Source organism: Eretmochelys imbricata, chromosome 20 (assembly GCF_965152235.1).
Source record: "Eretmochelys imbricata isolate rEreImb1 chromosome 20, rEreImb1.hap1, whole genome shotgun sequence".
Taxonomy (NCBI): Eukaryota; Metazoa; Chordata; order Testudines; family Cheloniidae; genus Eretmochelys; species Eretmochelys imbricata.
The window spans coordinates 1,157,130-1,430,805 of record NC_135591.1 but is presented as its reverse complement, the minus strand read 5'-3'; the positions used below and the strand labels follow the sequence as shown (position 1 = coordinate 1,430,805).

General features: G+C 61.3%; 9 protein-coding genes and 2 non-coding genes across 21 annotated transcripts; 7 read left to right on the top strand and 4 right to left on the bottom strand.

Annotated features, from left to right (window-relative positions):
* The first annotated feature begins 17,008 nt into the window (after positions 1-17,008).
* ADCY6 (adenylate cyclase 6) lies at positions 17,009-37,879 on the top strand. Its single transcript, XM_077838271.1, has 22 exons — positions 17,009-17,151; positions 17,584-18,439; positions 23,514-23,663; positions 24,498-24,619; positions 25,005-25,116; positions 25,500-25,627; positions 26,118-26,276; positions 26,927-27,068; positions 27,352-27,480; positions 28,826-28,851; positions 29,126-29,273; positions 29,567-29,664; positions 29,853-29,940; positions 31,049-31,165; positions 31,501-31,659; positions 32,361-32,536; positions 33,697-33,732; positions 34,179-34,308; positions 34,836-35,099; positions 35,414-35,618; positions 35,923-36,047; positions 37,047-37,879. The coding sequence occupies exons 2-22, from the start codon at positions 17,585-17,587 to the stop codon at positions 37,173-37,175; spliced, it is 3,498 nt and encodes a 1,165-aa protein (XP_077694397.1). The 5' UTR covers positions 17,009-17,151; position 17,584; the 3' UTR covers positions 37,176-37,879.
* A 4,200-nt stretch (positions 37,880-42,079) lies between these two features.
* On the bottom strand, positions 42,080-45,476 carry SPMIP11 (sperm microtubule inner protein 11). Its single transcript, XM_077838194.1, has 4 exons — positions 45,392-45,476; positions 44,555-44,689; positions 43,888-44,032; positions 42,080-42,128 (listed from the first exon to the last, which is right to left on the bottom strand). Exons 1-4 carry the CDS (start codon positions 45,474-45,476, stop codon positions 42,080-42,082), a joined length of 414 nt encoding a protein of 137 aa, XP_077694320.1.
* A 3,907-nt stretch (positions 45,477-49,383) lies between these two features.
* CCNT1 (cyclin T1) lies at positions 49,384-66,369 on the top strand. Of its 2 annotated transcripts, XM_077838171.1 has the most exons (9): positions 49,384-49,583; positions 49,993-50,074; positions 50,750-50,878; positions 51,803-51,863; positions 53,372-53,434; positions 53,922-53,967; positions 57,441-57,604; positions 57,958-58,028; positions 60,276-66,369. In XM_077838171.1, the coding sequence occupies exons 1-9, from the start codon at positions 49,396-49,398 to the stop codon at positions 61,665-61,667; spliced, it is 2,196 nt and encodes a 731-aa protein (XP_077694297.1). In that variant the 5' UTR covers positions 49,384-49,395; the 3' UTR covers positions 61,668-66,369. The 2 variants fall into 2 exon arrangements, with proteins under 2 accessions (XP_077694297.1, XP_077694298.1); XM_077838172.1 differs by lacking the exons at positions 49,384-49,583; positions 49,993-50,074; positions 51,803-51,863 and having other exon boundaries at positions 50,859-50,878.
* Positions 66,370-68,832: 2,463 nt separating this feature from the next.
* KANSL2 (KAT8 regulatory NSL complex subunit 2) lies at positions 68,833-85,387 on the top strand. Of its 4 annotated transcripts, none has more exons than XM_077838236.1 (10): positions 68,833-68,874; positions 69,924-70,181; positions 71,032-71,210; positions 72,608-72,722; positions 73,374-73,541; positions 75,480-75,642; positions 76,521-76,617; positions 79,290-79,543; positions 83,105-83,344; positions 84,500-85,387. In XM_077838236.1, the coding sequence occupies exons 2-10, from the start codon at positions 69,931-69,933 to the stop codon at positions 84,632-84,634; spliced, it is 1,602 nt and encodes a 533-aa protein (XP_077694362.1). In that variant the 5' UTR covers positions 68,833-68,874; positions 69,924-69,930; the 3' UTR covers positions 84,635-85,387. The 4 variants fall into 4 exon arrangements, with proteins under 4 accessions (XP_077694362.1, XP_077694363.1, XP_077694366.1 ...); XM_077838237.1 differs by having other exon boundaries at positions 68,849-68,874; positions 73,374-73,537; positions 75,476-75,642; XM_077838239.1 differs by lacking the exon at positions 68,833-68,874 and adding an exon at positions 68,895-68,964 and having other exon boundaries at positions 73,374-73,537; positions 75,476-75,642.
* On the top strand, positions 76,718-76,853 carry LOC144277962 (small nucleolar RNA SNORA2/SNORA34 family). Its single transcript, XR_013348501.1, has one exon. It is a non-coding gene; the product is annotated as a small nucleolar RNA SNORA2/SNORA34 family (small nucleolar RNA).
* On the top strand, positions 84,144-84,280 carry LOC144277963 (small nucleolar RNA SNORA2/SNORA34 family). Its single transcript, XR_013348502.1, has one exon. It is a non-coding gene; the product is annotated as a small nucleolar RNA SNORA2/SNORA34 family (small nucleolar RNA).
* Positions 85,388-105,721: 20,334 nt separating the features above from the next.
* Positions 105,722-117,355, top strand: NCKAP5L (NCK associated protein 5 like). Its single transcript, XM_077838525.1, has 11 exons — positions 105,722-105,825; positions 106,434-106,502; positions 106,630-106,668; positions 107,592-107,711; positions 108,644-108,757; positions 110,091-112,750; positions 113,237-113,396; positions 113,506-113,584; positions 114,263-114,574; positions 115,022-115,164; positions 115,590-117,355. The coding sequence occupies exons 1-11, from the start codon at positions 105,724-105,726 to the stop codon at positions 115,827-115,829; spliced, it is 4,038 nt and encodes a 1,345-aa protein (XP_077694651.1). The 5' UTR covers positions 105,722-105,723; the 3' UTR covers positions 115,830-117,355.
* A 4,123-nt stretch (positions 117,356-121,478) lies between these two features.
* Positions 121,479-131,820, bottom strand: TMBIM6 (transmembrane BAX inhibitor motif containing 6). Of its 2 annotated transcripts, XM_077838389.1 has the most exons (11): positions 131,731-131,820; positions 125,863-125,969; positions 125,405-125,513; positions 124,837-124,957; positions 124,395-124,443; positions 124,215-124,312; positions 124,062-124,141; positions 123,270-123,370; positions 123,095-123,167; positions 122,647-122,681; positions 121,479-121,606 (listed from the first exon to the last, which is right to left on the bottom strand). In XM_077838389.1, exons 2-10 carry the CDS (start codon positions 125,916-125,918, stop codon positions 122,658-122,660), a joined length of 711 nt encoding a protein of 236 aa, XP_077694515.1. In that variant the 5' UTR covers positions 125,919-125,969; positions 131,731-131,820; the 3' UTR covers positions 121,479-121,606; positions 122,647-122,657. The 2 variants fall into 2 exon arrangements, with proteins under 2 accessions (XP_077694515.1, XP_077694514.1); XM_077838388.1 differs by having other exon boundaries at positions 121,479-122,681.
* Positions 131,821-136,373: 4,553 nt separating this feature from the next.
* On the top strand, positions 136,374-193,249 carry FMNL3 (formin like 3). 2 transcript variants are annotated; one of them, XM_077838513.1, is made up of 26 exons: positions 136,374-136,572; positions 156,851-156,934; positions 157,284-157,364; positions 158,974-159,050; positions 165,697-165,780; positions 174,634-174,742; positions 175,301-175,377; positions 175,870-175,963; positions 176,329-176,403; positions 176,817-176,927; positions 177,471-177,620; positions 178,119-178,220; positions 178,633-178,885; positions 178,969-179,037; positions 180,335-180,459; positions 181,402-181,604; positions 181,879-182,113; positions 182,605-182,673; positions 184,006-184,086; positions 184,324-184,453; positions 184,898-185,058; positions 186,480-186,581; positions 187,783-187,872; positions 188,399-188,510; positions 188,831-188,949; positions 191,384-191,493. In XM_077838513.1, exons 1-25 carry the CDS (start codon positions 136,429-136,431, stop codon positions 188,920-188,922), a joined length of 2,910 nt encoding a protein of 969 aa, XP_077694639.1. In that variant the 5' UTR covers positions 136,374-136,428; the 3' UTR covers positions 188,923-188,949; positions 191,384-191,493. The 2 variants fall into 2 exon arrangements, with proteins under 2 accessions (XP_077694639.1, XP_077694638.1); XM_077838512.1 differs by lacking the exon at positions 188,831-188,949 and having other exon boundaries at positions 191,384-193,249.
* A 1,351-nt stretch (positions 193,250-194,600) lies between these two features.
* PRPF40B (pre-mRNA processing factor 40B) lies at positions 194,601-222,786 on the bottom strand. The gene is given in 30 exon segments (XM_077838570.1): positions 194,601-194,831; positions 195,573-195,677; positions 195,786-195,847; positions 195,981-196,047; positions 196,049-196,084; positions 196,397-196,444; positions 196,446-196,478; positions 196,747-196,842; positions 198,161-198,286; positions 198,288-198,299; positions 198,382-198,498; positions 199,024-199,115; positions 199,846-199,984; positions 202,380-202,513; positions 203,440-203,590; positions 211,722-211,830; positions 212,684-212,848; positions 213,123-213,199; positions 213,655-213,769; positions 214,331-214,495; positions 214,959-214,983; positions 215,834-215,954; positions 216,277-216,387; positions 217,000-217,077; positions 217,296-217,321; positions 217,620-217,647; positions 218,101-218,175; positions 218,822-218,965; positions 220,373-220,453; positions 222,742-222,786. Coding segments are annotated over 30 exon segments (2,634 nt in total). The 5' UTR covers positions 222,745-222,786; the 3' UTR covers positions 194,601-194,738.
* Positions 222,787-245,442: 22,656 nt separating this feature from the next.
* ATG101 (autophagy related 101) lies at positions 245,443-254,597 on the bottom strand. Of its 5 annotated transcripts, none has more exons than XM_077838621.1 (3): positions 254,551-254,597; positions 251,025-251,335; positions 245,443-247,378 (listed from the first exon to the last, which is right to left on the bottom strand). In XM_077838621.1, the coding sequence occupies exons 2-3, from the start codon at positions 251,274-251,276 to the stop codon at positions 246,974-246,976; spliced, it is 657 nt and encodes a 218-aa protein (XP_077694747.1). In that variant the 5' UTR covers positions 251,277-251,335; positions 254,551-254,597; the 3' UTR covers positions 245,443-246,973. The 5 variants fall into 5 exon arrangements, with proteins under 5 accessions (XP_077694747.1, XP_077694751.1, XP_077694750.1 ...); XM_077838625.1 differs by having other exon boundaries at positions 251,025-251,309; positions 254,551-254,575; XM_077838624.1 differs by lacking the exon at positions 254,551-254,597 and adding an exon at positions 253,397-253,523.
* Positions 254,598-273,676: the final 19,079 nt, after the last annotated feature.

Below are 273,676 nucleotides of genomic sequence, written 5' to 3'. Positions count from 1 at the left end.
CCTGGGCATGGGGTAGGCATCCGATACAGTGATGGCATTGAGCTTCCGATAGTCCACACAGAACCGGACCGACCCGTCCTTTTTGGGGACCAGCACCACCAGCAAGGCCTAAGGGCTGGCAGAGGGCTGGAGCACCCCCAAAACCAGCATGTCCCGGACCTCTCTTTCCAGGTCCTGAGCAGTTTTCCCTGTGACTCGGAAGGGGGAGCATCTTATCGGCGGGTGCGACCCTCTCTGCACCCGGTGGACAGTCAGTTTAGTGCGTCCAGGCCAGTTGGAAAACAGCTGTCGGTACGGATGCAGCACCCCCCTGGCCTCAGCTTGCTGGGCAGGGGTTAGCTGATCCGAGAGGGGAATTGTGTCCAGGGGGGAACCAGCTCCGGTCCCAGGGAATAGATCTACTAAAGGGTCATCTCTCTGCTCCTCCCACTGTCCACACACGGCCAACACCACATTCCCCCTGGCATAATATGGCTTCATCATATTCACATGGTACACCCGGCGCTGGTTTGCCCAGTTCGACAGCTCTACCACATAGTTTACCTCACTGAGCTGCTGGACAACCTCGAAAGGGCCCTCCCAGGCGGCCTGTAGTTTGTTCTTTCTCACGGGGATGAGAACCATCACCGGATCCCCGGTGGCGTAGGCCCGGGCCCGCGCCGTGCGGTCATACCAGACCTTCTGCTTCCTCTGGGCTCTGGCCAGATTCTCCCTGGCCAGGCCCATGAGTTCAGCCAGTCTCTCTCGGAAGATCAGGACATACTCCACCACTGACTCTCCATCGGGAGTGGCCTTCCCCTCCCACTCGTCTCTCATCAGGTCCAGGGGGCCCCTCACCCTCCTTCCATATAACAGTTCGAAAGGCGAAAATCCGTTCGACTCCTGGGGCACCTCCCTGTACGCGAACAGCAGGTGAGGTAAGTACTTGTCCCAATCCTGCGGGTGCTGGTTCATAAAGGTTTTCAGCATCATCTTTAGCATCCCATTGAACCTCTCCACCAGTCCATTGGACTGGGAGTGATAAGCTGAGGCCCAGTCGTGCTGGACCCCACATTTCAACGAAGTCAACGAATGGCTATGCAGGTTGTGTCGGAGACAAGACTTTGGATTCTTTGACCATTGGATGGTGTTCCAAGAAGGAGTGCTAGGCAGAGACGGGCTCCACCTAACAAAGAAAGGGAAGAGCATCTTCGCAAGCAGGCTGGCTAACCTAGTGAGGAGGGCTTTAAACTAGCTTCACCAGGGGAAGGAGACCAAAGCCCTGAGGTAAGTGGGGAAGTGGGATATCGGGAGGAGGCACGAGCAGGAGCGCATGAGAGGGGAGGGCTCCTGCCTCATACTGAGAAAGAGGAGCGATCAGCAGGTTACCTCAAGTGCCTATATACAAATGCACGAAGCCTGGGAAACAAGCAGGGAGAACTGGAAGTCCTGGCACAGTCAAGGAATTATGATGTGATTGGAATAACAGAGACTTGGTGGGATAACTCACATGACTGGAGTACTGTCATGGATGGATATAAGCTGTTCAGGAAGGACAAGCAGGGCAGAAAAGGGGGGGGAGTTGCACTGTATGTAAGGGAGCAGTATGAATGCTCAGAGCTCCAGTATGAAACTGCAGAAAAACCTGAGAGTCTCTGGATTAAGTTTAGAAGTGTGAGCAACAAGGGTGATGTTGTGGTGGGAGTCTGCTATAGACCACCGGACCAGGGGGATGAGGTGGACGAGGCTTTCTTCCGGCAGCTCGCAGAAGTTACTAGATCGCAGGCCCTGGTTCTCATGGGAGACTTTAGTCACCCTGATATCTGCTGGGAGAGCAATACAGCGGTGCACACACAATCCAGGAAGTTTTTGGAAAATGTAGGGGACAATTTCCTGGTGCAAGTGCTGGAGGAACCAACTAGGGGCAGAGCTCTTCTTGACCTGCTGCTCACGAACTGGGAAGAATTAGTAGGGGAAGCTAAAGTGGATGGGAACCTGGGAGGCAGTGACCATGAAATGGTCAAGTTCAGGATCCTAACACAAGGAAGAAAGGAGAGCAGCAGAATACAGACCCTAGACTTCAGAAAAGCAGACTTTGACTCCCTCAGGGAACTGATGGGCAAGATCCCCTGGGAGAATAACATGACGGGGAAAGGAGTCCAGGAGAGCTGGCTGTATTTTAAAGAATCCTTATTGAGGTTACAGGGACAAACCATCCCGATGTGTCGAAAGAATAGTAAATATGGCAGGCGACCAGCTTGGCTTAACAGTGAAATCCTTGCTACTCTTAAATTCAAAAAAGAAGCTTACAAGAAGTGGAAGATTGGACAAATGACCAGGGATGAGTATAAAAATATTGCTCGGGCATGCAGGAGTGAAATCAGGAAGGCCAAATCACACCTGGAGTTGCAGCTAGCAAGAGATGTTAAGAGCAACAAGAAGGGTTTCTTCAGGTATGTTAGCAACAAGAAGAAAGTCAAGGAGAGTGTGGGCCCCCTACTGATTGAGGAAGGCAACCGAGTGACAGAGGATGTGGAAAAAGCTAATGTACTCAATGCTTTTTTTGCCTCTGTCTTCACGAACAAGGTCAGCTCCCAGACTACTGCACTGGGCAGCACAGCATAGGGAGCAGGTGACCAGCCCTCTGTGGAGAAAGAAGTGGTTCGGGACTATTTAAAAAAGCTGTCCATGAGCACAAGTCCATGGAGCCGGATGCACTGCATCCCAGGGTGCTAAAGGAGTTGGCAGATGTGATTGCAGAGCCATTGGCCCTTATCTTTGAAAACTCATGGCGACTGGGGGAGGTCCCAGATGACTGGAAAAAGGCTAATGTAGTGCCCATCTTTAAAAAAGGGAAGAAGGAGGATCCTGGGAACTACAGGCCAGTCAGCCTCACCTCAGTCCCCGGAAAAACATGGAGCAGGTCCTCAAGGAATCAATTCTGAAGCACTTAGAGGAGAGGAAAGTGAGCAGGAACAGTCAGCATGGATTCACCAAGGGCAAGTCATGCCTGACTAATCTAATTGCCTTCTATGATGAGATAACTGGCTCTGTGGATGAGGGGAAAGCAGTGGACATGTTGTTCCTTGACTTTAGCAAAACTTTTGACACGGTCTCCCACAGTATTCTTGCCAGCAAGTTAAAGAATTCTGGGCTGGATGAATGGACTATAAGGTGGATAGAAAGCTGGCTAGATTGTCGGGCTCAATGGGTAGTGATCAATGGCTCCATGTCTAGTTGGCAGCCGGTATCAAGAGGAGTGCCCCAGGGGTCGGTCCTGGGGCCGGTTTTGTTCAATATCTTCATTAATGATCTGGAGGATGGCGTGGATTGCACCCTCAGCAAGTTTGCAGATGACACTAAACTGGGAGGAGAGGTAGATACGCTGGAAGGTAGGGATAGGATACAGAGGGACCTAGACAAATTGGAGGATTGGGCCAAAAGAAATCTGATGAGGTTCAACAAGGACAAGTGCAGAGTCCTGCACTTAGGACGGAAGAATCCCAGGCACCGCTACAGACTAGGGACCGAGTGGCTCGGCAGCAGTTCTGCGGAAAAGGACCTAGGGGTGACAGTGGACGAGAAGCTGGATATGAGTCAGCAGTGTGCCCTTGTTGCCAAGAAGGCCAATGGCATTTTGGGCTGTATAAGTAGGGGCATTGCCAGCAGATCGAGGGACGTGATCGTTCCCTTCTATTCGACATTGGTGAGGCCTCATCTGGAGTACTGTGTCCAGTTTTGGGCCCCACACTACAAGAAGGATGTGGAAAAATTGGAAAGAGTCCAGCGGAGGGCAACAAAAATGATTAGTGGACTGGATCACATGACTTATGAGGAGAGGCTGAGGGAACTGGGGATGTTTAGTTTTCAGAAGAGAAGAGTGAGGGGGGATTTGATAGCTGCTTTCAACTACCTGAAAGGGGGTTCGAAAGAGGATGGCTCTAGACTGTTCTCAGTGGTAGAAGATGACAGAACAAGGAGTAATGGTCTCAAGTTGCAGTGGGGGAGATTTAGGTTGGATATTAGGAAAAACTTTTTCACTATGAGGGTGGTGAAACACTGGAATGGGTTACCTAGGGAGGTGGTGGAATCTCCTTCCCTAGAAGTTTTTAAGATCAGGCTTGACAAAGCCCTGCCTGGGATGATTTAGTCGGGGATCAGTCCTGCTTTGAGCAGGGGTTTGGAATAGATGACCTCCTGAAGTCCCTTCCAACCCTGATATTCTATGATTCTCCCACAAGCACCGGAGCAGGGCCGACATGAAGTTGGACCCTTGGTCTGTCAAGACTTCCTTGGGGAACCCCACTCGTCTGAAAATGGTCAGGAGCGCATCGGCCACGGTGTCTGCTTCAATGGAAGCTAAGGGCACTGCCTCGGGGTAGCGGGTGGCAAAATCTACCACCCCCAGAATGTATTTCTTCCCTGACCGGGTCGTCTTGCTGAGAGGCCCCACGATGTCCATGGCCACCTTCTGGAAAGGCTCCTCTATGATGGGCAAAGGTCTCAAAGCCGCTTTCCCCTTGTCCCGGGCCTTCCCCACCCTCTGACAGGGGTCAGAGGATCGGCAATACTGCCGGACCGTGGTAAAGACCCCAGGCCAGTAAAAGTTCTGTAGCAACCTCTGCCGGGTGCACCGGATTCCCTGGTGCCCTGCGAGGGGGATGTCATAGGCCAGGTACAGTGGCTTGCGGCGATACTTCTGGGGGACCACCAGCTGCCTCCAGGACTCTACTTCCTTTGTGGGAGCCCATTCTCGGTACAGGAACCCCTTCTCCCACAGGAACCTCTCCTGGCAGCCTCTCCTCATGGTCCGTCCCACAATGAGGTCGGCCAGGTCCCTGAGCTTCCGCAAGGAGGGATCTTTCCTCAACTCGGCCTGGAACTCAGCGGCTGGGGAAGGGATGGGGCCCGGTTCCCCCTCAGTGGCCAGGTCTGAGGCCTCCGCCTCTCTGAGCCGTGCCCCTCGGCGCTCCCTCCCCACCAGGGTAGGGTCCTGCGCCTCTGGTGTGGTACCTTCCCCAAGGTCGGGGTGCAGTGCCCCTCGCCGGCTCTGGCTAAGGGTCAGAACCAGGGCGGTCTGGGGCTTGCTTGGCCAGTCCTCTAGGTCTCCCCCCATCAAAACTTCAGTGGGCAAATAGTGGTGTACCCCCACATCCTTGGGGCCCTCCTTGGCCCCCCATTTCAGGTGTACCCTTGCCGTAGGCACCTTGAATGGGGTCCCACCCACCCCCATCAGGGTCAGGTAGGTGTTGGGCACCACCCGATCTGGGGCCACCACCTCGGGCCGGGCCAGCGTCACCTCCGCGCCCGTATCCCAGTATCCATTGACCTTCCTCCCATCCACCTCCAGGGGAACAAGGCACTCTCTCCGGAGGGACAGCCCCGCGCCCACCCTGTAAACCGAGCACCCTGAGTCCAGAGCCTCCAGCCCTCTGGCGGAGCTGGCCTGGGGTACTCTTCCCTCCTGAGCAGGTGGTAAGCTGGCAGCCCCCCTTGCCTGGGCCGTCTGCCCCTCGTCCAGCTGGGTCCCTACCCAGTTAACCCTGGGTAGGTTGGGTCTGCTCAGTTTGTCCCTGAGCCCGGGGCACTGGGTCCGTACACGGCCTCTCTGGCCACAGTGATAGCAGCTCAGGTCACGTTGGTCCCCTCGAGCGGGTCGGAGGGGCCCGACGCCAGGCTTTCCCCTTCGGAGGGGGTTCTCCCTATTTCCCCGCTGGGAGGCCCCCTGGTGACTCTCTCTCTGCATCGGGGGGGAGGGGGCCTGTTCTTTTGGGACTCCTCCCGGCTACCCCCTGACCGACTGTTCACAAACTCGTCGGCCAGCTGCCCTGCGTGCTGGGGGTTCTCCAGCTTTTTGTCCACCAGCCACAGCCTCAGGTCGGAAGGGCACTGTTCATACAGTTGCTCCAGTACGATTAGGTCAAGCAGCTCCTCTTTAGCTTGGGCCCCAGCTGTCCACTTGCGGGCATATCCCTGCATCCGGTTGACCAGTTGTAGGTAGGTGACCTCAGGCGTTTTACGCTGACTCCGGAACCTTCTCCGGTACATCTCGGGGGTCAGCCCAAACTCACGGAGCAGGGCCTGTTTGAACAGTTCATAGTCCCCTGCCTCCGCCCCTGTCATTCGGCTGTACACCTCCACAGCTTTGGGGTCCAGTAAGGGGGTGAGAAACTGGAGCCTGTCTGCAGGGTCAACCCTGTGCATCTCGCAGGCATTCTCAAAGGCCGTGAGGAAGCTATCAATGTCCTCCCCCTCCTTCCGCTGGGCCAGGAAGCACTTATCAAAGCTCCTTGCAGTCTTGGGTCCCCCCCGCACTCACCACAGCCGGGGTCCCACTGCTCCTCAGCCTGGCCAGCTCCAGTTCATGCTGTCTTTGTTTCTCCTTCTCCTCCTGCTCATGCCTACGTTGCCTCTCCTTCTCCTGACATTCCCGCTCCTTCTCCTGACATTCCCTCTCCTTCTCCTGATGTTCCTTCTCCTTCTCCTCCTGGTCACGCTTATGTTGTTTTTCATGATCCTCCAGCTCCCTCATTGTCATCTCCCTCTCCCATTCTAGCCGCATCTGCTCCAGGGATGGGGAGCTCCACCGGGAGGATCCCCTGCTGGCTGCCGGGGCCAGGGTGCCCTCGGTATTCGCTGGGCTTCTCCCAACCCCTCCCCCAGGCCTAGATAGGAAGGGTCTCCAGATGTCCTCGGCAGCAGTCTGACCCCTCCCAGCCCGGTCAGGCCCCAGGGCCCACGCTGCGTCCCCCAGGCGGCTTCCCTCAGGGACAGGGATCGGGTCATCCAAGCGATCCCTCTCCTCCAACTGGGCAATCAGCTGTTCCTTGGTGGACCTCCCGATGCGCAGCCCCCTCTGCCTGCACAGCTCCACCAGGTCGCTCTTCAGGCGTTTAGCGTACATCTCCCTGCTGGCCACTCGCAGGCCGGGCAGCTTCCCACGGTTTCCAGGGAAAACCCCTCATGTGCCAGTCCTTCTTGAGGTCACCACCTCTTTGCCAGGGTTGAGCTGCAGACTCCTTCGCCCCTGGGACCGCTCGCTGCAATCCCCCGGGGGACCCTGTTACTGCAAAAGTCCTTCTCTCTGGTCACACACTCCCAGGGGTTAACCGCCCCCTGAAACCGTCTCTCTCTGAATCTTCAGCACGCCCGGTCCCCGTCAATCCCCCTTCGTTTTACTGCTCCCCAGTCACTTACTGCAGGAAGCGCCGTTCATGGGGTGCAGTAAATCCCACTGCTACCACCAGTTGTCACGGAGTGTGGGCGACTCCAGGCCCTGCACCCCTCTTCCTGGGATCCACTGAGACTCTCAGCCAGCCAGTAAAACAGAAGGTTTATTGGACAACAGGAACGTAGTCCAAAACAGAGCTTGTGGGTACACCCTTGACCCCTCAGTCAAGTCCTTCTGGGGGAACAGGGAGCTTAGACCCCAGCCCTGGGGTTCCCTGTGTTCCTCCACCCAGCCCCAAACTGAAACTAAACCCCCCCAGCAGGCTCCCTCCTGCAGCCTGTCTTCACATTCCTGGGCAGAGGTGTCACCCCCCCCCCTCCCCCTCCTGGTGACAGGCTCTCAGGTCTCCCATCCCCAAGGCACATTCCCAGGTCAACACTCCCCCCTCCCTGCTGAGTCCCATCGTCACAAGCACCCCCTGAACGGAGGGGTGCGAGGACCATGCCTGTAGGGCCCACAGCTCTCTGTGCCCCAAGCTGCCTGCCTGGAGGTTGCCTCCGCCCGGGCTTTAGGAGGCTGCTGGCTGCAGTGCCAGGCTGCCGTGGGGCAGGTCCATCCCTCTGGTGCAGCGAGGGCCCTAGGGCAAGAGGTGCAGGGTGCCAGCTGCCCCACCCAGCATGGCAGGGCCCCCCTGCCCACTCTATGTCCCTGGAGTGTGGGGATCACCCCGGAGGGCCTCCTGGGACCTGAGCTGCAATAACGCCCCGTCCCCAGGGCTCTGAGTGCTCCTTGCCCCCTTCCTCTCCACCTGCTCCCCCAGCCCACTTCCCCCATCAGTGCCCCGGCCTCCTGCCCCGGTCAGCACCCACAAGGTCTCCATTACAGAATTCCCTCCCCTCGTCCCAGTCTCCACCCCTGCCCTGGGCTCTCCCCAGGAACCCCCTGGCCGGATTCCCACCTGCCTCTTGAGGAAGCTGGCAGTGGGGTCCGAGGTGATGCTGCCAGCCAAGTGCTTGAAGTGGCTCTCGTGTTTCTGGGGGGTCTGTGGGGAGACGGGATGACAGACCTGGGGGGGCCGCAGAGGTCTGGAGCCCAGCGGTCTGGAGCCCAGCGGTCTCCCGGAGCAGGAGGCAGGCCCCGTGGGCTGGGACGGTGTCAGGCTGCTCCAGCTCTGGGGCCTTGGCCGGTTCCTGGGTTTTCCCTCCAGCAGGCAGGGCTGGAAACCCACTGGGAGCTCAAGGGGAGCTGAGATTCTCTGAGCATCTGGGGCTTGGGCCAGGCGGGAACAGGGCGCTGTGTGCTGGGGAACAGGCTGGCCCAGACTAGCATGGGGAAGGAATGGTACATGGCTTGGAGGGAGGGGGGGTACTCAGGGCCCTGGGGGGGGCAGGCCTGGGGGGTCACTCCCTGGTGGGGGAGGTGTCCCTGAGGCTGGGCTTGGCCATTGAGGGGCCCCCCAAACGGCAGGGCAAGGAGCAGCAGCACTGGCCACCCTGCTGCCCCCCCAGCCTTGGCCCTGCGGCCCCTCTGCTGAGTGGGCAGGGGGCAGCCAGTGCTTCCAGCAGCCCCTGCCCCCTCGGCTCTGCCCACGGGGCATGCTGAGCACCAGCTGCCGACCTGATAGGGGGAGCGCCCGTGCGAGGCAGCTGGGCAGGACATGTCCCGTTCCCGACCCCACCCCAAGACAGCCAGGGCCCCCCAGCAGGGGAAGGCCCCATGTCCCATTCCCACAGCCCCCAAAACACTGCCAGGCTCCATCCCCGGTTCCCCCACCTCGGCCCTCCCTCTCCTGGGGCGGTGGGCAGCCGGTGGGTGCAGGTGGGTGCTCGCTCACTGTCACATGTCAGGCTGGGCCCAGCTAAGGACCGAGCAGCTGGCTGGGGCATGCCCTGGGGGGGGAATGGAGACTCAGGGTGGGGAGTGGGACCCTCTGCGCGCCCCCCACCTTGGCCCAGAGCCTGCAGCCCGGGCTGCAGAGAGCTAAATGCCCAAGCGGGGGGCAGGGGGCTCTGCTCACCTGAAAGGCTGGCGGGGAGACGGCTGCTGCAAGCTTGCCTGGGCTTGACATCTCTGGCGGCACCGGGCAGCGGGGCGGCCAGGGGGCAGGGGAAGGGGAGGGCAGCGCTCCAGGGTCGCCGGCTCGGTCACTGGCTCTGCCTCCCTCTCAGCATCACATCCCGTCTGCCGCTGCCAGCTCCCCTTCTCCCCGCACCCAACACCGTGGTGTCAGAGCTTTGCCCTCCCCCCAGCCAGCCCAGGGACCCCTGAGTGTCGCCCTGGCAGGCCAAGTGGGGGGACTCCTGGATGGGGAGACCCTGAGCTGGGCCCTGGCTGGCAGATGGTAGCTCCTGGCCTCTGCTGGACTCCCAGAACCACATGGGCCCAGCCGGGCGAAGGTGCCTTTTTGCAGAGCATCTTCCAGCGGGGCCTGTTTCCAGTTAGGTGTGGGGCGAGAGCTGGGTGGGGAGTGGGCCAGGGGCCGGGGACCAGCCAAGGAGCTGGCCAGACTGAGCCTTTCGGGGGACACATCCATTTGTTCGTTCATTCTTCACCCCCTGCCTCCTGCCTGTGCAGAGAGCCCCCTGCGTCCCTGCCCAGGCTGCTCTCCCGGCTGTGGCCAGGGCTGGGGGATACTGAGCCATCTGGGAGGTGAAGCTCCTGAAGGCAGAGCATGTACAGCAGTGCCGGAACAGGAGCCAGCTCCCATGTGTGTGGGGCAGGCATGGGGCAGGGGGGGCTGGGGCAGGGGGATGGGGTGGGAGGGTCTCTTTGGATGAGCAATTGAGCAAAGCAAAGGGTCACATGATGCCAGGGCATTGGTGGAGAAAAGCTGCCCGGAGGGACTGAGGACAGGAAGGGTGTGTGTGTCCACTGGTGTGTGCAGGCATGTGTGTGCATGGCCATGTTGTGTGGTCGTGTGTCACACACACAGGAGTGTCCCTGTGTGAGTGTGCAAAGCAGGGCTTTGCTTTTGTGCAGACTTGGGCAGGCGTGTGTGCGTTGGGGAGCGTGTTCATGGGGGGGGGGTGTTTGCATGTGCACCGTGGTGCTTAGTCACCGGCACAGACCTGCAGAGCCCATGTGTTCTCTGTGACACCTGCCCCCGCTGGGCTCTGAGCAGCCCCTGCTCCCACGGGGAGCCCCTCAGGCCTGGCAGGGCCTTTCCCCACCTGCTGTTACCACCACCCTGAGACCGGATCCAGGGCTGGTCTCGGGGGGTCCGCTGCGCTGCAGCTGCCTGCAGGCCAAGGCTGGGCTGGGTCGCTCCTGGCGCCCGGCGTCCAGCTTCTCCCAGGACCCTCCCTTGTGGCGGTCGCTGTTCTAGGAACGCCGTCGGGACGCTCAGCGCCTGCTGCCGGCTGTCGCCTTCTCGGGGCTCCCCATCATCCTGGGTGTCCTCGTGCTTGTACCTCAAAGGGAAACCCCTACCCCAGCCGGTCCCGGCCTTGTGCCCCGGTGGGGCTGGTAGCAGCTGGGAGACACCACCAGAGGGCGCAGGAAGCTTTGAAATCAGCGGTCAGACCCTGCTGCCGTGGGGCCCATGCAATGCAGCCCCTCTGCCTGGCATGCACCCCCCCATGCCGCCATGCCGCCAGGGCCCCCGGCACAGCCAGGCCATGGAGTGGGTCTGCCCAGCACTGCAGCTCGGGGCCGCTCCTTAGAGCCAAATGGGAGCAGAGCCCTCTGCCGCTGGTCCCAGCTGCCCTCCCAGGGTGGGGCCCAGCTCTGGGGAAGTCTGGGGTCTGGCCACCACTCCAGGCTTGGAAACGCACAAGTCACGCATGCATGTGGTCACACACAGTCATGCCTGTGTGCAAACACACACACACGCACGCACACCCACGCCGTTCCCCCCTTGGAGGCGGAGAAGGACCCTGGGGCGGCAGTTCCAGCTGTTGGATTTGGGAGGGGCAGCTGCTGCCACAGGCTGCTGGTGTCCCAAAGCCCATGCACAGTGGAGTCAGGCACGTGAGCCCCATTTCGCAGCTGGGGAAACTGAGGCACATAGAGGGTGTTAAGTGACTTGTCTAAGGTTGAACAGCAAGGCAGGGAATAGAACCCAGGCATCCGGGCTCCCGGTTGTCTGCTTTGATCACTAGACCCCACTTCCCTCCCTGAAGGAGCCTTGGAGGAGATGCTGAAGACTCTGTCTCCCGTCCAGCACCCGCTGGGTTCCCCCAGGGCCCCCTCTGGTGCTGGCTGTAGCCCCTCCCCCCATCACATCCTGGAACATTGTCTTTTTTTGCCTGTGAACTTTCACCCCCCATTCCACGGGTTGCCATGGCAACTTTGTTTACAGCATAATTTGGATCAATCAAATCCGAGGCAGAGCCGCTGACAGGTCTGTTGCTAGGCGATGGGAAGCCCAATGGAAGTTGGGTGCTGATAACCTCAGTGTTATTCTTGGTGCCCAGGGGGCTGGGTGTGGCGGGGGGGGGCATATGGGGGTGGGCACCTGGGGAGGCTCAGACTGGGGCTGACCCACTGAGAAACACCCCGCTCTGAAGGGCCTGGATTCACAGCTGGCAGCAAGGCCCAGCTAGTCCATCCCTGGGCCCTCCCGCAGGGGGCGCTGCGGGGAGCAGGGCAGGAGTGCTGGTGTGGGGGAGGGGAGCTCCCGGCCTCTCTGTGCCTTAGTTTCCCTGTCTGTAACGGGAGGGCTTCCAGCTCGCGCTGTGTGATTCTGATCCAGATCTGGATCCGGCAGAGCGCAGGGCCGTTTGGGCGCCCTGAGCTGGGTGGATTTCAGAGCAACCCGGGCATAGTGCAGCTTTGCCTCTGAACCTTTCCCAACCGCGTCTAAAGTAAATAGGGCCAGATTCAGGAAATCTGGAGTCACCCAGTGACTGCAGCGGGCTCAGGGCGGGATTCTGAGCTCAGTTGCCCCGGAGTAAATCCGGAGTCACCTCCCTGACATGGATCCCAGTGCAGGGCCTGCCCTGGGGGTTGGGGCTGGATGCTGCAGGTGGCTGTAACTGGCTCATCAGGCTGAGGGATCTGATACGAGGGGAGGATTTGCCATTGGTCCTGGCTAGTGCTTTTCTGTTTTGTTTTGTTTTGTTTTGTTTTGTTGGTGACGCCTTCGCACCTTGCTCCTCTCCGGTGCTGGACCCAGCCGCTTCATATCACTCCTGTGTCCCTTCCTGGCTCCGGGCACCATGGCGTCTGGCAACCGAAACTGCAGGGACATAGTAACACCTGGATGGCAGGACTCCTGCATTCTTGCCTCAGCTCTGCTGCTGATTCACCGCATGACCTTGGGCAAGTCACAGCACCTTCCCCTGCCTCAGTTTACCCCTTGACAATGGGAATGGTTGTATCCACCTCCTTGTGCAGGGGGGAAGCTTAGTTAATAAGTGTTGGGTGCTTGGAGATGTGTTAGCTTATCACTACTCTGGAACCTGGCAATGAAAATATCATTGTAATAATTAATCCCAGAGAGCTTTACAAAGGTAAGGAGCTGAGCTGTGTGCAGGAATTGCCTCGCCTACTGCTGAAATGCAGCCTCTTCTAGGGTGGGCCACAGCAGCTGTTTAACCGCTCACAGCAACAGCTTCCGACAGGGAGTGGGAAAGAATTCCAGGTGCACCTGGAACAAAGGGCACTGTGTCTGCCCAGGACAGCGGGCCCAGTATGTCTCCTCTTGGAAAAGGTGCCACAGGATTGTTAATGGTGGCAATGCACACACAAAGATCCAGGTCTGGCAGGGTAGGGGGTCTAGTGGCTTAGAACATAGGCCATGGAGCCTGGACTCCTGGGTTCTATTCCCTGTTGTCTTGTGGGGAAGCCCGTTGGTTTTTCATTTTCCTGTTGGGGTCCTGAAAGGGTTAATATCACCCACGTGGTTCCCCTGCCCTGATCCCATGCACCAGAATCTGATGCAATGGAAATTTAGGAAGGAAGGAAGGAAGGAAGGGAAAGAAATACATAAATACATAAATACATAAATAAATAAATAACGGCGTCCAAAGGGCCCAGCTCCGGGAATCGCTCCCGTAGCAGCCTGGCAGCTCGAAGAAGTGCATGTAAGAAGATTTTCACAGCCTTATCTGTGGAAATGCCAATCTGCACGGAGCAGGGAGTGCAGGGCGGGGGATAGCGAGGCACCGGGATGGGCTGAGCCCTAGAAAGTGGTGCCAACCCCCAGAGCGACACGGCACGGCAAGGCGGAGACCTCCCGGCACCCAGGAGCTGCCGGAATTCGTCGGTAATTAATCGTTAAGCCTGTCTCCCGCGAGGATCTGGGCTGGATTCAGGCTCTAGGGCCAGGCTGCTGCATGCAGGCCTCATTAATGCCGGGGCAGATCCGGAGCAGTGCAGGGGAGCAGAACCAGGCCGGTTTCCCTCTGACCTGCACGACTAGGACCGAGTTAATAAATAACAGCTCCACGCTGGGGAGCCAGGACTGGGAGCAGGGCGCTGCCCCAGAACTAGGGCACCCTCCCCGAGGCGTTCCCCAAAGACTGGCTTCATGCCTGGGGAACAAGGTGGGCCCTTGCTCCATGGATATTACAGGGGTGCATTCACCTGGGGATGGGGGCTGTTATAGGGTTCCCCTGTTTGGGGCAGGGGGCCCATCAGTGGGTTAGATCCTGACACTGTATATTACAGGGGTCTTCTGGGTTGTGGGCATGGGGGTTATTGGGGTTCTCCCATTAATAGATATAACAGAGGTCTCTGGGTTGGGGGCATGGGGGTTATGTATCTAATGCAGCACCCTAAGGACCCCGCAGGGCAGTGGGTGCTTTGGGCACCAGCACACACCAGGTGCTGGCCCCTGTACAAACTGGGAGAGCTGATCTTTCCCTTGGCATCTCGGCTCCGCAGGGTGTTTGTGGGCTCTGTGTGTGTGTACACGTGTTGCTGGCTTGGTGCGTGTGTGTATATATATGTGTGTGTTGCTGGCTGTGTGTGTTGCTGTGTGTACACGTGTGTGTGTTGCTGGCTGGTTGTGTGTTGCTGTGTGTACCTGTGTTGTGTTGCTGGCTGTGTGTTGCTGTGTGTACACGTGTGTGTGTTGCTGGCTGTGTGTGTTGCTGGCTGGCTGTGTGTTGCGGTGTGTACACGTGTTGTGTTGCTGGCTGTGTGTTGCTGTGTGTACACGTGTGTGTGTTGCTGGCTGTGTGTGTGTAGACGTGAGTGTGTAGACGTGAGTGCTGTGGGCTGTGTGTTGCAGTGTGTACCCGTGTTGGGTTGCTGGCTGTGTGTTGCTGTGTGTACACGTGTGTGTGTTGCTGGCTGTGTGTGTGTACAAGTGTGTGTGTGTAGACGTGAGGGCTGTGGGCGTGTTGCTGGCTGGCTGTGTGTTGCGGTGTGTACCCGTGTTGGGTTGCTGGCTGTGTGTTGCTGTGTGTACACGTGTGTGTGTTGCTGGCTGTGTGTGTTGCTGTGTGTGTGTTGCTGGCTGGCTGTGTGTTGCGGTGTGTACCCGTGTTGGGTTGCTGGCTGTGTGTTGCGGTGTGTACACGTGTGTGTGTTGCTGGCTGGTTGTGTGTTGCTCTGTGCACACGCGTGTGTGTTGCAGCCTCCGTGTGTGTGCGCGCGCCTCCCCCCAGGGAAATATTCCGCGGCCCCCGCATCCCATCGCGGCGGGGGCGGGGGGAGGCAAAAGGGCCCCTGCGCCTTTAAGGCCGCCTGGCTGGCGAGCCCCGCGCGGAGCGCACCGAGCGCCGGGAGCGGGGCGAGCGGCTGGATCCGGGCTGCAGGGCGTTTACCCCGGACAGCGACGGGAGGGCCCGGCCGGCCCGGCCCAGCCCAGCCCAGCCCACAGCGCCATGGAGCGCGGCCCGGCCAGCGAGTAGCCGGGGCCGGGATCAGCCCGCGGGGCCGGGGCGCTGCCTGGCTCCCCGCGGCAGCGGGATCGGCCGGGCGCAGGACGCGCGGTGAGCGGCGGGGTTCGTGCCTTGCCCCGGGGCGCTGCAGCCTGGGGCGGGGGCTCCGGGCCGGGCTGGGCGAGGGGCTGCCCGGGGCGGGGGCCCGCCGGGCAGAGGCGCAGGCCGCGCTGTCTGGAGAGGGGGGCGCTGGCCGCAGGAGCCGGGCGAGCCCGGCGCGGGGAGGGGGCCCGGCGCGGGGAGGGGCGGTGCAGCCCGGCGGGGACACCTGCAGAGCGGGGTGGGCAGGAGCGGCTCTCCCGGGGCCGCGGGGGCCAGGGGTGTCCGCGCCCCCGGGGAAGCTCGCAGGAGCCCCGCCGCCGGGCCCCGGGGTTAATCTCGGGGGGCAGACGGGCCGCTCTCCCCAGGACTGGCCACGGGGCCTGCGGAGCGGAGCCCGGCTGGGCCAGCCCGTTTGCATGTCGAGGGGGGGTCATAGCTGCCTGTGTAAGACAAATAGCGGGTCTGTCCCCATAATCTCCGGGCACCCTAGTGCTCCCGCCCCCCAGCAGCGCTGGTTTAAGTTTTGCCCTTCATCTCTGGGCCACACTCTGGTGCCATCAGTGGTCCTGAGCCAAGCAGGTGCAGCTTGGGTCCCTACTTGGCCAGGTGACCCCAGGGGAGCCCGGTGGCCCTGCAGGCGCCTCAGTGGGAGGCGCAGACCCCCATGCTGCAAGGCCCTGCGCCAAGAAAGGTGGGGGCTGAGGCGTAGAACCGGGATCCTGACCTGCCTGGGAGGGGCCACCGGAGGACCCCATGCCTGGGAGTCGGGGTTCTAACCCCGGTGTCCTGGCCAGGTTCCGCTTTCCTAAAATCCCCCTGTGGGTTATCGCTCCCTTCCTGTCCTGAGGTGTTGTATGGCTGTTAATCAGCTGCCACCTCTCATCCCAGAGGTGGCTGCATCTTGGTGCTGGGTGAAGGACCTCTGCAAGATGCTCTGAGGTCTCTGGCCGGAAGGGGGTGTCGGGGGCCGGGAGCTGTTCCCTGGGGAGGGTTGTGCCTTGTCCCCGCAGGAACGGGGAGTGATGTCATGGCGCTGATGCTGGCTCCCGGGATGTAGATAAGGGCCTTGTAGGAGGAGACGGAATAACTCTCTGAAGAGGCTGGAGCTAAATGGGCGCGCGGGCTTGGCCGCCATTCAAGACAAATAGAGTTTGAAAGCAGAAGATTATTCGAGTTTTGCTGCATATTGAATTACCCAGGCTGGGCTGGGGGAGGGGCCCTGGGGCCGCAATAAAGGGCTCTGGTGGGTGGCCCTGTCACATGCAGGGCAAGTCCCTAACAGCCCTGGGGATCGTGAGCCCGAGAAGTCCAGGGCTGGGATAGCAGGGGGCTGCGGGTCGGGACTGAGGGGCACTGGTGGAGCTGGGAGTGGGGAGCCCGGGGCTGGGGTGCATGGTCAGTTTAAAACACTGGGGCAGCTCTGACATGATCAGACTCGGAGCAGGATCCTCTGCGGGGCTGGAGCCAGGCTCGTGGCCTCCCGTGGTCGCCAGGTCCCCTCACGCCACCTGTTCTCTCCCCCAGGGTGGAGTGCTGGAGTGGGAGGCAACTCTTGCTCCGTTTGAAGGATTCCAGGGAGTTACCCACAGGGACCCCTTGCCCCAAGCTGAGATGCAGCCGCCCCTGGGCTGGGGCACAGGGGCTGTTTAACAGCCACACGGGAGTTCAGAGTGGAGTGTGAACAGAGATCCTGCGTGTGACTGAGGCTGCTGCAGGGCTGTGTGTGTGTGTGTTGCATCCCCTTGACTGCCTTGGGACCCCCCGGTGCTGAGCTGTGGGGATCTCTGCGCTGTGTCCCAGCCCTGGGCTGGGTGTCTGGCCAGGAGCTGGACAGTGGGGGATAGGAGGCCTGGGCGATGGTGGGGCCGTGTCTGTCTGTCTCTGCTGGTGGCTCCAGGGGGTGAGGTTGGCACAGGGGGAGGGGCTGGGGTGTCCCCTTTGTCGGTGGCTGGGATACTGAGCTTACCTCTGCTTTCAGGTGCCTGTCCCAGCCTGCCCCGTGCCCAGCTGGACGTGAGGTGGAGCCAGGTCGCTGGGCTGGGGCACTGCCCTCCTGCCGACTTGTTGGGTTAAATGCCGGCTCGTCCCATGCCAGCTCGGTGCTCCTGGCACAGAGCAGCCACCCAGGTGAGTTTTCCTGGGAGATTAAATTTGGGGAATCCTGCCCCCAGACTGTGGGTTGGAATTTGGGAGTGGGGGGAAGCAGGGCATGTACAGACCCCCTCTGTGCCAGCCCAGGGTCTTCCTGGGGGTCTCACTGCACCCCCCACAGGCAGCTTGTCTTCCTTGTGGATCCTTGGGCTGGAGTCTCCTAGCAACACCCTCCCCCCCGAAGCCTCCTGCTTGTCCGTCCCCCCCCCCCAACCCCTGGGTGCCCACCTGCCATATGCTCAGTGCTGGCATCTCCTGTGCCCCCTCAGTACCGATGCCCCCCACCCCTGCCTCCTGACCCTTCATCATCCCTGGGCACCGGTACCCCCGGGTGTCCCTTTGGCACTGATGTCCCCCCCATGCCCGTCCCCCCAGGTGCTAATGCCCCCCTCTCCTTGGCGCCCACAGCATGTCGTGGTTTAGCGGCATTCTGGTGCCCAAGGTGGACGAGCGGAAGACGGCATGGGGGGAGCGCAACGGGAAGGGGCAGCGCCCGCGCTCTTCGCTCTGCAGCCCGCGCTACATGAGCTGCCTGCAGGACCCCGAGCTGGAGCGGGGCGCCCACCCGCGGGCTGGCCTGGGCCTGACCTGCTCCTGGCAGGAGGACCACTACAGCAAGAAGGGCCTGGCGGGGGGCGCCGGCGACCTGGGGCTGAAGTCGGTGGACCTGGGCTTTGAGGACGGCGAGGCCAAGGGGCCGAAGGCGGCGGAGGCGGGGGCCAGGCCGGGGGAGCGGCTGTCGGCGGGCGAGTGCTGGCAGCGCCTCCTGCAGGTTTTCCGCTCCAAGCGCTTCCAGTCGGCCAAGCTGGAGCGTCTCTACCAGCGGTACTTCTTCCAGATGAACCAGAGCAGCCTGACGGTGCTGATGGGGGTGCTGGTGCTGGTGTGCGGCGTGATGCTGCTCTTCCACTGCGCCCCCGGCGCCCCCCGGGTGCCCTACGCCGCCGCGCTGGCCGTGGCCACCGCCCTCTTCCTGGCCCTCATGGTGCTGTGCAGCCGTAGCGCCTTCCCCCAGGACTCCATGTGGGTGGTGAGCTACCTGGTGCTGGCCGCGCTGGGCGGGGTGCAGGCCCTGGGCACCCTCATGGCCGCGCCCCGCAGCGCCTCCGAGGGCGTCTGGTGGAGCGTCTTCTTCATCTACATCACCTACACCCTGCTGCCCGTCCGCATGCGGGCCGCCGTGGGGGCGGGCGCCCTGCTCTCCGCCCTGCACCTGCTCATCACCTGGCACCTCAACGCCAGCGACCCCTTCCTCTGGAAGCAGGTATGGGGGCGGGGCCTGGCTTTGGGGGCGGGGCCTGGCTTTGCGGGCTGCAGGGGTGTTGCTCTGCTGGGGAGATGGGGCTCAAGGAGGGAATATTTGGGCTTGGGGGGCAACTGCCCCCCACGTGTGGGCTGAGGGTGTGCCCAGCAGTGGTGGCTCCCTCCCGGCAGTGGGTTTGTGTGTGTGGTGGGGGGAGCGTCCCGACACCCGTGGGCCTGAGCCAGTCCTGCTACCGGGTCACCTGGATGCAGGACAATGGGGAGCTGGGTGTGGGGCTGGGTGTGGAGGGGGATGTTTGTCTCGGGGGGAATGATTAACCCAGAAGGACCCTGCTTCCCGCCTTCATCTCTGTGCCTGGGCTCTGGGGGGGGGGCCGGCGGGGCCCAGCGCTGGCTTCTCTCCCCAGTGGGGCTGGTGTGAGTCCAGCCCCACTCCCGTCTGACTGGGGGCCCAGTGCCCTTCCCCCCATCCCCCAACCCATCCCGGGCAGGCTTGCCAGAGATGCCAAGGAGTGAATGGGCCACAGGGGCTGCCCCCCCGTCTCCCCACAAGGCCCCTGTGGGGCTGGGCTGAGGCTTGTGGGGGTCGAGGGGAGCTCTCCTTGCTGCCATGCTGTGTGCATGGACCCCCCCGCCCCGGGTGGGGAGGGCAAGGGGAACCGTGGGAGTCAGGGCCTGGCGCTAGCAGCCAGCGGCAAATCCGAGGGGTGTGTGTGTGGGGGGGTGTGAGTTCTGCAGTGCCCCCACCCTTAGGGGTGGGCCCCTGCTGTCTTGGGGGGGATGCTGCTCCCACACTCCCATTAGGCAGGTGGTTTCCATGGCAATACACGTGGGGGGGGGGACAGCTTCTGATTAGAACCATATGTTTCTACAGAGTGATGCAGCCCCCCCCCACCAGGGGTGTGGGGGTGAGGGGAGGGACCGTGTGGGGGGGCAAGTAAATATGGGGCCTGGAGGGGGCCAGTGGCCAGAGCTGAGGACAAGCAGCCAGGAGCTCTCCTCCCCCAGCCCCTCTGGGCCCTTGGACCCCCAGGGCCCTGTTCCATTGCCCCATTAGCACCCCCTTGGGAAGGATGGGACCCTCAGTGTGACCTGCATGCCCCCCCCACCCCAGGGTTCCTGGAATGGGGTTGTCCCCCTCCCCCCATGCTCCACTTAGACCCCATCTCCCTACACGCTGTGTCACCTTCTCAGTGGGCGGCAGAGCTCAGGAGTGGGGGGCCCCTGTCTGTCCTCTGTGCGGGGGACCTGGGGTTCAGGGAGGGGTGGGCTGGGGGGCTGTATGTCTTCCCATGGCTGCCCTGTCCCCAACCATAGGAGAGTTTAATCAGTCTAATCACTGATGAACGTGCCCCTTCCCCTCGGTTGTTTTCCCCAGGGAAGTTTCTCCCCCCGGCAAACCTCCCCAGGGGTGCTGGGGACAGGGAATCTGTCTGGGGGTTCGCTGTGGTCACTGAGGCTGCCGTGCCCAGCTGAGTGGGTGGATTGTCCTCGCTCTGCTGCTCACATCATGTGGTGGGGAGTTTCACAGGCCGTAGCATTTGTGAAAATCTTTTACGTGTAAATTTTAATTCTATATTATAGTTTAATTTCATGCAGGCAAACACTGCCTCCTGCCCCATTTCACCCCCTCCCCAATTTAAGCGCTAACTCCTGTCCCCCTTTGCCACCCCTGAGCACCGCCTCCTGCTGCCCCCTTCCCCTGGGGCGGGATGTGCATAGGACCATCCCTTGTCTCCTCTCCAGGGGTGGGGGGAGGGACACAAAGCCTTCTATTGTGGGCCGGGGGTTTTCTCCGGAGGGCTGGGGGTGCACACTGGACAAAGCCCTCTATTGTGGGGTCTGGGAGGAGACTGTCTGTGGGAGGATGGGAGTGGGGCATGAGGCCCCGAGGGCAGAGGGGACAGGATGTTGGGGTGAGGGTGAGTTTCAATCCCGAGGGGGGGGTGTGACCCTGGCCCCACCCGGAGCCAAAGGCCTCCCCTGCCCCCCAGGAGGGACCACAGAGCCCAGAACACAACTAACGGGGGGACAATGCATGATAAACATGGGCGGGGGGGGAAGGAACAGCCCCAGGCAGTGCCCCCTGCTCCGCGAAGGAGGGTCAAGGGTGGTAGACACTGTCTGGGGGAACTCTGCTCGAGTGTCCCCCTCTGGCCTGGTGGTGGCTGGCCGGGGGCAGGCTGACGAGGGTCCTGTGGCTGTGGATGGGGTGTGGATAGACGAGGAGACGTGGGGAGCCTGGGGTCCGCTCTGGGGTGCCTGGCGGCAGGGTCTCCCTCTCACTGAGTGCCTGGCCTATGGGAGAGATGCCAGCCAGTGTCCCCAGGCTGGGGGCCCTGGGGTGGGACACCAGGGAGGGGTGGGTGGGGTGGGGTGGAGCATGCCTGTGTGCACCTCTGAAGGTGGCTGGGAGCCAGGCAACTCTTGGGGCAGGGTCCCCATCACAAGCTCTAGAGGGCTGGGCCAGAGGGGCACAGGACCCACCTATGGTACGTGAGAGAGGCTGGGGAGGGGGCTGTGGACCCCTTACCTGGACCCGCTGCGGGCATGGGACTTGAAGCCCCTTTTGTCTGGGCATTGGGGTGGAGGTTGCTTTCACCGGATGCCAGGGTCCTGTTGCACCATCCGCCCAGACAGTTCAACCTTTCTTCATTTTCGGACCCCTAAAGGATTTTGAATGGAGGTACGGACCCCTTGGGAAATCGTAGATACGGTCTGTGGCTCCTCAGTCTCCCCAGGAGGGGCAGGTGCCGCTGACCCCGCCGGAAGGGAAGTAGAGCTCGGAGCACAGGGGGGCCTGGGGACGGTCAGGGCGTTGTGGTGCCCTGGAGCTGCTCTCTTCCCCCCCCCCCCCCCCCCCCCGGCCAGGTCCTCTTGTTGGCTGTACTTAGAGGATCCCACGGCCTCCTGGACTCTGTGCGGTTGCAGAGGGGAGTGAGGGAGCCACTCTCACATCTCCTCTCTGGGGGCTTTCCCCGTCCCCCTTTCTACCAGTCTAGGTCTGAACCAGCCACTCCTACGATGCGGCCAGGGCTGGGGTGGGACGTGGGAGCTGCAGCTGGGGTGTGTGAGAGAGGAAGGAGGGCCCTAAATTGGCTGAGGGGCGGGGGTGGCTTTAACGTGCCCCCTTCGTGCAGGACACTGTGGTAAATAGGAACTCCCCTTGGAAGGAATGATGGGCAGTGGGTGGGTAAGGGGTCCTGGGGGCAGTGTGCCAGCAGGGTGAGCGTGCGAGGGACACAGAGCACTGGGGAGGGGTAAGTGTGCACGGCTCTCGGAGGGGGTCACACTGCAAGGGGTGCAGCGTTGGGGAGGTCTGGGGGGATGGTTTTCCTCACCTGTCCCCCGCCTGTGGGGGGTGGCACCGCGGAGCCCCCAGGGACAACCAGTCTCTGAAAACGCACCTGACAGGGCCGGTCCTGTAGTGTGTTGCGGGGAGTTGGGGCAGGGTGCCCAGGGGAGCCAACGTCCCAGGGCCACGGGTGTGGGGCGGGAGGTGCTTTCACTGGCTGGCTCTTGGGAGTCCCCCTGGGGGGGCAGTTATTTTCGTCTGCTCTGCAGGGAGCTGCGTTCCCAGGCCCTGTTGACCGGCTGCCCGGTAGCCCTGGGGGCTGGGCTCCCCCCTTGCTCTGGGAACCTGGCACACTTTCCACGCTGCAAAGTGAACCAGTGATTTGAGTGCCTGGTGGAGGGCAGGGCCGTGCCCTGTGCAGCCACCGCGGGGGGTAGTTTGAGTGCCCGGCAGTGGGTTCTGTGGATGTGTGTGTCGGGGGGGGGACCCCGCGGGATACAAATTCCAATGTAGCAGGCAATGCCTCAATCCTTTTACTCCAGTAAAAATCCCATTTGGGGCTGGGTCAGACCCTCTCCACAACCCTCCCCCCCCTCCCGCTCCAGGATTGGGGCCCAAACCCCAGAGTCTAGAACGGTTCATGGGGAGGGGGGTGAAAGTTACATTTCCCGGCCCCCCCCCCCATTGTCCTGCATGGAGCCAATCAACGGGTTCGAAAGCAAAGTGCAGCTGGTAGGGACTCGGCACTGGGGGCGGGTGTGGGGGGAGCTGGAGTCCTGCCTCTCTGAGCCGGGGCTGTCTGGGTGTGAGGTGGGGGGTGGTCTAGACCCATCAGGCCCTGGGCTGAGGGTGGCCCCTCCCCCCGGTCCGTGGCCGGGCTGGGGCTGGCTCACAAGTTGCTGTGTTCATCTGGACGGGATGCGATTGCGCTGACCCCGCACCGCCCGGCTATAAATAGACCTGGCTGGGGGCCCTGGGGGGGAGGGGTCTGGGAGAACCATGGCAAATGTGCAGCTCCTGCTAAATCCATCTCCGCTCCCCCCCATCCCCACCCCCCGCAGCTTCCTCCCGCTTCCGAAGCAGCCAGCAAGCCCTCGCTGAGAGCTCCCTGCCCCCAATGCCCCGTCCCTGCTGGGAAGAGTGGGGGGCTCGGGCTAGGCGACAGGACGGGGGTGTCTGCAGGGCAGAGAAGGGCGGGGGATGGGGGTCCTGTAAATCCCACCACTGTCCCCAGCCCCGTGGGTCCTGGGGATGCGGCCGGCCAGCACCCAGCAGCCCCGTGGGGATTGTGGGGTACAGTCAGCCAACCCCCAGCTCTGCCTCCCACAGTGAGTGGAGCTCTGCTGGATTGGGCTGTGCCCCACCTTGGAGCGGGAGCAGAGAGATGTGGCGAGTTGGAGGGGCAAGCGCCTGTCACGGGGGGTGGGAAAGGGCAGCAGAGACCGGGCTTCTAGTACAGGGCACTGCTGCGAGGAAGCTTGCAGCGAAGGGAAGGTGGGAGGCACTCGCCCTGGTGCTCAGAGTATGCGGTTGTAAGGGAGCCCCTGCCCCCCTCTCACCTCGTTAAGGGGGGCTGAGCCCCACTGCTCCAGCCCCAGATCTCTGGCGGTCACCCCTGAACCTGCCCCCTCTCCCTGCCAGCCTGCACCCCCCCCTGAGGTGATGGGTGGGTTGGGGGCGCTGTGTCCTGTTTGGGGGGAGAGGGCATGTGTTTGCAGGGAGGTGGGGAGGGGGGGCTTTCTGGGCTGGGGGGTCGGGACTGACCCCCTCTCGACCCCAGCTCAGCGCCAACATCCTGATCTTCCTCTGCACCAACATCATCGGGATCTGCACCCACTACCCGGCCGAGGTGTCTCAGCGCCAGGCCTTCCAGGAGACCCGCGGCTACATCCAGGCCCGGCTGCACCTGCAGCGGGAGAACCGGCAGCAGGTGGGTGGGGCGGGGGGTCAGGGCAGCAGCCCCGCACTGTGCTGGGGGGGTCGTTGACTGGCGCCGATGGGGGTTCGGCTGGGAGTCGAGGCTTATAAATGGGTCACGAGGTCTGGGGTGCTCTTGCGGGGGTGCCGTACGGCAGGCACGGGCGGGCGTTGTCCCGCTCGGCGTGGCGCTGGGCCCAGTCGCTGCGGGGGGTCAGCGCGAGGCAGGCCGGAGGACAGCAGCAGGAACGAGCCGAGGGTTCGAACCCCCGGCCTGGGAGGAACGGTTCACGCTGGGCCCTGGGAGTCTGGGGCGAGGGAGAGCCGGGGGGACCTGCGAACTCTGCAGATCCGTTGGGCTGACGGGCATCGATTGTTCTCTGCGGCCACTGAAGGGGTCTGTGGTTTGGGGGTGGGGTGACAGTGACGGGGGTGTGATTTAGGAGGTTTGGGGGTGCCAGTGACGGATGTGGCTTCGGGGGGCACAGAGGGTCTAGTTTGGGAGTGTTAGTGATTGGGGTGTGGTTTGGGGGGCACAGAGGGGTGTGGTTTGGGGGTGTCAGTGACGGGGCTGGTTTGAGGGTACAGCCCCTGGTTTGGAGGGCACAGAGGTTTGGTTTGGGGGTCTTGGTGATAGGGCTGGTTTAGGGGGCACGAAGGGATCAGGTTTGAGGGGCACAGAGGTCTGATTTGGAGGTGTGGTTTGGAGGGCACGGGGGGGCGTGTGGTTTGGGGGTGGTGGGCGTGGGGTTTGGGGGGCACGGGGGGGCGTGGGGTTTGGGGGTGTCAGTGGTGGGGGAGCGTGGGGTTTGGGGGTGTCGGTGACGGGGGTGTGCTTTGGGTGCAGGAGCGCCTCCTGCTGTCGGTGCTGCCCCAGCACGTTGCCATGGAGATGAAGGAGGACATCAACACCAAGAAGGAGGACATGATGTTCCACAAGATCTACATCCAGAAGCACGACAACGTCAGGTGTGGGGGGACCCCCCAGGCACGGGTGGGGGGGGCCATGTCTGGGGGGTCTCCTCGGCACCTACGAGAATTGCTCTGGGTAACGGGGGCCTGGCCTGGGCCCCTGCAAGGGGGACCCGTTGGCAGCAGGGTTGGGGGGACCTGTGGGGTGCTGGGGGTAGGAGCGTGGGGCAGGCAGAGCTCTGCCTTGGGGAGCAGCCCATGGGCATGGCAGGGTGAGGACCTGCCTTGAGGATGCTTGGCTGAGGCAGTGGGTATTGGGGGGCCCTGGGGGGCACAGGGAAGGGGGTCGGAGGTGCAGGTGCTTGGGACCCAGCCGGCTGAGGCCCGGGGGAGCGTCTGACCCGCTGGGGCCCTGTCTCTGCTCACTCTCCCTCCCCTGCAGCATCCTGTTTGCAGACATCGAGGGCTTCACCAGCCTGGCCTCCCAGTGCACGGCCCAGGAGCTGGTCATGACGCTCAACGAGCTGTTTGCGCGCTTTGACAAGCTGGCCTCGGTGAGCGCTGGCATGTCTGGCCCGGCCCGGCCGCGCCCAGGCGTCGTGGGGTGCTTCGTGTTCTGGGGGGCGGCAAGCCTGGTGGCCCAGGAGGGGGTGGGGCCCTGTCTGGGGGCGGGTGGGACCTGGCGGGTGGGGTCAGCAGAGAGCAGGGCAGAGGGCTGGCTGGGCGCAAGGTGGGGGGCCGACTGGGCGTGGCTGGCCGGGGACAGGCAGGAGCAGGGCAGGGGGCTGACTGGGTGTGATCGGCTGGGGGCAGGGTTGGGGGGCAGGCAGGGGTAGGGCTGGCAGGGTGGTGGGCGGGGTCTGCCCGTGGGCTGGCATCGCTGGGCAGACCCCATGAGGTCCCCTCCCTTCTGAGCCCCCCTCTGTCCCTCTCCCAGGAGAACCACTGTCTGCGGATCAAGATCCTCGGTGACTGCTACTACTGCGTGTCGGGGCTGCCGGAGGCCCGGGGGGACCACGCTCACTGCTGCGTGGAGATGGGGGTCGACATGATAGAAGCCATCTCGTGAGTTGGGGGGGAGCCTCGGGCCCATCCGGAACAGCCGAGCGGCGTGCCGCTCACATCGTCACGCCGATGTGCTTGTGCACCGCACGAGCCCCCAGCCTCCCACGTGGTACGCACAGGCACCTGCGGTGCACGCTGGCTGTTGGTGCCGGGCACGCTTGCCGTACGTGCAACACGCACCATGCCCCCGCTCCCTCCGTTGCCGCACACGCGCGACACCCAAGCCGTCTGCCCGGGTGCTCGCCCTCCGCTCACACGAGCGCTCCCCCTTGTGCAGCGGGCCCAGGGCCGGCCCCGCCCCCCCGGCCGCTCACCAGGGGCCTGATGACTCACGTCACCTGCCCCGGGCACGTCTCTCTCTCGCCGGCCTGGCACGGGCCTGCTGGCCGCCGTTCTCTCCGGCCGCGCCTGCTCCCTCGGGCTCCGGGGCCCCCCTCCGGCGCCGCGGGGGTTGGGCGGGGCAGGTCTGACGCTGCCTCTGCCCCCCCAGGCTGGTGCGCGAGGTGACGGGGGTGAACGTGAACATGCGGGTGGGCATTCACAGCGGGCGCGTGCACTGCGGGGTGCTGGGGCTACGCAAGTGGCAGTTCGACGTCTGGTCCAACGACGTGACTTTGGCCAACCACATGGAAGCCGGAGGCAAAGCCGGGTGAGTGGGGGATGGGGGCGGGTCAGGCTGGGGCAGCCCCTAGACGGGAGCCCCCCCCCGCTCTCGGGGAACAGCCTGCTCAGCGGGGGGCACTCTCCCCGCAGTCAGTGGTGGCCCCTCTGTGGCGCCAGGGGGTGCTGTGCTGCAGGGGGCAGGCGGGGGGCTCAGGGGGGCGCCTGGGGCTCAGTGGGATGCTGGGGGCAGGCGGGGGGCTCAGGGGGGCGCCTGGGGCTCAGTGGGATGCTGGGGGCAGGCGGGGGGCTCAGGGGGGCGCCTGGGGCTCAGTGGGATGCTGGGGGCAGGCGGGGGGCTCAGGGGGGCTCAGTGGGATGCTGGGGGCAGGCGGGGGGCTCTGGGGGGCGCCTGGGGCTCAGTGGGATGCTGGGGGCAGGCGGGGGGCTCTGGGGGGCGCCTGGGGCTCTGGGGGGGGCTGGCCCCAGTGCGGCACTAGGAGGCTGCACTGCAGGGGTCTCGGTGGGGGGCACTCTCCTCGCAGGGTTTAGCAGCTGCTCTGTCCTGCCTCCGCGGGTGGGGTCTCTGTCCCAGGGACTCTCACACCAGGGGTGCGGCAGGTTAGATGGGGAACCTGGGGGGGGCGGGACAACACACGACTCTTGGGCTCAGTGTCCTGCCCCCCCCCGCCGCCCCAGGCGCATCCACATTACATGGGCAACGCTGCAGTATCTGAATGGGGACTACGAGGTGGAGCCCGGCCACGGGGGCGAGCGTAATGCCTACCTCAAGGAACACAACATCGAGACCTTCCTCATCGTGGGCTGCAGCCAGAAGCGCGTGAGTCCAGGAGCTGGGCTCAGGGTGGGGGCGATGCATCCCCGGCTCCTGGGGCAACCAGCACAGGGGGCCGCCTCCCTGGGGTGTGAGCATTCGGGGCAAGCAGCTGGGGCTGGGGGGGTGGATACTTGGGGCGGGGCAGGGCAGGAGGGGTGGGGCTGACTCTCTAGTGGGTGCTGGGTGGGTGGGCACTCAGGGCGGGTGCTTGGGGCGGGGGAGGGTGCTGGGTGGGGGAGGTGCCCCGGCTGTGCCCCTCACCCTGCGCCCTCCTCTCCCCGAGCAGAAGGAGGAGAAGGCCATCCTGGCCAAGCTGCAGCGGGCGCGGGCCAACTCCACGGAGGGGCTGGTGCCGCGCTGGGTGCCCGACCGCAACTTCTCCCGCACCAAGGACTCCAAGGCCTTCCGGCAGATGGTGAGTGGGGCGGGGGGTGCTGGGGGTTCCTCCTCTGCTCAGGGGCGAAGGAAGGAAGGAAGGGAGTCTCTGTCAGCTGGAGTCTGGGCCTGGCCTGTTGTGCCCCCCCCCCCCCCCACACACACACACACATGCTGGCCGAGGGGGGTTCTTGTTGCTCTGCATGTCGGGGGTTCCCCTCACCAAGGCGGGGAGCATGTGGGAGTGGGACGGTGGCAGGGACAGGGTGTGGGGCCCCCTCCAGGGCTCACTCAGTCCTGTCTGGAGGGGGGAGCTCCCCCCACTCCTATCAGCCAGTGTGCCCCCCCTCACTCCTGCGGTTTGAATCGGGTTTCCCCAGCTCTCTTCCTGCCCCCCCCCCGGGGGGGCTGAGCGGGGCCGGGGGGGCAGTTCATCCTCATGGCGCATGTGTGGCTGGTTGCTATGGAATGGCTTGTTCGCATGGTTGCTATGCTGCAGTTTGTTGTCATGACGCCGGGCGCCCGGGCACAGCTGGGCTCTGGTGTGGCCCCGGGCGCCAGGGCCCAGTCTGCGGCGGTTCCCCAGCCGGTTGCTCTGGTTCGGTGCATCGGCGGGGCGCCGGTCGCTATGGCGCAGTCCATCATCGGTTGCCATGGCGTGGCTCACTGTCCGCCTGGAGCGGGTTGCCATGGCGCAGCTGGACGTGGTTGCACCGCTGGTTACCATGGCGCGGTTGCCTGGCTGGGCAGTGAGGCGGGGCAGGCCATCAGGCCACGTGAGCTCGTCCCCGGGCCAAGCCATGGGGCCAGTGTCCGGAGGTGGGTAAATGGGGCCTGGGAGCGGCCCGGGGACACTCCTGCTGGTCCAGCCAGGCTGTGGAGGGGGGAGGGGGAGAGCCCCTAGATTCTTCCTGCCTCACATACACACACCCCCCCCCCCCCCGCGGGGGCTGCCCAGCTCCCTATCCATGGCAGGCAGCCTGGCCTTGTGGCTGGAGACCCAGACTCCTGGGTCCTGTCCCTGGTGCTCTGCCCCTGCTCTGCTGCGTGACCTCAGGCAAGTCCTCAGTGCCTCGGTTTCCCCTCCCGCCCCCTGCCTGTACACAGCACAATGCCGAGGGGGCGGTGCACTCTGCTGAGTGGCAGCGAGAGCTGGGGAGCAAGGGTGGGGATCAGTAAGAAGGATTGGGGTGGGGCTAGTGCCTGGGGGGCTGTAGCTGGGGCCTAGGCGGGGAATTTCCCAGCCCTGCCTGTCTGGGAGCAGGAGCTCCTCACTCCCTGCCGGTGCCGTGGGGGGCAGGGACCTTGGGGGCTGCTGTGCTGCCCCCAGGAGGGGAGGAGTGATGCCCTGAATCTCCCCTAACACCCTCTTTCCCTGTCTGCAGGGCATTGAGGACACCGGCAAAGACAAGTAAGTGCACACGGCCCCTGGAGGGGTCCCCTCACTGCAGGGCCCAGGAACCGCCGGCCCGGAGTCTGGGTTGGGGCAAGTGTGCCTGGTGCAGACGGCCCCGGGCTGGGGCACGGTCCTGGCTCCATGCCAGGGGGGGAGGTCACAGCCCTGCAAAGTGCAGCAAAAGAAGGGGTGGGCTCCGGGGAGGAGGGGAGTGGGCAGCGGGGGGCTCCTAGCATGAAGGCGGGCAGGGAGGCCAAAATGATCACACACCCCTCCCGTGACCCTGCAGCCGCAGCGCGCAGGAGGCCCTGAACCCCGAGGACGAGGTGGACGAGTTCCTGGGCCGGGCCATCGACGCCCGCAGCATCGACCAGCTGCGCAAGGATCATGTCAAGAAATTCCTGCTGACCTTCCAGACGCCGGAGCTGGAGAAGAAGGTACCGGGGCCCGCTGTCCCTCCTCGCATCCTGCCCCAGAGTGGGGGCCCTCAGTTGCCCCCCCATCCTGCCCTTCGGCCCCCAGCCCCTGCCTTGCCCCTCCTGCTCCTCCCCCATCCTCTGCACTTGCTCCCCGTCTCTGCCCGCCTCCCCTTAGCCCCACCGAGGGCTCAGAGAGACACCCCCCTGCCCCCCCCCCGTGCCATAACAAACTGCCCTCCCACCACAGCATGGCTGGGTCCCCTCCCCCCCCCCCCCCCCCGCAGCAGTAACCCTGCCCCCTCTCCCCACAGTACTCCAAGAAGGTGGACGATCGCTTTGGGGGCTACGTGGCCTGCACGCTGCTCGTCTTCTGCTTCATCTGCTTCATCCAGATTGTGATGTTCCCACGGTAAGTCCAGCCCCCAGCCCGTGCCCTCCTGCAGCGCTGGCAGCCCCCCGCCCCGCCCAGTGTGGTCCCAGAGCAGGCCTGGCTGCAGCATCTCCCCCCTGCCCCTCTTGCACCTACTGGGCCCAGGCAGCCTGCACCGCGTCGGGCCAGAGGCTGGCGGGAGACTCACAGTGCCCCTCTCTCCGCAGCTCCCCACTGATGCTCGGTGTCTACATCAGCATCTTCGTCATCCTGGCCAACATCCTCTTCATCTGTGCTGTCTATTCCTGCATCAGCGTGAGTATCAGCTGGGGGTGTGGGCATGTGGTCTGCTCCCTCAGCGTGAGTATCGGCCGCGTGTGCGTACGCACACCCTCCGCTCCTGCCCCCTGCGTGTGCACCCCCTGCTCAGTCAGCGTGCAGGCCAGCTCCCTGAACCCAGGGGAGCGTAACGAGCTCCCTGGGGTGCTGAGCCCTCCGGAGGCTGCCTGGGGGTGGTGGTGCGGGGGGAGGGGAGGACTTGCTGTGGAGGGGGTGTCACGGCGTCCCCGGGCGATGCTCTGGAGCTGCTCCCCATGAAGCCAGGCAGGACTCTGGGGAAGTCTCCTCTCGGGGAGCAGCCTGTCTGCAGGACACACAGCTCCCCTGGCTTCCACCTTCCTGGGTCTGACCTCGGAGCATTCAGCCTCCTTTGCCCCTCCGTGCACTTCCCACAGCGAGTCCGCCCAGGTGGGGCTCCTGGGGAAGCCAGAGGGTCCTGCCCCCCAACTCCACAGTCAGACGGGACTCTCAGCCAGCCAGTAAAACAGAAGGCTTATTAGACGACAGGAACATGGTCTAACACAGAGCTTGTAGGTGCAGAGAACAGGACCCCTCAGCTGGGTCCATTTTGGGGGGCCGTGAGCCAGACAACCCCGTCTGCCCTTCACTCCATGTCCCCAGCCAGCCCCAAACTAAAACTCCCTCCAGCCCCTCCTCCTCTGGGCTTTGTCCCTTTCCCGGGCCAGGAGGTCACTGGATTCCTTTGTTCTCCAACCCTTTAGCTCTCACCTTGCAGGGCGGAAGGGCCCAGGCCACCAGTGGCCAGGAAACAGGGTGTCAGCCATTGTCTGTGTCCAGACCCCTGCACACACCTGCCCTCTAGGGCTCTGCAACGATCATACACCCTTACCCCACCCCATAGAGACTTAAAAACTGCCTAGGGGAAACTGAGGCACCCCCACACTATTCAGAGGAAACATTAAGAACAGTCCCACTTCATCACAAGGGGTGCATGCAGGCGGGCCGGAGCCCTGTCCTGTTGGGGGGCAGGGCATATGGGGAGGTGGCTCCTCTCAGGCCAGATTGATTGGGGCTGTTGTGCGAGGCCGGAACCCCTTTTCAGCTCTTTCTTCCCCCATCCCAGCTCTTCCCCACAGCCCTGCAGCGGGTTTCCCGGAAGATTGTCCACTCCCGCACCCACAGCACCTTCATTGCCGTCTTCACCATCCTCCTCGTCTTCATCTCGGCCTTCGTCAACATGGTACAGCCCTGTGGGGGACCTGCCGGGGGGGGGCGCAGGAGAGAGTGGGAGCTGTGGGGATGGGGGACCTCACTGGGGGGAGGTGTAAGGTGGTGGTGTGGGGGGGCGTAGTACAGAGTGGGAGCTGGGGGGACCCCGCAGGAGGGACGTGAACAGCTTCTAGTTGTTCGTGTCCTGGGGGGAGAAGATAAATGACCAAGCTGGGGCACCCTAGGCACCGTCCGAGATGACCGCCCCCAAGAGACCTGTCCCTTGGCTCTGGGGTGCTGCTTTCCAAGCCCCTGCCCCTGGAGGAGGGGTCAGGGGTCCCATCACCCCCTCTGGTCTCTCCGCAGTTTGCTTGCAGCCACGTGCCCCTGCGGGACTGCGCCGCCCGCACCCTCAATGTCACACCCGAGGCCGTGGGGCCCTGCCAGCTCCATGCCCTCAACTACTCGCTGGGTTCGGACGTGCCCCCTTGTGATGGGGACATCCCGGCCTGCAACTTCCCTGAGGTGAGAGCCCCCTGGGAGCAGGGAGGGACGGGGGGCCATGCAGGGGTATGGCTATGGGGGTGCTGCGAGGGCACAGTTGGGGCGGGAAGTGATGCGGGGGGAGCTGCTGGGGCGGGGGGGAGAGTGCCCCCTCCCCCTGACCTGGTGAGGATGGGTCCTTGGGGCGGGGTACAGAGAGGGCCCCCTCAGGCTGTGGGTGGGGGTGAGGATGGGAGTCTGGGGTGGGGGTGGTGGTGTTGGTGTTGGGCCCTAGAGGAGTCTCCCTGGATGTGTGGACACTACAATGTAAGCCCAGGGTTGAACTCGGACTCAAGCCTGACAACCCCCCTCCAGTTCCGTCTACACACACAAGTGGTGCTGACCCAGGGTGCCGCGCCGGGAGCTGTGGTTCCAGCCCTGTTGCTTTGCAGTGTAGACGTGGTCCCGCTGGCCTTGTGCTCTGGGCATCAGTCAAAAGGATCCAACTTTCGGTGTCCTCTGGACAGTCCCGTTTCCCCCTCGAGTTGGGGCGAGAGTGGCTAGCTTTTGGGAGGGCGCTGGGGCGGCTGGGCTGTGGGCGGCTGGCCCGGCCCCGTCTCGTGGGGTAGACCCAGCGTTCACCATTCCCACCCTGGGTTAACGCACCTGGAGGGCCCTGGCCCTGGGCTCCCGCTGCAGCGTGGCTGGACCCCGGGCGCCCTGACGCCTCCCTGCCTCCCCAGTACTTTAACTACAGCATCGTGCTGAGCCTGCTGGCCTGCTCCGTCTTCCTGCACATCAGCAGCATCGGGAAGCTGGGGCTCATGCTGGCCATCGAGGGCATCTACCTGGTGCTGGCCGAGGGGCCCGAGGCGCCGCTGTTCGACAACTACGACCTGCTGGTCGTGGCCAACGCCCTGTGAGTGCCTGTCGTCGTCCGTCCCCCCTTCCGTCGTCGTCCGTCCCCCCTTCTGTCGTCGTCCGTGCCCCGGGACCCCCTGTGATATTTCTCTGTGCACCCAGGACTGAGAGTCACCTGCATCCAGTGAGCGGGAGCCTTGCTTGTGCATGTCTGGTGCCAGCTCCCCGAACCCCCCACCCTGTCGCCGCCCAGACTCTCCTCTGGGCTCTCCTGTACCAGCCAATGCCCCCCCAGCCCCTTCTCCCCCAGACACGGGCAGAAGCCCATGCCAGTCTGAACGAATCAGCACAGGTCAGCCCCTCGCTCCACACCCCAGCGCTGGGATCTGAGTACGGGGGTCTTGTCAGAGTCTGGAGATGGCAGCATTCATGAGTGAGGAGAATGGAGACCAGAGGGCTGCAGATCAAAGCCAAGCCTGCTTCCTGGCCACCAACTCCACCCAGCCAGCCCTCTGTGGCCCCCCCGTCCCTCGCGGCCTTCCAGCCAAGGCTGGCTGAGGGCCCGTTTCCAGAAATGCAGTCACGCTGCCGATAGTGTCCTGGGCCAGAATCGAGGAGCATCTCCCTCGCCTGCTCCCTCTGTCCCCCAAATTCACTGTCCCCACAGTCAGGATCACCCGCCCCATCCTTGACTTAGGGTGTCAGTGACTCTCCGTGGTGGGAACTGACGTGATTAACTCGCTCGCAGACCGAGCCAGGTGAGCAAACGTCTTTCCTCTGGCAGAAACCCTGTTTGTCGGCTCTGCCCAGGCCAGCCTTTAATTTGCTCCGCTCCGCTGACGCCCGGCATGTCTGTCTCACGAGGGCAGCAGCGGCCGGCGTGACCCGGCCTTCGTTTCACACCTCACGTGATACTCTTTAGTGACTCGGAATGTAGGGCCCAGGGTTGGGATATTCCTGTAACCCTGGCCATTGGTGGGGTTTATGGGTCACAGCCCCCCAACCCCAAGAGGGCCTGGGCTCTGCTCCCTCAGATGCCCCCAAGGGCCCAGCCAGAATCCTGGGGGTACCTTGTCCCTGTCCCTCACTGGGCCCCACCCATCTGCCACTGGGGGTTCTGGACTGTGCCCCCCACCCCGGCAGGGCCGTGGTGGTCAGCTCTCTTTCTCCCTCCCCACCCCCCCACAATCTGTAACTGCTGTCTCTTCTCTCTGCTAGTCCGGCCTTCAACGAGACCCAGTGGGGCCCAGGATGGTGAGTAGGGAGGCGGGCCCAGAGGGGAGCTGGCATAAAGGGCCCTGGGGATTGGGGTGGGGCCTGGGTCAGGCGAGGGACCTGTGGGGCCATTATGTGGGGATTGGGACGGGGGATATTACGGGGATTTGGGGCCTGGGGTAGGTAAGGGGGTATTACTGGGGGGCCAGGGCAGGCAAAGGGTCTGAGTGGTATTATGGGGGGGTTGGGTCTGTGGCAGCTGAGGATTCTGGGGTCCCCCAGGCCTTTGCTGCAGTGCCCTGTGGGGTACGGTTGATGGTCAGCGGGTCCCTGGCTGGGGGCAGTGAGTGCTCTGGGGATTCCCCCCCCCTCCTCCCAGCCTCGTGTGCCCTGTGGTCTCTCTGCCCGCAGCTTGGGAGGGTGGTTGCTTTGGGGTCCCCGGTGCCTTGCTGCAGCCTGACACCCCCCCCGCCCCGTGCCCCCAGCCTGGCGGAGGGGAAGGTGGCGCTGAAGTACATGACCCCTGTGATCCTGGCCGTCTTCGCCCTGGCGCTCTATTTGCACGCTCAGCAGGTGGAGTCCACGGCCCGACTTGACTTCCTCTGGAAGCTGCAGGTAAGGAAGGGCTGGGGTCCTGGAGGGTGGGGGGAGAGGTGTCTGCTTTCCCCCATGGAAGAAGGAGCTGGGGACAGGGCGTCCCTGGGGTGGGGTCTGCCCCCCACCACAAAGAGGGGTGTCCCTGGGGCGAGAGGGGCAGCATGTCCTGAAGGCTGGCACATGCCCTCGTGTTGCACGCTCGCAGGATCCTGCTCTTCTCACCCCTCGCACAAGGCTGGCCAGCCCCTTGCGCGTCCTGCTCCGTGCTTGTCGGAGAACGAGAGCTGTGTGTGTGCTGGGACGGCTGGCCGCTCCCAAATCTCCCTCGGGGCAGAGCTGGGGGGCTCAGTTTGGTGCTCCACGCGCTGGAGCATTGCGGGGGAGGCCTCCGGATCGTTTTCGGTGCTGCCCCCCTCACGGGGCAGAGCTTGGGGGGTCCCAAGGCAGGTTGGGGCAGGAACCAGTGCCCCAGGGAGGGGGGCAGGGCGGTGCCCCACCGGCGGGGCCAGTCTGGCAGCAGGCCCTGACGCCGGCGCCCCCCACAGGCCACGGGCGAGAAGGAGGAGATGGAAGAGCTCCAGGCCTACAACCGGCGCCTTTTGCACAACATCCTGCCCAAGGACGTGGCCGCCCACTTCCTGGCCCGAGAGCGCTGCAACGACGAGCTCTACTACCAGTCCTGCGAGTGCGTGGCCGTCATGTTCGCCTCCATCAGCAACTTCTCCGAGTTCTACGTGGAGCTGGAGGCCAACAACGAGGGGGTGGAGTGCTTGCGGCTGCTCAACGAGATCATCGCCGACTTCGACGAGGTGCTGGCCGGGGGCAGCCCCCAGGGACCGGGGGGGGGCAGCCAGGGGGGCTTTGGGGGGTGGCGACAATGGGGCCCCTTGGGGGGCCATGGCTCAGGCCCAGCCCTCGGGGCGGGGCGGGTGGGGCCACAGCCCGGGAGCGGCTCGTGGGGCGAGGGTCATGGCGGCAGCAGCAGGGCCCCAGTTCTGAGGGGACACGACCCTCCCTGGCACCCCTGGGGCAAGGGAGCACAGTGCAGGGTCCCCGAGGAGGGTCGTGCATGGGGGGGGGGACGCCCAGCCCCCCCTGTAGCTGCTGCCCCCTCCCCTGTCAGATCATCAGCGAGACGCAGTACCGGCAGCTGGAGAAGATCAAGACGATCGGCAGCACCTACATGGCGGCCTCGGGGCTGAACGACAGCACGTACGACCGGGAGGGCCGGACGCACATCACCGCGCTGGCCGACTACGCCATGCGCCTCATGGAGCAGATGACGTACATCAACGAGCACTCCTTCAACAACTTCCAGATGAAGATCGGTGAGCGGGGGCAGGGCCTCTGCCAGGGTGGGGGCGCGCGTGAGCCACCCCTCTCCCCAGCTCGTCACTGGCCGCTCCTGGGTGCTTCCCCGTGGACGCGCAAGAGAGGAGGCATGTCCATGCGTGTGCGAGGACACGCTATCGTGTGTGCAAACGATCACGTGAACACACTCCTTGTACAGCCCTGAGCTCCCTGCCCTCCTGAGCCCACCGCCCGCGCAGGCTCCTGGGACGTGGGGGCTGAGCCAGATGGGCTGGGGGGAGCCCGGGCCCATGAGCTCTGACCCTCCCTCTCTCGCTGCAGGGCTGAACATCGGGCCGGTGGTAGCGGGTGTCATCGGGGCCCGGAAGCCCCAGTACGACATCTGGGGGAACACTGTGAACGTCTCCAGCCGCATGGACAGCACAGGGGTCCCTGACCGCATCCAGGTGAGAGCTGAGCCGGTCCTGGAGCCCGGCTGCCGTCCCGCCCTGGACCATAGCGTCCGGGTCGTTCCCGGCCAGCTGTGTGAGTGCAGCACGGCTGGTGGGGAGGCAGCGTCCAGGAACGTTTTCGGGGAAGGGGGGAATTTTCCAGCCTGCCGGGGTGGGGGTGGGGCATCTCTCGGTACCTGCAGAGGGAGAAGCCAGCCAGAGGGGGATGGTACTGACTCCCGAACCCCCCCACCCCGACCCCCTCCAAACACTAGTGGGGGAAGGGGCAGGACTGAGCCGCTGCAGATGTGCTGGTGCATTCTGGGTGTCCCTGATGCCATGGGAGGCCTGCGCTGTGGGATCCTTGTCCCCGTTTTCCAAGGGAGGCCGGGCCTGGCCCCAGGTTCTAGAGCCAGAACCCAGGTGTCCAGCATACAAGCGGGAGCCAGGACTCACCAGTCTGCTTGGCCTCAGTCGACAAGGGCGGGGGCAGTGAAGGAACCCTCCCCCCCCCGCCTGAGGCACTAGGGTGCTGAGCACAACCCACAGGGGTCCCCCATCTCCATGGAGTCCTCTCCCCCCCCACCCCCCCGATCGGCCCCAGGCCGTTACCGCCTGAGTGGAGTTGGAGTCCAGGGATCCCCCAGGTCCCACTTGGCCCCCACAGCCCAGCTCGTGGCCTTGGGCAGGGGAGAGCGGTGACCTTTCAGGAGCTGGAGACTGAGGTCAACTTGCCCGCTCGGAGCGTGGCCCCGCCTGGGGGAGCGGAGGCGGCTCGCTGCCCCACAGGGCTAGGAGCCAAAGGGCCCAGGGTCACTAGCAAAGGCAAACCCTTAGCATGGCAGGCGGGTCTGAGCCTCCCCCTGGGACCGCGGGGGAGCTGATATGCTGGTGTGTGGTGTCTCTCTGCCCAGGGTAGCCGAGGGCACCGTTCTGCCCAGGCCCCCTATGGGGTCCTGGTCTCACCGCCTGCTCTCTCTTCTTCTCCTCCTCCTCCTCCTCCTCCTCCCGCAGGTGACAACTGACCTGTACCAGGTGCTGGCGGCCAAGGGCTACCAACTGGAGTGCCGGGGGCTGGTCAAGGTCAAGGGCAAAGGGGAGATGACCACCTACTTTCTGAACGCCGGCCCGCCCCGCAGTTAGCGCCAGCCGCGGCCTTTGGCGAGAAGGACCCAGCGTGCCAGAGGGGCTGGACAGGGCTGACGCAGGTCAGGCCTGGGCCAGGCTGAGCCGAGCTATTGGGAACCAACCCAGCCTGGATGCCCCCCTGGCCTTGGGTCCATTTCATTTGTGGGGTCTTGTAAATGGCTCCAAATTTCAACACCAAACCGAAGAGGGAAAGGGCTGCCGCCCCGAGCCAGCTGGGGAGGTCTGCACCACCAGGCCTGTGTGGCAGGGCGGGGTGTTGGAGCCCCCCTCCCCCCCCGGGGCATTGAAGAAATATTTTTACAGCAGACTTTTTATTTATTTATTGAGCTCCAGAGCCAGCATGTTGGGGGGGCTGCCCAGGGCGCTCCATGCTGGGGCTGGCCCCGGGCCCCTCTCCCTTTCCAGTGACTGACAATGACCCTGGGGAAGACAAACCTGCCCCCTCCCACAGTCGACCAAAGAAGAGGGCTGTGGGGGGGGCGCCTGTTGGCTGGGCAGGGGACCCTGCTGTTGTCTGAGCACTTGCCTGCCTGTGCCGGGAGATGCCTTGGGGGCTGCTTGCCGTGTTTGGGGTGGAGGGGATCATCCCCTGCCGGTGGTGCTGGGGGCAGACTGGGTTGAGGGGGAGGGTTTTTAATAGATTTATATTTGAAGACTCTCTCCCCTTCACCCCCACCCGCTCGCTGTGACTTTCACCAGTTCCGAGACCCGTGCCAGGGGGAGAAGCCGGGGGGGGGTGGCACTGGACGGTTCTTATTTGCCAAAATTGTCTCCTGTTGCTGGGGGGGGAGGCAAATGTCTCCTGGGGAGAAGGGGCTAAATGTGTGTGTGGGGGGGGGGGGGGGGGGTTGAGTAGCTCTCAAGGGGTGGGGGCCTGTAGGTGCATGATGGGGATGGGGGTGGGCAGGGAGTGACTCCCAGAGGTTGGTGACACCAAAGAGGACATGTCTCTGGGTCCATGGGGCTGCGGCGGGGCTGGGGGCAGGAGCTGAGTCCCCTCCCTTGGGCATTCCCTCCCTGCTGTGCTGGGGAGGCTGGCGTGGGGGTATATGCCTGTGGGTTCCTCTGGCTGCCTGCTCCTACCTGTCTGGGGTCAGCGCTTTCATCTGGCTTGGGACCCGGGCCTCCTTCAGTGTCTCCTGCCAGGTCTCAAAGTTGGGAGGTCTCTTCTCCAGCTGGGACCCCTCCCCACCAAAGCATTGGTACCCCCTCAGCCTCCTCCGCGGGCCAAGCTGCCCATGTGCCAAATTCCCAAGTGCCACGCAGCCCGTCCTGGCTCCGGTTCTGTTCCCCTGCCGCTCCTCCCTGCCCCCCCATCGGGCTTGGCCCTGTGCTCCCTAACCTCCCTACATTGCTCCCCTCCCCCCATGGGCTCCTAGGCAGTAGGACCTGTTGTTATTTAAAGAGACTGCAGCTGGCTGGTGAGCCAGATCCCCCCACCCTGAGCATGGGGGGCAGCTGCAGCTGGGAAACTTCCCCCTTAGCCTTATCTGAACAAACACTTCCCCCAGATCCCTAGGGTCACTGGTTTCCGCCACACTTGGCCTATGCCCCCAGGGAGGGTCAGTTTACAGCCTGGTCCCCAGGGGACAGGAATTCCCCAGGTGAGGTGCTGCCCCCTACCCTGTGGCTCCAGATGCAGGTGGGAGAGGGGGGGTGTCTCCCCCCTAGATAAAACTTGAAAATAAAACGTGGAGGCTCAGAATTTGCCTGGCCATGGCACTCCTGGGTCCCTGACTCTACGGAGCTGAGCCGGTGGGTGCCTGCTGACCCGGCTGGGGGGCTTCCTGCATAATGACTTCAGTCCCCTTCCCCCCGCCCAAGAGCCTTACTGAGCAGCTCCAGAGCGGTGGGCTGAGTGCCTGGTGCCCGCAGGTATGGGGCAGGAGGGTGGGTCCAGGCCCCAGGCTGGGGCGGTTATTAAATAACTGGGCATTTTCAGCCCCCTTCCGCCCCCTCGTGCATCTTTCTCCATGGAAAGGCCGGGGCCTCTGGGAGTTTTAATCAGCTCGTTCCTGAGGCAGCAAAACCCCTGCTTGGGCCCAAGGCCGAACATGCAGCAGTGTGGGACTGGGCTCAGCTGCAGCCTGGGGGCAAGGGATTGATAACTACGGGGTGGGGGGTGAGGTCAGGGCAATGCTTCCCCTGCCACTGCTCTGCCCCTTCCCTCCCCAACAATGCTGCTCCCGTGGGGGCAGGAAAAGTCACCCAAGGACAGCTGATCAGTCCTGCCCACCACAAAGGAGGGGGCATAAGGCTTTCACAGACTCACAGGTCGTGCCCCCTCTTGCAGTCTGTGGGGGGGAACCCCCTTCATGCATTTCCATGCACCCCTGGGCCCCTTTCCGCTGGCTCTGGGCGGGTCTGTCCCGGAGGCTCTGACTCAAGGTTGTCATGCTGCCAGCATGCCCTTTGACCCGGGTGCAGCCAGGTCTCCCCCGAGTTGGAAGGCCCCTCTCCCCTGGCGTTGGGCCTGCCCAGGCCAAGCCAGGAGTAGTGGGATCTCTCCATGTCGGGGTGGGAACTGCCTGGCTCCCTCGGGGCTGGAGCTGTTTTAAATGCAAAAAAGAAGTGATTTCTGGGTTTGATTTTTTTTTTAGCAGTTTTGGGGTGTTTTTATTTCTGTGACTGTGTCTGGGGAGTTTTAATCTGACGTCGGAGCCAGGCGAGCTCGGTCCGGGCCCAAAGCCACGGGGTCTCTGCTCCTCCCTGGGCTGCCCCTGCCGGAGGGGTGGGGGGGGGCGTGGCAGCTTTGGACTGAAGCCCCCGCTGAGGGAGGCGCCGTTGCTGTGTCAGGGGAGGGGGGACGTGGCACTTATTTGGCAATGCAGATTAAAGGTACTTTTTTCTTGTGTGTACATATAAATTATATATAAAACTCACTTTCTATAACAACTGCTGTGTCCTGGCCGTGTCCCGTCCCCAGGGGCTGCTGTGTCTGTGGGCGGTGGGCAAGCACAGAGCCCGGGGAGGCGGTGGCCATGGAGCCTTTGAATTTGTGCACTTTGACAGGGTTACTTTGAGGGCCTGGTGGGCGCTTGGCTGGGGTGGCTCCGTGTGGTGGTGAAATGGGACAATTCCACAGACCCTGGCCTGGCTGGGCCAGAAGGGGCCCCCATGGCAGGGTTGGAGCATAGGGCATTGGGATGGGTTCTCACTACTGGGGGTGCACTGCTGGCTCTGAGCTGGGTTTCCAGGGGCGTTGAGCACATGGGGGGAGCTGGGAGTGCTTAGCACCCTCGGGAACGGCTGTGAGCACGGCTCTCTGTGTCTGAGAGCTCTTGCCACAGGGCTCAGGGACAGTAGTGGGGGGTGAGGGGACTCGGAGCTGGGTGGGGGGCTCTCAATCTGCTATGTTGCCCTGCCAGAACCTTGCTGGACGGGGTCTCCCCTTCTCCCCCCCCCCACTGGCACCCCTTGGCTCCTGCTGCTGCTGGGTGCAAAGGCGACAGGCAGCCGCACCCTGCCTCGCCCGAACAGCCAGCACGGTAGGATCAGACGCCAGGGCACTGCTAGGCTGGGGCTGCGGGGGGAGCCCGGCTGGCAGGGAAGTGGCTGTGCTCGGCCCCGGGGCCTGTAGCTTTACCAGCTCTTTGGGGAGAGGCGGGCTGGTTTATTCGGTGTGTTGAGGATGCTGGTGACAAGCAGAGATGAGCACTGAGGGGGTCAGGCCTCGTCCCCCCTTGGCCTCGTGCTGTCAGTGACCCCTGGGAAGAGCGGGCGCCCCAGGTTAGTAGCTGCAGGAGGGGCCGGGCTGAGCCAGGTGCGAAGGGAAGCACACGGCCGTGCTGGGGGGGAGATCAGCCCGCACTCACACAGCTCCGCCTGTCACTAGCCCGGCCCTTTGTCTCCTGGTTTCAGGGGGGAGGACGGGTGGGCAGAGGGCTGCTGAGGCCAGCATGACTGGTGCTGGCAGAGCACCGAAGGGGCACAGGGGCTGTGCTGCTCGCTGAAGGGGCTGGGCACAGCTCACCTGCTCTTGGACTTGGCTGCTGCCCATCCCTCCAGCACGCTCCCCCACCCTTACGGCCCACTCTTGTGCACACCCGTGTGCTGGGGGGGTTGCCCCTGTGCAAGGGAGCCTGGCGAGGCCTTGGGGATGGGGTGGAGAGGGCCCCCTGGAACACCTCTGCCTATCTAGCCCTGGTACATGGGCTCCTGCTACTTGGGCACCAGCGGCTGTGCCCACCACCTGTCCTGTGTGGACCGTTCTCCGCCGGGGACGCAGGGGATTGTGCCTGCAGGCGGGGCAGGGGCTGGTTTTGGAAGGGTTTTGTTTGTACGTCCATACTGCTCTGTGTTTATGGTAGAGAACGCGCCTGGCACAGAGGCTGGGGAGATTCCCAAGGCGTTCATCCCAGTCTAGTACCAGCCAAGAGCGTGCTCTGGCTCCCACGCAGCCATGGTAGGCCCTGTGCTGGGGAGCTCCCTCGTGCCCGAGAAGCGGAGCTCTCACCCACAGCTGGCGCACAGGGTGGGGGGACACAGTGCACCGACATTACCCAAGCTGGGGGTAGCACTAGGAATGGAACCCAGGAGTCCTGTCCCCACAGGCCTTGCATGTGCCAAACAGGGCAAACCGCAGGAGCGCTGGGAAGAACATGGTCTGGCCCTGGCACCTGGGGCTGGGTTCTGTAGCAGGCCTCAGTCTCCTTGCCCCCTCTGTGCCATAAGAATTAACCCACCAGCCCCACTCCCTCCCCCGCCGTAGTCCTTCTACCCCTTGCCCAGGCAGAAAGGGAGGCCCCAGCGCCTAGCTCCTCCCCATGAAATCACCGTCCTGGGCCCAATCAGCTCGATTGCTTTATTGCCCCGGTGCCCGCCGGGCCCAAGCACCCGGGGCTGCTCCATGTCCATGGAAGGCCAGATGTGCCCGGCAGTGGGGCCCACTGGGGCGCTCAGAACAGGCTGAAATGGGGGTTGCTCAGGCCCATGCTGTCCACGAACCTAGGGCAGGGAAAGGAGCCGTCAGATGCCCGCCCCGGCCCAGGTAGCTCCCGTGCATGAGGAGGCAGCGCTGGGCTGCTCGGGCTGCGACAGGAGGGGTGCACCCCGGGGCCGTGGGCACTGCAGGAGCCCCCAGGGCAGGGAGTGGGGTTCCCTCTCTGTGGGGCCTGCACAGTGTTGAGGACCCTGCGGTCAGGCGGGGCTGTGGCATCAGGCGGGGCTCTGCATTTGTGGCCAGGACCTGGGGAGAAACCCTCCCCCCATCGGAGCTCTGTCCTGGCGCCCAGAACCTGCGAAGGAGGGAGGGGAAGGGAGAGGGAGCAGTAGGGGCTCAGGGTGGGGGGCCGCCCTGTCTGGCTGGCAGCCGCTGATTCAGGGCCTCCTTTGTTGGGGGGCTGAGCTTGGGCCCCATTTCCAGAGCACCCTCTAGAGCCCCGTGTATCCAGCCCCCCGGGGAACTGCTGTTGGGAATGTGGCTGCAAGGGACTCGGGGGGACCCAGGGCCCGGCCTTGCCCCCCAGCCGCCAGTTGATTTGGGTCCCTTTGTACGGCGCGTGGGAGCAGCGAGGGAGCTCCTGGCTGCGGGGGGCCTGTGGGGGGCAGCACCTGGAGCCGCCCCATGCCAGCCTTGAACTTTGGCCGCTTCGGCGCAGGGTCCTTGTCTCTGGGACACCGGGCCGGGAGCGGAGCCGATGGTGCCCTGCTGCCCCCCAGTGGCTGCTGGCTGGGCCAGGCTCGTGCCTGGCAGGACAAAACGGGCAGGGACCCGTGCCAGGACCAGCCGCCATGGGCACGGCTCGCATGTGCTGGGTGCAGGTTACGACCCAGCGTGCCCTTGGAGCCAGGGCTCTGGTAAGTTGGGTGCTGCGCTCAAGGCTCCACCACCCTGCCCAGGCCTTGGCCCCAGCGCCAAGTGGTGCGAGATGCCCCGTGGTGACTCCCGCCCGCTTTGCACGGGGGCGATGGGCTGTGCAAGGAGCAGTGCCGGGGAGACTCGAACCTGCTTGCTGCTCCGCTGGGTCCAGGGTTGCTTTTCGGGCATCTGCAAAGCGTGGGGGGGTCTGAGGCGGCAGGTGATGTCTCCGAACCAGGGGTGACGGAGACCAAAGCGGCTTGTGGGTGCTGGGGGAGGGGCGGGATTTCAGGGGCCTCTTGCTGGCTGTGGAGTTTTCAGTTGCCTGCGTCTGGAGTTGTTCGGGGCTTTGTTTGTTTAGGTTGGGCTCTCGGAGGGTGCCCTGCTCCCCAGCCTGACCCCTGCGAAGCTGGGGCCTGAGGATCCAGAAGTGACCCAAACATGAGTCTTCAACTGAGTGACATGTGACAAATGCCCCATCGACCCCCTGCCTCGGCCTGGCGGAGCTGCGGGGACCCTCCTACGCTCGCCCCACAGGGTGATCGGGCCCCTGGCGGAGCTGGAGTCCGGCGCTGGCTGGGCCCCTGCTCTGGCCTGCGATGGCTGCTCTCCTACCTTCGTAACTGGCTGGCTCCCCTCACCCGCTGTGTCCGACTGGCCCGAGGCGAGGCTGCTCTCACTCATTGCCCTGCCACAGGTGAACTCTGCTCCTGCCAGGTGCTGAGCGCCCTCTGATCCTGGGGCTGTTACCATCTGGGAGAGGGGCCTCACTACGCGAACTGGGGGTGGGTGCTGTGCCACGAGCCTGGGTCAGACACTGGGATGGCAGGGCGAGGGGCTACCCCCTCCCCCTGCACCTCCCCTTCCCCATGTCCGTCCCCTCTGCCGCCGGCACTACGATCTCACCTGGTCATGGGGCTCCTTATCCGGGGGTGCCGTGGCACTGTCATCCAGGGGGTGACCTCCTCTGCGCGGACCGTGGGATCCCTGGGCAGCCACCAGCCGCTGTCCTCTGCACAGGTCACTGGGACCCTGAAGATTTGGTTGGGGGCTATAATCAGACAGACGGGAGGGTCCAGGCTGTTAGGGAGGGCAACCAGCTTCCTGGGGTCACTGTTGCTTGCTAGGGGAGGGGGCAGCTGGGGCTCCCTGCCCTGAGCACAGCAGAACACCACTCCTTCCCAGCAGTAGCTGGGGATGAAAACCCCCTTGCCTGGCATCTCTCACAGCTCCACCTGTCCCTGTTATTTCATTATTTGTCCCCGGATTTATTTGGTGTCCAGGTCCCGTGGATCCCCCTCTTAGGCTGGGGGGGATCCACGGGACCCGCCCACTTCCCAGACCCCAATAGGATCTCTCACAGCTCCAAGTGCTTTGCAAAGGCCAATGAACCGAACCGCGTCTCCTGCCGGCATGGGGGGTGGGGGTTAGTTTCGTTCTCCCCACATGTAACATGGGGAAGGGACTTGCCCAAGGTCACTCAGGGAGGCTGTGGCAGAGGCCAGCCTAGAACCCAGGCGTCCAGACTCCATGTTCCCTCTTTTGTCATGCTGAGACCCCACTGTTCACTTACATCTCTGGAGCTGATTCTTCTTCACGGCCTCTTGATAGCGCTTGTAGCTCCCCTGGTGCACTGTGCCGTCAAAATGCCTCGGGCCGATCGGCGGGAGCTTTGCGTGAAACAATCCCCCTTTGAGCGGCTTTGGCTCTGAGTGGAAGGACAAGAAGGAAACTTAAAACCAAGCCCAGAAGATGGCACCAGAGCCTAGTGGGGGGGGGCTTTGAGGTAGACACCTGTCCTCCAAGAACTGGACTCAGACCCGTTAACCTCGTTTCACACCCGGGCTGTTAGCTGGCCAACAGCAGTGGATGAGATTCAGTCACTGCTGCCCTGAGGGGGTTTGAACCCAGCCCTTCTGCAGGCTCAAAGAGCCAGCGAGGACAGTGATTCCTGCAGGGAGACCTGTCCAGCCCTCATCTGGCAAGATAGTGCTTGGAACATGAGGCCAGAGGCAACTTAAAGGGGCTGGAAGAGACTCTCCGGCCCGCACCCATGAGCCTGGGATGCAGAGGGACTGGGAGATGGAGGGACGGCTGGAATGCTGTCGAGTGATGTGGTTTAGGGGGGTTGTATTGTAGGTTAATCCAAATACGACCCCATGGCTGACTGGAGAAAGGTTTTTAGTAACTGACACATGCCAGAAGCAGAACATTGTACCCCTCCTGCTCCACTGGGACACCCCTCCTGGGGACCAGGGGTCAGAGGTTTTCAAACATCACCCAAGGAAAAGCCTCACGTTTGTTGCCCCCACAAAGAGCCACAGTCTACTCTCCAAGGCGCTTGGCCCAGCAACGAGCCGTGTCTGTTTCGAATGCACCCATCACTGTAACATCTGGGCTATCGTCTTACCTGTTGCGTCAGGCTTTTCTAACTCTAGCCTTCTCTCCCAAAAGGGCTCCTGGTACCCCAGGAATGTCAGCCCGAAGAAAGCCATGTCCGAAACCGCCCACTTCCTCCCTGTTCAGTCACCAAAGGCACTTTGCGGCTGCAGCCCTCCAGCCGCTGGCAGGCTCTGCCTTCAAGCAACAGTTGATTCTGTTGCCATAGAGATGCCCCGGCAGCTGGCTGGCAACTCTCCCCCCGCCCACGTGGAATGTGGGTTTGTGAGGCTGTAATGGGAGAGGGTCATGATGTGACGAAGCGGGACTGTTCTTAATGTTTCCTCTGAATACTGTAGGGGTGCCTCAGTTTCCCCCAGGCATTTCCTAAGTCTCTAGGTGGTGGGATAAGGCAGGGGTGTAATTGTTGCAGAGTCCATAAATGGCGACACTCTGTCTCCTGGCAACTGATGGCCTGGGCCCTTCCCCCCTGCAAGGTGAGAGCTAAAGGGTTGGAGAACAAAGGGATCTGGTGACCTCCTGGCCCGGGAAAGGGACAAAGCCCAGAGGAGGAGGGGCTGGAGAGAGTTTCAGTTTGGGGCTGGCTGGGGACGAGGAGTGAAGGGCAGACTTGGTTGTCTGGCTCACTGCCCCCCAAAATGGACCCGGCTGACAGGTCCCGTTCTCTGCACCTACAAGCTCTGTGTTAGACCATGTTCCTGTTGTCTAATAAACCTTCTGTGTTACTGGCTGGCTGAGAGTCCCGTCTGGCTGCGGAGTTGGGGGGCAGGACCCTCTGGCTTCCCCAGGACCCCACCTGGGCAGACTCGCTGGGAGAAGTGCACGGAGGGGCAGAGGATGCTGAATGCTCCGAGGAAGGTGGAAGCTGCATGAGCTGAGTGTCCTGCAGACAGGCTGCTCACAGAAAGGAGACTTCCCCATAGTCCTGCCTGGCTTTGTAGGGAGCAGTTCCAGAGCATCCCCCGGGGACTCCATGACACGTGACAACAGCCTGCTGGCTGGGTTGGTTTTGTATTGTTTTGGGGTATTAATTCTGGGGTAACTGAGACCAAACTCCAGGAAGGGGTTAAACGGGGGAGGGCTGGCCCCTCCAAAACCCTCTCCAGCTCAGGGAGTTTTGCTCACATGGTGTTTGTCTAATGGGGAAGTCCTGGCAACATGATTATACCTGCGCTCCAGCCGCTTAGCTCAGGGGCGGAAAATAGGATTCGGAGCCACCTCTAGCCCGTTGCTTTTAATCCAATGCGGATTGAGAAGGACTAGGAGTCATTCCAATCTGACGGCTGCCTGGTGGCTCCAAGGGAAATAACCTGGTGCCCATCCAGTTCTATGAAAAAGCTGTGTCATTAGGAGCCATGAAACAGTTCTCAGGGACCTTGCAGCGGCCTTAGTTTTATAGGCATAGGGTCACTTTGTCCTTCAGCCTGCTGAGGATAGATTATCTCTGGGATGGGCCAGTCAGCAACACTGATCTTTAGAAATAAGAGTCTGGAGTCCTTGGTCACAGATTAATTCCCTCTCTCTCTGGTGCTGCCCGCCCACTCCAGGGGTGTCTGTATTTTGGTTTCAGAGTAGCAGCCGTGTTAGTCTGTATTCGCAAAAAGAACAGGAGGACTTGTGGCACCTTAGAGGCTAACCAATTTATTTGAGCATAAGCTTTTGTGAGCTACAGCTCACTTCATTGGATGCATGCAGTGGAAAATACAGTGGGGAGATTTATATACACAGAGAACAGGAAACAATGGGTGTTACCATACACACTGTAAGAAGAGTGATCACTTAAGATGAGCTTACACCAGCAGGAGGAGTGGAGGAAACCTTTTGTAGTGATAATCAAGGTGGGCCATTTCCAGCAGTTGACAAGAGCGTCTGAGGAACAGTTGGGGGGGGGGGAAATAAACATGGGGAAATAGTTTTACTTTGTGTAATGACCCATCCACTCCCAGTCTCTATTCAAGCCTAAGTTAATGGTATCCAGTTTGCAAATTAATTCCAATTCAGCAGTCTCTCGTTGGAGTCTGTTTTTGAAGTCTTTTTGTTGTAATATTGCGACTTTTAGGTCTGTAATCGAATGACCAGAGAGATTGAAGTGTTCTCTGACTGGTTTATGAATGTTATAATTCTTGACATCTGATTTGTGTCCTTTTATTCTTTTACGTATTTTGGTGTTGCAGGGTGTGCGTGCGTGTGGGCCAAAGCGTCTGGTATCCTGCTATCTGTGGCATTTCTCAGGCACTTGGAGATGTTTGGTGTCTAGATTATAAGAACTTCAGGGTGCAGATTGTCTCTTTTATATGTTCATACAGTGCACAGCACAATGGGGGCCCTGTCCCCCACTAAGGTTTTGGGGCACAACCATCATACCAACATTTAATAGTAGAAGGGAATGCTAGAGGAATCTTATGATACAAGGAAGAATCCAACTTTCCCAGCAGTCTTCCTTGTCCCCTGTTATTTTGTGCTGGCCCTCTGTTGTAAACTAACATGGGTAACATAGGAATTGCATAGCTCAGCGTGTTGTGGTCCATCTAATCCAGCATCCTGTCTCCAACAGGGGCAGGTTTCAGGGGCAGAAGGGCAAGAAACCTTGAAGTGAGGAGTTGTAGAATAACCCTCCCCTAAGGAAAGTGCCGTCCTCCCCCTGTCACGGAGTGGAGGGTTCATCCCCATAAGCAGGGGCATTTCTGTCTCTTGTAAAATAGACAGAAACTCTCGTGGCTGTGCATATTCCCATTGGCCATATAAATGGCTGCTCCTTTTAAGTCACCCTGCTAAGCTTTTGTCCTCAGTTATATTCTGTGGCAGTGAGTACTACTACTTGTGCTTTGTAGAAAGCGATGTCTCATCAGATTTAAATGTCCTTGGTTGTCACCCTTCCCCTGTAATAGGAGATGGCACACCCGAGTTCCTTCTCCAATGTGTACTTTAAAACTTTCCGTCATGTCTCTTCTCTCTTCACTTAGTCCCAGACCTTTCAACCCCTTTCTGTATGAGTTTTCTCCAGGTCTGTAATCATCCGCATTGCCTCTCTCTGAATCCCCTACATTGCCTCCTGTCAGAAAAAGATATAGGAGAAACACCACATCCCAGGCAAGGGCCCCCCAGGTGGAGGGTGCTATGTTATTTTCTGCCCCATTCCTTAGGACCCCTTTTATCTTGTTTGCTTCTCTGAACACTGCTGTGCATTGAGGAGAGGGGCAGCTCACCCATGAGGGTTTACTGTGGACGGAGAGCCAGCCACTGGTATATCAGTAAGGGGTGGAAGCTGGGTTCTGGGCTGGTGGGAATCAGACAGGCTGGGGTAAAGCCAGCTGTGATTGTCCATGGGGTGGCCTGGGGTCACAGGGGCTGGGGTCACAGGTAGGGTCACGGGGGGCTGGGGTCACAGTTGGGTTATAGGGGTTCTGGGGGTGGGGTCACAAGTGGGGTTACAGGGTTGTGGGGGTGGGGGTCACAGGTAGGGTTATCGGGGTCATGGGGCTGGGGTCACAGGTGAGGTTATAGGGTCATTGGTGGGGTCACAGGTCATGAGGGTCACAGGTGGGGTTATCGGGGTCATGGGTCATGGGGGTGGGGGTCACAGGTGAGGTTATAGGGGTCATTGGTGGGGTCACAGGTCATGAGGGTCACGGGGCCGGGGGTCAGGCTGGCCGGAAGGGTCAGAGTCCACCCAGCCTCCTCTCCCCACCCAGCTACGTGCTTCCCTCAGCTCCAGGCTCCCGCGCATGCCCAGTTCGGCTCCCTCAGCGCCCCAAGATCGTACGCATGCGCAGTGCGGGCCGAAGCATGGGCCTAGCAGCCGCCTGCGCCCAAGCCGGCCTCGGCTCGTCCTGAAGGGGGGGCACGTGCCGGCCGCATGCGCAGTGCGGCCCCACTCGGGCCTCCAGCGCTGGCTCGGAGCGCCGCGGGGCCCCGGCCGCGCTCAGGGGCGCATGCGCCCGCGCGCCCGCGACGTCGGCGCGTGCGTGCGTGCGTGCGCGCCCGGCGCGGCGTGCGCGCGCCCCGCGGATCGCCATGGAGGCCTCGGCGAGCGCAGGGGCCGGCGGCGGCGGCGGCGGCGGCGCGGGGCGGCGCTGGTACTTCAGCCGGGAGCAGCTGGAGCGCAGCCCGTCCCGGCGCGCCGGGCTCGACCCGGACAAGGAGCTCTCCTACCGGCAGCAGGCGGCCAACCTGCTCCAGGACATGGGCCAGCGCCTCAACGTGTATCCGCGCCGGGCGGGCTAGGCCGCGAAGCCTGGGGCTCGCGTAGCGCGGCCGGCCGGCGGGCAGGCGGGCGCCGGGGCGGGCACTGCGGGGGGCGAGGCGCTTCCCGGCCCCACGCGGGGTTCCCTGCGGCGGTTCCCAGGGGTCCCTTGATGCCCGGTACATATGGGCCCCTCCCCGGTCGCTATAATCCAGCCCCCTCCCCCACTCCCGGTGCCCAGGCGGGGGCAGCTCGCACGGGTGAGGCCACGTGTGTGGAAACCTACCCCGCAGAGCCGCCGGGCACGGGGGGCGGCTGCGAGCCCTGCCCCGGGGCGGGCCGCGGGGCTGCCGGCTCAGGGCCTTCAGCAAGGCGAAGGGGGGCAGGCGCCCCTTCCAGGCGGCTTTTCCCTAACCTTGCGCCTTCAGCTCTCAGCTGACCATCAACACCGCCATCGTGTACATGCACCGGTTCTACATGGTTCAGTCCTTCACCCAGTTTCATCGCAACGTACGTATCGCTCGGACTCTCGCCTTCCCCGGCCCGGAAGCCCTGATGCGATGTTCGTTATCAGCATTTCCCCGCCGGCGTCTCGGGGGAGCTGTGGCCAGGGCACAAGAGTGGGAGTCGAGAGATCTGGGTTCTCTTTCTCCCTGCTGTGCGGCCTTGAGTGCATCACTTCTTTGTGCCTTCCTTTACTTAGCTGTAAAATAGAAGTAACCCTGATCCACCGGGGAGGGGAGGTTGTGAGCTTCAGCTGATCTCTTTGGGCAAAAGCTGTAATGTAATTGACAGTAGTTATACTTCTGTCACAGCGAATGTTCTTTGGACCTTTAAAAGATCTTTCTTGTTATGTGAATGTTCTCTCTAGTCAGCCTTAGAAATTGACTTTTTGTAGCTTTAATCCTGAACGTTTAGGGACTTTTTTAAAAAAAAAAAAGGGGGGGGGGCAGGAGGGCATAACATTTTCCTACTACAGACATCTTAATGGGATACCAGAAGAGCATTTCCTCAAATCTGCATCTCCACCTTATCTCTGTATCTGAGGCCTGGAGGAAATCAGTAAATACAATGGTTTCGGAGCTCTAAGATTGCGCAGACCCCATCTGGACGCTAACACTGTAGGCTTGTGACTATTTGAACCAGGAGACCATTTTTGTTTTTTGTTTTTCTCTCTCCATGAAGTCTGTGGCACCAGCAGCCCTGTTCTTGGCAGCCAAGGTGGAGGAACAGCCTCGTAAGCTGGAGCATGTAATCAAGGTAGCGCATGCATGCCTGCATCCTCAGGACACCCCTCCAGACACTAGAAGTGAGGTAAGTGGCCAGACGCCAGCAGAATGATTTCCATGCTCGAGAGGGAGGGATGAGAACATCCTCAAAGGGTACTGCATCCTGAAATGTAGAATTCTGGTAATATAAGTAACTTGTGGGGCTAAAGCATCTCATTAACTCCAGTATATAACCATCTGTTCTGTAAATGAGTGGTTACATTGCAGAATGTAGCTTTCAAATCAACCACTATTGTACAGCACAATTTTCAGGCTTCGTCAAAGCAGATGACTTGTCTCTTCTGCTCTGTGATCTCTCCTGTTTCCCTCCGCTATGCCGGTGTGAACGAAAGAATCGGATGTGCCATGTAATTGTGTCTGTATTAGAGGCTTCTGAGTAGGGAGTGGACATATCTGTCAGAGTTAAATAGCACTTGTAGCAAAGCAGAAAATGGTGTGTGCAGTTCAATCCTCTCTCCACCCACCTAATGGTGGGATTGTTAAAAATGTTTCCATTTTCCCCATCTCTCATGACAGCCCTTCATAACTGGAACTGAGTGGCCAACCCTGCTGAAAGGGGGAAGCTTTATCCAGGAGCCAAAGCTTGTAGGAAAAAATTTGATTAAAAGGTTAAATTTTAACCCACATTGTTCACGTTGACATGTCCCTTTGTGTTTAAAACTCTCTTATGGACAGAGAGAGAGACTATAGCATATAGCTCCAGCAGCAGCAGCAGCAGCAACCCATGTCAAATGAACACTAGCAGGGGAATGTATCCATCCAGCACTCTGCTTTCTCTCTTCTGGGAGGGAATCTGTGCCAGTTTCCTCTAGTACTGAGTGGGATAAAGATTCCCCCTTGATTTTTATTTTTTATTTTTTTTGGCCTCCCTGAGAGAGAGAGTTAGAAATGTGCAGGCTTTATACAGCGTGCCTCATCGTGAGTAACCTGCCTGTCCTCTCAACCCCAGGCTTACCTGCAGCAAGCTCAAGACCTGGTCATTCTAGAGAGCATTATACTGCAGACCCTGGGTAAGTTTTTCAAAGCGGACGGGCTTCCACTCGAATCCCAGACCCAGGAGGGTTCCGCAGAGCGGAGAGTCTAACCCCCCAGTCTTCTCCACAGCTGGAGGGCAGATGCACAGCTGGCCAATGGGAGAGCAAGAGTCCAGGCAACCACCTTTTTTCACACCACCACTTTCTTCTCATACACGTGTTTTCAGGGTTCACTTACTTTATTTTGAGTTGATAACAGCTTAAACATGCAGAGTTTGACTCGTTTCTATCCCCAGCAGGTTTTGTTCTGCTTGGATGCCAGTTGCTCTGGGTACAAGTGTTATAAATTGTAACAGTGTGGTACTCTGTCTCCTATCCCAGCCCCTGGATTAATCCGCTCTGGGGTAGCGAAGGGAGCCTAGAATGAATGTTCATGTTTTGATCAGGTTGCTTCTAGCATTAGTTTTTTTTGGAGGTTTTTTTTTAATGTAGCCCTTTACGTCTAGGATTTGGCATTTCCTATGGCTCTACTAGACACCTGAGTGGTAGAGGCTTCTGTTGATTAAGAAAAAGCCAAGCGAATCTTCTATTTTTTTGTTTTTTTTTTATTTTTAAAAAACAATCTTTCCTGATTCATTCAGGAAACGACTAAGTCAGGAGACGACTAAGGGGGCATACGATAGAGGTCTATAAAATCATGGCTGGTGTGGAGAAAGTAAATAGGGAAGTGTTATTTACTCCTTCTCATAACACAAGAACTAGGGGTCACCAAATGAAATTAACAGGCAGCAGATTTAAAACAAACAAAAGGAAGTATTTTTTCGCACAACGCACAGTCAGCCTGTGGAACTCCTTTACAGAGGATGTTGTGAAGGCCAAGACTTCACAGATGTTAAGTGGCTTGCCCAGTTACACAGCAGGGTAGCTCTGGAGTCAGCATTTGACATGTAGAATTCCTGGCTCCTTGTCCTGTGCTCAGTCCTCCCAGTTGCCTCTTCTAGAATCCCAGTTCTGCCATGACTATGCTGGTGAGAGAAGTAAATGGACAGAAGCAGATGCTCAGCACGTGGGCTGTCATTTTTAAAAACAACTTACAAAACTAAATGGAAAACTGAAGCAAGGATTTCACTTCATCTGACATTCATGCTACAGGCTCCCTCAAATAGAAGACACCTGCTTCCTTATGGTGCTTTGGGTGGCACAAATTCCTTTGAGCAGATGCTAGTTTTCTTTCTTCCTTCCTTCCAGCTGCTGCAAGAGGCTTTGTCCTACTTAAAATCCATAATAGGTGTTTTGCTTCCAGTGAAGTCTCTTCAGCAGTAAGCAATTTAGCTGCTTGGAAACCAGTGACCTTCAGGATTTGTGACTGGACAGCTTGATCCTTCTGTTTTATTCCTGCTTGCCTCTGAGCAGAAAGTGTGAGCTTTTAGTGCAGAGGGGAAGCTGAGTTGCCTCCCCAGGAGCAGGAGGCATGTGCGATATTTAAAACCGTGAGGATGCTGTGTTTGTTACCTAATGGTCACATGTCTCTGCCATTCTTTCAGGGTTCGAGATCACTATTGATCACCCCCATACACACGTGGTGAAGTGCACGCAGCTAGTGCGAGGTAAGAGACCTAAAGTGTGCTGTTGAACGCTTGCCACCTTCCATCACAGAGGTGGCTGTATTACCAAGCTAGGTGACATGGTTCCTCTAGAGAGCTCAGAGTTGAAATCACGTGGGATGTTTTGGTTGAAAGGGCTGTATAAGCAGGAGGTGGTAGCATTCATTAACAATGAATTACCCAGACACTACACAGAGTGTGTGTCATTCAATCTAACATTGAAGTAAAGATGCTGCAGTGGCAAATGGGTGCGGGAACGGGTATAATTTTGAGTTGCTGTAAAGCACAACACAGTGGTTTTGTTAAATACAGGTTTTGTGTTGCTATGGGGCAGAACTGAAACCAATCAGACCAGCAGGATCTTTCATATCCAGTTCTGTGCTTGCTGCGGCCACTCCCTGTAGAAGCCTGTACTTCTAACAGACTAGTACCATGGAAGTCTCTGCCAAAGTGTTCAAGCTAACTCTTGTTTTTTCCTTTCCCTTTCCAGCCAGCAAGGATTTGGCACAAACTTCCTACTTCATGGCGACCAACAGGTTGTTACTTTTGAATTGATTCCTATGTTTTTAGCAGAGGGTTTTATCTGGAGGTGGGGGGTGGGGGGGAAATGCCATTTGGACATTCTGGAGTATTATCTAGTGAGTTTGGGGCGTGTGGGGGGGTATTGCTTAGTGCTGTACAACAGAAGAAAGGGTCCCTGTCCCATGGAGCAATCTACAGCGGATGAGGGGACAGCTCCTGGACAGTGCACACTTCTGTTTGGGTAGTTAGAAGAAGAAATGGATTTTAAAGAGTATTTGAAGGAAGTGCTCATTCGCATTACTGAAGTGCCTGGGAGCCCTGTCATGGACTAGGAATTCATGGCGCTAGGCACTGTCCAAACAGAACCAAATGATGCCTCCTGCCCCAGAGAGCCTTGCAATTGACAAGACAGCAGGTGGATGCAGATAGATGGGGGAATGCGAGGAAGCAGTGAGAGATTTGGCAGAGTGCTATGCAGTGGTCTAATGCTAGACATTTATTCCTGAAGAGAGGGACTTAGAAAAGAACTAAGGCAGTTTGGCTTCTTTCTCTTAAAAGATCTTGAGGTGACTTCAGATTTTCAAATAAGGATTGAAAAATTAACTCCAAATACCAATAAGAGGCCCAAACTGGAAGCTCGTAAAAAATGGAAATTCTTGCAGCCATTACTTCATACAAACGCATGGAATCAGGTTCAGTGAAAGGTTGTTTAACTTCAACCATGTGTATTGGAGACACCTAGGTTTCATTCTGGAGGGGATGTTGAGATGTTGGAGAAAAGCAGGGCAATATCGTGGAAAACATAAAAGGCAGAGACATGCCCTTGGGTATGCAGGTGTCTGCATCAGAAAGGACTGGTTCAGCAGGTGAACTTGGGCTTAGGCTTGGTATACTTAAGTCTTGCCCGCATAGCTCTGTTGGTTAGGAGCGTGGGGGGTGGGAACCATACCTCTAAGTGACATAGTTTTGCTGGCATAGCTTATTTGGGGAACTGTCTCCATTAGGGTGACTTGTGGTCTGGCTATGCCAATAGTCCGTTTCTAGTGGAGATAAGGCCGCAGTTGGAAAAGCTGCTTCCATTCCCTGCTGTGCCACTGATTGATTGTGTGACGCACACACACCTTGGGCAAGTCCCCCTCTGTCCTGCCATTCTATTAAATGGAAGTAATTCTCTTCCACCTCTGCTCCAAGGATCTCTGCTGAACTGGTTTTTAATCCTGATCTGGGAACTTTTTTAAATGACACATTTCAGACATGAACTTACTGAACAAGAAACACAAAGGAGATGCTACAGTATGGTAGTTCTAGTGATTTGAGGATATGTACTATCAACCATAAATCATTCTGTAAAATGGTAACTCTTAAGGGCAGGTTCACTGGCACACCAGAACAGTGCAAAGCAGCTAGAACCCACTGGCTAATTAAACTGATTACAGTGGCTTTGCATCACCAGAGCAGCACGTAGCAACCCTAATATACTGGCAGATCTGGCTCTTAATTGGCAATTGACTTAATTCAGGTTTCAGAGGGTAGTCGTGTTAGTCTGTATCAGCAAAAACAATGAGGATTCCTTGTGGCACCTTAGAGACTAACAAATTTATTTGGGCGTAAGCTTTCGTGGGCTAAAATCCACTTCATCGGATGCATGGAGTGAAAATACAGGAGCAGGTATAAATACATGAAAGGATGGGGGGTTGCTTTACCAAGTGTGAGGTCAGTCTAACAAGGTAAATCAATTAACAGCAGGATACCAAGGGAGGAAAATTCTCTTTTGAAGTGGTAAGAGAGTGGCCTATTACAGACAGTTGACAAGAAGGTGTGAGTAACAGTAGGGAGAAATTAGTATTGGGGAAATTAAGTTTAGGTTTTGTAATGACCCAACCACTCCCAGTCTCTGTTCAGGCCTAATCTGATGGTATCCAGTTTGCAAATTAATTCCAGTTCTGCAGCTTCACGTTGGAGTTTGGTTTTGAAGTTTTTTTTTGTTGAAGAATTGCCACTTCTAGGTCTGTTTGTTGAGTGACCAGAGGTTTAGAGGCTTGTGTTTAGTGAGCCCAGTTTCTGTGAAAGGAGTGGGGCTTGGGTCCCCTGTCCATGAGGCCCAGTGTCGGTGCTTTCCAAGTTTCCTAGACACTGTTTTCTTGATGTCCAAAGCAACAGTGACAGCTGGGCCAAGTAATAGACCAGGGGAAACTCTTGACAGGAGACCAGGCTCCCTTGTAGATCTTTGAGGCATCAACCAGTGGATTTAGGCCATGGCACTTGGCTGTGGAAGTAGAGGCGTGACTGGTGGAGTTATCTGTCACAATGACCTCATTTAAGTTACCTGGACCTGCTTGGGGCTGATACAACAGTCATAACCGTGAATTGCAGTGACGGTTAACGACATCGCTTACTTTACAACTGAAATTTATACAAAAGTAGGCCATGCTCTAGATTTATTTTTAAGTAAAACAAAGGTTTGGAGAGTCCATTCTGAGAATATCATTCAGAACGAAGACGACCACCATATACTAAATCTCCTACAGGACTCGGCTTTTAATATATTTTAACAACCATTAGATTAATCTAGGGAATTCTCAGGAAACTAATCTTGTATTTTGAGTGGGTGCTGTAAAGTTGGGGCAAATACAATGTATTTTTCATACAAAGCACAGGTTGAACCCCTGTGAAATGGAGATCAACCTTAACTGTGAAGATGTAACTGGCACCTCCAAATTGTTCTATGAAGTGGATTTGAGGCTTTGTTTGCCATGTCGGGGGGGATGTGTGCAGGGGGGTTGAGGCCCAATCCTGTGCTGCAGTGTCTCTCTGAGTTGGCAGTTGTTAATCCCCCAGCTCCATTGACATTCAGAAGCTGTGTGGTTTGAGGAAGCCAAGGTTTGAGAGAGGGAGGCAGGAGTGGAAGTCTGTGGGCTTTATTGTTTGAACTGTTGGTTGTTGGGTCTCTCATGATGGTGCATGTGTCATTACCGATCACGTTAACTTCACAGGAGTTTTGCTTGGGTTGGGAATCGGCATTTTCCAGCCATGTGAATTTGCTTCAGCAGAAGAAATGGAGATGTCCGAATCTCTCCTCAGGTTGAGCAGAGCCCACTTCCAAGCCAAGAACCCAGCTGCCCACTGCTTCTCTCGGGTTCTGATGTTGGGCCTCAGGGGACTTGGGCTGAAGTCCAGCATAACTTAACTTTTTTTCACCTGCAATAGGCAATGGGCCCCAGAGCCCAGAGTTGGGAGGAGCTTGTGGAGAAGCCTGGAAATGAATTGGTTTGAGCAGCACAGGGAAGTAACAAGTGACTTGGCAGTGCATAGAGACGCCTTGACAACAAGGGATGTCTTGGGGGAGGAATTGCCCTTTTCCCTTCAGGAACGTTCCCACCATGCCCACCTCTTCCGCAGTGTCTGTTCAGCGGGGGATTGTGTGTGCTGAGGTTCAGGCCTGGGAGTTCATGGCTTTCTGTTTCTCTCTCCCTGCTGGTGACGTCAGCCTGCACCTGACCACCTTCAGCCTGCAGTACACCCCTCCCGTTGTGGCCTGCGTCTGTATCCACCTGGCTTGTAAGTGGTCCAACTGGGAGATCCCAGTCTCCACGGACGGGAAGCACTGGTGGGAATACGTTGATGGCACTGTAACTCTGGAGCTCTTAGACGGTAAGTTTTGGAGCAAGGTCCCCCCCAAAAAGGCACTCTTATTATCTTGGCATCTATTCCTGGGTCTGCCGTTCAGACACAGCCACTGACCAATTCATGGACTTCAAGGGCTTCTGATCTTGCCAGGGTTTTCAGTGTGGCAGCTTCTTTGGTGCAATAGAGACAGTAAAAGTCATGGAGTGGGATGAGCTTAACTAGTCAGTGCTACTACTTCACTGTATTTCCCTTCCTGAAATAGCTCCATCTCATCATGAATAGCTCCACCCATCAGTGAGCAGCGGGCTGCTGGCTTGTGGCTGCTCTGCGTCCTCCCTCTGACCCTCTTGTCTGTGTTTTGTGTGTCCCCTTTGCAGAGCTGACTCATGAATTCCTGCAGATTCTTGAGAAAACTCCCAACCGGCTCAAACGCATCCGCAACTGGCGGGTAAGAATTTCCTCTCTTGGGCTGCTGTCCACTGCTCTGGCTCTGAATCTCCTGTCTGGCCTCTGGGCTGGGCTGTCTGTAGTACTGACAGTGCTCAGGGGAAGGAGGGGCACTTCAATATTAAGGTTTAACAGACCGTACATTTCTGTTTTCATTCGTCTTGAATAAACTCATTGATGAGCTCGCTGTTTTCCTAGCCAGGGCTTGACAAACCCACTCCTTCAGGAGGTGTGTAACACCTCCCCGTCCATGGGCGAGAGGGGAGGGCTGGGTGCCACTTTCTGTGGCCTCTAAGCTTGCTTTAAACCTGTATGTTTGAAGCCATGAGGGCAACACGAACATAAGAACGGCCATTCTGGGTCAGACCAAAGGTCCGTTTAGCCCAGTATCCTGTCTTCCGATGCCAAGGGGCCCCAGAGGGAATGAACAGAACGGAATCATCAAGTGACCCATCCCCGTCACCCTTCCCAGCCTCTGGCAAACAGAGGCTAGAGACACCATCCCTGCCCAACCTATCCTGCATGAATTTATCTAGTTCTTTTTTGAACCCTGTTATGGTCTTGGCCTTCACAACATCCTCTGGCAAGGAGTTCCACAGGTTGAATGTGCATTGTGTGAAGAAATACTTCCTTTTATTTGTTTTAAATCTGCTGCCTATTAATTTCATTTGGTGACCCCCCTAGTTCTTCTGTTATAAGTAGTAGTAAATAACACTTCCTTATTTACTTTCTCCACACCCGTCATGATTTTATAAACCTCTATCATATCCCCCCTTAGTCATCTTTTCCCAGCTGAAAAGCCGCAGTCTTATTAATCTCTCCTCATATGACAGCCCTATTCATACCTGTAATCATTTTTGTTGCCCTCTTCTGAACCTTTTCCAATTCCAGTATATCTTTTTTGAGATGGGTCGACCACATCTGCACGCAGTATTCAAGATGTGGGTGTTCCGTGGATTTATATAGGGACAATATTATAATTTCTGTCTTATTTTCTATCCCTTTCTTAATGATTCCCAAGATTCTATTAGATGTTTTTTGACTGCTGCTGCACATTGAGTGGATGTTTTCAGAGAACTATCCACAATGACTCAAAGATCTTTCTTGAGTGGTAACAGTTAATTTAGATCCCATCATTTTATATGTATAGTTGAGATTATGTTTTCCAATGTGCATTACTTTGAATTTATCAACTGATCGATTTTTCTGATTGAATTTCATCTGCCATTTTGTTGCCCAGTCACCCAGCTTTGTGAGATCCTTTTGTAGCTCTTCGCAATCTGCCTGGGACTTAACTATTTTGAGTAGTTTTGTCATCTGCAAATTTTGTCATCTCACTGTCTACTCCTTTTTCCGGATTGTTTACGAATATGTTTAAATAGGACTGGGCCCAGTACAGATCCTTGGGGGACACCACTATTTACCTCTCTCCATTCTGAAAACTGACCATTTATTCCTACCCTTTGTATCCTGTCTTTTAACCGGTTACTGATCCCTGAGAGAACCTTCCTTCCTTATCCCATGACTGCTTACTTTACTTAATAATCTTTGGTGAGGGACTTTGTCAAAGGCTTTCTGAAAATCTAAGTACACTGTATCCACTGGATCCCCTTTGTCAACATGCTTGTTGACCCCCTCAAAGAATTCTAGGAGATTGGTGAGGCATGATTTCCCTTGACAAAAACCATGTTGACTCTTCAATAAATTATGTTAATTTATATGTCTGACAATTTTGTTCTTTTCTATAGTTTCAACCAGTTTGCCCGGCGCTGAGGTCAGGCTCACCGTTTTTTGTCATTGCCGGGGTCCCCTCTGGAGCCCTTTTTAAGAATTGGCATCAACCACCTTAAATTTGCCCTGCCTTTAAACAATAGAGGTGTGAACTGTCCAAAGCCCTAACCCGCAGCCAAGTGCTAGTTGCCTAGGGCCTCTCACCCAGGGCATGCTGCTCTCTGCTGCTGTCTGTATTTGTAAACATGTGGTCTCTTCTGGGGCAAAAATGTGTTTTGCAAAAAGAATTCTCCCCCAGGCTGGTGCTGAAGCAGGTGAGAGATGTACAATTTGTTGCAGGACCATTTAGTGTGATAGCCCCAATACGAGGGAAGCTGCGTGATCATGAGCACCTTAGTTTTGCTACTTACTCTGCACAGTGGCAGTTCTCCCTTTTTCTCCCTGAGTGGGTAACAGGGCCTGTGTCAGTGACAAAGCCACTGAGGTACAAATGCCCTTTCTTGCTGCTTTATTTCAGGCCTCCCAAGCAGCCAAGAAATCCAAAGCAGACGACCAAGGAGAAGATGAGTGCCTCTCAGAGCAAACTATTCTCAGCATGATCTCCAGGAACAATTCTGACATGAACATTGCAGGCTTAATGAGTATGTCAACTTCCTCGACTGCAGGAGCCGGGCCTCCCCTCCCAGATGGAGAGGACTCTCCCACTGATCTGAGCAGTATGGATATGTTTCAGTCAGAGCACTGGATGTCCCACCATCCTCCACACAAGCTAGAGGCTGGCCAGGTTCACAGGACTAACGAAAGCTCAGCAGCCACTGAGCAGGATGGCGCTGCTTACCAGAAGCAGAGCAGCAAGAGCGCGCCCTCAGCAAAGGTGTCGCTGAAAGAGTACCGCGCCAAGCATGCTGAAGAGCTGGCCGCACAGAAGCGGCAGCTGGAGAACATGGAGGCCAATGTGCGGTCTCAGTATGCCTATGCTGCACAGAATCTCCTGGTCCAGCAGCAGAGGGAGAGGGAAGTCCAGCAGGAGAACCCCTCCCCAGTCCTGAAGATTCCCACCGGCAGCTCCGAAAGCGCAGAGCGCCCTCCTCTGGAGAAGAGCGACAAGGCCTCCGCCCTGAAGCTGAGGATCCCTGTGGCAGGGGGAGGAGGGGACAGACAACTCTCCTCGAAACCAGAGGAGATCAAAATGCGCATCAAGGTGCCGACTGCCTCGGATCGGCACAGCTCCTCAGACGAGAGCAGCGGGAAGAGCCGGGAGCACAAGGAGAAACACAAGGCCCACTTGTCCAACCACCACCATCACAATCATCACTCGCACAAACACTTGCACGCGCAGCCTGCAGCTGGGGCCAGCGGCGCCGGGGGCAAGCGACCAGGAGACTCTAAACACAGCAGCCAGCAGGGCAGCCTGGCCCATAAAAGTTTCAGCTTGTCTGGGTCCTCTCGGAAAAGGCCTCTCCTGGAAGAGGCATCTGCTGCTGCACATGAGCACCAGCCAAAAATCAGTAAGAGCTCCAAAGCTGCTGGCATGCAGTTTTCTTTTGCCCACCTCCCCGGGGCTACCCAGCTTCCTGGGCACAGCTTGGATACAGCTGGCGTCCCCTTCCCCCAGGCCGGCAAAGCCAGGGGGACCCATGGGAAATCGGACAAAGGCCCCACCGGTGCTAATGGGCACAACACAAACCAGGCCATTGACTACCAGGATACAGTCAACATGCTGCACTCACTGCTGAGCGCCCAGGGTATGCAGCCCACCCAGCCCCCAGCTTTCGACTTTGCCCACTCGTATGGCGAGTACTTGAATCCAAGGGCCGCTGGGAGCTCCAGAGCTGCCAACACGGACAAGCCCCGACCACCCCCACTGCCCTCAGAACCCCCTCCCCCCCTCCCTCCTCTGCCCAAGTAAAGTCCTTTTTACTACTGAGTTTGTATAGACATGCCTGGAATCTGGGCCACCCCCTTCAGGGGAGGGGCAGGGTGGTCTGACCCCACTGCCTCACAAAACTATTTTATTATTATTATTATTATTTTATTATTTTTATTGGTCTTAGAGTGCGGAGTCCTCCAAGCTGTGAAAGGATAAGAAATGTCCTTCCTTCTCCTCACTCTCCCCATCAGAATCCCACTGGGCTGCAGGGGCCTGCCCCCTCTGGGAACAGAGGCCCCTCTGGGCGTTGCAGTGGGGGCGGGGATGTGGGGGTACCTAAAACGTGTCGCAGAATCTCTTAAAGACATTTTTAAAATAATTTAAACAGTAAGTTATATCTGTTCATAGTATTTTGTTCACTTTAATTTTGTGAAGCTGGCAGGTGGTGGAAAGTGCCCTAGCGCTGCTGCAGGGGCTGGGGGAGGGAGCTTGTGTGAAGGGCTTGCATGGCTTGTCCTCGGCTCGTTTGAGCACTGAGTGGTGTAGAGAAGGTGGTCAGGAGCTGACCTGTAAGAAGAGGGCCATGAATGGAAGCAGCATGGTCTGGTGGTGATGGAGACAGGCAATTCCAGCTTGGGGCATTACCTGGGCTGAGTCACTTCAGTTTCCTCCTTTGTGAAATAAGGTTGGTGCTGACCACCTCCTCCCCCTTGCAAAGGGCTTTACCCACCAGTTGGTACTGGCTCTGTCCCTCCTTCCTCTGGAGGGGAGGATCCCTGTGCACCTCAGTATCACTGGGAGGCAAGGGCAGTTCCCTACCAGATCGTGCTGGTTCCATTGAAAAGTCCCCACTGCTGTGACTGACTCAGTCTGCCATGTGCCAGTAGTGAGGGGGGTTACAGGGTCAGAGTGATGGGAGTCTGGCTGGCTGTTGCACAAAAGGGCCGCTGAAATGCGGATGGGTCTGCCGCCTAGAGCAGCAGCAAGGTGCCATCAGGGATCTCGCTCCAGTCTCCTGTGGGGAGGGAAGCATGATAGCGGAGGTGAGATTGGGGATGGGGGAAGGTGCTGTGCCCAGGAGGTGGTGAAACAGAATTGTGATTGGGGGTGCTTCAAAGTGTATTTCAGTCACATTATGGAATGAGATTCTTCATATTTGTTACAAAGAAAAAAATACTGCAAAAAAGTGAACTGTTTTGAAATAGTCCTTTGTAGGGGGCTGAGGTTGAATGTGAAAGGACCAGTCAGGCCAGTGTGTGACTTGAGTTTTCACTGAAAAAGGGGCTGGGACCCCCACTTGGGCTGACATTCCTGTGGGGGTTGGGAATCTCTGTATTTCCCCACGCCAGCTGGGGCCAGAGTTGCTGCCTGTGTATTTCTGCCCGCTCAGTTGCCCATAAAGACAAGCGGTCACGTGCTTGGAGCTGGCTTGAGTTCTGGGGGCTGTAATTGGGAGCCCCCCGCAGGTGGCAGTGGCTGGAAAGAGATCTAGTCATTTCTGCCTAATGCAGAATCCTCCTTGCATTTGCCCAAGTCTCTTGGAATCCGACCATTTAACCCCTCACCCGCTGGCTAACACTAGTTCTGTTGCAGAGTATGTGCGCCAAAGATGCAGCGCAGACATCTCCTAGGATCTGAGGCAGCTGCTGGGGACAGGTCACAGTCCGGGTTTTTAATGGCATCCTCTCAAAATCCACAAGTCCTCTGTAAAGCTTGGGCTGGACTCTGCACTTACTCTGGTGTCAATCTGGGGGAAATTGCTGAAGTCAATCCAGACTGACACAAGTTTTACCCAGAGGAGAGTCTGACCCAGTGCATCTGGCTGATGTAACGCAAAAGCACCAAGATACAGATGAGCTGAGGGGGGGACTCTAGGATCAACCTACCTGTGTCTCCAGTTAGCATTGTTAGAGCAGTTGACTTTCTGCTGTCTAGAAAAGTCCATCCTGCATCTGTGTGGCCTGGACCGGAGGGCACCACTAGGGGTAGCTCGCTGAGGGACCCCTGTGGCTGCTTTGCTGCTGCTCTCTCCCAGAATGTGGACCCAGAGCTTCTAGGGAAGCAGGGGAGCCCTAGCTAGTTTTGGGCAAGCATTTTTGTTTCATTTACTCATCTCCCCAAGAAGCTGGAGGTTTTCTCTTGTGGCACAGGTTATAATTTTCCAGATTTCCAGTAAACTGTCTTCACATGCTTTTGGGAAACTCAATGTCCCCTGCATTGAACTCTGCCTGTCTTTTTAACTTTCTGTTTAACCTGGAACTGCACTGTCCCAGGCCAGGAAGACTCTCTCAGTGCAGGGCTGTCATCTGGTTTTGCGTGCAAAACTTTTATTCCCTTTTTACATATGTAACGCTGAGACTCCCAGCAGGGATTTGGTCTTTGCTTAACCTGCAGCTTTTGTGGCACACTAGCTGTCTCTTTAACCAAGCCATTAATGAGGCTTTCTTTTAATCACGGACATAGGCACTTTCTAGCTCTGTCCTTTCGCTTTTAGGGATTTTTAGCTTACTGATTCAGATGCAGCCTCCTCTGCAGGGGTTGGATGGAGCAGACCCTTCATAGGGTTCAACAGACTGGGGTTTCTCTGGGGGGTGTCTTGTCAGTTTCTGGAAAATGTTTGGGTTTTTTTTTAAATGGCTACATTTCTTAGAACTTCCAGCTGCAAAGCTAACCCTGGGGTTGATGCACTGCCCTTAGCCCGCTGCCATAAACAAGTACAGCTGATGACCAGGCTTCTGGAATTCCGTTCCCATTTGGACCCCTCAATGGAAAGGCCAGTCTTTCAAGAGTGCTCAGTGCCCACCGGCGCCCACAGAGATCACCCAGGAAGCTAGAATCCTGGTTCGGTGGATTGTGTAAAACTTCAAGCTGTCTTAAAAAAATGGAGGGGGGAAAACCCAACTGTTTAAATTATCTCCTTCACAACAGGTGTGAGTTGCGAATCTTGCATAGTTTGTGGTATGTATGGGGCACAGGCCTTGTGGGTATTTTTCCCGTGTGGTGGATCCTATTTTAAAGGATGGGGCTTGGGTTAAGTTTGTGGGGGACAAATTGTGGGGGAAGAAAAATCCTTGTTCTCTAGGTTTCTTTCCCTGTGTGATTTTAAAAAAAAAAATTTTTTTTCATAAGAGAAAGTATAAAAAGATAAATGATTTATCAGGGGTTTCCTTTTTAAGATATAGTAAGAGTTTGGCTTGAATCATGGGGGAACTTTCTTCTGGTATCCCTGTCCAAAATGCATCTCACGTCCCATGTGGAAAAAGAGCACCATGCGCTGAGTAGAGAAATCATCGTGTTGCAGGCACTCTTAAATGCATGAATTCAGAGTCTGCTTTACCATCCAAAATTGCCTCTAGGTTTTATCCAGAATTCTTGGTGTGCTCATGTAATAGAGCAGAGAATCTGACTTCCCATATGCTATGGGCCCAGCTTGGGTGTGATGGGAAGAGTGGGCATTAGTGGATCAGGAAATGGAAGTAGGTGACCCTGACTGAAACTCATTTGGCATTCTGTGCTTTGGTATGAGCTGACTTTCCTCCTGGCAGTGGAAAGAATGGCATGGGTGTAAGTCACTGGATGTTGGAGGTGGGGTGGAGGTTGCTCCACCTTAAGTACTTGATGGTTGCTTTTCCTGCATTGCCTCTCCTCTGGGTAAGTAATCTGGCTTCCGCCATATCTGTGCAAAGGAGGCTACTCTGCCACTGTCACCGGATGTGCAATGTACAGTGCTGCTGAAATAAGCAGACACTTTCCATGGATGTTCCAATCTTTTCTTCCACATTCAATTTGTCCCCATATTTCTTGAGAAGGTGGGGAGTAAAATATAGGGTCTGCAGTGAGGGAAGGAAGCTCTGCCCGAACTTTCCACAGCACAGATAACCTCCTGCAGTCATGACTCTGCTCTCTTTCACATAGACACTAAGCAAACATGGATTGTGAAGATAGCAGCCCTGCACCCTGGTCGCAGTCCAACATGCTTTTCCCCTCTGAGGAGGTGTATGGTCTAAAATTCTTCATTCCTTTGTTTGGGGAAGTGATGGGAGGGAAGGATGACTGCAGGGGGGAGAGAGAAAGGGCAATTTAATCCTATTCTGAAGTGTTACAAATATTTAAACTTTGGACATTATTTTTTAAAAAGAGAGACAAGTTTGCTACAATTCCATTGTAAACTCATTTCCCTTCCAGACATGGCTATGCTGGCTATCTGGGAGGGGCACAACTGGCTTGAGCCTTCACTGCCACCCCGCTATTGGGATGCGAAAGGAACGCTTGACAGCATTCAAAGTACTGGTGCTTCACAACACCTTTGACTACTGGCGGTCTGTACAGAGTGAGGGCTGGGGGGTGATAAACTGCACCATTCCTAAGCTTTCTCCTTTCTGTGATTATATGAAACTCTGATTGGATTCAATTTTTTTTTTAAACCCACATTAAGCCAAAGAGCCCAATCAATGCGTTTTCTGATCTCTCAATCTCACTCAGGGTCTGCCTTGTGGTTGCAAACTGACCAATTTGGGTTTTTCCCTTCCCTTCCACTGCTGCTGTTGCCTGTCTCCTGATACCTACTGCATTGTTTCTCCCCCCCCGCCCCCCATACAAAATGTGAAGAGCTTCCTGTGCACAAACCAGCAGGAAGCTGGATAACTAATGGGGCTACAGGTGTTGGTGATCTTGCTGTCAAGTATGTTTCTCTCTGTATTTATCCACATCAATAAAAGTTAAAGGCAAAGGAGTCAATGAATTCAGCTGCTGCTTGGTTTTTTTAACTGATAATTACAAAGGGAAAATAGGCTCAGCCTGAGGTTAAGGTGCAGACTTTAGAAGGGGGAGACCTAGGTTTTATTCCTGAGTCTGCCCCAGACTTTGTTGCTATTCCTCCGTTTCCCATACTGAAAGTGGGGAGTGGAGTGTCAGCCTCCCACCTTGAAGGCTGAGGTAGTGAGGGGTTGGCCATGCTGGCTGGCTGGGGAAGTGTCATGTGTTAAGACTCCTGGAGAAAAAGATGGTGAGTAAACTACTATAAGAGGCAAAACCCTACCCGATCTCATCTGTTCTGTGTATAGAAAAAGAGGAAGTCCCCAACTGCCGCTAATGGCACTAGTGTGCTCCTCGCCTCTTGCTGTGCATAATTCACTGTTCAGAGCTTTCATTGCCATGAAGGCTGGATATCTAGCCAAGAAAAGGAACTCCAGTGTGCCAAGCTTGACAGTGAATTTATAGTCTAGGAGGAATGGCTCAACCCTAGCTTGTGCGGTGGACAGCTGGAATTTGCTTCCCTCCCAGTGACTCTGAATCATAGACTATCAGGGTTGGAAGGGACCTCAGGAGGTCATCTAGTCCAACCCCCTGCTCAAAGCTGGACCAATCCCCAACTAAATCATCCCAGCCAGGGCTTTGTAAAGCCTGACCTGAAAAACCTCAAATGAAGGAAATTCCACCACCTCCCTAGGTGACCCATTCCAGTGCTTCACCACCCTCCTTGTGACAAAGTTTTTCCTAATATCCAACCTAAACCTCCCCATTGCAACTTGAGATCATTACTCCTTGTCCTGTCCTCTGATAATGGTCCAAGACAGTGTATTTTGTCTAGCTAGGCATGCTATTCATAGCCGCATGATATGAAGTAAAGATGGTTGCTCTGAAACCTGCCTAGCTTGGCTGTGAAGTCGCTGCTTTCCTGATAGCATCTTAGTACCTCTGTGAAAGGATGTGCTGGTCTTAATCCACAAAGCTAACCTGTCCTGGTTCTGAAATTTTCCCCCCTGCCCGCCTTTTGCGAGGGCTAGCTGGGTCCATGGTACTGGTTCTTTGGCTTGGGTGTCCAGGTTCTTCAGTGCCAAGTGGAGGCTAGTAACCTCCTTTTTAACGGGGGATGGAAGAGACCCTGGAGCCCAGGAGGAGCCAGCTGGAGATTCGCCACTTGTTTCTGCACTCGATCCTGCTGTCTGAGGCTATGCTGTACAGACGCGCACCCTGGCCTCAGGGCAGGGCCTGGTGCATTCTGGCTGCAGGCACGGGCAGCCTCTGCCTAGTGAGAAGGGGTGGCTGTGACTCAACCCTAGCACCCTGAAAAAGGGAAGGGGCTTGGCAGACAGACTTACCCTTTGTGCCTGGAAGGGTCCCTACAGGGAAGGAGTCAAAAGCCCTGTCACTGCACCAGCTGATTGTCCTCCCACCTCTGGAGGCTGGGGCGAAGGGGAACTGAGGCCCAGAGACGCTGACCTGCCCCCAGCTAAGAATTGAACCTGGCTCGGCCAAGTCCTGACCACGGGGCTGTGAGCCTCCTCTTCTCTTCCTCTCCCTGGCATGCCCTCCTGGGGGGCTCTGGTACAGTCCCGGCCTTGGGGCTGGGCTGCTTCACCACCAGCCCACCTCTTCTGGGCGTTTTTAGGGACTGGCAGTGACATAGGATTGTTCTGCTTAAAAATGCACCCTCCTCTCCCCTGCCAGCCCAGCTCCCTGTCCTCCCTCCCCATAGCCATACCCCCCGACCAGCCCCACCCCATACATACCCTCCTCCCCCCCACCAGCCCAGCCCCCTGTCCTCCCATAGCCATACCCTCCCCCTGTCCTCCCTCCCACTCCCGCCAGCCCAGGCCCCTGTCCTCCCTCCCCCCACCCCATAGCCATACCCCCCAACCAGCCCCACCCCATACATACCCTCCTCCCCCCGCCAGCCCAGCCCCCTGTCCTCCCTCTCCCATAGCCACCAGCCCAGCCCCCTGTCCTCCTCTCCCTTCCACCTCCGCCAGCCCAGCCCCCTGTCCTCCCTCCCCCCACCCCATAGCCATACCCCCCCGACCAGCCCCACCCCATACATACCCTCCTCCCCCCCCCACCAGCCCAGCCCCATAGCCATACCCCCCCGAACCAGCCCCACCCCATACATACCCTCCTCCCCCCCGCCAGCCCAGCCCCCTGTCCTCCCTCCCCACCCCACAGCCATACCCCCCGACCAGCCCCACCCCATACATACCCTCCTCCCCTACCCCGCCAGCCCAGCCCCCTGTCCTCCCTCCCACTCCCGCCAGCCCAGCCCCCTGTCCTCCCTCCCGCCATAGCCATACCCTCCCCCTGCCCCCTCCGCCTGTTGCCCTCCCTCCAAGGGGCTGGCCCTGGCTCCCTGACTGATGGGACTCTCCTCCAATGGCCGTGGGGGGCCTCCTGCTTCCCGTTTCGGGATTGGCGGCGGCTGGGCCAATGGCGCGGCGGGAGCGGGCGCTGGGCCGTTCTGGGCGCGGGCGAGGTAAGATGGCGGCGGCGCTTCCTTGTTGGGGGGACGGCGCGGGCACCCCCCGCAGGCAAAATGGCGGCGCCGTGGGGGTGGGGTTATCCGGTGAGGGGGCGGGGGGAACAGCCTGGGGGTCAGCCCGTGGGGGGGGGCGAGGAGAGCCTGGGGGTCAGCCCGTGTGGTCGGGGCTCAGCTCGGGGGGGTCAGCCCGCGGGGAGGGGCGAGGAGAGCCTGGGGGTCAGCCCGTGGGGGGCGGGGGTCAGCCCGTGGGGGGGGAAGGGAGCGCCTAGGGGTCAGCCCGCGGGGAGGGGCGAGGAGAGCCTGGGGGTCAGCCCGTGGGAGAGGGGATCAGCCCGCTGGGGGTGGGGGAGGGCGTCACCCGGCGGGGGTCAGCCTGGGGGGTCAGCCCGTGGGGGGCGGGGGGAGCCTCAGGCTGGGGTCTCCCTCCCCCAGTGGGTGTTTTGCAGTCCTCTCCCCATAGCCCTCCCCTCGTGGGGTGGGAAGCTCTCGGGGGCAGGGGCCCAGCGCCAAGCCCCTGGCTCTGAGTGGGGCCCTGAGCCCACAGCAGAGTATGGGGAGGGGGGCTGGTTCTCTGGGGCAGGGGTTGGGAGAGCCCCCTAGAGGGGGGGTGGCTGGAGAACCGACCTTCTTCCACGTGTTTCCCCCACCCGTAAGAGGAGGCCCTTAGTCCTGCACAAAACGCCCCTGCACCCAAATGGCAAAGGGTTTGCGTTGGGTCCCGCCGGCTTCCCCGTCCTCAACGGGCATGCAGGGGAAGTGAGCTGCAAAGTGACCCGGGATGCCATGAAGCTCAAACCTCCCAATAAAGAGCAAATTAAACCAAGGCTGTGGGAAGAATTCCCTCATGCCGTTCTCTCTTGTGCTGCTGGGCTGTCTCGTTTTGTGCCATGACACCCTCTGCAGAGTACAGGGGCTTCTACTGAAACACTGACAAATAATTTGGTCCTATTTCCCTTTGGTGATGGTAGCAGGGGCTGGTCAGTTATATTAGCGTCTGGAGGTTGCTCCAGCTCTAACAATTAGCTGTGTGTATCTGTTGCAAGTTTTGGTATGAACAGAATTCGGATCCATGTCTTGCCGTCAAGTCGGGGGCGTCTTACCCCTGTGCCAAGGCCCCAGGAACCCTTATCATGTGCCTTCGCTCACCGTCAGTGTTCCCAGCCTCGGCTGGAAGGGCAAGAGTTCTGCATTAAGCACATCCTTGAAGACAGGAATGCTCCCTTCAAACAATGCAGCTACGTCTCCACTAAGAATGGGAAGAGGTGTCCAAATGCTGCTCCCAAAGCTGAGAAGAAGGATGGGTAGGTACCCGCCACATCATGTTACCTTTATCTCAAGCTAGTAGAATTAAAGTGACCTGGAGGGAGTATCTTGTCATGTGAAGGATCTGTCCAGTGGCTAAGGCACAGTGCTAGGAGCTCTGAGTTTTATTCCTAGTTAGACTGCTTTCTCACTGTGTGACCTTGAGGAAGTCACTTTGCTTTTCTGAGTCTCCCTTTAGCTGTCTGCAAAGTGAGAACAGTAATCTGTCTGGCAGAGGGATTAAGAGTTAATTGATGCTTATCAAGTGATTTGAGATCCTTGGGTGAAAGGTGCTGGAGAACTTGTAGTGTTTATTGATGTGTTTGTTTCCTGGTGCTGGCGTCACTGCAACAAAACTTTCTCTTCAGTGGGCATAGCACCAGCGCTGAACTATCTACACCCTCACAGAGATTTGTGTTCCCGGATCTTGGAGTGGGTCCTTGGGAGATAAAGATGATCAGTCCTATGCATGTGGGCCTCTCTGCATGGACATTAAAAATCCTGTGTCAGTTTTTTGAAAGAGTGAGGGCTTGCCCCCATATCCTTCTCCCAAAAATCCCTTCCCTCACGTCACTGCTGGGCCACGTGGCTGCCACCTCTATGCCAGAGGTAACTGCATTTCAGTGGTTGTGCATGTGATTTGTAAATCACATGGGGTCCTTTGGTAGTATAGGAACTATACAAATGACGGTCAGAGTTGCTTGAATTTATCATTGGTGTAAGAGGAGTGGAGTGAAGACTCCTCCTTTTCCAAGCCAACTGTCATTGAACACGTCTCACTCTATTTGCCTTGCTGGTTGGAAGCTATGAATTCCCTGAGCCATACAGCATTTTGTTTTGTCCCCTCAGTGTGTCGTTCTGTGCTGAACATGCCCGCAGGAACGCGCTGGCACATCAAGCCCAGATGAAGAAATCCAACCCCGGACCCATGGGTGAGACTCTTCTTTGCCAGCTGAGCTCTTATGCAAAGATGGAGCTGGGCTCCCAGACTGCAGAGAGCAGCCGCAGTGAAGCTAGTCGAATTCTAGGTGAGAGCTTTGAATGAAATGCACAAGAAAAAATAATTTTGGGGAAGCCTCCTTCTCTGGAGCTAAAATACGAGAGGAACCAGCAATAAAGTCATGCAATTTAATCCTGGAAAGGGAACAATCCCAAGGAATCTGTGGTAAAAACATGATATCCTACAAGTGAGAGACTTTGCTTAGTGATCTGATCACTGGACCTGGATCCATGATCTCCTGTGTGACCAAAGTTGAGTCGCTTCACCTTTCTGAACTTAGGTTTTCCCCTCCTGTAAAACATGGGGCAATACATCAGAGTGAAGTAGTGAAATGTAATTAATAAACATCTGTTGAAGTGCTCCTCCTATTATCCTATGAGATGAATCCCCTTACTTCTCCAGCTTGCAGGTTCTGTGCCCTAGTACAGTGGTTCTCAACCTTTCCAGAGTACTGTATCCCTTGCAGGAGTCTGATTTGTCTTGCGTACCCCCGGGTTTCACCTCACTTAAAAATGACTTGCTTACAAACTCAGACAAAAGCCCTGGCTGGGATGATTTAGTTGGGGATTGGTCCTGCTTTGAGCAGGGGGTTGGACTAGATGACCTCCTGAGGTCCCTTCCAACCCGGATATTCTATGACATTAAAATACAAAAAGTGTCACACTGTTACTGAACAATTGCTTATATTCTAATTTTTACCATACAAAATAAAATGTTTATAAAATAAATCAATTGGAATATAAATATTGTGCTTACATTTCAGTGTATGGTATACAGAGCAGTATAAACAAGTCATTGGCTGTATGAAATTGTAGTTTGTACTGACTTCCTTAGTGCTTTTTATGTAGCCTGTTGTAAAACTAGGCAAATATCTAGATGAGTTGATGTACCCCCTGGAAGACCTCTGCATACCCCTGGTTGAGAACCACTTCCCTAGTAAATGGACACAACCTAGCTACAGGCGGTGCAGCTTCTGTCCTGCGGGATCAGCTCAGCAAGGAGCAAGCCGGCAATTTTCAGGTTTCTTGGTAGGGGAGATAAGAATTCCATACATCCGATGAAGTGAGCTGTAGCTCACGAAAGCTTATGCTCAAATAAATTGGTTAGTCTCTAAGGTGCCGCAAGTCCTCCTTTTCTTTTTGCGAATACAGACTAACACGGCTGTTACTCTGAAACCATGAGAACTGTGTATTTTGACAGCCCAGATCTAATTGGTGACTTTCCTGTTCAAACCCTGGAGCTTACCTATGCTTTTTGGGGGTTGGGACATCTGTGATGTGACCTGTTTGTCTCTTGAAGAGCTTGGTTGTCTCCCCTCCTGCTGCCGGACTCCTGGCAGGTTCTTGGCTGTGCTGTGCTTGAGTGACAGCAGCCTGGAAGTGGGGCTGAGTGGCCTGCCTCTGTAATGGGCTTCTTTCCTTTCAGACGAGGACAGCTGGAGCGATGGAGAACAAGAACCCGTGACAGTGGATCAGACGTGGCGAGGGGACCCTGATAGTGAAGCTGAAAGCATCGACAGTGATCAGGAGGACCCTCTGAAGTAAGATATGTTGTGAATGCCTGTCAGTTGTGTAGAATGGGGAGCTTGCTGCCGCAGGATAGTAAGAATAATTTAGATCCTTGTTAAAAGACAATTCTAGGAAAAGAAACAGCATCTTCAGTAATGCTACAGCTAAAAATGGCAAATGTTGTTTCTCGTGAGTTACACCACATGCTGATCTCCAGATAGGGTCAGGAAGAAACTCTTCCTCTGAGGTATGGATGAAAAGAAGCTGTTGCCTTTTTTTTGTGTGAAGTATCTGCTGTTAGCCCTCATCGAAGAGTGAGTACTGGGTTAGATGGGCCATTATTGGTCTGTTCTAGTCTGGCCTCTTTTGAAATATGTGAAGCCAGTGTGATGTTCAGTATTGTGTAGGATGCAGAAGAAAATCCTGCATTGCTCCAGTGTGACCAGGTCAGTCTTGTATATCTCTAGAATGTAACCACCTCCACTCGCTGCCTTTAGATTTGTATGCACTGGCTGGCTTGCAGGTCTCACTTATTGGTTAGATAGCTTCTCCTTGCCAGGTGTGCTGCTCTAGGCTACCTCTTATCTGGTGGTATCTCAAGGCGATTGGCGAACGTCCATAAAGCTCATGGCTTACTGTCCCTCACTTACTTGTGACCTATTGAATTTGGGTTCTGTTAACAGACATGCTGGCGTGTACACAGCTGAGGAGGTGGCGCTGATCATGCGTGAGAAGCTGATCCGTTTGCAATCATTGTACATAGACCAGTTCAAACGACTCCAGCACCTCCTGAAAGAGAAGAAGCGTCGATACTTGCACAGCCGTAAGGGGGAGCATGAAGCCTTAGGCAAGTACTGGTCTAGGAAGCCACAGCTTTGTATTCCTGTGGCCACAGGGCACAGTGCATGTATAAGCCACACACAGACCTTTATGTTTCTTAGGGGTGATTTCAGTTCTTCAATGTGCCTGTGGGTGATGGTATTTGTGTGTGGTTGGCCAAGTGTTTGAAGATTGGTCTCATGGTGAGTATGAAGGTTGCCCGATTTATTGCTCTTTAACATTTGCAGTGTTGTGAGGAAACAAGCCTGCAAAACCTGAATTCTGAGAGAAAAATTATTTTCTGTATGGGATTTCTTGTTTTCTTTTTTAATAAACAAAATGTTAGGGTGTGTAAGTCCTTGTCTACACTAGAAAAGATTTGCTGGCATTGCTGTACCGGCAAACCCTCCTCGTGTACATGCAGCTTATATTATACCCATTTAGTAGGCAAAATAAGCTACGCCAGCCAAAGCTCTTGATGCTGATATAACTGTGTCTGCGCTGAGGTTTTTCCTGGTATAGAAATGCCGTAAAAAATCATGCCCCAAACTGACATTGCTGTACCGCAAAAGTTCCTCATGTAGACCTAGCCTCAGCGTGGGGGCTGAGGACTGGCAGAGGGGCCATGATCGGCACAGAGGGCTTTGACCAGTGCTGCAGCTTCCTCAGTCTGGCTTAGAAAACCTTTCCCTATGAATCGGCAGGAGCCTAGACGCTCAGATGCTCTGAGCACAGGGATGAAGAGGACGAAGCGACAGTTGAAGCTCTCTCCATTGGGCAGATAATGTGCTAAATGTATGAGATGCAGTTATTTCCCTGACCAGCTCCACTCTCTAGGCCCTCTGTCTGTCTCCATCCCTGCTTTTTACACTCCAGGCAGATGGCATGCTCTGTGGTGCACCCACCCCTAAGTCCATCCCATGGCCTTCACTTTCCCTAATGGATTTCGTCTTCCAGACTTTGTTTAACTTCACATGCGTACACGGTTATACTTGTAAAAACCATACATACAAAATGTAAACTGATAAAACTTATGTGCTTATCGTTTTCAAAAAGAAAATGGAGTGGGGAGAAGCAGGGGTGGCAGTGGGTCATCCCAAGGATGGCAGGAGAGGCACTTGCCTCTTGCCGATTTCCTGCGGTCTAGAAGATGATCTTTGGAGGCAGTTATTTTTATAGTTCAGCTAGTGAAAGGTTGCGTCCTGTAGCTGGCTGTGCTGCAGAGCCACACAAAGAATGCCTTCACTGTCCTCATCTCTGTGGGTAACGTATCCTGCAAAAATACAGTATGCGGCCCCTTCTCTGACAAAAATAATAGGCTATTCTGTGCAGCAGTGTTTTATAAAATATTTTATAAATCGGTAACTTGGTGAAAAAGTCCATGATGAACAGTCAGGTAAATGCAAAGTTATGAACATTCACATCACAACATTTGCACATTAATAAACTTTTAAAATAGACCATGTAGTCAGCTTTGGAATAATCTGTAAGCCAAGTCAAATTGCAATTCTAATTGCAGGAATTTATATATTATAGTCCAAATACAGGTTTGACCCATCAAGAGTTTCAAAAAGGGAGGAGTCCTTTAAGAATGCTTACAGACTAACCAGTTTACTTAAAGATTCCTTCTTTGCCCCTTGGGGTAAGTGGGATGAGCTTGCTGGAGGCTGCACTGTGCTGTTCAGACCTTACCAAAAGGCTTAGTTCCTGCTCTAACTGCAGAGCTCAACACCACCAGAATGTGGAGCTGTTCAATACCTCTCTCAGCAAGGAGTCAGCAGTTGGAGGCCTTCCACAGCCAGCTAAATGGGCTGGCTCCCTGCATAGGAAATCCATCCCCAGTCTTGCTTAATAGCGGACAGTGGAGTCCTCTGCAAACAGAGGAGTTTCGTTTAATCGGACTAGGGCGCTGCAGCAGTCTGGGCAGTGTTGTGTGATGCTGATTCCCTGTGGTCTGTGTCTCCAGGGAGCAGCCTTCTGACGGGCCCAGAGGGGCTTCTGGCCAAGGAGCGTGAGAACCTGAAGCAACTGAAGTGTCTCCGACGCTATCGGCAGCGCTACGGCGTGGAGGCCCTGCTGCACCGCCAGCTGAAGGAGCGTCGGATGCTGGCGACAGAGGGTGTGGCCCAGCAGGTACCTCATGCTGTAGACACAGGGAGGTCTGATCTCAGGTCTGTTGGAGTTCCAGGCTCGCTTGGCTCCCAGGTCTCTTCTCCCTCCCCTCCTCATGGGGATCACTCCAGCAAGTTCCATGTAGGTCCAGCCCTGCCAGAGTTTCCATTGTAAAGCCCTGTCTTTGGGGATATGTACATCAGCCATAAATACTCACCCCTGGCAGATGCATGGCATATGAAACCTCAGCCAGTGAATATGGAGTTCCGTTGGGCCTGCTTTTATTAAAGGGACAGGAGCAGTTATAGTGTAGGCCCAAAATATAGATCTGGAGAATGTTTCCCTTTAAAGAAAGGGGGGTGGGCGAGAGGCTGATATGAGTAGGAATAGGTTTTCATCACTTGTTGTTAAATGGAAGTTCTTTTTTTGTTGGAGCAGAGAGAGCTAAATATTCCTTGGGAGCCCAAATGTAGCCACCTTGTGTTGTGCAGGAGAAGCCAAATTGAAATTGACTGATGCAGTTGTTTCTGTATGGGCGGGGGGAAGCTACCTAAATGTCTGAATGAAATTAGAGGATGGGACTGATTTTAAACTCCCCTAGGCAGGGGGTTCAGCCCTTCCATGATGACACCTCCCTCCCCCCGCTAAAAATAGCAAACTGGGAATGGCTGAGAATCCGTGTGCTAAGGCAAGAAAGTTCAGTATCTGCCCTGAAAATGTGGGCTGCCTCAGAAGCTGAACACTCTCTGACAATAAAGTCACAAAAAGCTGACATCCCCATGGCGGACCGTCGCTCTAATAGCTGAATGTGAGAGTCCTGCCAAGTGGCAAGTCTCTCTCCAGTCAGCAGGTGGGCAGTCCTGTGTGGCTCTGATCCCTTCTCTTGGGCTCCTCTACAGGCACACACCACTCGTTCCAGCCAGCGGTGCTTGGCCTTTGTTGATGACGTTCGATGCTCCAGTCAGTCTCTCCCCATGACCAGACACTGCCTCACTCGTATCCTTCTGTCCTCCCGTCTGTAGTGAGCTGCACATGTGACTCCGCTCCTGCAGCGTGAGGTGTACTGGGGTGACAGCTGTTTTGATCCTCGTTTCTGTTGGCCCTGAATCAAGGCCATCGGTTTGCTGTAGCTGTTGGTTTCAAGCAGGAGCCCAGAGGAATGCCTTCCCGTGGTCTGTTGGCTGTTCCAGAGTCTCGGAAGGGAACAGCCAATTCAGTTGGAAGCAACAAGCGAACCATGGAAGCTTACAGGACAGCCACAGGCTAATTTCCAGCTGTGTTAAACTAAGATAGAAGTAAATTGTTCTTTAACTCATAATGTAATCCTTGAAGAATCCTGGCTGTGGATGCTGATAAACATCTAGAACGAGGAAGTATTGGGTGGAGCCTTTTGTGAGTTAAGAATAAATCTTAGCTCCCCTGGGAATTGTCATGGGTCCCTAGATCTGCCTTGTCTTACTTGGATTCCCCGCGGGGGGGTGCTATTTATTTAGTGCACATCCACACTGAACAGTGAGTCTCATACTGTCTCTGTGGCATGTTTGTCAGTGACTTCAGAGCGAGTCTGCTTGGCTTACAGATAAAACAGTGGGCCAGCCCTGCAGGTTCCCACTGGGTTCTTTCCAGCTTCTAGATCCCCGCAGTAACAAGCCACATTCTGCCCCTGGTTACACCTGTGCAGCCCCCATTGGCTGTAGGAGCTTACACTGAGGTAACTAGAGGTGGAATTCGGTGCTGCATTCAGAGCTTAGTTTTAGCAGTTGTTGCTGATGTGAGTCAGAGTAAACTCCAGCTCCCTCTCCCAGAGTCATGTTGGCTGAGTGGGGCTGGCAGCAGAGGAAATTATGAACTTTGTTTTGTTACTAAAGTCAGCAGATCTGAGTCTGGTTACACAAAGGGAACAGGTGTGTGTGGCAGGAAATGGCCATTGTTTCTCCAGGATAAATGCTCTTAAAATGGCTTAACCCAGGAGACATTTGCAGCTGGCTAGCTTAGAGCGGTGCAGGCAATGAAAGGACTGTATAAAAAATGTCTTCTCTTATGTCTGATTCGTGTCTGCTATTTACTGACACAAACAAGATTTTACTTTGGTCAGCCCTGCTGAGCTGATAGAGTTATAGGAGAACCATGTGTAATCTGTTCTGCTTTGTGCATTGTTGATAGACTCCTTGGCTCTGTTTGGTTTTCAGGGAACTAGGTTGTTGGTAATGATGCGTGAAACAGACAGAACCCATCTGGATTCTCCTGTTCCAAGTGGGGTTGGTGAGTTTGATAAATCATGTTTTGATCTGTAAACTAAGCACTTGATCTGGAGTCACTAAGAGAGATTAAAATCCGGAGCCCCACCCTGCTGTTTATACAGAGCCTCTTTTCAGATGGCATCTGCCCTTGAGCATCTGATAAACCTAGGCTCCTCTGGTGTAGGCTTAGTACTGGTTCCTTTAGTTTGAATTACTAGCTTCTTTAAGTCTGACTGGGAATCCTGTCTGCGTATTAAGAGATTCCTCGGTGTGCGTGTGTGGAGGATTTAAGAGGAAATGGTCATCTTGAAATCTGATCAACTTAAAAAAATGAGCTAAAAGCTCTTTCAGGTCCTTCATCTGTGTTGGAGTTCCCTGCCAGTTTGTGGTTTTACAATCACTGTGTTTTCAGTGTTTTTCTCTCCTTTGATGCCTTGCATAAAAAGGGAAACTGTGAAAGTAACTATGCACAAAGACTTAGTAACGAGTTATTTTTGCGTGCCTTGACTTTGTGGGTGAGTCTGACTTGAGACACCTTAAACAAGCCTGATTTGTCCAAGAGTGCTGAGTGCCCAGTCTCTGAAAATCCATTTAAAGTGCTTCAAGTTAAGTACCCAAGTCACTAGTCATTTGGGTTGGAGTGCTGTCATTCACAAAGTGAACAAACTGGGGGAGAAATTGCTCTAATTTTTCATTTACACAGAACTTCCGAGATTACTGTAACAGTAAAAGGCCACAGGTTACCGATGGGGTGTGATTTTACATTTGGCAGGGTTCCTTTAAGTGGTCTTCAAACAGGAAGTCAGTTTGTCATATTCAGCAGGGGATTGTTCTTATTCTAGTTTTGATAGTGAGCGAGTGGCAGTCCCCAGCTACTGTCTGCTGCTGGACAGCCTTAGAAGTAGGATGCCATTGGAGCTATGGTCTGTTTGTGATTAAAGGCAGGAAATCCCATTTATGCTATTGGCAGGAATAGTTTTTCCTCTAGGCACTTTTAGGTACGGAAGGGATGAAAATCCGGAACTAAATTCCTAGGTTTGGAAAAAGCTGTGTGCACACTGATATAAACACGGAGCTCCCTGCTGCATGGTAGATGTGAAGGTTTGTGCAGATACTTATGATTTATTTGCAGTGGCCCATTACATTGTATTCGTAATGCTGCCCATCTGAGGGTCTGGGTGGGAGTGCTTTACAAGCATTCAGCTAAGCCTCGTAACCCCCTCTTCCTCCTACCAAGGTGTCAGTATTATCCCCATTTTACAACTGGGGCACACGCAATTGACCAAGGTCACTGAGCAACTGGGGACTAGATCCCTGGTCTCTTGAGTCTATGCTTCGGCCTCTGCTTTGTGTCCCAGGACAAGACACCTTTCGGTAGCTGGTTTCTCTGCCAGGCTCTCTACATTCCCCTTGACTGCATCTTCCCAGATATTTGTCAGGACACCAATCAGACATTGTTTAAGCTGTGCCAAGGGTCGGAGGAAGTGTCCTGCGACAAGCCGGTTCCTGTAAGCCTCTCTGAGTGTCCCTGCTGCCCGCTTCATCTCCAGCTACCACCCCAGATGTACGTACCTGAGCAGGTGCTGTCCGTTCCCGAGGAGCTGGACGCTGCCCCCATGGATCTGTACTTGAGCACTGCTGAGCTCCAGCCCACCGAGAGCTTACCCCTGGAGTTCAGCGACGTAAGTTGGAGCAGCCACTTGATGCGCAGTAGTGCGGTGTGCAGGCATGGTGTCCTCCAGTGAACGGAGGAAGAGCATTGCTGTCATCATTACGCAGGCTAAAGCCATGTTAAAATATTATGTGGGGGAGGGGTGGGGATATAAAGCAACAGATCCCAATGCCTTTACAAACCACACAACCAGGTATCACTGAGAAGCAGCCATCCCTAGGGTAGAGAGCCCGCAGTGCTCTGCGTGACATTGGGGTGTACGGGTAGCTAAGGCAGACCCCCTACCCTTAGGAAAAGAACTCTGGGATCTTTAACCTCCACACACAACAAGCAGGAGCTCTGGTTTTGAGGGACTCAGAATACAGTGCCTAGGTGTCATGGTACCTGTGGTGGTACAGGTTTGCCTGCTCATCTGAGCTGTTTTCAGAGTAACAGCCATGTTAGTCTGTATTCGCAAAAAGAAAAGGTGGACTTGTGGCACCGTAGAGACTAACCAATTTATTTGAGCATGAGCTTTCGTGAGCTACAGCTCACTTCATCAGATGCATACTGTGGAAACTGCAGAAGACATTATATACACAGAGACCTGTTATACTGAAACTGGATAAGGTTCAGAAAAGGGCAACAAAAGTGATGAGAGGTATGGAACGGCTTCCGTATGAGGAAAGACTGGGACTTTTCAGCTTGGAAAAGAGACGACTAGGGGGATGTGATAGAGGTCTATAAAACCATGACACGTGTGGAGAAAGTAAATAAGGAAGTGTTATTTACTCCTCCTCATAACACAAGAACTAGAGGTCACCAAACGAAATTAACAGGCAGCAGGTTTAAAACAAACCAGAGGAAGTATTTTTTCACACAACACACAGTCAGCCTGTGGAACTCTTTGCCAGAGGATGTTGTGAAGGCAAAACTGTAACAGGGTTCAGAAAAGAACGAGATAAGTTCATGGAGGCTAGGTCCATCAATGGCTATTAACCAGGCTGGGCAGGGATGGTGTCCCTAGCCTCCGTTTGCCAGAAGCTGGGAATGGGCGACGGGATGGATCACTTGATTCCCTGTTCTGTTCTGTTCATTCCTTTGGGGACCGTCGGCAGACAGGATACTGGACTAGATGGATCTTGGGTCTGACCCAGAATGGCCGTTCTTACGTTATAAGCAGGCACAGTGGGGTGAGCTGAGTCTAGAGTTTAAGCATCTCCTGCCACTTGCCTAGGGTGACCAGGTAGCAAGGATGAAAAATTGGGACTGGAGGGGTGCCCTTGGTGCCTGTATAAGACAAAGCCCCCAGTATCAGGACGGTCACGATACTGTTGGGACATCTGGTCACCCTGCACTTGCCCTTCGCCAGTACCTCAATCAATTCCGTGTTTTTGTTTCTAGTCATTGAAGAAAGAACCATCTCGTATGAGGTGTGAGAATTCAGAGGGTTTGGGAAATGTTTGTTTTGGTGGGGTTTTAACCTGATTGCTCCTTTGCAACTGCTAGTCTATTTAAATCCATATTTAGGGGCTTTTTTTAAAAGCGGCTTTTTGCATCTATCCCATAAAGGATGCACAAGGGTTTTAATCCCTGGATTACTGGGATGTCCTGCATGCGGGTTAAGCCTCCATGTTGAAAAATCCTAATGAAATGTATTTAAACAAAGCCATTGCAGGTGCTCTGAAATATCTTCTGAAGGAGACATTTCTTGCTTTATAAATTAGATATTACCAAACTCTCCACACACTTCATCCCAAAACAGACCTTTGGTACCAATTTAAAAATAGCCGGACAGGAATGCTGAGAGAGCCTCCTTTAGCCGTAGGGGCCCTAGAAGCCATGGTATTAATATAGGAGACCATGTGGCCCCAGTCCAGTGACTCGAAAGCCCTTGAGCGCTGAAGCTGCTTGTTAGGAACCTAGATCAGCTGTGGCTGCCATAAAGGCATGAGCTGACGCCCATTAAAGTCAATGAAGCCTTTCCATTGACTGCCGTGGGCATTGGGTCAGGGCCTCCGTTTTCTTTGCCCTGGGGTTTGAATGTTCACATGGCAGAAATGGCATGCTGCTGCGTGCAAGAACAGTCTTTGGGGGAAGAATTTTGTCAGGCCAGAAACGTGTTGGAGCTGGAGCTGTTCTCTTGGCCTGTGCAGGACGTTAATGGCTGTTCAGACAGGAATTCAGGAGCCTTATCTCTCCTTCTGGCCGTACTCTAAGCTGGGCCTGGCTGTTGGCTGGAAAAAAGTGGCCTGCTTTGGAACAGCCCTAGTAGCATGTGTGATTCTCCATGCTATTGAGATAACCATGGGTCTGCCTTGCTAGAAGCACACAAGTGGTCAGAGTCCTAGGGCCTCTCGTCCTGGGATTCGTTCGGTTAGAGGGATCCCGGAGGGAACCTTTCCACGGTCCTTCTTGAGAGGACTCAGAGTTTTGTCAGCATCCAGATATCCAGAGCCTCTGCATTTTATCTAGTGTAACGTTATCCTGTTAACGCGCTCCTCTGCAGTCACCAACATTCCACCCTCCAAAGCCAAAACAAATACCCTCCCCTAACAATAGCCTCCGACCAGTCCTGGCCTCCCGTGTCAACATTATCATCAGGAGGCACAGCGGCAATGTATTTGTGAGCATGGCAGAGTGGAGGAATAAAACAGAGGAGTGGGTAGATAGTTTGTCCGGGTCCCCAGAGAGGGCTGTGCTGGAGTGTGATCATTTGTGTGGAGCCTGTGAGGCTCCTGAGAGATTGAAATTAGATCCTCACCCAGACCTATTGCCCCCATCCCTTAGTTGGGTAGTTGTCCCTTCTTGGTCATCCCGTTTGTGGGACAATGGTAGGTCATGCAGGGCTACAGATCTCTGCGTCCTCAGACTTGTCTTCAGTGGAAGTCCATCCCACATTGTAATGCTGCTAGGGAGAGGCAGATTTCTTTAGTGGCTCAGAGTGCTGTACCCAGAATTCCAAATCCTTGGTTATCAAAGAAGGGAAGCCCCAGACAGGCCGGTTTTTCTTCGCGCTGGCATGGTTTGGAGGAAGAGAGAAACTAATCTGACAGCAAGTCTAGAATTCCTGGTGTCCCAATGCCTGCTGCTGACTTCCTCCCTCGTGCTTAGAACAGGGCTGAACCGTGTTGGCATTGGGGCATTGTGGGGGAAGCTTGCCCTGCCACTGTCTTTGCCTGCCCTGGGGTCAGAGGGTTTGGTCTTCAAGGCCAACAGTCACCACCTTCCACCCTTAAAGGCCTCTAATAACATGGCCAAGTAGGGAGGAAGATCCTGAGGAGCTGGAATAGGATTGTCCCTGCTTCCCCTGCCCTCCATGTGAAGCTGTGTTTTCTAGCAGCCTGGTGGACTTAGGACCTACTCCAGATGGTAGCAGGGACTGCCTGGGCTCTGCCCCCTTTGGATTCTCCCAGGACTTTCAGACTTGGTGAGCCCCTGCAGCAGAGCTCTGGGTGCCCAGCACTTCTAAACTCAGGCCCATGGTCTTTGCCCTTTGATGTAAGTGGGTAATGTGGAGAAGGGGCCCAAATCTCACCTCTGTAGTCCACTCAGCCCCTTGAAGCCTGCTGGCGGGTGTTTTCTCTTGCAGGACTTAGATGTGGTGGGAGATAGCATGCAGTGTCCCCCTTCCCCTCTGCTCTTTGACTCCTCCGGGGCCCTGGAAGATCAGGCGATCAAAGATATTGCTGAGGCTGCTGTAGACATACTGGCCCGTGAAGAACCTCCTCAGCCAGGCATCCCGACCCAGGCCACCCAGCTGGACAGAGGGAGCTCTTCTGGCCAAGCCACCTTGCCAACTATGGAGTCTCATGCAGAGCCACCTGCCCAGGTAGAGCCGGGGATGTGCCTGGGGCTTCCAGCCATGAAGCAGTAGCAGGAAAGCTCCCAATCTGGGCAGTATTTCCCCTCCAGAACTCTGTAAGGAGTTGGACGAAGGGGGAGTTGCTCCCTTTTTATGAGCTACCAGGTCAGCTCTGTATTGGCGAAAGCTCCATGCGGCTGCTCTCCCGTGGAAAGCCAGCCGTGGCCCCACTCTGCCCAGCCATATCACGCCCTGGTGTGGATGATCGCATGTTTCCGGGCATTAGCTGATTGCCTGCAAGGGTCAGGAAGGAACCATTCCCCTATATGCCTCACTACACAGCTGAGCTGGTGCACTATTTGTGTGTGTGTGGAGTGGGGGCAGACAGGTTACATCTCTGTCTGAGGTATTGAGGTGTGGTCTGCACTGAAGGCCGGGTACCCGGCCAGTGGCCTGAGCTGTTGCAGAAAGTCCTGTCTCTCCGGTGTGATTCCAAAGGAACGTTTACTCCATCGCTGTCTCTCTCGTTACTACCTTGCTCCTCCCAGGCATCGAACACCCTCTCCCTCGCTGGTGCGGCTCAGCCAGGAGATTGCTATGAGGTTGGCCTTTTCTCTGGAGGTGGCCGCTGGGAGCCCTTTTCCCTTCCCTCCGATTGCTGGGGAGGGCTGGATGCTGCTGCTTCCACAGCTGAAAGGGGTCTCTGGAAAGCAGCGACCTTCCCCTTCTTCCAGGAGCTGAGCAAGCTGCTCCTAGCTCTTACCAGCCTGGGGCACTAGGGCCTAAGCTTGGGATTCAAGCTGGCAGGTCTGAAATGCCCCAGCAGCAGGCCCTGAATCAAGGCCATCGGTTTGCTGTAGCCGTTGGTTTCAAGCAGGCGCCCAGAGGAATGCCTTCCCATGGTCTGCTGGCTGTTCCAGAGCCTCTTGCGGGGATCGGCCAATTCAGTTGGAAGTAACAGTCTGCAAATGGAGGTCTCCACCAGGAAGGGGGAGGGCTGGACTGGAATCGCTCTGGAGCTCCCACCCTACTCTGGCCAGCAGCTGTCCTGGCTGCAGCGCCTTGTGGCTTCTGTGCTGAATGCTACTCGTGTGCGTGAAATCCTTCCGCTTGGAACTGCGAGCCAGGACCTAACTCGGTCAGGTGCTGGGCTTGTGACTGTGGATTTTCTGTCTTTAACAGAGTCGCCTGCAGACTGGGGTGGGCGGGCCTGGACCAGAGGAAGACAGGAAGCTGGCAGAAGCTGCAGCCTCCACCCGGTCACATGGAACACTGGCAGCAGCCAATGGGAATCCGGAACCAGCCTCCATCAGCTGATAAGATCTCGGATTGGAATCCTTTTTCTTGATGAAAGTCTTGTCCGCCCTGAAAGGGACCTGAGCATGAAATACATGTGGTTGGCGGAGTATGGTAACCCAACACTTCACCTTTCCACCCGAGAATTGCGGCCAAATGAGTGAAACCAGGGAATGGTGAAATGTCTGGCCAGAAGCTCATGTGACAGGTTCCAGTTGGTTGCTTTCCTGCCAGTCCCTCCCGCTCTTTCAGTTCTGGTTCCTTTTGGTGAAGCCTGCCAAAAGCACAGCTGGCTAGTGAGACTGTGTGTCATTCCCAGTCAGGGTAGAAGAGACGTAGAAAGGGTAGGCGGCTCGTGGGACGCACGCTCAGTTAGTGAAGTTGTGATGTATCCATGGAGAGGGGTAAATGAGCCAAACTGAAAGAGTTTTCCCAGGTGGGGACTGAACATTCTGTAGTCAGCCTGTCAGGGATGCATGCGCTAGGCAGAGGCTTGGCTTGTTCAGACTGTAGCACCGTGTACTAAAGCAAGATTCTGTCCTAACTGTACCCAGTTCATTCTAGTGTGCAACGGCTGTCATTCCTCTGGCATTGTACGCCTGAAATTTGACTCCTCACTCTAGCTTTAACTGATGGATGAGTCCGTAGGGTGCTAATCGTGTGTAAAATAACAGTATATAAATGTGCTGTACAAAGTTTCCAATTTGTAATCAGAACAGGGAAATTTCCATCCCCCCCCAACAAAAAACAGACAATAAAGAAATCAGAAGAAAATGACTGTCCATGTTCTGGGGGGTTGTCGTCTGCTGCCACAAAGTGCAGCGAGATTCTCCTGTGAAAGGAGAAAGGTAAAATGGCTTGTAACGCTGTCTGGAATTCGGGGCTTCATTTAAATTCGGGTGGCGAGTGTTGAAGAAAAAGGGAAACTCCCCCATTCTCTGGGGCTGCATACGTAAAGCAGAGCATGAGCGCTAAGAGCAGATGTTCCTGCGGACCTGGGATACTGTCGCTAGTCTGGGAGCAGTTTCATTGTTCGTAAATACTCTGCATGCACAAAAGATCTTCAGGGGGGAGGAAAGGAGGGGGGATCATAACTGAAGGAACCGCCCTCTGCCTGGAGGAAATACAACTTTACGTCATCTTGGCCCCTGTGTAACTTGAGAGCAGCCAAAGGAGAGAGACTGCAAGGGCACAGCATCCTCTGTGTCGGAACCGTGGGACGTAGGCCTCTGGGGAGTTTGTGGAATGAAAACCATGTGGCTGCAAACCTCCTGAGTCTTTCCATGTCCAGTAAAAATACACACGGTCATGTTTCACTCAGTCTTACAATGTGAAACCCCAAAAGATCTGCTGTTGCTCTGTGGTTTGGTGGGAGCGGCGCCCGCGTAGCCCTGCTATGGGGCAGGGGCTGCCAGACTTTCCCATTACAAATCCCCTATTTTTAGGGCTTCCTAGCTCTGCGCACGAGGCCTTGGCCTGGGAGCCAGGGCTGGAGTTGTTTGTGTAATTTAACCACAGAAGCAACTCCTCAGTTAGAGGAATGGTGAGGTTCAACCCAGGCTTTGATTTGATTTGTGTTTATTGAATTGTTGCTTCTAGCAGTCCCAAAGCCCCCTGCAAGTCCTGTGTACGTCCTGCTGGGCTAGAGCCTGGCTCCCTGCCATGCATGGCTGGGTTTTGCACATTAGCAACTAAGGCTGCCCCTTCCTGCAAACGGCATAGCCATAGTGCCGACTCCCAGTTCGCTCAGTGGAGCCCGTGTGCAGGACGGAGCCCTGGTCCTGCCAGTGAGGGCAGCCAAATCCCCTGGTGAGTGAGCCCTGCACAGAACAGCAAGGATGCTGCCTGGCAACCCCGAGTCTCAGGCCTGGATCTTGCGAACGGTCCCGGGGGTAGGGCCTGCTTGGCAGCACATGTGCTGTCTGTCCTTTCGGTGAGCGCGGCAGCCTGCTGTCTGTCCTTTCGGTGAGCGCGGCAGCCTGCTGTCTTGTTTCGAAAGGCTGGGTGCTTGCTTGCCCTTGGGCGAGATGTGCAAAGGGAGCTTGGGTTTCCATGGGCTCAGGCATTTAAACGCAGCAACACTTGTGCATCCCCTTGAACGTTTTCCTTTCCCTCTTCTCCCCCTCCCTCTGCTGTGCTCACTGACCAGAGGTACCTCGCCCTGAGGAGCGGTACAGAGCAGATTCAGTAGCATCCATCTGTTGTAATCATTCTGTGGATGCTGTTCTCTGATTTCCACTGTGCTCAGGAGAATTCATTTGCTCACAGCTGACATTACTGCTCCTGGCCTTGCCAATGGACCGGGCTTAGGGTATTTATTAGGTCCCAGCAGCCCCCGTCAGAGCCCAGGCCCCTGTTGGGCTAGGCACTCTACACCCAGAACACAACGTGGTCCCTGCCCTAAGGAGCTGTCGGTCTCCGTGGGGTGGGGATGCTGTGCAGTGCCTATTCGGGCCCCCAGGGAGTGTTCCCACCCCCCATGCTGGCAAAGGGCCAGCGAGGCAGGGCAGCCCATAGCCGTAACAACGTTCCATGTTGCTCGTCGACTCCACCAACCTCCTGCAGCATTTCCAGGGACTCCCCAGAAGCAGCGTGTGCTGGGAGGGCAGGCGCCTGTGGGTAGGATGGGTGTGGAGGGAGCAGGGGGCTGCTGGCCAGACATGTTGCCCTTTCTTGGTGCCCATCTGCCCTATTTAGGGGCTGCTGCCCTGAAGCCCATCTGCTTTGTGAAGGATTTTGGCGGAACCCAGGGGTCCTGACTCTCCCCCTCTGCCAAGCCGCTAGAGGCCACTCCTGGAGCAAGGGATGGACCCCAGACAACCTGCCCGTTGCACAGCTGGAGGGAGCGTGGATTCTAGGAGGAGCTGGGCATGGTTGGGGAGCAGGCTGTGGAAGGGAGGGTGCCTGAGCTGCCGGAGGAAGGAGCCGGGTCAGGAGCGTCCATGGGGAGGCACTTGCAGGGTGAGTGGAGTGAACTGGCCATGCCCTTGATGTATGGTTGCCCAGAGGCTTCTCTCCTGGCCCATTATTAGCAGTCTGGAGAGCTGGGGGTGGGGTGGAGCGGAGCCCCCCTCCAGAGAAGAGCAGCCTGAGCTGCCGGCTTGCTGAAGGGCACCTCGGCCTTCTCGCTCCTGGTGGAGGCTCCAGCCAACCTGTCACATGAGCTTCACAAGTCATGGCTAGTTCTGCCTCCCAGCACCGTGTGAGCTAGAGAAGGCTGTTCCCAGACTGTTTCCACAGCCCTCACCACCACCTTGATTTCAGCAGAGCTCCATGCAGGTAAAGACCTGACTGCACAGATCCAGGGTCTCACCTGTCTGCCAAGCACTAAAATGCAGCCACCTCTGGGATGGAACATGGTAGCTGTTCAACAGCACATGGCAACATTAGAGAAGCATAGAAGGGGAAGGGAAGTAGCACCTCGTGGGGTAAGGGTGAGGCAGAATGTAGCTGCCCAAGTGAGAATTTGGCCAGATTCTGGACCTAGCACCTCTTGAACAGCCCAGTTTGGTTGTGACTAGTTCTGTCTCATGAATGATGGCAGGCTTGCCGCACCTTCTCCCAGGCTGGAGCAATGGGCTCAGCGCTGGTTCTGAGGGGCCCATCCCGAGCGAGCTCCAGCACCAAGCATTGCTCAGAGCTGTCCCGCTCCTGAGCTGACTCTCCTTAGCTTGTGAAACACAGGTGCCCCTAGTTCCTTTAGCAGGCCGTGCACTAGCCCCTAACCCCAGGGCCTTCTGCCCACAGGGCCTCTGCACCTGGGACCATCTCCCCTCTGGCCTACTGAACCCTCAAAACAGGGGCTTTCGTCTGGGCCACGTAGCATGGGGGTGATGGGTGCATCTTGCAGATGACCCACAGAAGTCTCGATGTGTGTTTGCCCCACCTGGTGGCCTGCTGCCTGGTCACCTGCCTGGTTGCCAGCTCCTCTGCACCAGAGGCTTGGTGAGCTGGAGGGGGAAAGGCCAGCGGTATGAAATCTGCCAACACACGGGCACGTTGGGCTCTTTGAGACAGGAGGTGGCAGAGAAGGGAAACTTACCAGCTGGTTACAGGAGGGGACGTGCGTTGTACCTGCCAGCATCCTGGCCACATCTTCCTGCTGCGCCTGGCAAAGGTGAGACGTCTCCTGGCGCTGCCAGCAGGCCCCTGAGACGGAGTCTTTGTCTAGGGGCCTTGCAGCTACTTGGCAGCACCAGAGCCAGTTTCCTTTGCTGGGCTCGTCAGTGAACAGTGCTGGCATTGTGATGGGGCAGGGAGGTGACTGGCTCCGCTTATGGGCCTCAGAGGGGTAAATCTGACACAGATGTCAGAGATCAGAGCGGCATGAAGCAGCCTGGTTTGGTCTGCGCATGCTGGAGCCAGAGCTGGGAGCCATTAAGACACCTCCAGTGGGCACGGAACAGACAGAAAAGTTCACTACAGGGCTGTGGGTGGGAGGGGGGTTAACAGGGGACAGGGAGAGGAGCCCCGGGGGTCAGCGTGCTGGTGCCACGGGCTGGAATGAAGCCGGGTGGCGGAGGGGATGCATGGGGCTGGGATGCTGTGGGTGGATGGGGCACTGGGGCGACGGGGCCCTGCCTGGCTGCGGGAGGTGCCTGGGAGCTAGCGGCTGAATGGGGGGTGCCGGCAGGCCCCCGGGTGGTGTAGCAGAGGGGATGTGGCCCACCTTGGCACAGGCGAGGGGCTAGTCTCCGAATAGCCCCCCTCGGAGCAGAGTGGAAGCAACCTGCCCCCAAAGGGTCCCCTCTGCCCCTCGGCTGGGCGCTGGCTGCACCCTATGCTGTGTGACCCCCCTCCCAGGCAGGCTAGATGGGGCCAGCGGTCTGGGCTCCGCTGCCCCCGGGGATCAGCGGCTGAGGCCCTGGAGCGCTTAGCAAAGGCCCCTGGCCCCAGGGCGCAGCCGCTGCCTTGGAACCCCCATGGCCGTCTGTCCCCCTTTGGGGCCGGGCCCCCCCAGCCTCCTGCCCCGGGTTTCGAACCAGCGCAGCCCGGGCTGCCGCGGGCTCCCAAATGGGAAACATCTGGCGGGGAGCGCGGCTGGACCCGGCGCCGATTGGCTGCGGCGGGTCAGGCGGGGGGGGGCCCCCCCAGCAGTGACATCACGTCGCCTTCCACCCGGAGTGGCCTCCGCAGGCAGGAGTCCGGGCTGAGCCCGTCTTCGGAGCGCGGCCTCGGGCCCGGCCGTGCGCCCCCGGCCGTGCCGCTGGGTGAGTCCTGCAGCGAGCTCCGGGCTCGCGTACCCGGGGCAGCCGTGCGCGGGGGGGCGGCTGCGGACCGGATCCCCCCCCGCCCCGCACCTCCCGGTGCAAATCCGGAGCCGCTCCGTGCAGCGGGCGCGCTGCGCCCTGAAGTCTCCAGCGAAGTTGTCCGGCCGCGTGCGCTGGGGGCCTGGGGGGGGGGTTAAAAATACAACTTTAAGCTGCGTCTGCGTGTTCCGGGCTGGGGCGGAAGCTCTGTGCCTCCCCCCCCCCCCGGCCTCGGACAGACCCTCGGGGACCGGGGCCCCCTTTGCGCAGCGCGGCCATTGCCCGCAGCAGTGGCCCTGGGGACTCGGGGGGGCCTGGCGCGTGTCCCCCGGGGCTGCGGCTCCCTAGTCCTGCAGAGAGGAGGAATTCCTCGGGGGTCGTAGCTCGGAGCCCCCTTCCCAGCTCCTCCTGCTCCTCCGTCTCAAGCTGCCTGCCAGGCCCCTGGGTCGGGATTGGGGCCCTTTGGAGGCTGGGTTTGGGGGGGTGAGGATGCCAGGTTGGCCTGCAGTGCGGGGGCTCAGCCTTACCCCGCCCGGACTCTGGAGCATGTGGTCTGACCGCTGTCCGGAGCCCTGCTGGCAGCCAGCAGCCTGGGCCAGTCAGGCCACCCTGTTTGTGCCAGGGACAAAGGCCACCCCTGCGCTGCAGGGTTACCGTAACCCCCCGTAGAGCAACCCTCTCCGCTGCCAGAGACCCCGCCGCGATAGATAGGAGGACAGGTAGGGTGGAGGGTATGGCCCGGGAGCCGGAGTCAGGACTCCTGGGTTCTGTTCCTGGCTCTGTCACTGGGTGAGCTTGGTAGGTCCCTGCCTTGCTCTCTGCCTCAGTTTCCCTATCTGTAAAACTGGGATGATACTGACCTGCCTGACGGGGTTCTGAGTCTGCCTGTGCCTCAGGGTGAGAGCTGAGCAGAGGGTTATTGTTAAACTGCTGTCCCAGCTTGGATTGAGCCCTGTGGCTGCTCACACCAGCTCTGAATTCGGCCATCGCCAGGTGGTGTCCCCTGCCCAGACTCAAGCTGGGGCAGGGCGTTAACCCTCTCTCTGACCCCGCCTGTCTTTTGTGAACTCCATCGAACCTTCTCTCCAGAGATTTTGGCCAATGTTTTCAAGACCGGCCCGCTCACTTTGGTGCCTGAACTTTCGACCAGAGATGCCCCAAGCCCGACTCCGAGGAGCACGGAGCAGCTGAAGCTCCTGCTGCCTTTAGTGGGTGTTGTGGGTCACTCTGTGCTTCCAGCCCCTGGGTGACCCACGTGCACCCACCCAGGCCTCCGCCTGTCAGATCCAGCTATGCTTCACTTCTCTCTCTGTGCAGCCCAGAGACGGCTCTGCTGCGAGTCCCGGAAACTTGCCAGGCCATTGGATCGTTTTTTAAAACCAAGCGAGCTAGTCTTAGTGGCCGCTGCACCCTGCCAGGGTCTAGGGAGCTGTGTGCGGAGCAACCTTGGCAGACCCCACCTTCTGCCTTTGCCTAATGGGCGTGTCATGGCCCAGGTGACAGAGAGTTAAAGTAACGGACCTGTTTCCTTGTGTCATCCTCTGACTTGTCACTGAGAGGTCAGCTCAGGATCTCGGCTCCAGAGCAAGCTCTGGCCATTGTTTGTTTTACACTTCCTCCCGGGAGCCTGTTCTCCTTTGGAAAGAGAGCAGTCGCCGGTGTTTAAAATCTCCTCGCCCGGGGACCTGACCGGTTTGGCCTCGCCGCATGGCTGGGGCCAGCCAGCGTTGTCATCGTGTTGCTGAATCAGGCTCGCACGGCACCTGGCTACACGCCAACGTGAGCTTCCTGCACGGGGCGAGATGGGGCAGGCTGCCTGCATGAGAGGGCGAAGCTGGCCCTGTGCGCTAACACCGGGGACCTGTGTCCTTAGCCAAGGCTTCAGCGCAGAGCAGGGACCCAGTTAAACCTGACTGGAACAAGCCCAGGTCACTGTGGGAGAACAACTCCCAGCGGCTATGGGGGGTGGGCAGGGAAAGCCAGTGACGAAGGAATTCGACGTTCACTGGATCAGAGCTGCTCCCTCGATCGTTTCAGTCCGTGCTAAAATCATCGGGTGCCAAGCTCATTTCCTTGGCTACTCTGAATCCAGGGCTGGGGAGGGCTGGCAGGAGCGGGGGGCTCTCTCTGATTGTGGGGGGCTCCTCGGACTAGCCCAGTTAACTAGCTGTGGGAACGGGGAGGGTGTGGCGAGCAGCAGAGTCTGCAGTGCCTGCCTGACGGGGCGTTCGGTCAGTAACGGGGCTCTGGGGAGAAGGGCCGGAAGCCGGCTCAGCAAAGAGCGAGTTTTTGGCCGGTTTAGTTCAGGGGCCGTGTCGCCTGTCGGTTCTCAGAGCCGTGTGGCTATTGGGCGGGTTGGGTTTGAGCCTCGGGCCATGGGCACGGTACGGTGCTGAGATTGCCCCTGCAGCGCCGGGAGTTGTTCTGTGGATCGCAGTGAATCCGCCTCTGAGAGAGCCATGAGCCTGGGGCTGTCGACCTAGCCCTCGGTTTTCACGGCCCTGAGCAGCCTAGCCAGGGCGATCAGCTTAGTACAGGCCCCAGGGCTGTCTTGCGGTTGTGCCCGTGTTGGGTGGTTTGGGTCTTCCGTGTGTCACTGAGGCCAAGTGCTCTGCGGCTCTGGGGGTGTCTCTGGGCTGCAGGGTGTCAGTGTCGTGTCTTGCGGCATGTGGTGGTGGTTTCTGTGTACCCTCCCTGCCCCCCTCCCTGCCGCCTTAGCTCTCAGAGCGCGGCTGTGTGGAATTCGCTGGAGGGAGCTGGCTCCCTGCCCCGCTGCGGCTGCAGGTTGGCACTTGCCGCCCCTTCCCTTCATCCTGCCCTGACGAGGCCTCACCGCCCACTTTGGGCGGAGGGAATAGGGTGTTTTGGGGGCTCAGCTGTTGCTCCTGCTGTGGGCCTCGCACCAGGGGCCAAGCCAGCCCGTCAGTGGGGCTCTATAGTGCCCTGGCATCCTGGGGCTGGACAATTAGCAGGGCTTGCCCCCAGGCTGTTCCCTGCCAGCTCTTCAGACAAGCCCCAGCAGCCAGGCGACTGGGGCTCATTGCACCCGGAGCAGAGTGCAGGCCGTGGTGTGCGCTGTGGAGCATGAGCCTCTGGGTCCTCCCCCAGGATGTGGGGAGCAGGGAGCCAGTCCCCCTACTCCCACCTTGCTACGACCCCGAGCCCCAGCCCTGTGGTGAAGGAGTTTGGAGCTGCTGGCTCCACAGAGGCAAATCTCTGCTCTGTCTCCTGCAGGTGAACCCTGGCCCTTTTGCTCAGCCCACGTCGGGCACTCCCAGGGTACCGAGATGGGTGGATCCGTGGGGCAGCAGCCCTGGGTCGTAGCAGCAACAGGCCTGCAGCCAGGCCTGCTAACATGAAGATGGGACTGCAACGTGTCAGCTGGGGCAAAGCCTAATCTCCCAGCCCAGGGCCCCGTGCCAGCAGGCTCCCAAAGAGGGGGACCAAGGTGTGTCCACACAGCAGCCTGTGACTGGCCCCGGGACAGTGCTGCCCGGGGCCCAGCACTCTGAGCCACCATCACAACCAGGCCTGCCCCAGGCCGTGTCCTCTCCAGCGACTGGCGGGGCCCCAGGGAGCCCTCGTGAAATGCTCACTTGTCAAATGCGGGTCCAGCCCCTGGTGCCCCCAGAGCCGGGCTCGTCTCACCTGCTGAACCTGCATTCACGGGGGGCGAGGGCCACTGCAGTGTGTCAACGGGAGAAGTGAGGTGGGGACTGGCGGGTGCAGCGCGGGGCCTGGGAGCCAGGTTCTGTCTCTGGGAGCGGAGTGGACACCGGGGCTCGTGTTGTCAGGTTTCGTCCCCATCCCCCTTCTACCAAGTCCCGGGCGTCAGTGCGAAAAGCCCTGACCTCGCCCGGGCTCTGAGATCTGTCAGAAGCTGAGCTGGCTCTGCCCAGCCCCTGGCTGGGCGACTGTGGAGGAGCCGTGGGGCTGGAAGCCACCCTGTGGCATTGCCAGCCGCTCATCCTTCCCCGGGAGAGGCGCGTTCTCCTTTGGGAAATGGGTGCGGCTCCCCGCAGCCCCCCAGCTCTCACCCTGCAGGAGCAAAGGCAGCCAGGCTGGGGTCGCCTCTGGGGTGGGGCTGGGCAGCGCCCCCTGTAGGAATATTGCTGGAAGAGTGAGCCCACTGCTACGGCTCACCGTTCTAGACGGGTGTGGAGACACCGGTGAGGGTTCAGAGAAGAGCTTCGGGAACAATGGAAGGATTAGGAATGTGGCTGGCCGCACTAGATCAATGTATCGTGCTTCACAGGGGGGACCGGGGAGCAAAGATTTGATCAGGGGCTCCTCAGTCGAGCAGAGGAAGGTCGAACCCGAACCAGTGGCTGGAAGTCGAAGCGAGACACACTGGAAATAAGGTGTGAATGTCTGACATTGAGGGCAATTAACCACTGGGACGATTCACCAGGGGTCGCGGTGGATTCTCCCTCACGGGTGACTTTTAAATCCATGTTGGATGTTTTTCTTCAGGATCTGCTCTAGGACAGGTCTGGCCTGTGCCCTGCACGGGGCCGGGGGGGCTGGTCAATCACAGTGCTCCCTTCTGGCCTTGGGATCTAGGAAGCCTGGGGGCCTGCAGCATCCTGGCGAGCGAGGCCAGCGAAAGGGGGTGCTTTGGAAACAGCTGCACGGCTCCCTAGGGCGCAGCTCAGGTGCTGAGCCCCTTACACAGACGGGGAAGCTGAGGCTCAACAGGGCAACTATATGAGCTCAAGGTCGTGTGCCGAGTCAGCGACGGAGCCGGAAATAGAACCCAGGAGTCCTGGCTCCCAGCCCCTGCTCTAACCCCTGGACCCCCTCCCCACATTGACTGCACTAGGGGGTTGCCACAGTGCAGTTGCATAGCCCTAGAGAAGCCCTGACCCGGCGTGCCCAGGTCTCTGCCTCTGGCCCCACGGCCCCTCCCTGCCTGCCCCCCACAAAGCTGGGGGCAGCCTGGGCTCTGCTGATCCCTTTGAGCGGCCGGAAAGGCTCCCGGAGATTCCTCGGCCCTGCTGTTGCTCGCCCGCCCTGGCGTCCGCAGTCCGACCGGCCTCGCGCCTGGAAGGCGGCTGGGGCTGGAAGCGGTTCCCACCTCGCAGCCCCCGAGCGCTCGTGGGGAGTGAGGGGCTCTGGGGTGGGCCTGCGTCGCCCATCTGGCAGGATCACTCAGACCCTCCCCTGCCCTCCATTCTCCGGTCGGGGCCCCTGGGGCTGGCATTGTTCTGTGCGCGGGGGGCAGGCAAGGGCTTGGCTGGGCCTTCCCCTCCAGACAGCACCTCACTTCCCCTCCAGGACCAGCTTTCCGCCCCTGTTTCCTGGGGCTGGGGGAGGGGGCTGGAGGGATCAGGGAGCTCAAGCCAGGCACCGTCCCCTCTTGCTCCGGGACCCCCACCCCCGGGTGGCCGGGGCGCTGGGCTCCAGCAGGGATGTCACTGAGCTCTGTGGAGCTCCACCCACGTAACCCGGAGCGGAGCAGGGCCTGGGAGCGCAGTCAGGCTCTCTGAGGGGCCCCAGGGCCATGCCTGGCAGGTCCCAGATACGGGGGTCTGTCCTGACCCGCTCACACGCAACACACGTGGGATTGGTCACTCAGTGCACTGCATGCTGGGAAGGGTAGTCTCTGCAGGCTGCATCTCTCTATTTAAGATGCGGGCAGCTGCATCGTCCATCCCCAGGGGCCCTGCCCCTGCCATACACCTCCCAGTGGGCCCTGCCAGCCTGGGTCCCTCTGGGCTGCTCTCCTCCCCAGCAGCGTGTAGGAGTGACTTGTGCTGGGGGGCGGGGTGTCGCACCAGTTATATAGACAGGGAAACCGAGGCACAGTGTGGGAGCGTGACATGGCCACGGTCACACAGGGAATCAGTGACAGGGTCCGGAATAGAACCCAGGAGTCCTGGCTCCCAGTGCCCAGCGTGATTTCAGCACTGGACGTCCAAGGAAACAGGGCAACTAAAAGCACCAGGGTAGAGAGTGGGGAGAGCTGGGTAAGGGTCTGTAATGGCAAACCGCCCCTTCCCCTGGGCATTTCTGGGCAGCAAGGAGGGGGCTGCGGGGCAGGGGGAGTGTGGCCCAGTTCTGCCCTTGTGGCAGAAAAAACCCCTCTGGGAGGGGTCCCTGGATCCCTCTCCTCAGATCTGCTCTGTGGAGACCTGAACCAGGTCCAGCCCCAGCCAAGCCTGAGGCTCTCTCTGGAGCACCCACCTGCCATGTTGGCCACTGGGTCGCTCCCCAACCCCCTGCCCTCCTGGGGTGAAGGAAGGCCCAGGCCCCCCCTTTCCAGATGTGCTCCCCCTGCCCTCCGGGACGGTGTGTCCTGGTGAGGGGCACAGCATTGGGAGAGGCTCTCCCCATGTTGGGATCGAGCCCCTGGGGGGTGGAGGGGTATTTCGTGGAGCAGCCAGCTCCCGCCTGCACTGTCCCCAGCTTGTCCGCGTGTCCACGCTGCAGCGAGCCAGCTATAAATAACCCTCAACTTCCCCGGCCCCGACTCCTGGACTATTTTTGCTGCTCTTCTTGTGTCTGGTCCTGGCTCCGCTCGGGGAAGGGGGCGGCAGGGTTTGCTTTTGGTTCATCTCCCATCCTGGTGCAGCCTCCAGCAGTTTGATCTCTGCACTCCTTGTCCCCTTCCAGACGCGGTGAGGTGTAGAGCAGAGAAACCTCCCCCAGAACTGTCCTGCCCTCGGCACATCCGGGGCGGGCAGGGCAACATCCACTCCTGCCCAGGGCACTTCTGCGTGGAGCCTCGTTGGACACCAGCGTTCTGCAGCTTCCGCGCTCCAGGGAGGCGTCCGGTCGAGGTCCTGGGTGCTCAGCGCTGGTGACGGTCCTGTGGCACTCTTGGACTGGTAAGAGGAGTCACTGTTTCTTGCTCAGATTCCCTCTTGGGAAGTTCAGTTTGCTTCACAATCAGCTGCATGATTCTTCTTCATTTCCTGTCCTGGTAAATGGCTGCTGTGTTCTGGCCCAGAGGTGGCTGCATTTCACTGGTGGGTGACACAATCCCTGCATCGTTTCTGTACCCAAGCCTGATCCCTGGGGGGTGCTGAGCCTCTGCAGTCCCCCTTTCTCCAAGGCAAGTTGCGGGTGGCCAGCGTGAGGAGGAGCGCACGTGTCCTGGGTCACAACTCTGCCTGAGGGTGAGTGTGATGGGGGTGAAAATCCCAGTGAGTGTGCATGAGAAGCCGTCGTGTGAATGTGCGAGAAATGTAACATCACTGTGTGAGCCGTGCGTGGCCTGTAGACAGACCAAATTCCAGTTTGTAAAACCTCTGTCCCTGTGAAAACGTCTTGTATAATGGGACGTGTCGGAGCAGACTCGGGCTCCCCTCCACTCACACCCCGGGTGTGGCCGCACTTTGGGATTCTGGCTATTGCCATAGGATGAAGGCGGGGGGCTTCAGGGACAGGACAGGGCGCCTGGGTTCTGCTGACTTAATAAGGGACAAGTCACTTCACCGCTCTGAGCCCTGGGATGATGGCCCCCAGTCTAGACAGAAATGAAGTGGCATGGCGATTGGTGAGAGGTCAGATGCACTGGCGGGGGGCAATCTCCTTTGAGCTGTGATGGGAATCTCGGCTCTTGGGCTGCAGTTCCGCCTTGTCTCTGTGCAGCCTCCTCTTCCTCAGGCCTGCTGCTGATAGATCAACCTGTTATCGGCCCCTGGGGATTTGCCAGGCCTCCCTGCTCGTGGCTGGAGCACATCCATGGCTGGTGTCTGTCACGGCGTCCCTGGGCGATGCTCTGGAGCTGCTCCCTACAAAGCCAGGCAGGACTCTGGGAAAGTCACCTCTCTGGGAGCAGCCTGTCTGCAGGACACACAGCTCACCCGGCTCCACCTTCCTGGGTCTGACCTCATAGCATTCAGCCTCCTCTGCCCCTCCGTGCGCTCCCCCCAGCGAGTCCGCCCAGGCGGGGTCCTGGGGCAGCCAGAGGGTCCTGCCCCCCAACTCCGCAGTCAGACGGGACTCTCAGCCAGCCAGTAACACAGAAGGTATATTAGCTGACAGGAACATGGTCTAACACAGAGCTTGCAGGTGCAGAGAACAGGACCCCTCAGCTGGGTCCATTTTGGGGGGGCAGTGAGCCAGACAACCCCATCTGCCCTTCACTCCATGTCCCAGCCAGCCCCAAACTGAAACTCCCTCCAGCCCCCCGACCCCGCTTTGTCCCTTTCCCGGGCCAGGAGGTCACCTGATTCCTTTGTTCTCCAACCCTTTAGCTCTCACCTTGCAGGGGGCAAGGGCCAGGCCATCAGTTGCCAGGAAACAGGGTGTCACCATTTATGTATCCTGGCCCTTTGCTCTGCAACAATTACACCACCTGCCTTATCCCACCACCTAGAGACTTAGGAAATGCCTAGGGGAAACTGAGGCACCCCTACAGTGTTCAGAGGAAACATCAAGAACAGTGCCGCTTCGTCACAGTGTCCACCACATCCTGTGGGCCACCTGATGGGTGGAGGAGGCAGCTTCGGGTCACAGGCCAAGCAGGCGTTGGCGGCCGGCAGGAATCCCCAGAGCGCGGCAGGGGCGCAAGGCCTTCCCAGTGGTTAGCCCCAAGGGAGGGGCCATCCTACCCCTTCCAGGATCCAGGGGCTCGGAGCCAAAGGCTGGCAAGGGAGCTGTGGGCAGAGGGAGCTGGGGCAGGAGGTGCCAGCAGGGAACTCTCACCCCTTCTAGCCTGGCAGCTGTTGTTGGATGTGTCTGTGTGCTGGTGCCGGGACAGGGACGGAGGGGAGGCAGCCAGGGGCTGCGGGGGTTGGTGCGACACCCTCCTGCCCCCGGTACAGGTCACGCCCCACTGCAACAGCCCCAGTGCTGTACATCACCGTGCTGCTCAGTGCCTCGGTTTCCCCACTTCTCTGGGGGGCTCGGGGAGGTTTGTGACGTCTGTGAGATCATGGGGTGAGCGCGCTGCAGAGGAGAAAAGGCTATAATTGTACACAAAACCGTGAGCTCGCCTGGGTCCAATGAGCCACCAACTCCTTCTGCGGCTCACTCTCCTCGTCCCATGTGAGTGGCTGAGGCTGGCCAAGAGGCACACCCCAGCCGCTCGCTGGAGCCACTTTCTGGGTATGGGAGAGCTGGGGGTGCTGCGGGGGCCCCGAATCAGGCCCTCGCTCACCAGGAGCCTGGCTCTTTCTCTTCCCCGTGCGGGAATCTGGCCTACCGTGGGGAGTAGGAATATCCTCATCTTAAAGCGGTGACGCAGACCTTACAATAAACCCCGGCTAGAGCGTTCTCGTGGCTCTGCACTGACTGCAGATACCTAAGCGGGGGGCCGCGGCCCAGGAGGGGCCTGGGTCTCCTGCACCCTGCCCAGCCATTTACATCAGTGCCAGGAGTGACTGAATCGCACTGCAAACTGGACCGGGGCTGTTTGCATGGGACCCCTGGAGACTGCTCTGTTAAAGGGACACCTCTGCTGAGAACAAACCACGTTGTTTCCCTTTGTTTCTAACGACACTGAGCCTAGAGCACAACCAGGGAAGGGGGAAATCCAGATTTCTTGTCCCCATCTGTGCGCTCTGTTCATGCTCTGCATTTCGCCCAGCCTGGAGCATGGAGCCCGTTTCGCTCGGCCTTGGAGTCCATTTCACTCCTGCGCTTTGGGGGGAAGTTACCAGCTGTAGAAATGATCCCTTCTCGGCTTTCCTTGAACCTCCTTGCGAAAAAACGTTAAATCCAGGGTTCAGTGTGCCGCTCCCGCCCGTCCCCCGGTGAGCTGTCCTGTTAGCTCGGCATGGGCACACGCAGACATGTCAGCCCAGGTGCGCGGGTTTCGTGTTCCAAGAGACAAGGGACTAGGCTGTTAAGTCGAAGCCGGTGTCTTTCGTTCCTGCCTGGTTCCAAGCCGCGCAGGCCGGGGCTGGGTGGACACGGGAGAAGACGCTGAAGGGTTTCTGGTGTCCACATCTAACACTGCGAGTCATCCTGAAATCTGGGGTCTGAGTCAGATTCTGTCCTCGCTTCCGTCTCCAGGGAGGCTGCTCCCGGGCCTGGCGCTGGGATGCTTCTCTCCTTGCCCTTCAGCGGCGTGACCGAGCCTTTCCCATCCGTCCTCCTGCCTTGGTTCCTTCTGACCAGCACCGCGATGCCCTCCCACCTGGGCAAAGCTCCCAGGCAAAGGCTGTAAAGCTGCTGCCTTGGTCTCCGTCAGTCTCAGGCCTGGAAGCTGCCATCTGCTGCTGGCTGGCCAGGGAGTGAGTCGCGCGGTGATGGCTGACATGGGACATCTCCAGCAACATGCGTCAGTCTGTGTGTGTAAGCTCAGGAGCCCGTGTCCATGAGCAGGGCTGTAACAGACCCGCATCTCCTGTGGACTGGGGGCACGTGAGGCATGCTGCTCCGTGGGTTACCGGTACCACTACCCATTGGCCAAGGGCTGTGCACGCCCCTAGTTCACCGGACTGCAGCTGCCCCACTGCCAATGTCCTTAATGCAGACAGGCCTGAGAGTGCAAACTCCTGGGTGCGGGGCCTCTCACTCACCCTGTGGCTATGGCATGCCCAGCACAACGGACCCACCTGGCTCTAGGCACTGTGGCAGGGACGGCCAAACCGTGGCTGGCGAGCTGCACGTGGCTCTTACAGGTAAAGTGCGGCTCGCAGAGCCCCCCTCATTCTCCACCCACCAGATGGGCGGGGGAGCTCCAGGTTTCTGCCCTGCGGCAGGGTGGTGGGGCTAGGGGCTTCTGCCCTGTGTGGAGGGGGGTCTCAGGGTTTCAGCCCCGTGGGAGGTGCTTCAGTAGGAGTGGGGCTGAAGCCCCGAGTCCCGGCAGGTGTGCCCAGCTCTCGAACTTCTGAAGACGGTGTCATGCGGCTGGCTCGGAGGGTCAGTAAGTTGGGCACTGCGAGATGCTACCAGTCCTGCTGCACGGGCACGGGGCTGACTAGTGGCAGGGCAGTGGCCTGACGCGTCAGGACCCACATCCAAGTTCTGCCCTGAGGCAGAAGTGGGGAGTGGGGCACCTGGACCATCTCCTGTGACGTGCAGTCATGCAAACCTGTCCTACCGCAAAACCAGCCGGATTAACCGAATCCAAATCCCCTGCCCAGGACATGGTGTCCTGCGCTCCGCTCCGGGGCAGGCCGGAGCTGCGGGAGTCCCAGACCCACACGCAGCTGGCACCTGTCAGGGCCCAGGGCGCGATGCCAGGGCGGAGATTCTGCTGCAGTCTTGTCTCTGGAGCCGCACAAGACATTTGGCCAGGCCAAGCTGAGGGCGTCCCAGCCACGGGCTGGCGCCCTGAGGGGGCAGCTGTGCTGCCCTGTGGCCGCTATCCCACACCCACACAGGGGCTGCTCTTCCTCTCCGTGCCCCGGACACCAGCTCAGTGCTGAAAAGGCCTGGGCACGTGGGACTGTCCCGTAAAAGCCGGGCTGGGCATCAGGCCTAGCCGCGGGGCTCTTTGTCCCCACGCTGGGCCCGGCCAGGGCGCTTCAGCCAGCGAGGCAGGGCACACCACCCACTGAGGAAGCTGTGGGGGGACCGTGTTGGTCTGGGGCAGAGATCTGCTCCAGGGCTTCATTCTTTCCTCCAGCCGGGGCCCTGCCCTAGCGCTGCCCCGGACTCCCTCCTCCCGCAGCCCCGTGGTGGCACCGCACAGAGCTGCTCTCCGGCTCCTCGTGGCACGCCGGGGCCTGGCAGGTTTCCATTGTCCCATCAGCTTCCGCTCGTGCTGGGCCTGGGGCTCTGCTGGCCCGGCCCAGCCCCCGTGCAGGGGCCTGGGGGGCCTCAGCCCTGGCAGGACATCAGGCCCCTCTGAGGGGTCACGAGCTGGGCACCTGCAATCACTCGACCTGGTGGGAAGTATCGGCCTCCTTTGGGCCCGCACAGCCCCTGGGGAGGTGGGGGGAAGGCTCTGGAGTGTGCCCCGGCCGGGGGGCAGCTCCTGTCCTCTGCCTCCCCATCTGAGAGCACTTGGCCCTAGGGGGCAGTTTGTGAGGGTCCCCCTTTCTCTGATGATCCAAGAGGGGGCCCTTGGGGAGGTCCCTCCCTGCCATGATCTGTGGGGGTTGGGTGGGGGGGGCAGTTTGTGAGGGTCCCCTCCCCCATGTGCTGGAGGCAGGTCCTGGTTTGTGGGGGTCCCCCTTCCTCCCTGATGTGAGGAGTTGGTTGGGGGCAGGTGTGTGTCCAGCTTCCTGATGGTCCAAGGATGCTGGGCTGGGGGAGCTTGTTTGGGAGGCTCTTCCCCCCCTCCCCTGGTCCTAGTTGGAGGGGTCCCCTTTCCCCAGGCTCGTGGGGGGCGTTCCAGTTTGGGGGTTCCCCTTCCCCCCATGCTCGAGGGCCCCAGTTCTCCTTCCCGCCCAGGCTTGGGGGTCCCCTCCCCAGGCTCGGGGCGGGCGGGGGCCGGGCTCCTCCCCGGTAGCGGCGGGGAAGGCGGAGCCGCAGGCCCGGGGGAGCAGCCGAGGCTGGAGCCGCCTCTTCCCCAACAATAGCGGGGCCGGCCCGGGAGCCGCCGCAGCGGGAGCAGCCGGGGTCGCGGCCGGGGGAGGATGCTGGGGAGCCGGCCCCGCCGCGCTGCGGGGCCCCGCACGGAGCAGCGGCCGCCGGGGGCCGACCCACAGCCCGTCCCGGCCTGGGTGCGTGGGGGGCGGCGGGGCCGGGGGACCGAGGGTGGGGGGGGCCGGGGTGTGTGTGTGTGTCGGGGGAGGGGGGGTGCCGGGGTGTGTGTGTCGGGGGAGGTTTGGGGAAGATGGGGGGCCTGCCGGGGTGTGGTTTGGGGGAAATGGGGTGTCTGGGGGGACTGTCGGGGTCTCTGGGTTGGGGTGAGGTTTGGGGAAGATGGGGGGGCTGCTGGTGGTGTGTGTTGGGGTGAGGTTTGGGGAAGATGGGGGGCTGCTGGGGGTGTGTGTGGTCGGGGTAAGTTTCAGGTGTTGGGGGAGGTTTTGGGGAGATGGGGAGGCTGCCGGGGTGTGTGTGTCGGGGGAGGTTTGGGGGAGTTGGGGTGTCTGGGGGGCTGCCGGGGTACGTGTATCAGGGTGAGGTTTGGGGAAGATGGGGGGCTGCTGGTGGTGTGTGTCGGGGTGAGGTTTGGGGGAGTTGGGGTGTCTGGGGGGCTGCCGGGGTACGTGTATCAGGGTGAGGTTTGGGGAAGATGGGGGGGCTGCTGGTGGTGTGTGTTGGGGTGAGGTTTGGGGGAGTTGGGGTGTCTGGGGGGCTGCCGGGGTGTGTGTATCAGGGTGAGGTTTGGGGAAGATGGGGGGCTGCTGGTGGTGTGTGTTGGGGTGATGTTTGGGGGAGTTGGGGTGTCTGGGGAGCTGCCGGGGTGTGTGTATCAGGGTGAGGTTTGGGGAAGATGGGGGGCTGCTGGTGGTGTGTGTTGGGGTGATGTTTGGGGGAGTTGGGGTGTCTGGGGAGCTGCCTGGGTGTGTGTATCAGGGTGAGGTTTGGGGAAGATGGGGGGCTGCTGGTGGTGTGTGTTGGGGTGAGGTTTGGGGGAGTTGGGGTGTCTGGGGGGCTGCCGGGGTACGTGTATCAGGGTGAGGTTTGGGGAAGGTGGGGGGCTGCTGGTGGTGTGTGTCGGGGTGAGGTTTGGGGGAGTTGGGGTGTCTGGGGGGCTGCCGGGGTGTGTGTATCAGGGTGAGGTTTGGGGAAGATGGGGGGCTGCTGGTGGTGTGTGTTGGGGTGAGGTTTGGGGATGTCTGGTTTGTGGCGCCCACTGTTGTAAGCTCCGTGGGTGGGGGAACCTCGTGTTTACATGTTGTGCCCTGCCGAGGCCGGCTGTGGGGGTGACGGGGTTGGGGGCAGCTGGCTTTGGGGGGTTTGCTAGGGTCCCTGGGAGGAGGGGCGCCGTGCCGTGGGGGGTCTGGGGGTCTGGGTGGAAGGGACATTACGGCTGTGTCTAGATGCGGGGGGGATGTCACCCCCCAGGGGAACATCTTTGCTGACGCTTGAAGCCAATGATTCTGCCTTGCACGGGGGCCCCTTGCATGGGGGCCCCTCGCCCTGGTTCTGTGGCCGGGCCCCTCCACTGGGGGGCTGGATTCGTAGCAAGATTGAATTCCCGTTCCAAGCCCCTGCTGCTTTGCTCTCACCCCGAGCCATCGGTGCCACCTGGCCACTTCCCTGCCCGCTCCGGGATGGGGGAGGCAGCCCCAGGCAGCCCTTGTCCCGGGGAGGCTCTAACTGGGCTGGGCCCAGAGCCCGCTGGGCAAACTGGCACCGAAGCCGAGATGCGACCATGCCGCTCTTGGCACAGGCCTGTCCGCAGAGCCTGGAGAGCGGTGACGGGCCGTGTGTGTGCGAGATGGGTCAGCCAATGAAACTGGGGCAACTCCAGGGGCCTTTAGGAGAGGGTGGGGCAGGGGAACAGAGAGGGGCTCTGCAAGACAAGCAGGACCTGTCCCTCCAAGAGCTAGCCCTGCTCTGGAGCCTTTCCTTTGAGATCCTCCAGTCCCTGAACCAGGCCTCACAACCTCCTGGGAACGAGGCTGCAGTGGGAGGCAGGCAGCTGTTATTAGACACACTGTACACATGGGGAAACTGAGGCACAGTGACGTGACTTACACAGGAGCATCTGGCAGTGTTGGGAATGGAACCCAGGTATCCTGGCTCCTGTTCCCCCCATGGCTAGATCACCCTGCCTCTGTGACTAGCACGGAAGGCTCTCTGAGGAGGGTTCGCTCCCAGCTCTGTGTGGGCAAGGACCCTTAAAGTGGCTCGGGGAGGCGCTGCCCCTGGCAGGGTGCAGAGGACGGGGTTGGGCGGCAGGGGGAAGGGTAAATGCTACTCAGGTGCCTTCTGCTGCCTGCTCTTGGAGGGGCATTTGGGGGCCTGGCTCTGTGCGGTGTCAGGTCCTGGGGCTGGAGGAGGATGCGGACGGTGGGTCTGGTCCCTTGGCCAGGGGGCTGTTTTCAGGCCGGCCAGGGGGAAAGGCCGTTTGACTGGGGTAAAGGTGCGAGCGCCTCCCCCCAGTGGTGGGGTCTCCCCCAGCACCTCACTTTTCCCTGAGTGATCGTTTCCTGGGGTTCTGTCCAGCTCAGGAACTGGGGGGGGGGGCCTGGCCTTGTTTCCAGGCAGCCCAGATACATTTCCCGTGGGGAGGGGATAGGTGGACCCTAGCTGCAGGAGGCTACGGGAGCCTCTTGGTCAAGGGTGCTGAGCAGCAGCCCACTCTGGGGTGGAGAGGGCATCGGCTAATGGGTCCTGGCTCCAGAGGCCCTTCAAGGTCCAGTTGGATCTGCAAGGACGTTACTTTGTCAGAGTTTCTTCCCTTGCAGCCTGCCCAGGGCTGGTGTTCTCTCCCACCTTGGGATTTGGGGAGCCTGGGGGGGTTTCCCCACAGCTGCCCCTCCCTGAGTTCCAGGCTCTTTGGTCCGGCCCCGTCGCCCGTCTTGGTGTGGGGTTCTGGAGAGGCAGAGTTGAGGGACCAGTCTGATTGCTGGGTTTTATCCCCTTGCAGGCGAGCAGGCAGAGGTGACAAGGGAAGGCTGGAAGGTGCTGCTGGGTCTGGGGTCGGGCCCCTGGAAGGAGGTAAGAAGAGAGAGAACTCCCCCCTCCTTTGCACACGTGTGTACACACCCTCCTTTGCACATGCACACCTGTGCACTCCCTCCTTTGCACGCCTGTGCATTCGTTTATCATCCTTTGCAGGAGGCCCCGTGTTCTGGAGAGAATCCTCCAGGCTCCCGCAGCCCAGACTCCCTTCTGGCCTGGGCCAGATGCTGTTCAGGGGAGTCGGCTGGGGTTGGTCCCAGAGGCGAGCCTGGTGCAGGTGCCTGCAGGAGGCTGCACTGAGCAGGCCCATCCTGGGTGCTGAGAGGAGGAGCCGGCAGTGAGGGGGCTGCCCTGCAGTTCCCCCGAAGGGGCCACACCCCTGGGGGGTGCCTGGCCCGACACTCACTGGCCTCTCGCTTTGTGGTGCAGGGCTCCATGTCGGAAGCTGTGGCCGGCCGGGGAGACATGAAGCCAGAAGAGGGCGGCAGTGAGCCGGGAACGAGCCAGGAGCTGCTGCAGAGACTGCGGGAGCTGGAGGTGCGGAGCCCCACTGGGCTGTGTCTCTGGGGCCAGGCATGATCCCTGGGTAGATGCCTGGGGCCGGATGGAGGGTCGCTGCCCCCCCAGGAGCCCTGCATGGCGTCTGGGGATGCCCACCCCAGCAGCGCCCTGCTCCCCAGCACTGGGGAGGGGTGCCCCGGCTGTGAAGGCTGGGTCAGTGCGAGCCGTGTGGCCACCAGGGGGGCAGCAAACGGGAACAGTCAGGGGCTCCCTCCTGCAGGCTCTGAATCCGTGTTGCTCAGGGGTTTGTTCCAAGGACAGCGCCCCCCTTCCACTCACAGCCGTGGTCCAAGGCAGCTTCCCAGGCGCTCCCAGAGCCCCACAGCAGAGTGAGCTGGGGCAGAGAGGGGCCAGGGACTTGCCCAACATCATACAGTGAATCTGTGGCAGAGGAAAAGACCCAGGAGTCCTGGCTCCCAGCCCCCCCTGCTCTAACCCACCAGACCGCACTCCCCGCCCAGAGCAGGGCACAGAACCCAGGAGTCCTGGCGCCCAGCTCTGGGATGGAGTTTCCCCCTCATGGAGTTTCGGGTGGGCGGAGGAGCTGGGCCCCTGACCTGCTGCTCTTTCCTTCTCTGCGCCAGGCGGAGAACTCGGCCCTGGCTCAGGCCAACGAGAACCAGAGGGAGACCTACGAGCGCTGCCTGGACGAGGTAACTTGCCTGCCCTGGAGCCCCCTGCACTGGGCTGCTCGGGGACCCGGGGCAGTGTCTGGGGGTGGGAGAATCATTTGCTGCTCCTGCCCCCCACCTCCTGTCATGTGACTGCTTTGCTTTCCAGGTTGCCAACCACGTGGTCCAGGCTCTGCTCAACCAGAAGGTGAGTGAGTACTGGGGCCCCCCTGCCTGGGGATCAGAGCCCCCCCGGGGCAGCACAGCCAACCTTCTCCCCCCCAGGGTGGGACCTGAGCAGCGGTGGGCGATGGGTGTGGTGCCCTTGTCCAGGGGCCCAGCGCTCTGCCCGCTGCATGGCCTTGTGTGTTGTACAGGCTGACGCTTCCCTAGCACGATGAACAGCAGCGAGGACAGAACCCAGGAGTCCTGACCCTCCCCCCCCCCCCAACCCAACCACTGCACAGCACAGCACAGCACTCCCCTCCAGAGCTGGGACTGGAAGCCCAGAGTCCTGACCCCCTCCCCTCCCCTCCAGAGCTGGGACTGGAAGCCCAGAGTCCTGACCCCCTCCCCTCCCCTCCAGAGCTGGGACTGGAAGCCCGGAGTCCTGACCCCCTCCCCTCCCCTCCAGAGCTGGGACTGGAAGCCCGGAGTCCTGACCCCCTCCCCTCCCCTCCAGAGCTGGGACTGGAAGCCCGGAGTCCACGCTTCAAGCGCGGGGATGCAGCCTAGTTGGCGCTGGAGGCCTCCCCGCCCGTTGCCCACTCTGTGGCGTGTGGGTGACACGGGGCTGCGGGTGGGGACTGGTGACTTGGGAGCCGCTGGCATGCCCTGGGATCCTTGAGCCAGCCCCGCCTGGCATGTGGCCGAGCCCTGGGGTGGGTTGTGAGCCCAGGCCCTTTGCCGTGGCGGGGCTGGGACCCAGGGCCAGCATCGCAGGGTCACGTGGGCAGAGGGAGAGGGCTAGAGGGCAGCTCTGGGGGACCCTGGCAGCCCCCTGCCTGGCTGTGTGGGGGGGGGCTGCACCGAGTGGGGAGGGGAGCCCAGTGCCTGGCTCTGAGTGCAGGCCCGAGCCCCACCCCCTGGGGGCGCTGGCTCAGATGCTCTGCTTTGCCCCGGGGCCGGCAGGACCTGCGCCAGGAGTGCCTCAAGCTGAAGAAGAGGGTCTTTGACCTGGAGCGGCAGAACCAGACCCTGAGCGACCTCTTCCAGCAAAAGCTGCAGCTGACGACCGGCTCGCTGCCCCAGGTCCAGCCTCAGCCCCCCCCCCCCCCCCCGCCACCCGGTCCAGCCTCGTCCACCCCCATCCCTCCCCACCAACTGGTCCAGTCTCGCCCCCCTCCTTCCCTGCCACCCGGTCCAGCCTTGTCCACCCCCATCCCTCCCCACCAACTGGTCCAGTCTCGCCCCCCTCCTTCCCTGCCACCCGGTCCAGCCTTGTCCACCCCCATCCCTCCCCACCAACTGGTCCAGTCTCGCCCCCATCCTTCCCTGCCATCCAGTCCAGTCTCGCCCCACCTCCCCCCCAACCCGGTCCAGCCTCATCCGACCCCCTCCCTCCCTGCCACCTGGTCCAGCCTCATACGACCCCTTCCCTCCCTGGCAACTGGTTCAGTCTCGCCCCACCTCCCCCCGCCACCCGGTCCAGCCTCAGCCCCCTCGCCTCCCCCCCGCCACGCGGTCCAGCCTCATCCGACCCCCTCCCTCCCTGCCACCTGGTCCAGCCTCATACGACCCCCTCCCTCCCTGGCAACTGGTCCAGTCTCACCCCACCTCCCCCCGCCACCCGGTCCAGCCTCAGCCCCCTCGCCTCCCCCCCGCCACCCGGTCCAGCCTCATCCGACCCCCTCCCTCCCTGCCAACTGGTCCAGTCTCGCCCCACCTCCCCCCGCCACCCGGTCCAGCCTCGTCCACCCCCATCCCCACACCACCACCCGGTCCAGCCTCAGCCCCCTCGCCTCCCCCCCGCCACCCGGTCCAGCCTCGTCCGCCCCCCTCCCTCCCCGCCACCAGTCCAGCCTCAGCCCCCCACCCGCCACCTGGTCCAGCCTCAGTCCCCCCCCCCCCCCCCGCCAGGTCCAGCCTCGTACCCCACCCCTTAGGTCTGGGGTCCCCGACTCCCTGCCCTTCTCCTTCCCCTGCGGCGTCTCCGCCCCTCACTGCCTTGCTTTCGTTTCCAGCTGGCCCTGCACCCGGTGCCTGTGCTGTGCAGCCCCCCGGCCAGTCTCCAGTTGGGCTCGGTGGAGAAGCTGGCCCCCTCGCTGCCCCTGGGACGCTGCGCCCTGCCGAGGGAGGTATGTCCCGCGCCCCCTTGGCTCCCCGTCCAGCCAAGCTCCCGGCTGCTCTTAGCCCATAGACCAGGGAGAGGGGCACTGGGGGGCAGCTGCTGTCCTCGCCGGGCCCGAGCCCCCCGGGCAGGGACGTGGGTTCCGTTGCAGGACACTGAGATCAGTGGGGAGCTGCAGGGAGGGCTGCCAGGGGAACGGGCTCCAGCCACGAGCTTGGGTTAGTGGCAGGGCGAGTGGGGCCCCAGGCCTAGAGCCCCCTGCAGGAGCAGCCGAGCCCCCCCCTTTTGTTTCCCAGGAGCTGGGCCCAAGCCCAGCAGGGCCCTCGGAGCCAGGACTCCTGTGCCAGACTTTGCCACAGATAACGCTGGGGGATCTCAGGCGGGTCACGCCCCCCTCAGGGCCTCGATTTCCTCACCTGTGCACTGAGGGAGGAGGTGATCCTGGCTGGGCTGCTGAGCTGGGGCCGGGCTGTGGGGGGCCCGTCGGATTGGGGGCTGCTCAAGCCCAGCTTCTGACAGCTCAGTCAGGCCCCTTGTGCCCTGGCGTTAGCAGAAATGGCGGGGGGTCTCCTGCCCGCCCATGGCCCCGGGAAGATGCAGAGACGGCGGCTTCCCAGGGCAGCGCTTTGGGATGCTCGGTGGCAGCTCCTCCGGATCAGGGACAGGGGTCTGTCTTTGGGTCCCCAATGCCCAGCCCCTCGCCACTGGTGCAGGCTCTCCCCTGCTGCCCCCCACGCCCTGAGAGCAGAACCGGGGCTGGGCGCCCCCACTGCATCGGGCCTGACAGAGCAGCTCTGACTCCCTCGGGGAAGGGTCTCGGAGCGGGGGCTGCTGAGGATGTGGGGAGGGGTGGTCCCATTAACAGGGGAGGGAGCTGGGCATATCGCCCCCTCCCCCGGCAGCAATGCCACGGTACCTGCCATGCTCCTAACCCAGCAGTGCCCAGGCTGCCCCCTGCCAAGTGGGGAAGGGGGGCTGGCCTATGTGGGTCACCCCTGTGAGGATCAAGCTCCCTCCCTGGCTGGCCGTCCCCCTTCCCTGACAGCCCAGCCTGCAGGAGGGCGAGCTGGCCCCCTGATCAAAGGGGCTCCCCACCCCCAACAACCTGGGCTCCCACTAGCCACCCTGTCCCCACCATCTGGCTGAGCCTTGGGACCGAGGGGGGCCCCAGAACCCCATGTTCTAGGCCTGGGCCTGCCCGTTTGCCCCGGGAAGCAGCGAACGGCCACGGTGCCACGTGCTCTGGCCGCGCCGCTGTCTGGGCTGGGGGTCTGGATTATCGGGCATAGCTGGGAGCCAGACTCTGGGCGTCTCACGGCCTCTCCGGCCCCTCTCCCCAGGTGGGGTACGGAGGGCTGCGGACCGGCAGCCCCGGCTTCCAGTCCATGGAGGCGCTGTCTCCGTTCTTCAAGAAGAAAGCCCAGATCCTGGAGGTGCTGCGGAAGCTGGAGGAGACGGACCCCCTGCTGTGCCCCCCCCCCTGCCAGCTGGCTCCCTGGAGGGACCCCAGCCACTCCCCTCCCGAGCCCGGCTCCCCCAAATTCCAGCCGGTCCCAGCAGACAGCCGGAGCCAGCCGGAGTCACCGGTGAATGGGGAAGGCCCCCCGGCCGAGCCCCTGGCCACCGCCCACGAGCTGTGGCCGTCCTGCCTGCTGCGAGCACAGCATGGCCTGGAGGAGGTGCTGAAGTGGAAGAGTGAGGAGGGGGGGGGCCTGGAGGCCGAGGGGGGGCGCCCCCAGCTGCTCCCCCCGCTGTGCTGCCGGCAGAAGAGCGAGGGCAGCTCCTCCTCCTCCTCCGACGAGCTGGGGGAACTGGGGGAGCTGGGCCCCGTGGAGAAGGGCCCCCCGGGTGAGGCCCCGCTGAGCACCCTGGCCGAAACGAAGCTGGACCTAGGCCTGCTGCTGGAGGAGACGGAGAGCTACCTTCAGCACTTCCTGACCGGGGGCTGCCCGCTCAACGGGGAGCCAGCCGCTGCCTACCAGCTGGAGGGGTCCCCAGGGGCGCTGGGCCCCAAGCCGGGGGCGCTGGGCCCCAAGCCGGGGGCGCTGGGCAAGGCCCTGAGCCGGGACATGCTCACCAGCCTCTCGGTCTTGGGCAAGTACGAGCCCATGAAGCCGGCGTCGGGCCTGGCCCAGGGCAGCGCAGACAAGCCAGCTGTCGGCACAGCCGCCGGTGGCCAGGACCTGGGGCCCTTCCCGGAGCCGGCCCTGGGGCACCAGGCCTACATCAGCATCTGCCTCTCCGGAGACGAGCCCCCCGAGAAGAGTGCCAAGGGCTTTGCCCAGATCTCGGCTCAGGGCAAGCCCAAGCTGCAGCCGGGCCCCCCGTCGCCGGGTGGTGGGGCACTTCCCCTGCCCTCCCCCTCCAAGATGCTGAGGTTCCTGAAGATGCCCACGCCCGGGGAGAAGCCCCAGGGCCCCAACCCTCTGCGCCTGAGCCCCCAGCTCACCCGCAGCTCCAAGATCCCCTGCCGCAGCAACAACTACGAGGCGTGCCCCTCGCCCGTGCTCAGCCGCAGGGCCTCCCCCGAGGGGCCCGCGGCGCCTGCCTGCCCCCTGCCCCCTGGGGCCAGCGGTCAGGCCTCCCCCAAGGCTGGCAGGCGCCTGGCCCCCGGGACGGCTGAGGCCGCCGTGCACTCCCCGGAGCCCTTCGGCCATGGCTCCCCGAAGGCCCATGACTACGAGAATGTCTCGGAGCTGTCGGTGGGCGGCCTGGCCTCCCTGCTGGAGCGGCCCAAGGGCTCCCGCTCCACACCGTTGCGAGGCGCCAGGCCAGACGTCCCCCACTGCCCGCCTGAGCTGTGCCCCTACGCCCCTGCCAAGGAGGGCCGGGAGCAGGGCTCTGAGTCCCCGCCGCCTGCCCGCAGGAATGCCGGGGGCGCCGCCGGGCCCAAGAGGCCTGGGAACAGCACTGGGAAGAAGCAGCCGGAGCTGGGACACCTGCCCTTTAAGGAGCGTCTGTCGGCGCTGGGGAAGCTGAAGGGTGCCAAGGCCGGGGAGCGGAAGGAGGGGCCGGGCCCAGAGAAGAACGGCTGCCCCGGGAAGGCCAGGGCACCAGGCCGGCCCTGCGAGGAGGTGCTGGAGATGAGGGCACAGCCCCAGCCGGGCACGGGCGGCAGCCTCAAACTCCAGGAGCAGTGCCATGGCGGGGAGCCCGCCGGGCGGTGCTACTCCTCTGGCTCGGTGGGCTCCCGGCTGGAGGCTGAGACCTGTTCCTCGAAGCACTACGCTGCCAAAGCCCGCCAGCCGGGGGTGCTGTGCCCAGCGGGGACCCCCCTGGGCCCCAGGAACTCCCCCAAAGCCCCTCCGGTGCCCCCCGCCAAGGGCACCAAGAGCCCCCATGGGAGCCCCACCAAGCTGCCCTCCAAATCGCCCACCAAGGCATCGGCCAAGGCTGGGGCTCCCCGCCCGCCTGCCGAAGAGCCAAAGCCCGGTGGCCCCAAGCCGCCCCCCACACCGCCACCTGGCGCGGGCCGCAAGCCCCCCGACTGTGCCAAGGCTCCGCCCCTGCCTGGCCGAGCTCTGCCCGCGGTCAGCCCTGGGCTGCACTCGGCCATCGAGGAGAAGGTGATGAAGGGCATCGAGGAGAATGTGCTGCGCCGGCGGGGCCAGGACAAGGGGCTGGCGGGCGAGGGGAAGCCGAAGAACTCCAGCGGCATCGCCAGCTGGTTTGGGCTGCGCCGGAGCAAGCTGCCCGCCCTGAGCCGGCGGCCCGAGGGGCTCCCAGCCAAGGGGGAGCGGAAGCAGTGGGGCGGGGGCGGTGAGAGGAAGGTGGCGGCCGGCAAGCTGGAGGCAGAGAGCCTCAACATCTCCAAGCTGATGGAGAAGGCGGAGGACCTGCGCAAGGCGCTGGAGGCGGAGAAGGCCTACATCAACGGGCTGGCGCTGGAGAAGGGCCGGCCCCACGCCTGCGGCATCCTCATGGAGCAGACGCAGAACGAGCTCCAGGTCATGTACCAGGAGGTGACGGCCGAAAACTTCATGCAGCAGCTGCTGAACAGGTACGGTGGGGGCTCTGCGAGGTAGGGGCAGGGGGAGAGGGAGATGCCAGCAGGCGTGGAAACAGAAGTTTGTGTGCCCAGGCAGTGGGCTGGGGGCCAGGACTCCTGGGTTCTGTCCCTGGCTCTGGGAGGGGAGTGGGGGTGCAGTGGTTAGAGCAGGGGAGAGTGGGGGTCGTTCCTGGGTCCTGTTCCCATCTCTGGGAGGGGAGTGGGGTCTATTGGGTTAGGGCCGGGGGAGAGGGGATTCCCAGCCTTGGCAGAGACTCCCTGAGGCCTTTCTGTGCCTCTGTGAATGGGGATCACGCCGCAAGCTCAGACGTGCTGAGAGTGAGGGAGGGGAGGGGTTTTCATCCGGGGCAGTCGTCCTGAGCCCAGACCAGGGAGAGCTGTGTCCAGCCCGTAGAGAGGGGCTCTGCCCCACTGGCTCTGGGGGTCCATCTGTCTGTCCTGTCAGCTCCCCGGCAGCTCACACCCTCATCTCTGCAGGGTGGACGGGAAGGAAGCCTACGAGAACCGGCTGGAGCAGAAGAGGGAGCTCCGGGATTTCCAGAGGGTCTCGCACGACATCAAAGACCCCAGGCTCTTCCGGCCCCCACGGAACGGCATCGTCGGCGATCTGCGGAGCTGCGAGGAGACCCCCAAGAAGGTGGGGAGCTCCCCCAGACCTGGCTGTGGCCGGGCTCTGTGCCAGGCAGAGGGGAAGGTAACCCCGGGCGCTGTGTTTATCCGTCTCTCTCATCTCCTTTCCTTTGAAGAGCCCAGACTCGAAGCTCCGGGAGGAAATCCCATCGGACGACAGCCTGGCCGAGTCCGTGAACTCCCAGCACTTCACAGGTGGCCCCACAGGAGGCTCAGTGGCACAAACCCTGGGTTGGGCCTGGCTCGTTATCGGTGCAGACTGTGGCCGAGTGGGTGGTTCGGGAGGCAGGGGGTCTGGTGATTGGGAGTTTGGGGGTCTGGACTCCTGGGTGACGTTCCCAGCCCTGGGTGGGGGTTTGGCGTGCCAGTGGTGGGCGGGGCTTGGAGTCAGGTGGGGGCATGGCAGTGGGGGGTGGGAGGGGCTAGGGTCAGGACTCAGTCTGAGACCCTCCTGACCTTGGGTAATTTGCCATGTGTTAGGTGGGGGTGTGGCCTGCCAGTGGTGGGCGGAGCTTGGAACCAGGAGGGGGCGTGGCATGGGGGCAGTGGAGGTTTGGGGGGCAGGAGGGTGTGTGGTAGTGGAGGGTTAGGGCTAGGGGCAGAACTCAGCCAGGGACACCCAGCACCACCTTGGGTAATTTGCCGTGTTTTCTGTGGGGGTGTGGCCTGCTGGTGGTGGGTGGGGCTTGGAGTGGAGGGTGGGTGGGGCTAGAGACGGGACTCAGCCTGGGACATGGGGGGGTGACCTTGGGTAATTTGCCACGTGTTCCGTGGGGGGTGAAGTGCTCTGAGATGGGCTGCGGGGAGGGGCTCCAGGAGGCCCATCTGGGCTAGGCCGGCCCGCTGACTCCACCCTGGCCTTGTTGCTCGCAGCGTGTGGCTCCCTGACACGGACCCTGGACAGTGGCATCGGCACCTTCCCTCCCCCCGACTACTGCAGTGGGGCTCCCAGTAAAAACCTCCCCAAGCTGAAACCCAGCCTGGACCCGCTGCCCAGCCTGGCCCCGGGGCGGCCCCCTGGCGGCACCAGAGTCCCCCGCAAGGCCCGCACGCTGGAGAGGGAGGTGCCCAGCGTGGAGGACGTTCTGGAGCCTGGCAAGCACCAAAGCATGCCCGCCTTCCACGGTGTGCTGGCCAGCGCCGAGCCGCCCCCGAGCCTCCGCGGCCACAGAGTCTGCCCCCAAGGTCTGTACCCAGGCGAGCCGCCGGGGCGGGGAGGGGGCTTACGCTGGGCCCAGCGAGAAGGTGGGGAGCACCCCCCATCTTGGCCATGGCGGAGTCCTTGGGGGGCTGGGCTTTGTGCCAGGCGGCAGGGCAGGTAACCTCCCTGTCCGTGTGTCTCCCATGCCACCTGGGCCGGACACTGTCCATTTTCCCCCTCTACCAGAGGGCTTAATCCCCCACCCCGCCCTGTGCTGAGCTGCCCGCCAGGGGCCGGGGCACTGGAAGGTGGGTGCTAGGACAGGACTGCAGCGACCCCAACCCTCACCCCAGTCCCTGCTGCCCACGTTTGCAGCCACTGAGCCCTTCGCCTGGGGCTGGGTTGCATCCCAGCTTGACCCCGTGGGGAATGGGGGGTTGCCCTCCAGGGAGCTGTCTGCTAATTCCCCACCGCCTTCCTCCTGGTGCCAGACCCCTGCATGGAAACCGGCCGAGCGCGGCGAGTCCAGCCGAGCAAGAACTGGACCTTCCCCAACTCCAAGGCTTGCAGCGGCTCCGCGGACCCCTTCCTGTGCACGGCCCGGGACTTGGAGGGGCTGCATGGGCTGGCCGGGGTAAGGAGCCCCCCCGGGGACGGGGCTGGGGTGGGGCCCTGGGAGCGAGCTGCCAATAGCCCAAGGGTTGGTCTGCGTGGGCAGCGCGGTCCTGCCCGTTGGATCCACGGCCTAGCCCCAGGGACACTCTGGTCCCTGCTGCCCGAAACATCGCCACACTGGGGGCTGGTGGTGCTGAGACCCGGCTGCTCTTGGGATGCAGGCGGGCCATGCCGACACGCAGGGACCCCCCAGCCGGCCGGGTGTTCTGCTCCCCATCCCTGAGCGGCGTCTGCCTGGGGGTGGGCACTGATCAGGAAGGTGACAGTTCAGGGATCCCCCCCGCCGATTTCAGCTCGCTCCCCCGCCCCCCACACGCACAGGGCTCAGACCCCTGCCGCACGGATCCCCCCGCCCCGCTCTCACGCCCGTGTCTGTCCCTGCAGAGCTCCGCACACAGCACCGCCGAGAGGAAAAGAGCCTCCTCGGACGTGCCCCGCCTGCCGCCCCCCTCCTCACAGGGGTTCAGCGCCAGCCGGACGCCCAGTGCCTCTGACGTGGGCGAGGAAGGCAGCACGGAGCTGAGGTCCAGGGACACGGGGCAGGGCCAGGCGGGCCTGGAGAACTCGGAGTCGCTCAGTGACTCTCTGTACGACAGCCTCTCCTCCTGTGGGAGCCAAGGTTAAAGGGGGGCTGATCTCAGGGTGCCCCTGGAGCCCCCCTTCGTGGGGGCGGGATCATCTGGTGCTGGAGCAGGAAGGTGCTGCCTGGGGGCCCCCCCTGTGCTTCCCCCGACCCCTCAGGAGCCCGGGGCGTTTGGCATTGGGGCCCTTCAGAGCCCATTGCTGGCACCGGGAGCCGCAGAATCCTGCCACTGTCTCAAACCAAGTCCTCCTCCCCCTCAACAAGGGCCACCACCACATCTTCCACCCCGGACCCCTTTCCAAGCAGGCTGGAGCAGCCACCTCGCCCTGGACGCAGCCCCCAGCCATTGGGGTGCTGGGAGGAGCCGGGCAACAAACAAATCCGCTGGGCCTGGCGCTGCCTGCCCCAGGCTTATCCCCAGAGGCTGGTGCGGGCGCCTGGCGTCGCAGGGCCGGTCTGCGCTGTCATCTCGGCTCCAGGGACGTCTGCATGGAGCCAGGCTCCCGTGCCGCTGTCCCCACCTCCAAACCCCCTCCCCACGCGGGTCAGGAGTGGGGTCCCTGGGGCGCATGGGGATCGCCTGCCTGGATTGGACCGGGGCCCCTCTAGTACAGTCTTCACCAGGCCCCGGAACCAGCCGCTGCCGAGGAAGGTGTAAGATGCCCTGCGGTGGGCGACTCTGGAGTACGTTGCCAGTGGGGCGGGGAGGGGTCTCTCCTGTTGGCTAGGGCCTGACCAGTCTGTACAGCAGGGGGCGCTTTGCCCCTCTCAGGTAGCTGGGTGGTCTCTTGTTCTTAGCTGCATTGAATGTCCAGTCCCCTTTTCACGCCTACTTTGCGCCACACCGCAATCTCTTGTGGCAGAGAGTTCCTCAGGCTCGCTATGGGGGAGGGGGAGGTTTGCTTTCCTCTGATGCACCAGCTATGGGCCTGTGCTGGAGGGAAGGTGGGCGCAGCTGAGCGGAGTGAGTTGATGCTGTAGAAACCAGGAGTCCTAACCCCGTGCCCCCCGCCCCCCGGCTGTAAAGCGGGCTGTGAGTGGCTGGATCGCAGGGGTTTTTAGCTGTCCTGAGTTGCTGGAGTCACGAAGTGGAACCGTGTCCCCCTCTCTCAGCAGCTCCCCTGGTTGTGCCCCCCGACCCCTCTGTCGCCTCAGCACCAGGCTGGGGTGCAGGGGGCTCCTTGCAATGGTTCCCCCCCACCTACTAGCCAGCGCTCTTAGCCCAGCCCTGCCTACTCCCCGGCGGGGCCACTCCTCTCTCCACTGGTGCTGGGGGGCAGACCCACGAGCTGACCCCAGCTGGGTCCTGGAGCTGCCGTGGGGCCAGGCCGGGTGCTCCCGCCCCTTGTCTTTTGTGTGTAGGTCGGGGTTGCCCTTGGCTCCTGGTCCCGCTGCCTCCCCTGGCCGCGTGCCCCTCGCCTGGCTCTCTCCATGGTGCTATTGCCATGTACAGACCCCCCCAGCCCCACTTCCCGTTCTCGCCTTCCAGTCGGGTTTTTTATTCAATGACGCCACCCTCCCACTTTGTTTTATTTATATAAGTTATTGTGAATCCAGCTGTTTATTGTCTGCCTTGGTCTCCCTTCAAACAGCCAATAAAAGGTTAAGAGCTGGCCTGGATTAATGCGTGGTTTCCCATCCCCACCCTACCCACCCGCCAGCGGCTGCGGGGTCAGGAACGGAGCCGCTGGGCAGGAGTCGGTGCCCAGGGCACGGTGCCCACATGCGGTCTCCACAGCCACGTGCCCTCCCGGGTTTCACAAGCCCCGGAGTGGCCCAGGGACACGGGGGGGTCAGTCCCTCCAGACCCCCAGGCCTGCACTCAACCCGGCACCTCGAAGGGTGCAGCCAGCCCAGGCCCGAATGGCAGAGGAGCCTGCACGTGGGGCGTGATGGACTCGGTGTGACTCTAACGGGTCCCCTCTGCCCGCTCCAGACCTAGCACCCATGGGGCTGTTGGGAGTCAGGCTGGGTCCTTCCTCTTCAGAGCCGTGGGTGGGTGCCACGGACGCTGACTGGCCACCGGGGGCTGCCCCACACGCGCAGGGCAGGCTGGAAAGGGGGCTTTGGGCCCCCCTCCTGGGAATCCCAGTCCCTGCCACGCAGACGTCGAAGGGATGCTGCCGCGTCAGCGATTCCAGCCATGGTACCAGAGCACAGGAAAGAGACGCCTTGAAGAGAGAGGATCCGTTGCCAGCCCAGAGCAAACTGATCGACAGCTGTACGGGGGCACTGCGCACCCAGCACTGAAAGGCAGCCACCTCTGAGCAGGGTGCAGCGGCTGTTTGGCAGTGGAGCCAGGTCAGATGCCAGCCAGGCTGCAATGACGGTTGAGTGTGAAAGGGGAGAGCAGGCGTGAGCGGACACCGCTGAGTTGGGTGAAGGATGGAGCCGGTGTGGGCAGGGCAGGCATGCAGAGGGCAGGGGCACAGGACAGGGCTGGCATGCAGAGGGGCATGCAGCAGAGCTGGCAGGCAGGGGTGCAGGGCAGGGCTGGCATGCGGGGGGCAGGGCAGGAGTGCAGGGCAGGGCTGGCATGTGGGGGGCAAGGGTGTGGGGCAGGGGTGCAGGGCAGGGCTGGCATGTGGGGGGCAAGGGTGTGGGGCAGGGGTGCAGGGCAGGAGTGCAGGACAGGGCTGGCATGCAGAGGGCAGGGGCACAGGGTAGGGCTGGCATGCAGAGGGGCATGGGGCAGGGCAGGCGGGCAGGAGTGCAGGCCAGGGCTGGCATGCGGGGGGCAGGGGCAGGACATGGGCTGGTAGCAGTGGGAGGGCAGAACACTGGTGACTTTTCCCGAATCAATGGGCCTCTGAGGGGCGCGATTATATAGGGTGTCCTGCAATCTCTAGTTGTCATGGTGACCCTCCAGGTTGCCCTGCCTCATGCTGGCCAGGCCCCTTGCTGCTTGGCTCCCTGGCAGCCTCGAGTGGGGCCGACCCGGCCGCAGGCAGCTCTCGGGGTGTCGGGAGGGAGATGGGGCCCCTCCGCTGCCTCGCAAGATCTGGTCCCCGTCGTGATGTCCCAGCCTGGCGGGACAGCACCCGGCCTCTGCTGGGAGAGGGGGGGGTGCAGGCTGGGTGTGGGGTTTGCAGCAGCAGCAGGTACTCGTGGGGTTTGGGGGCCAGGCAGGGGTGGGGGGGCAGTGCGGGATCTGGGGGGGCAGCCCGCCGTGCAGACGAGGGGGACGGGGCTGGCCGTCACTGCAGCTCACTAGCGTGTGCGTGGGCCGGTGCCCAGAGCCATGAGCCCAGTCCGTGCTTGTGGGGCTCGGCTCCCCCGCTGAGGCAGAGCGGGGGGGGGGGGGGTGGATCGGGAGGGGGGCTCGTGCCTGCACCCCGGCCAGGCTCTGTATTCGCGTGGCACCAGGCATAGACCGGGCCCCCCTGCGCTAGGCCCTGAGCAGCCTTTGCCCTACACCCTGCGTCTGCCCTCTGCCCCACAGCGGCGCACCCTCCCCGGCAGTCAGTGGCGTCCCGGGTGAAGACTGGGACGGGGGGGGCCGGTCATGTTATATCCCAGGGAGCTGCTGGCTCAGGGGGGCCGTGGGGCTGGACGGACGGACAGACAGCGCCCCCCCAGCTCAGCCACCCCCGCACTAGGGCTGTGGCGATGGGGTGCTGGGCAAGGGGTTGGGGGGGGTGAGGGGCCCAGTGGCCCCCCCCCAGCATCACTGTGGCTCCAGGCACCAACCTGCAGTGCCCCCTTGTGGCCAGCCGCGGGCCAGCGGCGCTGGTTGCAGGGCAGTTGCATCACTCCCCTCCCAGGGCCCCTCCCACCCTGGGGAGGGGGGGGAATTTCTGATGCCCCCCCCGCCCCCAAATCCTGATGCGCCCTTGTGGCCTCTCCCCCCAGTCAACTGGAGATGCTCCATTTCCCCTCTGGAGTCTGTCTCTCAGGGGCAGCTCTGAAGAGCCCCCCTCCCCCCATGTGGTGTGGGGGGTCTCCCCAGAGGTGGTGGAGCAGGATGGGGGCCCCCACTCGGGGCTGGCTCCCCTCCGGCAGCCAGGCCGGCCTGTGGGCCGCGATGGGGAGGACATGCTTCCCCGGGCGAGGGGCTGCCCCATGCCCGCCCCCAGCAGCCCCTCGGGCAGTTCCCAGCCTGTGTTGAGGGGACAGGGTGCTCGCTAGGCAGGGTTAGCAGCGAGGGAGGCATTTTCTGGCCCCCATTCTTCCTGGAGTGGGGGGGGGGGCCTGTGTACTAAGTCCCCCCCCCCATCACCATTGCCCCAGCAGGGTTCCCTCCCAGAGGCGATGCCACCAGGTCCCAACCCCGGTTCGTCGTTCGCTGCACAGCCAGTTTCCAACCTGCCTGCAAGACCTGTGAGGAGCGCGGGCACCGTAAGGTACGTGCGGGGAGCCCGCCTGGCCCATGACTGCAGGGGATCTGTGCCCATGGCCAGCCCCCCCCCCCCGGGGCGCAGCAGTGGGGTCTTGCACCAAATGCAGACCCCTGCCATGATGAGGGAGAAGGGAAGCCTGGAGCTCTGGGCTTGGGCCTGGCTGAGCCAGACCCCAATGCCATTTCCCCTCCCCACCCCGAGTCCTGACTGTACTGCACCCTGGCCCTGGCTGCAAGCCACCTAGAGGGTTAATAAATTGTCTAAAGCGCTTTGTTGGGCAAAGGGCTTTTGGGGGCGGGAGGTGTAAAAAGCAAGCGCCAGGCTCCAGTTTAACTGTCCCTACCTGTAAATGCAGCATATATGGAGTTAGGTCTTCTCAGCCCTGCTGAAATGCTTCTGGGCGGTTGGAGTCACAGCAGCATGCCATGGGCATGGAGACTATCAGGACAGGTAATTTTAGGGGAGCCCAGGGCCACAGCCCCATCCTGGGTGAGCAGGGCCATGGGCTGTAGGTGGTAGCTAGGCCAGGGTGGCTGCTGAATTCTGTCTCCCCTGCCCTTCTCGCCCACACGTGCTCCGCAGGGTACCAGTCCTGTTCACCTGGCACCAGCCGCTGCACGACAGCCTGCGCCAGCCCGAGTGCCGTACTCCGGACCACACCCGCCGGCCAGCTCCTGCTGCTGCCCCTCACTTCACCTGACCCTGCTGGTGCTGGGGGGCCAGCCCGGCCCAGTCCTGTGGTGCAGAGCACGTTTGCTTTCCCAGCGGGAAGGGGAAGAGAGACTGACAGGCCTCCAGCCACCTGTCTGCCTTGGGATCATCCCCACGCCTGACCCACAGCTGGCTGTAGAGACCAGGCCCAGAGAACATAGAGATGTGGGGGAGGGGGTGTTGGAGCTGGCCCTGGGCCCCCCACTGTGGAAGGGCGACTGGGTTCCCCGTCCCTCGTTGCAGCGGGGCACACAGCACGTGCAGCCCCCTCTGCAGAACAAGCCCCCTGCACTCCCTCATCACCCAATGGCCACGTCCCAGCCGTTATTCCTGAGACTGAACTGCCCCCGTGCAGCCTCCCCCAGGCTGTGCTGAGACCCCGCAGTGGGGGCAGGAGTTCTCCACAGCACGGGGGCCTTTCTGGGGCTGTCACTTCTGCATCTTTCCCTGCCCTAAATATTCCCCTGGCTACTCTGAGGCAGGCTGGCCTTGTGCTCTGGAACATGATGGGTCCAGTTCCCAGCGCTGCGCAGCCTCCCCCACCTGTAACGTGTGGCTGATCAGCTCGCTCTGTCCTGTTGAGACCCGTAGATCTTTGGGTGACTTGACCCCCTCACAAAGGAGCAGACAGCTTGGCTGTAAAGGTTAAAGTTTGAGGATTTTTATTTTTTTTTTGTACAAAGTAAGACTATGGAGATTTCATATTTCTGAATCAAAACACCTTTGTCTTCACAGTATGAGTTATATAACGCAGCCAGGGCTGTCAACTGATGAAACAGAAGAGAAAGATAATTACGCTCGTTATGGTATTAAAACCTGTTAGATGTCTCTTTAAAAGTAGATTATTTCTTACACTGTGATTCTTGGCACTGGTTCTAGAGGGAGCGAGAGCGCGCGACTCCTTTATCCCGAGCAAGCAGAGGTGGAGTTTGGCCTCAGGGGAGGGGAAAAGGGCCCATCAGCCAGGGAGAAACCTGGAGCTTCAGAAAAACGTCTGGGGTACCTGCTAGGGGAGAGGGTGCCTGGCTGGGGGACGCCGCCGCAGCCTCGGGACGGGATGCGGGGAGACTGCCCATTGCAGAGAGGGGCGCGGAGCAGGTCCTGTTACTGACGGAGCCTAGCTGGGGAGCCCCTCGGCCTGCTGCATGGCTGGTCCCACGTGGGGGAGGTGACTAATCTCTCTGCTGGGCCAGGGCCAGTGAAAAGCCCCCCCATCCCCAGGAGCTGGAACCAAAGCAGTTCTAGGAGCCGAGTCCACAGTGGCTCTGGACAATGCCGGGCATGCAGCTCCTGGGAAGAGGGGTGCACTGCGAACCCGGCCAGACACTCTGGCCCTGGCTGCAGCTGAATGAAAGGCCAGGGTGGGCAGGGCTGCTGTAAGATGGAGGTGTCTGGGCTCTTAGGATCTGGGGGTAGGAGACTAAGAACTCCCCGCCATGGCGGCTCTAGGCAGAGCCCTGTACGGCCAGGCTCCTGGCCCCACTCTCGCTACGAGGGGAGAGAAGCCTTTGAAGGACCCAACCCCTGGAAAGATTCAGCCAGTGGAGCTGCGGGGCGGGGGGGGGGGGATGCCTGCATGTGGTTGGCCCAGGTCTCCCCAGGAGCAAGCTGTGGGCAGGAAGAGGAAACCAAACTCCAGGAGGAGGAGCTGCTAATCAGCTGGTTTCTAATCAAAATAAGCTCAAACAAGAGAAAACAACCCACAAAATAGGAAAGCGACTGGCTGCCTGTGGCTGGCAGAGCACAGCCCCTTTAATGTGTTGGGGGGCAGGAGATGGGGGGGATGGGGGCTCCACCCAACCGGCACCTGGCGTCGCTTCACTTCTCCTTCTTCTTCTTGTTCTGCAAGAGGAGAGGACGTGTCAGTGGCCCAGCCCGGCGCCCAGCTGGCCTGTGGGTGGCTCGAACATTCGACAGCCCCTTCCACGGGGGCTAAGCAGCCTGGGCTCCCGGGGAACGCGCCCACCTGGGGCCCATCACACGGGCCCCGGACTCCTCTGCCCTTGCCAAGCCCTGCACGACTCCGCCCGAACTCGTCTCCATGGGCTCCTGCAGGGAGGGGGCCAGGAGCTTGGCCCTGCACAGCAGGCCTGGTGGGTGCTGGCTACTGCCCCCTGCCGAGTCCCGGGCCCAGTCAGTTCCTGGCCCATGTGCTGGACTGAACTTGGCCAGCGTCCAGGGGGCCTTGCCGCAGGGCCCGCCCCGAGTGTTCAGGCTTGTCAGCAGCCAGGGCCTGAAGCTGGGCAGGGACTCACCTCGTTCATCCCCAGCAGGATCATGAGCTCCCGAAAAACGTTGATGAAATCCAGGAAGAGATCCACACAGTGCCTGCAGGAGAGAGGCAGAGATAGTCAAGGGGGCTCAGCCTGGCGCTGGGCTCTCCACCACGCTGCCCCCCACTCACCAGCTGTAATCCCTGTCCCCACTCACCAGATGTAATCCTTGTCCCCACTCTCTGCCTTCTCAATGATGAGCTGTGTGTCGAAGAGGACGAACCCGCACATGACCATCAGCCCGAGGTACAGGTTAGCCTGGTGTGGAGGAGGGAGAGTCAGGGACAGGCCCATGAGACCCTTGGGATGCTCCCCTGCCACCCCGTGTCTGCTCAGTGCAGTTCCCCGTGAGCAGCAGGGGCTGCCGTTCCTGCCCCAGTTACTCTCCCTCTGACACTGCCCCCCAGTTAAGAGGGGATTCGGGCTCTGGGTGAACCCGAGCCATGACCCCAGCCAGCACCCAGCAGCCCTGCGTCTGGCTGGGAGGACCCAGGTCTCGCTTGCTTCGGGGATAAGGCAGGGGCAGGAGGCGACGCTGCTGCGTGTATTTCTATTAGGCAGCCCCACAGCTGGCACGAGTTGCCCGAACCAGCTCCAGCCTCGTGATGAGTGCCAGGCAAAGCAGGCTGAAAACACGGCCCAGCAGTGGGAGTGACAAGAGCCCGATCCTGTAAGGGGCCCACCCACCTTTGAGCCCCCACTGAACCTGCTTTCCCAGGATCGGGCCCTGTCTGCCCAGTCAGCAACAGCTGCGCCCAGGCATGGCTCTGGACAGGTTCCGTCGCCACGCGGCCCAGGCAGGATCAGACCTGCCTCCGGGACCTGCTCTGGCTGCAGCTCCCACAGCCAGGCCCCGAGGCACCCGCCTGGCCCCAGTGTTGATGGCTGCCGTTGCTGATCGTGGTGGGGGGGACCCGGCAGGACCCTAACACGTGGGGACGGGCCTCACCGTGAACAGCCAAGTGGACCCCACGAAGACGTTGATCAAAGAGAAGAGCAGCATCAGGAAGAGGCCAGAGAGCAGGAACCCTGCGAGAGAGACAGAGGCGTGAGCCCCCCTGGCCGGGTGGGGGAAGCTGGGGTGCGGGGGGCTGGTTCTTACCCCCCAGGTACAGGAAGCTGCGACGCCTGGCGTAGAGGGCGCTCAGGGAGAAGCAGCTGAAGATCACAGCGGTGCCCAGGAAGGCCGTGGGGATGATGCTGCAGGAAAGGAGAACAGGTGAGAAGAGCCGTGACGGACATGGGCACCCCGCCCAGCCACGCCACGCCGCACAGTGCCCACCTGGGGTTGATGGCGATGCACATTTCCAGGAGAGGACCCAGGTTGGCTCCTGCAAGGACAAAGTGACACGTCAGTGTCAGCAGCCCCACCCCTGTCCTCCCCCCATCATCGGCAGCCAGAGGCCACCTTGGGCTCAGAGCTTCTTCCCTGAGGCAGGTGAGAAGGGCGCAGGGCTTAGTGCAGGGAACCCCATGCCCAGATACCTGGGTCTGCCACCAACTGTCTACGTGACTTCCCCTCCTCCATGGGCCCAGCGCTGGAGGAAGAGGCCCTGTGCCCTAGAACAAGGGGCAGTTCAGTGACCAACAGGGCCCAAGGGCCAGGACGGTAAGTGCTATGGGTCCAGGCTCCCCAGGGGAGGGGCCGGAAAGGGGAGAAGGGAGCCTTGCAGACCAGGCCCCTTTGCCCAGGAGGTTTAGGGGCAGGCATCCTGCACACATACCAGCCAGGAAGGCAAAGCCAGCCAGTATCCCCAGCCTCTTCTGCTCCGTCTCCCTGCTGTGGGGCGTGGCCATCAGCCAGATCAGCAGTCCCAGGGAGCCCAGGCCCGAGAGTAGGTTGAACTGTTGGACAGACGGACCACGAGAAGTTGGGCCTGGTGTGGAGGCTGAGGGCAGATGCAGCACCAGCCAGGCCCATCACAGGGAGTGCATGGAAAGAGAGGGGGCTGCAGATGCTCCCAGAAGATCAGGCCACGACACGGGACACCCCCATTCTTATACCAGCCCGGGGCTGCTCTACCCACCGACACGGCCGCCCGGGGGTTGGAGAAGATGCAGGGGGTGGCGGGGCATTGCCCTCACGTGCTGGGCATTAGACCGGGGTCTGCAGTACTCCCTGGTCAATGGCTGCTCCTGGCACTGGATGCTGCAGCGAAGGCGTTAGGACCTTGCACGGGTACCCACAGTGCCCGTTTGCCAGCACTCAGTCCGGGGGAAGGAGATGCCCCCCCGTAAGCCCATCCAGTCCCAGCTCGGGGGACTGACATAGCCCCCGAGCACAGCCCTTACCCGGAGCAGATGGGTCACCACATTGATGTAGGCTCCGGTTGCTGCCACAAACATGCAGAGAGCAAAGCTGGCATAGACCCTCTTCAGGTGCTGCTGGGTGGAGGCAGAGCTGTGCGGTAGAAAGGAGCGAGTCAGCGACCACCAGGTCTCAGAGCTGCCCCCCGGGGCCGGCCCACGCCTCCCCGCCTGGGCGCACTCAACTGACGGCCGAGCCAGAGAAGGAACCGCCACTGGTGCCGGCTGGAGCAGAAACGCTGTCCTAGTACCACAGCTGAGGATCCCAAAGCACGGCGTCCACGCCCCAGGATGGGGAATCTGAGGCAAAGCGGTTCCGTGGCAGAGCCAGGACCAGAACCCAGGAACCCTGGCTCCCAGACCCCAACCACCAGACCCCACTCCGGCCCATGTATTCTTTGCCCAGGCGGACCAGGGCCCGGTGGAGGGAGCCCCACACTCACATGTGGGAAAACTTGAAGAGCGCGTTGAAGTCAATGTTCCGGTTGAACACGTCCATGGCGCTGGCAGGTGGGTGGGATGCACCCTTCGCTTCGGGGAACTGCACCGGCTGGAAGAGACAGGGCAGGGGACGCACGTCAGCGTGGGCCACGGCAGCTCTCTGCACTCAGCCCAGGCCGGCTGCCCAGCTCCCTGAGGTCATTCCAGAGAGACCCGCCTGGAGAATCCCCCCAGCTTGGGGGTCTGAGCATCCCACTCTGCCCCAGCTGGCAGGGGACACCCACCCCATCGACCCACCGGCAGGAAGTGACTTGGGAGTGCCTAGGCAGCTTGTTGTGCACTGAATAAGGAAAAGAACCATTCTCGGGAGGGAACGTCGGGCCCCCCGAGCGGGCGCCGCTGTGCTAAGACTGAGTGCCAGTGGCATGCCCAGCACTCTCCAGGGGGACCAGACCGTGCCACGTCTGCAGCCATCTGTCACCGCAGGCCAGGACAGAGCAAGCGACACAACCTGGCTCTGAGCTCCTGGACGGGTCAGGTCCTTTCATGGCCCCAGCCCCCCAATGCCAGCTGGGAAGAGAGATTTCTGACTCACCGGGGAGCTGCCTGGCAAGGAATCTCCTCCCCCAACCACAGAGAAACGCGGCTTCACTTCGCTCCAGGCTAGCTCCCCCTCGCCCACCCTGCTCTCTCGGCTTGGCTCCGGAGGATAGTTGGGCGAGGAGCTGTGCAGCTGTTGTGCAAACCTCTCTGAAGCGTCTACCGTCTCCTCCCCCCACCCGGGGCTCTGGGCCCATAGTCTAGATGGTGCAATTATTGCAGGCTGTTGCAGGGCTAGTCACAGGCTCCCCGCGAGCCCAGCTCCCCACGGATTTCCACTTGGCAGGCGAGAGCGGCTGGAAAGTGCCTTTGTTCAAGGCTTCCATTAGTGCCCCTAATGACATCCCAGGCGGGGCTGGTCCCAGACAGGCTGCAGCACTGTGTTCAGCCACCCAGGCAGGGAGGCTCCTTGCTCCCTGGCCCTAGCTGGCTCCCTTCCACATTTGCCTGGTGCTGGAGGCTGCCACAAGCCTCCTGTCCATTAGGGAGTCAAATCCCAGTGAGAGCAGGTCTTTCCTGCTGGGCCGGCTGGGGTTTACTCCAGGAACCCACTGTGCAGAAGCCGGTCCAGCAACTGGCTCAAGTGGCCCGTCTCAGCGGGGGTGGGAGGGGTTGGGGGGCAAGCGCCACAGGATGTGGAATTGGCTTGCAGCATGTTTAACGAGGCGACTGCCCTGAGTAACACATGGAGCAGGAGCCAGTGTCACCAGGACAAGGATCTAGGTCTGACCACCTCTCTTCCGAGAGGAACCCAGAGGATGCCTGATCCTTTGCTGGGGCTGGTCCCCAGGACTGTCGCACCTACTTGCCAGAAAGCGGGGTGATCCCCTCAGCCCCCCACTTTCCAGCAGGATAACATTACTGAAACCCATCGGCCCTATGTGCATGCACGCAGCCAGAGGAATCGCTTCTCCCGTGGCCTAGAATGCAGCCACCTCTGGAGTGATGCTGCAACTCTGATGTCTCGCAGCAACAGTGGAATGTGGATGGTCAGGGCTCAGGACTCGGCTCCCAAGCTAGAATTAGGGTAGGACACAGCGTTTACGCCCCAGCTGCCGTGAGTCAGTGCAAGGTTCCAAACTAGGTCGGCACCTGGTGCGTGTCTGGCAGGCTGAGATGGCGGGTGGATCTCACCCGCCCCCTTCTCCCCACGGGCATGGGCAGTATGTTCCAGCACTGGCCCGCTCGGCTGGGGTTTTGTCAGCCTGAGCCCCCTGGCCCCACTGGGGCAGAGGGACCCGGGATTGCAGATCACCAGAGCCAGCGAGAGCAGCCGTGATCCCTGCCTTTGGGCCCAGGAACTGGGAAAGCGAAAGAGAAAGAAGCAACAGGAAACTCCTCGCCCAGCCGAGCAGGGAGCGGCCGAGCACAGGAACAGCGCCTGACTCCAGCTGCTCCCACACCGCTGGCCCGGGGAGCACTCGACTGCAGTGGCGATATCTGAGTTCACACTCAGGCGACGTTCTGAAGGACGTTCACTGTAGGACACGGTGTCCAATCGATTGCCAGTGGGGACACCACCCGCCCCCTCCGTCACCAGGACCCCCAGGGCGAGGTCAGTAACCAGCCTGCCCTGGAGGGAGCTGAACCCAGGCTCCTCAATAAATAACCAACCCGGCCACCCGGCAACCTTTACCCACCGAGTCCTGCCCCTGCAGCATCTGCTCCCAGGAGAGCTGCGCCACCGCCGAGCTCTACCGCCCGCCTGGACCCCGGCTCGGAGATCCGCCTGCGCTGCCCCACGCTGGGGACGGGGAGAAAGGCCAGGCTGGCCCTGACTGCGCTGGGCAAGGCAGACACCCTCCCGCCGGGCGGCAGGGAAGAACTGCTGGCATAGCCTCCCCTGTGACATCGCAGCCTCCCCTGTGACATCGCAGCCCTGCTCGGTCAGCTCGCTCCCATTCCCCAGGCACATCAGTCTGCCTCCTGCGGTAGCCGGCCTGCCCGAACAAGCTAGCCAGGCCCTGCCCGAAATCCTGCAGGGGGCAGCGAGCCAAGGCCCCAGTACTCCTCGGCAGTCACAGCACTGGTTCTCCACACAGCCACAAAGGGGGCTGGCCCACATCTTTTCCTTTTACACTCCCCTTCCTGGAGAGCACCCCCACCTCTCCCTCCTCAGCCTTCCCACTGCCTGGGACCTCGGCACACGTCAGCCCGACTCCAGTTCTTCCAGTGTTCGGTGCCCGCGGGCTACGGAGGATTTACATTCTGTGCTGCAACAGCTGGCCGGACCTCAACACCTGGCCCATCGCAGGGCATGTCTGGGTCCCGCCCTCGCTGCTCCCCTGGCTCAGGGTCCACAGAAGCTTTCGCAGCCCCAGGAGCCATGTCTCCTAACCCTACACCCACCTGTTGGACTCCTCTGCTTCCTTCCCCGAGCTGTTCTCTGTATCAGAGTTGGGGAATGGCCTTTAACCTCTGAGTGGGCGCAGGGCTAGTAATGAGATAAACTGCTCCCCACTGATCGCCAGAATCTAGCCCGCCCAACTGCACCCCTCCGGGTAGCAACAACAGGCATGGTTTAAAAAGACAGCTTTCCAGGGGCCTAGGAGCCTAGACCCAGCTCTCTACTGCCTCAATCCCAGCTGACCCTGAGAGCCCCTTTCAGACAGTAATGCTTTGGGAGGGGGGTTAAATACCCCTTCAAGGAGGGGGATCTGCTCCCCATTGGTTCTATTGGTTTGCATCTCCCTTGTTAACTAACCAAACAGGAGCCGAAGTTGAGGTGAACATGAGAGCTGCCAGACTGGGTCAGACCAATGGTCCATCTAGCCCACTCCCTGTCTCCAGAGCTTCAGGGTGGGAGAACAGAACAGGCCAATGGTGGAGTGATCCACTCCAGTCTTCCACAGTTGACTTCTAGTCGTCTGAGGTTTCGGGCTGCCCCAAGCATGGGGTTGCATCCCTGACCCTCTTGGCTAATGGCCATTGATGGATCCATCCTCCATGAATTTATGCAGTTTTTTTTAACTCAGTTATACTTCTGGCCATCACAACATCCCCTGGCAATGAGTTCAACAGGTTAGTTATGCTTCCTTTTCTTTGTATTAAGCCTGCTGCCTATTAATTTAATCGGGTCACCCCTGACTTTTGAACTGTGGGAAGGGTAAATAACAGCACCTGTGATTTTATAGATCACGTCCCCCCATTGTGGGCTCTTCTTTAAGCTAAACAGCTCTAATCTTTTTAGTCTCTCCTAGGATGGAAGCCGTTCCACACCCTGGATCATCTTCGCTGCCCTTCTCGGAGCCTTTTCCAGTTCCACTAGATACTGTCTGAGACTGGACAACCAGAACTGGACAGTGTTCAAGGCATGGGTGCACTGTGGAGTTAGACAGTGGCATTATGATATTTGTCTTATTTCTTCTCTCTGTTTCCTAATAGTTTTTAACAAACTGTTCACCTTTTTGACTTGAGCCGCAGTTTACGGAGAATTATCCACAGTGACTCCAAGATCTTGTTCGTGGGTGGCAACAGCTCAATTTAGACCCCATCACTGTATATGTATCTATGGGATTATTGTTTTCCAACGTGCATTACTTTGCACTTTCAATGTTGAATTTCATCTGCTGTTTTGTTGCCCAGTCTTGTGAGTTCTCTCTGTGACTCCTCACAGTGTACTTTGGACTTAACTATCTTGAATAATTTTGTATTGTCCAAAAACTTTGCCACTTCACCGATCACCCCCTTTTCCAGATCATTAATGAATATGTTGAACAGCACAGGTCCCAGGGCAGATCCTTGGGGGACTGTTCACATCTCTCCAGTGTGAAAAATGACCATTTATTCTTACTGTTTGTTTCTTATCTTTCAAGCAGTTACTGACCCATGAGAGGACCTTCCCTCGCATCCCATGGCTACTTAATTTCCTTAAAAGTCTATGGGTGAGGAGCCTTGTCAAAGTCAGTCTGAAAATGCAAATACGCTATTTTGACTGGATCACCCTTATCCACAGGCTTGACAACTCCCTCAAATAACACTGGTAGATTGGTGAGGTGTCATTTGCCTTTACAAAAGCCGTGTTCACCCTTTCCCCCGACAAACTACGTGTCTGACAAAATTCTGCTCGTTACTATGGCTTCTACCGAATTACCTGGTACAGACGTTAGGCTTAACGGCCTGCAATTGCCAGGATCCCCTCAAGAGCCCTTTTAAAATACGGACGCTACAAAAGCTACCTTCCGGGCCCCTGGGCCAGAGGCCGATTTCAGCATTAGGTTACATGCCCAGTTAGTAGTTCTGCCATTTCCTATCTTGGGTGAATCCCACCTGCTCCCAGGGACTTATGACCGGTTGGTCCGTTGATCACGTTGTTCGGGAGCCGTTCCTGACCCCCCAGCGTAGGGCGGCACTTCCGGCTTCTGGCCCAACACCAGCTCCGAGGCGAGTCTCGCAGACCCACGCAAACCCTCGCTTGGCTTTTCGGGCAGGGCCTTGTCGTCCTTGAGTGCACCTGGCGGCCCCGCGGCGGGGCTGGCAGCGTGCCCCGGCCCACGCTGAGGGGCGTCTGGGTCTCTAGCCAGGCGCTGCCCCGGGCCAGGGTCTCTGCCCCCGCCCCGAGGCCACGCGCCGTGTCCAGGGCGTCGCATGCAGAGACCCACGAAACGTCCCTCCCGGCCGGGGCTGGCAGGGGAGAGTCAGCGAAAGGGGCGGGTGCCAGGACGCCTGGGTTCTCCGGGGGGGGCATTCCTCAGTCCCGCGCGGCCTGGGGCAGGCGAGCAAGCCCAAGACCGGAAACAAGGCGGGGGGAGGGGCCGTGCCAGGCTGATGGGGGGAGGGGATCCAGGCCCCCCCTTCCGGAGATCGCTGGAGGGGGAGGGGATCCAGGCCCCCCCTTCCGGAGATCGCTGGGGGGGCCCTGGGGAGGAGCCAGGCCCCCCATCCGGGATGCGCGGGGGGGGGCCCTCGGGGGGAGGGGATCCAGGCCCCCCCTCCGGAGAGCGCGGGAGGGGGATATGGGATCCAGGCCCCCCCTTCCGGAGAGCGCTGGAGGGGGATCCAGGCCCCCCATCCGGGATGCGCGGGGGGGGGGGGGCCTCGGGAGGGAGGGGATCCAGGCCCCCCCTCCGGAGAGCGCTGGGGGGGAGGGGATCCGGGATCCAGGCCCCCCCCCCCCGAAAGCGCGGGAGGGGGCTGTGCCATGCTGGTGGGGGGAGGGGATCCAGGCCCCCCCTTCCGGAGAGCGCGGGGGGGGCCGTGCCATGCTGGTGGGGGAAGGGGATCCAGGGCCCCCCCCCTCCGGAAAGCGCGGGGGGGGGGGCCGCTCTCACCTGCCGCCTCCGTCACCGCCGCGCTCCGCTCCGTACGTGTCCCCGGCCTCGATCTCCTGCTGCCTCCTCCCACCAGGCCACGCCCCCCGCCGCCGATTGGCTCGCCCCGCTCGGGGTCCCGCCTTCCTGCGCAGTTCATTGGGTGCCCCTCCCGGAACTCACCGCCTCCCATTGGGCGACGCTGGGACGTTCGGTCACCGCCTCTTCCCATTGGCTGTCGGCCGCACCCCAGGCGCCGCCATTGGCCCCTCGAGAACCAAAACAGGCGTCATTGGCGCGCGGCCGTTCGTCATGGCTCCTTCGCTGGGACCAATCATCGCTTCAGGGGCCCCCAGAGGCTGGAGCGGGCGCTGCAGGTTCCGCTCTGGAGCCTCCTGGCGGGGGAGGGGCAGGAGACGGGGGACGGGGCCCCTATGGGGGGACTCAGCGCCCCCCCCCCCGTCCGGTGATCCCAGAGCATTGCTGGCTGCCCCCCCCCCCCGGGTTCCAGTGCATTGCTGGCTGCTCCCCCCCCCGTACAGTGTATCTGGTGCGTGGCCAGTTGTTGCCCCCCTCGGTTCCAGTGCATTGCTGGCTGCCCCCGCCCCGGTTCCAGTGCATTGCTGGCTGCCCCCCCCCCCCCCGGGTTCCAGTGCATTGCTGGCTGCCCCCCCCCCCCGTACAGTGCATTGCCGGCTGCCCCCCCGCCCCCCGGTTCCAGTGCATTGCCGGCTGCCCCCCAGCTATGGCACACACGGTGCAGTGCCAGGTGCACCCTGGAGGAGCGGGCCCAGGTGCCTGGGGGGCTGCAGAGCAGATTTCCGAGCCGGATCATGGTACGTTTGGGGCACTCGCCCCAGGCTAGCGTGCACAAGAGCCTGTGGCTTGCAGCACTTGCTTTGGTAGCCCCACTCCTGATTGTTGGGTTACAGTGGATCCTAGAGGCCCCAGCGCTGCCCAGACAGAGCGAGAGGCAGGCCCTGCCCAAAGAGCTCACAGCCGGAAGGGGGAAGGGGGGAGTGGTATTATCCCATTTTACAGCTGTGGGAGCAGAGGCCCAGAGAGGTTCATGGCCTGGAAAACCCCACCTGGAAGGCCAGGCTCAAGGTCCATGGCTGGAATGCAGAGTTCCCGAGTCCCAGCCCGGTGCTTTCCTTAACAACAGGAATGTGGACAAGAGGCGATCAGTGGATATTGGGTACTTTGACTTTCAGAAAGCCTTTGACAAGGTCCCTCACCAAAGGCTCTTAAGTGAAGTGAGCTGTCCTGGGATAAGAGGGAAGGTCCTCTCCTGGATCCCTGACTGGTTAAAAGGTAGGAAACAAGGGGTGGGAATAAAAGGGTCAGTTCTCAGAATGGAGAGAGGTAAATAGTGGGGTCCCCCAGGGGTCTGTACGGGGACCAGTATTTAACATTCATAAACGAGCTGGAAAAAGGGGTAAACAGTGAGGTGGCAAAACTTGCAAATGATCCAAAACTACAAGAGAGTTAAGTCCCAGGCAGACTGTGAAGAGCTACAAGGGGATCTCACAGAACTGGGTGACTGGGCCACAGAATGGCAGAAAATTCTGTGTTGCTAAATGCAAAGTGATGCACACTGGAAAACATCATTCCAACTACACATACACAGTGATGGGGTCTAAATTAGCTGTTCCCACTCAAGAACGAGATCTTGGAGTCATCGTGGATAATTCTCTGAAAACATCCACTCCATGGGCGGTGGCAGGCAGAAAAGCGAACAGAATGTTGGGGATCATTAAGAAAGGGACAGATAATAAGGCAGAAAATAGAAATAGAAAATAGAATATCAGGGTTGGGAAGGGACCCCAGGAGGTCATCTAGTCCAACCCCCTGCTCAAAGCAGGACCAATCCCCAACTAAATCATCCCAGCCAGGGCTTTGTCAAGCCTGACCTTAAAAACTTCTAAGGAAGGAGATTCCATCACCTCCCTAGATAACCCATTCCAGTGTTTCACCACCCTCATAGTGAAAAAGTTTTTCCTAATATCCAACCTAAACCTCCCCCACTGCAACTTGAGACCATTACTCCTTGTTCTGTCATCTGCCCTGAGAACAGTCTAGATCCATCCTCTTTCGAACCCCTGCTCAGGTAGTTGAAAGCAGCTATCGAATCCCCTCTCATTCTTCTCTTCCGCAGACTAAACAATCCCAGTTCCCTCAGCCTCTCCTCATAAGTCATGTGTTCCAGTCCCCTAATCATTTTTGTTGCCCTCCGCTGGCCGTTTTCCAATTTTTCCACATCCTTCTTGTATTGTGGGGCCCAAAACTGGACACAGTACTCCAGATGAGACCTCACCAATGTCAAATAGAGGGGAACGATTATGTCCCTCAATCTGCTCGCTATGCCCCTACTTATACATCCCAAAGTGCCATTGGCCTTCTTGGCAACAAGGGCACTCTGTTGACTCATATCCAGCTTCTCGTCCACTGTAACCCCTAGATCCTTTTCTGCAGAACTGCTGCCGAGCCATTCGGTCCCTAGTCTGTAGCTGTGCATGGGATTCTTCCGTCCTAAGTGCAGGACTCTGCACTTGTCCTTGTTGAACCTCATCAGATTTTTGGCCCAATCCTCTAATTTGTCTAGGTCCCTCTGTATCCTATCCCTACCCTCCAGCGTATCTACCTCTCCTCCCAGCTTAGTGTCATCTGCAAGCTTGCTGAGGGTGCAATCCACACCATCCTCCAGATCATTAATGAAGATATTGAACAAAACTGGCCTGAGGACCGACCCTTGGGGCACTCCACTTGATACCGGCTGCCAACTGGACATGGAGCCATTAATCACTGCCCGTTGAGCCCGACAATCTAACCAGCTTTCTATCCACCTTATAGTCCATTCATCCAGCCCAGACTTCTTTAACTTGCTGGCAAGAATACTGTGGGATATTGAGTCAAAAGCTTTGCTAAAGTCACGGAACAACACGTCCACTGCTTTCCCCTCATCCACAGAGCCATGGTACTCCCAGATCTTGAATGCTGCGTGCAGATGTAGTCGCCCCATCTCAAAAAAGATATACTGGAATTGGAAAAGGGCAACAAATGATGAGGGGCATGGAACAGCTTCCCTATGAGAAGAGATTAATAAGAGTGGAACTTTTTAATTTGGAAAAGAGACGACTAAGGGGGGATATGATAGAGGTCTATAAAATCATGATTGGTGTGGAGAACATAAATAAGGAAAAGGAGTACTTGTGGCACCTTAGAGACTAACAAATTTATTTGAGCGTAAGCTTTCGTGAGATGAAGTGAGCTGTAGCTCAAGAAAGCTTATGCTCAAATAAATTGGTTAGTCTCTAAGGTGCCACAAGTCCTCCTTTTCTTTTTGCGAATACAGACTAACACGGCTGCTACTCTGAAATAAATAAGTAAGTGGTATTTACTCCTTCTCATAACACAAGAGCTAGGGGTCACCATATGACATTAATAGGCAGCAGGTTTAAAACAAACAAAAGTATTTTTTTCACACAACGCACATTCAACCTGTGGAACTCCTTGCCAGAGGATGTTGTGAAGGCCAAGACTATAACAGGGTTCAAAAAAGAACTAGATAAATTTATGGAGGCTAGGTCCATCAATGGCTATTAGCCAGGATGGGCAGGGATGATGTCCCTATCCTCTGTTTGCTGGAAGCTGGGAATGTGCTATGGGGATGGATCACCTGGTGATTCCCTGTTCTTTTCATTCCCCCGTGGGCCCCTGGCACTGGCCGCTGTCGGAAGACAGGACACTGGGCTGGATGGACCTTGGGTCTGTCCCAGTATAGCTGTTGTGATGTTCAGAGCCCCTCCCCTCGGTGCTCTGCAGCTCCCCCCCGGCCCCAGGTTATGGGGACCGCCTGGCTCCTGCTCCCTCCCGACAACTCTGCGCCCGGTTCTGTGTGTCTCTCCCTGCATGCTCCAGCAGGGGGAGGCCTCTCCCTTCCTAGCGGGCACCCGGGAGCGGAGGGGATCCTCCGGCAGCGGCTGGGTGAAAGGGGCCGGACGCCTGGGTTCTAGTCCCAGCTCGGAGGGGCCTGCGGCCTAGCAGTAGTTGGGGGGAGGGGGCGGACTGGGAGTCAGGACTCTTGGGTTCTATTCCTGGCTCTAACCCCGGGCTGCTGTGTTCCTTGGGACAAGTCATGCTTCTGCTCCCGGGCCCGAGTTTCCCAGGCTGGAGAAGGGGCGGGCTACTCCTCTGATGTTTGCTTGTAAAGCGCTTTGAGATCCCTGGCTGGGAGAAGCCTGATGGGGAGGGGGTCGCCCCATCTGGGCAGAGAGTGAGATCTAGGGGCGCGCCTATGGAGGGTCTTGGGGCCAGAACGCGGCGGGGAGCAGCCCCAGGAGGGGCCGGGGGGGGCAGCCCAGGAGGGGCCGGGGGGCCAGCGCGTCCGGGTAGGTGGTTAGAGGAGAGGACACCTCTGGGAAGGGGCGGGGGGGCAGGGCTGAGCGGTGGAGAGATGTGGGGCGGGTTACAGGGGGCAGCACGTCTGGGTTGGGGGTTTGGGGGCACAGCTGGGCAATAGGGGGCTAGTGGGTGCACATCTGGAGGAGGTTGGGGCAAGGGGGGAGAGCACATCTGGGCGACGCGGGCACATCTGCCCGGGGCGGCGCCGGCGCGGAGTGGCTGCTGGGGCGCTGGCGGGGTCGGGGGCGGCGCCGGGGAGGCAGCCGCGGCCGCCGGACGCGAAGGGCTGAGGCTCCCCCGCCGCCCGGGCCGGGGATGGGGAACGTGGAGAGCGCGACGGGGAGCCGCTGCCCCGGGGCCCGGGCGGAGCCCCCCTGGGGGGGTCCGGGCTGCTGCAGCCGGGGAAGATGCCGATGCCGGAGCCCTGGCGAGCTGGAGGAGAGGTTCGCCCTGGTGCTGGTAAGAGCGGGCTCCGGGACCCCCCCCCCCCGGTCTCCCCGTCCCTGTGCCCCCCCCGGACCCGCCTCCCACCTCTCCCCCCGGACCACGTCCCTCTGTGCCCCCTCCGGACCCGCCTCCCACCCCCTCCCCCCGGTCCCCCCTGCCCCCCCGAACCCGCCTCCCATCCCTCCCCCCCGGACCCCGTCCCATTGCCCCCCCGAACCCGCCTCCCACCTCTCCCCCCGGACCCCGTCCCATTGGCCCCCCCGAACCCCGCCTCCCACCTCTCCCCCGGTCCCCGTCCCTGTGCCCCCCCCGGACCCGCCTCCCACCTCTCCCCCCGGTCCCCGTCCCTGTGCCCCCCCCCGGGACCCGCCTCCCACCTCTCCCCCCGGTCCCCGTCCCTGTGCCCCCCCCCCGGACCCGCCTCCCACCTCTCCCCCCGGTCCCCGTCCCTGTGCCCCCCCCCCCCGGACCCGCCTCCCACCTCTCCCCCCGGTCCCCGTCCCTGTGCCCCCCCCCCCGGACCCGCCTCCCACCTCTCCCCCCGGTCCCCGTCCCTGTGCCCCCCCCCGGACCCGCCTCCCACCTCTCCCCCCCGGTCCCCGTCCCTGTGCCCCCCCCCGGACCCGCCTCCCACCTCTCCCCCGGTCCCCCCTGCCCCCCGAACCCGCCTCCCATCCTCCCCCCGGACCCCGTCCCATTGCCCCCCCGAACCCGCCTCCCACCTTTCCCCCCGGACCCCGTCCCTGTGCTCCCCCGGACCCCATTGCACCCTCCGGACCCGCCTCCCACCTCTCCCCCCGGTCCCCGTCCCTGTGCCCCCCCCGGACCCGCCTCCCACCTCTCCCCCCGGTCCCCGTCCCTGTGCCCCCCCCGGACCCGCCTCCCACCTCTCCCCCCGGTCCCCGTCCCTGTGCCCCCCCCCGGACCCGCCTCCCACCTCTCCCCCCGGTCCCCGTCCCTGTGCCCCCCCCCCGGACCCGCCTCCCACCTCTCCCCCCGGACCCCGTCCTGTGCTCCCCCGGACCCCATTGCACCCCCGGACCCGCCTCCCTCCCCCCCGACCCCGTCCCTGTGCCCCCCCGAACCCGCCTCCCACCTCTCCCCCCGGACCCCGTCCCTGTGCTCCCCCGGACCCCATTGCACCCCCGGACCCGCCTCCCACCCCTCCCCCCCGGTCCCCGTCCCTGTGCCCCCCCCCGGACCCGCCTCCCACCTCTCCCCCCGGATCCCGTCCCTGTGCTCCCCCGGACCCCATTGCACCCCCCGGACCCGCCTCCCACCTCCCCCCCCGGTCCCCGTCCCTGTGCCCCCCCCGGTCCCCGTCCCTGTGTCCCCCCCCGGACCCGCCTCCCACCTCTCCCCCCGGTCCCCGTCCCTGTGTCCCCCCCCGGACCCGCCTCCCACCTCTCCCCCCGGACCCGCGTCCCTGTGCCCCCCCACTCTCATTCCTGTCCCCGGAGCCCCCAAACCTATCCCCGATCCCCTCCCCCCGGACCTCCGCCCCAGATCTACTGCCCCCAAGCCCCTCCCCCGATCCTGGACCCTCGGATCCCCTTTCCCCCTCCCCCCGTTCTCCTCCCCTCCCAGGTGCCCCTAATTCTTCCCTCCCTTTTCACTACCCCAGCTGGGTCACAGCGTCCTGCCCCACCGGGTGCCCTCCCCCCACGTCTCTAGCTCTCCCCTCCCACCCCCGACAGCCCCATCCCCCCTTCCGGTCCCTGCTTCCCGATCTAGACACCCCCCCCAGTGTCTCTGTCTCCCTCCCGCTCGAGCCCTTGAGACCCGCTCCAGACCCCCCCCCCGTCAGAGTCACCCCCCCATCACTTCTCCTGCACCTCGCCGGGTTACCCCCCCCCGCCCCCCCCCGCCTCCCACGTGTCCCGGGACCCTCCGCCCAGGGATCCGCCTCTGCCTGGGTATTGTTTGCCGCGGTTTTGCGGGAGAGGCAGGAAAGCGGGGAGCGCCCAGGCTGAGCTCCCCCCCCCGCCCTTTAGACGGGGGTGGCACCAAGTAACAACTGAGGGGGGTCAAAGACACTCACCCGGGTTATTTGTGGGGGTGTGTGGAGCATTTGGGGAAACTGATCTCAGCTTTGCAGTTCGGGGGGGGGGGGCCGCTTCTGGCTTCAGGGTGGGGGGCTGGGGCCAGCAGGCCAAGGCTGAGCGGGGTTTACAATTCGTAAGGTGGGAAAACAGCGTGGGGTGGGGTGTTGGGGCTGGGCCCTTCGGTGGGGGGGGGCTCGGTGTGTTGGGGAACTGGGCCCTGCGGTGGGGGGGCACTCGGGGCGTTGGTGGGGGAGGGGTGTCCAGAATCCCCCCCCACCTGAATATTGGTGCCCCCACATTACTCTCCTAGCTTGTCTTTAATGTGCTGGAGGAGGCATTTGGGGTCTGCTCCTGAGCTGCGCTTGGTGCCGTCAGCCCCTCCCAGGCTCCCCGCGGGGTTGGCACTCCCAGGGCAGCTCCGCTGGCTCCGGCGGCCCCTGGCGGGGACTGGCCTTGGTCGCGGGGCGTGCAGAAGGAGGGGTGCTTCTCCGATCCAAACACCTTGGCCCAGGCCTGTGGCTGCTGGGGGAGAATGGGGCCCTGGCTCTCTCCTGGGTGCAGAAGGTGGGTGCAGACAGCGGGTGACGCCCATGGGAGCACAGAAGCGGGCAGTGGCTGTCGCAGGCCGATGGCCAGGAGGAAACGCCTCTTTCCGAACCTCTGGGGCGCTGCGCTCTGTCCGGAGCGTGAGAAATCCAGTGCGAGGTGTGTGTCACCATCTGGGTGTGCGGTGCCGGCCCCGAGCACCTGGCCCTGCGCCCCTGGGAGGCCGTCTGCTCCCTTGAAATGAAGGGCCAGGTCCTGCTCTCGGCGACGGTGGTGCAGTCATCCTGCTTCACAAGCTAGGGCCTTGCTGGGGTGGGCGTTGCTGGTTTCTCTTCTGGGTAGCCAGGGGCTTTTCCCACTGGGAGAACCCCTCTCCCCTCCCCTTGCCGTCTGCGCGCTCCTAGGGCAGAGCCTGGCGCTCGAGGCGTTCCCTGCTCGCCGGCTCCTGCCCCCAGTTTCCAGTTTGCTGCCCGGAGTTTTGGGCTGGGGCTTTTCGACCACAGAAACTACCACGTCGGAAACTCCACTGGCAGGGGCCCTGTGAGCCACAGGAAGCTGGGCCAGCGGCTGCGTGTGACCGTTCCCCGTGGCAAGGCAGTGCCGCCCCAGGGGTTCTGGGTAGCGCCCGGGTCCAGCTCCCCCTTGGCCCCAGGGACTTGGGTGCCCAGAGCCCATTGGGCTGTCTCCTTTGACGTCCCTGGCGCCCGCCTGGCTGTGGGCAGCTGGCCGGCCCCAGGCGAGCCGTGTGGTGTGCTTGGGTGGGAGCCGCCTGGTCACAGCTCCGTGCTGGTGGGACAGGGCAGTGCCCTGAGACCGGTCCCGATTGGCCGGGCGGGTAACAAAGACGTGGCGAGGGCTGTGTTGGGAGGGGCTTCCTCCGGGCTCCTGGGCCCAGACCGGCCTTGGCTTTCCAATTCGTCCATGGCAAGCCACGAGCCAGGTGTGGCTTGGGCAGGCGTCCCCCCTGCCTGCATCCCCGGGGGTCTAGCTGCCTCGGCCCCTGGAAGCACTGGCCCCTGCAGACCAGCCCCATTGTGGGGAAGCAAAGCCATGCCCGCCCCCTGGTGCACAGGGGCTGCCCCGGTTCCACCTGCACGTAACGGCCTTTGGGGCCAGGTTCTCTGCGGGTGGAAACTCTCCTAGTCCAGTGATCTCAGTCTATCAGGGGCCTTTTCTGCCCTCACAACTGCAGTATCTGAGCACCTGACAATGCTTGATGGGTATCTCCTCCCATCCCCACAGAGGCAGGGCTGCCTCTGTGATGGGGGGTTCAAGCCATCGTCTCTATTCCGGGACATGTCTTATGCAGAGCCAAGCTGGGGGGCTGTTTTGTGCGTCTGGGGCTGGTTGTGCAGTTCCTGGGACAGGCTGTGCCCTCTGCACCTGCCCCAGACCCCACAGTGCTGGTGGGAGCTGGTCTGTAGGTGTCAGTGGACCGGGAAGGAGAGCAGCGGCAAACTGCGGCAGCCGGTGGACCTGCCAGTTGTCACTGGAAAGGGAGGGATTTTTTAATATAAGGTGGGTGCTGGTAAAAAGCCTGTTTTATAAACAACCCCCTTCCCCTGGGCCGTTAATAATTACAACTCAAGGAACAGAAATCTCATTGATTTTTGTCACTTTTTTGCTGTTTTTAAACATTTTTTTTCTTTTAACTCCGCTCCGCTGGTGCAAATAGACCTCTGTGTTGGTTCCCATCCGTGTAACGTTCATTTGTGCTCTCTCCGTCTCATGCACGAATATAACTGGTAGTGGGGGACGGGGGGGGGGGAGTCTGGGCACCGCACGGGGGCTCAGGACCAGGGTGCAATTCCCAGTTCAGACCCAGACTCCTTTGCTGCAACTCCCTGGTTCTCAGCTCCTCATCTGTAAAATGGGAGAATGGAATTTCCCAGCCTCACAGCAGCGAACCCCGTCACCAGCTGCAAGCTGGTCAGACACTATGCGAGAGAGGAAACTGCAGCAGAGTGTGGGGTGCAAAGGCCGTGGGCGGGGGCTGGCATGTTTTGATCTCAGCGAAGGGCCAGATTCCCATGTGTTGTAAATCCAGGAGTGGTGCCAATTTACATATTATTGCAATTAACCAAAAATACCCCAAGACAGTTTCTGTTAATGGTAAGACACAGTTCCTTCAATAAACCCTGCGGTGTGGGCCCAGACTTGCTGACATTTGTGCCTCTTGCTTTGAAAGCGAATCTGATGCACTGGGCCCAGCTGCTGCCCCGTCTCTTGTTTGAGAATTGGGGCTCGGAGCAGCCAGGACGTCTGGTTGGAGAGTCCAGCTTTCCCCGGCCTGGCCTTTGGCAGGCAGGCGCGTTTCCCACCCAGCAGAGACACCATCGCTCCGAGATGATGTCGCAGCCTGTCTGTCCTCAATCCCTGGGGCACGTTGCGTGCCGTACGTGGGGCAGGAAAAGGGAACGTGTCTCCCCACAGCGGCTGGGTCTGCCCTGTGCTTGTCAGGTGGGAGAGGCCTTTGTGAAGATCAGCGCTTGGAAAGGGCCCATCTGGGAGAAACTTTATTTTGGCAGCAAGGCTTCCATTCTTCCCATCTCTCCGAACCGGAAGCTGACGTCGAGAGGAAACGACAGTCCCAGACTCCCGGCAAAGCCAGGAGTAGCAGGGATAGGCGCAGAGCTCTGCCCCCCCGCCCCCGACGGGAATGCCAGCTTCCAGGGACAGAAAGACAAGTGGTGTCATCCCTGTGGGCTCCGACGGGAGCTTTGTTGGTTCAGGGCTGGTGTTTCAGGAACGTTGCATTAGCGTCTGGTAATGGAGAAACTTCATCCAGGGAAAATACTTTGTTTAGGAAACATATTTCACCGAGCTGTGCTTGCCAGGGAACTTGGGCGAGCCAGTTTGTGCCTTCGTTTCCACATAGGGACAGTTCCTCTGGCACAGCAGGGCTGGGGGTGCCTAAGGACCCATTTGGGAGGGCGCTAGCAGGGCGTTGGATGATCTCCCCCAAACCCAGTATCAGACTCTGCCTCAGTTTCCCCAGTGATCATAGAATTATAGAATCATAGACTCATAGAATATCAGGGTTGGAAGGGACCTCAGGAGGTCATCTAGTCCAATCCCCTGCTCAAAGCAGGACTGATCCCCGACTAAATCATCCCAGCCAGGGCTTTGTCAAGCCTGACCTTAAAAACTTCTAGGGAAGGAGATTCCACCACCTCCCTAGGTAATGCATTCCAGTGTTTCACCACCCTCCTAGTGAAAAAGCTTTTCCTAATATCCAACCTAAACCTCCCCCACTGCAACTTGAGACCATTATTCCTTGTTCTGTCATCTGCTACCACTGAGAACAGTCTAGAGCCATATTCTTTGGAACCCCCTTTCAGGTAGTTGAAAGCAGCTATCAAATCCCCCCTCATTCTTCTCTTCTACAGACTAAACAATCCCAGTTCCCTCAGCCTCTCCTCATAAGTCATGTGTTCCAGTCCCCTAATTATTTTTGTTGCCCTCCGCTGGCCGCTTTCCAATTTTTCCACATCCTTCTTGTAGTGTGGGGCCCAAAACTGGACACAGTACTCCAGATGAGGCCTCACCAATGTCGAATAGAGGGGAACGATCACGTCCCTCGATCTGCTGGCAATGCCCCTACTTATACATCCCAAAATGCCATTGGCCTTCTTGGCAACAAGGGCACACTGCTGACTCATATCCAACTTCTCGTCCACTGTCACCCCTAGGTCCTTTTCCGCAGAACTGCTGCCGAGCCATTCGGTCCCTAGTCTGTAGCGGTGCATGGGATTCTTCCATCCTAAGTGCAGGACTCTGCATTTGTCCTTGTTGAACCTCATCAGTAGCCTCATTTAAAAGAATCCTGTAGTTCCCAGGATTCTCCTTCTTCCCTTTTTTAAAGATGGGCACTACATTAGCCTTTTTCCAGTCATCTGGGACCTCCCCCGATCGCCATGAGTTTTCAAAGATAATGGCCAATGGCTCTGCAATCCCACCCGCCAACTCCTTTAGCACTCTCAGATGCAGCACATCCGGCCCCATGGACTTGTGCATGTCCAGTTTTTCTAAATAGTCCCGAACCACTTCTTTCTCCACAGAGGGCTGGTCACCTTCTCCCCATGCTGTGCTGCCCAGTGCAGTAGTCTGGGAGCTGACCTTGTTCGTGAAGACAGAGGCAAAAAAAGCATTGAGTACATTAGCTTTTTCCACATCCTCTGTCACTCGGTTGTTTCCCTCATTCAGTAAGGGGCCCACACTTTCCTTGACTTTCTTCTTGTTGCTAACATACCTGAAGAAACCCTTCTTGTTACTCTTAACATCTCTTGCTAGCTGCAACTCCAGGTGTGACTTGGCCTTCCTGATTTCACTCCTGCATGCCCGAGCAATATTTTTATACTCCTCCCTGGTCATTTGTCCAATCTTCCACTTCCTTTTTTGTATTTAAGAGCAGCAAGGATTTCACTGTTAAGCCAAGCTGGTCGCCTGCCATATTTACTATTCTTTCTACACTTCGGGATGGTTTGTCCCTGTAACCTCAATAAGGATTCTTTAAAATACAGCCAGCTCCCCAGCCAGGGCAATTGTGCTGCTCCCCCCAGGTGTCCATCACTTCCCCCAGAGGTGCATTAATTTTTCCAGCATAGTTCAGTGTTGACCAAGACAGGTAAAACAGGCCTTGCCACCTGGCCTCTCCAGACCATTTGCCACCAGCACGGCAGATAGCCTGGCCAGGTCTCTCCCGCTCCAGGAGCTCCTTGGATGTCACCAGCGGGGAGGTCGCTGATTAATCATGGGGGTGGGGGGCTGAGCCCAGCTCTCCTAAAAGGGCCAAGCCCTACCTGTGGCAGAGAGAGCAAAGTATCCTGAAGCCAGGGCTGCTCTGAAGAGGGAGAACGTGTCAGTTGTGTGTCCTGAGGGGTAAATTCCCTGCCTGGGTGATAGAGTCTGTCCCACAGCTGCAGTGCAGCGAGGGGTGAGCTGGGGTCGCAGCCGAGCGTGGCCATCCACTGGAACCCAAAGCTTGCTGCTGGAAATGACATGAACTGGGTTCGGCGTGGACCCCGCAGCTTGCCGTGGGCAGCTGCTCAGATCAGCTGCTGCAGCAGTTTATTACCTGGTCCGTCTTCGCTTGCGGGCTGGGCTCTTTGCTCCGCACGCTCGCAGCTCAGGGGGGTAAATCCAGAGGGACTCCCCTGACTTCAGTGGAGTCAGGGCCAGTTTCTGATCTCAGGGAGACTGGTGTAAATTCAGCGTGACTGCTCACTCCGGTGAAGGTGCTCAGGGTTTACAGTGGTGTAAGCTGAAATCAGAAATTGGAGGGGTGGCAGGGGTTCGGCTAACCCCTGTGTGTCAGCTGTTTGCCCCACTCTAGCAACACCCTGCCACCCAGGCCAAGCTCTCACGAGGCACCCCGTGCTCCGTGCTGCCTGCTTGGAGCCTCCCAACGATTATACGTCGTTAGGCCAGAAGGAAGCGTTGTGATTGTCTCATCTGGCCACCTGTGTGGACGGGCCAGAGCATGGCCCTGGATTAATTCCCAGGGCAGATCGTCTGGACTCAGAGAAACAGCCAGGCTGGATTTAAATGTTGCCAGAGATGGAGACTCCCTCACACCCTTGGTAAATTGTTCCCGTGGTTATTTACCCTCCCGGTTCACAATTAGCACCTTATTGCCATCCAGCTTCAACGTCCAGCCCCTGGATCTTGTTCCTTTGTCTACTGGACAGACCAGCCCTCTCTTATTGCATTTCTCTTCCCCTCCTCGCTCCTCACAGACTCTGCCCGTCTCCCCGCAACCTTCTCTTGGGTCCTTGGGAAAGACCGAGCTCCTTGCCTTTCTCAGCGTGTTTTCTGACCCTTTCCTCCTTCTCATGGCTCTTCTCTGGCTCCGATTTATCAACATCCTTCTTGAACTGTGGCACCACATTGTGTGAGAGTCGCACCAAGGCCCAATGCAGAGGCAATCGAACCTGCCTGACACCTGTGCTAGATTCCCCTGTTGAGACGCCCCAGGGTCACCTTGGCGGGCCACTGGGAGCTCACAGAATCATAGAAAATTTGGGTTGGAAGAGGCTTCAGGAGGTCATCAAGTCCAGCCCCCTGCTCAAAACAGGACCAGCCCCTCCTGTTCAGCTGATTTTTCCCCCTGCCTTCCTTGGCGATTTCAGAGTCCCTTCCTGCCAGGATAGAGTCCCCGTCCCGCATGTTTGGCCGCTGTTCTGTGTCCTGGGTGGATGACTTGACATTTGGCCATATTGGAATGCACATTGTTTGCTTGTGCCCAGTTTACCAAGCAAACCAGATGGCTCTGTCTCGGTGACCCGTCCTCTTCATTATTCACCACCCCTCCCGTCTTTGTGCCATCCGCAAATCTGATCTATGAGGATTTTATGGTTTCTTTGAGCTCATTGATAAAAATGTTAACTAGCGGCAGGCCAAAAGCTGATCCCTGCGGGACCCTCTAGAGACTCGCCCCCTTGGGGTTGGTTCCCCTTTGACAATGACATTTAGAGAGAGATTAGTTAGCCAGCTTTTTATCCTGGTCATGATTGCCGGGTTGGGTTTGTTCTGTTCTAGCTTTCTAATAAAGATGTGATGTGATGCCAAGTCAAATGTCTTCCAGAAATCAAAGTTTAGTAAAGCAACACTTTTGCATTTGTCAGCCAAACTTGTAGCCTCATTTAAAAGAATCGGGTATAAACCATATAAGCCATAAACCCATGTTGACTGGCGTTAATGACGTGACCGTCCTTTAATTCTTTATTAACTCAGCTCCGTATCAGCCGCTCCATTATTTTGCCTGGCATCGATGTCAGGCAGACGGGCTTATAGTTACCCAAGTCATCCCATTTACCCTGTTAAAATAAACCTTTCTTCCAGTGTTCTGGGACTTCCCCAGTGTTCCAGGAGTTATTGAAAATGAGCATTAATGATCCAGAGAGCTTTTGGCCAGCTCTTTTAAAATTCTTGGATGCAAGTTTTTTTGGCTCTACTGCTTTGAAAATATTTAGCTTTAGTAGCTGCTGTTTAACATAATCCTGAGTTACTGTGGGAATGGAAAGAGCGTCGTCGTCAGCAGCAGCAGCAACACTGGATATGACCATGTCCTCTGGCTTTTTCCCCAGTCAGAGAAGAGAGAGATTTGTAGACCTCGTCTGCCTTTTCTGCGTTATTAGTGGCAGTTCTACCATTGCCATCCAGTCATGAACCTGGACCATTGTTAGGATTTCTTTTGTTCCGAATGTACTCCTTATTCTCCTTAACGCGGCCGTCCACAGAGTTCTCCATCTGTCCTTTTGTTTCCCTTATCAATTTTCTATAATTCCTAGCTTCTAATTTATATTCACTGCTATCAACTCCTCCTTTTCCCATGTGTTACGTATTGTGTCAATTTTTTTTTTTAATAGCTTCTTTCACTTCCCCTCTAAGCCAGGTTGGTTTTATAATCAATGTAACTTCTTTCTTGCTCTGTGGTTTTCTGGGCATCTAGCGAAAGGTTCTTAAACAGTTCCCAGTTATCATTCATATATACAGTCCTTCGCCTGCCATAAACCGTCTCGTAAAGCACTTTGCACTAAAACTGCCACTGGACTGGTGGTTAGGAGTCAGGATTCTGGGGTTCTGAACCTTAATGTATGACCTTGGGTGAGTCCCTTCCCTGCTCTGTGCCTCAGTTTCCCCAGCTGCATAATGGGGAATAATGGTACTCACCTTTGTAAAGCACTTTGAGTTCATTTGATGAAAAGGAAAGGGCAGCCTAAGAGCAGAATTGTTACTAACGTAATCCAGCTGTTACCGATGGCAAAACTTCCCTCTGAAACGTGCTAAAACATGGGTTCTGAGCTTCTGCAAGCAGCTGTCTAGATTGCCACCTTAGCCCCTGAGCTCCAGAGCCAGCGGGCTTTGCAAGTAATGAGATGGGGGGCAGTAGCTGAAATGCCTCAGAGTCCATTCCTGGTAAACTCGTCAGCCCCCCAACTCAGCCCCTGCGAGGGACGAAGTGCCTGGCTTTGCCCAGCCCTGAAATGCAGCCACCTCTGGACCTGTTTCACAGCAACGCTGCACAAGCCATTAGACAGCGTCTAAGTGCCACTTTCAAGCTCCCATCCAAGTCCTTTGTCTGCTCTGCTCTGGCTTAGCTGGAGCTTGGCAGGGTCCCATCATGCGCTGCCGGCTGCCTGCTGGCCTCCCAGCCCAGCTCTCTCCCCTGCCCCTCCCCCTCAATCTGGAGTCCTGTCATTAGCGTCTTGGATCTGCCACCCACTTCCCTGGGCTTGTGGGGGAATGTGTGTAATTAGCGAGGGAATGTAGCAACGGAGGAGCTGCTGTACGGTCATTGTGGATCAGTGGGAATCCATTCCAGGCAGGCTGCAGTCTGGGAGTTGGCTTCGCTTGGCTTCAATGCTGATGAGTTTAGTTAACTTTGATCCTCAAATGCTTTCCTGTTTGCAGCTCGGCCCGGTGGGGAACAAGGCTGGCGTGAAAGGGATGGGCTTTGTTTGTAACTGGCACAAAATTAACCTCCTATTTTGAGGCCCATTGGCGCGGTCCCATCCCTCCTGGCTCTAGGCATAGGAGAGCCTCAGTGCAGAAGTGAGCCTTAGACCTGTTGCTCTGGGTTCACCTCTCTGCCAGTTCCCCTCCCCAGCAGTGTGCAAATCACAGAGAGAGAGTGAACTCGCACAGTGGGCAAAGTGGGTAACGTCGCTGCTGGGGGCCTGTCTGCATTAGGGAAACGCACCCCGGCAGCAGGAAAACGCAGGTGCGTGGCGACGGTCACCAGAGCTGGCCTTGCTTGGAACAATGCGCAGCATCTGCCCTGCTGCATTACTGCCCCAGTCCCTGATGCAGCCGAGCGCTTGCTCGGGCCCTTGTGGTGTTCTCACCCACAAGGGCCCGGCTGCTGGAGACTCAGACTCGGTGCATTATCCCTGGGTCCCTCCGGGCTAGGTTTGGGGCGCCCGGGCAAGGGCGGGTGCAGGGGACACTTGTGCCCCCGACTGGATTTGCACCCTGGAGGTTTAAGAAGCAAAACCTTGGTGCTGACTTGGAGTCCTTTAAAGCCCAGACCGGAGCTTTGAGAAAGGAGCTAGGATTTTGGAGGTTGTGATCCGAAATAACCTGTAACCGCGGCGGGAGAGCTCAGTACAGAGCCGCTCGGCTGGCTTCTCGCCTGCAACTTCACTGCCTGCAGCGCTGGCCCCCAGGGCTGATTCCGCTCTTGCGGACCCCGCTGCGGATCCGGGGTCACTCCAAGGAGCTCTGGGCGCTAGCCCGGCGGCAGAATCTGGCCCTGTGTCTCTGGCTCTGCTTTCCAATCGCGTCTTCCACTCCTCGGGAAAAACCGAACCCAACTGCTTTTGGATTGTGGTTTTTTTCAGGGGCGTGGGGGACGGTGGGAGAGGGTAAAGAAACGGCAAAATGTCCTGTGGTGCTGGCGTTCCCTGGAAGCACAGAGGCAGGAGATCCCAAGTTTCGCACCGCTCAGCATTCGAGTATTGGGCTTTTCTTCCTCAGACCCGCCTGGCCGCTTTGCCCCTCCAAGCGCGCCCCCCCCCCCGCCCCCACTCGATGCGGCACCACTTGGGCTAAGGCTGGTGCTTTCCAGATGCTGGGGGCTGCAGGGGAAGTGACTTAGGTGCCTTACCCTAGGGCCTGGTTTTTCGAGGGGCCATGCCCCCTGCAGCTCCTGTTAGTGATAAACGGCTAGTAGCCCCGTGCTGGCTCCGTGGGCCGGACACTGGCTTGGGGCTGGGACTTTCACACGTCCCTAATGGCTGGGTTGTTGCAGGTATTTAGGCCCCTAAAGCAGCCCTAAGAGATGGCATGAGTCCCACAGCAAGTCCAGTGGCTTCTCTGCCCAGGTGCCTAGCCTGGCTCTCGGGACAGGCGGTGAGGGGTGAGGATCCCTGCCTCTCACGGAGTGTTTGTTGTCCTCTCATCTCCCTTCGCCGACTCGTTAGCCGTGTTTCACACTGTAGTCCCGGGATCGGTCCCAGCTGGGGGCAAACGGCCGGCCCCCTGCCTCCCTGATCCAAATGGAGCCCCTGATTCCCCGCTCGGGCCTCGGCCTGGCTCTCAGGAGTGAGAGAGTGGAGGGGGAACCGCCAGCCTAGATGGTGTTAAGGTGAAATCCACCGGGATGCGACCATTGCCAAAGGGGAAAGAATAGAGAGGCGCCTCCGTCTGCTCTGGGGCTTTGAAGCTGGCTGCGGGGAAGTCTGCTGGCTGTTTCCTGTGCTCCCCTGAGAAGAAAACAGCCCCCGAGCAGGACGCAGGCAGGTTTTGGCTTCTTGATGTGACTTAGGGAAGAAGAGCAAAGGGGCCGGGGGATGGATTTAACTCCTGGTCCTGACAGCTAGCTAAGCCCAGCTCCTGGCATCAGCCCAGCCCAGGGGAAGGAGCAGGGCTGGTTGGCGGGTGGAAAACACTCTCCTGCCTCCTTAGTTGTAGGTTTGCAGAACGCGGATGCTGTCATTTGCGGTTGGGCTTGTTATAAAAATAGGAGTTGACCTGGAACTAGGGAGGGCGGGAGCTGAGCCGAGCACCCGAGCTGGGCCTAGCCAGGCTGGTTCTTCGCAGTTTCAGTGCAGTGCTGTGGGTTGAACGCTTGCCCTTGGGCCAGCAGCTGCTTGGGCGTGTAGCGGAGAGGTCCGGCAGGAGGGCGTGGGCTGGTGACAAAGTGTTTCCAGGATTGTCCAGACCTGAGGAAGGACTTTGATCCTGGCCTGTGCTGTGGGGGTTTGCACTAGTGGGGCGTGCAAAGCTGTGGCTAGGGCACAAGAGAGTGAGTCAGGACGCCTGGGTTCCGTCCCGAGCTCTGCAGCAGCCTCGCAGTAAGAATCTGGAGCCAACTTGAGAGAGAGGCCTATAAAATGCTGCAGGCTGCTCTTGTCAGCCCTATTTACCCCATCCCAGCAGGCGTTATTGGACGGTGGCACATGCATACAGGACAGAAGGGACAGCTTTTCTATGCAAAGGGTAACTAACCTGTGGAACTCCCTGCTGAAGGGTACCCCATGTTCGCACTAACCGTTAGAACTCCACGTGTTCTTCTTATTGAGATGTCCGTCCGGTCTGCTTCGAACTCTCGGCCTCGGCGGAGTTCCGCAGTCTAGCTCTGTGCTGTGGGAAGATGTTTCCTCAGTCCTGAATTTGCTGCCTTTTGGTGGCGTTGCTGGATGGTGGCTCTGTCTGCAGCACGGCCGGGCAGCAGCCCTGAAAGCTTCTCCCAGGCCATGTGCTCAAGGGATGCAAAAGTGCTGATTTCATATAAGGAACCGCAGGTAATTTGGGATCCTCGGACAAGGCCCTCAGCTCCTTAGTGTCTGAACTCAGCTCATAGGGAGGCCGGACTCCCACTGATCCCCCTGTTCTTCCCAGTCCATACCCCATCAGTTCACACTAAGTAACCCCACTCCTAGGAGTGCACGCTTATCTATTGTTTGCAGAGAGTTATTGTCATGGAAAACCCCAGCCCCCAGACCACGCAGCCATCACCTGGACGTATTTAGCTGTCTCGTCCTGCACTTACAAGTCATTGTTTTTGCTAGTCTCTGTGCTCCTTCCAGCCCCCGAGTATCTTCCTGGCACTGGCTGTATGCTGTATGCACTTAGCCCGTGGAACTCCACTCCACAAGACGCGGTTGGAGAGCAAGGTCTTAGCAGGGTTTATACAAAGGGATTAGGCGTTTCTCTGGCTAACGAGACTAGCCAGGGTGATTAAAAATCAGCAAGGGTTTTGGAAGGGATGTGAACTGTCGTGCTTCAGCGTCTAAACCAGGCTCGAGCTGCGGGGGTCAGCAGGGGCGTTCCTGGGGCCCTTGGCCCCCAGCTGCCTCCTGCGATGTTTCTTGCACTGTCCGAAGCAGCTGGTGCTGGCCGCTGCTGGAAAGCTGGCCAGACCGGGTCCCCTCCCAGCCCCCGGAGGTGGGAATGATCAGCTAGCGGGGCCTGGGGCAGCGAGACCCATGTTTGATCCGACCTCCCTGCGGTTTCCTGTCCAGGCCTAGGGCAAAGCTGTGCTCCGAGGGGCAGGAGCCACCACGCCTCCATCCCAGGCAGCTTGGCTCCGGCTGCCAGGCCCAAGCCTGAGGGGTGGGGAGGCCCTGAGGAGCCTGGAAGTGGGAGCCGGCTGGGCAGTGTGATAAGAGGCTTTCTCCTTCCTACAGCCGTTTCCCTGCTGGGGGGCAAGGCGGGGCTGGAAGCCTGGATTGGCCGAAGGGGGTCTCCTAAACTCTGCCTGGGGATCGTTTTAGCTCCAGAGCGTGGATTGAGCTTGGACTGGTGGAGGCTTGGAGCAGCCTCACCAGGGAGAACAGCCAGGGCTGGCCTTGGCCTGGCAGCGCCTGGGGCAGGCTGCGCCCAGCAGAGGAACCACCTGGGGCTAAGCGCTGGCCAGCAGCCTCCTGCTACGGGCTCGTTGCCGGGGAGCCGCTGCCATGCTGGGGCGGGGGCTCTGCACCGAAGCCCAGCGGCAAGGGTGATACGGGAGGTGCTGGGCCTCGGGGGGGGGGGCACCCAGGTGGGGCTCAGGAGGTCCAGGTCTTCCCCAGCCTTGAGCTGGGAAACCACAAGATGGGCTTAAAAACCAGGCCATTGTAAAGCCGCCAGCAAACGTGGGGTTGGGTAGGGCCGTTAGGGGCCTCGGCTGTCCGCCGTTCTCCGCACCCAGGAGGGACTAGCCCCCAGGCCTGGCTGTCCAGGGAAGTGACACTGGTTTAACTGCAGTTGGTTTCTAAACACTCGGGGAGCTCCGGAGAGCACCCTCTCAAAGCAATATCTGAGTCAAACCACTGGTTTTAATTCACAGCGTGGCTTCAATGGGGACTGACTCCTGACTCCATCACCTGACTCCTGGAGCTGGGGCTTTCAGGAACACCCCACGCAGCCCAGGAGCAGTGGGGCCATCGCAAGAGTCAGGCCCCATCGGGCACATGTCCAGCTGAGCTTTGCCCCCCTCCGCTGCTCTGACCGGCGAGAATCTGTGGGGGTGGGAGGGCTGGGCTTAGTGGGGTCATGCTGCCTCCGCCCCCTGCTCCCAGTCATCAGCTCCTGTCACTTGGGCTGTGACCCTGAATGCCGCTCAGCGTCTCCTTGGGCAACGTTTGGGGCCGGGCAGGATCGGGCCCAGAGACAGCATCATGCTGCCGTGGGGGTGGGGGGGCCTCTCTCCCGGGACACCCTGAAAACAGCCAGTTCTGGCTGCTTTGCAAGGGAGCTTGGGGGAGCTGTTTGAGCCAGAACAATGTCCTGTTTCATCTGGCCATGTGTCCTCCCCCATGCCCCCCTGCGGCCGCCCAGCCTCCCCCAGCTCCTCCTCTGGGCTGAGCAAGGCTGCGGGCAGGGGCACGGATGTGGGGGAGGGAATGTGCCTTTGTGTTAAGGGACGACCCGTGAGTCAGTGAGCTCTGGGGTTGGGAAAACCACCTTTCGTCCTCTGGGTTAGAAATAAAGCCCCCCCCAATCCAGGCCCCCGGGGGGGTCAGCTGATGTTTTTAAAGTTCCCTTTTCACCTCTCAGACAGCGGAGTTTTGCACAAGGCGGGTTCTGTCTCCGCCGCCGGCACGCTGTCTCTCTGCAGCTGAACACAAGCCAAGATGAGCTCTGTTATTTTTCAGTTGGGTTTCTGCTTCCCCTCTGCCCCGTGCTGCCTCTTTTTTCTGTGACGCGGCGATGCAGGGGGGCGGTGTGGAAAACTCCCCCAGGGCAGCCGCTGTCTGGCAGTGAAAAGGGCAGAAGCCCTGGAGGGGGGCCGGAGGAAGGAGCCTGCCTCACTCTCCTCCTCCCTTTCATGTTTCTCTGTCCACGGGGCGCTCGGGGTGTGATCTTGCAGCTGTGGAAATCAGCAGCAAAACTCCCCTGGCCTGCGTCCAAGCCCTGCGCCCCCGGCTGTCCGGACAGGGTGGGAGGGAACATGGCCCAGGGGTTAAAACGGTGGATTGGGAGTTGGGAGGCTGGGTCTGCCGCAGACTCCTTGTGTGATCTTGGTCCTGTCCCTCTGTGCTGGTCATGCGGGCGGGCGGGGATGGAACAGGCTAGGCAGGGGAGCTCTGGATCCAGCCTGGTCCGGGCTCCTGGCTGGGATGGTCGCCAGCACCAGCCACCTCAGCGGCAGGTGCAGGAAACCCCAGATGGGAGCATTTCAGGGGGCGACCAGCAGCTGTTCCCAGCCTGGGTGGCTCATGCTGGGATGCAGGAGGGTTCATTGTTCTTTGCCTCTTTTAATCCTGCCATGTGGCACTGCAATCTCCTGGCTCAGCCTTGGCGTGGGTACGGCCGGAGCGCGAGCATGGAGCCCTGGCATTGCCTGGCACGCGGGGCGGCCAGCGCTTGCAGGTGGGAGTTACGAGGAGGAAGACCAGCCGTGACATGGCAAAGGCCCTGATGGGAATGGTGTGAGGCTGTCCCACGCAGCTTTCCTGGCAGAGGTGGGGGCTGGCTGATAAACAATTCCCGTCAAACCCCTGGAGTGAGAGAAACTGACCCAGTCAGTGGGGGGAAATTGAGTCACGCCTGTCGCTCATAGGAGGGATCTGGACCGTCTCAGGGACTGTCACAGATGGGCTTTGTGGCCAAGATGGGGTGTGGAGTTCTGATCTGTGCTGTTCTGGTTCTCACCCCCCTGCCATCACTGTGGTATCTGGGTCGATGGGCTGGGAAGATGTCCTGATCTGAACCCTAGCGACACCAGCTCTTCAGTGGCCTGAAGTGACCCAGCAGTGTCTTCTGCCAGCCGGGAAGGTGGCTGGTGGCCTTTACGTAGCGCTGTGGCCGTTCAGCGCGGTTCCTAGAGAGACAGCGCCCAATCCCCTCTGGGTTCCTGGGTGTCTGGCGGTGGAAGGGAGAGAGAATCTGGCCCCTGGGCCCCCTGCGCGCTCTAAGGCCGCAGCAACGAGCCAGACACCCAGGGAGCGGAGGGAGGACAAAGCAGAGGGGAGGCAGAATTCTCTCTCCACTGTGCAGAGGGCATGGTGCCGGGCCAGGGCAGCCGTGAACAAGGGGCACCAGCGACTGCCTCCTAGGGCTGGGGCTGGCCCGCTGCCCGGGGGAGGATCTGGCCCCAAAGGCCTCACGATGACACTCCGTATTGCAGGGCCTTGGGGTGGCATTTCCTGCAGGCTTGGATCAAGAGGGGGCCAAATCGGGACCCTCCATAGGAAACCCACAGAGCTGCTTGGCCCCAGAGCCAGCATTGACCCCACTGCTTCCAGGACACAGCTGCTGCCCCTCGCCCCTGTCCTGCGGGTTCCAGGCCCTGAGGCATTGGTCCGTCACCACCTGGCGGATCGGAAGAAACAGGTGCCCAGGTAAAGGGGATGAAGAAGGGAAGAGACCTGAATGCTCCCGGCATCCCGCCCCCCGCCCCCCTCCAAAGGAGGGTTTCCAGGACCTCTGTTAGACGCCGACACTTGTCGTCCAGCATCATGCCCTCCAGGCCTGCGTGGGACTGGGGCTTGGGGTCTCCTGCCTCGAAGGAACAGAAGGCGGAGGGAGCTGAGGATGAAGGGCAGCCAGGCAAACAGCCGTGTCCCGGAGACGCTGTGGACTGACTGTCTGAGCGTTCCCAGCCAGGTCCCACAAGCAATGGCCAGGTGTCAGGCTGAGCGCAGCATGGGGTGCCGAGCACCTGGCCAGGGCAGACGCTGGTGGGGCCAGTGCTGGGTCCTGGGGCCTTTGCCCTCCCAGGCTGCTGGGCCTAGTTCAGGGGCTGAAACCTCCCCGTCTGCTGTGCTGGGCGAGCGAGCAGGGGTGGAGCAGCCCAGTACCGCCGGCTGGCAGTCCTCGCTGGAGCTGGGAAGTGGTGGGAGCCCCGGCTCCCCTCCTGTGCCCGCACCGCTTGGCTCATCTCTTCCAGCGCAGAGCATTGCAGGAAGTGGCTGAGAGCGGCGCTCCGGCGGGAGCCGGGCTGTGGTTAGCGCAGAGAGGAAGCTGGTGTAGACCGGACGCAATGCGTCTGTGATACGGCGAGATTTCGTGCAATAGCAGTCACAGGAAGGAGGACCAACATGGAACGTGTCTGCTCAGCTCCGAGCGCTCCCAGCAGAAGCTGCTCCAGCGTGCAGGCAGCCAGTGCCAGGCCTGTGCCTAGCGAATGGGGAGAGCCTGGGGGGACTAATGGCACGTGGGCAGGAGTGTTTGCGTGTGAACACCCCGGCAGCAAATGCAGGTGCCCTGCTTGCACTAGTGCTTGCAGCTGTGACAGTGAGCAACGCGCGAAGACGCCACTGACGATTCGGGTGTCGATGTACCTGGACTCCCACGCATGCCCAGCCCTGGTGCCAGCCCCACCTCTGGGGCGTGGGCAAGGGGCTGGAGAGGTGGGAGAGGAGTGTCGCTCATGTTGAAATGAACCGTTCCAGCAGTGCTGGGATGCCCAGCTGAGATCAGGGCCAGGAGCCAGGCGTTGCCCGGGTGCAGCACGAGAAACAGTCTCTGCCCCGGGCCGCCTACCATCTCAGCAGGCAAGGCCGATGCAGGATGGGAAGGGCCCGAGGTCACAGCCAGGAGTAAAGCTGTCTGGCGCCGGGGAGGCCGGGCTCCTCTGAGGGTACAGCCGTTGGACGGCGGTCGGGCGTGGCCCAGGGATGCCGTGAGCCTCATGGCCTTGCCAGCGCTGTGGCTGGGAGACACTGAGGCCAGAGCGCCTCGCCCCGGAACGAGAGGATCGTTGTGCGGCCGGAGCCGCCTTGAATTTCCAAGAGGCCGGGATGCAGCCAGAGGCTCTGGGCCGCGGGATCTGGCAGGTAGTCGGCCCTCTGCTCACCGCTGGAGCAGCTCGGTGTGCAGGGGGGCAGGACACTGAACCCCGCGGCAGGCGTGGGCGGCACAAGGGGCAGTGTGAGGGTCGGTGGGTCCTGGTGGAGTCGTGCTCCCATCTCGCCGGCGCGGAGGAGCTGCGTGTGCTGAGTCATGTCTTAGCTCAGCTGTGCAATCCGAGCTGCCCCCCAACTAGGTTAAAACCCTCGCCCAGTGCGAGGAGCCGGGCCCTGACCTGCTTCCCCTCTGCTCCCTGACCACAACGGATGAGACCTCGCGGGGGTGGGAGGAAGGGAACCCACGTCCCCCCGTTTTCCCCCAGAGCCAGAGAGAGCAGGCCACGCTAGGGGGCAGGGCTCTCGCCCCGGCTCTGCCCCGAAGATGTGGGGTGCGTGATGGGAGGAGAAGGGGGCGGGGCCAGATCCTCTGCTGGAGGATATGGGTGAAGTCCCACAAGCGTCTCAGGGGCCCAGAGCTCATTTGCACCCACTGAGGATGTGGTCCGTCTGAGGGTACCGGGGTAGCCAGAGCAGCCGGAGCAGGACCCGGATATCTGTGCCGGCAGCACAACTTAGCAGCCCGGGACCTTCAGTGGCCCCAGGGGATCAAGACCTCCGGCCTTCTGGATCAGCAGTGGCACGGTGCCCCCCGTCTCCAGACGGGCCAGGTGCTCAACCCGGCCCTGCTTCATTTAAGTGCCTTCCAGATGGGCTTTGCTGGAGCCAGCCCGGGGCGGGCCGGGGGCTTGGGGGGCATTGGCACCAGCCCAGCGCGCGTTGCCTCTAACCCCTCCCAGTCGGCAGTGTGTCTGGGGCTGCCTCGGTCCCCGCTCAGGCCTGCGGGAGTGAACAGGCCAGCCCTAGCCGTCGCGCCGGGGCATGTGGCTCGTGCCTGTCCCGCCGACGGGGCGGGAGCGCGTGGCTCAGATCCAGCCACCAGCAGCCCCCCAGGTCGACTCTCCTCTCTCCTCTCCGCAGAGCTCCATGAACCTCCCGCCTGACAAAGCCCGTCTCCTGCGCCAGTACGACAACGAGAAGAAATGGGACCTGATCTGCGACCAGGTGCCGGGGCCCGGGGCGGGAGCGGGGCCATACCCCCAGCTCTGGGGTCTGCGTGGGCGGAAGGCTGGGGGCAGGGGACTTACCTGGGACAGCAGCAGTGGGGGCTGCCTGGCCGGGGGCAGGGGAAAGGCCGGGAACAGCGCTGGGGCTGGGTCCTCGCGGACGCAGGAGTCGCTCTGTGCTCAGGGCTGGCCACAGAAGCCGTCGGGGTTCTCCAGGGGGAGGTTAATGGGAGCAGCGAGTCAGAGTCCCACGCACCCCTTGCAGTGTTTGCTCCGTCCCCACCGGTGATGCCCACGACTCCCTCTCCATTCTGACACCCGCAGTCAGGCTCTTTCCTCCCCTCCAGGAGAGGTTCCAGGTGAAGAACCCTCCCCATACCTACATCCAGAAACTGCAGACCTTCCTGGACCCCGGCGTGACTAGGAAGGTAAGGGCTCGCACGGTGGCCGTGAGCTGCGGGGCTCACACGGCGGCCGTGAGCTGTGGCCATAGAGACTCTCCTGTTACAAATCCAAACCCAGGGATGCTTCGTGGGTGCTGAAGCACTTGTGCAAGAGATGCCTGCTCTGGGGTCCTGGCTCCCAGCTCTGGCTCAGCAGCCACATGGGGTGTTTCTCAGAGCTCCAGGGTTTCCCATCAGCGCAGGCTGAGTGCGAGCTTGTTGTGGCATCATGGGCACGTCGCGCCGACGCTGAGCTCTGACCGCAGCTGTGCTTGTTGGACTCGCCCTGGGCGCCTGGCAAGCACGGAGCGACCCCCGCCCTGGGCAGCGCCTCCTCCAGAACAAACCGTCTGTGGTTACAGAAATAGCCACCCAAACCTTGCGATTACATGGAGAGATGGGACGCTCCGGGAGTCCTGAATTAGATCTTTGGCTCATGCCACCCTGTGTCCTGAATCTCCAAGGAGCTCAGTTTCCAGTGAGAGTGTTGCTGCCTCTCCTGGATTTCCCAAAGCCCCAGCTCCTGGAGTCCTGTGAAGTTGGGGGAATCTCTGCTTTCATTTAAAACACAGCTGCTGGGGTTGCAGAGAGAAGCTCAGACACACGAACCAAAAGGCAAATCACAGGAAAAACTCTGGGGTTTGTTGTTTTTAAAAGAAATCTTAACATTGATAAGCTGGTCACATGATTATTGGGGCAGGCTTGTGACCCTCGGACACTTGGGGTTGACGATGCGGCATTTAGGGATCAAAAAAGGGGGCCAGCTTGTCAAACCTTGGGCACTGAGTGCTTTGGAAAAATCTCGTAGCCTCTGAGGCCAGAAGGGAGCATCGTGATCAGCTAGTCTGAGCTTCAACATGTCGCAGGCCACAGCACCTCACCCAGCCGTTCCTGTAATAGACCCAGAACCTCTGGCTGAGTTAAGAGACTTCATGTTACAGAGAATCCACCATTTACACTAGTCTAAACCTGCAAGTGCCCTGTGCCCCACGTAGCAGAGGAAGGCGAAAAACCCTCAGGGTCTCTGCCAATCTGACACAAGGAAAATTACTTCACAGCCCCAAATCTGGTGATTAGTTAGTCCCCAAGCAGGTGGGCAAAACCCACCAGCCAGACCCCTGGGAGAGAATTCTCTGTCGGACTCAGGGCCCGCCCCAGCTAGAGTCCCGTCACTGGCCGTTGGGGATGTTGCTGCGAGCAGTCACAGATTGGCTCTATGCCACTGTTGGCAGTCTCATCATCCCATCCCCTCCACCAGTCCTGCCGTGGGGGCTGCTGGGTGGGGTGGGGATGTGACCCTGTCTGTGGGTGGTAAATCCCTGAAAATCTGGCCCGGACAGTCTGGAGAATCTATCCCCACGTAACTAACTGGGCCCCCCTGGTAAAACGGAGCTGTCTGATCTCTAGCTATTCGTCCCAGGCTGTATTGCAAATGCAGAACAGGCCATGCCAGCCCCAGAGAGCCCACGGTGCAGGCTCTGTTGCCGATGGGTCTGGTCAAGGCGGGGAGGTGGTTTCTGCCAGGGGCGGAGGGAGAGCTGGGCTCGGGGCCCGGAGCTGGTTGCTGTTCCTAACAGGGGGACTCTGTTGTCAGAAGTTCAGACGGAGGGTGCAGGAATCGACCAAAGTGTTGCGGGAGCTGGAGATCTCCTTGAGGACCAACCACATCGGGTAGGTGCCACCGAGCAGCCGGGCTCGGGCCGGGGCCGGGGCCAGAGCCAGCAGAGCAGTAGGCTTGGCTCTGCTCCGTGCTCCATCCAAGTCCCTCACGCTCCGGATTCAGGCTCTGCATGGCTGGCTCTCCCCTCGTTACAGCTCCGGCATCGTTCCATAGCGGCCAAGACCCTTTTCTCCATGGCCAGGATGCCCCAGGCTGCCTGCTGGGGGATTCTCTGGCCTGGCAGCCCCACGCTCTGCCAGGCGAGATGTGATCCCTGGCGTACGGGATGGCAGCGCTGCCCACCCGCCCCTCCCGCCTGCTACGCCACTTGGTTTGGGGGCCCTCTCAAATGGGGGGCCTGGGGCCAACCGCCCCTTTTGTCTCCCCGCAGGTGGCCCTGACTGTGCCCAAGCCCCGTCTGCGGTGAGGCTTCTTGGCTGTAGAGACCAGCTGCTGCCATCTGTGCTTGGAAGCTCGAGCCTTGCTCCCAACCCAGGGTGTATCTGCAAGGCCTTGCGTCTCGTGTAGACAAGGCCTGGCTCGAGAACCCAGTCCCCCACGCCCACCTGCTGCTACGCAGCTCTGGGGCAAACCGCTCAGCAAATCAATAAGCGTTTCTCCTGGTGCTGGAAGCCGGTGCTGTCGGTTTCCCTCGGAGGGAGGGCAACCATTTGCTGCGCTCGTTGGCAGATGCAGGGGGGCGGGACTAGCGCCAGCCTGGCGTGAGGGGTAGAGCACCGGGCTGGGAGCCAGGGGACCTGGGGTCGGTTGCTGTGTCTGCCACTGGCTGGCTAGGGTAGGGTTTGGGTAATGGTTAGGGATAGGTCACTGCCCTGCTCTGGGCCTCAGTTTCCCCCTCTGTAAAATGGGCAGAATTCTATTTCTCCTTCCTGTGCCAATGGCTCTGATCTCCCGGGTGAAAAGCACTCGATGAGGGTGGTTACAGGGGACGAGGAGGGCACTGTGGATCCTGGTGGGTTAAGTAGGATACATTGGTGGGAATGCGGCACAGAGTAAGAGTGAAAGGAAGGGAAGGGGCTGCGGGGGGCAACTAGAGGCTGAAGCAAAGAACAGGAATAAATATGGAGCCTGGCTGCCCAAGCCAGATGCTCCCCAGCCCTGGTGTGCCAATGGCGAGGGGGTTTGCTGGCTCATGCCAGGGCTGGGGTGAGTGCAGGGAAGCACAGGGAGCGCTGGGACAGATCCGGGCTCATCGTGTCTGTGGGACCAGAACCAGCTCCCAAAGAGGAGCGGGGCTGGTGGGGTTAGAGGTCAGGGTCCCATGCTGCCTGGTGCTGTGCACACACTCAGCAAGAGACAGACCCTGCTCCCAAAAGCTTTCAGTGTCAGGATGGATGGGGAAACAGGCCCAGGGAGAGGAATAGACTGGCCCAAGGTCCTTCAGCCGGCCCACGGCAGAGCTGGGATTCGAACCCAGGGCTCCTAGCACTGTGCTCTGACCCCATAGTCATAAGCCTGTCCCCTGGCTCTTTGAGGCTCGGTTTGGCCAACACATTGATGTACGTGCCGCAGGGAGGGGTGCAGGCAGTGACCCCGCAGGCTCGTCCGGCCCTGCGGCCTCGCTTCCCTTGGGCCTGGGCGGGCCGGGGTACAACGCTGCCGTCAGGCGTCTTCCCCCCCCGCCCGACCGCGCCCCGTCTGACGCTGCCCCCGCTGCTGTGGCCATGCAGAGCGTTCCCCGGGCCGTGTCTGCACAGCGGACGGAGCGTCCCCACCCGTGCGGGCCCAGCTGCAGCTGGAGGGGAAATACCAGCTGGCACAGGAACTGGGATTGTTCCTGTCCTTGGCCAGGCCTGTGGGTTCGCCGCAGCCAGGCGCTCCTTCCAGCGGATGCTCAGGCCGGAGCTCACATCCTGCACTGGGGAGGGAGGGCCACAGAGTCAGCAGCTCCTTGGCTGGGTGGGGTGGGGGGAGACAGGAAACAGGGGCCACAGGGTGCTGGTGGGACAGTCACCGTGGGGGTGAGGCCATGGATCCCTCTGAACACCCTGTCCCAGGTCCAGCTGAGCCCCCCGGCCACCCCCAAGCGCTGGGCCATGGGCTTTAAGCCTCAGGAGTCTAGACTGAGCCTAGGCCCTGCCCCTGGCTCGGGGTCCCAAGGCATGTGGCCTCTGTCGAGCACCCTCTCCAGAGAGCTCAGACCCCGCAGTCCAACTGCCCCGTCCCCCTCACAGCTTGAACACTCCCTCTCCCAGCACTCCTTCACACGGTGCTCTGGGCCCACAGTTAACGCTACAAGGGCACGTGGGAGGTATAACACAGAACACGCACGATCTGACACCATTGCTCATTACGGAACAGCAAGAAATCGAAACAAAAATAATAAATCCTGCCTGCAGTTCCCTGCCTCAGTTTCCCCAGCGCTCCGGAGCGTTCTTTGATCTGGGGTCATAGCCCTCTGGGGGCAGCCAGGGTCCTGCTGCTGCAGCAGCGATGGCTTGTTCTCTTAACCGTGGAGCCTCTTTCTCCAGGTCAGCTCGCTTTGACGTAGGCTGGTCCTTCTGCAGCTAAACCCCCTCCAGCCCCCTCCCAGTGTCCCCGTCTCTTCCTCTGTGGCCCTGTGAGTCTCCCCTGAGCCATGCAGCCTCAGGCTTTTAAAGGCATCAGCACCCTGGGGTTTTTGTTCTGCTTTGGGGAGTTTCTGTTGAGGGGTTGGAGAAACCTGGATCTCCTATGTGGTCAGCTCTGGAGGGTTCATGCCATCAGCCATGGAAACCCCGCTGGATTCCACACAGCCCTTCCACGAGACGGCAATTCGTACGTTGTCCAGTCTCTCCGCTCCCTAGGACTCCCTGCTGCAGTATTTCTTGCCCCTTCCTTGGAAGCAGCGGGTGCTGGCCCCTGCCAGAGCTGGGATACCAGGCTAGATGGGCCCCTGCTCTGGGCCCCTGCTCTGAGCCCCTCAGGTCCTGTGTCATCCATATAGCAAGGGGGTTGGGTTCACCAGAGGTGCTGGAGTCCCCCACACAGGTGAACCTGGGTCACCATGGGCAGCAGGTGGAGAGCAGGACCCGCCATGGGGGTGGAAGAGAGGGGCCCAGTGGGGGCGGAGGAGGCTGCCTGCCCGTCTCTCCGGGGGCCAGCACTGGGCCTGCTGAGGCCAGGGGCGGAAGGAAGGTTTGACGCAGAAGGGCGGTCCAGACGTTCCCTGCCTCGGCACGCTCACACGTGTGCACCAACGTGCTCACACGTGTGCACCAACGTGCTCACACGGCCTTTCACGCGCAGACACGTGTGCACGCTCGCACACACACAAGCTGACACGTGCTACTGCCAGGACATGCGCCCACTCAGGTCCACGTGGGGTCCCCTCCCCAGCCTGCAGCAGCGGCTGGGTTCGTCTTCGCCAGCCCAGGTGCCCTTTAGCCCCCGAGAGCCCTAAAATAGCAGCGTGGCCTCAGACAGGAAACGAGCCGGGGGCGAGGCGCTGGAGTGCAGACAGGCAGGAAATGGGCGGGCTCGCCTGCCCCCTCCCCCCACAGGGGAATGGCTCCGAGACAGTGCCGGGGTCTGACCTGGGCCAGATCCCACCGCCCCCAGCACCACACTTCGGAAAACGTCACCCCCCCCCCCCATCACACGTGTGTGCGCTCACCCCCCCAATCACACGTGTGTGCGCGCACCCCCCCATCACGCGTGTGTGCGAACCCCCCCCATCACGCGTGTGTGCGCACCCCCCCATCACACGTGTGTGCGCTCACCCCCCCAATCACACGTGTGCGCACCCCCCCAATCAGACGTGTGCATGCACCCCCCCCAATCACACGTGTGTGCGCACCCCCCCCAATCACACGTGTGTGCGCACCCCCCCAATCACACGTGTGTGCGCGCACCCCCCCAATCACACGTGTGCGCTCACCCCCCCAATCACACGTGTGCGCGCACCCCCCAATCACACGTGTGTGCGAACCCCCCCAATCACACGTGTGTGCGCGCACCCCCCCCAATCACACGTGTGTGCGCACCCCCCAATGTCACGTGTGTGCGCGCACCTCCCAATCACACGTGTGTGCGCGCACCCCCCCCAATCACACGTGTGTGCGCGCACCCCCCAATCACACGTGTGCGCGCGCACCTCCCAATCACACGTGTGTGCGCTCACCCCCCAATCACACGTGTGTGCGAACCCCCCCAATCACACGTGTGTGCGCGCACCCCCCAATGTCACGTGTGTGCGCTCACCCCCCCAATCACACGTGTGCGCTCACCCCCCCAATCACACGTGTGCGCGCACCCCCCCAATCACACGTGTGTGCGAACCCCCCCAATCACACGTGTGTGCGCTCACCCCCCCATCACACGTGTGTGCGCACCCCCCAATGTCACGTGTGTGCGCGCACCTCCCAATCACACGTGTGTGCGCGCACCTCCCAATCACACGTGTGTGCGCGCACCCCCCCAATCACACGTGTGTGCGCGGACCCCCCCAATCACACGTGTGTGCGCGCACCTCCCAATGTCACGTGTGTGCGCGCACCTCCCAATCACACGTGTGTGCGCTCACCCCCCCATGTCACGTGTGTGCGCGCACCTCCCAATCACACGTGTGCGCGCACCCCCCCAATCACACGTGTGTGCGCGCACCCCCCAATCACACGTGTGTGCGCGCACCCCCCCAATCACACGTGTGTGCGCGCACCCCCCCCATCACACGTGTGTGCGCGCACCCCCCCATCACACGTGTGTGCGCGCACCTCCCAATCACACGTGTGTGCGCGCACCCCCCCAATCACACGTGTGTGTGCGCGCACCCCCCAATCACACGTGTGCGCGCACCTCCCAATCACACGTGTGTGCGCTCACCCCCCCAATCACACGTGTGTGCGCGCACCCCCCAATCACGTGTGTGTGCGCGCACCCCCCCAATCACACGTGTGTGTGCGCGCACCCCCCCAATCACACGTGTGTGCGCGCACCCCCCCCAATGTCACGTGTGTGCGCGCACCGCCCAATCACACGTGTGTGCGCGCACCCCCCCAATCACACGTGTGTGCGCGCACCTCCCAATCACACGTGTGTGCGCGCACCTCCCAATCACACGTGTGTGCGCGCACCCCCCCAATCACACGTGTGTGCGCTCACCCCCCCCAATCACACGTGTGCGCGCGCACCCCCCCAATCACACGTGTGCGCGCGCACCCCCCCAATCACACGTGTGTGCGCGCACCTCCCAATCACACGTGTGTGCGCTCACCCCCCCATCACACGTGTGCGCGCGCACCCCCCCAATCACACGTGTGCGCGCGCACCCCCCCAATCACACGTGTGTGCGCGCACCCCCCAATCACACGTGTGTGCGCGCACCTCCCAATCACACGTGTGTGCGCTCACCCCCCCAATCACACGTGTGTGCGCGCACCCCCCAATCACACGTGTGTGCGCGCACCCCCCCAATCACACGTGTGTGCGTGCACCTCCCAATCACGTGTGTGTGAACCCCCATCACATGTGCGTGCACGCCCCCCAGTGACACACACGTGCACACCCCCCGACTAACACCCAGGCATGTGCCCTGATCGAATAACACGTGTGGATTCACCCGACTAACATGCCCCGCCCCAGTAATGCACAAGCGTGTGCCCCCAGCTGAATCACACGTGTGCCGGCCGTGCCCTGCCCAAAGAGCCCTGCCCGTGCTCCCCGTCAGGTAACGCGCACGCAGATTGTGGGCACGGCCAGGATGTGTGCGCCGGGGCAGGGTTCCCAGCATGCAGCTCCTGGCCCAGGAGCCCCTGAGCCAGGGGAGGAGAAATTGGCCTGCGAGCGTTTTTGGGGGCGCAGGGGTGGGGAAGCCACTTTCCAGCGCAACCCAGAGCGGAGCCACAAGCTCTGGCCCTGCCAGATAAGAGCCAGGCGGCTGGGGGTGCCTGGAGGGGCTGCAATCTACCGGCCGCAGCGGGTGCCTGTGACAGGGTGGGCCCAGGGCGGCTTAACCCTGAATTCCTCGGCTCTGCCGGGCTCTCAGCCCGTGAGCGGAAACTGCCCCAGGACAAAGCTAACCAAGGGCCGGCTTTTCACAGGGGCCTCGGCCCCTGCTGCTGCCCGCAGCTGCATCTGAAAATCCCACCGGGCGGGGGCCTAAATCCAGTCGTAGGGTCCCTGCCAGCGTGTGGGCCCCTGGCTGGGGTAGATGGGGAGTGATGGCTGGTGTGGGTGGCGTGTCACCGAGGTACTGCGGAGAATCGGGGCCCGGGGGATGGCTGCGCCTGCGTGGCCAGGTCACGCCGTGCCCCGGGCGGGAAGGAAAAGGGGCGTGAGACCCTGATTTCTGTTCTCCGCGCTCCACAGCGTACGCAGACCCGCTGAGGTCAATGGACCCTCTATTGTCCTGGCAACGCGGTAGCGTCACGGTGTTGATTCCCCCGGCTCTGGGGTGTGGGTTGGGTGTGATCACTCGGTGCCGGGTGTTGTCAGTGGTCCCCAAGGTCCCTGCCCCAAGGACCTGTCCCTTTTCCAGCCCAGGACTCCTCCCAGCGAGGGTCTCCTGGCCTGGCACGGTGCCGCTGACTTCTCGCCTGGTGGGGGGCTCCGGACCGTGGCTGAAATTCGTCCCGAGGCAGGAGGCCAGCATGGGCGCTAGGCTCCGCTGCAGCTCGCGGACCCCTGGGGTGACTCGCTCTCTGCTCCGCTCTGCAGGTGGGTTCGGGAGTTTCTCAATGACGAGAACAAAGGCCTGGACGTCTTGGTGGAGTATCTCTCCTTCGCGCAGTGTGCCGTGATGTAAGTGCCGCGCAGTGTGCTGTGATGTAAGTGGGGGCAGCTGTGACTCCTCGCCCCCCTGGGCAGAGCAGGTGAGATCCGGGTTTGCAGGCACCCCGTCGGCTATCGGCCTGTGCCGCCCGGCTTGGTCTGCACAGGCTGGGTCTCTTGAACGGTGCAGCGTGTTCCCAAGTAAAGGCCACGTGATCCCAGGTAGCCTGACCACTGGCCCCCATTCTCCCTCGTCTTGGGAATGTGGCAATTCCCCGACTGGCTCAGAGCCCAGGGCCAGCTGGCCCACGTGCTTCAGGGGAAGGTGTGAGACCCCCGCGGCCGGCAGAAATGGGCTAATCTGCCCCCCATGGAGGTGTCATCCTGACCCTAAGAGTTAGAGATTGGCCAGGGCCCCAAAGCAGGAGACTGAATCTTGATACACTCCTGCCCTTAACGACTTCCTGTGGCGGTGAGTTCCACAGTCCAACGGCGCCAGGTGTGAAAGAGCATTTCCTTTTATCTTTTTGCTGCTGCCCCTTTCAGACGTCCTCTTGTGCATGTGTTCGAGGCAGGGGAGTGGGTGCGCCCACTCTCCCTTTTCCGGGCCCTGGCTCCGGCGGCGAAGGGCAGGCGGAATAGGGCCAAAGTGTCCTGCACCCAGCACCACTTGTTGCTAATATGGGGGTGAGGAGAGTCTCCATTGTCCTTGTGACCCTCTTGCCTCCCACTGTTGGCCATTCCATGCCCTGGCCGTGTGATTTCCCCCGTCATTTTAACATGCAAACCCTGCCGGTGTAAGTTGCCTGCACACGTGTGCCAGGCCGTGGCTGAGCTGGTCTCTCGCTGGGCGGAGAAGAGCGTTCGAACGGCCGGGCTTTCCGTGTCAAGCTCTGCACCGGGCGTACAAGGCCGTGATGTTTGCCGGGCTCCTGACACAGACCCGCCTGCTGCGAGCCTTGAGGGTGGCTGGCTGCTCCGGGGAAGGTGTTTGAAACCAGGAGCCCCTGGAGGAGACCTGAACTTCTGCCCTGGTGCCGAGGCGCTTGCTGCGAGCAGGAGCGCGCTCGAGCTGCTACGCCTGCCCTGCTGCTAACGCGTCAGTGTGCGCTTGCAGCCCTCGCTAGCGTGCGCAAGTCCCATTCCCGCACCCCCAGCTTCGGCAGCCGGGCCGGCCTGGGTGTCCCTGCTCCGCCGCTTGCCATGAAGCCTCTGCGTGTGTCCCCCTCTCCCGCCCAGGTTTGATTGTGAGGGTCTGGAAAGCGGTGAGGACGGCGCGCTAGAAAAGCTGAAATCCTGGAGCAGATCCATCGAGGATCTGCAGCACCCCATAACCCTGTCTGCCCCCTTCGCCACCAGCCTCGCCCGCTCTGGGCGCCCGTCCGCCCTACGGTACGTACCCTCCCCTGCCCTATGCGGTATGTACCCCCCTCTGCCCTACGGTATGCACCCCTCCCCCAGCCTATGGTGTGTACCCCTCCCCCACCCTACGGTATGTACCCCCTCTGCCCTACGGCACGTGTATGTCCCTGCCCTGCGGTATGCACCCCTCCCTCGCCCTATGGTACATATAAGCCCCTCCCCCCTGCCCTACGGTATGCACCCCTCCCCCAGCCTGCGGTATGTACCCCTTGTTACGGAGTCCCTGGGCGATGCTCGGGAACTGCTCCCCATGAAGCCAGGCAGGACTCTGGGGGAGTCTCCTCTCGGGGAGCAGCCTGTCTGCAGGACACACAGCTCACCCGGCTTCCACCTTCCTGGGTCTGACCCCGGAGCATTCAGCATCCTCTGCCCCTCCGTGCGCTTCCCACAGCGAGTCCGCCCAGGCAGGGTCCTGGGGAAGCCAGAGGGTCCTGCCCCCCAACTTTGCAGTCAGACAGGACTCTCAGTCAGCCAGTAAAACAGAAGGTTTATTAGACAACAGGAACATGGTCTAACACAGAGCTTGTAGGTGCAGAGAACAGGACCCCTCAGCCGGGTCCATTTTGGGGGGCAGTGAGCAAGACAACCACGTCTGCCCTTCACTCCTCGTCCCCAGCCAGACCCAACCTGTCTCCCACTCCAGTCCCTCCTCCTCTGAGCTTTGTCCCTTTCCCGGGCCAGGAGGTCACCATATTCCTTTGTTCTCCAACCCTTTAGCTCTCACCTTGCAGGGGGGAAGGGCCCAGGCCATCAGTGTCCAGGAAACAGGGTGTCGGCCATTCTCTGTGTCCAGACCCCTGCACACACCTGCCCTCTAGGGCTCTGCAATGATCATACCCCCTTATTCCACCCCCTAGAGACTTAAGAACTGCCTAGGGGACACTGAGGCACCCCCACACTATTCAGAGGAAACATTAAGAACAGTCCCACTTCGTCACATCTCTCCCCCCTTCGAGACCGAACTGAGCGGGGTCACTTTAGCCGGTGACCTGGGGAAGTTCGAACCCACCAACGTTCCCATGGATGCCCCAGCATCTCTCCTGTTCCTTGGTGGGAGTTACACCAGGCCCTTCCAGTTTTACGCCCTTCCAGTTTCACGCCCTCCCTTAGGTCAAGGGTGGTCTATAGCACTCGCATGCCGCATGTGGGAAGGTTTATACGGCCCGTGCCCTTTTGCCACCCCCAAAACCCCAGGGGGTCAAACTGGGATTGGGTCTTCTCCCCACCAAGCTGGCCAAACACAGCCACTTGGTTATAGGACTGTTTAACTTTCTTAACAGCTTTCACTCCATCTGAGACCTTCTCAAAGCTATCCACACTGGATCTTTCAACAGGAAAGTCAGTGGATCCATTCACAGCAGAAAATTTCTGGCTGTTAGGAACTGAAACTGTCTTGATTAAAAGAAAAGGAGGACTTGTGGCACCTTAGAAACTAACCAATTTATCTGAGCATAAGCTTTCCTGATGAAGTGAGCTATAGCTCACGAAAGCTTATGCTCAAATAAATTGGTTAGTCTCTAAGGTGCCACAAGTCCTCCTTTTCTTTTTGTGAATACAGACTAACACGGCTGTTACTCTGAAACCTGTCTTGATTAAATCACTTTCACACCCTTCAGTTGCAGTAAACTGCTTGCAAAGACTCCATGAGGATTCCTTTCCCTAGGGGCTTTTCTATGCAACAATTCACCCTTCACAGAAATTCTGCCCTTACCCTCTTTGCCTAGGGCTTGCTCTACAGGAACACTTTCCTGAGCAACAACAGACTCTTTCTGGGTCTCTCTTACATCCAGAATTACCTCTGGCCCATCCGGCGGATTCATAGAATATCAAGGTTGGAAGGGACCTCAGGAGGTCATCTAGTCCAACCCCCTGCTCAAAGCAGGACCAATCCCCAATTTTTGCCCCAGATCCCTAAATGGCCCCCTCAAGGATTGAACTCGCAACCCTGGGTTTAGCAGGCTAATGCTCAAACCACTGAGCTATCCCTACACAATCCCCTTTCAGGCAAACTTACAGACTTCCTAGATAAAAGGTCAGAAGCATTCTCCTTCCCTTTACCACACACAAGTTCAGGAATCTTTTCTTCTTGCTACAGGTTTCCACACCCTCAGTAGGTAACAGAATCACATCACCTTCCTGCTCTCCTTGTGCCCTGGCTAGGATCTCACCCTGATTAGACAGAGTTGCTCCACCCTTTCCCAGCCACACACTAGCAACAGGCAAAATACAAGCACCAGAATTGTCTGGTCTCTGGGATTTTACATAGACACTAACTGGATGCGACCTAGTTACAGGGCCATTCTCCCGAGCAGACACAAACTTAGGACCCTTATCTTCCTGGGCTTTAGCTGGATCCAGAACCAACTCTGAGACAACTGCACGACCCTCAACCATCACAGGCTGAAAGGCCCCTTCTGTCTGCTCCACAGACAAAGAAGAGCCAGACACACTTTCTCCTTTACCAGACACCCAGCTTGGCATCTCTTTCCCCTTGTCCCAGCACACAAGGCTGGTCACAGACAACTGCTTGGAGATCAGGGTAGCTCCCTCCATAGGCAAGTCAATACCCCTGACAGACACAGACACATTTCCTTCACTGTCACAATTCTCCACCCAGCTAACAGGTAAGGTCCAGGGACACTCATCTTCCACTCTCCTGCCTTCCCACCCTGCTGACTAGACACAGCCATCAGCTCACAAGGCTGCCTTGGCTCATCCAAACTTTCCTTACCAAGCACCTTGCCACTCCCCACAGATCCCCTGCTCTGCCTGTGTCTCCCCCCGCTCAGCTGGGGTCTTATCTCCCTCCTTGCTCAGTGCTGCCCTTGTGTCCAAGTGGGGGTAGGCAGCGAGCTCGCTACTTTCCTCACTGCATCAGAGCTAGTGTGAGCCCCCTCTCTGGTGTGCAAGGGGGCGGGGAGCATCAATCTGTCCCACCCAGCCCCAGGGGTCTGGTTACAGGCAGGCAGGTAGCCCAAGCCTAGCAGCTCCTCCCCACTGCCAGCCAGGTCATCTGCATTTTCACTGACCATTTCCCTCTCCGCCGATTGGTTCCCTGGATTCAAATTCAAACCCTTGGCCGGTTTCAGAGTAACAGCCGTGTTAGTCTGTATTCGCAAAAAGAAAAGGAGGACTTGTGGCACCTTAGAGACTAACCAATTTATGCTCAAATAAATTGGTTAGTCTCTAAGGTGCCACAAGTACTCCTTTTCTTTTTGCAAACCCTTGGCCGTTACAGGAGCAGGGCCTGGATCCTGTCCCAAAGAGACACAGTCACCCCACAACAGGGTCTTGCAGCTTATATCCTGGAGAACCCCAATGACCAGCCAGCCCCACCCCTCCTTGGTCTGCACAGGGATCCGGGCCATAGGCAGGGCGAGGGGCTTCATCCCTGGGACCCTCACCCAGCTCACACAGCCCCTCAGCCTCTGAGGCTGCACCACCCGGGGCCTGACAACCGTTCTCTCTGTCCCAGGATCTCGCCACCCCAGGAATGTCTCCCCATTGACCGTCACCTTTCGCTCTCACTGGGGGTCCGAGGGGCCTGGCCCCAGGAAACTCCACACAGACATATAGGTTGGGGTCAGGAGTGGGAGCCTGTCCACGTCCCCACCCATCTGGCTGACGGAGTCTGTGGCCTTGGGACCCAGCAAGGGAGCTAGACACCGGGGCTTTTCCGCAGGGTCCCCCTGGTTCAAATCGCCAGCCTGCTCAAAGGCAGTGAGGTGGCATCCACATGCCCCCCATCCTTAACCAGGGGCAGCAATTGAGTCTTGAGGTTCCCTGCGGAACTGGCCCCCCGGGGTCTAACCCCACTCACCCCGGGGAGGTCCCCTAGGCCTCTCCGCCCCCCCACCGCCAGTTCATGCTGTTGCTGCTTCTGCAGCTCTTTCTCGGGCTCTCGCTGTCTCTCACGGTCCTCTTGCTCTCTCGGACTCAGCTCCAATCCATCCATCTCCGATCCCCGGATGGGGAACCTGATCGTGAAGACCCTCGTCTGGTCGGGGACAGGAGTCTTGGGGATGCCTGGCTCCCACTCCAGCTGCTCCCAGATCCAGCTATAGCCCCATTTGGGGTCAGGAATCTATCCCTGAGTGCGGTCATCCTCCTCCAGCTGCAGGATGAACTGTGCCTTGGTGAACTTTCCAATGCGCAACCCTCTCTTTCTGCACAGGGTTACAGTGTCCTTCTTAAGGAGACGGTGACAGGCCATCACTCCGCTCTTCCCAAGTTGTTGTGGACTCACAGGCCTGTGTGCTCTCAGCTCCCCACAGTTTCCAGGGAGAACCCCTAGTGTGCCAGCCCTTCTCGAGGTCACCACCTCTTTGCCAGGGTCGGCCATAGACTCCTCCGCCCCTTGGACCGCTCGCTGCGATCCCCAGGGGAACCCTGTTACTGCAAAAGTCCTTCTCTCTCCCAGGGCCAAGCCGCAGGCTCCTCCGCCCTGAGACTGCTCACTGCAGTCCCCAGGGGGACCCCATTACTGCACAGTCCTTCTCGCTGGTCACACGCTCCCAGGGGTTAACTGCCCCCCGAAACCGCTCCTCTCTGAACCTTCAACACGCCTGGTCCTCGTCAATCCCCCTTCGTTTTACTGCTCCACAGTCACTTACTGCGGGAAGCACTATCTGTGCAGTGCAGTACATCCCACCTCTGCCACCAGTTGGCACCGAGTCCCCGGGCGACGCTCTGGAACTGCTCCCTACAAACTCAGGCAGGACTCTGGGGAAGTCTCTCTTTGGGAGCAGCCTGTCTGCAGGACACACAGCTCACCCGGCTTCCACCTTCCTGGGTCTGACCTCGGAGCATTCAGCCTCCTCTGCCCCTCCGTGCGCTTCCCACAGCGAGTCCGCCCGGGCAGGGTCCTGGGGCAGCCAGAGGGTCCTGCCCCCCAACTCCGCAGTCAGACGGGACTCTCAGCCAGCCAGTAAAACAGAAGGTTTATTAGACAACAGGAACATGGTCTAACACAGAGCTTGTAGGTGCAGAGAACAGGACCCCTCAGCCGGGTCCATTTTGGGGGGCAGTGAGTCAGACAACCACATCTGCCCTTCACTCCATGTCCCCAGCCAGCCTCAAACTGACTCCCCCTCCAGCCCCTCCTCCTCTGGGCTTTGTCCCTGTCCCGGGCCAGGAGGTCACCGAATTCCTTTGTTCTCCAACCCTTTAGCTCTCACCTTGCAGGGGGGAAGGGCCCAGGCCAACAGTGTCCAGGAAACAGGGTGTCGGCCATTCTCTGTGTCCAGACCCCTGCACACACCTGCCCTCTAGGGCTCTGCAATGATCTTACACCCTTATCCCACCCCCTAGAGACTTAAGAACTGCACAGGGGAAACTGAGTCACCCCCACACTATTCAGAGGAAACATTAAGAACAGTCCCGCTTCGTCACACCCCTCCCCTGCCCTATGGTATGTACCCTCCCCCATCCAACAGTATGTACCCCTACCTCTGCCCTATGGTACGTATACGCCCCTCCCCCCTGCTCTACAGTATGCACCCCTCCCCCAGCCTATGGTGTGTAACCCTCCCCCACCCTACAGTATGTACCCCTCCCCTGCCCTATGGTACGTATACACCCCTCCCCCACCCTGTGGTGTGTACCCCCACCTCTGCCCTTTGGTACGTGTACCCCCCCGCCCTATGGTACCTACACACATACCCTCTGCGCCCTGCGGTATATCACCCCCTCCCCCAACTCTGCACTATGATACCCCCCTCTCCATGGAATGTACCCACCTGCCTGATACACCCCCCTCTGCTCTGCCCTATTGCACGTGACCCCCCCGGGTCCATGCTCCCCCCGCACTCTGCATCTGCCTGCTCTGCTCTACGCTACGCACCATCTGTGCCCCCCCCGCCACCCTCCAAGACATATGCTCCCTTCTTGCTTCCCCGGGGCCGGCCTGTCCCCTTCTCTGCTGCCAGCCCCGTGTCCTGCCCCGGGGGGTCAGTAACGCACCCTCCTCTCTCTGCTTCCAGGGCCCGTCTCCCTCTCGCTCTGCCTGCCCGTCTCTCTGGCCTGTGCTCTCTCTCTCTGTCCTCTGGCTGTGCCTGCCCCATCTCTCACTGGGTAAGTACCCGCCGGCTCCAGGCCCCACGGCCTGCAGGACACGACCCCCTGGGCTGCCCCCAGGCTCTGTGCCTTTCCGCTCTGCTCAGCTGCGTGGACGTGGGTGGGGGTGCGCGCACGTGGGTGTGGACATTGCACAGATGGGGGGGGTGTTTGTGTGTAGATGTGTGTAAGTGGAGTGTGCATCCTGGGTCTTCATTCACGTGTGTCGATGTGTGCATGCGTGTGCATCTGGGTGTTGGCACGTGTGGTCATGCACGTCTCTTTCTCTTCTCCCCCTTTCGTTTTTCCACCTACCGGCCCCTAACTGCCTCCCTCTCGCTCTGCGCCCGCATCCATATTTCTTGCGGGATCCCCCCTGCTCGGCGCGTCTCTGCCTCGCTCCCAGCCCCTCTGGCACCGGCAGACCTCTGTGCTCACCCCCGCCCCCCAATCTGCCCTGCGGCCCCCCAGTGTGTCCTGCCCCTCCACAGACCCTGCACTACCCGTGTGACCAGCAAGTGCCCTTCCTGCTGTCCTGTCCCTCCCCCTCTGTGTGCCTTGCCCTGCCTGCTCCGTGTGGCACCCCACATCGTCCCCGCGGGCTGGGCGCCTCCGATGGGGCTCCGGGAGCTTCCCTTGGCCCTGCTGCCCCCGGAGCCTGGAGATGGCCCCGGTACCACTCAGGGACTGGGGCCCGTTGGCAGGGGGCGTCCCTGTGGGGCAGCGGTGGGGGAACGGGACAGGCGAGGGTGTGGCCTAGTGGACAGGACGTTGCGCTGGGACACAGGACACCTGGGTTCTGTTCCCAGCCCAGCCACCGACCTGCTGCATGACTTGGGCTGGTCCCTTCCCGGCTCTGTGGCTCAGTTTCCCCTCCGCCCCCTGTCCAGACGGTGAGCTCCCTGGGTCTCGGCAGGAGGCTGCCGTGGGACAGGACGGGTGAGGCGCCCGTCCCCTCGGGCTGGCAGGATTGGCTCCCCTGGGACTGCGTCTGAGCGGGGGCTGCCGTGCCGGGCAGCAAGGCGGGGTGGGTGTGGCCGGGATCTGGGGAGGGAGCGGAAGGACACAGACTCCTCCCTGCCCGGCGTGGCCCGTGGGGCTCAGGCTCGCTGGCCGCGTGGGCCCCACCCGGCTGGGGGTTAGAGCCCGTGGGGTTGGTGCAGCTGGGGCTGCAGTGCCCGCAGCTGGGGAAGGGGCCGGGCCTGTGCAGGCCCCTCCCCGTGCGCTCCGAGGAGCGTGCAAAGCGTGCAGGGCTGAGGCTGGCCCGAGGTGCAGCTCCGGGGCTGGGGGAGGCAGGGCAGTGGCTCGGAGACGCTCGGTCGGGTTTCAGCCCCGGCGTCCGGCTCGGAGGTTGCAAGGCAGCCCCTGCCAGGGCTCGCTGACTGCAGCCTGCTCTGTCTCTGCCAGCTGCAGCACCTTGCCCAGCAGGAAGGCATTGAAGAACTCACGGCTGGTGAGCCAGAAGGACGACGTCCACGTCTGCATCATGTGCCTGCGGGCCATCATGAACTACCAGGTACCCGGCGCCTGACGCTTGCCACAGGCTCGGGGGCGATGGGGGGACATGGTGCTTCCACCTCAATGGCTACCGCCCCTGCCCTCGGGCTGTGTCGAGCCCCTGGACCTGCCCCCAAGAGGAGGGGCAGGAATCCCTGCAAGGGGGCAATGGGGTCACCTCCCCTCCTGACCCCCAGTCACCGCTGCGGTCCTGAAGCAGGCGGGTGCGTAGCCCTCCCAGACTCCGGCACCCTCTCCTGCCTGGCCTGGCTGTTACTGAATTTGGGACTGGGAAGCAGGTAGCACCTGGATTTGAGTTTCCCCTGGTGCAAAAAATGTGAACTCGGGGAATTTTATAGGAGAGAAAAAAATCAACATCTCCAAGCAAGCGGGGTGGGCACGGATGGCTGGTGAGAGCCCACAGGCTGCTCCGGACGAAACCCTGTCCCGAGCTGCTGGGAAGCAAAGGGGCTGTGTTTGTGTGCCGGGGCTGTGTACCCTGCCTGCCCCTGATCCCCGTTCCTGGCCACCCTGCTGTTGCTAACGCCCCGCTCTCTGCTTTTCCCTCCCTCCCCAGTACGGATTCAACCTGGTGATGTCCCATCCCCACGCCGTCAATGAGATCGCGCTCAGCCTGCATAACAAGAACCCCAGGTGAGGCAGAGTGGCAGCAGATTGGGGTCCCCTCCCTGGGTCTCCGCTGGGTCCCCTTCCTGGGCCTGTCTCAGCGAGGAGCTGTGCAGGGCTGGGCCGGGGGAGAGCGCGGGGATTACAGACCGTAGCCGAAAGCTCCTGGGCTCCAAACCAGCCCCGGCTGGTAGCAACAGGCCCTTAGCAGCAGCTGGGTGGCCAGAGTGTGAAATGAGTTCGATGAGTCTCAGTCCAGGCCCCGGGGGACGGTGCCCACAGCAGCTGGCAGACACTGGACTCCCCGACCCCTGCCAGGTCAGGGTGGCGGGGAACCTGGCACTTGCCTGGGCTCTTTGGGACCGTCCCCCAGCCCCCGTCCCCAGCCTGAGGGTCAGCCCAGGCAGACAGAGGCATCCCCGGCACAGACTCTGCTGCTGTCAGGCCAGCAGGATCGTGGCTGGGCTCTGCCCCTTGTGCGTGGTGGGTGAGTCACTGAGCCCGTTGGTCGTCCCCTAGGACCAAGGCCCTGGTGCTGGAGCTGCTGGCGGCTGTCTGCCTGGTGAGGGGAGGCCACGAAATCATTCTCGCTGCCTTCGACAACTTCAAAGAGGTGAGCCCGGCCCTGCCACAGGGGGGCGCCATTCCCCGCACACGCCACACCAGCTCCAGGGGCTGGGATGGGCATTGTGGGGGCAGAGACTGGGGCCAGCTCTTGGCCTGGATGACCCAGCCTGGCTGTCAGGGATGGGCAGCCCCATCTCTAGGGGCGCCCAGGGATGCTCTGTTCAGCCGGTTCCAGCAAACAGCAGCTGCCCCGGGAGCTGCAGGACGGAGGGATCCCAGGGTTAATCAGACAGAAGAGCAGACCATGCCCCGATGCCGGGGGATGGGCACAAGGGCCTAGGGAGAGTTGTGCGCATGCGGGGATGCCATCAGGGTGGGCCAGGCGTTAACCCCTCTGTGGCCGCCTTGCAGGTCTGCAAAGAGACACACCGCTTTGAGAAGCTCATGGACTACTTCCGGAACGAGGACAGTAGCATCGATTTCATGGTGAGCAGTCCAGCCCCCACCTGGGGAGAGCGGGGTCAGCGCTGCCCTCCTGGGGGCCTCTAGGAAGTGCCTGGCAGCCGAGTCACTGGAGAATAGCTGCCCATGTCAGGCAGGCCTGGATCCCGGCCCCATGACTCCTGCCCCGAAGGCCGGCCGGCTGGTGCCTGGATCCCGGCCCCATGACTCCTGCCCCGAAGGCCGGCCGGCTGGTGCCTGGATCCCGGCCCCATGACTCCTGCCCCGAAGGCCGGCCGGCTGGTGCCTGGATCCCGGCCCCATGACTCCTGCCCCGAAGGCCGGCCGGCTGGTGCCTGGATCCCAGACCCCGTGACCTCCCCCCACCAAAGGCCGGCCGGCTGGTGTGGGTATCTTGCCCCCGCGTTCCCTGCGGTGACTCCCCCTCTCCCTTGCAGGTGGCCTGCATGCAGTTCATCAACATCGTGGTGCACTCGGTGGAGGACATGAATTTCCGGGTGCACCTGCAGTACGAATTCACCAAGCTGGGCCTGGAGGAGTTCCTGCAGGTAGAGCCGGGGAGCACCGAGACCCCAGATTCTCCTCCGTCAGGTGCATCGCGGTCGCCTCAGGGGCTGCAGCTCAGTGTCAGGGGAGGAGATGGACACGTGGCCAGGCTGCATCAGCCCCTCTGGGGCCCAGCACCGGCTGCTTTAGAGCGAGGCACAATAGGCAGAGGTGGGGGGGATCTGCGCCCCAGGCCTGCCCCTGCCCCCAGTAGTCAGGGATGGGTTAAGCCCTGGGACAGGAGGTTTAATCTCCAGGCAAATGCGGAGAGGAAGGGTCCTTAGGCCCGGAGAGAGGGGAAGTGACTCCCCCAGGCTCATGCAGGGCAGCCGCCCTCCCTCTCCAGCCTCACCGTGCCTCAGTTTCCCTCTCTGGGACATGGGCGTGGGCGACAGCACCGGGGCGGTGCGAGATGAAAGCTGCGGCAGGGTCCATGCCGCTGGGAGAAGTGGGTGCTCTACGAGGGGCCGGTGCCCCCTGGGAAGGGGAGGCGGGCGGGCGGACGGTGTTCTGCTGCCCTGACGCTGGGTTCCCCTCCCCTGCAGAAGTCGCGGCACACGGAGAGCGAGAAGCTGCAGGTGCAGATCCAGGCCTACCTGGACAACGTCTTCGACGTGGGGGGGCTGCTGGAGGACGCGGAGACCAAGAACGTGGCGCTGGAGAAAGTGGAGGAACTGGAGGAGCATGTATCCCACGTAGGCGTCTCGGCCCGTCTGCACCAGGGGCTGGGTCTCCACCAGGCCATGCGGGGTCCGGCCCCACCCGGGCTCTGCACCCCACCAGGCCTCCGTGCCATCTCCCAGCAGGGTGCTGGCTGCACCGAGGGCTCCAACTCCCACGAGCCACCGGAGCGGCGTTCGCATCTGTGGACTGCCTGGGCGGATGGGTCTGGCTGGAACCGGCACCGGGGGTCGGGGCTAGGCTGTGAGGTGCTCTTGGCCCTCACCCTTGAGGGGATTCTGCAGAGGTTCTTCCCTGGGGGTCTGGGAACATCAGACTTCCCCCAGGAGTGTCCCGGGCGCGGGGGGGCAGATTCCCAGGAGTTCTCCTGCCATGGGGCGGGAGGGGGCGAGGGGGCCTCACTTCTGATTGTGCTGGGGGTGGGGGCTGCGTCCAAACCTGCTGCAGAGCCGGCAGCCGGGTGTACGGCGCCCTGGGCCCCCGGTAACAGCGGCCTCCTGCTCTCTCGGCAGTTGACGGAGAAGCTGCTGGACCTGGAGAACGAGAACGTGATGCGCGTGGCGGAACTGGAGAAGCAGCTGTTACAGCGAGAGAAAGAGCTGGAGCTGGTCAAGGTGTGGGGCAGGGATCGGGCCAGGGAACCCGCCTGCCCCCCGGCTGAGCGGCTCAGCAATGGGGCCGTGAGCGTTTGTCTGCCATGAGCCGAGGGTGCTCCCGTCCCTGCCCCGTTCCCAGCATGCCCCTGTCCACCTGTGGACTGGGGAGCCGGGGGTCTCCCTGCCTGGGGGGCTGGCAGGAGCCTGGTTGCTACTGAGCGTGCTCTGCGGGAATATCCCTCGGCGCGGCCCCTTTCTGTAGCCGAGGGCCGTGTTCCCGGCCACGTGCCAAGCTCTGGGAGCTGGGCCCCGGGCTCCGTCTGCTGGGTGCAGCCCGTGGGCCAGCGGCTCAGGCCCGCTCCGGACGTGGGGGCCGGGATCTGGCTCGTGGGGGGGACGCAGTCCTAACCGCCCCCGTCTGCCGGGACAGGAGACCTTCGAGAGCGCGACTCACCAGGTGCACACGCTGCGCAGGATCGTCAAGGAGAAGGAGGAGGCTTTCCGGCGTCACTGCGGCTCCCGCCAGCCCGGGGAGCCGGGGGGTGACCCGCTGCTGCCCCTGGAGGGCGAAGGGGACATCCCCGACTACGACCTCCGCCTCCCGGTCTTGCCTCCTGTGGAGGCAGCCCCCCCGCCCCCGCCTCCCCCGCCCCCTGTGCCCCCGCCGGCCCCTCCACTGCCAGGTAAGCTCGGCCCGTGCCTGGGGATTGGGGCCAGGTGTCCCCCCAAGGAGCCAGCGCCTCAGACTCTCCCTCTCTCCCCACAGACAAGTGCCCCCCTGCGCCCCCACTGCCTGGGGCCTCGCCCTCCGTCATCCTCACCGTGGGGTTGTCAGGTAGGAAGCGTCCCTGTTGGGGCATGGCGCCCGAGGAGTGCTGGCCCTGGGGCCAGTGGGGGGTGTGTGTCCCGTGGGGCAGGTGGGAGGATCCTCTCTGTGTGGGGGGGTTCCCGTGGTGCAGGCAGGGAGGGGGTCTCTCGTGGGCCGGGGGGGAGAATCCCCCATGGGGTGTTTGGGAGTGTCACGGAGTGTGGGGGAGTCCAGGCCCTGCACCCCTCTTCCTGGGATTCACCGCGACTCTCAGCCAGCCAGTAAAACAGAAGGTTTATTGGACAACAGGAACACAGTCCAAAACAGAGCTTGTGGGTACACCCAGGACCCCTCAGTCAAGTCCTTCTGGGAGAGCAGGGAGCTTAGACCCCAGCCCTGGGGTTCCCTGCGTTCCCCCACCCAGCCCCAAACTGAAACTAAACCCACCCAGCAGGTTCCCTGCTGCAGCCTCTGTCCACATTCCTGGCAGAGGTGTCACCCCCCCCAGCCCCCTCCTGGCTCAGGTGACAGGCTCTCAGGTCTCCCATCCCCAGGGCACATTCCCAGGTCAACACTCCCCCCTCCCTGCTGCGTCACATCGTCACAGGGGGTGTCTCCCATGGGGCAGGTGGGGGGGAGAATCCCCCGTAGGGTGTGTGGGGGTGTCTCCCATGGGGCAGGCCAGGGAGGGGGTCTCTCGTGGGGCAGGTGGGGAGAATCCCCCATAGGGTGTGTGGGGGTGTCTCTCGTGGGGCAGGGGGGGAGAATCCCCCGCAGGGTGTGTGGGGGTGTCTCCCGTGGGGCAGGCGGGGGGGGTGTCTCCCTGGAACTGCCCCTCATGTCCAAGGCCTGGGCTGTGGTTGCGGGAAAATTTCCCTCCAAATTCCCGCCGCCTCGCCCAGCCGCTGGGTTTGCAGCCTCGGAACCGATGAGGGCCTTGGGGTGCCCGCCCGGGGCAGAGGGACCTCGAGGACCCCCGGGGCTGCCCCTGCTGCTGCCTGCTCTTGAGGCGCCCCCTGCGTCTGACCCTGGGTCCCCCTCCGCTGCCCCGTTCAGCCGGCGGGCGCCCAGCTCGGCGAGAAGCGGCTTGGCCCGGGGGTGCTGACCCTTGGGGCGGGGGGCTAAGGGGCCCCGGTGTCCTGGGATTTGTCGATTGTGGGCAGGTCCTTCCAGCCCTGGTCTGTGGCCGGCTGCATGGGGCGGCTGGGGACATCGCCCGGGGCCGTGCCCCTCTCTCCGGCCCTCTCTGCCCAGGCTGGGGGGCTCCCTGGGGGCTCGCTGCGAGCGAGGCGGTTTCACGCCCTCCCTGCCCCCTTGTCCCCAGCCATCCGGATAAAGAAGCCCATCAAGACCAAGTTCCGCCTGCCCGTCTTTAACTGGACGGCGCTGAAACCCAACCAGATCAATGGCACCGTCTTCAGTGAGCTGGACGACGAGAGGGTCCTGCAGGTGGGGCAGGTCCGGGGGCCTCGTCCCGCTGGGAGGGGGAGCGGAGCTCACGGCGCGGGGGCAGCTGCCGGCCTGGGGGCAGTGGTGCGCGGGGGCTGGGGCTGGCTCATTCCCAGTGCGATGTGGGATTCCTAATGGGGTCTGTCCCCCCCCTTCTTCCTGTCCTTCCTAGGAAGCCTAGCGGGGGTCCGTGGGGCCCCCGGCGATGGCGGCGGGCGGTCCCTAGCGGGGGTCCCGTCCGTGGGGCCCCCGGCGATGGCGGCGGGCGGTCCCTAGTGGGGGTCCCGTCCGTGGAGCCCCCGGGGATGATGGCAGGTGGTCCCATCTGTGGGGCCCCTGGGGATGGCGGCGGGCGGTCCCTAGCGGGGGTCCCGTCCGTGGGGCCCCCGGCGATGGCGGCGGGCGGTCCCTAGCGGGGGTCCCGTCCGTGGGGCCCCCGGCGATGGCGGCGGGCGGTCCCTAGCGGGGGTCCCGTCCGTGGGGCCCCCGGCGATGGCGGCGGGCGGTCCCTAGTGGGGGTCCTGTCCGTGGAGCCCCCGGGGATGACGGCAGGTGGTCCCATCTGTGGGGCCCCTGGGGATGGCGGTGGGCGGTCCCTAGTGGGGGTCCTGTCCGTGGGGCCCCCGGCGATGGCGGTGGGTGGTCCCTAGTGGGGGTCCCGTCCGTGGAGCCCCCAGGGATGGCGGCAGGTGGTCCCTAGGGGGGTCCCGTCCGTGGGGCCTCCAGTGATGGCAGCAGGGGGTCCCATCTGTGGGGCCCCCGGGGATGGCGGCGGGCAGTCCCTAGCTGGGGTGCTGCCCCCCATTCTGCAGGGACCCCCAGGGAGCTCCTGGGCGGGGTCCCCCAGCCGAGCGGGCAGCTCGCCCGGCCAGTGCCGCAGTGCTGCTCCCGGTTCGGGTGCCCAGCCTGGCACCGGGTGACACGCTCTCCTCTCCCCGCCAGGACCTGGACCTGGACGAGTTTGAGGAGCTCTTCAAAACCAAAGCTCAGGGCCCCGCCGTGGAGCTGCTCTGTGCCAAGAGCAAGGCCTCGCACAAGGCGGCCAGCAAGGTGACGCTGCTGGAGGCCAACCGGGCCAAGAACCTGGCCATCACGCTGCGCAAGGCGGGCCGCAGCGCCGAGGAGATCTGCAGGGCCATCCACACGTAGGTGCCCCCGGGTGGGGCGGGGCGGGGCGGGGCGGGGGGAGCCCCTGCTTTGTGCCCCCAGCCGGAGCTTGGCCTCTGGGAAGACGGGGGGCAGAACCCCCGGCGTCGGGGGGGAGCAGGCCGCGTTGCAGCGGGTACTGGGAGGGTAAATGGCCGCCCGCAGCCGGCTCCGGGAGGGCAGCTCCCCTGCCGGCCTCGGAGCCGCGGCCCCAGGCTGAGACCCAGCGGGGCCGGCCCCCCACGCGCTGTGACGGTCCCGCCGGGCCGGCAGGTTTGACCTGCAGACGCTGCCGGTGGACTTCGTGGAGTGCCTGACGCGGGTGCTGCCGACGGAGGCGGAGGTGAAGCTGCTGCGGCAGTACGAGAAGGAGCGCAAGCCGCTGGAGGAGCTGGCGGACGAGGACCGGTTCATGCTGCACTTCAGCAAGGTGGAGCGCCTGGCGCAGCGTATGGCCATCATGGCCTTCCTGGGCAACTTCCACGAGAACCTGCAGATGCTGACGCCGGTACGGGCCCCGCCCCCGCCCCCGCCCCCGCCCCCGCCCCCGCGCGGCCCCAGCCCCGAGCCCGGGGACCTGGCCGTGGGGCCCGAGGCCTCGCCCCGCCAAGGCGAGGGGTGGGAGGGCCAGGGGCTGGGCTCATCGGTGACGCCCCTTCGTCTTCAGCTGAGCGACAACCAGGCCCTGGGGGCCGGTTAACCCTCCGCTAGCTCCAGCCCCCTGGGATGCCGCTAAGGGCAAGTGCTCCCGCCCCCCAGCCCGGCCCCAAAGACCTGGGGTGGGGGGTGGAGCTGGGCTGAGGCCTTCCAGCCCCCTCCGCACAGATCTCACCCCCCCGCCCCCCCCACAGATCCCCTTGTCCTGTCTCGCCCCGGGCGGGGGCGAGGGGGGGACGGACGGACGCACCCCGGGCGGGGGGATGGTGGGGGGGGACGTTGCCGGCTCGGCTGTAGGGGACACGGCGTTTGGTGATTTGGTCCCTCTCCTGCCGCCACCAGCAACTCAACGCCGTCATCGCTGCCTCGGCCTCCGTCAAGGCGTCTCAGAAGCTGAAGCACGTGCTGGAGGTGAGTGTGCGCCTGGCTGGCCCTGCTCTGTGTGTGTGGGGGGGGGCGCCTGGCCGGCCCTGCTCTGTGCGGCGGGGGGGGCTCGGGGGTTTTCCTGGCGCGTGGCCGGCCCTGCTCTGTGCGGCGGGGGGGGCTCGGGGGTTTTCCTGGCGCGTGGCCGGCCCTGCTCTGTGCGGCGGGGGGGGCTCGGGGGTTTTCCTGGCGCGTGGCCGGCCCTGCTCTGTGCGGCGGGGGGGGCTCGGGGGTTTTCCTGGCGCCTGGCCGGCCCTGCTCTGTGCGGCGGGGGGGGCTCGGGGGTTTTCCTGGCGCGTGGCCGGCCCTGCTCTGTGCGGCGGGGGGGGCTCGGGGGTTTTCCTGGCGCGTGGCCGGCCCTGCTCTGTGCGGCGGGGGGGGCTCGGGGGTTTTCCTGGCGCCTGGCCGGCCCTGCTCTGTGCGGCGGGGGGGGCTCGGGGGTTTTCCTGGCGCGTGGCCGGCCCTGCTCTGTGCGGGGGGGGGGGGCTCGGGGGTTTTCCTGGCGCCTGGCCGGCCCTGCTCTGTGCGGCGGGGGGGGCTCGGGGGTTTTCCTGGCGCGTGGCCGGCCCTGCTCTGTGCGGCGGGGGGGGCTCGGGGGTTTTCCTGGCGCGTGGCCGGCCCTGCTCTGTGCGGCGGGGGGGGCTCGGGGGTTTTCCTGGCGCGTGGCCGGCCCTGCTCTGTGTGTGTGCGGGGGGGCTTGGGGGTTTTCCTGGCGCGTGGCCGGCCCTGCTCTGTGCGGCGGGGGGGGCTCGGGGGTTTTCCTGGCACGTGGCCGGCCCTGCTCTGTGCGGCGGGGGGCACTGGGGTGTTCCTGGCGCTGTCCCAGGGCTGCTCAGCGGGTAGAACAGGAAACAGAGGCGTGGCTGCCGGGGAGGGGGTCCCGGGGGTTTAGGCATCTCTCTGCAGCCTGACACTGCCGGGCCCCCCAGCTGCTCCTCGTCTGGGGGGTGGCTGGTGGGAGCCCCAAGCGGGCGCTGGGGCTAGAATGTGGGCAGTGAGCTGGGTTAGTAGCCACTGGCACTAGGTGCGAGGCCAGCTGGGTGACTGCAGCAGGGAAGGAAGCTAGGGGCTTAGCCCCATTTTACAGATGGGGAGACTGAGGCACAGAGGGCGACTCACTTGGCATGTTGGGAAGAGAACCCGAGTTCTGGCTTCCTGTTCGCAGCTGTGATGCTTGAGGCAGGAGGCCGCTGGGGCTGGGAGGTGGGAAGGGACGCGGGGCTCTGTTGGGGGCATAGTCGGGGGTGCGTGGGCTGCCTGCAGGCTCTGGCTGGCGGCTGGTTTTGTGTCTCTGACCCTGCTCTGTGGGTCCCTCTGCAGATCATCCTGGCCCTCGGCAACTACATGAATAGCAGCAAACGCGGCTGTGTCTACGGCTTCAAGCTGCAGAGTCTGGACCTGGTAAGGAGCCTTCGGGCCACCCGTGTGTCGAGGCTGCTGGGCCGTGCACACCCGCTTGCACAGCCGTGCCCACGCACGCACGCCGGGGCACGCTAATTTGTGCACGCACCCTTGTGCGCTCACGCTTTGTACACAAGGTGCCCATTCGTGCAGCTACTTCCACGTGCGTATACGAGGCCTGGTGCACCCCCTGCCGCAGCCCTGACCCCCCCTCTCGCTCTGCTCCCCTCCCCGAAGCTGCTGGACACCAAGTCGACAGACCGGAAGCTGACGCTGCTGCACTTCATCGCGCTGACCGTGCGGGAGAAGTACCCGGACTTGGCCACCTTCTGGCAGGAGTTGCACTTCGTGGAGAAGGCAGCAGCAGGTAGAGCACGGCCCCTGCCCCCCACAATGGCTGTGGAGCCTCGGGGCTCCGTCCCTGGTCCCTGGAGCCAGCCCCCCATGGCTCTCTCCAGCTTGCCCCGCTTCCCGCCGGCCTGGCCCAGCCCTGGCCGCCCCCACCGGGCCTGGGAATGCTCCAACGGCTGCAGCTGCCATGGCCCGATCAAGGGGGACGTGTGGCTTTCCCGAGGGCTAAATCGCTCCCTTCCCCCGGCCGCTGAGCTCTTCTCGGCCCTGTCTGAGGCCCCCGTCAGAGCTGGGACCTTCGTCCACCTGGGGGGCTGCACCCCATCCTGCTACGGACCCTGGCCCCCGTTAGCTGGACGCCCGGCCCGGGTCAGCAGCGTGTTCCTGAGAGGGGGGATGGTCCCTTGGCCTGGGTCTCGCCCGTCGGGGGTTCCCCCAGCTGACCCCCGCCTCCCCGCAGTGTCCCTGGAGAACGTGCTGCTGGACGTGAAGGAGCTGGGGCGTGGCATGGACCTGATCCGGCGCGAGTGCAGCATTCACGACAACAGCGTCCTGCGCAACTTCCTGGGTGCCAGCGAGGGCCGGCTGGAGAAGCTGCAGAAGGACGCCAGGACGGCGGAGGTGAGGGGCGGGGCGGGGCGCGGGGGCACCAAGCCTTCGGCATGCTTGCCGGCGGCTGGCCCAACGCGGCAGGGCCGAGCATCCTGCCAGGGTCCCAGTCTCCTCTCCCTTGCAGGGCTGGGATTGTAGCAGGGCAGCCCAGCCAGGTTCCCCCTCCGACGCGTCCTCTGGCCCCACAAGCACCCTGCGAGCTGAGGGCCCCAGGCTGAAGTAGGGCCCAGGGCGAGCAGCATCTCGCGCCTTGGGCCTGTCGCTTGAGTTGTGGGACTTGCGGTGACTAAAAACCAGGCGCTGAGAAATCTCTTGGTGCAGACCTGCATGCCAGCGTGTGGCCGGGTGTGCGCCGTGCACACGCGCTGTGCACCGGTAGTGCGCTCACGTCCAGCGTGTGGCCGGGCGTGCGCCGTGCACACGCGCTGTGCACCGGTAGTGCGCTCACGTCCAGCGTGTGGCCGGGCGTGCGCCGTGCACACGCGCTGTGCACCGGTAGTGCGCTCACGTCCAGCGTGTGGCCGGGCGTGCGCCGTGCACACGCGCTGTGCACCGGTAGTGCGCTCACGTCCAGCGTGTGGCCGGGCGTGCGCCGTGCACACGCGCTGTGCATCGGTAGTGCGCTCACGTCCAGCGTGTGGCCGGGCGTGCGCCGTGCACACGCGCTGTGCACCGGTAGTGCGCTCACGTCCAGCGTGTGGCCGGGCGTGCGCCGTGCACACGCGCTGTGCACCGGTAGTGCGCTCACGTCCAGAGTGTGGCCGGGCGTGCGCCGTGCACACGCGCTGTGCACCGGTAGTGCGCTCACGTCCAGCGTGTGGCCGGGCGTGCGCCGTGCACACGCGCTGTGCACCGGTAGTGCGCTCACGTCCAGCGTGTGGCCGGGCGTGCGCCGTGCACACGCGCTGTGCACCGGTAGTGCGCTCACGTCCAGAGTGTGGCCGGGCGTGCGCCGTGCACATGCGCTGTGCATCGGTAGTGCGCTCACGTCCAGCGTGTGGCCGGGCGTGCGCCGTGCACACGCGCTGTGCACCGGTAGTGCGCTCACGTCCAGCGTGTGGCCGGGCGTGCGCCGTGCACACGCGCTGTGCACCGGTAGTGCGCTCACGTCCAGCGTGTGGCCGGGCGTGCGCCGTGCACACGCGCTGTGCACCGGTAGTGCGCTCACGTCCAGCGTGTGGCCGGGCGTGCGCCGTGCACACGCGCTGTGCACCGGTAGTGCGCTCACGTCCAGCGTGTGGCCGGGTGTGCGCCGTGCACACGCGCTGTGCACCAGAACGGCGTGCCTGTCCGCATGGGGCCGGGTAGTATTTTGCACGCCGCAGCATTTGAAATTCCCGCCCTCTGGCTGCCTAGCGAGGCACCTGAGGGGCTGGTGGGGGCGCGGGGAGTTTGCTACGATCCAGCATCATCTGCCTCCTGTTTGGCAGGACGCCTACAACATGGTCGTGCGCTACTTTGGCGAGAGCCCCAAGACGATGCCCCCCTCCGTGTTCTTCCCCGTCTTCGTCCGCTTCATCCGCTCCTACAAGGTGAGAGGAGCCCCCCTGTCACGGAGTCCCGGGGGATGCTCTGGAGCTGCTCCCCATGAAGCCAGGCAGGACTCTGGGGGAGTCTCCTCTCGGGGAGCAGCCTGTCTGCAGGACACACAGCTCCCCCGGCTTCCACCTTCCTGGGTCTGACCCCGGAGCATTCAGCCTCCTCTGCCCCTCCCTGCGCTTCCCACAGCGAGTCCGCCCAGGCAGGGTCCTGGGGAAGCCAGAGGGTCCTGCCCCCCAACTCCGCAGTCAGACGGGACTCTCAGCCAGCCAGTAAAACAGAAGGTTTATTAGACAACAGGAACATGGTCTAACACAGAGCTTGTAGGTGCAGAGAACAGGACCCCTCAGCTGGGTCCATTTTGGGGGGCAGTGAGCCAGACAACCACGTCTGCCCTTCACTCCATGTCCCAGCCAGCCCCCAACTGAAACTCCCTCCAGCCCCTCCTCCTCTGGGCTTTGTCCCTTTCCCGGGCCAGGAGGTCACCGGATTCCTTTGTTCTCCAACCCTTTAGCTCTCACCTTGCAGGGGAGAAGGGCCCAGGCCATCAGTGGCCAGGAAACAGGGTGTCGGCCATTCTCTGTGTCCAGACCCCTGCACACACCTGCCCTCTAGGGCTCTGCAACGATCATACACCCTTATCCCACCACCTAGATACTTAAGAACTGCCTAGGGGAAACTGAGGCACCCCCACACTATTCAGAGGAAACATTAAGAACAGTCCCACTTCGTCAAACGCCTGCAGAGCTGGCGCCCCCCCACGCCGCAGGAGGCCCCCCCCCCGCTCTGTGTCCTGGGGCTGGGTTCAGCCCGCAGCGGCAGGCCCCTTCCTGCCATTGTCCCGCACGGGAAGCGGCTGGCCCAGCCGCTAGGGGCGCGGTCCCGGCACTTCCTGTGAGCGCTCGGGCAGCTTGGATCTTGGCACCTCCCCGGCCACCCCTGCTGCTCCTGGACCCCAGTGCGGCTGCCCTGCCCTGCGGCATCCCGAAGACCCCCCCCCCCGCCCTGCCCATCCCGGGCTGCCGCCCCACCTGTCCCACTGGGCTGCGGCTGAGCGATTCCTGCCTTCCCTGCTGACCCCTCCCTCCACCTCTTCCCCTCCTGCCCTGATGGACCTGGCATCAGCCGGGCTGCCCTCTGGCGCGCCGACCCAGTCGGTGCCGTTCACACCCCCCGCCCCCGTTGTGCCGGCAGGACGCGGAGCAGGAGAATGAGCAGCGGAAGAAGCAGGAGGAGGTGTTGCGGGAGAAGATGCTGGCCCAGGAGGCCAAGAAGCTGGAGAAGGTAGGGAGGGGGGTGCTGGTACGGCAGGGGCGGCCCGGAGCTCCCCCCCTGCCCCAATCCCTATGGCATTTCACCTGTTGCCGAGCCCGGCGGCATAGGGACAAAGCCAAAGGCCGCTCCCAGGAAGGGATGTCACAGCTGCGGGGGGGGTGGGGGGAAATCCATAAATCGTGCTCTCTCCCATGGGGGGGATGCCGGGACGGGACACGTGCACCCCCGGGTGACGCTGCTCTGTCCTTCTCAGCACTGCTCCCACCCTGCATACCTGGAAGGGTGGGGGGTTGGGCGGGGCAGGATCTGCCCTGCCTGAGGAGGTTATGGGGGGGGATCTGCCTGAAGCAGTGGGGGGATTACAGGTGGGATCTGCCGCCCGGGGGCAGGGGGTACAAGCCAGGCGGGATCTGCCCTGGGGGTGGGTACAGGCCGGGCGGGGGGGAGCGGTGGGGGGAGTACGGGCCGGGCGGGGTCTGCCCGGGGGGGCGGGGGGGGTCTCCCCAGCCCTGCCCCCACCCAGTGCCCGTTGCAGCGGAACAAGTGGCAGGAGCAGGAGCTGATCGTGGAGTTGCGCCGGCGCCAGGCCAAGGAGCACCGGCCCGTCTACGAGGGCAAGGACGGGACCATCGAGGACATCATCACGGGTAGGGGCCCGCCCCCCCGCCCCTCCCCCCCCGGGGGCTGGGGGAGCCCCCGAGGCAGCGTGGCCGAGTGGACGGGGCGCTGGGCCCGGACTCAGGACGCCTGGGTCCGGGTCGTGCCCCTCCCGGCGCCGCATCTGTCTGGTTGGCTGGAAGCCGGCTTGGGGCAGAAGCCGTCTCGGCTCGACGCCAGCCAGGGTGGCCCGTGGCGCTGCCGGGGGCTTGCTGAGCCTCGGCCCCGGCTGGCTGCTCCCTGGGGTCGTGGGGGCGGGTGGGGTGCGGCCGTGCGGGCTTTGACGCGTGTCTCTGTCAAACGTCTGCAGTGCTGAAGAGCGTCCCCTTCACGGCCCGATCCGCCAAACGGGGCTCTAGGTTCTTCTGCGACCCGTCCCACCACGATGAGTCTAACTGTTAGCCCCGGGCGCTGTAATGCCCTGCGAAGGTATCGCCCCCATGCCCCCCGTGCATGCCCCCGGACGGAGCGCCCCGTCCCCCATGCACTGTCCCCTTCCCACTGCCATGCCCCTGTGCTCAGGGGCACCCACCCTGGCGCTGCATGGACCTCCACGCCCCGGCCCCGGCCAGAGCACCCCATCCTACATCCCCCCCTCGCCCGCCACCCCCCCCAAGGGGCACCCACCCTGGCACTGCATGGACCTCCACGCCCCGGCCCCGGCCAGAGCACCCCATCCTGCATCCCCCCCTCGCCCACCACACCCCCTGCTCAGGGGCACCCACCCTGGCACTGCATGGACCTCCACATCCCGGCCAGAGCACCCCATCCTACATCCTCCCCTTGCCCGCCCCCCACCCACCCTGGCACTGCATTTCCATGCCCCGGCCCCAGCCAGAGCACCCCATCCTTCATCCCCCCCTCGCCCGCCATCCCCCCGCTGAGGGGCACCCACCCTGGCACTGCATGGACCTCCACGCCCCGGCCCCGGCCAGAGCACCCCATCCTACATCCCCCCCTTGCCCGCCACCCCCCCACTGAGGGGCACCCACCCTGGCGCTGCATGGACCTCCACGCCCCGGCCCCAGCCAGAGCACCCCATCCTGCATCCCCCCTCGCCCACCACACCCCCTGCTCAGGGACACCCACCCTGGCACTGCATGGACCTCCACGCCCCGGCCAGAGCACCCCATCCTGCATCCTCCCCCCTCGCCCACCACACCCCCTGCTCAGGGGCACCCACCCTGGCGCTGCATGGACCTCCACATCCCGGCCAGAGCACCCCATCCTACATCCTCTCCTTGCTCGCCCCCCACCCACCCTGGCATTGCATTTCCATGCCCCGGCCCCAGCCAGAGCACCCCATCCTTCATCCCCCCCCCGCCCGCCATCCCCCCGCTGAGGGGCACCCACCCTGGCACTGCATGGACCTCCACGCCCCGGCCCCGGCCAGAGCACCCCATCCTACATCCCCCCCTCGCCCGCTACCCCCCCCCGAGGGGCACCCACCCTGGCGCTGCATGGACCTCCACGCCCCGGCCCCGGCCAGAGCACCCCATTCTACATCCCCCCTTGTCCGCCCCCGACCCACCCTGGCACTGCATTTCCATGCCCCGGCCCCAGCCAGAGCACCCCATCCTTCATCCCCCCCTTGCCCGCCATTCCCCCACTGAGGGGCACCCACCCTGGCACTGCATGGACCTCCACGCCCCGGCCCCGGCCAGAGCACCCCATCCTACATCCCCCCCTTGCCCGCCACCCCCCCACTGAGGGGCACCCACCCTGGCACTGCATGGACCTCCACGCCCCGGCCAGAGCACCCCATCCTACATCCTCCCCCCTCGCCCACCACACCCCCTGCTCAGGGGCACCCACCCTGGCGCTGCATGCCATCCCCTCCCAGAGCATGTGCCCTCCATGCTAACGCAGTAGAATAGTTTACTAAATCCGCCCCCAAGGGGGCTTGGTGCTGCATGGGGGGTGCGCGGGGTCGAGGCAGCGGTCTCTGCTGGTCGGTGACGCGCCAGCTTGTTGCCCCAGTGCATGGAGCAGGGTCGGCGGCGCCGTGGGGACCGGCTGTGCTCCAGGAGGACGGTGCTGATACCAACGCTGGCTGTGGGGTCTGGCGGGGTTTGGGGGCGGGGGGATGGGCTGCAGAATCCAGCTCAGTGTCTGCTCCCCCCTGGCACTGCCTCCATGGGGAGTGAGTTTGCCGAGTCTCAGCACCTGGCAGCCTGGGTGAGGCCATTCTGGGGATGGGGGTGGAGTCGTGCTCTGTGTTGGGGGTGAAACAGGATCGCAGCCCTTAACATGCCAAAGCAAGGAGACCAAACCCCTAAGCCAGCCCCCCAGGAAACGGCCTCTCCCTCCCCTGGCCTTCAGGGCATCCCCGCTCTGGAACAAGGCATGGTCCTGCCCGTGCCGGAGGAGGGGGGGGGACTCCACTCTGCCAGTGGCTTGGCTCTGACGCCCCCTTGTTTCTGTCCCCCCCCCCCACCATAGCAGCAAGAATGATCTGCCTCTAGCGCCCCAGCCAGGGCAGAGGGTAAGGGAACCCCCCCCACCCCCCCGCTTGGCCAGGGCTGCCGGGCGAAGGTCCCTGGCTGCGGCCTGGCTCGGTGCCCCACCCCAGGGTGCTGCCTGCAGCTGCCCAGCCGGGGCTCTGCACGTGAGCCAGGGGGCTGGTTTTCCCCAGGCACGCAAAGCAGGTGTGGGGGGCCTCTGCTGGGGGGGGCTACTGGTCTCACCAGCCAGGAGCAAACATGCCCTAAGGGGGCCGCTGCTGCAGGCTGGAAGGGGTGGGTGGCTGCAGTGTCACTCCCCAGAGCTGGGCGCCTCTCAGGAGCAGCTTCTGCATGGGTGCCCTGGCCTGCCCATGGCCCCTACTCCCCCCCTCCTAACGCCCGCTCTCTCCCCCGACCAGACCTTCACTCCCAGCCGCTCAGACGGGCCAACGCCGCCAGCCGGAGCCTGGACCCCAGGGGCCTCTGTCCTGCCCCTCCCGCCCCCTGCCCCGACTCCGCACTGAAGGACCAAAGGGACCTTGGGCGAGGCTGGCTCTGTGCCTTGGGAAGTGCCTTAGAACGACAGTATTAGCGAGGGCAAGGAAGCTCCACTTCGGCACGGTCGGGGCCGGCGTCCGCACCGGCACCGTTGGAAGGACACTGGCAGATGCAGCAACCCCTGGCGCTCGGGTTCCAGCGGCCTTGACCCTGGGTGTGGGCCCCCCCTGTGGCCCGAGTCTGGGGGGGCAGGGCTAGACCGAGCCCCACCGGGTCTCGAGCCAGCGCAGTTGCTGCAGGGAGGCTGTGGCCCAGGTACCAGCCAGCCCCCTCCCTGCCTTGTTCCCAGCCGCTCGGAAACGCTCCAGCCCATGGCAGCGTCGGCGGCAGCTGGCCCCGCGTGGCTGCCCCGGCCTTCTCCAGGCACAACGCCCTCTGGAAAGCCAAGGCCTGACCGCCAGCCTCACCTGGGGCTACACCAGAACCAGGCTCGGGGCCTCTTGCACTTCCCCTGGGGAAATTTCCCATCGCTGGCCCTGTGCAACACATGGAGGGCACCAGGGCTGGGTACGGCTGACACGGGCCATGTGCTGTGTCTGGGGCCAGGAACCACTGCGACACAGGGCCTTTCCTAAACCCAAAAGCCGGCCAACCCGGCTGGCTGTGTCCTCCAAGGGCAGACGTTGTCCCAGCCGGGGTGGAGGCCAGGATCCTGCAGGGAGTTGGGTACCAACTTCCACTGCAATTGGGGCCTGAATGAGCCTCACCCCCATTGCCGGCGTAACACCATCCAAGCTAGGGCCTGAGCCTCCAGTGGCCTCAGAGGTTCCCCCAAGCCGGCCTCCCTGGTGACGGCCGTGATGCCTCCTCCTTGCCACGCCCCAAGGCCTGTCCTAAAGGTGCGATGGGGCCTGGCGTGACCTGCTCCCGCTCTCAGCCAGGGCCTGCCCTGACGAACAGTGGTGTTCTCCAGACCAAATACTAAGCGCAGTGGGGCCCTGATGTGCCCTGCACATGGCCTTCGCTCCAGCTCACTGGGGTCTGCTGCGCCCTGGGCAAACGCTGACCCCCCCCACCCCCAGGAGAGTCTCGTGGGGGAACTGCCACACCCCGGCCCACAGCCAGTGCAGGGGAGAGGGCTGGCTGCAGGGCCCCTTGCACTTTGGTGGGTCACGTCAGTGAAATGCCCCAGCAGGCCCCGGGTCCAGCCACTTGACCAAACACTATCAGTTGAGCATTCCGGCTGTCAGGGATTTTGGGAGGGGAACATGTCCCTGCAGTGGCAAACCAGGTTCAGCTCCAGCTTGGTGGGGGGGGCGTGTAAACACGCTGGCAACAATGGTAGTGGGCCTTGGAGCACGTGCTGCGGCAGCCACTAAACCAAAGACGCTCCCCCCGCTGTCACAGCCGTGCCCGGCCTGGAAGAGCACCCAATCCGCATGTTAGCCCTCCTCTGCCGCCAGGGGTATGGGAGGCCGTCCCGAAGCCCCTGCGGGAGCTGCCCAGGGAATCAGCCCCTTCCCACCCTGGGCCCGGTTATTTTTCAGAGCAGACCAGCACTTTACCCCCCGCCCTCCCTGGGCATTCAGCTCCTGCCCCGACGCCTGGGGCTGCACGAACACTATTGGAACGAAAGGGACCAAGGCCCAGGCGGTGGCTGCAGCGGGGCCGCTGCCCGCCCCACGGCACCCACGTGGCTGCCCGATTGTTTACAGTGTCGCCGTTGTTGCTCTGTAGCTAGCTGTGACTTTTTGTACATGTGAAATATACTGACTGTTTATGCAGCCCGCTGTGCCCCATTCCTAACGCCTGGAGAGACCACGGATCCGCCTGGCCTGGCCAACCACGGCTGAGCCCGGCCCCAGGCTTGGGGCCCATGCGGGTTATACCTAGATGCGCTCAGCCTGCATTGATGCTGGGGAAGCTTCCCCAGCACCCCCACCCTCCCCTCGCGCCGTGTGGGGGTGCAGCTGGGAGGCCAGGTGCTGCAGCCACCAGGACTGGCCCAGCTCCCCCACACTCATGAGGGAGGCAGGGCAGGCTGGTCCCCCCCAGTGCACAGGTGGGGCCCAAGGCCGAGCTGTGACTCACCCCACGAGCCAAGTCCTTGTGCACACGCAGGGGCAGCCAAGGCTAGCTGGGAGGGCACCCATTGCTGCTGTGGCCCAGCTGCCCCTCCCTGTTTGGGGCAAGAGAAAGGGCGTGTTTGGGGTTTTCTGTATCAAGTGCCCTCCTCTGCGCTCAGTGTGGGCCCCACGGGGGGCTGGCACAAGCCCCAGGGCTGTAGCCCACTGGAGCCTGCCTCCTGCCTCCTCTCGGGTGTCTGCTCCCTGCAAGGAGGTTTGATCTCCCAGCGTGGGCCTCATTTCCCAGCTCCTTGTGCTCCCGATGGCCTGGGGCCCAGCAGGCAGCCCCTACAGCTCTGGGCTCACAGCGATCCTGTGGGCACCTGCATGCCAACCCCAGCACCGACAGGCTGAGCCTGCCAGCTGCTCTCCGCTGGGGGAGGCTCCGTGTCAACCCCCAACCCCAGGGAGCTCCGCAATGGGGCAAGCTGGTGCCAGGGGCTGACAGAGCAGAGGGGGTGCAGCACCTTGTGATGAGGCCCTGGGGCACGAGGGCAGGGGGGCAGGGAGCTGCAGCCCGTTTCCCGGCACATGACAGAACCCACCCCCGTCAGCTCCTCAGGGGCTGGGCCACGCCGGGCTTGCCAAACGCAATGCACCAGGAGACGGCCGCGGCCAGGCCACGTTTATAAATATTATTTAAAAAACCCTTTAATTCCCAGAGTACGAGCGGCCCCAAAGGGGCTACGCCCCCCAGCAACACCACTGAACCCGGCTGCCGGCCCGGGGGGTCCCGGCCACACAGCAGCACGCGCCCCCGTGGGAGTCCCGGGCGCCCACCATCCTTGGCGCCAGGGGCATCCATGGAACCCCGGCCGAGGCGCGAGAGCCATTCACCCTCTGCAGCCCAGGGCCCTGCCCTCTGAAGCGCAGCTGTCCCGGGGCCGGTCCTCTGAGCGCCGAGGGGCTGGCCAAGCGGAGGGGGTCATGGCAGCGCCGGGTCCTCGGGCGCGGGGGGATCCACAGGGACGGGGGGAAGGAGTCCTGGGCGCAGCGGGGCCCCCCCCCCGCTCTCTCAGACGCCCCCCAGTCCTGGGGAAGAGCGGCAGCCCCTCGCCCGCCCCAAGCTGTCCAGAGCCTTGGCCCAGGCTGGGCAGGGGGGCGGCGGGGGGCCCCAGGGGCCCCAGCTCAGCGAGTCCCGCAGACCTGGCTACGGATCGTTGTCCAGCTGCTGCAGCAGCGTCCGACGTCGCTTCTCCAGCTCGCCCTCGCTCGGCTCGCTGTCCGACGTGTCCCAGACGCTCTGCGTGGGGGCGGGGGAGAGATCAGGGGACAGCCTGCCTGCCCCGCAGCCGGCGTCCCTGCCCCCCTGCCTGCCCCGCAGCCGGCGTCCCTGGCCCCCTGCCTGCCCCGCAACCTGCCCCGCAGCCGGCGTCCCTGCCCCCCTGCCTGCCCCACAGCCGGCGTCCCTGCCCCCCTGCCTGCCCCCCTGCCTGCCCCACAGCCGGCGTCCCGTCCCTGCCTGCCCCACAACCTGCCCCACAGCCGGCGCCCCTTCCCCCTACCTGCCCCGCAACCTGCGCAACAGCCAGCATCCTGCCCCCTACCTGCCCCACAGCTGGCGTCCCTGCCCCCTGCCTGCCCCACAACCTGCCCCACAGCTGGTGTCCCTGCCCCCTACCTGCCCCACAGCCGGCGCCCCTTCCCCCTACCTGCCCCGCAACCTGCGCAACAGCCAGCATCCTGCCCCCTACCTGCCCCACAGCTGGCGTCCCTGCCCCCTGCCTGCCCCACAACCTGCCCCACAGCTGGTGTCCCTGCCCCCTACCTGCCCCACAGCCGGCATCCTGCCCCCCTGCCTGCCCCACAGCCGGCGTCCCTGACCTCTACCTGCCCCCACAGGCGGCGTCCCTGACCCCTACCTGCCCTGCAGCCGCCATCCTGGCCCCCATCTGCCTCTAGACCCTCTTACCCAGACACGTCATCTGATGCTGTCCCCTGCCCCCCAAAGCCAGCACTTCCACCTCCCCTGCCCCCCACTTACCTTCTCCCTCTTGAAGCTGCGCTGGGGGGAGCGCCGTCGCCCCTCCGGCTCCTTCCCCTTCCCGCCTTTCTCCTTCCCTCGCTCGCTCTCGCTCTGGGGGCTGTTCTGTAACACAGGGCAGGGGCTCAGGGTGGGGGGCGAAGCAGAGACTGGCTGGGGCGTGGGGGGGCAGGGGGATTCCACCAGCGCTCTCCCCGCCCACGCTGCACTCACCGATTTGTGCCTCTTCTTCTTGCTTTTCTTCTTCTGCTTTCTGGACTTGCGGGAGCTGAGATCTGTGGGCAGAGGGGGGCGTCAGGCAGGCGCGGCCAAGGGGCACCAGAGCGCGGGGCCCAGCTGTGCCCGGGTGCCACGGGGCAGGGCACGGGCCCAGTCCCTCCCCCTGCCCAGGGCAGCCCCAGCTCCCACCTGAGTCGGGGGAGGAGGAGAGCTCCGAGCCGGACTCCGAGTGATTCCGCTTCTTCCTCTTCTGGGCCCCGCTGGTGATGGGGCTCCAGCTCCGACTCTGAGCCCTGGTGGGGAGGGGAGGGGGGTTAACATGACCCCAGGCTGGCCCCCCTCACCCCAACCAACCCCTCTGAGCAGGGCCCCAGGGCCCCCCAGGCCCTAAATCCCCTGCTCTCCCCCACCCATCCACCAGCACCAATGGGCATCCACACCTCTCAGGGCTCCAGGCCCAGCTCCTCCCTGGGGATATCTGGGCTGCAGCCCTGGCACCCCTCCCTCTCCCTCAGGGCTGGCTCTGGGTGACTCCAGCACACACAAGCCCAGGCCTTGCCCTGCTTCCAGCTGCCCAGCCCCCCTGTCCTGGCCCCAGGTCTCACCGACTGCGAGCGCTTCCGATGGTGCTTCCTGACTCTCTTGGTGTGTTTTCTTGGCCTTGGCATGGTAGTGCTGGCACTCGTTCTGTGGGGCACAGACCCACAGCCTGTCAGCTCCCAGCCCACAGGCCCCCGCCCGGCATGGCCCCATGGGGCAGGGGTCACTCAGGGCACAGCGAGGTGGAAAGGAGACAGCGGGTAGCCCAAGAGCTGCCATCCCTTCCACATGGGACCCAGAGCCCCCTGGGGCACAGCCCCACCCCCCTCCACACGGCCCCCGGACCCTTTTGCCAGCCAGAGCATGGCCCTGTGGCCCCGCACCCAGCTGGGGCCAGGCCCTGCCCCCTCCTCACCTCCACCACCTGGAGGAACTCCCTGAAGAGCCGGATCCGCTCGGACTCCAGCGTGATCTGCTCGAAGGCCAGGTCACTGACGAAGCGCTCCCGCACCTGCCGAGACAGGGAGCTGGGGGACAGCCCGGGCCCCTCCCCTGTGGCAAAGCACACGGCACGGCCACCCCCTGCCCCACGGCACGGCCACCCCCCTGCCCACGGCACAGCCTCAAGGCACGGCCACCCCCTGCCCTGGGGGCCAGACCACACAGCATGGCGGGGGCTCCAGGCTGTCACCGGGCTCTTTGGTGACTCCTTCAATCTCTAACCTCAGCCATGGAGCCAAAGAATTGGCACGAAGCTCCCTGCGTCCACTGGGGGGGGAGGAGGAGCCATGCACAGTAGATGGGGCCAGCTCACACCAGCACTGCCCTGCAGGACAGCCTGGGGGGGGTGACAGCAGGGTGAGGGGCTCTGCCTGGGGGGGTGATGCCGGGGTGAGGAGGGGCTAGAGCCAGGGGGTGACGCCGGGGTGAGGGGCCGGCCTGGCGAGTGACGCCGGGGTGAGGGGGCTGGAGCTAGGGGGCGACGCCGGGGGTGAGGGGCCGGCCTGGCGAGTGATGCCGGGGTGAGGGGCTGGAGCCAGGGGGCGACGCCGGGGTGAGGGGCTGGCCTGGCGAGTGACGCCGGGGTGAGGGGCTGGAGCTAGGGGGCGACGCCGGGGTGAGGGGCTGGAGCTAGGGGGCGACGCCGGGGTGAGGGGCTCTGCCTGGGGGGGGTGATGCCGGGGTGAGGAGGGGCTAGAGCCAGGGAGTGACGCCGGGGTGAGGGGGCCGGCCTGGCGAGTGACGCCGGGGTGAGGGGCTGGCCTGGCGAGTGACGCCGGGGGTGAGGGGCTGGAGCTAGGGGGCGACGCCGGGGTGAGGGGCCGGCCTGGCGAGTGACGCCGGGGTGAGGGGCTGGAGCTAGGGGGCGACGCCGGGGTGAGGGGCCGGCCTGGCGAGTGACGCCGGGGTGAGGGGCTGGAGCTAGGGGGGCGACGCCGGGGGTGAGGGGCCGGCCTGGCGAGTGACGCCGGGGTGAGGGGCTGGAGCTAGGGGGCGACGCCGGGGTGAGGGGCTGGAGCTAGGGAGCGACGCCGGGGTGAGGGGCCGGCCTGGCGAGTGACGCCGGGGTGAGGGGCCGGCCTGGCGAGTGACGCCGGGGTGAGGGGCTGGAGCTAGGGGGCGACGCCGGGGTGAGGGGGCCGGCCTGGCGAGTGACGCCGGGGTGAGGGGCTGGAGCTAGGGAGTGACGCCGGGGGTGAGGGGCCGGCCTGGCGAGTGACGCCGGGGTGAGGGGCTGGAGCTAGGGGGCGACGCCGGGGTGAGGGGCTGGCCTGGCGAGTGATGTTGCCCGGGGTCCAGGCGATGGAGGGGATCGGGTCCCCCCATACCTCGTCCCAGGAGGAGCCGGGCTCCAGGGGCGGGGCCGCCTGCTTCAGCATGCTCTTGAAGGCTGCTTCCCGGCGGCGCAGCTTGCGTACTTCCTCCTTCTCCCGCTCCCGCTCCCGCGCCTCAGCCCTTCTCCAGCAGCTGTGGGGCAGACACCCAGGGGTTAACGCCACAGGGTGGGGGCCAGGCCCAGCTCAGCCCCACCCCGCCCCGCCCCACATACGCTGTTAAAGGTGAGCTTGATGTTGCCCGCGTCCAGCGTGGCTGCCCTCTTGTCAAAGCTGATCACGTGGGCGAAGTCCTCGAAGGTCGTGTTCACCTCCACGCCGAAGCCGCGATCCTGCCAGGACAGAGGCAGGGGTCACCCATGTCCCATCCCCCGTCCCCAGGGCCAGCAGTGGCTGTGCCCAGAACAGGGCAAAGGCAGGAGGTCACGGGGGAGTCCCCGTCCCCCTGCACATACAGTGTGGTACATAGAGTTTGCTTCTCCCTAGCCCTGAAATGCAGCCATCTCTGGGGTGGGGCATGGCAGCTGTTTAGGACGGGATGCAAAGAACAGGTCCACATCCTCTGCAAAGCATGGGAGTTTTAGAGAGACGATGAAATGAGCAGAGCTGGACTGTGGCCCGGATGCCTGGGTTAGCTCTCCCCAACCTATGGCTGGGGGCACTGGCTTCACACTTCAGCCGCAAGGTGTAACGCACCTGCAGAGAGGACAGGAGCCTGGCAGGCTGGGCACGTGAGGCCGGGCAGAGGGGCCGTGCCAGTCCAAGGCCCCCTCCACACAGCAGGACAATCAGGGGCTGGGGAAGCTGGTCAGACAGGACCCCACACCCCACGGGCAGAGGCAGCTGCATGCCCTCACCTTTAAGATGTCCTTGATGATCTTCTTCTCGTCATGGAAACGAGCCTTGAGATCCTCCACGTAGAATTTAAACAAGTCCAGGGGGGTGGAGCCTGAGCAGAGGGGGCGGCATTACAGGCCCTGCCAGGACACCCAGCATGGCACCAGGATGGGGGAGCTGCCGGGCTCCAGAGAAGCCCCCAGCACACTATGCTCCTTAATTAACATCCCGCCTCAGGCAGGCAGGTCATTGCACAGGGCAGTCACATCACGAGTGGGCAACAGAACCCAGGACTCCTGGTTCCCAGCCCCTGCTCTAACCACTAGACACGACTCCCCTCCCAGAGCAGGGCACAGAACCCAGGAGTCCTGGCTCCCAGCCCCCCCCTCTTACAGCTAGTCTATTCTCCAGTCCCCTCACTAAGCACTTGATGCGGCCTCACTGAACACTGTCAAATGAGGCCCGGGCAGCTCACTAAGCCCCAGCAGGGCCGTGCAGGAAGGGGACCCGGCCGGGCGGGGATTGGAACCCAGGGACGCCTGGTGCTCAGACCCCTCAGCTCTGCTTCGGCATCACAACCTCTGCCCCTCGGGCGAGTCCCTTCTCTGCTCTGCGCTTTCCCGGCTGTCATGGGGGGGAGGGGCAACGCTACCCATCCCCCAGGAACCCCACCCCACTGGGCCCCCCCGGCTCTACCCGGGAGCAGGAGCTCCACCTCTTTTGGGCTCCTGCTGCAGTCACGGCTGGTCCTTTAACACGCGCCCCCCGGGGCTCCGGGCCAGGCTCCGGCTCTCCCCCATGGTCCCTCGCCCCCTGCCCCCCGCGGCCACACCGCTCCTTACCGGGCTGGCCCAGCATGTTGGCAAAGCGGGTGTCGGCACTGAGCGCCGGGTACAGCTCCATCCAGGTGGACATGGAGTGCAGCTGCCCCTTGTCATGCAGCTCATCCAGAAAGGCCTGGGCAAGAAGCAGCCTGTTATTCTACGATAGAGCGAGAGAGAACTTGGAGATCAGCCCCTCCCCCGAGCACACCTGAGCCCCGCCCCCCGTGGCCCCCTCCAAACAGCAGGGGAAGCGGCATGGATCACACGACCCCTCTGCACTGTGAAACAGAACATCAGGACTGTCAGAGTGGGTCAGACCCAAGGTCCGTCTAGCCCAGTCTCCTGTGTGCAGACAGCGGCCAGTGCCAGGGGCCCCCGAGGGAATGAACAGAACAGGGAATCACCAAGTGATCCATCCCCGTCGCCCATTCCCAGCTCTGGCAGACGGAGGCCACCATCCCTGCCCAGCCTGGCTAATAGCCATTGATGGACCTAGCCTCCATGAACTTATCTAGGTCTTTTTAGAACCCTGTTGACTGCGTTTTGTGAAGAGATACTTCCTTTGGTTCGTTTTAAACCTGCTGCCTATTAATGTCATATGGTTACCCCCAGTTCTCGTGTAATGAGTAGGAGTAAATACCACTTTACTCCCCGCTAGTCATGGTTTTATAGACCTCTAGCATATCCCCACTTAGTTGTCTCTTTTCCAAGCTGAAAAGTCGCAGTCTTATTAATCTCTCCTCATATGGCAGCCCTATTCATACCTCTAATCATTTTTGCTGCCCTTTTCGGAACCTCTTCCAATTCCAGTTCTCTCTGTGGAGAGCCAGGCCATGGAGAGAGAACGAGCACCGGGCCACGGCCCATCTGCCCCTGCCATGGAGAAAGAACGAGCACCGGGCCACGGCCCGTCTGCCCCACCATGGAGAGAGAACGAGCACCGGGCCACGGCCCGTCTGCCCTGCCATGGAGAGAGAACGAGCACCGGGCCACGGCCCGTCTGCCCTGCCATGGAGAGAGAACGAGCACCGGGCCAAAGCCCGTCTGCCCTGCCATGGAGAGAGAACGAGCACCGGGCCACGGCCCAGCCACGCCGTCACCCGTGATCGTGGCCCAAACGCAGAGCCAACCGCAGCATCAGCTGGTGACAAGCTGGGTGGCTTTGCCTTAGGAAAGGGTCTTAAGTAGCTGCTGCCCCCTGCTGGCCACTCCCTGGATGGCCAGTCCAGGGCGCACAGGCTGGGGTACCAGCTGGATCCTCCCAGACGCTCTCCTGCAGAGAAGGTCGCTCTGCCCGAAGGGGGATTTTAGCTGCCTGCGGCAGGGGGTTGCTGGTGGATGGTTATCTGTGGGCAGCAGGGCTGGGTCACGGAAGGACTGTGGCGAACGAGGACAGGAGTAGAGAGGGAGGCTGGGACTCAGGAGACCTGGGTTCTAGTCCTGCTCTGTCTCCGGCTGCCTTGGGGACCTCGGGCGAGGTGCTGGGTGGGCTCCAAGCGCTGCAGCCGGGCCTCTGTCGTGCTGCCGTGCAGACACTTGCCACAGCCAGGGCAGAGGGGGCTGGCGCCACCGTAAATCTGCCCCCTCACGAGGCGGTAACTAGGTCGAGGGACGAGTTCTCCGGCTGGCCTAGCACTGCCTGCCCCAGGGGGTCAGTCGGCCTTACTAAGTCTCTCAGGGCAGGCATTTTCCACTGCCCTGAGCCATGCAGCTAGGTCGTACTACGCTGTACGTACAGACCTGAAGGGTAGACGGGTCTGGGCTGCAAAGCTCCTGGAGCCCCTCCCTGGGCCCCTGCTCTGACCCTGCTGCCCGCACGCAGGCGGCCAGGTGCTCTGCGCACTGCAGGGCGCCCCCTGGCGGCCACCTGGGGAACGAGCTCTAAGGGCCCCTTAGACCTTCCCTTAGTGCCCCGGGAGCTGGGTCAATGTTGTTCACTCGGGCACAGGGAGGGGAAGGGACTGATCCGCCTCCAGCTGCAGCCACAGTCCCAAACTCCCTCTGACTTCCAAGCTTCAGCACTGAGCCCTGAGCAACCCACCCAGCCTGGGGTGGAGCCAGGAATAGAACCCAGGCGCCCTGGCTCCCTGCAGCACAGAACAGTCGCATTCTGCTCTCCTGTCCAGGCTCCTGACCTCATGGCCCTCGCAGACAGAGCCAGGTGGCGGGGAAGGAGGACGGGAAGGGGAGACGCTGCCCAAACCAGAACTGCTGGAACAACTACAGGAGGAGGCATTCCAGTAACCAGGGGTCAACCACCGAGCTCTTTAAACCCTGCTGATGTGCAATGACCTGTCCTGCTCTGGACATGGAAGGAGTTCGGCTAATAGTGACCAGACACCGAGCTCTCTCCAGATACACCCTCCTCCCAGCCCAGCACCCTGTCCCCCTCCCAGGCCATCCGTGCTTCTGCCGAGTCCTTGATGTCCCCCAAAGTGGCAGGCAGCCTCCAGCTACACCTACAGGCCGCCTTGCTCTGCTGAGCCCAGGCCCAGAGCCCTCACCCACCGCTAGGGCATCCCCACCTCTTCCAGACCTCAGGGCACAGATACCTGGAAGGCTTCTCTGTTCTTGCGGTGCTGGCGTCTCTCACGCAGCCTTGTCTTCTCCTTTTCCTCCTCCTCCTCCTTCTCCAGCGTGCGGATGTGCTCCTCGAAGCAGATCAGTGCATCCTCCTTGTCCATGTCTGCAAGAGGTGCAGGGGGGTTGAGCGGGGAGAGATGGCACCAGGTCGGGTAGGGCAGGAAGGAGCTGGGCTAGCATGGGACCATGGAGGGGGAGTTGGTGGGATACAATAACAACCCTTTGTCCCTCGTCTAGAGGGATGTCCCATGGTTACAGAGCAGGGGCTGGGAGCAAAGCCTCTGGTTCTACCCCTGGCTCTGGAAGGGGAGGGGGACCCAGTGGGTTAGGGTGGGGTGCTGGGGCCAGGATTCCTGGGTTCTACCCCTGGCCCAAGAAGGAGAGGGGCCCAGTGAGTTACAACAGGCAGGTCTGGTGGCCAAGACTCCTGGGGTCTACCCCAGCTCTGGGTGGGCAATGAAGTCTGGTAGGTTAGAGCGGGAAGGCTGGGCACCAGGACTCCTGGGTTATACTGCTGGCTTTGGAAGGGGAGGGGGTCAGGGGGTTAGAGTAGGAGAGACCCAGGACACCTGAGTTCTACCCAGGCTCTGGGTGGGCAGTGAGGTCTGGTGGGTTAGAGCAAAGGGCGGAGGAGGCTGGGCACCAGGACTCCTGGGTTCTATCAGTGTTGCTGAGAGGGGGGCAGATGGTGTAATGGTTAGACAATGGGGTGCAGAAGTCTTGACTCTCAATCCCCTTGGAATGTACCATCTTGGGGAGACAGGACGGGTCCTTCGAAAACACCTATGAAAGGGGCCCCTGAGACTAGAGAGATAAGTGCAACCAGAAGGCACCTTCCTGGGAGAAAGGGTGTGGCTGGCCTGTACCATTTATGGGGCAGGGAGCAATGGCTGGCCTGTACCATTTATCTTGAGGTGGGGTGAGTAAATGGCTGGCCTGTACCATTTATCTTGGGGTGGGGTGGGGTAGGGGTATGGCTGGCCTGTACCATTTAACTTGGGGCGGGGGGAGGCATGGGGCTGCCCTCACTCTGCAGGTCCTGGTCCTCGGCGAAGGTGGGGTTGTCCATCAGGTACTGCTGGGCCTCGGACCAGGTGGTCTGGAAGCTGACGTTGCTCATGCTGTCCAGGATGTTCTTCAGGGCCTGGATGTTCCGCTTGCGCAGCTGCTTGGCGTGTTCCTGCGCGGAGGAGACGGGCCGCGTCAGACGCCCCCGACGCAGGGACCCAGCCTGGGACACGCAGCCTCCCGCCCGCCCGCTGCAAGGGCCCCGCACGGCCTCCCGCCAGCCCGCCCGCCCGCTGCAAGGGCCCCGCACGGCCTCCCGCCCACCCGCCCGCTGCAAGGGCCCCGCACGGCCTCCCGCCAGCCCGCCTGCCCGCTGCAAGGGCCCCGCACGGCCTCCCGCCCCGCCCGCCCGCTGCAAGGGCCCCGCACGGCTTCCCGCCCACACCGCTGCAAGGGCCCCGCACGGCCTCCCGCCCGCACCGCCCGCTGCAAGGGCCCCGCACGGCCTCCCGCCAGCCCGCCCGCTGCAAGGGCCCCGCACGGCCTCCCGCCAGCCCGCCCGCTGCAAGGGCCCCGCACGGCTTCCCGCCCGCCCGCTGCAAGGGCCCCGCACGGCCTCTCGCCAGCCTGCCCGCCCGCTGCAAGGGCCCCGCACGGCCTCCCGCCCACCCGCCCGCTGCAAGGGCCCCGCACGGCCTCCCGCCAGCCCGCCCGCCCCGCTGCAAGGGCCCCGCACGGCCTCCCACCCGCCCGCCCGCTGCAAGGGCCCCGCACGGCCTCCCGCCCGCCCGCTGCAAGGGCCCCGCACGGCCTCCCGCCAGCCCGCCCGCCCGCTGCAAGGGCCCCGCACGGCCTCCCGCCCCGCCCGCCCGCTGCAAGGGCCCCGCACGGCCTCCCACCCGCCCCGCACCGCTGCAAGGGCCCCGCACGGCCTCCCGCCCGCCCGCCCGCTGCAAGGGCCCCGCACAGCCTCCCGCCCCGCCCGCCCGCTGCAAGGGCCCCGCACGGCCTCCCGCCCGCCCGCTGCAAGGGCCCCGCACGGCCTCCCGCCAGCCCGCCCGCCCGCTGCAAGGGCCCCGCACGGCCTCCCGCCCGCCCGCCCGCTGCAAGGGCCCCGCACGGCCTCCCACCCGCCCGCCCGCTGCAAGGGCCCCGCACGGCCTCCCGCCCCGCACCGCTGCAAGGGCCCCGCACGGCCTCCCGCCAGCCCGCCCGCCCGCTGCAAGGGCCCCGCACGGCCTCCCGCCCACCCGCCCGCTGCAAGGGCCCCGCACGGCCTCCCGCCAGCCCGCCCCGCCCGCTGCAAGGGCCCCGCACGGCCTCCCACCCGCCCCGCCCGCTGCAAGGGCCCCGCACGGCCTCCCGCCCGCCCGCTGCAAGGGCCCCGCACGGCCTCCCACCCGCCCGCCCGCCCGCTGCAAGGGCCCCGCACGGCCTCCCGCCCGCCCCGCCCGCTGCAAGGGCCCCGCACGGCCTCCCACCCGCCCCGCCCGCTGCAAGGGCCCCGCACGGCTTCCCGCCCGCCCGCTGCAAGGGCCCCGCACGGCCTCCCGCCCCGCCCGCTGCAAGGGCCCCGCACGGCCTCCCACCCGCCCGCCCGCTGCAAGGGCCCCGCACGGCCTCCCGCCCGCCCGCTGCAAGGGCCCCGCACGGCTTCCCGCCCGCCCGCTGCAAGGGCCCCGCACGGCCTCCCGCCCACGCCCGCCCCGCTGCAAGGGCCCCGCACGGCCTCCCGCCCACCCGCCCGCTGCAAGGGCCCCGCACGGCTTCCCGCCCGCCCGCCCGCTGCAAGGGCCCCCGCACGGCCTCCCGCCAGCCCGCCCGCCCGCTGCAAGGGCCCCGCACGGCCTCCCACCCGCCCGCTGCAAGGGCCCCGCACGGCCTCCCCGCCCGCCCGCCCGCTGCAAGGGCCCCGCACGGCCTCCCGCCCGCCCGCTGCAAGGGCCCCGCACGGCCGACCTCCCGCCCGCCCGCTGCAAGGGCCCCGCACGGCCTCCCCGCCCGCCCGCTGCAAGGGCCCCGCACGGCCTCCCGCCCGCCCACCCGCTGCAAGGGCCCCGCACGGGCTCCCGCCCGCCCACCCGCTGCAAGGGCCCCGCACGGCCTCCCGCCAGCCCGCCCGCCCGCTGCAAGGGCCCCGCACGGCCTCCCGCCCACCCGCCCGCTGCAAGGGCCCTGCACGGCTTCCCGCCCGCCCGCCTGCCCGCTGCAAGGGCCCCGCACGGCTTCCCACCCGCCCGCCCGCTGCAAGGGCCCCGCACGGCCAGCCTCCCGCCCGCCCGCCCGCTGCAAGGGCCCCGCACGGCTTCCCGCCCGCCCGCTGCAAGGGCCCCCGCACGGCCTCCCGCCCGCCCCGCCCGCCCGCTGCAAGGGCCCCGCACGGCCTCCCGCCCGCCCACCCGCTGCAAGGGCCCCGCACGGCCTCCCGCCAGCCCGCCCGCCCGCTGCAAGGGCCCCGCACGGCCTCCCGCCCGCCCGCCCGCTGCAAGGGCCCCGCACGGCCTCCCGCCCGCCCGCTGCAAGGGCCCCGCACGGCCTCCCGCCCGCCCGCCCGCTGCAAGGGCCCCGCACGGCCTCCCGCCCCCCCGCCCGCTGCAAGGGCCCCGCATGGCCAGCCTCCCGCCCGCCCGCTCCAAGGGCCCCGCACGGCCTCCCGCCCGCCCCGCCCGCTGCAAGGGCCCCGCACGGCTTCCCGCCCGCGCCGCTGCAAGGGCCCCGCACGGCCTCCCGCCCGCCCGCCCGCTGCAAGGGCCCCGCACGGCCTCCCGCCCGCCCGCTGCAAGGGCCCCGCACGGCCTCCTGCCCGCCCGCCCGCTGCAAGGGCCCCGCACGGCCTCCCGCCCGCCCGCCCGCTGCAAGGGCCCCGCACGGCCTCCCGCCCGCCCGCCCGCCCGCTGCAAGGGCCCCGCACGGCCTCCCGCCCGCCCGCCCGCTGCAAGGGCCCCGCACGGCCTCCCGCCAGCCAGCCCGCTGCAAGGGCCCCGCACGGCCGCCCGCCCGCCCGCTGAAAGGGCCCCGCACGGCCTCCCGCCCGCCCCGCCCGCTGCAAGGGCCCCGCACGGCCTCCCACCCGCCCCGCCCGCTGCAAGGGCCCCGCACGGCTTCCCGCCCGCCCGCTGCAAGGGCCCCGCACGGCCTCCCGCCCGCCCGCCCGCTGCAAGGGCCCCGCACGGCCTCCCGCCCGCCCGCTGCAAGGGTCCTGCACGGCCTCCCGCCCACCCGCCCGCTGCAAGGGCCCCGCACGGCCTCCCGCCCGCCCGCCCGCTGCAAGGGCCCCGCACGGCCTCCCGCCCACCCGCTTCAAGGGCCCCGCACGGCCTCCCGCCAGCCCGCCCGCTGCAAGGGCCCCGCACGGCCTCCCGCCCGCCCGCCCGCTGCAAGGGCCCCGCACGGCTTCCCGCCCCGCCCGCCCGCTGCAAGGGCCCCGCACGGCCTCCCGCCCGCCCGCCCGCTGCAAGGGCCCCGCACGGCCTCCCGCCCGCCCGCTGCAAGGGCCCCACACGGCCTCCCACCCACCCGCCTGCTGCAAGGGCCCCGCACGGCCGACCTCCCGCCTGCTGCAAGGGCCCCGCACGGCCTCCCGCCCGCCCGCTGCAAGGGCCCCGCACGGCCGCCCCGCCCGCTGCAAGGGCCCCGCACGGCCTCCCGCCCGCCCGCTGCAAGGGCCCCACACGGCCTCCCGCCCGCCCGCCCGCCCGCTGCAAGGGCCCCGCATGGCCGGCTTCCCGCCCGCTGCAAGGGCCCCACGTGGCCTCCCGCCCGCCCGCCCCCGCTGCAAGGGCCCCGCAGGGCCGGCCTCCCGCCTGCTGCAAGGGCCCCGCCCGCCGCAAGGGCCCCGCATGGCCTCCCGCCCGCTGCAAGGGCCCCGCACGGCCTCCCGCCCGCCCGCCCCGCCCGCTGCAAGGGCCCCGCACGGCCGACCTCCCGCCCGCTGCAAGGGCCCCGCACAGCCGGCCTCCTGCCCGCTGCAAGGGCCCCGCACGGCCTCCCGCCCGCCCGCCCGGTGCAAGGGCCCCCGCACGGCCTCCCGCCCGCCCGCCCGCTGCAAGGGCCCCGCACGGCCTCCCGCCCGCTGCAAGGGCCCTGCACGGCCTCCCGCCCGCTGCAAGGGCCCCGCACGGCCTCCCGCCCGCCCGCCCGCCCGCTGCAAGGGCCCCGCACGGCCTCCCGCCCGCCCGCCCGGTGCAAGGGCCCCGCACGGCCTCCCGCCCGCCCGCCCGCTGCAAGGGCCCCGCACGGCCTCCCGCCCGCTGCAAGGGCCCTGCACGGCCTCACCGCCCGCCCCGCCCCGCCCGCTGCAAGGGCCCCGCACGGCCTCCCGCCCGCCCGCCCGCTGCAAGGGCCCCGCACGGCCGGCCTCCCTCCCGCTGCAAGGGCCCCGCACGGCCTCCCGCCCGCCCCGCCCGCTGCAAGGGCCCTGCACGGCCGGCCTCCCGCCCGCTGCAAGGGCCTCGCACGGCCGGCCTCCCGCCCGCTGCAAGGGCCTCGCACGGCCGGCCTCCCGCCCGCTGCAAGGGCCCCGCACGGCCTCCCGCCCGCCCGCTGCAAGGGCCCCCGCACGGCCGGCCTCCCGCCCGCTGCAAGGGCCTCGCACGGCCGACCTCCCGCCCGCTGCAAGGGCCCCGCACGGCCTCCCGGCCGCCCGCTGCAAGGGCCCCGCACGGCCTCCCGGCCGCCCGCTGCAGGGGCCCCGCACGGCCTCCCGGCCGCCCGCTGCAGGGGCCCCGCACGGCCTCCCGCCCGCCCGCTGCAAGGGCCCCGCACGGCCTCCCGCCCGCCCCGCTGCAAGGGCCCCGCACGGCCTCCCCGCCCGCCCGCTGCAGGGGCCCCCGCACGGCTTCCCGCCCCGCCCGCTGCAAGGGCCCCGCCCGGCCTCCCGCCCGCCCCGCTGCAGGGGCCCCCGCACGGCCTCCCGCCCGCCCGCTGCAAGGGCCCCGCACGGCCTCCCGCCCGCCCGCTGCAAGGGCCCCGCACGGCCTCCCGCCCGCACCGCTGCAGGGGCCCCGCACGGCCTCCCGCCCGCCCGCTGCAAGGGCCCCGCACGGCTTCCCGCCCGCGCCGCTGCAGGGGCCCCGCACGGCTTCCCGCCCGCCCGCTGCAGGGGCCCCGCACGGCTTCCCGCCCCGCCCGCTGCAAGGGCCCCGCACGGCCTCCCGCCCGCCCGCTGCAGGGGCCCCGCACGGCCTCCCGCCCGCCCGCTGCAAGGGCCCCGCACGGCTTCCCGCCCGCCCGCTGCAAGGGCCCCGCACGGCCTCCCGCCCGCCCGCTGCAGGGGCCCCGCACGGCCTCCCGCCCGCCCGCTGCAAGGGCCCCGCACGGCTTCCCGCCCGCTACAACGGCCCCACCGGCCTCCCCCGCAGCAGCAGCTACAGCAGTGCAAGCCAATAGCGCCGGTGGCCATGGCCCCCTCCCCCAGTGGGCGACGCTCCCCCTGAGCCGGCCTGGGTCAGCCAGCAGCACTGCTCTCATCATCCAGGCCCCCCGGCAGGCCGGGCCCTGGGGGGCCACAAGGTGCTGAAAATGCGATTACAGCTGAAAGCAAAGGGAATCTCCCTCCCCCTCCAGTGCGCTGTCCCCTCGAAGCAGGACCCGCCCCCCCCATCCATCGCACAGGCTGAGCGCCAGCAGTGCCCACAGCTCCACAGGAAATGTAGGGGGTGGGGAACGTTTTGACGCCCACTAAGGGGTTCTTGACCTGAAGAGACTGAGAAACGCTGGCCAGCTGCATAAGCCGGGCCAGAGAATCACGCCCTAGGACCCCTCATCCAGCCCAGAGCTAGGGGCTGAGCCACAACATCCCATTTACAGACTCCCGAGTGACCCCCCACGCCTGGGTGAGTTGTTCAATGGTTAATCCCCCAGCCTGTCCTGTCAAAAAATTGTTCCCTGTTTCTAGTCTGCCCCAGCCCCTGGGTCTTGTTCTGCCTTCGAAGGAGCCCAGAGCTCTCAGACAGCTCCCCACGTATGTTCCTACAGAGAGCAAGTCGCTGCTTAGCCGTCTCTGGGATACACTAAGCTGACTGAGGGTCTTGGCTCTCTCACTGTCAGGCAAGTTTTCCACATCTCTTCTTGTGACTCTTCTCTGAGCCCTTCCCCATTTGTCAGCCCCCGCTGGGAAGCACGGACACAGTATCCAGTCTCACCAGTGCTGCACAGAGAGGTGACACCATCTCCCTTCGTCTTCTTGCTCAGACATCCACCCATCGCTTCGCCCTCTCAGCCACAGCATGCTCCTGCTCAGCCGCTGCCCACACGGACCCTGTCCCTTTGGGAGTCACGGCTTGCCAGGAGGCAGTGCCCTGTCCTCCCTCCCGGCTCCTAGAGATGTGACCTTTGGCTGTGCCAAACCACTGGACATGCCCAGGTTACAACGCAGCCAATTACTCAGCTGAATCACTATGTCCTTCTCCGCCCACTCGGCTGTCAGCTGTGAACGTTTCCTGTATAGATTTTATACACTCTCCCAGATGGCTGACAAAGCCACTGCAAATGGCTTGGCTCGTGGGGGGATGATGAGGATTCCGTTTACACTGGTGCCCGGGGATCGAGTCGCAAGCCAGATTAGACGCCAATCAGTATGTGCCACATGGGTTTTGTTCAGCATTCGTTTTTAATCAGGATGAAGCGTGATGGCCGGGCGCGCAGCACCAATGCCAGGCAGGGTCACATGGGCCCCGACACTGTTATGGGACAGTCTGGGCTCTGTGCTTACGCCAGGCAGGGGTCACACCGGCCCTGACACCGGCCTGGGACAGCCTGGGCTCCATGCCGACACCAGGCAGGGTCACACCGGCCCTGACACCGGCCTGGGACAGCGTGGGCTCCGTGCCGACGCCAGGCAGGGTCACACCGGCCCGTCACCATTCTGGAGTGTGACAGCCGAGTGCTCTGCACTGACGCCAGGCAGGGTCACACCGGCCCTGACACAGGCCTGGGACAGCCTGGGCTCCATGCCGACGCCAGGCAGGGTCACACCGGCCCGTCACCATTCTGGAGCGTGACAGCCGAGTGCTCTGCACTGACGCCAGGCAGGGTCACACCGGCCCGTCACCGTTCTGGAGTGTGACAGCCGAGTGCTCTGCACTGACGCCAGGCAGGGTCACACCGGCCCGTCACCGTTCTCGAGCGTGACAGCCGAGTGCTCTGCACTGACGCCAGGCAGGGTCACACCGGCCCTGACACCGGCCTGGGACAGCCTGGGCTCCATGCCGACGCCAGGCAGGGTCACACCGGCCCATCACCGTTCTGGAGCGTGACAGCCGAGTGCTCTGCACTGACGCCAGGCAGGGTCACACCGGCCCGTCACCGTTCTGGAGCGTGACAGCCAAGTGCTCTGCACTGACGCTAGGCAGGGTCACACCGGCCCTGACACCGGCCTGGGACAGCCTGGGCTCCATGCCGACGCCAGGCAGGGTCACACCGGCCCGTCACCGTTCTGGAGCGTGACAGCCGAGTGCTCTGCACTGACGCCAGGCAGGGTCACACCGGCCCGTCACCGTTCTGGAGCGTGACAGCCGAGTGCTCTGCACTGACGCCAGGCAGGGTCACACCGGCCCGTCACCGTTCTCGAGCGTGAAAGCCGAGTGCTCTGCACTGACGCCAGGCAGGGTCACACCGGCCCGTCACCGTTCTCGAGCGTGACAGCCGAGTGCTCTGCACTGACGCCAGGCAGGGTCACACCGGCCCGTCACCGTTCTGGAGCGTGACAGCCGAGTGCTCTGCACTGACGCCAGGCAGGGTCACACCGGCCCGTCACCGTTCTCGAGCGTGAAAGCCGAGTGCTCTGCACTGACGCCAGGCAGGGTCACACCGGCCCGTCACCGTTCTCAAGCGTGACAGCCGAGTGCTCTGCACTGACGCCAGGCAGGGTCACACCGGCCCGTCACCGTTCTGGAGCGTTAAAGCCGAGTGCTCTGTGCTGACACTGGGCAGGGTCACACCGGCCCGTCACCGTTCTGGAGCATGACAGCCAAGTGCTCTGCACTGACGCCAGGCAGGGTCACACCGGCCCGTCACCGTTCTGGAGTGTGACAGCCAAGTGCTCTGCACTGACGCCAGGCAGGGTCACACCGGCCCTGACACTGGCCTGGGACAGCGTGGGCTCCATGCCGACGCCAGGCAGGGTCACACCGTCCCGTCACCGTTCTCGAGCGTGACAGCCGAGTGCTCTGCACTGACGCCAGGCAGGGTCACACCGGCCCGTCACCGTTCTGGACCATGACAGCCGAGTGCTCTGCTCTGACACCGGGCAGGGTCACACCGGCCCATCACTGCCCTGTGCCATAGCTGGGACCCGCCGTTACCTTCTCCTTCTTGGCCAGGAAGAAGAGCACGTCATCGTAGATCTCCTTGCGGTCGCGCTCGGGGACCACAGCCCAAACCTCCTGCTCCCCGAACATCTGCTCAGCTTTCCTGGGAAGGGAATGGCCAGGGTGGGTAGTTACTGGGCCTGGCTCTCACTGCGCACCCAGGCCCAGTGAGGACACGCAGTGAAACGCTTCTCCCCATGGGGACAGAGCCAGAGCGCAACCAGCGGGGCAGGGCGTGGCCCAGCTCCTGCGGCTTCAGGGGCAGAGGCGACGGAGACGCCTGGAAGGACTGACGCAGTTGGTGATTTCTGACGTTAGCAGGGGCTCCTCCAGCTGCTTTGAAACTGCCCTTCTGGGCTGGGGAGATGCCCCAGGGCTTCCCCACCACCCCGAAGATTGCTTCCCTCAGTCATCTCCGGAACAGCTTCCCTGGCGAGAGCCCAGCCCTGCTGGGCCCCCCCAGCCAGTGACACTCACCTCCCCCATGCCTTCTAACTGGGGACCCTGGAACCTGCTCTCAGCCCCACTCCCTCCCTCCCCGCCCGCGTGCTAGCCACAGACCCTGCAGAACAGCCCACAGCGGACTCGCACATGTCAACTGCCAGGGAAGGGTGGTCTGTGGCTAAAGCAAGGGGCGCCAGGACTCCTGGATTCTCTCCCCGGCAGCACGAGGGGAGTGGGGTCTAGTGGGTTAGAGCAGGGGGGCTGGGAACCAGGACTCCTGGGTTCTTTCCCTGGCTTGGCGAGGGGAGGCACACAGGGGTTGGTTGGATCGTGAATATTAATAGCTGTCTGTGTGCGTGCTCCCCTAACCTTCCACCTGCTCTGGGATCCTCCATCCAGCATCCCAAGGCCAGGTCCCATAAACACAGGGGTCCCCCTCAACAGGCCGTTCTCCCCGCACAGCCTCCCAGCCGCCCTGCCCGGCCCCTCTCCCCCCCGGCGCCCGCCCACACCTGTAGCGGGTAATGGAGCTCATCCGCTCGTGCTGCTCCAGGAAACGCTGCAGCTCCTCCTTGGCCTCCTTGGCCCTCAGCCGAGCCTCCTCCTTCTCCTCCTTCTCCCGCTGGGCCTTGTAGGCATTGAACGCCTGCTTCTTCTCGCTCAGCTTGGGCAGGGCACTGGGCACACACCGGACGGGCTGGGCTGGGTTAGAGGCCCTCACTGGCTGCTGTGGAGGGGCCAGCATCGAGGGCAGAAACGGGGGTGCTGTGGGGAGTGGGCGCTGGCTGGGGAGGGGGCTCCTCGGTACTACAGTCCCGGCCTCTCCCAGGGGGCGCTGTGGGGAGCGGGGTGGGAGCGCTGGCTGGGGCGGGTACTCCCTGCAGGGGACTGCATTTCTCTAAGCACCCAGCGTGGAAGGGGGGTGGTGCTGGTGGTGGGGCTGGTTCCTACCTGTACCGTGGATCGTCCACAATCATCTTCATGGCCAGCTCCCACGACGTGTTGGAGGGACGCCCTGACACCAAACGCTGGGACTCAGCTGGGACCATGCCAGCCCCAGCCCCCCACAAACAGGCCTCCGGCCCTGGCCAGCCCCAGCCCCCCGCAAACAGGCCCCCGGCCCTGGCCAGCCCCAGCCCCCCGCAAACAGGCCCCCCGGCCCTGGCCAGCCCCAGCCCCCCCACAAACAGGCCTCCGGCCCTGGCCAGCCCCAGCCCCCCGCAAACAGGCCCCCGGCCCTGGCCAGCCCCAGCCTCCTGTCCAGCCCCAGCCCCCCACAAACAGGCCCCCGGCCCTGGCCAGCCCCAGCCCCCCGCAAACAGGCCCCCGGCCCTGGCCAGCCCCAGCCCCCCACAAACAGGCCCCTGGCCCTGTCCAGCCCCAGCCCTCCACAAACAGGCCCCTGGCCCTGTCCAGCCCCAGCCCCCCACAAACAGGCCCCCTGCCCTGGCCAGCCCCCCGCCCTGGCTCCCTGCTCTGGTACCTTGTCCTTCAGCAGCTCCTTAAAGGCCAGCTTGGCCTCATCCTTAGTGCTCCAGCTGCAGGTGCACCTCTCCCTGGCCCCCCCGTCCTCCTCCTCCCGCCGGCCGGGGTCACCACTGTGCCGGGGACACAAACACACTGGGGTCACGGCATGAAACACTGGGGGCCATACACCAGGGAGCCACAGGCAGAGTGGAAGAGGGGCACAGGCTGGGCTGGAGGGGGGCATCCCGCTTGGCTCAGCAACACTCAGGGGCTGGAGGAGAGAGGGCTATGGGGCATGAGGTCAGGATAGACAAACAGGGTCCTGGTGGGGGGTGTGGATCTGGGCAGAATTGCCCTCAGGGGAAGGACCAGGGGCCCCGTCGCTCCCCGACGGGGGGATCCCGGGGGAAGGCCCGGGGGCCCCGTCGCTCCCCGACAGGATCATCTCTCCCAGCCTGCGTCTGTTGTCTCCGTTCCACACTCTGGAGCAGGGCCTGACACCACGGGGCCCAGCTCCTGCCCAGGGTATCCCCGGCGAGCTGGGTGTGCCCGGCGCTCAGGTGGGCCTGCGCACGGTTACCAGCCCTGCTGGTGCTAACTGGCTCCTGTGCGCAGTGTCCGAGGAGAGCAAACGCCCCCGATATGTGGGGGGGGGTCCCTGCTTGTAGCCCCCCAGCCTAGGTCGCCGTCACCTGCTGGTCACTTCCTCCTGCTGCAGGGCCACTTCCTCTGGGCCTTCGGCCACACTCCCCAGCACAGACGTCTCCTGCTCCTCTCCACCCGGGGCCTCCGTGTCCGTCGTGGCGGCTGAGGACAGGCTGGGGCTAGAGGCGCCTGACAGCGTCTCCTGATGCTTCCTGGAAGAGCAGAGAAGGCCGGAGCCTGGGTCTAGCGAGACACAGAGGCCCACGCAGGGTCCTGAGGGCCAGTCCCCTGGGCTCATGGCTCAGTGGGGCCCATCACCCATGAGGGGCAGGGTGGCCCCTGTAGGCTCCATGCCAGGGGTGTGGTCTCTGCTCTGCCCTCCCCACATCACCCCAGCAAGGGAGGTACCTGCCCTCAAAACCCATGGCCTTCTGGAGGGTACCCTCCTCTCTGGCCCTAGGGGGCCCCGTTTCTGAGTGCACTCCCAGCCCCCGTTCCTGAGGGCCCTGCTCCTCTGGCCCCTAGGGGGTGTTCCTGAGGGCTCTTGCCCCCAAGGGTCCCCGTTCCTGAGGGCCCTGGCCCCCTCTGGCTCCCGGGGGTGCCGGCGCCCTGCTCTTACCGCCCTGGGTCAGAGCTAATGGGTCCAAGCCCCAGGGGCAGACGCCAGCCACTCACCCAGCCTCCTCCTCCTCGATGAGCGCTGCAAGGAGGGAAACAAAGAGCCCGGCCGTTACTCGGTGCCCGGTGGGTGGCGCCCGGTGGCCAACATGGGGACGTGTCACTGTGAGGAGCTCTGCCTCTGTGCCCGGCGGGTGCAGAGGGTTAAAGCTGCTCCCGGGACAAAGCAGGCCTGAGGTCTGGGGCACGTGGCTGGTCCGACTGGCCAGCTAAGGATTAGTTGCAACCGACCTGCCTTGACACAGGATCTGTCCAGGCACCGGGAGCCCCAGGGGCTGAGCCTAATGCCAGGAGCTTGGCAGGGCCGTGGCGGCTCAGCAGGGCGAGTGCCTGAGAGGTGCCGGAGGCTGGGCCAAGCGCTGGGCTCCGAGACACAAGCTCCCCCAGGACCAAGAGACAGGAGCAGAGTGAGAATGGCAGATCCACAGCAGCCAGCTGGTGGAGCCTGGCACTGGCCAGCCTCAACTTCAGCTTCTCCTCTGCCTCCCCGTGCCACACCCAGGACGCGGGGGCTATGCCCTGCTGGCTAACAACCCCCTGTTCTGAACGGGTCCCCAAGATCTCAGAGCAGGAGTCTAGTGAGATGGGACTCCTGGGCAGAGCTCAGGGGAGGCGCGGGAGGGCTGGAGCCCGGAAGCCCAGGCACAGACGCCTGCCCTCGTGGCAGGGATGATCACTGGGGGGTCTGGGACCACTCACAGGCTGGGGCACAGAGACCCAGGGGGCACTGGCTGCACCCCCAGCCCGGCCCACATGGGGGTTACCCTGCAGCCCAGACAGGAGCATCAGCCTGGGGCACGGGGGAGTCTGCCTATGCTCCCAAGGGTGTGGTTGCCCTGGTCCCCAGCTCCCTGGGCTCCCACCCCCTTTACCCTCCAGCTCGTCCAGGTCCCGGGGCTTGGTCCAGCGCGACTCCTTGCTCTGGGAGTTGTAGTAGTAAGACTTGCCCGTGTCCGACTTGTACTCCCTCCAGGGACACTGGGACAGCAGCAGCTGCGGAGGGAGAGAGCAGGGCACCTTGAGCCACAGGGCCGATGCCAATGGAGGGCTATGGGGAGGAAACTGACCAGTGGTTCTAATGGATGCAGGACTCCTGGGTTCTATGCCAGCCCGGGGAGGGGAGCAGGCCACTGGCTCACAAGAGCTGAGGTCTAAATCCTCATGTTATATTCTGTCCCCCTAATCTACTCCTGGCCACACATGCACATTTCCAGCTGCTCTCTAGCACTGCTGTGCAGCTGTCACTCAGCTGCTGCGCCCCACCCCAGAGGTGGCTGCATCTCAGGGCTGGGTGAAGGGCTCTGAAGGAACTCACCTCTGCTTTGGACTTCAGCGCGTCTGGCTTCTCCCAGGTGGACTGCTTGGAATTGTGGTTGTAGTAGTAAACGCGCCCATCAGGGGCCCTGTGCTCACTCCATGGGGGCTTCTGGGCACCACAAGCAAGAGCAGGGTCAGGTCCAACCAGCCCCGACCCCCAGTCCTCCTCACAGCTGCCCTCCCAAGGCCACACAGCTCAGCAGGGATCCTGCCCCCCAGGGCCGTGCAGCCCACCAGGGCCCCCGCCCCGGCCTCCTCCCTGTACAGCACTGGGCCTGATCCTGCTCCCACCGCAACCCAGCAAAACTCCAGATGACGCCAGTCGGGTCAGGATTGGGCCTGCCGAGCCACGCTCCGGGGTGGTGGAAATGCTGGGGTAACTCACCCCACTGGAGAAGGGGCGGGGGGCGACACGCCACGACCTGCGGCGCGCAGTGGGGTGTGGCGCCCCCTGGTGGCAGGATCAGGCCCTTGGTAGATGGACGGGGCTTGTTTGGCTTTTCCTGGCTGTTGTCTCCAGTTCCTCCCGCAGGGGTTAAACTGGGATCTGGCTGGGAGCACACACACCAGGGGCACCGGAACGGGGGGGAGGAGGGCAGGAGGCCAGGGCCCCCACTGTTAGGGTGCTTCTGCCGCTTTTGACACACACCCCAGCCACGAGGGCCGCGTCACTGGCCAGCGACCCCCCCCAGAGCCACCGGGAAGGGACGGGACACAGTACCTTGCGGGGGACATCCTGCGCGGGGGAGCCGCTGCCCATCAGGCTCTGCTGGACGGGGGGCACCATGGGATTCGGGAGCTAATGGGCACAAGAGTGACAAGAATCAACTCCGGAGCTCTGCGAGTGCCCCTCAATCCTGACCACAGCCCCCTGCTAGACCAGCCCTGAGCTCCCCCCAGCTCTGCCGGTGCCCCTGCTATTCACGGGGGTTAAGAGGCTGGTATGAATGCTCCTTAGGGATGGGGGGAGCCTGTACGGCAGCGTGGCTGAGCATTGATGCGGGGGAGGCTACTCACCGTGGGAGCTGGCTGGGCCGGAGTAGCTGGAAAACAAGAACTGTATGTTACTGTGATGGTTGGGGGTGGGGGGGCTGTCAGGTGCTGCTGTCAGAGTGGGGGTTACAGATCCCTAAGAGAGACTAGCAGGGCTGGGCACCCTGCATCATGCACAGGATCAGGCCCCCCTCAGGATCGGGCATGACTCCCAGGTGCTCCCCTGGGATGCAGAAATATTTCACCCTCCTCCCTGAGCCTCCAGACAGCTCCCCCCTCCCCTGCTAGGATGGACCGGCCATCAGCTCCCCCATGGACCACCCCCCTGCGATGGACCCTGGGACTCACCGCCAATTGGGTCTGTCCCAGGAGCCGCCTGCCAAAAGAGAAATGGGGCCGTGAGCCTGGGGGCTGCGGCTCGGACCCAACCCATCACCAGACTCCCCCACCCAGGGCCCCCTGAATCCCTCTGCAAACGACCCCAGGGAGCTCAGAGCCAGCCCCGCCTGCGACGGGGAAACTGAGTCATGAGGCCAGCCACTGAGTGATCCAATGCTGCAGTGAGCAAGTCAGTAGCAGAACTGGAAAAAGAACCCAGGAGTCCTGGCCCCCCCGCCCTCACACGAGGGTGGCATTTCATTTTAATGCTGAGCTCTTTTCTGGAAACAAGTATTGGCAGTGGGGCCCCCGTGGAGAGGGGCAGGACCCGGGCATTGAGACCCCTCTACGTTCCACCCTCAAGTCAGCCCAGGCAGCCTCTGCCGCTGGGCCTGTCTGGAGAGCATGGGCATGGCTGGCTGGAAAAGGGGAAGGTTCCAGGGATGCTCACCACTCCAGGAACAGGACCAGCTGGCACCCCCGGCATCAGCATCCCTGGCATCATGGGAGGCACCATGGGTGGCATCTAGGGGACAGAAAAGTGGCATGGCAGCCTGGCACATCAGCCGGCAGGCACGGGGCCAATGGAGCTGGGGAAATGGCCGGACCCTCTGGCTCAGAACCCCACCCTGTGATCCCCACCAGTGTCAATGGAACACCGGCAGCGTGGCTCTGATCACAGGATCGGGGCCACAGGGACATGGGGCCACAGAACCTACATCCACATGGGGCTTTTCCCAACATCTTTATCATCGAGGTTTAACAGGAAACTTTTGGCTGCAGAGAGCCCCTGGCCCAGCCAGCCCTCGCCAGAGCCCGGCCCCCTCCCCCGAGTTACACTGCTCAGCCACTTTCCCCACTTCCCCCAGCCTGGGAGAGGGACTGACCTGCAGCCGTAGGCCCATGAGACCAGTGCTGGGATAGAACCCAGGAGTCCTGGCTCCCAGCCTCCCCCGCTCTACCCCAGCAGACCCCGTTTCCCTCCCAGAGCTGGGAATAGAACCTAGGAGTCCTGGCTCCCAATCCCCCCTCCCCGCAACCAACTGGCCCCTGCTTCCCAGACGATGAGTCCCACGTGTGCGATGCCATGGTCCTGCACTGACATTCCACCTGGAGCGGAGGCTCCAGGGGGGCCCTGGGCTCAGACAGAGAGACGAAGGGAGTGCCTTTACCTGTCCTATGGGTGGGGGCCCTGCCATGGGGGGGAGCAGAGGCGGCATCATGCCGGGGGGCATGGGGGGCATCGCTGGCGGTCTCTGCCCGATAGGAGGGAGTCCCAGGGGGGGGAAAGGAGGGGGGATTCCAGGAGGAGGCATCTAGGAACAAGAAGAGACACAGGCTGCATGTTGCTGCTCAGCCCGGCCCCAGGGCAGCCCCCTGCTGAAGGGACTGGCCCTGGCCAGCCAGGGACCCCCCCACTCTGCGCGGCCCACAGCAGCCACTGGCACAGCTCACTCAGGGTGCCTCCGTGTCACCACCGCAGCACGTCCGCGGGGGCTTCGCACCCCGGCAGCTCCCCTCGCCCGCGAAGGCAGCACAAGCTGCCCCGTCTGAGCTAACGCAGAGCAACGAGTGTGCGCACTCACGCACACGCACGCAAACACACACGTGTGCCCCCCATACCCGCATGCGCCCCACCCCCACCCACGTGTTCGTGCACACACACGCCAACACACACACGTGTGCACCCCCATGCGCCCCCACCCCCACCCACGTGTTCGTGCACACGCACACGCCAACACACACACGTGTGCCCCCATACCCGCATGCGCCCCCACCCCCACCCACGTGTTCGTGCACACACGCACACGCCAACACACACACGTGTGCACCCCATGCGCCCCACCCCCACCCACGTGTTCGTGCACACGCACACGCCAACACACACACGTGTGCCCCCCATACCCGCATGCGCCCCCACCCCCACCCACGTGTTCGTGCACACACACACGCCAACACACACACGTGTGCACCCCCATGCGCCCCCCACCCCCACCCACGTGTTCGTGCACACGCACACGCCAACACACACACGTGTGCCCCCATACCCGCATGCGCCCCCACCCCCACCCACGTGTTTGTGCACACACACACGCCAACACACACACGTGTGCCCCCCATACCCGCATGCGCCCCCACCCCCACCCACATGTTCGTGCACACACACACGCCAACACACACACGTATGCCCCCATACCCGCATGCGCCCCCACCCCCACCCACGTGTTCGTGCACACACACACACACCAACACACACACGTGTGCCCCCCATGCGCCCCATCCCCACCCACGTGTTCGTGCACACACACACCCACGTGTGCCCCCCATACCCGCATGCGCCCCCACCCCCACCCACGTGTTCGTGCACACACACACACACCAACACACACACGTGTGCCCCCCATGCGCCCCACCCCCACCCACGTGTTCGTGCACACACACACACACGTGTGCCCCCCATACCCGCATGCGCCCCCACCCCCACCCACGTGTTCGTGCACACGCACACACACACACCAACACACACACGTGCGCACATGTGTACACATACACGCTCACACGTGCTCACACACGCTCACACGCGCACGCAGCCAGCGTACTGCACTTTGCACAGTCATCCCACACGGCCAGGCCAGCCATTCCTTCCCCCTTTGCGCTGCGCTCTGGGACGGGTGGGTCATGCTGGTTTGGCGACTAAGCGGCGCCAGGCACAGGTAACTTACAAAGGGTGGAGGCATCATCGGGGGGGCAGTGGGATACGGGGCCGGCTGCCCTGCAGGGCCGCTGCTGGAGTCCTGAGCCGACTGTCAACAGCAAGAGAGAACAGTAAATGCAGGACAAGCTGGTACGAAAGGATGGTCTTGTGCTGAGAGCAGGAGAGGCTGGGAGTCAGGACTCCTGGGTTCCATGCCCAGCCCTGCCTGGAGTGCTGTGCAGTATCTTACATAGGGGGTCCTCATGCAGACACTAAATCGTATCTTATTTTAACTAAAATAGACACCAGAAAACAAGTGAAGCAAAGGACAGGGAAGCACAGACTAAAGAGAAGCTGCATCTTCCCTGAAATGGATTGACAGAGGCTGTGTATGGGGATGGATGGATAGACAGACAGGAGATGAGTATGGGGATGGATAGATGGATAAAGGTTGCATAGGGGATGGATGGAGGGTGCCTATGGGGATGGATGGAGGGTGCATATGTGATAGATGGGTAGATAATGTGTATGGGGATAGATGCATAGAGGGTGCAAATGGGGATGGGTGGATAGAGGGCGCATATGGAATAGACAGTGTGTATGGGGATGGATGGATGGATGGATAGACAGGGGGTGTGTATGGGGATTAGTAGATGGATTGATGGAGTATGTGTACGGGGATGGATGGATGCAGGGTGTGTATGGGGCTGGATGGCTGGAGGGAAGAAGCGTATGGGGATAGGTAGATGGCTAGATAGAGTGTGCATATGGGGATGGATAGAGGGTGCGTATGGAACAGATAGTGTGTATGGGGCTGGATGGAGGGTGCGTATGGAATAGATGGACAGAAGGTGTGTATGGGATAGATGGATGGAGGGTGCATATGGGGACGGATCAATCTTTATTTTCAGAACACCGCGCTCCCCAGCAGAATGCAGAGCCCGGTCCGCGGCTCCCTGGGCTGAGGATGATCCAGGCCAGTAGCAATGCTGACGGACCCTGTGTGTAACGAGTTGGGTGTCTCAGCTCTCACTGGGCAGGTGTCATATCATGACCCCTCTCCCCTTGGCCACAAATGGCTGCTCACCCACCTGCTGTGGGCTGCCCCACTGGAGAGGCCCAGGGATGAGTGGGCTGCTCCTTCTGGGCATGGGTGGGGGAGCCTGGGGCCAAGCTGAGGGCTGTTGGATGGGGCCTGGCGGGGGACCCCGGGGCAGGCTGAGGCCCGGTGGGGCGGGGGACCCCAGGGCAGGCTGAGGCCCGGTGGGGCGGGGGACCCCAGGGCAGGCTGAGGCCCGGTGGGGGGGGGCGTGGCGGGTAGGGCTGGCTGTCCATGATTCATTTGGAGGATATTGGCTGCCCTTTGCCCAGCGCCGGGCACGGCCCCATGCTGCCAGCCCCTGCAGCACATATGCCCCCACCAGGGGTCACTGGCTGGGCGGGGGAGGGGGCCTGGAGGCGTGTGTGTGGAGGGGGCGGGGGGGTCTGTATCAAGGCAGGGGGATAACCCTGCCCCCCCTTTTACCTCCCCGCCCCCCCAGCCTGGCAGGCACAGACCCAGGGGCAGCGTGTGGGGCCCACTGCTCCTGCGCAGGGAGAAGCCCCAGTCCCGGGGCACCCCCCAGCTGCCAGCCCCGGGAGGGCTCAGCCTGTGCGTGGGGGGGGTGGCTGTGCTGGAGAGGAGCTGAGCCCATGCAGGGGGGGCAGTACCGGGGGGGCTGAGGGGGGCTCGGGCCGGGCGGGGCAGTTGCCGGGGAGGGGGGGCTCGGGTGGGGGGGGCATTTCCCGGGGCTGGGGCCGGGCGTGGGGGTCAGTGCTGGGGGCGGGGAGGGATCGGGGCGGGACAATTCCCGCGGGAGGGGGCTCGGGCCGGGCAGGGGGGGCAGTGCTGGGGGTGGGGCAGTTCCCGCGGGGGGGGCTCGGGCCGGGCGGGGGGGGCAGTGCTGGGGGCGGGGCAGTTCCCGAGGGGGGAGCTCGGGCCGGGCGGGGGGGCAGTGCTGGGGGCGGGGCAGTTCCCACGGGGGGGGGCTCGGGCCGGGCGGGGGGGGCAATGCTGGGGGCGGGGCAGTTCCCGGGGGGGGGCCTCGGGCCGGGCGGGGGGGGCAATGCTGGGGGCGGGGCAGTTCCCGGGGGGGGGGGCTCGGGCCGGGCGGGGGGGGCAGTGCTGGGGGCGGGGCAGTTCCCGGGGGGGGGCTCGGGCCGGGCGGGGGGGCAGTGCTGGGGGCGGGGCAGTTCCCGCGCGGGGGGGCTCGGGCCGGGCGGGGGGGCAGTGCTGGGGGCGGGGCAGTTCCCGGGGGGGGGCTCGGGCCGGGCGGGGGGGCAGTGCTGGGGGCGGGGCAGTTCCCGGGGGGGGGCTCGGGCCGGGCGGGGGGGCCGGGGCACAAAGCGGGACGTTACCATGCCGGAGCCGCTGTCAGCTGGGCCCGCGCGCCCACCCGGCAGTAAGCGGCGCTGCCATTGGCGGGCCGGGCGGGGGCGGGGCCAGGGCGGCACCCCTTCGCTGCCGGGCCGGGCTGCGGGCCCCCGGCCCGGACTCCTGGGTTCTGTTCCCAGCTGAGGGGTGGGAGTGGGGGCTGGTGGTTAGAGCGGGGGGGGGGCTGGGAGCCCGGACTCCTGGGTTCTGTTCCCAGCTGAGGGGGGGGGAGTGGGGGCTAGTGGTTAGAGCGGGGGGGGGGGTTGGGAGCCCGGACTCCTGGGTTCTGTTCCCAGCTGAGGGGGGGGGAGTGGGGGCTAGTGGTTAGAGCGGGGGGGGGGCTGGGAGCCCGGACTCCTGGGTTCTGTTCCCAGCTGAGGGGTGGGAGTGGGGGCTAGTGGTTAGAGCGGGGGGGGGGGCTGGGAGCCCGGACTCCTGGGTTCTGTTCCCAGCTGAGGGGGGGGAGTGGGGGCTAGTGGTTAGAGCGGGGGGGGGCTGGGAGCCCGGACTCCTGGGTTCTGTTCCCAGCTGAGGGGGGGGGAGTGGGGGCTAGTGGTTAGAGCGGGGGGGGGGGCTGGGAGCCCGGACTCCTGGGTTCTGTTCCCAGCTGAGGGGGGGGAGTGGGGGCTAGTGGTTAGAGCGGGGAGGGGGGGGGGGCTGGGAGCCCGGACTCCTGGGTTCTGTTCCCTGTTGTGGCCCTGACCCGGTGCCTGTCCTTGGGCAGATTCCCATCCTTCCCTCCTGCGCGCCTCACTGTCTCCAGCGCCCCCCAGGCCTGTGCCAGCTGGATCCCACCGGCTCCTGGCCCCGCAGTGCTGGGACTCCACGGGCCCCTCCACCGCCCTGGGGCCACCGGGGCTTTTCAGAGCCCCCCGAGCTGCAGAGCCCTTCACGCCCCCTCCCTGCGGGCAGCCGAGAAACCCAGCGCGTTTAAGGCCCCAAACTGCCAGCAACAAAGGTGGCACCTGAATCCTCTTCGGACAGAGCCAGGGCCAGGGCCAGGGACCGGGGGGGGGCTCGGGCCAGGCGGGGGGGAGCAGTTCTCGGGGGGGCCAGGGCCGGGCAGGCTGGCCCTGGACGTTCCCCGCCCCTCAGCTCCTTCCCCAGTGCTCCCACCCACCCTTGCAGGCCCTTTACCTGCCCCCTGTGGATCCAATGCCCATCGGACTCTGCCCACTTGGCACAGCCCGTGCCCCCCAGCCCATCTCCCCCCGGAGCTCTGTGCCTCTGACCCAACCTGCTGCCCCACGGCTGCCGAGCACCGAAGACACACAATGAGGGGCCACTTGATGAAGCGCAGGCTCAGCTCCCAGGCCCTGCAGCGGGTACAGAACGGGCCGCGCTTGTGAAAGTCACAGAAAAGGGAACGAATCCACCCCCAGGACTATAAAGCTTCTGGGTGGCACCGGGACCAAACCTCCCCTCAGCGCTTCCTCTGGCCCAATTTAAGGTTCTAAAATAGACACCCAGCGCCCAATTCTCCTCCCATTCCTCCCCTCAGCCTCCACTGCAATGAGACCAGCGTACGGCCCGGCGTACTTCCCACCACGTTTAGGAGACTAGCCCCAAGCCCACCCTCCTCAGCCCCAAATCCCTAGAACAGCGAAGGCCCCAGATAGCCAGCTCAGGACCCGATCCTACAGCTGATTCAATGCAACTATTCAGAGTAGTCCCTATGTGAAGATAGAAAGAGGGTGTCCCGGGGTCCCCGGGCGATGCTCTGGAACTGCTCCCCAGGAAGCCAGTCACGACTCTGGGGCAGTCGCCTTTCTGGGAGCAGCCTGTCTGCAGGACACACAGCTCACACAGCTTCCACCTTCCTGGGTCTGACCTCGGAGCATTCAGCATCCTCTGCCCCTCCGTGCGCTTCCCCCAGCGAGTCCGCTCAGGCAGGGCTCCTGGGGAAGCCAGAGGGTCCTGCCCCCCAACTCCGCAGTCAGACGTGACTCTCAGCCAGCCAGTAAAACAGAGGTTTATTAGATGACTGGAACATGGTCTAACACAGAGCTTGTAGGTGCAGAGAACAGAACCCCTCAGCTGGGTCCATTTTGGGGGGCAGTGAGCCAGACAACCCCGTCCGCCCTTCACTCCATGTCCCAGCCAGCCCCCAACTGAAACTCCCTCCAGCCCCTCCTCCTCTGGGCTTTGTTCCTTTCCTGGGCCAGGAGGTCACCGGATTCCTTTGTTCTCCAACCCTTTAGCTCTCACCTCGCAGGGGGGAAGGGCCCAGGCCATCAGTGGCCAGGAAACAGGGTGTCGGCCATTCTCTGTGTCCAGACTCCTGCACACACATGCCCTCTAGGGCTCTGCAATGATCATACACCCTTACCCCACCACCTAGATACTTAAGAACTGCCTAGGGGAAACTGAGGCACCCCCACACTATTCAGAAGAAACATTAAGAACAGTCCCACTTCGTCACATCGGGGGTGTCTGGGGATGGATAGATTGAGGGTGTAGGGGACAGACAGACAGAGGGGATGTGTGAGGATGGATGGATGGATAGATAGGGGGTGTAGGGGACAGACAGAGGGGATGTGTGGGGATGGATAGATAGATAGAGGAGGTGTATGGGGATGGATGGATGGATAGATAGGGGGTGTAGGGGACAGACAGACATAGGGGGTGTGTGGGGATGGATAGATAGATAGAGGAGGTGTATGGGGATGGATGGATGGATAGATAGGCGGTGTAGGGGACAGACAGACAAAGGGGATGTATGAGGATGGATGGATGGATAGATAGGGGGTATAGGGGACAGACAGAGGGGATGTGTGGGGATGGATAGATAGATAGAGGAGGTGTATGGGGATGGATGGATGGATAGATAGGCGGTGTAGGGGACAGACAGACAAAGGGGATGTATGAGGATGGATGGATGGATAGATAGGGGGTGTAGGGGACAGACAGAGGGGATGTGTGGGGATGGATAGATAGATAGAGGAGGTGTATGGGGATGGATGGATGGATAGATAGGGGGTGTAGGGGGCAGACAGACAAAGGGGATGTATGAGGATGGACGGATGGATAGATAGGGGGTGTAGGGGACAGACAGACATAGGGGGTGTGTGGGGATGGATAGATAGATAGAGGAGGTGTATGGGGATGGATGGATGGATAGATAGGCGGTGTAGGGGACAGACAGACAAAGGGGATGTATGAGGATGGACGGATGGATAGATAGGGAGTGTAGGGGACAGACAGACATAGGGGGTGTGTGGGGATGGATAGATAGATAGAGGAGGTGTATGGGGATGGATGGATGGATAGATAGGCGGTGTAGGGGACAGACAGACAAAGGGGATGTATGAGGATGGATGGATGGATAGATAGGGGGTGTAGGGGACAGACAGAGGGGATGTGTGGGGATGGATAGATAGATAGAGGAGGTGTATGGGGGTGGATGGATGGATAGATAGGGGGTGTAGGGGGCAGACAGACAAAGGGGATGTATGAGGATGGACGGATGGATAGATAGGGGGTGTAGGGGACAGACAGAGAGAAGGGATGTGTGGGGATGGACGGATGGATAGATAGATGATGTGTATGAGAGAGAGAGCTGGGGTGTAGGAGAGAGAGCCAGCCAGGGGTATATGAGGATGGACAGATTCTCCCCACTCTGTGGGTGTGTAAATTAGGGGGCAGCCAGCTCACTGTCATAAAAGCCTTCACAGCATTGGTAGGGCTAGAGAAGAGGTCTGGGAGTCAGGACTCCTGGGTTCTCTTCCTTTCTCTGCCACTAAGTGGCTGCCTGACCTTAGGCAAGTGTCTGCTTCTCCACTCCCGCATCTGGGAAATGGGGCTAGCAGAACTTCCCCACCATTACCTGGTCTGAGGCCTTGTGCTCCATCCCCATGTGACGAAGCGGGACTGTTCTTAATGTTTCCTCTGAATACTGGAGGGGTGCCTCAGTTTCCCTTAGGCAGTTCTTAAGTCTCTAGGTGGTGGGATAAGGGGGTGTAATTGTTGCAGAGCACAGGGCCAGGGTACATAAATGGCGACACTCTGTCTCCTGGCAACTGGTGGCCTGGGCCCTTCCCCCTGCCAGGTGAGAGCTAAAGGGTTGGAGAACAAAGGAATCCGGTGACCTCCTGGCCCGGGAAAGGGACAAAGCGCAGAGGAGGAGGGGCTGGAGGGAGTTTCAGTTTGAGGCTGACTGGGGATGTGGAGTGAAGGGCAGACGGGGTTGTCTGGCTCACTGCCCCCCAAAATGGACCCAGCTGAGGGGTCCTGTTCTCTGCACCTACAAGCTCTGTGTTAGACCATGTTCCTGTCATCTAATAAACCTTCTGTGTTACTGGCTGGCTGAGAGTCCCGTCTGACTGCGGAGCTGGGGGGCAGGACCCTCTGGCCCCCCCCAGGACCCCGCCTGGGCGGACTCGCGGTGGGCAGCGCCCGGAGGGGCAGAGGAGGCTGGAGGCTCTGAGGTCGGACCCAGGAAGGTGGAGCCAGGTGAGCTGTGTGTCCTGCAGACAGGCTGCTCCCCGAGAGGAGACTCCCCCAGAGTCCTGCCTGGCTTCATGGGGAGCGGTTCCCGAGCATCGCCCGGGGACTCCGTGACACCCCGCAACCAGACTGGCCACTGAGCATCCCGACTTCCGTGGGGGGCAGGCACTAGCCCTAGGTGCCCTAGACCAGCACCATGGCTTGCATCCTGCCCCACCCTTCGCAGGCTCGCCAAGCACTTTGTAGCCACTCCCAGCTTGGTGGGGAACAGAGAGACACTGCAACCTTCCCACAGCAAGCCAGGGTGAGCATCATGGAGCTATGCTGGTGGCACACCAGCTGAGGAACTGGCCCATAAGATCATAAGAGCTGCCAGACTGGGTCAGACCAAAGGTCCATCAAGCCCAGTATCCTGTCTACCGACAGTGGTCAATGCCAGGTGCCCCAAAGGGAATAAACAGACAGATTATCATCAAGCGGTCCATGCCCTGTCATCCAATCCCAGCTTCTGGCAAACAGAGGCTAGGGACACCATCCCTGCCCATCCTGGCTAATAGCCATTGATGGACCTAGCCTCCATGAATCCATCTAGCTCCCTTTTGACCCCGTTATAATATTGGCCTTCACAACACCCTCTGGCAAGGAGTTCCAGAAGTTAACAGTGCATTGTGTGAAAAAAATACTTTCTTTTAAATAATAATAAATAATACTTTGTTTAAAACCTGCTACCTATTAATTGCATTTGGTGGCCCCTTGTTCTTGTATTATGAGAAGGAGTGAATAACACTTCCTTATTTACTTTCTCTATACCACTCATGGTTTTATAGACCTCTATCATATATCCCCTTAGTTGTCTTTTTTCCAGGCTGAAAAGTCCCACTCTTATTAATCTCTCCTCATACAGAAGCCATTCTATACCCCTCATCATTTTTGTTGCCCTTTTCTGAACCTTTTCCAATTCCAGTATATCTTCTTTGAGATGGGGCGACAACATTTGCACGCAGTATTCAAGATGTGGGCGTACCATGGATTTATATAGAGGCAATACGAAATTTTCTGTCTTATTATCTATCGCTTTTTTGACTGCCACTGCACATTGAGGGGATGTTTTCAGAGAACTATCCACAGTGACTCCACGATCTCTTTCTTGAGTGGTAACAGCTAATTTAGACCCCATTGTGTATGTGTAGTTGGGATTATGTTTTCCAAGGTGCGTTACTTTGCATTTATCAACATTAAGAGATGCTGCCTGCCAGGGTGGGGGTGGCTTCGTCCCTGTGGTACGTGTGGATACGGGGAGGAGGCTGTGGGGGCGGGGGGGATTACCGCAGTGTGTGCAGAAATGAAGGGCCCTGCCCTCCAACGCACTCACACGCATCCAGGTCACTGTGACCCAGCGGGGCTGCCCGGCTCCCTCAGGGCACAGAGCTGGAGCGTCCCGCACAACCCACCACGCACCGAGTTCTAACCCTGGGCGCTGCCCCCTTGCACAAATCAGGTCTGGTGACTTCGTGGTACTGAGGCCAAGGGGGCCAATATCGCCACATCGCTGCGTGCAAAGAAATACGTCAGGCCTGCTCCTGCTCCTATGACTGGCCCGCTGGAGTCGCTGGGACAGAGTCCTGGTGGGAGGGGCGTGGCCAGAAGGGGGCGCACTCACACGAACGCCTTCTCCTCTGGGAAAGGCCTAACCGTGGGGCTCAGCTGGGGCCAGAGTCTGTCTCTGCAGCGATGGCATCGATCCACGGTGAGTCCTTGGGAGTCAGTGAGTTACTACAGCATTACACTGGCATCTCTTGAGACAATCTGGTCCTGACCCCACTGCAGTGGGGTGACTCTGGATTTCCCCCAGGGGAGCTGAGAGCAGAATCTGTCTCTTTCTCTCCTCACCTGGGCTGGATCCAGCCAATGCAAATGCACGGCCTGGCTGGCCGCCCCGCACTCGGTGTCTGGTGGGTTTCAGAGCCGGGAGCAGCGCCCAGGAGCCCTGACGCACATGCAGAGAAAGCTCCCTGCATGCATCAGAATCCAGCTTCTCCGCAGCCCCCTTCCTGGCACTGGCTTTGTGGGTCACAGCCCCTAAGACGGGTTTTGACAGGCAGGCATTAAAACGGCAGAGGATTATTTTCCAGCAGGACCACTTGCCTTTCCATGTGATCACATTTAGAGCCTCTCTCAGCCTCTGCTTTCAGACTTCGCCATCAGGCATTTAGGAATGGGACTGGGGCAGATTGTGACCTTGGTTCCCCCTGCGGTGCTGGCCTCTTGTTGCTGGTTTCAAACCCAGTGAGGGGACCAGCCGGCTGTGACCGTCCAGTGCAGGAAGCTACACTTCCAAATCAGACCTACTGGGCCCGATCCTGACCTGCCTTTCATCAGAGTCAGCCGGGAGTAAAGCGATCACCCCGCAGTGACATGGAACCATGGCGTCGGCGGGGCATGGCGCTGCCCGCTGCACTGCACCAGGATTGTCCCCCGGCCCGGGCCTGCCGGTGGCTCTGGGGCAGGTGTGGCGGCTGGTTAACACCTGCAGAGCAACACCCTGCGCAGTTGGGGACAGGAAGCGGACAGTGTCACAGAGTCCCCGGGCGATGCTCGGGAACTGCTCCCCATGAAGCCAGGCAGGACTCTGGGGGAGTCTCCTCTCTGGGAGCAGCCTGTCTGCAGGACACACAGCTCACCCGGCTTCCACCTTCCTGGGTCTGACCTCGGAGCATTCAGCCTCCTCTGCCCCTCCGTGCGCTTCCCACAGCGAGTCCGCCCAGGCGGTGTCCTGGGGCAGCCAGAGGGTCCTGCACCCCAACTCCGCAGTCAGACGGGACTCTCAGCCAGCCAGTAAAACAGAGGTTTATTAGACGACAGGAACATGGTCTAACACAGAGCTTGTAGGTGCAGAGAACAGGACCCCTCAGCTGGGTCCATTTTGGGGGGCAGTGAGCCAGACAACCACATCTGCACTTCACTCCATGTCTCCAGCCAGCCACAAACAGAAACTCTCTCCAGCCCCTCCTCCTCTGGGCTTTGTCCCTTTCCCGGGCCAGGAGATCACCGGATTCTTTTGTTCTCCAACCCTTTAGCTCTCACCTTGCAGGGGGGAAGGGCCCAGGCCATCAGTTGCCAGGAAACAGGGTGTTGGCCCTTCTCTGTGTCCAGACCCCTGCACACACCTGCCCTCTAGGGCTCTGCAATGATCATACACCCTTACCCCACCCCCTAGAGACTTAAGAACTGCACAGGGGAAACTGAGGCACCCCCACACTATTCAGAGGAACCATTAAGAACAGTCCCACTTCGTCACAGACGGAGCCTCAGGAACAGACTGTAACGGGCTCGAGCCGGAGCTGGGCCAAGACACCCACAACCTCCTGCCTTGAGACCTGTCCTGGCTTTGATTCTGATTAGGTGTCACCTGAGAGACAGGTGCACAGCGCCCCCTACAGGAGAGTGTGGCCTAATGATCCATCAGCTCATTTCCCGCTGCTCCCTGCAGGTCCCTCCATCCAAGGACAGCCCTGGCCCTGGCCCCAGGAGGCTGTGGAAGCCGCCAGGATGCGAGGGGCTATGAGCAGGTGGCTACAGAATGACCGAACAAGGCAGATGGGGCCAGAGCCTGCTGAGACCCTACAACTGGACTTTAGTCAGCCCCATCCGGAGCCGTGCAGGGAGTGGGAACCAACAGCCCAGGGTCGCATCCTCAGCTGCTGTAAATCAGTGCAGTGCTGTGGGTGTTCATGGAATGACAGCCGACTGACACAGCCAGGGGTCTGGTCCCATTGACTCCAATGAAGCTACAGCCGACTGACACAGCCAGGGGTCTGGTCCCATTGACTCCAATGAAGCTACAGCCGACTGACACAGCCAGGGGTCTGGCCCCATTGACTCCAGTGAAGCTACAGGCGACTGACACAGCCAGGGGTCTGGCCCCCCCACATGTGCACCTACCAGGTTATGGGGGGGTCAGCAGCAGAACCATGGTGCCCAGGAACAGCTGACGGCTGCACCTAGGCCCCAGCCTGCGTCCAGGGAGGGCCCTCTGCTCTCCCTGCGCCGTCAGGACGCGGCTACAGCAAGGGCTTGTTCCCTCCCTAACACACCGCCATCGCAGGATTTAACACAAGGAGCAGATAAAACAGGCGAGGAAATGGGTGTCTGCTCCCGGGCTGGCTGTGCATGGGGGAGGAAATCCCCAGCCACGAGGGCTGCTGGGTCGTGGGGCCATCGCTGGGCCCCCTACGCTGAGCAGTCACTAGGGGGCCCAATCCTGGTCCCCTCAAATGCAGCAGAAGGCTTTCCCCTCGCCCCACACTGGGAGAGGGGAGCCCGAGAGTCCTGGCCTGTCTGCCGAGACCAGCAGCGAGGTGTGAGGGCAACGTAGTGTGAGAACTGGGCTAAGACCCAGCAAACTCGCTTCACACATGGCCCCTTCCTCCTCAGAACGGTTCACAACCATCAGCAAACTAACCCCACTAGCCCCGAGGGGGAGCCACATCTGTGGGGGTCGGATGCATGGGGGAGCAGGGAAGCAGTATTGCCCTGGGCTCCCCAAGAGCCCCGTGAGCCCCCACAGTCAGGTCCCTCTAATTCCTTGTCTGAGCAGCGCCCCCCAGAGAGTGACCAGTGCGGCCAGGCTGCACACCCCCCTTCCCACACAGGCAGAGCTCAGCTCCCCAGGACCCTTCCACGCTGCTGCTAGCCACGGCTCCAGGGGACCCAGCATCCCTCCCCAGACCAGGGATCATGGCCAGAGCGGAGCCACAGGGCAGGGCAGGATTTACCCCTGCTGGCTCCATGGCAGGTTAGTAGGGACGGTGCCGCCTGGGTACGGCTGGGGCATGGCCTGGAGAGGGACATGAGTCTCTCTGCTCTTCGGTCTCCCTTTGGGGCACAGCCCAGGCTGCCGCCAGCTGAGTGAGCAGCTTAGCAGCAAGGGCTGGACACAGGAGTTGCTGGCTGAGGTGCTCTGGCCCGTGTGGTACAGGAGTGAGAAAAATGTATCGGACAGATCCCTGCTGGTGTAAACTGGCATGGCTCCATTGAGCTCAGCCAGGCCACCGGCTCAGGCCCCCTGGGTTGTTGGCACACAGCCCGCCCTGCTGCATGCTGGAACAATCCACCCCACAACTTGCCCCAGAAGCATCTGGTCTGCGCTGGCCAAAGGACTGTCCCACCCCGGCTCTGTGGCGTTTAACGCCCGAGCCGGGGATGTGTGTGGCTCTCAGTGCTGGGCAGGGCCCTGTCTGACGCCCTGCAAGGGAAAACATGGCAGGCCGTGGTCAAGGTCACCTGCTAATGGCTGGGGCTGCTGATTGCCCAGCACAGAACGTACCTTCTCCACAGAGCACAATCCCAGTGCGGAGGGAGAGAGAGCAGGAGCCATGAGCAGCAGCTGGTGCTGTGCTTGACGACCCCTGGCGCTCCCACAGCTCTGCTCCTTCAAGGATTATGTTGGATCATATTAAAGAAGTTCTGTATTAAAATCACAAATGAGTTTGATTCCCCATAGTTTAAATTCCAGGGTATTACTAATTAAGAGGTCTCTTGTTTTTTGGTACTGTTTCTCTCCCACTATGTGTGAAACTTGCAAGCTGTTAATTGCGTTAGTATATTCTAAGACAGAGTCTGTTCTCAAAGCAATTCACACAGAGAGAGACTCAAAGCAATACTCTGTAACAACAGAAACAGCACCCAGAGACTCCCCGCCCTTTTGTTGTATTCATCTAGCTTTGTTAACAATTGTGATTAAAATAGAGATAGAGGATGTATGTGGATGGATGCTTGGTGTGGATAATAACTGAATGATCAGGGAGGTGCCAGCCTAAGAATCCGGTGTCCATTGGCAGACTGGAATCCACCCAACAGCCTCAAGGATGGGAGACCCAAAGAACAAGATCACATCTGGCAGCACGGAGCCGTCAGGAATGTGCCATCCGCTGATTGATTCAGCAACAGCATGATGAAGCAATTCCATAGACTGTCTGTCACGGAGTCCCCGGGCGATGCTCTGGAACTGCTCCCCATGAAGCCAGTCAGGACTCTGGGGCAGTCGCCTTTCTGTGAGCAGCCTGTCTTCAGGACACACAGCTCATACAGCTTCCACCTCCCTGGGTCTGACCTCGGAGCATTCAGCATCCTCTGCCCCTCTGTGCGCTTCCCACAGCGAGTCCGCTCAGGCAGGGCTCCTGGGGAAGCCAGAGGGTCCTGCACCCCAACTTCGCAGTCAGACGGGACTCTCAGCCAGCCAGTAAAACAGAGGTTTATTAGATGACAGGAACATGGTCTAACACAGAGCTTGTAGGTGCAGAGAACAGGACCCCTCAGCTGGGTCCATTTTGGGGGGCAGTGAGCCAGACAACCCTGTCTGCCCTTCACTCCATGTCCCAGCCAGCCCCAAACTGAAACTCCTTCCAGCCCCTCCTCCTCTGGGCTTTGTTCCTTTCCTGGGCCAGGTGGTCACCTGATTCCTTTGTTCTCCAACCCTTCAGCTTTCACCTTGCAGGGGGGAAGGGCCAGGCCATCAGTTGCCAGGAAACAGGGTGTCGGCCATTCTCTGTGTCCAGACCCCTGCACACACCTGCCCTCTAGGGGTCTGCAATGATCATACACCCTTACCCCACCCCCTAGATACTTAAGAACTGCCTAGGGGAAACTGAGGCACCCCCACAATATTCGGAGGAAACATTGAGAACAGTCCCACTTCGTCACACTGGCCTAGGAAGAAATTCCTATAAAAATGGACTCTAGAAAGTGAGAACTTTGGGGTCTGATTCTGCAAACCAACTTCCAGGAGCATCAGATGAGCATCTGACGAGGCCCTGCTCCCTCCTCATGTCCAGGCCACCTGGCCAGTGGCTTGGCATGAGCAACTCTAAGGCTGGTAACTATGATAACAACCTTGCAGAACGTGTGTGTGAATGAATGTGAGAATAAATATGAGATTGAATGGAATGTTATCGCTATAACTAACTGCTTACTCGGATTCGTTCTGTATTCACAATAAATGTGGTATTTTGCCTTTTCCCCAATTAGTAAGATCCTGCTGGTTTTTATTTTGTTGGTGTAACACTCTCAACGCACACTGCAAACAGCTGGGAGTCAGCCCCTGCAGCACCTCTGGGAGCGCCAGTATTACGCCCATTTCATAGGGATGGTAAACAGAGAGACAGAGGGGAAGCCACTTACCAAGATCACACAGATCCAGAAATAGAACCCAGGAGTCCTGGCTCCCAGCCCCCCCTGCTCTAACCACTAGACTCCTCTCCCCTACCTGAGAGAAATAGAACCCAGGAGTCCTGGCCGCGAGTTTGCTGCTTTAACTACTAGACACATATCTTCCCTAACAGGACAGTGCCTCGGCCATTGGGGCCCAATCCCACTTGGTGACAAGCACTTGGCTCCTGCCCTGCCAGAATCAGGCCTTTAAAAAGGACAGGATTGGTCTGGAAGGCTGTCACCGAATGTGGGGGAGTCTGGGGTCTGCACCCCTCTTCCTGGGATTCTCAGCCAGCCAGTAAACCGGAAGGTTTATTGGGCAATAGGAACACAGTCCAAAACAGAGCATTTGGGTGCACCCAGGACCGCTCAGTCAAGTCCTTCTGGGGGGCAGGGAGCTTAGACTGTGGGGCTTCCCTGCGGTACCCTGCGTTCCCCCACCCAGCACCAAACTGAAACTAACCCCCCCCAGCAGGCTCCCTCCTGCAGCCTCTCTTCACATTCCTGGACAGAGGTGTTACCTCCCCCTCCCCCTCCTGGCTCAGGTGACAGGCTCTCAGGTCTCCCCTCCCCAGTGAAACCCCCCTGCCACATTCCCAGCTCAACGCTCCCCCCTCCCCGCTGCGTCACATCGACACAGTTGAGTTTCCCATGTTTAACGGGCAGAGATTTAAGCATCTGCTAAACCCAGGAGCTAACAGCCAGAGAAATATCCTCTGGGATTGACGGGGCAGGGGGCCTCTTTATCTTTGCTTCTTATGTACGCAATAAAAGGAAAGCCCTGTCCAGCATCTTTGCAATACCCGGGACCAGGCGTATTATAAAACTCATTACAGATTCCAGCGCTGTTATTGGCTGTAGCCGAGAGAGGTATTAAAGCGAGTTATCTGCCCTCTTAGAGGTAGGATTTCTGCTAAGTAGAAAGTAACACACTAATACACTGGCTATTTCAACAAGTGTCCTGGCAAGCCCAGCCCAGCCTTCACACGGGCGTGTTCACAAACCCAACCCTCACAGTCACCCTGGCAGGCAGGTCAGGGCTGTTAGCTTTGTTCTGTAGACAGCGATGAGGCAGATGTGCAGGAGGATTAAGTGACATGACCATGGTCAGCCCAGAAATAGGCTCATGGCTCTGGGCTTTCTGCACAAGGAGATCCAGGTTTCCCTATGGATGGCGCTTCATTCTGGCTCCCGGCAGAAGCCAGTCATAACTCGGTCACTTTTCACTCAGGGATCATCCCCCCAGACTAATCCCTTGAAATGAGAGGGGAAGCACCCTTTGAAATCAGAAGTACTGGGATTAGCTCCCAGCTCCTGCTTGAAGCATCAGCTGCTTTCTGGAGGAATCAGGGAGGTGATTGCATTGCTTGTTATTCTCCTGACCTCCGCCACTTGTCTGTCCTTACAACGCCAGGTCCATGGGGCAGGGACCATCCCTCTTAAGAGCACAGCCACAGATAAATCCTAACCGCCAATGACAATGTAGGGTAGCAGTCAGAGCGCAGGGCTGGGAGTCAGGGCTCCTGCCTTTCACACTAGCTCAGAGTTTTAGGCCAAGCTGTGTAATGGCTCTGTGCCTTAGTTCCCCTCCTGGAGCATAAGGCTATTGGCACTGAGCTGCCCCACATCTATGCAGCACATTGAGACCCCCGAACATCTTGGAGGGTGGGGGAGGTGAAAATGGATCCTGAATCCTTTAATTTCCAGCTGCTAATTCACAGATTCCACGCCAGAGGAGACCATTGTGATCATCCAGGCGGACCTCCTGCATAGCACAGCCTGAAACCTGCCCCACAATAATCCCTAGAGCAGAGCTTGTAAAAACAAAATCATATCCTGGTTTTGAAATGGTCAGTGATGGAGAATCTGCCATGAGCCCTGGGAAATGACATCAGTGGTAAATTACTCTCAATGTGAAAAAAGTCCACCTTATGTCCAGTCTGAATGTGTCTAGCTTCCGCTTCCAGCCACTGGATCGGGTTCAACCTTCCTCTGCTAGACTGAAGAGCCCCTGATTAAACATTTGTTCCCCAGGCAAATACTTACAGACTGTGATCAAGTCACCTCTGAACTCTTTGTTAGGCGAAACAGACGCAGCTATTTGAGTCCATCGTTATAAAGCACGTTTTCAAACCCTGGAATCAGTCTTGTGACTCTTCTCTGAGCCCTTTGTCGACGTCCTTCCTGAACTGGGGGCACCGGCACTGGACACAGGACTCCAGCAGCAGTTTCACCAGTGCCCCATACAGAGGTAAAATCGTTTCCCTGCTCCTACTCGCGAGTCCCCTGTTTAGGCCTCCCAGGGTGGCATTAACGCGTTTGGCCACAGCACTGCACTGGGAGCTCATGTTCAGTGGATTATCCACCACGAGCCCCACATCTTTTTCAGAAAGAACAGGACTTGCGGCACCTTCGAGACTAACCAATTTATCTGAGCATAAGCTTTCGTGAGCTAAAGCCCACTTCATCTGATGCATCTGCTGTAGCTCACAAAAGCTTGTGCTCAAATAAATTGGTTAGTCTCTAAGGTGCCACAAGTCCTCCTCTTCTTTTTGCGAATACAGACTAACACGGCTGCTACTCTGAAACCTATCTTTTTCAGAGTCTCTGCTTCATAGGATAGTCCCTCATCCAGCAAGTCTGGCCTGTGTTCTTTGCTCCTAGACATAATTTTACCATTTCCATCTAGTAATGAACCAATCCCATTGTCAGGATTCTTTTTGTTCCTAATTTATTTTAAAAACTCCTTATTGTCCTTAACACTGCTGGCCATAGAGTTCACCTTCTGTCCTTTAGCTTCCCTTATCAATTTTTAAATTTTCTACAGTTCCTAATTTGTGATTTTTAATCATTACTATCAACTTCCTCTTTCCTCCATTTGATATATATATATATCTGCCTCCACTTCCCCTCCAGGAACCACATTGGTTTTTTAACCAGCACAGCCTTCTTCCTCAATTGTGGCTTTCAGGGAGTCGGTAAGGTGTTCTGAAATGATTCCCAATTATCTTTCAGTTTTTTCTAATTAAAAATTCTTCCTCCCAGCTGATTTGGCTCATAATTGTTTCCAGCTTTGTGAAAGGGCCCTTGGAAAGCACCTATATTTATGACTGGTCTGGACTTTTTTCTGATTGCACCTTATAATGCCCAAATCAGCTCTTACTCCTGGCGAAACCGTAAGTCTGGGGAAACCTCCAGACGAAGTCTCCCGCCCTGAGTTCCCAGGGGCCCCGCTGAGCGCGGGAGAAGGGGGGGATCTGTAAAGGCCTCTCCCCCCGCTAGGCACACACAGGAGATGGCGTCCGATCCCAGTGCCAAGCCAGGGCCAGCCTGGGGCAGGCTCCCTGGTTCGTGCCTGTCCCGCCAGCCGGTCACAACCTGCCCGGCCGGGCCGCACCTCGCACAGGGGCTGAGACGCACTGTGCAGCGCCAGACAGATCTGATGAGAGGGACACGAGCTGAGGCCCAACCTTTGAGGGTCAGAACCTCAAGTGGTGTCAATCTGGTGTCGCTCCGGCGCCACATGCAGAGCTCAGGGCAACTCCCCCCCGCGGAGGCATCGGCTCCACTTCTGGGCTGTCCCGGGGCAGGGGACCGGCGTTCCAGGGCGAACAGGAGGAGGAATGCCGGGGTCAGAGGAGCCGCCTTCGAGACTAAGCAGTGGGTCTGAGCAAAAGCCTGCGGGAGCTACAGCAGCCGGCGCCCCGGGGTGCAGCCCGGGGAAGCTTGGGCTCAGATACGCGGCTTAGTCTCGAAGGGGCCGCCAGCCCCCGCCTCTTCTTGCCGCGGGACAGAAACAGCCCCCGGCGCTCACAAGGAAAGGGGGAGACTGGAAGCTTCTCTCGGCGCTTCTGGGACCCGAACCCCGCACGCGGCGGAGGGATGCGGCCCCAGAATCACAGCGGCGAGACGGGCTAGGACCCACCGCTAAACGCGAGTGAACTGACCCAGCTGGCCTGTCCCCAGGAGCCCCCTCGCTGCGCGGTTACCCCGGGGCAGATGGGGAAACCTGCCCCCTTCCCCCGGCTTGTCTCCCCTCGCTCCGCGGTTACCCCGGGGCAGATGGGGAAACCTGCCCCTTTCCCCCCGGCTTGTCTCCCCTCGCTCCGCGGTTACCCCGGGGCAGATGGGGAAACCTGCCCCCTTCCCCCGGCTTGTCTCCCCTCGCTCCGCGGTTACCCCGGGGCATATGGGGAAACCTGCCCCCTTCCCCGCGGCTTGTCTCCCCTCGCTCCGCGGTTACCCCGGGGCATATGGGGAAACCTGCCCCCTTCCCCCGGCTTGTCTCCCCTCGCTCCGCGGTTACCCCGGGGCAGATGGGGAAACCTGCCCCCTTCCCCCCGCCTTGTCTCCCCTCGCTCCGCGGTTACCCCGGGGCAGATGGGGAAACCTGCCCCCTTCCCCCGGGCTTGTCTCCCCTCGCTCCGCGGTTACCCCGGGGCAGATGGGGAAACCTGCCCCCTTCCCCCGGGCTTGTCTCCGCCGCGCTCCGCGGTTACCCCGGGGCATATGGGGAAACCTGCCCCTTTCCCCCCGGCTTGTCTCCCCTCGCTCCGCGGTTACCCCGGGGCAGATGGGGAAACCTGCCCCCTTCCCCCGGGCTTGTCTCCCCTCGCTCCGCGGTTACCCCGGGGCATATGGGGAAACCTGCCCCTTTCCCCCCGGCTTGTCTCCCCTCGCTCCGCGGTTACCCCGGGGCATATGGGGAAACCTGCCCCCTTCCCCCGGGCTTGTCTCCGCCGCGCTCCGCAGCTTGGCCTAACCCACGCCCGGAGCTCGTCGGGGCAGGTCTGAGCCGGTCTCGCCGCGGGTGGCTCCACGGGAAATGAGTTCGGGACTGAAGCTGGTTTCCATGTAGTTTAATACCGATTTTGAACGGAACAGCGAAGGGAGGGACAAGGACCCCTGGCCTGGAGCCCAAACCGTTCACACTCAATTCCCCACCAGCCACGGCCGCAGCCGCCGGCCTGGGATCCGCAGCCACCTGGCTCTGTCCATTTTAGGCGAGGAACGAGCCGTGATGTGCAGCCCCCGGCAAGCTCGGCCCTCGGCAGGCGCGGCGGGTTTCCAGGCTCCGGCTGCGGTTTGTCTTGATCTGCGGCTGGGGCAAAACGACTCTCCCGGGGCAGGAGCAGGAGCCGGTTCGGTCCGCGGCGCGTTGAACGGTCCCGGTGGCACCATCACCCAGCGAGGGCTGCCTGGAGCCTCCGGGAGCTCGTTTGTCCTCCCGGGTGCGGCTCGGAAAGCGCCCGGCGAGCTTCGCAGACGGACGTCCAGGGAGGGGAAGGGGCCAGCTTCGGGCGAGGGCGCTCGCCCCTGCTAGGGCTGGGGGCCCGGCCGAGCAGGGAGGGGAGAAAAGGGGGGGCCTGGATTTCCAGCCCTCCCCTCAAATGTGTCCCGGTACCCTCCAGACACCCCCAGCACCTGCCGCCGAGGCTCCAGGCTCGAGCTCCGCTGGTGGCTGCGGAAGGGGGCCGGGGCGGGTCCCCTAGGTGCCCAGCCCGGCTTCCAGCTCCTTGGCGGGGCTCCGGTCCCTCCCCGCCTGGCTGACCAGACTCCCCGACTTGAGCAGCAGGTTGCAGCCCAGGAAGAAGACGCCGAAGAGGACGGTGAGGCAGAGCACGCAGAGCACCGCGACCTGCGCCATGGAGCGGCCCCGCGGCTCGCCCCCCGCGCCCCCGCTCCCCACGGGCGGGGCGCGGCTGGGGCTCGGGGCGCTGCTGTTCATGTCTCAGCCCGGGAGAGGCGAGGGGCCCCGCAGAGTGTGGGGGGGGGGCTCTGGCAAAGCGCACCCCGTGCCCGCCGCAGCCAGGCCTCGCGGACCCGGGGCAAATCCCCGCAGCTGCCCCGTCTGCTCCTCCCGGCCAGGAGCTCCCGCGCTGCCCGCAGCCCCAGCAGGGTTGTGGCTGCAGGGCAGTGACGGGCGGGGAGGGTTTAAGTGATGTCAGGAAAGGATGGTTTCTCCAGCCCCATGGCTCGGAACCACGCATCTCCCTGCAGCGGGAACCAGAGACCTGCTCCCCGCATATCCCGGGGAAACCCCTCCCCCCGGGGAGACAGCCCCCACCCCATGCTCCTCCAGGGAACCAGACACCCTGCTCCCCCCATATCCCCGGGAAACCCCTCCCCCCGGGGAGACAGCCCCCCCATGCTCCTCCAGGGAACCAGACACCTGCTCCCCCCATATCCCCGGGAAACCCCTCCCCCCGGGGAGACAGCCCCCCCCCATGCTCCTCCAGGGAACCAGACACCCTGCTCCCCCCATATCCCCGGGAAACCCCTCCCCGCGGGGAGACAGCCCCCCCCCCATGCTCCTCCAGGGAACCAGACACCCTGCTCCCCCCATATCCCCGGGAAACCCCTCCCCCCGGGGAGACAGCCCCCCCATGCTCCTCCAGGGAACCAGACACCCTGCTCCCCGCATATCCCCGGGAAACCCCTCCCCCCGGGGAGACAGCCCCCCCATGCTCCTCCAGGGAACCAGACACCCTGCTCCCCCCATATCCCCGGGAAACCCCTCCCCCCGGGGAGACAGCCCCCACCCCATGCTCCTCCAGGGAACCAGAGACCCTGCTCCCCCCATATCCCCGGGAAACCCCTCCCCCCGGGGAGACAGCCCCCCCATGCTCCTCCAGGGAACCAGACACCTGCTCCCCCCATATCCCCGGGAAACCCCTCCCCCCGGGGAGACAGCCCCCACCCCATGCTCCTCCAGGGAACCAGACACCCTGCTCCCCCCATATCCCCGGGAAACCCCTCCCCCCGGGGAGACAGCCCCCCCATGCTCCTCCAGGGAACCAGAGACCCTGCTCCCCCCATATCCCCGGGGAAACCCCTCCCCCCGGGGAGACAGCCCCCACCCCATGCTCCACCAGGGAACCAGACACCCTGCTCCCCCCATATCCCCGGGAAACCCCTCCCCCCGGGGAGACAGCCCCCCCATGCTCCTCCAGGGAACCAGACACCTGCTCCCCGCATATCCCGGGGAAACCCCTCCCCCCGGGGAGACAGCCCCCCCATGCTCCTCCAGGGAACCAGAGACCCTGCTCCCCCCATATCGCCGGGAAACTCCTCTCCCCGGGGAGACAGCCCCCCCATGCTCCTCCAGGGAACCAGACACCCTGCTCCCCCCATATCCCCGGGAAACCCCTCCCCCCGGGGAGACAGCCCCCCCATGCTCCTCCAGGGAACCAGAGACCCTGCTCCCCCCATATCCCGGGGAAACCCCTCCCCCCGGGGAGACAGCCCCCCCATGCTCCTCCAGGGAACCAGACACCCTGCTCCCCCCATATCCCGGGGAAACCCCTCCCCCCGGGGAGACAGCCCCCACCCCATGCTCCTCCAGGGAACCAGAGACCCTGCTCCCCCCATATCCCCGGGAAACCCCTCCCCCCGGGGAGACAGCCCCCACCCCATGCTCCTCCAGGGAACCAGAGACCTGCTCCCCGCATATCCCGGGGAAACCCCTCCCCCCGGGGAGACAGCCCCCACCCCATGCTCCTCCAGGGAACCAGAGACCCTGCTCCCCCCATATCCCCGGGGAACCCCTCCCCCCGGGGAGACAGCCCCCCCATGCTCCTCCAGGGAACCAGAGACCCTGCTCCCCCCATATCCCGGGGAAACCCCTCCCCCCGGGGAGACAGCCCCCCCATGCTCCTCCAGGGAACCAGACACCTGCTCCCCCCATATCCCCGGGAAACCCCTCCCCCCGGGGAGACAGCCCCCCCATGCTCCTCCAGGGAACCAGACACCCTGCTCCCCCCATATCCCCGGGAAACCCCTCCCCCCGGGGAGACAGCCTCCACCCCATGCTCCTCCAGGGAACCAGACACCCTGCTCCCCCCATATCCCCGGGAAACCCCTCCCCCCGGGGAGACAGCCCCCCCATGCTCCTCCAGGGAACCAGACACCCTGCTCCCCGCATATCCCCGGGAAACCCCTCCCCCCGGGGAGACAGCCCCCCCATGCTCCTCCAGGGAACCAGACACCCTGCTCCCCCCATATCCCCGGGAAACCCCTCCCCCCGGGGAGACAGCCCCCCCATGCTCCTCCAGGGAACCAGACACCCTGCTCCCCGCATATCCCCGGGAAACCCCTCCCCCCGGGGAGACAGCCCCCCCATGCTCCTCCAGGGAACCAGACACCCTGCTCCCCCCATATCCCCGGGAAACCCCTCCCCCCGGGGAGACAGCCCCCACCCCATGCTCCTCCAGGGAACCAGAGACCCTGCTCCCCCCATATCCCCGGGAAACCCCTCCCCCCGGGGAGACAGCCCCCCCATGCTCCTCCAGGGAACCAGACACCTGCTCCCCCCATATCCCCGGGAAACCCCTCCCCCCGGGGAGACAGCCCCCACCCCATGCTCCTCCAGGGAACCAGACACCCTGCTCCCCCCATATCCCCGGGAAACCCCTCCCCCCGGGGAGACAGCCCCCCCATGCTCCTCCAGGGAACCAGAGACCCTGCTCCCCCCATATCCCCGGGGAAACCCCTCCCCCCGGGGAGACAGCCCCCACCCCATGCTCCTCCAGGGAACCAGACACCCTGCTCCCCCCATATCCCCGGGAAACCCCTCCCCCCGGGGAGACAGCCCCCCCATGCTCCTCCAGGGAACCAGACACCTGCTCCCCGCATATCCCGGGGAAACCCCTCCCCCCGGGGAGACAGCCCCCACCCCATGCTCCTCCAGGGAACCAGAGACCCTGCTCCCCCCATATCCCCGGGAAACCCCTCCCCCCGGGGAGACAGCCCCCCCATGCTCCTCCAGGGAACCAGACACCCTGCTCCCCCCATATCCCCGGGGAAACCCCTCCACTCTGTGGGAACAGCCCCCCAGTGCCCCTTCTGGGAACCAGACACCCTGCACCTCAGGGGCAGTGCACCCCCACATTTCTGGGGAAACCCCAGGGAATCTTGGCTGAGCTGGAGAGCCGGCTCCTCTCTGGGCCTTCGAGCTGGTCCTTTGGTGACACCAGAGCCGAGGGTTCACCCCATGGGGTGCAGCCGCAGGAGATGAAATCCTGGCTCCCATGAGTCGACAGCAAAGCTTCCCACCTTCAGAGAGGCCCAGATTTCACCCTCAGCAGCTCCTCCTGCTCCTAAAGATCATGACACGGGCTCCTAGTCTGTTTATACCACCCCTACCCCAACGGGCCCCCTGCTCAGCCAGGCACCATCCGAACAAACCAGGTAAATACTCCGCAAGTGCATCCTGGAGCAGGGCCTGATCAACACCCCCAGTGCCACCTTTGCGCCAACCGTTGCCCTGTTCTGGTCCATGCATCCCCCTCTGACCAGAGATGGGAAGTTTCACTCCTTTGGGGGGGGGGGTGTCCCTTTCCCCATTACCAGGAAGCAATTACGGCTGTTTCTTTTTGCACACAGGCAGCCGAAACGTGGCTGAACCGGAGTGCGTGGAACTTGGCCAAGCAGTGAGCTTCAAGCAGAAACGTTGGAAGAGAAAAAAACTTTTCAGCCCTTATTTACGTTTGGCTCTGATGTGACGTGCCCCGGGGCCGCAGCTCTCAGCAGTGCTGGCGAAGTCGGAGACACCCTTGTGCAGCTTCGACTCACCCCCCGCGCCCCACGGTCATTAAGGAGCCGGAGCGTTTTTCATCAGGCAGCTTGTTAATCTTCCTACCCTGACCCAATCCCAACAGAGTAAATCCCTCTCCCTGCCGCAGCATCAGCTGGACCAAGTACCCGTCACTTCCCACCCCAAAGGATTAGCTAGCAGGGCTGGGCTCGTCCAACAGCTGCTGTGGCCAGGCCCCACACGGCTGCATTTTTCTGTTCGGGCCGCTGCTGCTGGCTGCAGTAGCCTCCATGGTGATCCTAAAGGGCAGATCCTGAGCTGAAATTCCCAAAGTGCCACAGGTCCTGGGCTCGGCCCACTTCCTCCTCAGCATTGCTGGGCTCCCGGATCTTGCTTCCACACCGCGACTTTGTGACCCACCTGCAGGTGACTTCAAACCCTCAAAAATAGCTGCACCAGGTGCTTTCCAAGAAGCAATTGCTTACCAGGCTAAGAAATTGCTTCTCAACCCCGTGTGGCGTTTGACTAGCCCACTGCTGGCTCGCTGAAGTCCAGCCGCCATTACTGCGGTATTAGCTTCCTTGCCCTTTGGTCTCCCTTTACCCTGTGCCATGGAGAAGTACGTACCTACAGGTCAGTGGTCCCCCTCATGGAGACCTGCTGCTTTTAGCGCACACTGTGCATCCCCCCTAACCGTCAGGCTGTCTGAACGTGGGGTCTCGGGTTACATGGCCCCTCTGGAGACCAGAGCTCTTGGGCACAGAACTGGCCCAGAGCCACCTCTTGCGTCCCTGCTGTGGCAGCAGAGAAGAATTTAAAGCCAGAATTCTCAACAGCAGCCACCGATAAGGGAGATTTCACCGTTTTGTCCAACTTCTCCCACAGGTGCTGAGCACCCACAGCTCCCATTGGCCTCCCTGGTGGGTGCTCAGCAAGCCTGAAAACCAGGCCCCAGGTGGGGCTCCTAAGGCAGCCAAACACGAGCAACTGCCAGACTCTGTGTCCATTCAGTCCCATTGCTAGGGCTGTGGGAGTGGGATTTAAACATCCTCCAGGAGCTGACCCGAGACCTGCTACAATCATCTGAGAGCAGGCTGAGGAGCCATCGTGGCTGGTTACCACCTGGGGACGACCAGCCCAGGCTGGATCCCAACCTGCGGTACAGCTGCAAGAGGCACCGTATCCTGTTGGCCTGGCTGGTCAAGCAGAGGAACTTGGGAAACCTGTTTCACCGTCAGGAATGATCTTGCCCAGGGAAGGGGCCCACACGCAGGCCAGAATTCTCAAGGATTGGGCCCAGGGCTCTTTGGAGAATCTGGCTGTCGATGTCCCCATGGGACCTGAGCGTTCTGGAGGGGACTGTGGCCCTGAGCCCTCCCGTCAGCATCGGGTTTTCCCCATTCCTCTGCCCTTCATCCGGCAACTGTTCTCACTTCACCAGGCCCCATACGACTCACGCAGCCCTTTGGTAAGAACACATGAGCACACAGAGAGCTCTGATGTGAAACCAGTTTATCAATAGACTCAGAGAAACCCACACGCTCATCTCTGCCTCTGGAGCAGAAGCGCTCACGCACCAAGGTCTGGGCTTTACTGTGGGATGACACCAGGGCAGTCAGCAAAGCCTGGATCTGATCGAGGTGACACTACTTGAGCGGGGGGGAGACACTCTCGACAATCCGAGAGAAGGAAGAAAGAGAAGGCCCAGGCCAGTGTTTATTACGCCCAGAGTACGAGATCCACAGAACACAGACAGGTCGGTTTCTAAACACAGGGTGTCTGTAACAAACATGTGGGCGTCAGTCTCCATGAGAGAGGAAGTGGGGACGGGGGTGTAAGTGTGTTGAAGAGACAGGGTTTGGAGATCTCACCCCGCTTTACACAGAGCTCCTGGCTGCTCAGTTTTCTTTTAGCAGCCAGGAAGAACGAAGGGGGTATTTTCAAGGTGACGACAGTGCTGTGAGGTCGCTGGAAACACACACAAGCACTAGCTCCTGTGTGCCCAAGTAGACGTAGCTACTGGCCCCTCTGACGGCACGTTGTGCGGGGACAGAGCCGGCAGGAACAGGAAGCAACTGCCACTCTTTCGCAGCACTCACGTCTCTGGCCAGCCCAGCCTCTCTCCACAGCAGCCACTCTCACCACAGTGGCCGCACGTCAGACGTGGACTTGGTTTAAGGTGACTGACTAGGGAATATGGGTTTTAGTGGCTGGGCAAGTGCCCAGCTGCGCCCCTGTATTTTCGGGAAGGGGCTTTATGAAGCTTAGCAAAGACTATCTGCTTACCCTGTGTGCTCTTCACCACCAGCAGCATTCTCCCTCTTTCCCAGACGGAGAGAGAGGCAGAGATGGGCCTTGCCTCATGGGCACCCACAGAGACTCCTATGACTGCTGTTCTAACCGTGGCTGTAGGGGGTCACAGCTGCTCTGCTGAGGGCAATTCTTTCCCCACTGTTACAACAAGACAGTGTTAAAGGCAGAGAAATACAATCCCTGACTCGCCCACCAGCCAGAGGTTACTGCTCTATTGCTCGAGCCTGTGCAAAGCCCCTCTCCAAACAGATGGGGGAGAAAGAGGAGGGGCCCTGTCCAGGAATTCACAATCCCACTCAGATGAAACAAGGCAGCAGCAGTCCCAGTGCCAGGCAGTGCAGGGATGAGGGTCCATAAGGGAACTGGGGCTTCAGGAGGGATCTGAGGGAGGAAAGGGAGACCGGGGGAGGGGAGCTGACAGGCCAGCTGCAATATAGGCCACGTGGCACAAGGAGCAGTTTTGCTGTCATTTCAGTTCACAGCCCCAGGTGACCCCCACATAGGGAGATTCACAATTAAGGGCCAGCCCAAGTCCAGCCTGCAGAAAGCTTCCGTCTGAAATGTACAGATGGACGGGAGGGGTCTAAGCAGAGGGGCCTGCCCAGGCAAACACCCACTGGGACCGTGCTCTGAGACGATTCTACTTGCCAGGACACCCTGGGTCATCCTGTGTGATAGGGAGCAGAAAGGTGCAAGCCCCCTGTCCCCAGGCCCTACAGTGCCAGCGTGTCTTTGATGAGCCGCCGCATGGTGGTGGTGACGGAGGAACCGAGGGAGTCGGTGATCTGGTAGGAGATCTTGTAGAGGTAGGGTTGCACGTCCTTCAGGCCCGTGTCGAAGACGTTGTCCACCTCCGACTGGGTGGGCATTTTGGGCAGGTACTCGTGCCTGTTCATCACCTCCACAATGTTGATAATCTTCTCGCACAGTTTCTCCCCCACCTTCTCCCGGCAGATCTGCCGCTCCTGCTCGTTTGCCAGGTTCACCACGTTGACCTTGATGGTCCACACCTCCCAGGGGATACACTCATCCGAGAAGGGCCAGCGTGACTTCTTCTTCTGGTAGAACTCCAGGGAGATCTGCCCAATGCCGTCGCTGCCTGAGTATCGGAGGGCGTCCTGCGGAGAGAGCACCAGGCACAGCCAAGGTCAAGGGGCTTAGGGACACTGGGGCAATGGCCATCTGGCCAAGGCGCGACAGACAGTCCCCGGCTCTGTCCTGGACAAACCCCTATGGAATTAAGATAATTCAATACAGTTTAAGTTAAATCATACGGAATTAGGTTTAATCCATTGGGGCCCACTGTATTCAAAATGCAATGGTTTGTGTGTTGTTGTAGGGTTGAGTGTAACTTTCCTAGGGACTTGGTTAATGGAGATGTTGGGAACTTCTAAGGACTTTGAGACAATGCGTGTGAAGTGGATTTCCTAGGAAAAACCTGGGGGTGAGGAGGATGCAATGTATAAAGGGCAGAGGGGGCCCGTTCTCAGCTGAAGCTGTGATGAACTCATGACTACAAAGGAAACTCCTTGGTGGGGTGTGGTAGGACTGCCCCCGCCAGAGCCCATGTGAGAGTTGGGGTGATGTCTGGTAAGCTTGTCAGCGTGTGTGTAGAATGTGATTTCTTTGTAGTGCCTTTTTCCTTACCCTGTAGCAATCACACTGTTAACCATCTCTACAGAGAAAGTCAGCGGGTGTGGGCAGTCTCTCTGCTGGGAATAATACAGTGAAGGCAGCCTGGAAATACCCAGCTCAGAAGGGCCTCCATCCAAGACAAGCAATGGAAATACAGCTACAGTTGCCCTGAGCTGTGACGGACCCCGCTTACCATGGACAGAGCCCCGGCAAACACCAGTGATATGCAAATATCAGCTCTAGCTATTTCTGCTACTCAGCTGGCCACGTCACCTGTGTCTGAACACCTCATGTACCCCCCTCCCAACAGCCATCTATGGCAGGACAGTCCAGATGGGAAACTGAGGCACAGCGAGGCTAAGTGACTTGCCCATGGTCACTGGTCTGTGGCAGAGCAGGGATCTGAGCCCTGGTCTCCCAAGTTGCAGGCCAGCTCCTGACCACTAGGCCTAGGCCATTCCTCCCTGTCATCACAGAGGAGGAAGTTCAGACCCAGAGCTAGTTTCACCCTCGCGGCAGCTCCACTTGACTCAGTTCTGCCAGGTGTACATTTGGTCTGGAGAACCCAGAATAACAGTACCTCAAAAAGATGCCAATCCTGAAGAGCAGGAGGGCTCTTCCACAGACAATAAAAGCAGGTAAAACTCATGAGGCCAGCACAGCAGTGCCAAAAGCAGCCGCTACATCTTACAAACATGAAACCCCCTGGAACTGTCTGGTGGAGAAAGCTAAGGAAGTATCTGGTAAAATGTCCGTAACTTTCCCCAGTAAGGAAACTTCCTGGCTAGAGCAGGGGACTGGGCAGCAGAACCGCTGGATTTCATTCCTGGCTGTATCGCTAATTATGTGACTTTGACAGGTCACATCTTCTCCTGGTCCTCAGATCCCCCAGCTGTAAAACAGAGTAACTAACCTTCTGTGAAGGTCCATTAAACCAGGTGACATGATCCCAGATCATGGACATAAGCCAAATATCTTCTTTGTCTTAGTCAAATGTTCAGAGCTGTGGGCTGAGCCACACGCCCTCCGCTCCTTCGCCTGGCAGAACAGAGCTCAGCACCTGAAACTGCTGCTGTCCAGAAGCCGTTCCCATTTATTGGAGTGCTGCTCTTCAGGGTCTGGAGACACCGTCCATTTTCAGCAGTCTGAGATTTCTCTCTCGGAAGCCCAGCCACATAAAGTCATTACGCTGAGCAGTCTAACCATTAGCAGCCTTGTCCAGAGCTAACGTGATTTTATAAAACATGAAATCGAACTGCAAAGCTGATGACTGACCTCATCACTGCAAATTACAGCAAGCAAAGCACTGGAAACAAGTGGCTGCTGGTGGCACGTCCGTCATAAAACCAGGGCAAATCAACCAGGGCACAAGAAACAAAACGTGGAAACACTTTTAAAGGGGGTTTGAGAGGTGCAGTCACTCACGTGGACTAGACACGCCTGGGAAAAGGAACACAGCTCCTTGTTGGATGGGCACCCTGCAGTTTGCAAATTCCCGACCCCCCGGCTCGTCCCAGCTGCCAGCTGCCTATGGCAATGACTCCAGAATTGCTAAGCCGGGGCAGTCCAGGAGCAGAAAACATAAAGGGAAGTTTAAATTTTGTGCTTTGCAACCTTCATCGCTTTCCTTGATTATTAAGGAGGATTGTAAGTTCCTAGATCTGGAAATCCAGGATGGGGCTGTCATACCAGACACTCTATAGATGATAAAGTATTTGAACAGTGATGGTTTGAGTTGACATCCAGTCTCTCCACAACCCAGATATTACTGCTTTCCATGACCTTTTCAGCAGGATTTAGGACACTGTGGTTCATAACGCAGAAAACTCAAGGATGATTTGTTCCCTAAATCTCCCTCGTTAAAATTCACCGCAACATATGTCTTGGATTTAATTCCACAGAAACCCTGTCACAATCTGACCATCCCCAATATAGCCTCTAAATTAGCTGGGGTACAGATCACATTGAATAGGCATTAGGAGATGGACAGTACCTAGGCCCCGTTGCATTACACACCACGAGCTTTGAGCTGGGTGCATTATTCGCAGTAAGCATTGAGTGTGTCGGGCAAGGCGACACACAGAGAGAGCTTTAGCACCATGCAGAGATGTGCCTCTCCAAATGGTACTAGGACCACAGGATGCTGAACTGCCGGGGCCTCAGGTCTCCTGCCATTAACTCTCTATGGCTTGGAGGAGTCAATTTATCCAGACCTCCATCCACAGAGCCATTGCCTCTCTTTACATGTAACTACAAAAATTCTCCTTTCCACTCTGATGACGCCTGTGATGCTCTCTATGAAGGAGGCTGTGTAGCCCCAAAGTGCAGGATGCTGGGTTCATTCCCAGCCCCTTGCAATGCAGTATTTTCCTACCCCAGATGACTTTGCACTTAAGTGTCTTTTCCCTGGAGAATTTCCAAGCACTTAGCCTCACCACACCCCTGTCACACCCACTCATTGCTGGGGTTAGCTGATTTACAGAGGAAGAATGCAATGCACTGAGGACGTGTTTTCATTACAGAGTTTACCTGCGTGATTGGCACCTGAGAGTTAGCCTAGTCGAGGAGCGAGTGGCCCCACTGCAATCCCTTTTTCTGTTTCTGTGTCCTCACTGGTTCTGCACCCGCCCAGGGGGCCCAGGGGACATATCCAGGATTCCTTGTGCTGAGACTCTAGGATTCCTTCCCAGTCCAAGTGAAGGAGACCTTGTCTGTCCTTTGGGGTGGAAATGTGGGAAGGGCACTGGAGGACTATCAGCACTCAGACTATTCAGCCTGCATCCTTACTGCAGGATAAGCAGGTTCCAGCTATGGGCTCTCACCCACCCTCCCAGCTGGGTCAGCTTGCCCAGGCTTAAAACATTTCCAGACCTGTGGCAGAGGCTCTTCTGGGTGGATGGCAGGCGGCTGGGTTAAAACCCTGGGGGAGAGCCTAGGTTAACCGTGCAGTGAAGACGCATCCTGGGAGGTTAAGGCCAAGACCTCTTATGCGGAGTACCTTGCTTTCAATGCCCTGGGCCCGCTTCATAGCAGGGCTAAGGGCTTGCAGCTCCACCAACCCCTGCTGGAATTTCTGGTCCACACATCCTCTGAGAAGTCAGCCAAGGTGACTGGCTCCAAGCTTTTTACCTTGAATTCCCCAACGGCCTTTCTCAGCGCTCGGTCCAGCTCCTCGGAGGAGACCCTGGCGTAGGTGAAGTCAATGAAGTCGCAGTCGACGTCCTGCGTCCCCACCGTCCCGATGGAGTAGGTCCCCTCCTTTTTGTAGTGGAACTTGCCGGTGCTGCGATGGAGGAGGATGGTGTGGAGCACGGCAAGCATGGCCTCCTCGATCTGGCGGCCTTCCACCGACACCTCCAGCACCTCAGCGCGACAGTTCATGGCAGTCTGCGCCTGCGGGCACGGTGTTTCCAGCTGGGGACGGCAAAGCAGAACTCTCCCTGTAACCAAGCAACAAGCCAGCATGCTGTGACTGTGGGACAGACCGCAGAAGCGGAGAGGAGGGTGGGACTGGGGTTATGGCATCGGCCTGGGACTTGGGAAATCTGGGATCAAGTTCTCAGCTCTGCCAACAACTGTGGGACCTTGGCCAAGTCACTTTGCCTCCCCGTGCCCCACTTCCCCAGCTGTAAATGGAGAGAAGAACCGTCCTGTTCTCCTGCCCATATGGAGAGAGCAAACTCTTCTGGGCAGGAACAGTTCTCAGCGTGCTGCCCCAGCACGGCAGGGCTCTGTCGAGATGTCCAGGCAAAGCCATGTCACTGACTGTTACCAGAGCAGAACAGCCAGGGCAGTCATTTGCTCACAAGCAGGGTGTGTCAATTGTTGGTGCAAGCAGGGCCCCAGCAATCACATGATCTGAGTTCCATTCCGGACTCAGCCACAGATTTGCTTGGTGGCCAGGGGCAAGGCCCGGCCTCCCTGTTCCTCAGCTCACTGCTCTGCAATGTGCAGGTAACCCTCACCCTTCCTTGCCCCCAGCCAGACAGCGCACGGCACAGGCTGACTCTTAAGAGAGGGAATACTACATTTTCCCCTTTCATTGGAACTTACACCTTTCATCAGAGGATCTCGGCACGCTCTGCAACCATGAACTAAACCTCCCAACCCCACTGTGTGCTAGGCAATTTCCCCACATGTGAAATGGGGATGAGGGTAACTGAGGCACAGGGATGTGATGTACTCAGGCTCACATAGCAAGAAAGGAGAAAAGCTCTAAATAAATTGAGCCCTTACTTTAACCACTACAACACAGTGCCTTGGGATGGCTGCTTGAACACGTATTTTTGCGGTTATTCTCGTAAAGAATATTTTTACCGTGGGGGAATACTTCTTTTTTGTAGAAAGTATTATAACCCCGCAGGTCAGGGGGCTAAATGAATGGCACGGACCATGATAATGAATAACCGTTCCCGTCCTTTGGTCTCACATGCCCAGGGTGCCACCCGAAACAACCTGGGGATCTTCCAAGTCTTGCAAAACTTTGCGGAGATCTACGGAGATGTGTCCGCAGACGGCCATGTGTCAGCTTGACGTTAAACCTCCGGGGGACCTGGGGATTGGGAGGCTATTTCTGCTGTGGAAAGCCAAAGCAATCAGGCTCACAACCATGCGTGTAAAAGAAGTCTGTCTGTAATGACAGCAGAGACTGCCCTCTAGCGATTCTGATTTAAGGTGACACAAACACCCTTCTCTTATTTATAAAATGGGGGGAGGAGATTTGAGAGGCCCTGGGTACTCCAGACCAAACAATATTCCGTGTTACCGCCCCTCCCAGAAAGATGATTTCATTAACCTGGCTCAGCTAGTACCAGGAAAGTCGGTTTTAACAACCAGCTCGTGAGGTGTCCACAGACTGGCGACGACACACAGAGCCAGACTGAAGCCTTTTGAAAAAACACCCTGTTTAATGCACCCCGTGTCTGCATTAGCAAGAGAACGAGTCTTTACATCAGGGTTATAGGAAACTGCGTCCCCTTTTCAGCAGCGGTGACAGCTGATGAGCGATCCACTAGCTGGGGCAGAGCCAAGCAAGGTGCGCTAGACAGATGGGGCGGCCCACAGGTGTCCAGGGGACTCTGCTGGGATGGGTGTGGACAGGAATGGCGAGTTAGGCCCTGGCTTGGTCTCAGGTACAGCTGTAATGCACAGCAGGTCCGGAGTGTATTGACCTGGGAAGGAGGAGAGAGAACTGGGCCAGGAAACGGCGAAGAAAACCCCTCCCCCTCGCTCCTCTGCTACAGGTCAATGATCCACACCAGAATATTGCTAGGTTTGCTCCCTGGCTTATGACACCAGGGAGACGGCCCTTCGCCCGTGCGTGCCTCAGTTTCCCCCACCCCACCACAGGCTCGTACAGACCGGGAGGATGAGTCCAGCGGTGTCTACCCAGCACTCGGACAGGGCTGAGACGGGCAGCGTGATCACTTCGGGGTGCTCCCACATCACGGTGGGGAAACACCCCCCCCCATCTCCTCCCAGTGTCACCACGGGACCCTCACCCCCGCTGCAGACCAGCCGGAGCAGCTCACTGACGCCGACTCCTGCTCAGGAGGGGGATCCCCGCGAACCCAGGCCCCCGGCCCTGGCTTCCCCCAGGAGGCGACTATGTCACAGGATCCCACTCACAGGGCCCCGGCTCCGAGGGGGGGGGGAAGATTGGGGGGGCCCGCCGGAGCGGGGGGGGGGGGATATGGGGGAGGGGAGCGGCCGGTCCGGGGGGGGGAAGGGCAGACGGGGGGGGGCCCGGCCGGAGGGGGGGGGCGCGAGATGGGGGGAGGGGAGCGGCCGGTCCGGGGGGGCGAAGGGGAGACGGGGGGGGCCCGGCCGGAGCGGGGGGGGGGGCGGGAGATGGGGGGAGGGGAGCGGCCGGTCCGGGGGGGAAGGGGAGACGGGGGGGGGGCCCGGCCGGAGCGGGGAGGGGCGGGAGATAGGGGGAGGGGAGCGGCCGGTCCGGGGGGGGAAGGGGAGACGGGGGGGGCCCGGCCGGAGCGGGGGGGGGCGGGAGATGGGGGGAGGGGAGCGGCCGGTCCGAGGGGGGGAAGGGGAGGCGGGGGGGGCCCGGCCGGAGCGAAGCGGGGGGGGCGGGAGATGGGGGGAGGGGAGCGGCCGGTCCGGGGGGGCGAAGGGGAGACGGGGGGGGCCCGGCCGGAGCGGGGGGGGGGCGGGAGATGGGGGGAGGGGAGCGGCCGGTCCGGGGGGGGGAAGGGGAGACGGGGGGGGGGCCCGGCCGGAGCGGGGAGGGGCGGGAGATAGGGGGAGGGGAGCGGCCGGTCCGGGGGGGGAAGGGGAGACGGGGGGGGGCCGGCCGGAGCGGGGGGGGGGGCGGGAGATGGGGGGAGGGGAGCGGCCGGTCCGAGGGGGGAAGGGGAGGCGGGGGGGGCCCGGCCGGAGCGAAGCGGGGGGGGGCGGGAGATGGGGGGAGGGGAGCGGCCGGTCCGAGGGGGGGAAGGGGAGACGGGGGGCCCGGCCGGAGCGGGGGGGGGGGCGGGAGATGGGGGGAGGGGAGACGGGGGGGGCCCGGCCGGAGCGGGGGGGTGGGGCGGGAGATGGGGGGAGGGGAGCGGCCGGTCCGGGGGGGGCCAGATGGGGGGGCCCGGCCGCAGCGGGGGGGCAGTTGGGGGACCGGGGGGGCACCTGCCTCCCCCCGACTCACCTGCCTCCGAAGCTGGCCGCGGCCCCGCCTTCGTCCGGAATGAACCATCCCCGCCCGGCACAGGGGGGAGGCGAGACCTTGGAACGTCCCATCCCAGGGAATGGGGAGCGTGGAATAGACCATCTGAGATGGGGGGCAAACCATCGGTCTTTCTCTGAATCCCCACCAAGCCCCCCCTTTTTCTACGCACAATCAATTGAAAGAGTGGGAATACAGCATTTGTTTTTGTTTCTTTTTTGTTTTCGAACCCCCCCAAACAAAACAAACGTGTTAAAGAATCCCCCCCTCTCCAACGCTGACTTGGTTCGTTCCGAAAGAAAGACCAATCAAAGAGCGCCCCACTTCCTCGGGCGGGAGGCGGCATTGGCTCTCGGCTTCCCCCTGGCTTGCGGACTCCCAGGGCGGCGTTACTGCAGCTGCAAAGGTGTGCAGAGCCCAGCCCCTCCACGTGGGTTTCTCTCCCAGCCCTACGTGTGCTGGGGGGGGTGTCAACATGGTTTGCACGGGGCTGGCGCTGCAGCCTCCCTCACAGGCCTGGGTCAGACTCAGACATTCCCCAGTTTGGCCTGGAGAGCAGGAGGTTTTGAGAACAATGCTGGGTTTCTGCTCCTTTGGCTCCCGGTATCTGCACTGGGGACTGGGGCTGTGTGTTCCTGGAGGTTTCCTCACATGACATAATCTTTCATTCCTGGTTTCAGAGTTGCAGCCCTGTTAGTCTGTATCCACAAAAAGAACAGGAGGACTTGTGGCACCTCAGAGACTAACAAATTTATCTGAGCATAAGCTTTCGTGAGCTACAGCTCACGTCATCGGATACATGAATTCCTGGAGACCCCGGGGCAATCCTGGAGGGTTGGCAACCCTACCTGGGTCACATGCCCTGCTTTTTCTCTGCAAACCTGGGGAAGGGGTTGGGGTCTCGGGGAAGGGGAGGGTCTAGGGTGTTTGGTTTTGTGCAATTAGAAATTTGGCAACCCTAGCTGAGAATCCCATGAGTCCAGGACCTGGGGCTGTAGGAAATACACCAAATATTGCCAGCATTAGCAACCCTGAACGTTATTTATACAGGGCCTCAGACGACCACCCGCTCCAAGGAAATAAAGCACAAACTGTTTGCAAAAATACAAGGTAGCTTAATTTTTAGAGGGAGATGTTCTGTCTTTTGCTCTTTAAACAACGCCGTGAAGAAAGCCCACTGCCACAGTCGATCCCAAGCAACCAGGCTCACTAAACCTGTCACACCCAACCCCACACATGCTGCTGCTCTGGGGCTTCAACAACACAGAGAGCACCCCGAGCAGGCTTACACATGATTTAAACACTACAGAAGAGTTTCTTACTTGCAGTGCAAACTCCTACATTTGCATCCAAACCAGGCTTTTACAAAGCTGCCCTTAGGAGGAGGAGGGACTCAAGTTTCTTTCTACCTGGGGCTGGATTGTGCAGGCCTCACTCAAGCAGGAGTCCTACTGAAACCAGTGGGAGCTTTGCCTGGGGTCAGGCCTTTGCTGAGTCCATTCTCTCTCCCCCTAGCACAGTGCAGGGGGAGAGAGGCGCTGTGTGTCTGAGCCGGGACAGCCCTGGTATCGTGTCAAATATTCTCCCCGGTCCGCCTCAAACTGGGTGTCATCTCTCACTTGCTCTGTTGGGCATATAGCACCGGTAAGAGCGTATGCTATCGCTGTCCTGCTGGGCTGTTTATACGTGGTGCCTGAACGGGCTATTCCTGGCGCTGAGCTCCGGGCTGCCCGTCAGAGAGGTCATTCCGACGGGAGCCCTCCCCTCCCGCGGTGAAGCTCTGTCTGAGGGTGTGATCTGGGGAAGGGACGTCATGGTTGGGTGCTGGCCCCAGACTCGCCCTTCCTCCCTTGCTACCGTGTCCTTACACTGGGGTCACTTTTTATTTTTATTTTTTACACTGAGGAGGAAGGTTGAGCCTGTGGCTAAACCGCAGCCTGGGAGTCAGACCTCCTGGGTTCTAGGCCCAGGACTGGGAGGGGGGCCCACTCATTAGCACAGGGAGAACTGGAGCCAGGAGCCCCGCATTCTCCTCTGCCTTGCCCAGGGACTTGTAGGACCTATGGCAAATCGATTTGCCACGCTGTGTGCCTCAGTTTCCCCACAGGACCAGGAATAACTGGATGGTATTTCTCAAGAGCGTTAAGATCATTCAGTGGAAGGAGCCAGTTTCAAAGGGTGGTTGCTTGCAGAGTTATGTTCTTAGAGCACGAGCATCTCCTGCAAGCTGCCGAGGGCGCTGTTGCAGAGAGGAAGAACTTGGCTGGAGTATATATGAGAGAGCTTTGGACACAGCTCCCAAGGGGTCAGAGAGCAGCCTGGGCCCACAGGATGGGATGCCTGTAGGATCGGAGATGGGGCCCCTGCAGGGGCAGTGTAGCCAGCTGGCCTTTCCAATGCGGCACAGTCCACACCAGGCGTTAGGGGACCCGGAGTCTGATTCTCGGTTGCCCTGCTGTGCCCCTTGGATTATTTACACTAGTGCAGGGTGGGTGTGAGCTGCTGCCACTTTGCACAGGCCCAGATAACGGCACATGATGCAGGGCAATGGAAAAGTGGGCCTCAGTGTGCTGGGGACCTAGAAGAGCCATGGGGTCTGGCTGTGGCCAGCATCAGGCTCTCTTTGCGTTCACTACGGCTGAGCCGTTTCCTCCACCCCGAGCAGAGACACTGACAATGACCAGGCATCCGGCTCCGCCAGCCCCTGGCAGGTGCAAGAGCTCAACGCCATGAGATCAGCACCCGGCACTGGGAGGGGGGTTGTCCAATGGGGAGGCCGGGTGTGCGCTCATCTCGTAGCTGGGACGACCGTGCAGCCCTACGGCCTGGTTCCCCCCCCCTCACCCAGCCACAGGCCTTCAGAGGGGGCCGATGTCAGTGGCTGCCCAGGCCTGGGGCGGTGCAGAGGCAGGGATGGGCGCTGGAAGCCAGGCTGTTGGATTCTTTTCTTTAGAAATGCCGACGTTGGGCCTGCCAGGAGGGACTGAGAGCCCCAGGAAGAATGCTGGCCTGTATAAATAGCCCTGGGGTGAGGAGAGCCCGGGTTTAACAAGTGTGCCAGGGGATGGATTTCACTGGGGCGCTGCCAAGGCCAAAGGAATTCGGGTGCCATCGCCGCGGGGAGCGTGCCCCGGCTGGGAAGGGGACAGGCCCTGCGCTGGGCTGGAGGAAAGTCCAGGACAGGCCCCCCAGCATGGAGCTGCCAGTGAGTGGGCCGAGGTGCCGGCTGCTAGCCCCGAGGGAGGCTTTGCTGGTGGCTCACTGAAGGCAGAGAACTGGACTCGCTCGCCCCCATCACTACCGGAGCAGCTTTAGTGCATTCACCTACCCATCTCCCTTGGGCAATTTTCCAGACCCCCCTATTTGCTATTTTTCCACCACCCTCCCTGCCACGACAAAAATACTGAACAGTTTCACAGCCTCCCACCTTGCATGCCCCTGTCACAAGTGGGTAGCGGGTTATTCCCCCTGAAGTGGATCAGTATTAGCCCCATTTCAGAGACGGGGATACCGAGGCACACGGCGACTTTAAAAGAGTCGGCTAAGGTCACAGAATGAGACGTTGTCCGAGCTGGGCCTGGAACGCAGATCCCCTGATGCCAGCTCCCCGGGCATAGCCCATTACCGACATCCCAAGCTTCCTGTTTGTGTTACTGATTGGCACAGTCCCGAGCACAACAGGCCCTGATCCTTGTCTAGCACCACCCAGTGCCAGAGCTCTCACCCTCCCTGGGCGGCCACCACTGGGGGGCGACAGTCACACACACTGGAGAAGGTCTGGCAGCTTTTTCACTTGTGGGCAAAAGCCCTGGAGGTCTCAGTTCACTTCCCACCTCTACCACAGACTCCCTGTGTGCCCTGGGTTTGTAAAATGGGTCTGAGTCCTTTTCTCCAGCCCTGTGGCTTGCAAGCTCCATGGGGCCCAGCAGCTCTCAGCATGGTCTGGGCAGCACCTTGCCCAGCGGGGCTCTGTCCAGGTGCATCGTTACCCTGTGCCAGTCCTCCTGTGGCCGCAGTTCTGCAAGGCGCAGCCCTGCTCTCAGGAGACGCAATACAGCTACCAAGCCGCAGAGCGGAGGAAAACGTCTCTCATGCAGCATTGAGACGTTCAGCGGGTTGCAGCAGGGCTGGATAAGAGCGGCTCAGATTTACTTCTGAAAGCTTTTTCCAAAGGTACCAACCCGGGGCTACAGCTGTCCTGGCCTCACGCATGCCTGCCACAGCCTGGAGCCCTGGTCCCCAGGGCAGCAGTGATTGATTATAGTGTCAGGAGCACGGACCAAAATACCAAACTGTTGATTGCATCAGTTAAACATGACCTGCCTCTGTCCGGACACTTGAGGCGCAGCCAGTCCCTGGCTACCACTGACCCTGGGCTGCAAGCCAAGGGCCCAGCCCTGCTTCAATGGCCGTGAGCTGCAGGTGCAGGATCAGGCCCTTGGGAGCACAGGGTGAGTCACAAGCCATGGCCGACTGGGGACAGCCTGTGGTGAATAGCCCGTTGCAACGCAGAGCGTGGATGGAGGAAGCATGACGCCAGTGAGCGCTGGTGTGCAGACGCGGAGAGCTGGTATTTCAGATCACGTGGGGGTAACAAGGGCCAATTTCCCAGGCTCCCTCCCCTACAAATCGAATCCTGGAGAAACAGAGGGGCGAGGGCCGATAGCCCGCAGTGAGCAGCCGGCCTTGCACAGTGCTGAGACCCCACCCCACGGCCTGTACTGGGGCCCCAATGTTGTGACCCCCTCAGTTCCCCTCTAGCCCAATCGGTACTTAAACCCCTGGACATCAGTGGGGCCAAATCTCTTTGCTGCCTTGGGGCCAGGGACTGGGGGGGCCAGAGGGCCAGAGGCCACTGGCTAGATGCTGCCAGGCTTGGACGTGAGGCCTTGCAAACGCAGCATGGTGATAGACACTGCCCTGCCCACCCAGCCCGGCACATTGCAGCCAGCAGCCCTGCAGCCGGGCCACAGTCCCCTGGCCCTGCCCAGCTCCAGACACTGATGTTAAAGGGCCCAGCCAGAGGCGGGCAGTGAGCTGGCGTGAGTGAGACGCCAGCAAGGGCTGATCTGGCATGCAAACCCCGCTGATTTCAGGGGAGCCGCAGCAGCTCTCCCAGCCTGTCCAGGTGTCACGGAGTCCCTGGGCGATGCTCTGGATCTGCTCCCTACGAGGCCAGGCAGGACTCTGGGGGAGTCTCCTCTCTGGGAGCAGCCTGTCTGCAGGACACACAGCTCACCCGGCTCCACCTTCCTGGGTCTGACCTCGGAGCATTCAGCCTCCTCTGCCTCTCCATGCGCTTCCCACAGCGAGTCCACTCAGGCGGGGTCCTGGGGGGGCCAGAGGGTCCTGCCCTCCAACTCCGCAGTCAGACGTGACTCTCAGCCAACCAGTAAAACAGAAGGTTTATTAGACGACAGGAACATGGTCTAACACAGAGCTTGTAGGTGCAGAGAACAGGACCCCTCAGCCGGGTCCATTTTGGGGGGCAGTGAGCCAGACAACCACGTCTGCACTTCACTCCACATCCCCAGCCAGCCCAAACTGAAGCAAACTGAAGCCCTCCTCCTCTGGGCTTTGTCCCTTTCCCGGACCAGGAGGTCACCTGATTCCTTTGTTCTCCAACCCTTTAGCTCTCACCTTGCAGGGGGGGGAAGGGCCCAGGCCATCAGTTGCCAGGAAACAGGGTGTTGGCCATTCTCTGTGTCCAGAGCCCTGCAAACACCTGCCCTCTAGGGCTCTGCAACGATCATACACCCTTGTCCCACCCCCTAGATACTTAAGAACTGCATAGGGGAAACTGAGGCACCCCCACAATATTCAGAGACCACATTAAGAACTGTCCCACTTCATCATACCAGGGAAAAGCGGTGCTTGGATTCAGGTGTACAGGGCAGAGCGTGCCAAGGCCTGAGCTGGGCAGTGAGGGGAGAGACGGGTCATGAACCCAGCCCCAGAGGCAGACAGCAGAGCTGAGGTTAAACAGCAGCTGCCATGCAGGGACCATGGCAGGGGTGACTGAGCAATGGGTTTTGCAAGAGCGGGACGGTTGCAGGAGATCAGGCTGCAGGCGATAGCCTGCTCCCAGCTGCACTGGATTCAGTGCAGTTATTCCGGACAGACACATGGATTGCTCTGGATATAGCTGAGATCAGAATCTGGCCTTGACCCTGTCGCGATCGGGGGTGACTCTGGATTCAACCCCAGGGAGCTGAGATCAGAATCTGGCCCTGACCCTGTCGCAGGGGTCAGGAACAGACAGACACAGGATATGTGTGGGGACAGACACAGGGTATGTGTGGGGACAGACAGACAGACAGACGCAGGGTATGTGTGGGGACAGACAGACGGACACAGAGGCTAGACAGACAGACACTGGGACAGACAGACAGACGCAGGGTATGTGTGGGGACAGACATGATTTTCGTTAAATGCAGAAAACATTTCCCGGCACCCCCTATTTTGAACTCGCCTAAGGAAGCCAGTTTTGGCCCCTGCGACCCCGCAGCCTCCCTTCACACCAGGCTGCTCTGGTCTATTTCAAACCTGGACCTGGCTCTCCTTGAGCAGTGTCTCGCCAGCATGAGGCTATTTTTACTGCAGGGTGAGGTCAGCAAGATTCAGGCTCTGTCATTCCCCGGGGGCCACCAGCGAGCTCCTGCAGGGCCGCTCTGGTACCCCTCAGCGAGCCGAGTGGCATGACCAGGCCAGGGCTGAGCCCCGGAACCTCTCTGAGCCCCGGAACAAATCGAGCGCTGGATAAGGTGGACTGTCTCCCTGCTCTAGGTCACTGCGTGGGCTGCTCGTGGGCTTCTATTGCAAGTGAGCAATTCACTACTGTGTCTGTTCCCCATGTAGAGCCCATTTCGGAGGTAACAGTGCAATGAACTGGCAACCACTGTCTGCTGGATGGAGTTAGGCTACCCTGCTGTGTGTCATAAGGCCTATACTGCTACCAGCACATAGAGATTCTCCTTAAGCTCGAGGCCTGTGCTTTTTTGGTGCAAGAGGATCCAAGCAGTTCCTGATTTATGTGAGATTGAGCAGATCTCCATGCATAGCCCTGTATTGCCAGCCTTTCTGGCTCCGGGTGGGAGCAGGTCTTTGTTCCAGCACAGCATGTACAGGAAAAGGACACTCGTCCCCCTCTTACGCCAGGAGCAGCGGGCTCCCTGACTCCTCTCCCTCGCTCTGCCCTGCAGCTGCTTTATTTGTTAAAGTTGCGATATACAAATTAATTTATAGCCAGGTCAAGGCTAAATATATCGTCAGCAGCAACCAGGGCATTGCTGAGTAGCCCTGCTTGGAACGTGCTGGCTCCAGGGCAGTGCCAGCCGCAGCCTGGAGCATGGCTGTTGGAGGGTAATTGAATTCACACTCCTCTGGCCCCTGGCTCCGGCCTGTGGCTATTTAGCGCTTCTCCCTGAAATAGGCAAAGGAGGCCGGGCGTGAGCTCGTGGGAACGTCGCCGCTTCCCACGCGCCTTCTCCTGAGCGCCCCCTACAGTTCACCGGTGGCTCTGGCATCCAGTCACTCCCACTTAGTCAGCACCGGTCGCTGCTGCCCTCGAACCCCATCGTGTCTCGGGGCGTCTGCCCAGCACCCCCCCCGCCAGCTGCGGGACTCCAGAGAGGTCCCCCTACCTGGGAGACAGTATCGCAGCAGCACCGAGAGCCTCCACCAGGAGCAGGGGCTCCTTGCTGTAGGTCCCCATGAATTATTGTAGGACCCAGGGCGCAAGGTGCTGGACAGACCCAGAATGCAGGCGCTCCTGGGGCCACCGGGCAGGAAGGGCTGACATCCCTAGTTTAAAGGAAGGGTGGAAATGCTGATTTCAGTGGGGGTCGGTGCCTAAAAACCTTTAAAAGTCTGACCCTAAGTGACCCGTCTGAGGTCAGCCAGCCACTCAGCGTCAGGAAGAGAACCCAGGTCTCCCGCACCTGCAGCCCCCCCCAACCCCCCGGGCCTTTGGATGCTTGTTTCCTCTGTGGGCAGAGCACCTCGAGTCACTACCTCTGGGGAGGTGCAGAGCTGCCCCTCGCTCAGGTCACAGCCCCGCACCGCAGAGCGCTCCCCTCCAGCTTTGGCAGCAATTCGCACCCTTTGTCCAGGGGTGAGGGGCTGCACAAGGTGCAGGGCCCTGGCAGAGCCGCTCCCAGCAATCGCCATGCAGCCCTAATTAGTGAGTGGCCAGTGAGTGACAAGCAGCTCACCCAGGAAAGTGAGCAAGTGCAAATGAGGTTGGAAGAGGCTGGTCTGTGCAGCTCAGAGCATTTCAAGATGGCTGCAGAAATCTGAGCACCGCAGCTGTTGCAGACCTTGTGATGTAGAGAGGCTGGGACGGGATTTAGTGCCAGTGGATTTAGCTCCACACATACCCCCAGGGGGGAGCAATTGTTAGTTACCAGGGAGCCTCTGGGAACCGGGTCGCACGTGGATGCCGGGCGAAGGATCCCGAGGAAGCAGCATCCCCAGGGACCCAGAGTGGGGCTTTTAACAAAGCGTTTCTGTCGCCTTCCTGCGTAAAGCAAAGCCCTGGTTAGCAGACGGCAGTGGGCTGGAGGGGCCAGTGCACTGTACAAAGTGTACGAACACTCATTTGTTTAGGCACCTAATCAGGACACCTGGGTTCCTGCCTCAGCTGCCCAGTCCCTTCACTTCTGTGCCTCACCGTCTCTATCTGTAGAAAAGAGTTAATAACTGAGCCCCACCCCCTTCCAGGGGGAGCACGTGAAGGGTTAGTGACAGTGCTCGTGAAATGCCCCCTAGACCTCGCCTTTGGGGGCAGCGGCTTCCCAGGCTGTTGGTTTGCCTGGAATTAGAAAGGGAAGAGCTGAGACTCTCCGGCCCTGTCATAGCCCAAGAAGTGCCAGGTTCTGGTCATGCCCCGGCCAGGCCTGGGTGTTGATAAGGGCTCAAGCTAAGCGGGCTCTTTGAAGTACACCCGGGAACACGAGCTGCTGGTACCTGGGGCTCGCTGGAAACAGGCAGGCAGAATTTCCATGTGCTCCTTTGCCTTGAGAGTGTCGCCAGCTCGCCGGGCTTGGCTTCCTACCAACGGCAACAAGCCGTGGTAACAAAGCAGCAGCTCCGTGAGCTTCAGGAAGTGGCAGCCCCAGTTATTTGTTAGGAGGAGGGTAGCGATGGGGGCGCCGCCCAAAGAACCCCCCCTCTGCACAGGCACGACAGACAAAGGGTGTTTCTTTACCCCAGGTGTGCCAACGGGGCACGGAGGGGAAATCTTAACTCCACTGCAGTCACTAGCGAGATTCCCTTGACAGCTGGAGGACCAGGGCCAGGGCTCCCCCCCGCAAGGTTTTCTAACACTCGGCATCTGCAAGGGGGCTAGGTCTGTGGAAGAGCCCGGCCCACCTGGCCTCCATTGTGGGGGCTGCATCCTTCACAATGCTTAGGCCCAGGTGACTTGCCCAAGGTCACCCAAGGAGCTGGTGACAGAACCAGGACTTGAACCCGCCGCCCACCCATCCTTCCTCTCGCAGGTGCGTGTCTTGCTCTGCGGGGGAGTGGTGGATCTACCCGCTCACTTGGCACGCATGAGGGGCGTGGAAGTCACCACAGCGGATGGGAGCGACGGGAGGATTCCAGTTTGGTGGCATTTTTACACCCACTCCGTTCAGCTGCAACGCCAGCTCCAAGCAGCGGACAGCCCAGCCTGTAACGGGGTCACTTAGCCAGCCTGGCATCACGTTATCCATGCCTCAGTTCCCCCTCGCATGCCAGCCGTCTCCCTCAGGCTAGCAGGGCAGTTTGAGGCTTTGGCCCTCCGGCCCACCCATCTTAGCAGGAACCTTAGCAGGCAGCCAGGGTCTGCTCCTGTTGCTCTGGGCCGCTTCCTACCTCGTCGAGCCCCAGAGCCTGGCTGCCAACATCCTCTTTCTGCTGCAAACTTCCTGGCTTTACGGTCACCCCCTGCCCCCACCCCAGCTGGGTTCCATCAGGCCTGGCTTTCTCTCTCTCCCAGGTGCTGCCAGGTACCTTAGCTGGCCTCTCATGCCCACGTTAACCCCTTCAGGCCTGTGTGGGGGACACCGCCATCACAGGCCCCTGGCCCTCCCCACAGCTATACACTTCCTTTCCTCACCACTGCTTGGTCTTGCCACACAGGTCCTCCCTCGACTCCCCAGCTCCAGCCCTGGGCCACTGACCCATGAGCACCCCCAGCCTCTCTGTTTCATGATCCCCAGGGCTGTACCCCGCTATTGCCTGTCTCTCCCCCCCCCGGCCCCGCCCCGCAGAGAGCCCAGCTTCAGAGAGCCCAGGCTCGATGCTGCCCACCGACAAGACGTGCACAGGCCAGTGTGTACAGCAGGGCCTGGATATTTAGTGACACCAGACGTTATACGTGTTTCGCTGCGGATGCGGATCTCTCTTTGCAGACACGTATGCGAAGAATGCACGCATGCTAGCATGCAACATGTGCAGAGGAGCTCTGTACTCCTGTGTTGGCATGTGCATATTTCCATGCAGCTGCATGTACTGTAAGGCCTGTGGACGGGGCTGTGCGTGTAGAAAACAGAAGGCACAGGCTGTTCTTCGCTGTTATTCTATCCCGCCCCTTCCAATCCCTTCTGTTCATCTTTGTTCCCAGTCCGTCTCTGGTTATTAGGAGCCAAGATTCTCCCCTCCCCACTGCACGGCCCGAAACCGAAGTGCTCAGCAGTCTGAGAGTTGCATTCATGTCAAAATAGCTTCTCCCAGTCGCGAGCCCGAAGGCCGAACAAGCAGGCGTCTGGGGCAAGGAGACGGGCGATGCCCTGGCCCCTCCTGCGAGCGCCGGGCTGGAGGCGACAGACTAGAAAATAACAGGGTTTGCTGAGCAGCAAGGACGCTCCCTGCTGCCCTGGGCCAGGGGGCGTGCGGCAGCCAGCGAGAACCACCTCAGGGGGGGTTTCTGCGTTGGGCCCCAAGAACTCATGCTCCGGGGACGGCACCGGCGGCTGGCGATTTGTTGCTCCCCAGCCTTTCAGCGCACATGGCCCAGCACGAGCACCATGCCCTAGCCCCACCTGGCAGATGCTGGGAAGCCCAGAAGCAACGCACGCCCAGCCAGGGGAAGCAAGAGCAGTTTCTGGCCCCCGGGCCAGGCCAGGGCCCTGCACCAGGAGGAAGGCACCCTCTCCCCAGGGCAGAGAACATTCCCAACAGGCCAGAGCAGCAGGGGGGCAGCCCGGGAGGACCGGCAGAAGCAGGGCCTGGCCCAGCGGAGGCTGGTCAGAGCCCAGAGGAGGCACAAGGCAGGATGGGGAACGGGACCGTTGAGGACCGAGGATGGCTGCGGGGCAGGAAGTGGGGAACGCAGCAGCATGAGACGCATTCGAGGTGCCAGTCCCAGAGACCCACATCCAGCAGCGACCGAGAACCCAGATGGAAGCTTGCCACGGAGCCGATGCTGCTGCGGAACGTAGGGCCACCCCCACGCTGGCGTCAATCAGCTGGAGCTCCCCTGGAGTCAGTGGGGCCAGACCCCCAGCAGCTGCAAATCAGCCCTGCTGCAATGGCTACGCCAGCTACGCTCGCTGAGCATCTAGCCCGCCGAGTGCCGGAGGGGTAGGCTGCCAGTTGCCCCGCAGGCTGCGTCTGTCCGTCAGGGCTGTCCCTGTGTCAGGGGCTCCCTTCCCACCAGGGTTCCAGCCCAGGGTTCTGCGCCTGCTTTCCCTGGGCTCTACCCCGGCTCCGACACCCAGCGAGGGGGCTAGTCCCCAGGGACTAACAGGGGGATGCTCTGCAGGCCTAAAAAGAGGGGAAAAGGCATGTCCTCGGGCAAGGCAGGTCTCCTCCCTTCTCTCTGGGCCTCAGTTCAAACTCAGGTCAGATACTCCCTGCTGCAGCCAGATACTTCCCGCCAGAGGGCCGAGCTGATGGAGCGGGTGATAATGAGCAGGGCCTTGCTGCCGTGAAGGCACCTGCAGAGTTTATTTGTCACAGAAGCACCTTGGCGCCCCCGGCCAGGGCCAGGGCCCCGTTGTATTGGGTGCTGTTCAGCCAAGTCGCCAGGCCCCACCGCGCAGAGCTCACAATCCAGGCGTTAGACAACATGCCGGAGTAGGAGGAGATGCTGCAACACAATTGCCTCGGGACCTGGTGCTCTGTGCCTCAGTTTCCCTCTTCAGGGTCTTTGACCTCCACTCTCGCCAGGCGCTCTGCCAGCATCAGAGCACCTCACCCCTCCCTTTCGGAGTGAGCAAGACATTGGTGTCATGAGTCCCTGGACAATGCTCTGGAACTGCTCCCTACGAGGCCAGGCAGGACTCTGGGGAAGTCTCCTCTCTGGGAGCAGCCTGTCTGCAGGACACACAGCTCACCCGGCTCCACCTTCCTGGGGCTGACCTCGGAGCATTCAGCATCCTCTGCCCCTCCATGTGCTTCCCACAGCGAGTCCGCTCAGGCAGGCTCCTGGGGAAGCCAGAGGGTCCTGCCCCCCAACTCTGCAGTCAGACATGACTCTTAGCCAGCCAGTAAAACAGAAGTTTTATTAGACGACAGGAACATGGTCTAACACAGAGCTTGTAGGTGCAGAGAACAGAACCCCTCAGCACGGTCCATTTTGGGGGGCAGTGAGCCAGACAACCCCATCTGCACTTCACTCCTCGCCCCCAGCCAGACCCAAACTCCCTCCCCCTCCAGCCCCTCCTCCTCTGGGCTTTGTCCCTGTCCCGGGCCAGGAGGTCACCTGATTCCTTTGTTCTCCAGCCCTTTAGCTCTCACCTTGCAGGGGGGAAGGGCCCAGGCCATCAGTTGCCAGGAGACAGAGTGTTGCCATTTATGTACCCTGGCCCTTTGCTCTGCAACAATTACACCCCCTTATCCCACCACCTAGAGACTTAAGAAATGCCTAGGGGAAACTGAGGCACCCCTACAGTATTCAGAGGAAACATTAAGAACAGTCCCGCTTCGTCACAATTGGCAAAACCAGCTCTCGTCCAACTACTTCCTGCTGCGGCCCCTTGCACCAGGGGCCTCCCACCTTTCTTGGAGCCCTAGAGGGAGAGCCCGGGCCTCCCTCTACTCTGGACTCCAGCCAGGGACCCTGGAGCAAGCACAGAGGGCTCCCTGCACCACTCCCACCCATCTGGCATCCTTTCCCCCAGCCCCTCACTGGGCCTACAGCAGCTCCCCCAACCCCATCTGGCTCTATGGCAGGAGAGCATCCCCCCCACGTGTCCTTCTGACCCTGAGCTCCTGCCCTAAGCAGCCTCCTTCTCTCTGCCTCAAAGCCCATCTGCTCCCAGGGCACAGGTGGGCTGAGCCCATGGCCCTTCACGGTCCAGCTGCCTTGCCAGGGGATTGCGCGCTGGGCTAGCGGAAGGTCGGAGAGCTCGCCTCACCTAACAGCCACTTCAGCATTGGCCCAGGGACAGTCAGAGCAGGAGGGAGCCCAGCAGACCATGGGGCTAAGACTGCAACCCTGTTTGCCATCAGGCAGAGCACGGGATCATGGTCTGCCCGCCCTGGGCTGGGGCACAGCTTGGCGCTGGGGCGCGCGGCATGGAGCAGAACGCCCAGCTGGTGGGAGCGGGTTGTGGAACAAGGCGCCGGCCCAGGAGGGGCCATGGCCCAGATGCAATGGGAACTTTGACAGGCCGCAAACCACCAGCAAGGGGGCTCTTGTGTTCCCGGTGAACAAGGTTTTCCGAAACCCACGCAGTCAAGAACGCCCGGCATTCAGGCCTGGAAAACACACACTGGGATTCCACCGCGGTGGCAACGTCACATCCCCTTTGACTATTGTCGTTTGGGAAATGAACGGTCAATACGAAACAGACCCGCCATTGTCTCCAGGATGGCGAGAGGCCGGCTGTTTATCCCAGGCCATCTCAATGCTCCAGTTGTTTGGTGCGGGCCTTTGGTAGATTCATTAACATTTGTTCTATGGGCCAGTTATTCCCCTTGCAACATAAAGGGGTGGATGTGGGGAGGCCAGACGCTTTTGTACATCCCTGGGTATTCTTACAGCTCGTGCAAGGGCAGCAAGATGGAGGCCACTAGCAAATGGGGCTGGGAGCATCCATCCAACATGCCCTTCTGCTTGGGCGTGCCAGAGGCCAGACCTGATCCGCATTGCAGTCAGTGACAGCCCATTCTATGGGCCTGGGTGGACCTCCCCTCTGTGCTCCCCATAAACATCTGCACCACTCACTCCTCCTCCTTCAGTCTCTCCTCACAACTGTCCTCAACCCAGAAGCCAGAAAAAACCTGCCAATGGTTAGGGGCCACCAGCCAACTGGGGGTCATGAGTCTGCAGGCTAGTGTGGTGGCCAGTTTGTCTCCTTGTTTCCGTGGACATCCCTATCTGTCTCTTGGCCGAAGCGGAGATTGGAAGGGGGGCCTTTTTTTCTGGGTTTGTACAGCGCCTTGCACAATAGGGCCCTGGCCCAGGCCTGAGGCTCCCGGGTGCTACAATAAGACACGTGAAGAGCAATAATTGACACAAAGCCTTGGTCCTTCACACAGGGGTGATGAGAACGCTCTCTTAGCTCACAGGCACCCCTTCCCTCCCCTGAGTGCACTAACCAGGCCTAGGGAGAGCCCCACACGTCCCCAGCCCCTGCCCAGCCTCTTGTTGACACCTCATGTGCACAGCCCAGGGGGCCTGCTGTTAGGCAGTGGGGCTGGCGGAGGGCCCTCGGGCCCATCCAGGGAGCGAGCGATCAGGGTCATTCCCTCCTCCAGTAGGAGATGGTCCTGGACTGGAGCAGAGAGCAGTCCACAGAGCCCCAGCCCCTACAAATACTGGTCCCAGTGGCTCCCCCGGGAATGGGACGCTCCATTTTAGCCAGTCAGGCTGCCGAGACTGTCCCCACAGGACCGATCTCAGCCACCAGTGACAAAGAAACGCAGTGGGGAGGAGGGGGACATTAAGGATAAAAATCCCAGATGGAGAAAGATTCCACAAACTTGGAAAGGAGCCGTGCACCCTAAGGCAGATCCCGATGCAGCTGTCTCCCAGGGCACGCCTGGCTCCGAGACGCTAAAGATCACACTAATTAATTCCCTGGCATCTCTCGCTGCCCAGCATGCTCTGCTCCAGGTTAGAGGACAGCATTGCCAACCGTGGCCTTTCACTGTGCGCCTGGCAATATTGCCTGTTTTCCTTCAGGCCCCACTTCCCGGAGTCAGGGGATTAGGTGAGTGTCTGAGCTCTCATTCCTAAAGAGAGAAGGTTTCTCGCCTGCGTGGCTGCAAAGAAAATCTTGAAAACGTTATTGCTGGGGCTCAGAACCCAGCAGGGAAATGACCAGACCCCAGATGAATTCATTCATTAGTTTTTAAGGGTTATGGTTTTGGAACACGGGTTCGCGCTGCTGAGAGGAGTTCCCCTCGCGGGTTTTCCCCGTGAGGCAGGGCTGCTGCTGTTGAATGGTTCGATCCATGCTCTGGCAGCCAGGACTACTGGGTTCGACTCCTGCTTTTGCTGCATAACCTTATGGGATTCACGTCAACTCTCTGTCCCAGACTGACTGCTGTAAAATCAGAGCAATCGCACTGAGTCCGAAGGAGTCACTCCGCATTGACGCTGGCGTAGCAGAGATCAGAATGTAACCCTCAGTGAGTTTATTCGTCTGCACAGTCCAGCAAATGGGGCACAGGCCTGGAAAGCAGGACTCCTGGGTTCCATCCCCAGCTCTGCCATGGACTTGCGATGTGACCATAGTGCCTTCCCGTCTCTATGCGTCCATCTCCCCATCTGTAGAATGGTGATAATCAGTCGCGTCCAGGCCCCATCGGTCCCAGGCCCCCTCTGTGCTAGGTGCTGTACATGACTTACTTGGTGTAGCATGGTAGCACCTAGGAGACACTGGTGCTTGGCGCTGCACGAACACAGAACACGATAGTCCCTGTCCCATAGAGCTTCCAACGGGCCCCTTTTCAAAATGCTCTTGGAATGGTGCATAAAAACGTGTTTCTAACAATCCCCCGGCCGGAGGAGTGCTGGGACACTTCCGTGTCAGGGGCCAGATGCAGCTCCCAGGAAGGTGGTGTAGAGCAGCAGGAACTCCCCTGCAGCCCGTGGAGTCACTCTGGCTTTACCCTGGCGCAGTCGAGAGCTGGATTTGGCTTGTGCTTGGAGATCTCCACGGGAAAGGTGCAAAACGCCATTGCTCCATTTTGGAATTCTTTGTGCTGGCCTGGCAGCGGTGACACCCCCCCAAGACCCTTCCCCCAGGAGGGCGGGGAGCAGACGTCTGGGCAGGCTAGCCCTGGGGCATTCTCCTAAGAGTCCGGCGTCCACCCCAGTGCAGTATGGACAGATCACGCGGGGGGCTGGGCGGGCACGTCACATCTCCACTTTCATCATTGCCCTGACGCAGCAGCCGCTTCACCCCCCAGCTCAGGGACGGCCCGGGAGGCAGCTTGTCAGCATTTGGTCTCTTGTTCACGGCTGCCTGGCTTTCACCCAGCGACTTCCATGAGTAGCTGCAGTTTCAGCCTGGGCGGCAGAGGGGGGACAACCAACCACCGCTCAGCGGGGAAATGGAGGCAGAGAGACTTGACCAAGGTCACAATGAAAATCTATTGTAAAGTTAGAAATAGAAGCCAGGGTCCTGGCTGGCTCCCAGCCCCCTGCTCTAACCCACTAGACCCCTCCCAGAGCCAGGACTAGACCCCCACGTGCTGACTCCTAGCCACCTTGCTCTGTTACCAGCCATGCGGCTTTCCCAGCTCACAGCTGAGAACCCAGGTGTCCTGACTGCGTAGGCAGCTGCTCTTCCTGTTAAACCACTTCTAAAGCCAGCAACCTGCTCACTTTCCTCTCTGCCTGCTTCCCTGGAACAGCTCCCTGGGCCCCAGATCAGCAGTGCCCCTCTGCCACGCCCCCTCACCCAGGGCAGGCGACGGAGGGCTTCAGCACTGCTCACACGTGCTGGGTTGGGGGCGGCTGGTTTATTCCTCCCCCAGCTCTGTTCTGCAGGAGCCTCAATGGAGTTACTGTCCATGGACCGTTTGGCCCGGTCCAAGGCAGCAGCCCGGGATTCAGATGGAAAATTCCATGCCCACGAAGCTCCCCAGCCGGCCCCAAGCAGCGGGATGCCTCAGGCCGTGATCGCAGGCCTCACCGCATCAAAGGAGGCCATTATTCCCAGGCTCGCTGCCGTGCCATGAGTGACGCAGGGCTGCCAGTCCGGCACTCTTCAGTCCGCAGGCTCCCAGACAGCTTTGTAAAGGGGCGGGGGGGGGGGGGGAGGGGAATCGTGGCACTGTGAGACGTCACCTCTGGGGTGGGACATTGCCGCTCTTTAGCCATCCCACAGCAGCACCCCAAGGGAACTGCTCACCCAGTGCTGAAATGCAGCCCCGTCTGGGGTGGAACATTCCAGCTGCTCAACAGCCACACAGCACCTTGAGGGCAGAGAGCGGGTGGGCGGCCACACCTACAGCGTCAGAAACCCTCTCTGCATGACCCTAGACGTGCCGTGGGAAGGTAACGCAGCCGCACGCACCAAGTCCCAGCCAAGCGCGCCAGAGGAGCCAAGGCCCAGCCACGCAGCCAGCTGCTGGGCAGGGTTCTCCCCCGTGGGGCGCCCACAGGATGGTGCATTACACCCAGATTGCAGCTCAAACGAGTGCAGCATGACCCATGCTGAGCCTGGCTGCTTTGATAGATACACCGTGATGTCCCGCCCTGGCAATTCGTCACCACAAATGAGAAGGTGGAGGAGGGGCTGGGCTGACAGTTCCAGGGGGCTGCTCACTCTGGACCCCCAGCCTGAGCCCCAATTTCTAGGCCAGTGCCTTCATTTGGAGCTGGGGAGGGCTCTGCACTTCTGCAGCCCTGGCCCAGTGGTCTCTGTTGGGCACCCACAATTAATTTGGGGGCGGGAGCTCAGCGCATCCTGCTCTGGGTGGGGTAGGCCAAAGCAGCCGGACCGGTGCGTGCCCACAGGTGTTCGCTCGGCCACGCCTGCTCAAGCTCCCCAGGCCACTCCAGGGACAGAGCCAGCCAGTTAGACCTGCGCACGCCCCCCCGCTGCAGCCTGGCACTTAAACACCCGCCTTTGGGCAGCCGTTCAAAGGCCAACAGGAGCCTGAATCCCTGCCAGAGGGGGAATCATTGCAGCTGGAGCGAGGGGGGGGGGGGAGATCTTGATCCCCAGGCTATTTCAGGGAGAACAAATCAACAGCGAGACAGGTGCCGAGCCGGCTGCAGCCGCCTGGGGGATATTAGTTACCGTCCAAGGACATCAGAGTTTCCACATGGGCTCAACGTGCAAATCCCACTGTCTAAGCTGTTCCTACGGCCCGGTTTGAGCTGAAATCGGAGCCCCTCGGCAGGCAGGGTGGTTGTTACAGACAGTGCAGGATTGCATGGGAACCTCTGCCCAAAAGCAGCGCTGAGCCGGGGCCCCGCTGAGAGGCCTTGCATGGCTCCCAGTGTGGGTACATGCGGCTCTGTGTTACTTTTATTTTTGCGTCAATGATTCATCTCCTGCGCTGGTGCCAGGCCACCGCCATTCGGCGCTGCGAATGCTGGTGCTGCTCACCAGAGGCTGCAGGCTATGGGCACACGTTCACTCGTGCGTCACGAGCCCAAGCAGGTGGACAGCGTAGGAGCCAGCTGATCTGCAGGCTGGGCTTGCCCTGGGCTCGGCAGCTCAGTCGATGGGCCAGGAAGCCAGTTCAAACCCAAGCCAGGTCGCTCGTCATTGCTGTGGGTGGAATGAGTCACGAGGGTTCTCGGCCCAGCTAGCCCCACTGCCGGCTGGTCTTGGACCCAAAGGGCTGTGGGGATTAAACATCAAGCTGGCCCCAGCAGGGGAGGTTTGAGGCACATGGGCAGGGCTCTCCTGGGGCAGGACAGGCCCATGCAGCGGGAGTCGGTCTCCAGGGATCAATCCCCTTAGAGAGCAGCCCAGCCCCCCCCCGAATTTACACACCAGGGGGATGTGAAAGGAGTGACTGCGACTTCACCAGGCTGCCAGCCAGGGCAGCATGTGTCGCCACTTCGTCAGGCCCACCCCACCAGCCAGAGACGGTGCTGCCCGCCAATCGCCAGCAGCAGCCAGGAGCTCAGCACTGGTCTGGGGCTCCCAGCTGCTGCCAAGAGCTCATCAGGGCCACCAGTACATCCAGCAGGAGACACTGTTCA

Coding starts and splice junctions, on each gene's coding strand:
- ADCY6 (XM_077838271.1), top strand. CDS start 17,585: ATGTCGTGGTTTAGCGGCATTCTGGTGCCCAAGGTGGACGAGCGGAAG. Junction 29,665..29,852: donor CAGATTGTGATGTTCCCACG/GTAAGTCCAGCC, acceptor CTCTCTCCGCAG/CTCCCCACTGATGCTCGGTG. Junction 31,660..32,360: donor CGGCCTGCAACTTCCCTGAG/GTGAGAGCCCCC, acceptor CTGCCTCCCCAG/TACTTTAACTACAGCATCGT.
- SPMIP11 (XM_077838194.1), bottom strand. CDS start 45,476: ATGGCTTTCTTCGGGCTGACATTCCTGGGGTACCAGGAGCCCTTTTGG. Junction 44,690..45,391: donor AGAAAAGCCTGACGCAACAG/GTAAGACGATAG, acceptor CCTTCCACTCAG/AGCCAAAGCCGCTCAAAGGG. Junction 42,129..43,887: donor ATAAGGAGCCCCATGACCAG/GTGAGATCGTAG, acceptor TCCCTGCCCTAG/GTTCGTGGACAGCATGGGCC.
- CCNT1 (XM_077838171.1), top strand. CDS start 49,396: ATGGAGGCCTCGGCGAGCGCAGGGGCCGGCGGCGGCGGCGGCGGCGGC. Junction 50,075..50,749: donor TCACCCAGTTTCATCGCAAC/GTACGTATCGCT, acceptor CTCTCCATGAAG/TCTGTGGCACCAGCAGCCCT. Junction 53,968..57,440: donor TACTTCATGGCGACCAACAG/GTTGTTACTTTT, acceptor TGGTGACGTCAG/CCTGCACCTGACCACCTTCA.
- KANSL2 (XM_077838236.1), top strand. CDS start 69,931: ATGAACAGAATTCGGATCCATGTCTTGCCGTCAAGTCGGGGGCGTCTT. Junction 72,723..73,373: donor GATCAGGAGGACCCTCTGAA/GTAAGATATGTT, acceptor TTCTGTTAACAG/ACATGCTGGCGTGTACACAG. Junction 75,643..76,520: donor CAGAGGGTGTGGCCCAGCAG/GTACCTCATGCT, acceptor GCTCCTCTACAG/GCACACACCACTCGTTCCAG.
- NCKAP5L (XM_077838525.1), top strand. CDS start 105,724: ATGTCGGAAGCTGTGGCCGGCCGGGGAGACATGAAGCCAGAAGAGGGC. Junction 113,397..113,505: donor GCGAGGAGACCCCCAAGAAG/GTGGGGAGCTCC, acceptor TTTCCTTTGAAG/AGCCCAGACTCGAAGCTCCG. Junction 113,585..114,262: donor GAACTCCCAGCACTTCACAG/GTGGCCCCACAG, acceptor TGTTGCTCGCAG/CGTGTGGCTCCCTGACACGG.
- TMBIM6 (XM_077838388.1), bottom strand. CDS start 125,918: ATGGACGTGTTCAACCGGAACATTGACTTCAACGCGCTCTTCAAGTTT. Junction 123,371..124,061: donor GGTCCACTTGGCTGTTCACG/GTGAGGCCCGTC, acceptor CCTCCACACCAG/GCTAACCTGTACCTCGGGCT. Junction 122,682..123,094: donor TCCTGCTGGGGATGAACGAG/GTGAGTCCCTGC, acceptor CTCCTCTTGCAG/AACAAGAAGAAGAAGGAGAA.
- FMNL3 (XM_077838512.1), top strand. CDS start 136,429: ATGGGGAACGTGGAGAGCGCGACGGGGAGCCGCTGCCCCGGGGCCCGG. Junction 182,114..182,604: donor ACCTGCAGATGCTGACGCCG/GTACGGGCCCCG, acceptor TGCCGCCACCAG/CAACTCAACGCCGTCATCGC. Junction 187,873..188,398: donor AGGCCAAGAAGCTGGAGAAG/GTAGGGAGGGGG, acceptor TGCCCGTTGCAG/CGGAACAAGTGGCAGGAGCA.
- ATG101 (XM_077838621.1), bottom strand. CDS start 251,276: ATGAACTGTCGCGCTGAGGTGCTGGAGGTGTCGGTGGAAGGCCGCCAG. Junction 247,379..251,024: donor AGGCCGTTGGGGAATTCAAG/GTAAAAAGCTTG, acceptor CTCTCTCCGCAG/GACGCCCTCCGATACTCAGG.